The sequence below is a fragment of the Pelmatolapia mariae genome, linkage group LG10_11 (assembly GCF_036321145.2).
Source record: "Pelmatolapia mariae isolate MD_Pm_ZW linkage group LG10_11, Pm_UMD_F_2, whole genome shotgun sequence".
NCBI lineage: Eukaryota > Metazoa > Chordata > Actinopteri > Cichliformes > Cichlidae > Pelmatolapia > Pelmatolapia mariae.
Window position 1 is genome coordinate 57,198,107 of NC_086236.1, and position 241,665 is coordinate 57,439,771.

The following is a 241,665-nucleotide window of genomic DNA, read 5'->3' on the forward strand; positions in this document are numbered from 1 at the left end:
GTGTTTTGAGTGAATGTTGGATTATGAGGATTATGATTTATTATTGCGAGTTCCTTTTTGTAGTAAAATGAGTTTAAAATATAGCTGAACAAATGATTAGTAGTTTGACACACAATTATTTATTTATTTATTTATTTTGATAATTAATATTATTAATAATATTAATAATTAGCAGCTCAGTTGTTGTGTACATAGTAGTTCAACTTAGTTGTTAAAGTAGTTAGAACAAATTATAATTGACTGCTCAAAATCTGTGGTTTCACCCCTAAAGACATGCTGATCTAAGGACATACTAAGATTTTTTTATTGACGTTTAAAAACATTGTTGTGGTGAAAGAAGTACGTCCTTACGAAGAATGAAAAGTGTCACTATCACGTGGCAAACATTAAATCAAGATAAGATTTTGCAGCCCGGGTTCATATGAGTTGTCTGCTACAGGCTACTTGAGTAAATGCACTCGGTTACAGTCTGTTTCCCTCCTGACATGCATGTGTGTCTGCACCATGTCTGCAACCACTGTACGTGCCATGTCTTAGAGGAGGATTTACCACAATGATGTAAACCGAGAAGACGTATCGATTATTCATCGTTTTCTTTTTGTCCTCCCACCCGTGTTAAAATGGGGCATAAAATAACCCCTCCGTGTATGCCATACTGTATGGGCAGGGCCCTGCGAGTAATTCTAACAAAAATGACACCAACCCACGAAAAGGGATTTTTAATTTAAGGATGTTCCATTTCCATACAGACTGAAATCTAAAGTCTCCACCGTGCATTTTATTTTCTCGATTGGTGTGGCGGAAATTTGTGGCAGCAACATGGGATTATATTTCTCAACCGAGCACTTCAAAGCAAAACCCGATCCGGTGCTATTACGTAAGAGCCGGTGACATAACTCTCTCCAGCCTGGGACGGCTAGGGCGCACAGTGAGCGCAAGGGGAGGGGGGTGGCGGGCGCACGGCCGGCCGGTCCAGCTGCACTCTCCGCACTGCTGCTGCCACCGGGGGGAACGGGATTATTTCAAAAACAACCACACAAGAGGAGGAGTGCTGTTGAATAAGGGACCCTGACACACACACACAGAGAAAGAAAGAAGCCAAAGAAGATGACTGCCGATTTTGGGGAGCCACTGTGAAGACTCTTGAAGGAGGCGAGATGGCAGTGCATGTTTTCAAATGCCTGCGCCGGCCTGGGCGCTAGAGCGACCAACAGGTAGTATGAGTCTCGAGTTTTGCTTCGTTTCTTTCTGAGCACTGCAGTGTCAGCAGATAGAGTTGAAAACTGATTGACCTTACAGGAATTTGTGGTTTGTGTGCGCGAGAGTGCGTGAGTGAGAGAGCGAGAGCGAGTGAGTGAGGGGAGAGTGTGTGCAGGCCCACCCACTGGTGTTTTGACAGGAGAGTTATGGAATATGAAGAGCCCGACGTGCCCTCCGCTGACACCCCCATCAAGAGAGGTGAGATTTTCCCTCTCCAGGTTACATTTACACTGTGGCAGGTGCAGGAAAACTGAACTTTAAAGTCACTGCAAGAAAAATACAAATTGTTTGAATAGTTTCAGCTCACTATATGCACAGAACAGTGTGCCTTGACATTTTATGCCCTCATGTCCCTCGCCTATTTCCCAGCATGCCTTTGTGTGCCCACTCACTCCCATCCCCTCCTTTCCTCCTCACTTTTATCTCATCCTGTTGGCCTCTAGTGCACCAGCTGACTCCCTATCTCTCACTCTCTGTTCACTCTTAACTTCTCCCCCTTCACTCTCATCCATCTTTACCCTAGTAAACCTCCTCATCCCTTTAACTGGGGTATGGTTAAGGTGCTGTGAGTGTGTAAGAATGGCAGTAAGCCGGAGTAATCCATGGGAATTAGCTCTAATTTTTGCCTCTGTTACTGGCCAATGCCTTTCTGTTCAAAGCCTCTCCCAGGCCATAATCAAACTATTGGCAGTGACTGGAGATAAGACTGTCCCTCTGTCACAGAAACCCATAGCACACCTTTCCTACAGGATAGCAACACAGCTTGTCTGAAGTGCTGCAAAATTTATTTGTGTGTGTGTATGTGTGTGCCTCCATTTAATGCATGTAAGGGGCAAATCAAATAAATAGATTCTTTTTTCTAAAGAGGTGAAACAATAATGAGGCCTGTCCCCTTTTCTCCAGTAAATGTAGGAGGATCATAGCAGCAACAGTTTACATTCAAAGTCCTGAACTTTGTATTTTACCTGTGAAAATTTCACCACACTGCTGATATAGTTTTTGGTTTTCTTGACTTAAGTTTTTCGATATTTGCCACTAACATTGACAGATTGATACTTTTATCTACCCCCCAAACTCCCCCAAAAAGATAACATAAACAATTTGCTGGTTACCCTAGATTACCTTTAAACCGCAATGCCAACAGTTTTAATTTGGAACCATTAGTGATTTAATAGTATTATGTAACCATTAGAAAGAAAGAGACCAGCAGGCAGGTTAGAGAGAAAACAGGCACAATTTAGTGTTCATTATAGATGTATTATAGATACACAATTATAATTTAAAATGGGTTTTGTTTATGTTGCAAAGTGTCAATGGTAATCAAGGGAGGAAAATAGGGTAAGATTAAAGCTGAAAAAAAAAATGCCAGTATCAACAGGGACACTGAAACGGCTCTTAAAAGTTTTATGTCCTTCTGTTCTTCTTCTTCTTCTGGTTTTTATTTGCAAGTGACAATACAAACAAATAATTCCCGAGTGGTTTCCTTTGGAGATAGCTTGCCTTGGGTAAGTTAAAGTCATGTCGTGCAGAATTTAGTGTAAAAATGACAAACCCTAATGCATCTGGCCCTGGAGCTGATGCTTTATTCAGGTTAAACTAGAGTGTGGTTGCACTGTTTTATTTTCATATTTAGTTTCCGTACTGCTGAGACGGCTCTTCTTGACTTGATGAGAGTCTTGGTTTTAGCGGCTGTTGTGGGCGTCACTCACTTTTCTCAAGCAGTAGTTTTAGTCTTGCTCCACATTTGGGGTTTTTTCTCCTGTCTGTACAGTATAGGAAAAGAGAAAAACGAAACAAAACAATCTCCTGTTCATTATCCAATAAACACCCATTTGTGGTGTCCCTCAGGGATCTATTGTAGGTCCGATTCATTTCACCATAAATCATTCTGCAGCCATTTATGAACCAAAAACTGTCTTCACAGCAATGATAGTATATTATTCTTTTAACCAAAATGCATCTGGCCTTCTTCAGCCGTCTGCTATTTTCTTGGAAATCAATGCAGACAAGTCAAGAAATACTTTCTGTTCTAAAAGAACACTACCCTTGCAGCCGTCCTACTGATGTTTTCAGAAACTCTTTGAAGCCAGCATGTTCAGATGACTCTTTTTACAGAGAGATTATCCACAATTTGTGACACTGAGTGCTACTCCTTTTTTTGTCACTCTATACCTTACTTTTCTTAAACTCCTGCAAAAGTTTGCTTCACCAAATTGGCAGTGACTTTTATTTACAGACTTGTAAATAATTGGTGTACTTCTGAGCTACACGACTGTCCTAAAATTTTCAGCTGTGTAGATGTTTTGGGTTTAAGATTTTAGAGGAACTGCACGTGTTGGCACATTCTTCTCGAAACCTGGCGAACAGCTTAACCATCCAAATCAGACTTGCTTTTAACTTGATTTGTACATATTTCTTTTTGTTTCAGCATCTAGCATATATTCCTTTTCATATTTTATAGTTGTTATAGTACTATATGTTGTAATTTTTTTACTTGTTTTAATAATCTTCTTCTCAAATGTATGCTTTTCTTTTGCTTACTGATTAATCATTCTACCTTAACCTAATTTTTAAAAAGCCCTTTTTTAATCTTGTTTACTGTATTTGGCACTTGGATGTTCACATGTTTTGTATGTTTTCTGTGCTAGATGGGTCGTGGTTTCTATTCAGACAAAATCGTCGCCTCCTCTCTGGGTTCAGTGGTCTTCGGTGCTGTTATGTAACACAGCAACTGTCACTTCAGCAGTGAGCTTAGATGTCAGTGCAGAGAGTGAGATTTTGCCTGACGGGTGGTGTTGATTTTTGTGCCTCCGCTGTCACTTTTGGGTGTGTGTAGATGGTTCATGGCCTGGCTAACAGGTGTGCCTTGCTAAATATGTACGTGCTGTGTCACATTTAGTTTTCACAGGTGCCATCGACCGCATGTTTATTTAATTCTGCTGCAGCAATATTTTAAGCATTTAATACCATTGGTGACACATTTCAGGAATAACAGCGGTGCAAATAGGTGATGTCAATTCTCGGTAATTTTCGATCAGCGTATCGGGGTTCAGCATTTTATTTATTTTTTAAAATCAGATTAGTCGCCCTTAAAATCATCTCTGTAAGGCGAGAAGCTGCTGCGCGTTTCTGTAAATGACTATTTAAGGAACGCAAGGGAAAGCATTGATGTAACACTAGTGTAAAAAACACTGAAAAAATTCAGGCCGTCCTCATTTGGAAATGATGCTCTAATAAATGTAGCTGATTTTTTGTGTGTAATTAATCAGCCTTTTTTTAATCGATCACCTTTAAAACAGTTGCTCTGTGAGTGTTGAAATTTTCTTTTCATTTTCCGTGCGTGCACTGCTGCGCTTTCATTCCATATATTCTGCTTATGAAGCAAAACTGATTTGATGAGGGTAGGAAAACAGAGGAAACCACAAAGGGCCTGATCTGGCGCCAGACAAAGACCGGCTAGCTCTACGTCTTCCATTGATACTTATCTGCCCTGCATTCAAACCTCTGTCTAACACACACAGCCTATCTCACACGCAAATACACAGAGAAAACGCACACATACACATACCCTCACACACATGCGTATACATACACCCACAGCAATAAACCCCCTGCTTAAGAACTGACCCTTAGTCGCTCTATCTGCACTTCAGACTTTCTCACAATTGCGGTCACAAAGGCAGACAAGAAAGAGGACCTATTGCTTCACAGACACCCACCTTCCTCTACCTTTATGTCCTGTGTGTGCGTGCGCTGAAACACCACACAAACATATCATAGACCCACACTAGTGTAAATAGGAATCCTCTAATTTAGCCTCTCCGCTCTCACTGAGGCTTCTTATCTGTCCACATGCTATTGTACACTATAAAAGAAGCCAAAGAAAGTGCTGCCTTCTGCAAACCCCGTATCAAACTGCCATTTAGGAGCTGACAATGGCTACAGTGTAATTTTATGCCGGTTTTACTTTCCCTCTCATTTCAGTCTATTTGAAAGTCAGGATTTTACTTGTTGTTACAGTAGTAACATGCTCATTTGGATATTTGATTATGATTGGTGAGTACGATATGTATTTGAATGTCAAACGTGCTTTTGTAATCCATTCATTGCACTACGAATAACTCCTGTGTAGGTTTCAGTGGTATTTAAATTGTTCGCTTAAGTAAAAGTAGAGATACCGCACTCTAAACATGATCACTTCTTTTTTTAGTAGCAGATGTAAAAGGAACAATATGTTAAGGTATCAAAGGTATTCATCAAGCAATCAAAGAGTGTCTCATCTAACTTTTGTGATGGGGTTAGCTGTCATTTGTAACTCTTTTTTCTTAAAATGTTATACTGTACAACATTTATCTCAAAAATGAAGTAAATCCGATGCCTAATTTATTTTCCAGTGGCTATCACATTTTCAATTCAAAGAGATGGAAAACTCTATTGGTAAATGTTTACTCCTGGATTCAATATGAAGCTTAGACGCCACTGTGTAACGCCCACCATGTATTCATATGAGTATACAGCAGGTTGAGTTTCTTTCACTAAAATGCGCTTTAGGATGCTCGTACAAAGCATAGACTCACAAAGTTGTTTAGTTTGAATCCACTAACTACCTTTTTTCCTCCCTTTAGGGGGTGCCGTGTCCAAGAAGAGTCATTTGAGTAAGTTGTCTACATTTGTGTGTGTGTGTGTGCAGTAATAACTTTGCTTGTGTTTGTGCTAGATATTTGTGCATGCAATGTGGTTAGCTTCATAGTTAGTGAACATGCAACATGCACCTGTACAGCAAAACACACATACACACAGTGGTGTCGACGGGGACGGGGCCATTAGCGACACACTCTGCGCGCGGCGTGTCGCACCTGTGCTACCCCCCTCGCACAAACACACTCGCAGACAAACAGTGATGAAAATACCAACCACTTTGGCATCTGAATGCAGATGAAAGCGATAACATCTCGTCTTTTTTTAACTTTTTTGGTTTAACACCTTCTGCCACAACTTTAGCACACCTGTGTATGTTATCGAGAGTGAAGGTGCTGTGTGTAACACACCACCGACCTTCATATTAGGTGGTGTGATGATAAACCAACTGAGACTAAATAATAATGGTTTTCATTCATCACACATACCCAAAACCAGAGAAGACAAGAAAGGAAGGGCAACGTTTGGGGGTCTTCTGTGGTTCTGTGTGGCGGGATGGAAGTGGAGGGAAATATGAGTGGATAAAGAAGAAGCTGTGGTGGATTGCAGCTGCAAGTGTTTACTTAAACACAGCACTGAAGACATAAAATAGTCTGAAATATATTTTTCAGTTAAGTTGAAGATCTCACATAAAAAAATAACAGATTTCAAAATACGTACCTTTTTTTTAGCTACATCATCCAAACAATTTTTAATAAAATGCAAACTTAACATTGAACACATGCAGCATAATAATTAATTAATGTAATATTTAACTCGCTGTACTTTTGAAACCTAATTGCTAATTGTATGAAAATGATAAATATGTAGATTTTACTTGGAGCATTTTCAGTGGAGGAGATCTGTAAGCTAAACTCAGATAACCTGAATCAAGTGTGTAAATATGCTACATGGAGAAATAAATAATTCTTTAAAATGATTTTCTCTCTCTCTCTCATATACATATATATATGCATTATTTGAAAATATTTGAAATCTCCAAACTGAGTTTCACAATAACATAAATGTAAGTTTGTGTGACTTACATATTTTTTTAAGTTCATCTCCAGTGATTCCTGTCTGCTGGTTTGACTTAAACTCTCTCATGGACAGTCTCAAAGGTGCTAGACATTATAAAGCATTTTTTGACATATGATACAGAGTGAGGGGGTGAAGGATAACAACAAAGGTATGAAGAAAAAGTACCTTGAGAAAAACGACAGGGCAGGGGACGGTCCCCCCTTCTTTGTCTTGATCTCTCTCTCTCTCTCTCTCTCTCTCTCTCTCACACACACACACACACACACACACACACACACACACACACACACAATCATGCACACGCAAACAAGGAAGGTGAGGCGGTGACTGACACTCAAAAGTCTGAATATGTATGCTGAAGCTGCAGTGAGCACCCGACCCAGCTTGATAAAGGACGAGCAAAAAAAGGAGAAAGATTAAAAGATATAGGTGGTTCCAAAAAAACGAGTGTGTGTCAAAAGAAAGGCTATTCTTAGACAAAGTGAGAGGACAAGTGAGTTTGTGAAAGTGGGACAAACGTCTGACACAAGTGGAGGAGTGAGGATGATGCGAGGTAGGGATGAAGCTCTTCAGCGTGTGTGTGTGTGTGTGTGGGCACTTCAATCAAAGATATTTTTATCAATTAAATCAGTTACATGCTTTTTGATGACGTTTTTCTCCAAGCCTCCCATATTTCAAACTTTACGATTATAAGGTAACGTTGCGACTGATGCTTCTGATGGTGCGCGAAGTCGGTATCATTCGATAATAACGTCACCTTTTGGCTAAAAGTAGCTGTGTCTTTTTAAACCTTCACCAAGTCGCCCTGAAATATCTGTGCTTTCATGCAGACTCAGACACCTGTGGCTTCAAACACATCAACTTTCTCAGGGTGTGTCATTAAGCTTTTTGTTCAGGTTTGCACTTTAGTTTCTGGTGTAATACTTCGTTGAACAGGAAAACGCCGCTCAAGTTTCAAGTGCCTTTATATTTCACAATTTTTGCTCGTGTGCTAACTAGAATTTTACAGCTTTACAAGTTTTATTGAATCCCACCGACGGATGTTTTTAGCAGCCTTGTAGAAAGCATGAAAACACACACGTGTTCCTGTGCTTATGGTTTTCAGCGAGTAAAGATTATCTAATCTGTTTTGAGTCCCTCCATTGGCTGAATTTTGAGTACCTTCACACTGATTGATGTGTTTCAGTTTTACGGTTTGGCAATATGACTCAATTTTGAGCTCTCTTTGATGATTTTAAGATTTGAATCATGTCTCAGATATTTCTGCCCTCTGATACTCCCACATATACAGTATACCTCAGGCTAGGCTAATTATGTAGAGTGAAAAGGTTGTATAAAAATGTATATTTCTGGAAATAATACCCATTCATAACATTGCGGTAACACCTTTTAGTCAGAGTCAAGTTTCCATTGTAAGTAATTCTTTTAATGAACCCAGTGATTGGTGGAAGACCAGTGTTACCAGGTTATAATATAATATTTAAGATGTTGAGTTTTTATTTATTTTTAAAATCATATATACACACACACATACATACACACACACACACACACATATATATATATATATATATATATATCATAATCAATCATCATAGTCTTGCACTTGAGTGCGGAAAACAGGATGTTTCACTACCGCAGTGCGTTGCTTTTAAATGGACCGACTCCAAGCACGTACAGGATGCAGAGGAAATGCTAAAAGTGTGATACTGAAAATGATTTCTCACACAAATAAGTTCCAGATTACCTGAATAAAAATGGACAAAATACACAAAGAGGTGACAAGGGAGAAAAGGCAAAGGGAACAATGAAAATTGATTAATTTGTTTTTGCTGCGTACACACTTTTGCCATTGCAACTTGCAAACACTTATAGACACACCAGCACACGCAAGCACAAACACGCACACACAGATGCGCAGCTGCTTTTTAGATGGCGGCTAGATGCAGCATATCTCTGCCCTGCAGCTGTGCTGTGGATACTGCCTGTGTGAACAAAACGAGAGCAGCCTCTGATGAAAAATAACTAACTAAATATATTTGTGTTATGACCACAGCTGGGAGACAATGAATTATCTCTGGTGTTACACACTTGATTCCATCAGGCACACTTGAGATGGCTTTGTTGCTGTGTTTGGGGGGATTCCTGTGTAGATTGTTACACAGTTTCTTTATCAGAAAGGATTTCCTTGTTCCTCTGGGTGCAGAAACCTGCAAAAGCACTTCCAAAGCAGCAGAAGCGGTTGGCTACAGATCAAAGCAGACATGAAAATGGCAGGTGACACATTCCCCCCCAAAATTTGGTAAATGAAATACACAAGTCGAGCTGATTCATACCCTTTGCTACTGTCAAAACATTACCTCTTTCAGACACCTTCGAATTCAGGAGCAACTTCAAAGTCAAATATGTGAAATCTGATGCTAATTGGTGTTCAGATCTGCTTTGAAAATTTCCTCAGATAATCATCTCTCAGTAGGTTTTTCCATCTGTTTTTTGTTATTGCAAATTAATGAAACTCAGCGAAGGAGTTCTCGCATTTATTAAACGACCACAGTCTGGCTCTGAAACCTAAAAGTACATTAGCAGTGAACTATTTCTGAGCGAAAATGTTTAGTCCAAAAAAGCTGACGTGAAATGCTTCTTATTAAACCGCTCTCTGGCACTAGGTTTTACTTTATTTCCCCCTTTTTTTTTAATTAATTTTATTCAATTGCTGCTTATTTTCTATTTTCTTCTAAATCTTGTTTTCTTTTAATGGAAAAAAAAGTAACCTGACATTTTATTGTTATTTGTTTGGATTTGCGCTGCAAAGTATCGTGTGTAGCGAAACATTCATCTTTTATCTAATGTATTTAAATGCAGTACTACACATGCAGTTATTTGTTTAAAAAAAAAGCTGTGACAATCTGCTTTTTTTTGTCATTTAAAATTAGTTTCAATGCAGCAGAAAAATAGTGGTTTTAAGCTAAAGTTCCAAAAGTCTCAAATTTTACTTCAGGACGACCTTAAATTAAAATCATTAAGTGTGTTTTTATGTATTAGAGATAATAACAGTACAAATAAAATTGAATTTAATTCGCCATGAGTCATATTAAAATAAGCTGTTAAAGAATTTGCCTTCACTGGTGTTGTAAACTCAAAAAGTGATCATACATTAGGTACAGCCCTCCTGTGCTGAGTGTTAATGTGCTGTATGGGGATAAACAGTGCAAGTGTGTTTGTTTGTGGATGCAGTCTGTATACAAAGCTTGTTTGCACTTTTGCTTGCGTATGTCTCAAAGGTAAGCTTCCGTCAGAGGAAAGATTGAGGTTTTTTTTGTCCGTTTACAGTTCATAGAACAAGCTGCTGACAAGGTAATTTCAGGCACAGAGAAGAAAGTGTCTGGTTAAACGCTGCAACAGTGGAGCTGGTACAGTTTTCACCCGTGAGTCTGTCTGCCTCTACGTATCATCATGGTAAAATGTGATTCTTTGCCCATAGCGTCACAACCGTGAGAGACACGATCTCAGAACTGGCGTCTTTGTGAGGTCAAACTGAAGGCCGAGTTCAGAGATTTGGGGCAGTCCGATGTACTAGTTCGCTGATAGCAGCGATGTGAAAAAGGACGTGAGTTTCCACGATAAACCCCTGTCAAAAAGTCTTTTTAAATACCTGCAATGACAGCGGTGCCGTTAGTGTCTTGAATTTACGAGTCCGATTCTCTGTCTGTGTCACAGCGTCGTGATTGAAAACCTTTACAGGTGAGAGCTCAGTTCAGAAGAAAGGCCTCGATTGATGGTGGTTATAGTCTGACTCATGAGTGCTGACTAAAGGGAACTAAGAGTAGAGGGGCTACTCCCCATTGTCCCTCTTTTAGAACTATTTTATATCACAGTTGTTCTGATCCCATCATAAAACTGGTGCTGGTTTGCATCAGTATTCACACACACACACACACACACACACACACACACACACACACACACACACACACACACACACACACACACACTTATGTTCAGTTTCACTTAAACGTTTTGAGAGGACTAATTAATCTTTTTTTGATTTGAAATCCAGGAATAAAAAACTGTCCTTGATCTTTTCTTAATCCTTTTTTTTTCTAAATGATTTTGAAAACGTTCCTCATTTTGCAGTTTACTTTATAGCTTTATAAATGTTTGAGGGTTTATTTATTTCAGCACATTTAACCTCATTATTATTTTTTTTATTTTTTTGGGGGGGGGGCTTTTTTGCTTTTTCAGTTTCCCTAAAAAGAGATTTCATGCTTGCACCATTATTATTTTCTTTAATGACTGATATTTATTATCCAAATTTCACTGAAAAGCTACAACTACCTTTCGTCGTCTCTGCTTACAGCTCTACATAGCCTATATATTATATTATTATATTTAATATATGATTTTTTTACTTTGACAGTAATCCTGCTTTGTCATTTAAGTTCAGGAAGTGACTGAAAGATCTCAATACTGTCTTAAAGATCATCAGATCATCTCTGTGTGGCGGCATTTAGGTGTACAGTGCACTGTGTGCGGAAGCGTGGGAGGTGGCACGCTGTTGTTTGTACTGACAAATCAAAATATCTCCACCACTAGTGTACTTAAACCCCTACACTTGCCAACAGCATGTGTCAGGCATTTTTGAATAACCTTTCAGGCGAACAGTTTTGTGTAAATGATCTCATTTCATTGTTCCTCCATCATTAAGTGGTTGGTATAGGATTAGTTTCGCACTGTATGTCGTCACTTGTAGTTTGTGATTGCTTACGTAAGGTGTTGGCAGCCATGACTATCAAAAGAGACTTTTTTGAGTGGAAAAATCTGTGTGGACTGCAAAAACATGTTTAAAAGTCTCTATCAGTGAGTTTATTAGCATTACTGCATGTGATTACTGTGCAGTGGGAATTTATAACTGTCTAGCACTTAAGCTTTGCGTTGTCATTACCATACTGTCATGTTTTTGTTGCAATTATGAACTATAAAGCCTTCAATGACTAGAATGATTCATTTTTCAATGAGTTTTATTGCCACTAAAACAGAACAAATCTGAAATGGAGGAAGAAAACATCCACTCGCCTGCTGAGGCCTACTTTAAAATAGAAGAACTGCGCTTTGAGTTCTACCTGTGTTTGCGCACATTAATCAAATGAAAAGAAAAGGAAACCTACACTCACAAAATATAATAAAAGAAATAACACCATACCCGCTGCAAAAACAGTAAAAGTAAAGTAAATAGTACCAGTTTAATTCTGACTAAACTTCGGCTACATATTAAACACTGTTAATTATTTTTATTTTTTAAAATTTGGACTCAGGTCATGACATTTATGTGTTTAAGGTGCTAGGTGATAGACAAAGACTAGGTATTAAAACATTTCTTTTTTTATTGGGTCTATTGGCTGCGCGTTTTTTTTTTACAGCTGGAGAATGTAAAGAATCGCTAACAGCACTGATAAATAAAAAAACAAAATGCCAAAAAAAATTTAAAAATCAGATCAAACTGAAAAAGGTTACTGTTGCACCCAAAGGCCTTGTGGTTGCTTCACTGTTGCCAGTTGTGACAGCATTTTAGCATTTTTCTTTTTAACATACGTGTATTTGTAAAATCTTATTCAGTAGTGCAGATTCTCAACAACAGTCGCCTCAAACCGCTTTATATTGCAAGGCAAAGACCAAAAACCATTAGAGAGAAACCCAGATAATCACAAAACCCCCTTGTGAGCAAGCACTTGTTGAAAGCGGGAAGGAAAAACTCCCTTTTAACAGGAAGAAACCTCCGGCAGGACCAAGATCAGGCAGGCGCAGCCATCTGCAGCAACTGGTGAAGGGTGATGGAAAAGAAAAGAAGAGAAGGAGACAGGACAAAAGGCAAAATAACTATAGTTTAATTCTGTATTAGCATCTGTTGTAGCGACCCCTAAAGGGAATGATCAAAAGAAAAAGAAGAAGAAGACAGTCATCTAGTTTTTAATAAGGCCATCAAGAGTCACTGGAGCTTAAACAGATCAAACTGAAAAAGGTTACTATTGCGCCCAAAGGCCTTGCTGTTGTCTCACTGTTGTCAGTTGTGACAGCATTTTGGCATTTTTCTATTTAACAAACATGTATTTGTAAAACAAGCTCTGTGTTTAGCTACAATGCGCACCAGACACAAATGCTTGTGACTGAAAAAGACACAAATGGAAGAAATAATGGTGGCGCAGTATTTTTATCACTCTATCTCACACAACCATACAACCATGCAAGCACGCACACCAGGAGATGCTGGGTTTGATTGGTCTGTGCCTGTGGCTGGAGATAACCAGGTGAGACAAAAATGGCTATAATCTGCTGATAGAGGGCTGTTTGGTGGCTGTCTGGCGTTCATTTCTGTTTGGCAGTCGGGCTTTTAAAGGCAGATTGATTCTTGTTTCTGTGTGGCACCAATAAAGATGTCACAGTTGTGTTGGGCTCATTTAAGGTGATCGCAGGTACGACTGCATGGAAAGCTGTTGGAGGAGCGGTGTGATTGCCATGAGTCTGAGTGTGAGATTGCATGTGTGAACAGCGAAAAGCTTGTGGGCCACGGTGGATTTCCTGTTGTTTGAGGTTGACAATCAGAACTGAAATAACTAAAAAAGACAGAGACCACTGATGTTCTCTCTGACTATCCAGCACTACCAACAGGAACACAATTTTAGTCACAGCTCGGTCTCTTTTCTTCTTTCTTTTTTTTTTTTACATGTGATATTCAGCTGGCGGCGAAAGGTTGCTGGTCAAGCTTAATGGTTAATTTAAAGGGACAAATTAATGTGAAATGTTAAGCATCGGAGTTAAACTGGTGAAATATTCTTATCATGGTCAATCATGAGGTTAATCAGACAGTTCCATTAGTAGAAGCTGCAGTCTTATCAGATTTGTGGCTCTATTATTTTCAGCTCGATCGTACATGCCTTTGCTCTGTGTCTATATTTATTTTATCTCAGACTGGCTGTTCTCAGAAACCTTCTAGTGATCCCTGTGGCACCAAATAAAGAGGGCACACACTGACACACTAACACACACTCGTGAAAACAAATCTGACACAGTTATGCACGGAAACGTAAATACTCCTGTATATCTTCAAGTTGCAGCTATAAGAGCTTGTCTCGAAGAATGCAGTCACACTTTCTAATGAGAGACGATGACGGGAAGAGATAGAAGCCTGCATTATTTTAGGTTATTTGAGGCTGCCAATGCCTCTGCATCACCACACGGCATAATGTGAAAGAAAAAAGCGCACTTCCTTATGAGCTTCTCAAAAATATTTTTGTCAAGGATCCGTGATACAATTCATCTTTTTTAATGAATCAAATGACATCTGATTGTGACAGAAATCGCCACTAATCAAAAGACTGGGGGGGTGTGAGAGTTTCACAGTGCAGTGGCATGGGGGGAGGTGAGAGGGGATGGCCATTACTGGCAGTGATGAAGGAGAGTGCATTACTGGCAGCGATGTCCTTTATGAGCGAGATAGAGAAGGATTCACAAAGAAAGAAATGACATGAAAGCAGGAAAGTCAGAGTGAAAGAGAAGTCATGCAACCACTTGAAAGCACTCTGAGGTTGACACCTTCATATTCGCCGCTTTTCTCCATTTGCAAATATTCCATGTCCTCAGAAGTCTCTCGGCTTATTGCATTTGAAGGTATTTTGTTCATTATTATTAAGGCAAGAGGTGCTTGAGAGGAAAATACCTTTGGTCTACTATGGTCACACAACAACTGATAGATGCTTAAGGGAAAGTACAGAATAAAGCAAAAGTTCTCACAGTGGGAATCACTTTGCCGTTTAATTGTTTGGATAAAAATGTGCAATGTCATTAGAATGACAGGTATAGTTTTACTTACACTGCGATGAGCTCTGTGCTGCAAATGTTATAAAGGAATGATTAAAAATGCTTGCTTTTAATATTAATAACAGACTCGTTTATTCTGCTGTTTTGTTTTGTTTTGTTTTGTTTCCATCTATAGTGTAGATGTGTGTGCATATACAAAGTCTGAACTATTGAGCTGACATTAGAGCAACAAAGGTCACGTTAAACTACACTGATCAAACTCAAAAAGTGCTGCATTTAAGAACTGTATTTTATTTTTTCATAAAGTTAACGTTTGGATTTAACAAACTTTTCCTCTCCTTCTGTGTTTGTTCAGCCCAGATTGAAGTTATCCCATGTAAAATCTGTGGTGATAAGTCCTCTGGAGTTCATTATGGAGTCATCACTTGTGAGGGCTGCAAGGTGAGATGGGCCACAACAACCTCATTCCCACATATATGTCATCATACTGATCCTGACCTCATATCACTCCACTCATTATGAACCTACAGCCAGAAGCCTTTAAGGTTTATGCCACATCTGCCTTAAATTAACAATGTCTGTAATTTACAAAAAAACATTTTTTATATTTCTGTAATGGTTCATCCATCAGTATGTGCAAGCTCTTTGATCAAAATTATATTTTGATGCAAAAATATAATGAATGTTGTCATCAATGAATTTTAAAATGAACTTTATTACAAATAAGCAGAAAGGAAATGCACATTTTTATTTTGTGATGAAGATGTCAAATTATAGTTTTTACTTCCTAAACAGAAAGATTAGTTTTAGCAGTTGAACATTACTCTTGATTAACTTCTGACTTTCAGTGTGCCGCGCCACATTTGGATATAAAATCATGAATTCAGTCATTTGAGCTTTTTAAAATTTCTAATACATTTTTGTTTTTATAACACTTGGTTTAAATAATTTGTCAAGCAATGTGCAGGAAACAGGAAACACTTAGCTATGTTAGCATAAAACAAATCTAGTTTTCAGTGTCTCTTAAGCGTAATAATTTAATATGTATTCATGTTATATGTTTAACTCATTAAAAAGTGTCTTGAAAATTTAGCCATGTGAATCTACAGAGTTACTTTTCTCGTCCAGGTGCTTTTATTTTTGAAGTTCTTGAAGCAGGCTAACTGGTTACAATCAATGAACATTTCATCTGTTTTTCTACAAGAAAGCAAGTCGATATTTCCCAATACTCTAGTTCCTAGAAGAATTCCTTTGACGATCGGTGACCAATACATTTTCCCAATAGGAAAAAAAAATCTGGGACTGTTGTGGAGGGCCACACCAAAAAACTGTTGAGCAAAACTGAGTTAATCTTATCGGTGTGGCCCTCCATAGCAGTCCCAGTTTCTCACTAACCTTTCACTATTACAGTTGAACTGTTGGATAGCAAGTTTTAGCTTATTTTAGATATTTCGTATCACTTATACCTGACAGATAACAGGAAATATGAGTTATACTGATTTAATTTAGAACTTGTCAGATGATAATAAAATAATTTGGCCGCCAGAGAACATTTCTGCTCAGTAACAAGAGCAAATAAAAATGTTTCTCTTCTGACTTTTATGTGTAACTGAAAACTCACTGTTTCCCAGTCAAAAATTGAGCTTTTGTTGGACTCTGCTAATCCCGCAGGGATTTTTCCGGCGCAGCCAGCTGCCTACCGTATCTTACTCCTGCTCCAGGCAAAGTAACTGCCAGATCGACCGGGCCAGCCGCAACCGCTGCCAGCACTGCCGTCTGCAGAAGTGCCTGGCACAGGGCATGAGCAGAGATGGTGAGAGAAAGCACACATGCACTGGCAGGCAGACAAATCTATTTACTGTTAATTCGCAGCAGCTGCTTAGTCATTTGTTGATTGTTTATTTCCAGCGGTGAAGTTTGGACGGATGTCCAAGCGTCAGCGCGACTCTCTGATCGCTGAAGTGGAAAGGCACCGACAGCAGCAACAACAGCAGCTTCAGGGAGACGCCCAGACCGTGTTGTCCTACCCCACCAAGAACCGCCAGGACCGCTCCCCCCAGCTTCTACAGCCCATGGCCCCGACCTACCCATACGGCGGAGATGCCGAGCTGTTGACCTATGCCGCTGATGTTCACCCTTACCTGATGTGCTCCCCGAACGACTCACAGGTGCCTGCTATGATCTACCGCACCTCTGGGATCTCTCCCACCTCAAGATCCCAAGGGAGGGGAGACAACGCCGGTCATGCTGATATAAGAGGTGAGGCTCAGATGTGGAAACTCACTTCACCATGCAGGATGAATCCTCCTTTCTTTGTTACTTATTTGTCTCTCTTCTCTGTTCTTTATGCAAGGATTTGACTCCAGGCAGTCGTCTCATGACATGATGGGGATTCATCCTTACAGTGGTCTGGAGGATCCATACAGCCTGTATCCTCACTCCCTGCGAAACATAGGTGAGCAAATGAGCACAGTGAGCCAAACTAAACATGTAATTTTATCATACTTATAGTATTCATAAGTGCTTCTGCTTTTTTTTAGATGAACTGTGTGCGAGCATCGTGCGTTCCCACAGAGAGACCAGTCAGTACAGAGTGGAAGAGCTCCAAGCTCTCAGGTGGAAACTCTTCAGCAGAGAGGAGATCCAAGCCTACCAGAGCAAAGTATGTGCACTGTGTTCTCCTCATTTTTTTAAAAATTTTTTTTAATTTTGCGATTGCTCCTTCATGTGAGCGAGCTTACTCAGACAGTCTCAAAACAAAACATGTCATTTCACATGCTTTACGTCTGAGGCTAGTTTTGTTTGATGAATCAAACAGGAAACTGAGAAAACGTCTTTCATCGCTTCCCCCTCCTCTTCTTTCTTTGATCTTTTTTTCGGTTGATCAGAGAGAAAACAGCAGGGTAAATTGAGTGATAAAATACAGAATCTTGAGCAGCAGACTGAATTGTTGGGACATTGAGGATGAGTTTTTGTGAGACAAGTGAAATGTTTTGCCCTTTAGGGCCCATTTTGAACAATCTATGGTGAAAGAAAAGGATTAGTGAGAAACAAACTGAGCTAACAGTCTTTCTGTCTGACTCTCTTTCCCAGTCAGTAGATGAGATGTGGCAGCACTGCGCTATCCGACTTACTGATGCTGTCCAGTTCGTGGTGGAGTTTGCAAAACACATCCCAGGTTTCCGTATGCTGAGCCAGAACGACCAGATCGCCCTTTTAAAGACTGGTGATTTTCCCTTTTCTAGAAGGATGTGCTTAAAACACAATATATATATAACTAAACAGGTTTGATCTTACTCTCTTCTGAACTGCCTTCCTACTCTTTTCAGGCTCCATGGAGGTGGTTCTGGTCAGAATGAGCCGGTTCTTTAACACAGAGAACAACACTGTGTTCTTTGATGGGAAGTTTGCAGGAACTGAGGTCTTCAAATCTTTGGGTGAGGATTTATCTGAAGGCGTGAAACTGTCTATCTGAATACCATAACTTATCAATGCTCAGTGGTTTCTTGTCTTGCAGCTTGTGGTGATTTAATCGCAGCAGTATTTGACTTCGCACATGGCATGTGTGCCCTAAAGCTGACTGAGCAACAGATTGCTCTCTTCAGTGCCCTGGTGCTCATCAACGCAGGTAAGCCCAGCTCGGTCTGTCTCACTCGTACTGCGTTCATTTTAAGCACATCAGGAAGGAAGCGGTCTTTTCTTTTCTCGTCCTCCATGGCGGCACATGGTGCGGTCTTGGGTTCGGCCTTTATGTGTTCATTTGGCGTTCTCCCTGTGCCTGTGGGGACTTTGTCTTGATACTCTGACTTCTTCTCAAAGACATGACTGTTAGGGTTAATTGGCAATGGCGTCTATGAGTTAGTGTCATAAGTACCTTGAACTGGAAATGCAGTTACAAAAATGGGTGGATGGATATCATAGATGAATAAGCTTGACCTTACTGTCAGACGTGCATGAATATATCTTGTAGGTTTATAATATTACTGCCCAAATATAGATGACAGATATGTTTTGTGTCTGTGTCTTATCCAGTTTGCCTCTTTTCCATTTTGTCTTGTGTAATTTTAAATCATTCTGTCCCATTAAGTTAACCTGTCTGCCTCCTAGTGGCCATGAATACACATAGTTAAGTTAATAGGCCGCAGTGAATGAGGATGAATAGTGATGAATGAAGGAAAAGACATAGAAAAAACAAGAAAGACAAAGAACACTTTACAAAAAGTGTTCTTAGGTGTTGTTGGGAAGGTGTGACAATGTTTCTGGCCTTTGAATGAAGTCCTTTCCTGTCTTGTTGTTGTTGTGTGAATTTTAAACCGAAATTAAAAGGAATCAAAGAGAATATTTTAACAATGGACATTCAGAATAAGGGCGTGATGAATATCTGAGTGAAGAGAAAAAAAGGATGATCATCAATGTTTATAAACATGGCGTAACACAGGCAGCGGGAACTCTGGATCCTATCACCTCATCACCTCATCGCTTCAGTCCTTATTTTTACTGCTGCGCTTTATGGGTTCCACTGAAGATTTTAATGTCATTATACGTCTAAAGTATAGTATTAAAACAAACTTCTGAATGCATTTGTTAAAAAACTCTTTTATGATTTCAACCCTGCTATTTTTGCCTGCGAAAATTGACTAAAGTTCACTGCAGAGAGCATCAGCCTGCTGCCAGGGACTTAATTTCCATGCTGTAATGTTGTCTACCCCGTTCTGCAAAATGTTTTACTTTATTTTTTTGTTGTGTGTTTCACCTTTAAAGGGAACAACCTACTAAACAGCTTGAAAAAAAACTCAATCCTTCTTTCATTAAATATCTTTGTGTTCAGATCGTCCGTGTCTGGAGGACAGGGGCAAAGTTCAACGAGTTCAAAGAAGCGTGGAGTTTGGACTGTCACACATTCTGCACCGAGACAATCAAGAAAGTTTGAAGCACAAGGTAAATGTTCAGTCACCTGGCTGTTCAAACACTAAAATTAAAGGCTTGTGTGCTCCGTGTTTCATCTCTGTGAGTACGCGTAAGCTCGCAGGCTTTCCTCGCTGCTGTAGAAAGCTGACGTCTAAATGTGTGTGTCCTCCCTGCAGCTGTACCAGAGGATGGCGGTGTTGCGCTCGCTCTGCAGTCTGCACATGGAGAAGCTTCGCTGGTTTAGTCAGCGGTACCCGCTCACAGCTCACTCTCTGTTTCCTCCGCTCTACAAGGAGCTGTTCGCATCAGAGGCAGAGCTTCTGCCAGGGACCACTCACTGATGATCTACGGGAACATGCAAAAACAGTCGCGCACCAACGTACAGAGACTCCTATTAGTTTGAGTCTCATTACTTTCTGGCAGATTCTATTTTTCTAATAATAAAAAACACACACAATAATTGTAGCGTGTGTTAAGTGTTATATGACTTCCAGCAGAGCTTTTCTTTGTTAGATGATGTCAAGAAGATTTTTTTTGATAGCTTAAAATTATTTTGATGATGCCAGAGAAACATATATTTTGATGTTCTTCGAGAGCACATTGTCGGTGGAGTAAGAGCTTCATTTTCTCTCAGGTTGTGCTGTTGTGATTCTCTCCAGTTGTAGCTTCTGTGTGTCACGGTGTCTTTCAGACATACAAATTCAAAAAGGCAGGCCACTGTTCATTATTAGTTCAAACTTTTAAGTGTTAGTCCACAGAAAGTCTGTCTTTCAAGCAGAAAACACCAAACTTCAGAGGGATTCAAATGTGACTTTATAAAGTTTGTATCTTCACCTTGTAGTGATTTCAAGTGGATTCTTGCTTGACTTTGTCAAAGAAAAAAAATAAAATTTGCGCTATATAAGTTAAAGCTAGAGCCAACCAATGTGCTTTCAACAAACTCTGCAAGACAAACAACAATATCAAGCACTAAAAGCAATCATATGCAACTACAGATGTTGGTCTAAAAAAGAAATCCACTTTGTCTTTAGCTTCCATACTCATAATAGGGTTTAAGTTTTGCAATGCTCCTTAAGGATCATGCAATGCCCTGTTGAGCCTGTGCATGCTAGCTTGCACAAATTACATCCTGTTCCTGTTTCTTCTCGGTTGTTTTTGCCCTCAGGAGTATTTAATGCAGCACTGGTTTAATGCACCTGGAAGCTGAAAAAGTCAATCATCTTGTCTCTTCACATCAGCAGCTTCAGTCACACCCGCCGGCCATGAAGAGCGGAAAGTGTAATTTAGATGCTGAATACTAAATTAAAAACTTGCCTCTTTGCGTCTGTATGTCTCCAGAGAAGTTTCTCCTCCTCGGGCTGGTGTCTGTCATAGACTGACCAATAAATACTACAAGGGCAGCAGTACCACTGAAATGGTTCCCTTTAAATGAATCCTCACATGCTTTTATATTGTGTGAGCTGTTGCATTAAGTGTAGAGATGATACAAAAAGGTGCAAGTGTGTAAAGTAGAAATCTCGTCCCGTGTGTGCTAACTCTTCCTCCTTTTTCCCAGATGAACTTGTTTTGTTTTCTCTACATATCTTTGAATAAAGCAGCGGGTGAATGAGAAATGTTGAGATGTTTCTGCATTAAGTATGTCTGTACGTAATCCTCTCTTCCCCTGGAACAGCTGGCATTTCCCTCAAGATAATTTGCTGTAAACCTTCTAATAAACTGCTGAAGCTGTGACACCAAGCAGATGTTTCACTTTATTTGACTGCTTGTGAAATCACCATAAATATTTATGCAAGGCTGAGACAAGCAAGAAAAATTAACCGAATTATAGGGAAATCCCTATCAAGTCAAACACCACAGTTTATTTTTTGCAGGCTCTATCGCAATCATTTGTTATACTGCGCAATATACTGAAAAACCATCCAAATAAGTTGTCTCCAGCAAATTTCGGTAAATTTGCAGCTGCAGCAAAACAGAGGAAATATTAGTCATTGTGGGTGACTACCAGTGGTCTGTGGAAAGTTTTCTTGAGGTTGTCACACATCGACACACGCACACAACAGTTGCTAGCCAAGTTAGAGAGGAAGCAAATTAAAAGCTTCTAAATCCGTGGGATGTGATTAACCCAGCAAACAGATTTTATGTTAAAGACAGCTCCGATCAAAGCTGCTCACATTTTCTTTAATCACCTCCTGCATGCAGGTTTGGGCAACAAAACTCTGTAAACTGCTTTTGTATGTAGTGGTCTTTGGTTTCTTTTAATATTCTGTTATGCAGAACAAAAGACCAAAGATTATTTTTCCCTTTGCCATTACCACTCTTTCTTTTTTGCATAGATGTTTGTAAGAAAACTGACTGTGTGGCTGGATTTTAGTAAGCGGAAGGAGAGTGGTTTAGTAGTTTATTACCTTAAAGGAATTTCCAGTTTCCACCAAGTTATTTCACTATTACAGATGAGTGGTACACATGACTCAAGGTCATGGGAAATAGGAATATTTGATCCCACCTACTGTAAATCAAAGCACTAGTTTACCATTAAACCTTAAGGCAGCATTAATTATAGCAGAGATGCGCAAGCAAGCTTACTCAAATAATTACCACAATACAATACACTGCTCACAGGCTGCAACGAACAAAATAGATAACTGGGTGTCAGAGTTTGCAGAATTAAAGAAAACACAAGACGCTGACAACAGACTTCAAACAAATGGCGAACTGCTTTATTACTTCAAACATCAAAATCCAGAAATGCAAATCATGAGTGCCGCTATAGCTCACCAGGCTGTGCTGCAAAGTCTTGCAGACGCCAAGTGGGTTCAAACCCACACTTGGCCATTTGTTGCATATCATCTCCTAGTTTTTCTGTCCACTCACAACTGTAACATTATAATAAAAACCTAAAAGACCCCCCCCCCCCCAAAAAAAAAAAAAAAAATACTCACATGGAGAGGATGCTGCAACAAAGGCCAAGGGGAAAGCAGGACTATTCACACAAAGTGGGTAATGAGGGAAGTGGAAATAGCTGAGCAAATGAGATACAGGTGTAGACAGTTCCGTGGGGGGAGTAACCTGAAATAACCGAAAGATAACTACTAAACACAGAGATGTGAACTCACACTGAAACACGATACAGAAAAAACACAAGGGAGGCTTCAAACACAAAGTCAAAGACAGAAATCCAAGCACAAGAATATTACAAAAAAACCTCATAACACACAAAACTTAAAACTCAAGTATTACCAAAACAAAGGTTTAAGAGGAACAAGCAGGACACTGAAAATGTGACAAACACGAAAATCTCCACACATGGGAACAACTAAAGAACCAAAATAGAAACTCAAACTCGAAGACTTCAAAACAGAAAACTCTCAGATAGACACTTGACTCTGACGCTTATCAGCTCACATGAGCTGGCTGTTAAATCAGAATGAATTATGATTACTTTGATTTGTGTTATTTCTTACTCAGGTTTTCTCATTTTATCTTTCCTTTCTTAAATTCTCCCATCTTGTCCTATGTTTTTATGTCATTTGATTATTTTTGTTGCGCTTTGGTCGGCAGCCGTTGTTTTAAATGTGCTACAGAAATAACTTTGACTGACTGGATAAAGTCCCACTCCCAAGTCTTGGAAAGCAGATGGGATTTTCAAATGTAGTAAAGCATCTAAGAAATAAACATTATCAGTCTGGGTATGTCTCTATCTTTTGCAAATGATAACATGTGAATCTCTTTTCACTGCCTGTGGAAGGGAGACATCTAGTTGCCCAAAGAGGAGCAGATTTGGGGTCATGAGTCTACGATTAGCGAGGTTTAATGACATGTTCCAGGAAATTTGAGTTGAGTATGTTTTCAGTAGTTATCAAAGCAGCACCAAGAATGTCTGCAGTAGCTATTTGACCATAAGTACTCTGGAAAACGGACAAATGAGTGATCTCGTGAAAGAGAAGAGTTATTTCCCTTGATGGAAGATAAAGTTGTGGGAATTCTGAAGTTTCGTATGGGTAAGCTCGAGAATTATTTTGCTAGGTATTACACTGACTTACTGGTTTAGTAGATGTGAGTCCTTATAGGTTGGTTTGAGGCCTCAAAACAAAGGATTTATTAAGTCAGGAAAAGGAGCGTGAGGTGGCCACAGATCAAAAAGCAGAGGCAGGAATGCTGAGCATCTGTTCCATCTGCACCATTTGGTCCCATCTTTCACGGCCTCCCTATCCTGTTTGGATCAATGATTCTTGTTCTTGTGGGGAAGAATGTGCATTTAGTTCTATGAGTATCGGGATGATAACTCATTTGTTCTTTTTATAATTTTTCCTCTATAGACATCAGTTAAAGACCTGAGTGTATACTTGGTAGTTGGCATGCACCATGTACACACTGGCTTTATGTGGGATTAGTAGCTTCATAGTCTGCCTCACATAACTTGAGTGATAAGAACAGCAGGAAACTGTAATTTAGTCATTTGGATTATGTGTTGTGGGTGGGCTGGAGAGTCTTTTGTTCATGGGCACAGCTGCATGAGAATGTTCTTGGAGGTGAAGAAGGATAAGAGACTTTATAATACTAACAGTCCTGCGTGCATGAGGGCATTTTTCTCAACTGAGCTCCCCTCCTAGGTCTCTTTTTATTATTGTGAGCTCTCTGATCTGCATCCAGTGTCTAAGTGCTCCAACTCCAGGAACCATGTAGAAAACAGACTGACCTGGTGTCTGGGCTTTACTAAGTACCTCTGCACTGACACACCAGTGAAACAATGAGAGTGAGCAGTTAAGTGGTTTAGATGAGGTAACCGACTGGTACAGATGACTGCTGCAGATGACTAAAACAGAACATTTAAGAGTCAAATTAAAAAAGGAGGGTTGTATTTTAATAAGGAACTAATTTAACTTTGAAATGATGCAGAAAAAAACATAAGAAAAATGCAAAACCTTACTTAGAAAACATATCAAACACATTTTTAGTGTCATTTAAAAAAAGACATCATAGCATGCTTGCTCACAGGCTGCAGCACGCAAGACAGAACAGATGTCTGATCCAGGCTTCTGATTGGGTCGAGTGCCACCCCCAAAGGTTGGGCAGGGCGTGGGATTTTCAACAATATTATGATGTTTTTGCAGTTCTGTATATCTCATTTCCACTGACACATGACTTACCCAAAACTCCTTTTTACCAGAGAACCATTTACTGTTAGAGGCTGTCAAAGCAAAAAAAAAAAAAAAAAGAAAAAGAAAGAAAATTGTTGCCTTTAATTTTCTTAAACGTCCATGACAGGCTGTGATGTATCAGCGGGGTTTGTTTATTTTTCCATAACCCTGACCTCCAAGAGGAATTTCAGCTTTTTCGTACAGCTCCCGGCACTAACCAGCACTACCTTTAAGACTCGTATCTGTTTGACTCGACAAAGCTGCAGCCAAAGCAGCAAAAGAAAAATACTCCTCTCGGTTAAACAACAGATGTCCAATAGTCAGTATTAAAGTTTATTTGAACTGCAAAGGAGAACTGAAGGAGAATTGAACTGGCTGGAGAAGCTGTGTTACAGTCATTCTTTCATACACTGAGGCCATGATGACCCTGGACCTAATCTCTACAGATTACAGAGATAACAAGGACTGCAAGGCTTTTCATATCTCTGTCATATAAAGTTAACCATCACCTCACTGCATTACCTTGATACTAAATCCTGGTGTTATTTTATGAAGTGTCTATAATCATATTCCAACTTCTTTGATTTGATTCAATGCAATTCAATTTTATAGCACCAAATCTAAACAGCAGCTGCCCCAACACACTTTATATTGTAAGGTAGAGATCCTACAGTAATAGATTGAAAATGTCAACAATCAAATGCCTCCCTGTGAGCAAGTGCTTGGCGATAGTGGGAAGGAAAAACTCCTATTTTACAGGAAGAAATCCCTGGCAGGACCAGGCTCAGGGAGAGGCCATGATTGGCTGGGGGTGAGGTGTGGGAGACGGGACAAAAATACACAATGTAACACAAAGTGAATGACAAAGAAACACTCAGCAGCCTAGACCTACTGCATCTTAACTAAGGGAGGATTCAGGGTCACCTGATCCAGCCCGAACTATAAGCTTTATTAAAAAGGAAAGTTTTAAGCCTAAGCTTAAAAGCAGAGAGGGTGTCTTTCTCCCAAATCCAAACTAGTGGGTGGTTCCACAGAAGAGGGGCCTGAAAGCTGAAATCTCTTCCGCCGAATCTGCTTTTAAATATGCTTCTAGTTGAGGAACTTTCTAAAAATGGTTGACTAAAAAGCAAATTCACACGTCTATTAAAATAAAACAAAACTTGTGATGATCAGTTTAATCATCACGAGATAAATATTTAGTATTTGTATAATGTGTCTAGACAGGCCTCCACAAAGACTGACAAATAAGCCTGACGACTGTGTTTGTGGTGTCGATGACAGCTATGGAAACTCATTCTCATGAGGCAGGAAGTCTCCATAATCCAGAGCATAAACTCTGGATGGAATTTGTCATTTATCAGGCAATAAGCAACACAATCACTGAGCTGGGAATGATTCACCTATTATTAAAATAAGGATTACTCAGGCTCTGCTGCTTTCTAAAAAAAAAAAAAAAAAAAAAAAAGATCATTTAAAAAAGTTTCTTTTCAGTCAGACAGCTTTAATGGGATCGGAGCATTGGCATTTATGGTCTCACACTGTGGTATTTCAATGTAAACACAGTATATAGGTCAAAATAACATGAAGACCAAGTAAACATCTGATACATGATAAGGACAAGCTTCTGATCCTTAAGAAAAACAGACTGTGTTGCATTAGGTTCTCGGTAGCCTTGAGAAATAGGACAGCATAAACATATTTTGTTTTAACACTTTCTAATTAACAAACTGTATTTTATACGTTATTTTACAAGACATATTTGTATTGTTATTCCAAGATAGCCTATGTTTTTGTTTGGTTTATTTTCGTTGAAAAGTTTTCTCTTTTCCCCTCCATGTTAAGTTTTTAAGCAGGAAAAAATGTTATAGCTGAGCTTTTCCACAGAAGGGTTTCATACATTCCCATTAAACAGCACCAGGGATTTGAACGCATCACCAATGAGTCATGTCAAAAAACTTTCTTCCCTCCCTCTTTTTTTCCGCTCCCTTAAACCCCACAACAACCGTAAAAAGTGTTTGTCCTGTTGCGGGCTTTTGCTCCTCAGACAGACAGCGCAGCGGCTTCTGTTGGACCAATTAACGGGCCCGTCTGTGCGCTGCCCCGCGGAGCGTGTTTTCCTGGGCGGCCTCTGCGCACTCTGCCAGGACAGTCAGCTGCAGCTGCAGAACATAAAGCACGCACAGCACGGCACGGACACGATCAGGTCCAAAATGGGTCCGACTTGGGCGCTAATCTGTTCCACCGCTTTGGTCTTGGTTTTACTGAGCTCAGCATCCGAAGGTTGGTACACTACTTTTTTGTTGCTTCCAACTACAAATCCACGCAGGGAATTCTTGTTTGCTTCATGGCCGATTGCCCAGCTCCATGTTTGATCGCTCCTACTGCAGTGGGAGCGTCTATTTTGCAGTGATCTGATGCCAGGTAGACTTTTATACAAAGCAGTTTGCTCTGAGCACTTTGATTCAAGTTCCTCATTTCAGACATGTCTCACATGTATTTTTATAGATTACACACAGATGCACGTATAAAATAACATTTTTATTTATTTTTTTGTTTGTTTATAAAACTTCCAAAACTTCTCTTATTTTGTCCCACTCTACCTTTTACAGTACTTTACAGTTTTTTTTCCGGTGAAGGATCTGACTTCTTCAATACTTCCATCATTTTTCGCTCTCAGTAGTAAAAAACAAACAACAACAAAACATGCGTAGTTATGGTTATGTAACTTTGTCTCACTCCTCTGTGTGCCGCCTGCAACATTACAGATGAGCGCCTTTCTGAGCAGCGCGAGGTCACCTTTGAAATTGCCCAACTGATGCAAGGTGTGTGCGCGCGCATTCACATATTAGTGCAGCGTCTCCACAGCTACCAATTATAACGTCACATGCTCATACTTGTATTTGGCCAGCTCTCCCTTCAAGAGGAATGTTAGGACTTTGAGATGAAAGTCTTTTTTTTAACCGGTTTGTTTTATAATTGCTGTAAAATGTCTTCTGTGGTTTTACAAGGTTAAAAAATGTACTTATAGTCTTGTTTTTCTTTCTTTTTATGGAAGTGACATACTAAACCCCAAAATAGCCTACCACTTTTATTTTAAGGTTATTTATAGCCAAGTTGAGTTAGTGTAGGCCCTGTTTGAGTACAGAACTCAAATATAAAGCTGTGTCTTTCTGTCTGTTTTGGTGTTTTACTTCAATTAAAATAATGTATATAAAAATCTGTTATTATGTTTTGTATCTTTAGAGATGCAGCAAGAGATGGACTTCAGAGATCACTTTGGTATGGGTACCGTTTATCTTCTTACCCCCTTGTTATGGTGTTTTGGCATAACTGCTCTACATACACACTCCCTAATTAAATCCATATATTTTGTGGGGGGGTTTCTGTTTTCACAGTTTCACAGCGGCCAGTGCAGCTTCAACCAAGGGAGAGAGGTGAGCAGATATTCACAGTAGTGTGCAATACCTTATAATGTCTTTAAGTAGTCTTTAGGAATACTTCTCCAGGCTTCTTAAAAGCACACTCAAAGCTATTCTTTGGATTTTGGCTGCCTTTTGGTCCATTCTCTATTAAGATTCTCTGTAGATAGTATTTTTGTCCTCCATGTGTCCAGTTTCTTCCAATTCTTTAAGGACACACCGCACACCATGCTGAGATATGTCTCCAGTTTTCAGCTAATAGCTCTTTGTGAATCAGCTTATTGATGCAAAAATACAATTTTATGCTTTTTGAACTTTGTAATATTTGTCATTTTTTGTAGAGCCTGTTTATACTTGAATGATTCCCAGGTCAATGATTAGTGGCATAATTACAAAAAAAAAGACTGGATTGTAATTTAGTGGAAAAAGGCAGCTATGGTCCTAAGAAAAACTTCAGAAGGTCTGCAATTTATTTCTCGAGTGGCTCGAAACTTTTGCACAGTACTGTACCTACCTACTCATAGGCACCACCTGTGGCTGGGAATCTCTCTTGCCTTCTCTTGTTAGATTTTTTTTTAAAATTTATTTGTTTTTCTTAGGTTTCAGACCAAGACCAAGAGGACGTATGCATCTGCTTTACTTGCATTTTTTTAAAAACTTGCTCCTTCTGTACTACATTCTACTGCGAAAAGTGCCAACTGTGGTCTTTCCCCTGCAGGCCCACCAAGTTTTGGTCTCCGTTCTCTTCCGACAACTTACGATGTTCAGTTTCCTCTCGGTCGGCCAACGTCAGAGAATCTCCAAGCCATCTGTGACTATAGCGACCTTCGTCCACGCTACCCATCATCCTACTTTCCTGACTCAGGCTATGGAGTTAACAAGTTGAGGGCCTCTGCTGTGAATAATGCAGAGGCCTGGCTGAGCACATGCTGCAAAGAGAACCAGACAAGGGAGAGAGAAGTGACCCTGTGTTGCGCCACACAGGCAGTATGTTTTCACAACAGCTCTTATAGCTAATTCAGCAATACTTTTTTAGCTCTGCGTAAATATAAAATGATGTCATAGTGACCTGTGTTTTTTGCTCGAGTTCCTCTTCTCTTACTTTTGCTGATGATTAATTTTTTTCAGAATAGGGAAGTAGTGTTTTCTCTACTTCCATGTAATAAAAAACACAATTTGTGCTGTTTAGGAACAATGCACTAATAATATACAGTAACATATACAGTTTTTATTGCACTCATATTCTTTTCATTTTTGAGTCTGTAAATGTAGAAAAAGCAGCATTTTTTTTCAACCACTTTTTGAATTGGCTCTGAACATAATTGGAGCATGAAACATTCTTCACATTGCAGAGGTGATGGTACTTGGGTTTTGTTTTTTTAAAAACAAAGTTGAAAGCCTTGAGCGCTTTCAGTCGATAAGCCCGTTTAATCAGCCTGGGCAGACATAACAGGCGGGCAGGCCTTGGCATGAGCATCAAAACTATGTTGAATTCCTCAGTGAGCGCTACCTTAGCATCTTCTTGTTTGTTTTCTAATTAAGGTCAAATTTGTCTCTTGACAACATAACTTCAGGAGGTGAATTTATTCAATAAGTAGCAGACAAGGTGCAGACTTCATGTTATTATTGAAGAATTTCATTCACACTGTGCACCCTGACTGTCTGTGTTACTCTGTTTTGTGCTTACTCAAGTGGGAGCTGTCAGTTGAAAAGTACTGTGAGGAGGACCTTTCAGTAAAGCATCCTTGGTATCACTGCTGTAAAATAAATGACAACAACAAAAGGCTCAGCTGCTTCAGCAATGATGCTCCAAACCCAAACTACGGGCCGACACAGGTGCTGCCAGTGAAACCTCTTCCCTCTACCGCTGAATTCACCTTTAACCCGAACACTTGCCAGAGGTGCGTAGAAAAACAAAAAAACATGATTATCAATATTTTTGCTCACTGGGATTAAAGAGGATAATACGTTTGTTCCCCGTCAGTCTCAATAAACAGTACCAAGGTTAAACCATAAATACTTTGCTGCCTCAGCCACTAAAGGCAGTACTTTAAAGGTACATTAAGTAATTTTTTAGATCATTTAATAGAAAGAAAATATTGTACTCATAAATGTATATTGATTTGTGTGTAATTATGCCTTTCAACAAATTAATACATTCTTATAAACTTAGAATGAATCCATTAAAAATGCATAGCAGCAGGCACCAGTTCATGGAAGCTCCCATTTTGCCCCACCATTTTTAATACAGTAGCTGAGATGGTCATCACTACATTGCATTTATGTTCATGTATTAATCTAACAATACGCTTTACAGCACATGATAGTACTAATGATTTTATTACTGTGGAAAGATGTTATTGTGCACTTGCTTATATTGATTTTGTTGGGCGTGCATCATCTGTCAAGCTCAAAAGTTTAATTGCAATGAAGAGAAGAGTCCTGTAGAAGAAGTAATGTCAGGGTTATCATTTAAGACAAAGAGAAAAAAGTAGCTTCATATTGCAAAACACATTTCCGTTATGCTGAATGCATCCTGAGCCCGTAGGAGGCATGTCTGCGTCTGACCTTATGCGTCATGCATTGCAGGACACACGGCCCTGAACCCAGTGCCCTCAGAAAAGGGAAGACCACGAAACTATCTACTCCCCGAACAGCTGACATCAGCTTTCCTCCTGGACGACCCACCGCAGATACCATTGAATCCGTGTGTCGCAACCAGAGGCTTCGCCCCGTCTACAGCATCAAGTGCCTCCCACGTTCAGGCTATGAAATGGTGGCTCTTCAGGCAAAGACCATTAATCTTATAGAGAAGGGATTCAAAAAATGCTGCAAAAATAAGAAGACTGAACTCAACTGTGCTGATCAGAAGGTAAAGGAAGAGCAGCTAAAAATACAAATTTTTGCTTAACTGAGTAGTTTCCATGTCGTGACACTTGATTCTTACTCTTCATTTCAGTGGCGTGAGGAGCTGAACAAGTTCTGCTTGCCTGAGAACAGAGGACAGGTGAATTACCACTGCTGTTTGAACCAAAGTGATAAATACAGATGTTTCCAGCAGATGTCTCCAGACCCGTATTATAATGTGACTTCTGCTCATGAGGAAGTGTCGCTGAACAAGATATGTGACACTCACAAAACCATCAAGAAGAAGTAAGACACTATTTATTGCATTTTTTCTTTGATCTGATCTTCCTATAATTTCTTTTTGTTTCTTTTGATGTTTTTTCCATTTTTTCTATTCATTTCTCTCTGTGAAATGTCAACACATTTTTTTAAGTATATAATCTGTAAGCAGTTTAATATGAGATGCATTGGCATCAATGTGACTGTGTTTTAGATTCCCTGTTGGGTTTCCTCTTAAGGACTTTGTGACACAATGCTGCCCCCTGCAGGAAGAAGAGAAGACTGCTTGCTCTGCGCGACTGGTAAGTCCCATTAAAAGCCATTAAAAGGGGAAGTTTGTCTGCAAAAATAAGACAAATTGCAAAAAAAAAGTTTGGCCTGGCAACATTTAAAATTTGAACAGAGAGTTCTGATTTCCCGCTGCTGTTCTGCCTTTGTGTCTCCATGACATCAGCTTGAAGAAATGTCACAGAAGCTGTGCGCATCAAAGAAGGCTGTTCCCACTACTGTCCGCCGCTGCTGCAAATCGTCCTCACAAGAGACTCCACAGTGCATCTCCAAAATTATCATGAGTGCCATCACCAAAGCAACCAACTTCTCAAGCCAGAAGAAGAGGAAAAGGTGCCCTATCTCCTAAGCTTGTATGGCCTTTCGCTGCTGACCCCACTGTCGCTGGGCCGTTCAGGATCGTGGTGAGATAGCAGCAGACGTGGCATTTGGTCACTGAACAGAAACGATTCATGCAACACTTAAATGTTTGTAAGACAAAATGAAATGTAAAATGTTGACTGAGTTTTCTAGCTTCAACTACAGCGTTCTGAGACCAAATGAGCATTTCTACCATTTATACTACACATACTTAAACAATCATACTGTTACATGCATAGTTGCTAAAACAGACTATTGTCTAGGACACTGTACCACTATTTTTATAGGCTGCTCTTTGCATACTTGATTATTAATTTCTTAATTCTTTTGGAAATTCAAGATCTTTTTTTTTCTCTTTTATATGGTTTCTAGTTAAGATCTTCTCTGAAAAAGTGATAATAAACACATTTTTAAAATCTTCCGTTCTGTGTGGTTTACTGTGTGACACCTTGGATACAAGTCCATGCTGCTTTAACCACAGACTTTATTTAACCCACACTGGGAAAATTCCCTTGTTACAGCAGCACAAGGTAGAAGTAGAAAGGATAAATTAGGGATGTATTAGAAAACAATAAAAAATAGAAAAAATAAATAAGAAAAATGGTTTACAACAACAACAAAAAACCGCTTGGCCTGAGGATGAAGCCTGACCTGCCTTCTCCTTCTAAATGAAGATGAAAAAAAAACCTTCTGTCCTGTGAATAAGGGTCTTGTTCCCTAGAATAGACCCCTCCCCTCAGGAACAATTATTTTTCATAGGACAGAGGTGGGTGCTCTGGTTTCATTTACAGTTAATCTTTCCCTATAAAAAAGCAAATGCACTATGCCAGCTGTCATCTGGACAGGTTGCCAGTCCATCACAGGGTTCATGCATTGAGACAGAAAACCATTCACATTGACAATAATACTTATGGCCAATTTAGAATCACCAGTTAACCTAATGTGAATGTCTTCATGGGAGGAAATCCAGTAAAAACTCAGGCAGGGTTTCATGCAGAAAGGCCCCAGCTGACCAAGAGGTTCATAAACTGCTTGAAAAAATTAAATGATCACTTTGAAAACACATCAGATCTCAGTGGGGAAAAAAACTAATGCTCAATATTTATACTGACATGGACTGGATCATATGTTAGTGAAAAGATGCCACATTGTTTCATGAAAATTTTCAAACTTTAAATGGCTGAATTTAAAGACACCCCAGAAATACTGCAGGCTAGTCCAGTTTGCTGAAGTTTTATTTCAGCAGCTCAAAATGGTGCTCAGTAGTTTGTATGGCTGGGCATTGTCATGCACCAAGAGGAACTTGACAGTTGGTCCAAGGATTCCATCCTGATACATAATGGCAGAAAAGGTGCTGTCCCCCAGCCTGAAGAGTTAAATGCCAATTGGATTCCACAGTACCTGGCAGTGAGTTCAGGGACTACTAAAGGACATCACCTCATGTTATCAGCAATTACAGCCAAAAAAAAACTCTAGAAAAAAAAAGTCAGAAAAGATGATGAGGGACAAATGTTTTACAGGCCTCCACCTGTAAAAACCATTCCTGTTTTGGGGGTTGTCTCACTGTTGTCTCTCTTGTGCACCTGGTGTTAATTTAATTGACACCAGAGCATCTAAAACTTTAACTCACTTGATGCTACTTTCTGAATAACAGAGTCGACTACAGATGACTTCTTTCAGCTTGGCCAAAATGTGGACATCTCCCCCTCCTTCTCCCCAGAGTTATCCTGGAAGTGGTCTGACCTCAGACTACTTCCAGGGTAACCACAGGAGCTCAGTGACCCTGAGACAAAGTGCATACACAGAAGAGGAACAATTTAACACCTTTAAACTCTGTCGAAGGTATACTTCAGTTCCAGTGGGTAGGTTAGGTTCAAAGTGTACATAAGTCCAAACAACATAGCAGGCATAGTTATCCAAGTCCTGCAAGACTCTCTGGCCTTCAAAGACTGTCCTCGGGGCTGCCACTGGCATCTCTTGACTTTCTGATGTAGATTCCCATGGTTATTTCCTCAATACAGTGGCTTGCAAAAGTATTCAGCCCCCTTGAACTTTTCCACATTTTGTCACATTACAGCCACAAACATGAATCAATTTTATTGGAATTCCACGTGAAAGACCAATACAAAGTGGTGTACACGTGAGAAGTGGAATGAAAATCATACGTGATTCCAAACATTTTTTACAAATAAATAACTGCAAAGTGGGGTGCACATAATTATTCAGCCCCCTGAGTCAATACTTTATAGAACCACCTTTTGCTGCAATTACAGCTGCCAGTCTTTTAGGGTATGTCTCTACCAGCTTTGCACATCTAGAAACTGAAATCTTTGCCCATTCTTCTTTGCAAAACAGCTCCAGCTCAGTCAGATTAGATGGACAGCGTTTGTGAGCAGCAGTTTTCAGATCTTGCCACAGATTCTGGATTGGATTTAGATCTGGACTTTGACTGGGCCATTCTAACACATGGATATGTTTTGTTTTAAACCATTCCATTGTTGCCCTGGCTTTATGTTTAGGGTCGTTGTCCTGCTGGAAGGTGAACCTCCGCCCCAGTCTCAAGTCTTTTGCAGTCTCCAAGAGGTTTTCTTCCAAGATTGCCCTGTATTTGGCTCCATCCATCTTCCCATCAACTCTGACCAGCTTCCCTGTCCCTGCTGAAGAGAAGCACCCCCAGAGCATGATGCTGCCACCACCATATTTGACAGTGGGGATGGTGTGTTCAGAGTGATGTGCAGTGTTAGTTTTCTGCCACACATAGCATTTTGCATTTTGGCCATAAAGTTCCATTTTGGTCTCATCTGACCAGAGCACCTTCTTCCACATGTTTGCTGTGTCCCCCACATGGCTTGTGGCAAACTGCAAACGGGACTTCTTATGGTTTTCTGTTAACAATGGCTTTCTTCTTGCCACTCTTCCATAAAGGCCAACTTTGTGCAGTGCACGACTAATAGTTGTCCTATGGACAGATTCCCCCACCTGAGCTGTAGATCTCTGCAGCTCGTCCAGAGTCACCATGGGCCTCTTGGCTGCATTTCTGATCAGCGCTCTCCTTGTTTGGCCTGTGAGTTTAGGTGGACGGCCTTGTCTTGGTAGGTTTACAGTTGTGCCATACTCCTTCCATTTCTGAATGATCGCTTGAACAGTGCTCCGTGGGACGTTCAAGGCTTGGGAATTCTTTTTGTAGCCTAAGCCTGCTTTAAATTTCTCAATAACTTTATCCCTGACCTGTCTGGTGTGTTCTTTGGACTTCATGGTGTTGTTGCTCCCAATATTCTCTTAGACAACCTCTGAGGCCGTCACAGAACAGCTGTATTTGTACTGACATTACACTGTAAAATCTAATTAGTTCCCAGAACTCAAAAAAATTATGGAAACTCGTTGCCTCAAAAAAATTGAGTAAAGCTTAGCTAAAAATGACTAAGTTAGGACAACTTATTTATTTTGAGTACTCTGTACAAGCTCATTTGTTCCCAGAACTCAAAAAAATTGGATCAAGTTTACATAAGATGACCAAGTTAGGGCAACTTACTCATTTTGAGTACACTGTACAGCCGTGTTAGTTCCCAGAACTCAAAAAAATTATGGAAACTCGTTGCCTCAAAAAAACTAAGTAAAGCTTACTTAGGATGACTGTTAGGACAACTTATACATTGCAAGTCTGCAGTATTAAGAATAACTTGATATTTCTGACTTTCTGACAATATTAATTGTTTACCTGCTGACAAACATTTCAAGTTCAACTAAATGAAAAAACAATTTGTGGTAACCTGAATATGATTAAAAATAATTAACAACAATTTTTGTAATGATGTTAAAATCAGCCCAACTTTTATTTTCAAACACAACAAAGTACAACAGCCAACATACTGGACGCTGTTCTGCTGAACAACAAACAATTATATTGCCATCACTGTTATAATCTTACAATGAAACAAAGTCTCAGATGTAATTATTCTGAAAACAAGTTTAGGCCTACCACAAGTTTGTTTTGTACTTACATTACTTATATAATCAAAATAAAATATTTGTTGTTCTGTCACAAGTGCAGTCTCTAATTTAAACAACACATTTGTTTTTCATTCCAACACAGGAGCTGGAATGTTGTAATATTTTAAGGATGCTTGTTTCCAGTCCAGGCATTACTGCCTGAATGACTGTCATGGATCGAGGTGATCCAAATGTAGGTGCAGAAGAAAGTCTTTAACTTCCCTTAAGTACAGTGGCAGTGGATGTGGGTTGGAGATGCAATGAGCTTGAACCTGTAGGCGACCATCTTCACTGACCACACCATCTGTGACGGAGGACTCATCTCTCCTGGTGTCCTGCAAGCAAACAATCATATTTTTGGAACATGAACTTAATTGCTTTCTTAAAACATTTTTTTCTGCATTTGGTATAAAACAGACTCCAATTTAGACAATCTCAGGCTCCCTCCCCACCGGAGAGGTGACATTCAATGTCTCAATTGTCAGTCTGGATAGCCCTGACCACCACCCAACATACAATAATGTCATGAAAGCATCATTTTAAAAAAGGCTATGCAAACATGGCCAATAACTTTCATTCTAATGATGTGCAAAATGATTTGGGCACAAAACAAATTTTGCTGTTCGAAAACTTGCAGACTTCACTATATACAGTGTAGACCCTCTAAACTAAGTTTGAAGAAATGCAGACCAAACTGTTGTTGTTTGTTTACTTACACAGCATGTCTTGTAGAATTAACTGGAGTCACAGCAACAGCATAGTGCAGTCATATCTCAAGTCTAATAACAGAAGACAGGAAAAGATCAGTAAAGAAACAACTTCCCCAAACCAAAGCACAAACAAAACAATAAGTAAAACAGGCTGATCTAAAGTATGATTAAAGTTCAGCCTGATTAATATAAATGTCACTGACAGTTGCTAATATATTGGAAAACCAAAATACTTACTGATGTCTTTCTGTCCAACAACAGGAGTGCTGGTCCCGAGCCTCAAAGACAGTAAGAAGCAAGCAGAGGGAGAAAAAAACAGAACATATTTCAGAAACTGATTTGATCCTTAATGGCTGTGCAATCATTGTAACATAGAATTTGCTTATTTTGTTAAATAAAGGCTAGATTTGACATTAATAGATGCCACAGATGTTCTAAAGCTGCCACAAAGCTTAAAAAAAATGGACGTCTCCGAAAACGTCGGAGCATTTTTGCAAATATGTGATGTCTTGATAAATCGAGCAGATATTTGAACTTTACACAGCTACATTCTCGCCTGAAAATATCTTAAAAGTTTATTTTGTGACCCAGAAAAAGTAATAAGTTTTTCAGCGGCGCTCCTCCGCCATTGCCGCGCTTACAAGTGCGCACAGGCTCCGACAACCGTGGCCGACAAATGCGATCCTCCTTTTCCCCAGACTACCCTTTCTGGATCACAAAATGACCTTTTAAGATATTTTCAGGCGAGAATGTAGCTGTGTAATGCTCAAATATCTACTTAATTTATCAAAATATCACATATTTGCAAAAGTGCTTCCACGTTTTCGGAGAGCTCTGTTATCCACCCCCCACACCTATCCCACCCCTAACGGCTGCACCTCCCAAAGAATTTTGTCTGGGCTCTTATCTCACTTATTTATTTCAAACGATCAACAGAAAATTTCACCGACATAGTTTTATGTAAGGTTTTTAAGGCTGTGGTGTTAATTTTTAAGTAACATGAGCCCAGCGGCAGCAGCAACGCTAGGCTAACACTAACTAGCTAGCAAGATTTTAAACCTGGTGCTAAACTAAGAGAAGCCACAAAATCAGTTTGAATAAGAGTAAACATTTACTCACCAAGTCAGTGTATCAGGTAAAGATCCACAGTAATGACAACAATAATATCTCCAGGTTTGCTCAACATATTCCATAACAAATGCACCGTGAACATGCGGACTGATCCGCGAGGGAGGAGGACGGTAGTCACGTGGCATTTTCAAAACACATCTTTCATCCTTCCGCCCAGAGAAGCAAAACTTCCAGCTTACTTAGTTTTTCTAAGTTAGGACAACTCAAATTAATCGAGTTTATCAGCGTTTTTGCATAAAAAGTACTGGTAAGTTATTTAAATTGAGTTCTAATAACAAATTGATAAAAATTGAGTTCAGCCTATTTAATATTTTTAATTAAACACAATATTACATTTTACAGTGTAGATTACACACAGGTGCACTCTATTTAGTCATTAGCACTCATCAGGCAATGTCTATGGGCAACTGACTGCACTCAGACCAAAGGGGGCTGAATAATTACGCACACCCCACTTTGCAGTTATTTATTTGTAAAAAATGTTTGGAATCATGTATGATTTTCGTTCCACTTCTCACGTGTACACCACTTTGTATTGGTCTTTCACCTGGAATTCCAATAAAATTGATTCATGTTTGTGGCTGTAATGTGACAAAATGTGGAAAAGTTCAAGGGGGCCGAATACTTTTGCAAGCCACTGTAGATCATTGGATAATGGCTTCATCTGTGGCCTGGAAAATGCAGATTTCCAAAATTAAATTCAACATAACACTGGTCAAAAAACCTTATAACAAATTTTATTTTAACTTGTGCAGCTATTCCAAAAAATGTTAACATTTACTGAGAAGCACATTAGGTGAACAAAAATTGATTTATTACAGCATGTGATTAGATGCGTAATCAATGCTAATCCTGTGAGTCCTCAGAATGCTCAAAAAGGTAATGCATCTCTGAAGTGAAATCTCCATGCAAAGAAGCAGAATACTGTCAGAGAATAGAGAGGTGTGTGAGTTCAACTATGAACTCAACACATGGTTCTAATGCATGTAAAAGAAAAAAAAAGTCAAACAGCTAAACATAAGATCTTCTCTAACTCGTATAGACAAGTCTCTTTGTCTCTTTCTCCCTTGCTTAAGGTGACATTCAATTCATTTATTAGTCTAATAATTATTAGTAGATAACTGGGTTTTGCCATGGTTTGGAAATTACACTGATTGAAAGAGTATTTATACAAAGTAATGACTGACACAAAACAAACTTGTCGATTAAGTCAGGTTTTTGTTTATTATGCTCATTTTTTCAAAACATAATAATCCTGGAGATACTTGCATCTGCACTGTGCTAAACTGGGCTTAATTCTGATGCAAATCCTAGATCTAAGCTGGATCCAAGTATTTCATGAATATTTTTTATAAACTCTTCAAGGCCATAGTATTTTGTCTAATAAATAAGGTGGCCACAATAATTATTAAATCTGTCTATTAAAAAGTGAAATTATTTGAAAACAAGGTTTCATAGCTAAATGGTCTAATCATTTTCAGTTGTGTCAATTAATTTTAGAATAAAAATACTGGGGGCTGCCAGTGCTACCCCTCAGCCACCTAGCAGATGCACTTATGGTACAATTTTGAAAATCCTAGATGATTTTCAAAATCCCCAAGGTCAAGGTCACGAGATTCAAAACCTTTTAGTAGCTGCACCTATGGGATGAATTTGACAATCCTATGTCACTTCGTTCATGAGTTGTCCACGCTGCCCGCCCAGCAGCCTTTTACAAAGGCTGATGCTTTTGAAAGCTTTCTTCAAAAAGTTTTGAAAGTTTTCAAAAGCATGGTCCATGAAGTAACCACATTTATTTATTTTTTCATAAAACTGACCTTTTATAATACATCTCACCACATATTCTGTCACTAAATTGCTCAGATCTTCACTGAGGTACATGCAGAGCCCCTTGATAATACATTCACGCACAAGATCAACATCATCCTGGCAAAGGGTGACAAGTATTGAATGCCAGGACTGACATAATGAATTAATTAAATACACCATTAAATAATTAATTCAATGTGGCAATAATTAATTAAATATTTGTCGATTATCATCTATCTATCATGTCTTTATTTCCTGATGTTTGTATGTGTCATACTTGTTTCAGTCGCTAATTCCGAATTATAACTAACATTAAAAACATGTTTAAGGAGGAGAGAGAGCAAATAAATCCGATTAACATCTGATCTTTGTGTTTTTTATTCAATAATCAGTGTGACCTGTGTATAAACGCATAAACTTTATTACAATAGATAACATTGATGTTTCTGTCATGTAGTAACTGTTTGGTTTGACTGTACCAGGCTTGTTAGACACCATGAAAAAATACAGACTTCATGATGTTCAGTTAATATTTTTATTGTGAATATTAATCATGAGGTAAACGGCCCTGTACACCACGGAGTGAGGTCAGCATATCCACAATCATCAGCTCTCTGAGTTAACCCAGAGTTTCCCAGCTGGGTCACATGAAAGTCTCGGCAGCATCAAACTAATCTAACGGTCATCTACGAAACTAATTCACGGGTCATATCAATATTATTTTTCAGAAAATCATCCTTATTACTGCCAACTATTCCAGAGACATGAAAATCTACAGTATAAAGAACACAAAAATACAGCAGTCTAACGCAACACTGTTGTAAAAGAGATGGACACTTCAGTTTGTCACAGATCAAAGTGGAATGAATATGATTGGTTGAGTGGGTGTTCCTGATCTGTGTTATCTGCATTTTCATCAGCGTAAGAGACTCAGCAGCAGATTAGAAAAACATTTATACAATAATAACATTTAATAAATCACCAAATTAATACACGCAAGAAACGATCAAACCTACTCTGACAATTTAAGGTTGTATTCCCTCAGCTGCAGACTCAATGCTGTTTAAATGTTTGAGAGTGAAGACTAGATATAAAACAAACGTCAAACATAGACTCAGTCTATGTACACATTTGATATGAGGCCAGCACGTATAGTGGCTGTGTCCTGTTTTAAGATCATATATGTAAAATTGTTGTCTGACCTACGTTGCTCAGTCCGTGGTTACCATGGTTACTGCATAAGCAGCTGTGAATTAAACAGCTGGCACAGCGGAAACCTACCTGCGATGTGATCGAGTGTTTATGTTTTTCATTGCAAAAGAACTGTCTGAGCGGTTAACTGAAGTTAACTTAGATAAATTATAGTTAAGGAGTATCCCAGATAACGCCCACGTGAGCTGTGTGACTGTACACCACTACACTGAAATAAATAGGCTATTACTGAAACACACGTGCTATATTTTATAAACTATGATATAAATGTGGAGGTGCTAATAACATGTTTAGTTTTAAAGGACACCTTCCTGCATTTAGTCTCATTCATGAGCAGTATTGGTTTTCTTCTAACATCCAGAAATCTGCACGATGTGTTTCAGTTTCTAACATGCCTTTGACAGTTAAACATGACATGACCGAAACACTAACATACAAAAAATAAAACTCACAAATCATATGTTAACCTCATTTATTTTTAGTTTAGTAAACTCTGAAAATTCTAACAGACAGCTGGTGTTTAGAATATAGCTGAATAATAAAAAAACAAAAAACAGATGATGTAATGTTTCTGTACAGGTTGCAGTCTTTATGATTAACATGCTGTCATGACAGGCTGTGTGGCAGGCAGGTGGGAAAAAGGACCCAAAATGCAGGACTCTCGGAGACAGGACTGGAACTCAAAACGGCTTTATTGCTGGGGAAACACTTCATAAATGAAACTCACCAACAAACAAAACCAAAACTCTGAACATAGGTACTATGGACTGAATAGGAACAAAGAAACTGATCAGGAACAAGAGACAAACACACAACATGTAGATGGTACCACGCAACAGAGAGCAAAGGAAAACACAGGGCTTATATACACAGGGGAGTAATCAGGGAATGGGGAACGGGAGGGAGACACAGCTGGGAGAAATTAGGCTAAAGACACAGGGGAAGTAAAACTGAATACACTGACATAAGACATGGACCTTCAAAGTAAAACAGGAAACAAACAATTTACAAAGACACATACTTGACACTGAGAGACAGACTGAAGGAATAATAATAATCAAAAACAGCACAACTAAGAATCAGAGCATAAATCATAATACAGAAAAACACCATAATATAAGAAACAGAAAATGCTGTGTCAAAATGACCCAGAACCGTGAAACATGCTGTTGCAAACGCTGCTCGTGCGCCTTCTCTTTCCTCCTTCAGTCAGTTTAATCTCAAAATTCACTGTAAAAAATCCAAATCATAGGAACACCAGATAATAAAGAAAAGCGAATGGTTCAGTCTAACACATGTGCCAGTGAGACATTAAACTTCAGTAAAACTCTGCAGTTCTGAAACGTAACTTTAACCTCAGCCAAACCGATTTGCTCAGTTGTAAATAAAACAGCGAAGTAAACGTGACCCGACAGACAGAACCTGAGTGAATTAAGTCCAGTGTTTAACCTCCGGGGGAGATTTCAGCTGTGTGCGGGTGACTGGACATCAGACGCTGATAAAGTGGGTTCACCTACAAAGTGCTCTGTAGGGAAACAAGCTCTAGCAGCTCTGCGCTCAGGAAAAAAAACTATATTTACTTATCCTGTGCAGAATAATGCGCCGGCATTGCGTTATATCGAGCACCGGCTGCCCAGTTAAACTGTGACTATCACCAGGTAACGTGGGCGTGTTTCTTGAATTAGCAGCAGGTGTTAAACAGCTGACAGGTGAGCAGGACGTATGCAGGTAACCTGAGGGCCCGTTGAGCTGATCACTGGTGTCCTGAGGAAAATGTCAGCTCGTTATTTATGTTAGAGAAACACAGAGACACAGCCAACATCATCTAAGCCTTAGATGATTAAAAAGTTTTTTTAAGAACAAGAAATGGCAGATTCTCAAAAACTGCTGTAAAAAAACTATGCAATAATATTTTTTTCCACTTTAAATCACTCAGTTAAAAATACTTCAGCATGAACAGTATATATTAAATATTAATTACAGTTTGGGGATTTTAACCCTTTAAAGGCCAGTATGTTTACATAACTCCATTGATTTTTATTGAATCCCCCCAGCCAAACAAAAACAATTTCCATAAAAAAACATTTCAAGATGCATTTGATCATTGTTTTTATTAGGCCCTGAGATGGGCCAGTGATTAGCAGCGACATTCATTTTCATGCATTTCTATTTTTTCTGCAGTGTCAGATTTTTGTATTACAAAAACCGATACTCCACGTCCTAACAAAAAATGCCACCTTCCCAAAAACTATTATATAGTAATATTTTTTTCCACTGACACAGTCTTTTAAAACTACTTCAGCCTAAATTATAAGTTTAAAATATTAATTACAGATTTTGGATTTTAACCCTTTATAGAAGAATTTTAAATATAAAAGAAATTCTCTGGCAAATATTTGTCTTTTTCATATTTCTGGAGAGCTTTGTAGTCTTCCACAGAAGTCACATCCAGCTTATGCTTGGTCTTGGGCTTAGGAGGCTAAATATGGGATATATTCATTTAGCACAGCCAAAATAGCATGAAATGGTCTTCCACTGTTGTCCCAATTCATTGTTTCATTCATTTTTCTTCTTATCAACAGAAAATTTGCAGACTGAAGCAGCAAACCGCCAGCTTTGGCATCCGCTCTTTATTTTAAGGATGAGGACAAAGGCATGTCCTCTCTGTCATCACACAGGCCAGATTCACCTGACCAGTCTGGTAATCCAAGTGGTGGTCCACAGGATGCCGATAAAAGCAGCCTTCGAACAGGTACAGATGGCACCTCAAAGTCGATCAGTGTTTCCTCACCTGACTTACATGAAAGTCAAGTAAATACAAAACGAGGCAGACTGAATCAGGGCAGCTTTGGAAACATCTCTCCAGATCGCATTCCTCCACCTGCAGAGCTACAGCGAACAAACAGAGCAAGAGGAGGCAGGAAAAGGGAAGCAGAGGTCATAAACCGGTGGAAATTAAACCTATTAGCTCCCCAAGAAGTTTTGACTTGTACCACGGGGCTGAATTGTTTTATTTTAACAACAAGAGTCAGTCGAAGCCAGCCGACAACTTCTTTTTTGAGTAGTGTATATATTCAATTGCTTGTGCTGATAACATACTTTACGGGCACCTTTCTGCCGCACTACAGCAAACTGAAACCGTCCCACGTCCCTCCACTGGAGGCGCTGTGGTGCTGCTGCAGCAGCAACACGAGCATCAGAATTCAAGTGTCGGCTCTGTCTATGATGTTAACAGTCAGATCGTAATGGCGACTGCTGGAACAGCAGACATGGGATCCACAGCCCCGACAGGTATCTAGCTATCAAATCTCATTCCTTTCTCGTCTCAAAACTTGTGTAAAAAGCGATATCTACAGTATTTTAAAGCATTGAAAATGATGCAACGCTGGAGCTCTGGCTGTAATTGAGCCTTCGTTAGCCGTTAGCTAATTAGCATCGAGGTTTTCCACCAAAGAAATGAACCAATCTGTGGTTCGCTTATTTAGCTGGCTCTTTAATAAATCCTGGTCTTCTCGTGTTAAAACACAAGAAGATTTTGTGTGCAGGCCACTTGTAAATATGAGGAACAATCTATTGATTTTTATAGCGTGCTATAAAGTAATTCCCGACACCACGTTGACCAAACTGTTTTGTTATCAAGCCGGCTGTCCTGTTGACGCTTTATGGTGTTTACACGCAAACGAAGCAGGTGAGGGCCAGGTGAGATTTTATAAATAAAGATCGCTGTTGCTTGGTAAATGAATGGGACGTGTGTAATACTCCTGGTGTTAACCCCCCCCCCCCCCCAAAAAAAAAAAAAAATCAAGCATCTATGGGAAGTTAACGGTAACTGCTCTCACTCACGTCTTCCTCGCCTGTTACATCCCGTTTCCTCTTCCTCTGAGCGTTTTGTGATGTTCATGGATAAAAAAAAAAATCCGCTTTCACTTACCCAAGGGCTTCATTAAACACCTCCCAACTGTTATTGTACAAATATTTTCAGTTTAGGTGGTGTATTGTCTGTGTATTGATTTTCTGCATTCCTTTGTCACGCTTATCTAAGTCAATAAGCAGCCTTAATTTATTTAACCACCTTTGTTTAGGATCACCGATATCAGACCTGTGCACTGCACATGAACTGGTTCCACTTGCTTCACAGATATAGATTGATCATGTGCTTTCAGAGACTTCTTTTTCCCCAAGATAAGGCACGCAATGGGGAAGATGCATCTCTCTAATCCAGTTAGTTGTGCATCACTCATTAGCTTCCCTGTATATCGTGGAGTTGCTCTGCTCCTGGTAACCACCCAGTCTGAATCAGTGAATAAAAATAGTTGCTTTTTAAAGCACTCCTGTGGCTCCCAGATGGCTGAAATCCAGGGACAGCACAAGCACAAGATGCAGCATTCACGCTCACAGACACTTGAGTGACAGTAACTCACTGTGGTTTCCCTAATAGCTTTTATCATCATCGTTTCCAAATCAGGTCAAGAACCAGTATATTTGTGGACTATTCAGAAATGACCTTAAAGAGTGTGTCCATGGGTCATGGTATTGCCGTGCAGGCTGTGGGCTGTGCGTAATCAAGGCTGGCAGGGACTTGTTTGGTACACAGAGAGGAACAGATGGTTTGCCTATTGTAGTGAGGCCTGTCGCTGATGAGCTAAAGTCATTGTTAGGGAACTGACTTAGTCTAATTACTATCCATAGTCTGCTGCACAATGTATGTCATTAACTGGTTGTATACTGACCTTAATAATTCAAGATACCCTCAGAATATGCCTACCTTTAGATCTCTCCTACTTGTCCTACTCCATGCAACCTAATTTAGTCAGTTTCCAGCCAGCTATAATGGTTCTAAACTCTCTGTGATGGTAGTAATAATAACAATGATAGCTAAAACCGGGCCATCTGTGGTTACTACACATGCAAGTACGCATGAGCCAAATTTAGTAATAGTCTGTGTTATCTACCTTAAACAAAATCTGTCCATTTCCAAGTTATTTTTGGCCTTTTGGTAAACAATATTCTATTTTACATGTTGAGCACATTTAATCATGTTTTTTTTGTAAACGGTCCTGATGGTTTTCCTTTTACAATAAAAGAAAAGTAGCAGTTGCTTAACTGACTTAATTATTTAGGCCATGCTTCCTTTACTTCTGTGCACACCTACTTTAAATGAGTTTAGTGTGGCGCATGTACTAGGTTAAGCCAGTTAGCCTGACCTTGTCCTGCTCCGCAGATATCAGGACTCAGTTCTGGAGGAGAGCGTTGCAGCGAGGTATTCGCATGGGTGTGCTGTGTTTGTGACTGTGAGCAGCAACTGCATGAGTAGTGATGATATAGTGTGTTGTTTTACATAATGAGAGGGAATGTGGGCAGAGCGATGCTCATTGTTTCCCAGCAGATTGCAGTGTGTCCCTGCTAACTCAGGAGAGATGCATGGCATTCAGTGAGTCTGTGTAATTATACATACTCTTGCATTTCTTTGATTGAAAATGTTCATTTTCTGTCCATCGCCAGGTTTAGATTTGATGGGGGTAGAAAGACAAATTTTCAGACTCACACTTGTTACTACAGGTGTAAAATCTTTGTAGCCTTCAGTCTTTTTTGTGTGTATATATTGACCTATGGTACTGCAGTGGAGGAGATGTTGCCATTGGTTACAGGCTAGAGGTGATTGCAGAGTGGGCGTTGTAGTAAGTGTATACACCAAGTTTATATAAGGACAGGACACTGGAAGTCATTCACTGTATTTATTTTAGTGCACTTGTGTGCCTTTCTTACCAAACATCTGTATGCTGGGATTTAATGACGTATCTTTGTCTTGGCTTGGTTCTTGCATAATTATTTTACAGACATACAAACAGAAGCTGTTGTGTTTGGGGTTTCATGCAGGCATGAAAACCCTCCAGTGTTCCTTCATATCTCCATGCTGCATTAGCTTGTCACATGGTGAAATAAACATTGAATTACACAGAATTGAACAGAATATCAGTCTCATAGATCTCTAGTCAGATAACCAAGTTTACTAAATGGCCTAATTTAAAGGGGACCTGTTACCTCATTTCCTGCTTCATATTTTATTCTTGGACTCAAGAGTAGCCTTGCATGATTCACTGTTCAAAAAAATCCCTATTTATCTTATACCAGGCCTTGGTGCAGCCCCTCAGTCCATCACTGTTCAAAACAAAGCATTTAAAGAGTTGTTAGGTTGCCTTTAGGAAACATCTGAGCATTCATGAGCATGCTGGAGTGGATCTCAGTTATAAAAGCAAAGTTAGTCTGAGGCTTAAAGTAGGCTGGGACAGCAACAGCTAGAAATTGCACCATTTTTTGAAAGGAGGTGGTGATGTTGACACACATCCTCGGGGAACAGATGAATGTGGAGCAGCTAGCTCATGGGAGAAGTAGTTCCAGTTCACGTACTGGGTGCAGCCGTTAGTAACTGTGGCCACATTTAGGTCTGGGTTCATCATCGGTCTTATAGTCATCCGCCAGTGCTGGAAATAGCCCGGCTAATTAACCAGCACAGGGATTCATAAACAGTCCCTAACAAATTCGTCACTGGTCAAAGCCTTTCCAACTCAAACCCTTCAAATTTATTTCAAGCCTTGACTTTGAGTACTGACTGCATGGGTTGGGTTTCAGAGTCTCAACAAAGGAACTATACAGATTGCTTACTCTATGTAGGATTTTCCTTGCAGGTTTTCGAGCAGTTATCTTCCTCTCAATTTAACTTTTTCTGTTTTCTTTTTAGGGACCAGCAGCATTCGAAAAATGGCCCCCGCCGAGGTAACTATGGCAGGAATTGCCTTAGAGTACATTTACATGATGTGCAGCACCAGATACTGTAAATGTAACTACTCTCAGCTCTAAGGGGAAAAGGAGAGCAGAGCAGGCTTACAGGGCTGAACTTTTTCTCATCCAGACATTTGCAGCTTGAGGCATCGGTCACTAAAAGTTTATTATGGAAGTGAGAGAGTGGCTCTTGTAACGCAGGAGATCCACATTGTTGTTCCTCAAAGCTCTACATAGATTAATGTTTAAAAGTTTTCTTACTTTTAAATATGAATAGTTACTCATAATAATACTGTAGGTTCAGAAACAATTATGACATTTTTGTAGCTCCAATATCAATAAAAGGAGGAAGTGCAGAGGTAGTTTTTGGTCAGGAATAGTAACATCAAGCTGATTGCTGTTTGATTAGTTTCCTGCCTTACAATTTGACCTTCCTCTGCAAGTTCAGTAACTTGTGAGCCCAGTTGATCGCTTGGTTAAGGCTGTCATGTGAAGCTGTTTATCCATCTGGCCTAAAGCTTGCATACTACAACAGCTAGCTCATTGTTTTCTGCATTTACCAGCACAAACACACATCAAACTGTGTTTGATTTTCCTTTGACAGCTTTCTGCCTCTCTCCTCAGATGCCCGGCTCTTCAGGCATGAGTATGAAGAAGACCATTGGACACCGGGGCGTTGAGACTACCACAGGAGAAACTACTTACAAAAAAGTAAGGGCAGGGGTCGGGGTGAGTGACAACAGTGATTTGTTGACACCCGCAGCACGGAGTGATCCAAGGTGCTTACAGTTCAGTGGGTTGGCCTGCATGTTTTGGTGTCTGTATTCTAAAATTAGTTTGGAAGTTCCTCTTGCTGGAAACCCAAGAATAGTGAGTGAAACAGCAGAAGTCACAGGGGTAAAATGCTGTTTGTTCCAGTGCTTACTCTCTTTTCCTCGCTGACCTCCCTAGACTACGTCATCTGCCCTAAAGGGAGCAATCCAATTGGGCATCGCTCACACAGTTGGCAGCTTAAGTCAAAAGGCGGAGAGGGATGTTCTCATGCAGGACTTTGTGGTTGTTGAAAGCATCTTCTTCCCGAGGTTTGTGATACGAGTTGTTTGAATGCATGAAGTGAACTGTTATTTTTCCATTTTGCATAGTTTAATGGTTTATCTGTTTCTTGCTCTTTCCAGCGAAGGCAGTAACCTGACCCCTGCTCATCACTACAGTGACTTCCGCTTTAAGACCTATGCTCCTATCGCCTTTCGTTACTTCAGGGAACTGTTTGGCATTCGGCCAGATGACTACCTGGTCAGTATTAACCCCAAGGCTTATTCTACCATGTTCACCACAGCTGTGTGTGAATCTCTACATACTGCATATATATTCAGTGGTTTAAGCAAACATGATCCCCTTTTGGAGAAATAATGAACAATAGCTGAAGGTTTTCTCCTTTTTTTTTTTTTTCTCTCAAAAATGATGACGCTTTTGTCTGCATCATCGCCACATTTGCTGACACAGTGGGCATGGAGCTGCGCCATCTCAGACAGAATGATAAGCCGTGGTCCAAGTGCTTTTTGGCTCTGTTTTTTTTCCTCCTGACTCTTTCTCTGCTGTCTGTTTTTACAGTCAGCACTAGAAATGCTGATAATCATGTCTCTGTAGTTTAAATCGATCAATTGTGCAATCAGGAGCCAGTGACCCATATATCTTACTTCAGAAACACAAAAACTGTTTTGTTTTTTTTGCATTTCATATTAATGCGGGTTCATCTGTCTCTTTCTGGAAGTATTCTCTGTGTAATGAGCCGCTGATCGAGCTGTCGAACCCCGGAGCCAGCGGTTCCCTCTTCTACGTCTCCAGTGATGATGAGTTTATCATCAAGACTGTCCAACACAAAGAGGCAGAGTTTCTCCAGAAACTGCTGCCTGGATACTTCATGGTGAGTCTGGATAGAGTGGGAGGTAGGAGTGACTATTACTGCAACAATTCTCAGGTAAGGGGAGGTTTTTCTTCTAATCTAAGTGTCTAATTTTTTTTTTTTTTGTCTATTCCCGCTCCCTTTCAGAATATAAACCAAAACAAGCGCACCCTGCTGCCTAAGTTTTATGGACTGTATTGCGTTCAGGCAGGCGGTAAGAATATCCGTATTGTTGTGATGAACAATCTCCTGCCCCGAATCATCCCCATGCACCTCAAGTATGACCTGAAAGGCTCCACCTATAAGAGACGGGCTTCCCCTAAGGAGAGAGAGAAGGCTGTCCCCACTCACAAAGACCTGGACTTCATCCAGGACATGCCTGATGGCCTGCTGCTGGAAGCAGAAAACTACAATGCTCTGTGCAAGACTATACAGAGGGACTGCCTGGTGAGTTACAGAGATGTGGCGGTTTTGTATAGATTGTTTATTGAAGTACTGAGCACTAAAGTGTATGGAGAATGGCTTGGCAAGCTCAAATAGTACACCACCACTTTATATTGTTGTTATCCTCTTGTATAAAAGATACAAAAAATGATATTTCTCTACATACAGCATAAATGTGAAGAAATATCAAAGACATTTTAGATTCATTTAGTTATTTTAGGCTATTTTTCCATATAATGAAGAGTCCTTACATTGTAGATGGCCTGCAGATGGCTTGACAAATTGTGCAGCACATGTAATGTCGACATGTAGCGCACTGGCACTTCATTAAATGTTACATTTTACAGAGACTACTATAATTTCCAATTTCTCCAAAGTCGATTAGTGGTTGTTGATAGTTGGCGTTGGTTGTTGTTTGCTGTAAAGCTCCAGGATCATCAGCAGACAAGTGTGTAGTGCTGGAAAGATGACTCAAGCTTGCATGACACTGCAAACTAATACCTTATTTACTTTGAGGGATGGTACCTTTTGAAATGATGGGAGTAGACTAGTGCCAATCTGCACAGAATACCAGAATGTTCTGTATCATTTTTCCTTTTAATCAGACTTATAGCAGCTGCACATGGTTTATTGATTCGATCCATTTCCATTAGCTCATTGTTCCGGGGTTTTCAGCCACCAGAGGTTCTGGCTTTCCACCAAAGAAAAATCATTAGTACTGTCATTTGTATTTTTGTTTGTTTGTTTTTTGCTTTTTTGATTTCGGTGTGTTATTTACTTAAGTTTAAAATAGATTTTTTGATCAGATGACTTTTTTGTTGTGTCACGTAAAACAGATTATTTGAGTTATGTATTTTCACCTAATGACTATGACTAACATCTAAATATTTGAATGCAGTTTGAAAGTAAATCACAAAACCCAACTCAAAAGACTTTTAAGGATTCCAAAATAATTTTTAAATGGAGAAATAAATATTATTTTTGGAACCAATCCCAAAGGATTTTGTCCTGTAGAAATAAACAATGGAGAAATATCAGTTAATTAATCCTCATATTCTAAATCAGGCCTATTCTATAAGTTTATCCTATAGACTTGAATCATAATCTGTTCTTTATTTGAAATTTAAAACTTTTATGTAAGAAGTTACCTCTTGTGGTCCATACTTTGGAAATCACTGTATTAGAGGGTTACCTAGGCAACTGGAGCCTTGAAAACTCTCACTTTGATCCCTGTGTAGATGGGATGTATTTCAACTTTGGGCTCAAACTTTATTTTCAGGATCAAGATTAAATCAGAATCAGTGGTCACATTACAAATAATGTGACCACTGTTGCTGATCTGTTCTTAACTGTTGCTGGATTGAACACTTAGACCTGTTTTGTCATATTTTAAAACCCTGCTGCTGTAGCGTAAGGAAACAGCAGCAGGGTTTTTAAATGAGCATAATATATATGACAGCATGTCACATTTATTATTGTACACTCGTATCAAGTTTTATTGTCCTGCCTATGAGTGTTGTCAAAGTCTTTGGCGCTTGTTGTGAAACAGTGTGTCTTTACGTTGATTTACAATTGGTTGTTCCAGTCGTTGCCAGCCGATTCTCATTGCACTTGTTTCTTTGTTGCAGCTCCTGCAGAGTTTCAAGATCATGGATTACAGTCTGTTGATGGGCATCCACAACATGGACCAGGCCAGCAGAGAAAAGGAGCGTAGCGGAGGCAGTTTGGTCGACAATACGGGGTCCGAAGGAGCAGTGACCCCAGATCAGCGCCGACCACAAGCCCAGAAAAGTCTGTATTGCACCGCCATGGAGTCCATCCAGGGGGAGGCTCGAGGGAAGGGAGCTTTGGATTCAGAAGATCAGTGAGTGTGACCATCAGCACACCTGTATCAGCCTGTATTTGCTTGCTGGGGAAATTGTAGCTGTGAAATGATGGTGAATGAAGCAGTGTGTTCTTTCTGTGACCTTGCAGCATGGGTGGTATTCCTGCTCGCAATAGCAAAGGAGAGAGGTTGCTGATCTACATCGGCATCATCGATATTCTCCAATCTTACAGGTATGTGTGTCAGAGCAGCAAAATCCACTCTTTATATATGCATTTGATGCTAATTCATAAGCAAGATTCACGCCACTTATGTAAGTTGCACTAAATAGTTTCATTATGTGATATTATTTAGGTTTATTAAGAAGTTGGAGCACTCCTGGAAGGCGCTGGTCCATGATGGGGTAAGTCGTACACTATACATCACAATATGTATTAATAGACTTTGATTGTAATTGTAGCTTGCATATTAACTGATTAGCTTGGACTACAAAGAATTATGACTGCTTTTTTTTCACTTTTAAAAGTTGGCGAATTAAAACAGAAATGCTGCTTTATAAGGTCTGTCAAGTTTTAATGATCCTTTTCCTGTTACTTAGGACACAGTTTCAGTTCACAGACCTGGCTTCTATGCAGAGCGCTTCCAACAATTCATGTGCAACACAGTGTTCAAGAAAATTCCACGTACGTCTGTCTTTTTAATTTTACTGCATTGAGAGCAGAGGTGTGAAAAGTCCTGATGATTGCACTGATCATTTCCTGTTGTCCTCTTCAGTTAAACCATCACCATCCAAGAAAAGCCGTGGTGGAGGTCAGGCAGGGCTTAGGAGGGCGCCCACTCTTGGAGCACCCACACCGCTCTCCCACGCGACAGGACAGTCATCTGTGGATTCCAGACTAGTTTACCACTCCCATTTTAAAAGCACAGAGTCCGAGGCGGACAGCGGTAAGAGCCAAGAAGATGAGGTCACATTAAGTAGATCTGTGGTTAACTGGAGTGGTCACTGATGTGGGAACAAGTTCAGGCCCCAAATTTTTATCAAGCATTAAAAATGAAATTGGTGGGGAAAAAATTGAGATAAAGGTCAGCAGATAGCATCAGCAAACTACACATTGTAGTGACACTCAGTGACATTTGAAACACTAAAATTATGTTTCAAATGTCACTGAAATGTTTGGCGCTTTGTGTCATCTGATGTCACGCGCACACACGTGCAAAGTCAGACCTGTTAGTTGTAGTTAACGTGAGCAGTGAGTGTCCATGTGTCTGTGCAGAATGTGATTTGTTAACTCTGAGCCAATGTACAGTCACAGAGTCCTGCAGAAGCACACAGCTGTCGTGTGCTTACTTTTCACCTACTTTTCACCTGATTACAACTTCCTATCATAGAAGGCAAGAGAAAGGCAGTGCGCAGCGTCAGCCTTGAAAAGACCAGTCAACTAGTTGCGCTCATCCCTATACTGTATCTGCAGCAGCTCCTTGCATTCCCCACAGGCTTAATTTTATTCTAAACTGCACTCAGCTTTGGATAAGATTGTTAAACTCTCTGTAATTGCCATATTGTTATCTTTTTTTTTCCTCAGGTGTGCAGTCAGGAAGGCCGGATCTGGTTCCTAGGACTCCTCCGCTGGTAGACAACCCTGCAGACTGTGAGGCCAATCTGTCCACCTCATCACAAGGCAGCACAGGAGTTGTCTCCACCTCTCCTCCCCTGCGGTAAAACCTCTCATCTTCCTTCTCGTGCTCACGCTGTGTTTTTTCATCTCTTCTGGTCTGACTCTGACTTTCCTCTGCAGCTCTGTAGGCGTGGAAGTGCACAAATCGGCAAACACGGACTGTGACCAGGCTGTTTCCCACAGGTACAGAGTACAGCCAATGATAAGTCTATTTAAAAAAACAAAATCAATAAATATGTTTTTTTTAACTCCTTATGTTAGTCATTGTGTCTCATTGATTGCTTTTTCCGCTTTGCAGTTTGGGAGTAGAAGGGGCTGCAGATAATTCAGGCAACCTGTCTGGAAATGAAGATGTAGTTTCTCTGTCGGACATCGTCCCTGAGACCAACATCTGTTTCGTAAGTGTGTTCAGTTGCTAGTGTTTATGCAGGGTGTCAGACATACAAAACAATCTTAATTACATTTTTTTCTTTGCAGTAAAAACACTCCCAGCAATGAGAGACTTCTGGAAACAGCGAGGTGGGTAGAAGAAAGGCAAAATGAACTGGAGTCAGTCATCCACCGCAGACCCTCCATCGCTCCTCTGCTGTTTTGTGACCTCTGCAGTTTATACAGTAGCCACCGAATAAAACAGCATGGTTTGCGACCGTGAGGAAAGCAGTGATTTGGACCATGTTGTGCGGTAGGCTCCAGACTTCCCCAGCCATCAGCACTGTCACTGTGTGTACATATTTGTCCACACCTATCCAAAACTGTCTGATACACACTCAGAAAAAGGCTTTCGGCCCTGTAAGCGGCAGCTTTTTAATAACTGCCAGCATTACGTAGACTAGACAAAGATTTCCCTTCATGTCCGTCTGCAGCGATGATATAATAAACAATATAATGAGTTGTATATTGTATTGAAAGAAAAATTTAAAAAAAGAGGTCATCTTCACTATCACCAGTTGATCGTGGAAGGCAGTCAAATTATCCCTTGAAGAGCCAGTCATCCTGCCCACTATCCACAGCCTGAGGAGATGTGGGTAGGAGTGGGCAGGGACGGTTCAGCAGGAACACACACACAAAAGCACATGAAGGGCATAGCCTACATAGGAGGAATGAATGTTACTGTGCGTTCGTGCACAGTCTAGGTGGGTTCACATTTCCGTGACTCCCACTCCGGCGTACCTGTTATTGCACATCCATCTCCCCTCAGCACTCTAAGCTATCCATGGCTCTCTCACCGCCATCGATAGAAATCCTTCAAATCGACACCTGCTGCTGTCGACTCTGTAGTCGTGTTTGCATTTTTCTTTACTGATTGTACAGTATTCATTTAAAACAGCAGAGGGATGGGGTTTTAACCTGACCTATATGGTCATTTTTTTCTTATAAGTTATTTTTCTGGAAGCCTCAGTGGTGCCACATAGATCTTCCCACTGCTGAATGTACATTGTAGTGTTTTTCCGCATAAAAAAAATGTGTCTTATTACCATGGCAGATCACATTTATACTAACCTGAACATCTCCCCTCTCTGTTTATGGCCGTATGTGCTGAAGTATAAGTGTAACAGCATTGCTAATCAGTAGATGCTGTTGAATTTAATTTAAAGTTGCCGTGCGTCATGTCTGTGCCTTTCCGTGTTTGCCCCCTCCCCTTACATGCGATGAAAACTGACACTTTTTACAGGTGAGTGCACTGGTTACACAGAAACCTGCCTTATCACTACAGCTGAAGTCCTCAAACTGCCATTTGTACGTCTGGACCAACCAGTGAGTCAGTTTTCAGACTTTCAGTTTTAAACTCTACTACAATCTCCTTTTTTGGTTACGTCAGGTATTCAGTCACTGCGGTTTTTCATCTCAGCCAATCACATCACTCCCTGTCACATCATACATTGAAGGATATACCAGCCTCCTCATTTCTGCTGGTTACAGAAATGACACTCGCTCACATCCACTCAGACCAATATTATTATTAACGATAAGTAATTTTTGTATCGTGTTTTTATGAAGTCTTGCTCAGCTTCAATGTGGCTGTGTTTATTCTACCTAAGTGATTTTTTTTCTAACCCCAAGAGATATTTCTGATAGAGAAATCACTACAAAGTGACTGAAGGAAAACTTGAGACATCTCATTTAAAGAATCGTTATTTATGTTTGTTGAGCACATGTGGTCTATGCAGTAGAGAGGCTTGGGAAGAAATATGAGCTGTGAATAGAGAAAGAAGGAAAATTACTCATGTTCATCAATGCACAGCTGATGATTTAAGTCTTTTTGTATTATAAGCAAGTCACCAAAGAGAAGAGCAGAGTAGACTGAAGATTTAGTGCAGTTAACGTGAGGCTGAGGGCGAGGGCTTTAGATTACTGCATGGACTGATGGTTTCTGTATGGTAATAACACTGGGCTGACCTGTGTTTAAGGATTTATTATTAAACTGGATGTATTTTGTTTTTCCTGACGTTGAAAGTTTTATCTGACGTAAAAACCAGAGCCTGATAACATTTCTTTGTCAATTATTTCTTCATTTCAAGATTTATCTCCACATTCCTGCGAAATTCATTCATTTGTGGTAGCGTTTAGAACCTTTTAGTTGTACTTGAAATGAAATAGTTCTGGTAGTTTGCTGAAATGTAAACTAATCACAGTTATAATACAAAAATGAAACGCCACAGCCAACAGAGTAAACACTCTGACAGTGTCTTCAGATCAGAACGAGTCCGGGTTTGATTTTGTGAGAGCTGCATTTTGATGTTTTTATGTGATGACTTCTTTAAATTGGTTGCACTGGTTAATTGCTGGCTGCACACCAGTTTTGCTGGAGTAATGTACTACACCGTGACAAAAGGAAAAACCTCCTTTGGTGCTTCTAAGGCAGTACACTCAGTAGTAGACACTACAATGAATTTGAAGTAATGCAATATGAACCACAATCTGCCACTTTTCAGCTCTAAGAAGCATATTTATTGATACGACTGATTGCTGTAGGTTGAAGTGATGTGTTATGTACCTTTTTAGATGATTGTAAGTAAAGTGTATACTGACAGAAGGATGTCTGAAACTTTATAGCATGTGTTGCCTATAAAGGGAGACTGTTTGACAATTTCACTTTTTATATTTCATGTTTGGATTCTGATACGATAGATATATTGTCTCCATGATGATTTTCTCCATGCTTTTTTCTACATGAATGTGTTATACGGCTCTTGAGCTACCGTTACTGGTTGTCCTATATGCTTCGATTACTATATTTTTACTGTGTACAGAATGTGTATATGTACATATGAGTCACGGAAATGCCTTCTCATGCGATATGTGCTGCCTGTCCCTCCGGCCATGTTTCAGTTATGTGGTGGTGGTGATGTTTTCATGTCTGATTTTAAATGAATAAACACGTTTTGTAAGTCTTCATTTTGGTTGGTTGGTGTTGTTTTTAAATCTGAGCATCGCAGTGAATGCTGCAGTTACTAAAATTGATTTCTTGTTTTGCACCCTATTATATCACTTCCTGTTCATCCCGCATGAAAATATGCCTTTGTTTTCATACTGAGCTGGAAAGGATTAACTTCACTTTTTCCACTTTTTGCCATGTTACAGTTTATCCCAAAATGGTTTGTGAAGTGAAGCGTGATGGTGGCAGCATCATGCTGTGGGGATGTATTTAAATTTTAAAGTATTTTAAGAAGCAGGATCTGGAAGACTAGTCAGGGTCAAGAGAAGGATGAATGCAGCAATATACCGAGACCTGTAATGACGACCTGCTCCAAAATCCTCTGGACATTAGACCGTGGTGAAGTCTCATCCTCCAACAAGACAACAACCCTAAGCACAGCTTCAGTGCTGAGGTGAAAAACAAATTTAATCTGTTTTTGGGAAGTCGTGTGACTGAAAGTCTTACTGGTGTCACACTGCCCACTGGTGGGGTGTGGGATGCTCCTTGAGTGGATCCTGATGGTAGGTGAATCTCATTAAAATTAGCTTGCCATCCATCCTCAGGTGAAATAACCCACTGTCAGAGCTCCAGGTGTTGCTTACAAACTAACGAGTGTTCTAAAGTAATGACAGCAACAGGAACTGGCTTTATCTTTCCAGTTTGCACCTAAATGATGTCGGCTGACTTGATGTTAAAGACCAAAAGTTAATTTATTGTTTCGCTCCAAATTGGGCCAAGAGCACATCGCTCCTGGTGATATCAGTGAGGGATCTAAACAGATGTTCCAGATGCTAGAAACTGGAACAAACTGTTCTTGAAACACTGAAATTAACAAACTTTGTTTGCACTGTCTGATCAGTTACCGCAGACAGGAACTCAGAGAATTGCAGCTGTTTTTAGATGTAAGGAGTTTCACATGACCTGTGTTGGTCTTTTTTGGGAAGACCAAACCTTTCCCTTAGAGATCTGCACAAGTGGAAGATGACATAAGTCAGAAGTGTGTGTGTGTGTGTGTGTGTGTGTGTGTAGCATGTTGCAGACATTAAGAGTACAGTTATTTTCACCTAAAGGTTGAACCGTTTAGTATCAGTGAAGATAGTGAGTTCTTTTGATATCATTTCATGGTCATTCAGTCACTGTCAGGTGAATAATGTCAAGGTTTCGAGCTACTAATTTTTATACAGAGAAATGCATATCTCATACCTTGCATCCCAGTTATGAAATCTTCTGCCTCTGGATGATTTGGTCCCCACTTTAGGATGTTTAACCTACTTTTATTTGCAAGGCCAAATTCGGTTGACCTACTTTCTTTCCACTGGACTGTGGATGGTTTCTTTTTCTTTTTTTAAACTGGAAATATGAACTAAAGGGGGTATTGATGTGTGTGTGTGTGTGTGTGTGTGTGTGTGTGTGTGTGTGTGTGTGTGTGTGTGTGTGTATTTTTTCCTATTACATATTAAGTGCAGTTAAGAAAACCACAGCAAGCCATTGCGGCATGTACAATGAAATATAAACAATGTAAAGCCATTATTTCTTCTTACATCTTTTCTAAATTGTATGCAATGTAAAGAATTTAATTATTTCGGTATAGTTTAACCAGTTTTCATTTAGTTTATAACAGCTTATAACAGTCTGGCATTCCAGCTCACTGTACCAGCAATTAAAATTGAAATTTTGAGATAATAGCTTAAAATTTCTTTCTGACTGGCAATTTTATGTATTTATTTTTCAGAATCGAAAACAAGCTCTTATACGATATGGAATCCGTAGATTGTACACAGCAAGAAATATAAAATTTAAAGATTTGGCTTTATCAGAGAAATTTTGATTTAACTTCATTACCCACAAAGCATCGCGATGACGTAGTAAACGGCAGACGCCAAGATGGTGCTTGAAAGCACTATGGTCTGGTAAGGAATTTGAATTATGTTGAAAATGAACACTTTTGAGTGCTAGCTTTGTTTAATTGAACCCGTGACATGAAAAGCTGAGTGTGTTTCATTTTGGCGCTGTTTATATAAATTATTTTGGACGTGTTTTTCTCGCTTTGTTTGGGAACTAATGAACTCCGTCTATTCCCTGAGTCACTCCACAACCTAACGTTAGCCAGCAGCTCAAAGCAATCATTGTTAGCTGAACAGCAGCTCTTTAATCAGGAGCTGGTCATGCTACTGCTTGTATATTTGTAGTTTAATTCATATCGTTTCTACCCAACTTGAATTTAATCTAGCTGTAATTTTTAGGTTGCTTCTGGCGGTAGATTAAAAGCAGTTTGATACGTTAGCATTAGCCCGCTAACAAATCAAAAGGCTACTGTCAATATGAAAACATACATTTCACCAACGCAGTAAACAAAGATTAATGCCATCGCTTGCCTTAAATTAGACCTTTAACTGTCTTTTAACGTAACATAACTCATTCTTTGAGACAATAAAAGGCTTTCAAACATTGTTATTAAAATATTGTATTGATTTCTATATGAAGTCGGTAAAATCCTATTTTTACAAAGCCCAAATTGTAAACATTTTTGTAGTAGCTGCTATGTCCAAGAAGCTGCCTAAAAATTTTGTTTTTATTTTTTTAAAGCACTTCTTTAAAGAATTTGAGTGGTTTTAGATTTGTTTATTTGCATAATCAACCTTTAAATGCCAATTTTGAGCAGGAAAAATCCTGATGATATTGTTTTTGGCCTCTTTTCACAAGCAATAATTATGTTATTTGACTTATATCATTCATTTACATTGAACAAGTGCTTTTATTTTAAATAATCTACTTTAAATTTCCTTAGTGTGGACAACAGTGAGTACATGCGAAATGGAGACTTTCTACCCACTCGGCTGCAGGCTCAGCAGGATGCTGTTAACATCGTATGTCACTCAAAGACTCGCAGCAACCCTGAAAACAACGTGGGCCTCATCTCCATGGCAAAGTAAGCAGCAATCCACTTCAGTATACTGAGGTGTAAGATGGGATAAAACCTATGATAACACAAGTGTTGTGATTCGCTCTGCAGCAACTGTGAGGTGCTGACCACGCTGACTCCGGATACGGGGAGGATACTGTCGAAGCTGCATGCTGTGCAGCCATGTGGAAACATTAGCTTCTGCACCGGTATCAGGGTGGCGCATGTGAGTTTGATTTTTATCATACAACAACTGCTATCTTGGTCCTATTGCTGGACACCCAATAGACAAGTATAAATGCTTGAATGCAGTGAAGTTTTAAGACATGTGGATGGATCATTAGTCCAGAGTTTGATTAAAAACTCTGGACTAATGGTGCTGTTGTTGCTCTCTGCAGCTTTAGTGAGGTCCTTTTAAATTAATGGATACAGTAGCAAATTTTGTTGTCTAAGCGAGGAGCTGCTGGGTTTGTAGAATTGCAAAATATTTTGAAATAAAGGTTCTTAAGCCCAGTTAGTGCAGTAAATATTAGATGAAACAGAGCCTAGTGCTTCAAAAAAAGGAGGAGGATGTGGCCATTGCAGAAGAAGTTGTTGGTTTGACAGTGCAGGAAAGGCTAAGTTGTACTCTGTTATTTAATTTGTACGAGCAAGAAAGCAATCGGGAAGAACGGGCATAAGGAGTGAGCTTGACTCCAGTACAAGAACTTGAGTTGGAAAGGCTAAAAGTAACAACAAGATTGTGAGAGGAGCAAAAAAACAAACTGGGGATTTGTGTTAAGCAGGAAATCTACGTCGTAGCTACGTCATAATGACAAACCCTCCTGAAACTCTGATGTGCAGCTCCCTAGAAATTCCAGCCCACACACAATTATTGTGATTAGTCTGTTCAGCATTCTCGATTCCTCCTGTGCATTTATGGCTACTTTTGGTCACAGTTTTTGAACTTATTAGTGAGAGAATAACGATCATTGTCTCAATATAAGGAATAGTAATCATAGCATCAGTATAAGTATCAGCAAAAACGTGGGCAACTTATTTAGGTTATGCCACAAACCTCACCTGACTCAGTGCCGAAGTCTGAATTCAGCATAAGTGTTACAGACTTTTGAAAAAGGGCAGGCTTTCCACAGGTTTCCTTGAAGTTCCATTTGATACTTTCAGTGTAGTTTGTAACTTGAAATTGTTCCTTAAATTTATCGAAAGCAATGTGGATATTTCAAAAGTTTTTTTGTGTGTGTTTGGTTGTTTTTTTGTTTTTGTTTTTAAACACATTTGGCTTTATCGCTTAAAGTTCATGCAGTTGTTATCAGTGTTACTGATTGTATTGATGTTGGTAAATGCTATTCTGCCATTTCTGTTTTTATGTTCACACACAAAAAATCACACAGATGCTTTTTATTTTTTATGTGTTCGTTTCTCTTTTTTAATGTTCTGTCTTTCTGTCTGTAGTTGGCGCTGAAGCACAGACAGGGCAAAAACCACAAGATGCGTATAATTGCATTTGTTGGCAGCCCAGTGTGTGACAACGAAAAAGAAGTAAGCCGAGCTCTTGTTATTAGTTATTATTTTCTTATTAGGGGTCATGTATTGCTCAAAAAGCGTTGCTTTCCCCCACCTTGGTTAGGATAACCAGTGAGAAGACTTCCAGCTGTTTCAGACTAGCATCTGGAAAGCAGTCAGTTTATATTACAGTTAACTGAGTTTACTCTGAAATCACTAGTTGGACGCCAGTATCGTATCCTGAGGTTACGAAAGACGTGACAAGCTTGACATTAAACATTACTATCTCACAGCATGCAATCCACAATCTCAACGTTACAGCATCAGTTGAATTGTTTACAAAGGAAATGTACCTCACAAGTCGATTCTGTTGCTTTAAAGAACAGAAAGTCTTCAAATCTTGGCCTGGGAGCTGAAGCTGCTTCAACAGCTTCTTTAGTGTTGCTGTTTCCTTAAACCGACACCAGTTTGTTAGCTAAGTGGTCTCTGATGTCACTGGTGAACTTATAAATGTATGTCGCTCCTGATAAATTAGTGTTTGTTTTAACTCAAGTGTTTCTCTCTTTTTGTAGTTGGTCAAAATGGCAAAGCGTCTGAAGAAAGAAAAGGTCAATGTAGATGTCATTAACTTTGGAGAGGAGGTATTTTTATTTTTTTTAGCCTTCTGAGCTCATACCTACTCAAACATTTTGAGTGTATATATTGTCGTCAGAACCACATGCACCCCTTAACTTCTGCTCTGCCCGCAGGCGATGAACACAGAGAAGCTGACAGCCTTCATCAACACGCTGAATGGCAAAGAGGGAGCAGGTTCCCACCTGGTCACAGTACCCCCGGGTCCCAGTCTTGCCGATGCCCTGCTGTCCTCACCCATTCTGGCAGGAGAGGGTGGTGCCATGTTGGGTCTGGGTGCCAGTGACTTTGAGTTTGGAGTAGATCCCAGTGCAGACCCTGAGCTGGCTTTGGTGAGTGAACACAGGACATAATTTTTGTTTTAGTTTGTGCAGTTTGATATAGCCACAACTTTTTGTGACTACATTAAAAGTTCTTCAAATTATCTATTTTAGTCTTTCTCAATTATATTTTCTGCCTATTCTTTGCTTTTTTCTGCACAGTTGTAAGACTCAATGTGTTTCATTAGCAAGTAATTTTGGTTTTGTCTCCTGCTCTTCTCCCTAGGCTCTGCGTGTGTCCATGGAGGAGCAGAGACAGCGACAGGAGGATGAAGCTCGCAGAGCCGCTGTTGCATCAGCTGCTGAAGCTGGCATTTCCTCCCCAGCTGCAGATGGTGAGAAAACATTGCATTTATAGATGCCCATTTTTGCCCGTTTTCCCTCAGTGACGAGTGATCTGAGTGTATACATGCAACATATTCTTTTTTTGTCTGCTTCAGAGTCTGAGGATGCCTTGTTGAAGATGTCTGTTCCACATACAGACTCAGCCACACCTGCCCTACCAGACTTTAGCCGCATGACAGAGGATGAGCAGATTGCCTATGCTCTGCAGATGTCCATGCAGGGAGCAGGAGCAGGTTTACCTACATTTTTTTTCTTCTTCTTTTACTACAGCCAGTCAGCAAATTATTATAGAGGGTTCATAACTTATAAGTGCTCTGTATATGTTACGTGCATATTAAAAATTTCATGTTAAAACAACTACAATTACTTTCAGTCCCGTTTTTGTTATGCACAGACGTCACTGCTTTCATTTGTTCTGCAGAGTTTGGTGCTGAGGACATGGATACAGGTGCTGACATCGACTCCAGTGAAGCTAAGGTGAATATAAGCAACTGTGGTTTGAAATCAAAAGTTTTCATCACACTAAAAACAAAAACCTTAGTTATTTATTTATTTATTTATTTAAAAACCTCTGCTCAGGATGAAGAGGATTATGATGTTATGCAGGATCCGGAGTTCCTCCAGAGTGTTTTAGAAAACCTTCCTGGGGTCGACCCCAACAACGAGGCCATTCGTAATGCCATGGGCTCTCTAGCTTCTCAAACAGGCTCTAAACCCGACGCCAAGAAGGACGAGGAGAAAAAGAAATGAGCATAATGCACAGTGTTATAAATAAAGGATGAGAATTGCTCTGTGTGTGTTATTCACCATAGTGTCATTATTCTCCTCAGAACAGGAAACAGTTTGTTCATCTTTTGTTTATATAGCTGTGTAAACTCTAAACATTTGCCTTTTTTATGTACTCTTCTGATGTTAACCCTTCTGTGTTCAGGACTTGTGTTATTTTGATTTTTTGTTTGTAATGTAACTAAGTTACATGGTTACATGGACAGATTTCCTCAATAAATTTCCAGAATTCAAAAGTTTATTTACAGTTTTTATTTCCTTGCACAAACTAGAAATAAATGTTGGCCTGATACTTGCATACACTTCCATTCAAAAATATAATTGAAATATTTATTTATTTATTGTACAACTTATTAGTACTGGTTGGATTCCCTTTTGCAGGAAACATTCCTCAGAGATTTTGGTCCATATCAAAATGATCACACAATTGCTGCAGACTTGTCAGCTTCACATCCATAATCTCAATTTTGCAATCTGGGGGGAATTTAAAGGCCATTTGAGTACAGTGGACTTGATGTCATTTAAACAAACCAGTTTGAGATGATTTGAGCTTTGTGACATGGTGCATTGCCCTGCTGGAAGCAGTCATCAGAAATGGGTATGTTGGGGTCATAAAGAAAATATCCAGCTCATCAGACCAGGCAACGTTTTTCAATCTGTGCTCCAATTTTAGTGAACCTGTATGAACTGAAGCCTCAGTTTTTTGCTCTTAGCGGACGGGAGTGGCACCCAGTGTTGCTGCTGTTGCCCATCTGCTTTAAGCTTTGGCATGTTCTGTCTTTAGAGGTACTCTTCTACATATCTTAGTTCTAAGGATTGATCATTTCTGGTGTTGTTGCTTTCCTATAGTCCCAAAGAAGTCTGGCCACTCTGAAATCAACAAGACTTTTTCACTCAGAACAGCGGCTCACTGTGAACCCTATGGTTGTGCGGTAAATCTTAGAAGGTCAGCAGTTTCTGAAATAACATTACGTTCGTGGGGTCGAACTCCAGCGGGTCGTCTTGAACCTGTCTACGTGCCTACATGCATTTAGCCGCTGCCATATGATTGGCTGATTCGATATTTACGATAACAATTACCTGAACAAGCACCCAATGGACTGATGATATTGTATGTTAAATTGCTGTGAATCACATCATAGTGTGTAAATAAGACGAAGTCGATAACCGAATTATGTTTTTAGTTGTTTTCTTTTGTGGGAGATAAGATAGTTTATAACGCGATTAAGTCACACATATGCGCAGGTAAAGGTACGTGTAGATAACAGAGGGCACTTTCTGACGTCTGAGTTTTATTTGGTTCAGTAGCTCACCGTCGCATTTGATGACGCAAACACGTATGAGACCAAGTGCAAAGTGAGGAACCAACTTCGCTAACTTGCAGGTAACATAATTAAATGACAGTTCTCGTGTCCTCTTTAATGCTAGCACACATAACACGCAGCGGATAAGATGGATTAGAGCCCGCATACCCGAGTGCTGCACTGCTCCAGTTATTTGGACTGCTTAAGGAGTTGGTGTGTTTTCATTAGCAAGGCCAGCTAGCAGGTAACTGCTAAAGTAGCTAGCTGTTAGCAGTAGCACACACTTGTTGCAAAACGACTGTGAAGTTTGACTTGATGGTGTGAGAATTGTGCAGTAGTTTTCCGTGTTTTTCTCTTTTAAATGTGCTGTTCTGCACCGGTAGTCTCTCCTCTTGGAGTTTTGCTTTGACTAACCCCTTTTCATGCCAACTGTTTTCGATTTTAGTCAGCGTAAACCTGCAAGCTGTTATGGACAAAAACAGACGTTTGCATGATTAAAGCAAGTAGAAATAGTATCCCAAATCTTTAACCTAAAGTTTAACGCTGTTTTGGATTTAATTGCTTTATACTTTTGAGAGTCTGAAGTGAATACGTGCAGTCAAACCATGCATTCATATAAATGTGTAATTAGGACATGGTGATATAGAGATATGTGAAGTACAGGTAAGTGTTTATACGCGTTTTATTGTCTAGAAGAGCAAATAATTCATTCATTAAAAAATGCAATCAAACTTTAGTCAATACTTTAAGCGCATACACTTCGACCACTTCATTAGGTACATCCGTTCTACTGCTCTTTTATGCAAATGGCCATCTAGCCTCTCACGTGACAGCACTCAGCACATTGAGGCATGCGGACATGTTCAGTACGACCTGCTGAAATTCAAACTCAGCATCAGAATGAATTAATTTAACAAGTGACCTAGCATGTTGCATGGTTGATGGTGTTAGACAGCATGCTCTGAGTATTTTAGATGATCTGATCTGCTAGGATTTTTCCACGCAACCATCTCTAGGGTTTACAGAGAATGTTCAAGAAAAGAGAACATAATCAGTGAGTTCTCTGTGTGAAAATGTCTTGTTGATGTCAGAGAAGAATGGCCAGACTGCTTTGAGCTGATAGGGTAGGACACAGTAACCAAAATAACTGGTTAATACAACGAAGGTATGCGGAAGAGCATTTCTGAGTGCACAACAAACTGAACATTGAAGCAGGTAGGCTACAGCAGCAAAAGACCACTCTGAGTGCTACTCTATCGGCTAAGAATAGGAAACTGAGGCTAAAATCGACCACCAAAAATGCACAACACATTAGAAAAATGCTGTCTGCGTCGATATTTAGTTGGTTAGGTCGGAATTTGAGCTAAACAACATGAAAGCATGGATCCATCCTGTCTTGTATCAGCAATTCAAGCTACTGGTAGTGGTTTAACCTTATGGGGGATATTTTCTTTATGCCCATCTGTTGATGGCTGCCTCCAGTAGGATAACCACTCAGATCATCTCAAACTGGTTATTGAACATGATGGGGAGTTCACTGTGCTCAAGTGACCTCCACAGCCAATCTCAATCTAATAAAGCAACTTTGGGATGTGGTGGAACAGGAGATTCACATCATGGATGCACAGCTGACGAATCTGCAGCAACTGTACAGATTTATCATCATATCAAGATGGAGAAAAATCTCAGAGCAATGTTTCCAGCACCTTGTTGAATCTATTACATGAAGAATTAAGGCAGTTCTGAAACAACCCAGTACTTGCCAGGTGTACCTAATAAAGTGGCTGAATGTAGGTTTTGCTTTAAGTTCTTAAGTGCCAAATTAAATCTATAACATTACTGGCTTTCATAGTTGAAATGAAAACTCATATCTGCGTCAGTGTTTTTGATCTTTCAATAAAGATTTAATTTTTTTTTTATTTTTTTTATTTTTTTATTTTTTTACTTGGGGTAACTGGTCAAACAAATATTACATATGGGATTTTTCTGGTGGCAGTGCATTTGGTGGCTGAGATTTAAAAACTATAAAAATTCCATAGAGTATTACACATAATCTGTAGCTTTTACAGGGATATTATACAACCAACAGAAATACCTTAGAGGCATCGAAGCACTGCCAACAACTAGTTTGCTGTTTTTCTCCTTTGGTAAAGAATTCTGCGTAAATTGTTCAAAAAGGGTACAGAAAACAAAGAAACCTTCATTATTAAAAAAAATACACTATTAGTTTTTTCAGCTGAATGCTACGTTTAAATGCTTTGAACTTTCATTTTACCAGCATTATAGTTACAGTTTAATGTGGGTTAGAGTTATATGTGTAATCTAACTTTATAACGATAAAAGCTACTCCTTTATTCACAAGGGGTCACCGCAGCGCGTAGTTTTGTCGATTCGTGTTTCCCGCTGGAATTGATGCAACGAACTCTTGCTTGCCAAGCAAATCTAACTTTATAACAATAACACCCCAAAAAAGTAAATTATACTAAAGCATAAAATCAATTTTCATATTATTATATAAAACTGAGGAGCCTCTCAGCTCGTATGTCTGTGCACAATTTACAAGAATCACTGCTCCTCTGAGAGTATTGGTCAGAATTTGATCACACAATTCATTCGTGAAATCAGGAGTTAATTGTGTGCTCAAAGTAAAGGTCACATTTGTCTTTCTCAGTGGAATTTAAATCCTGTTTTTGCAACACAGTCAATCAATAATAAGAAAATGAATCACTTTCTTTCCATACCTGAAACATTACAATAACCTGTGAATTGTGATGGATTGTGAGCTGCTGGTTTGTCAGTCTGTAATTAAAGCTGCATGTGTTGAGTGATTGCTTTTGTCTTAGTAATGACAGATGTTTACATCTTTAATGCTGTATACAGGAAAAAAACACTAAGGGATTCTCTTCTGATTAGTAAATATAGAACATGTAGTTTATTGGAATTTTATAAGGAGCAGCTTTATCAATGTATATTAATATATATTCACCTTCATAAATGTGTAACCTTTGTGGTTTATCTGTGTCAGCTTGTCCTGACTAAATTAATCAGTTGTTCCAACTCATTTGTTGCTTTAATTGGTTTTGCTTGCAGTGGCAATGGGGGATATGAAGACCCCAGACTTTGATGATTTGCTGGCAGCGTTTGACATTCCTGACATTGATGCCAAAGAGGCCATTCAGTCCAGTCCAGACGAGGAACGGGATGAGGCCCGGACTAATGTGCATGGGAGAGAGAGTGGATCTCCTTCAAGGTTTGCCGACCCTCCTGCCCCTCAAAGTGAGCCTCCTGTGGTTAGTGTTATTGTTAAGAACACAGTGCGGTCAGAGTCTTTTGAAGAGGAAGAGAAGTCTGCCAGGGATAAAACAGACAATCCTTCAAGCAGTGCCTTAGCCTCTCCTGTGCAGGTCAAGCTGGATGATATCACCTCACAGCTTTGTCCCAGACTCCCCTCCGAGTCTGCCGTGGAGGGCGAGACGACTAATGGCTTTGAGGAATCTCCCTCCAGCCTGCAGGGACAGTCTAGCACAGAAGCATGGCACCAGGCTTCACCTCTGAGGTCCACACTGAGTGAAAGTGACAGTGAAACCGATAAAAGGCCTGAGCCTGGATCTTCCCAGCATGCGGTTGATGTTATGAACAGTTTAAGGCCCCTTCTCCACCTCAAGTCGCCAACCACTGGTGTTCCCACCCCATTATCTCCTCCTTCCCCAGCCTCTGTCAGTGATCACCTTTCTCCTCACTCCCCTCAGCAGGATGAAACCTGTCTCAGAGATAATACACTATCATCACCGTCACTACAAAATGACAGCATGGAAACCGGAATCAAGCATGTTATGCACACAGATGAAGATGACTCAGAACCAGAGCTGGTGATCCAGGAGAGCCCAGAATCTGTAATGGCCCCACCTCCTAAGTTTAAATACAGAGCAAAATTACCACCTACTTTTCTTGGGTCTCCTGAAATGAGACCTTCTGATCCTCCTAAGCTCACTTTTTCCACAAAACCTAAACCCCAACACGAGGAGGATGGGCTGCCTACCACACCAAGCTCTCCACCCTCACCTCAAAGTTCCCAGGACCGCCTCCCACATGTTAGCACCAGCTCTGCCTCAGTCCAAGAGGAGAAATACCCAGAACATGTGATTGATGAGAGGGAGTCGCCTGAGAGCCCACCACCCAGTGAGACAGGGTTTTTACTCCAAAATAGAAGCAGCAGCAGCCCTGATCCCGGCTCAACAGCAGCTCTAACTGCAAACCATGACGAATTCCACCATCAGGAGGAGCACATGGAGAGTGAGGACTGTCAGCAAGACAAGACGGGTAACAGTGAAGGAATGGGTGAAAAGGTGGATGGAGATGGGGAAAATTTAGACACAGAGAAGTGTGATGCTGACACTGAGGATGCTGCAAGCGCCACAGAGACGGTTTCACCTCCACTGCGACCACTCAAAGTTAAAATCAAAATGCCCACAGGCAGCATCACAAGGACTGTCACTGGTGTGGCGCCTAAAAGAAGCGGAAGAGCCACCAGTAAGGGTGTGACTGCTCCAAAACCATCACCACAGCGTCATAACACAAGAGCCAAAAGGGAGTTACCGCAAGAAAGTCAGCTGACTGCAGTGGAGATGCTGCAGGATGCCTGTGCTGCCACACTAGAAGGCGCGAGTACAATTAGAGAGAAAACCTCCGCTGACGCCAGGCCTAAAGTTTCCCCCACAGCAGTGAACATCACAAAAACTGCAGCTCTGCCCTCTATTACTACCTCCTCCTCCAGAGTCAGCGCGAGTACAGGCAACCTGCGCACCCTGGGCCAAAAAACTCTCAACAGTGGGGTGACACTACCTGCTTCTTTACCTCTGCTGCCCCCTCAAAGCAGCAGCAGGCCAGCATCTATAGTCAACAGCACTGGGGCCATCATATCAAAGAGCCAGACCAACTTAGTGGAAGCCTTCAACAAAATCCTGAATAACAAGAACCTGCTGCCGAGTTATAAACCAAATCTGAGCGCCCCTCTTCCTGCAGAGTGGGGCATTTCTCTACCTGCGCAGGTAAGCTCTCTTAGAAATTAATGAATTAGTTGGTAAGCAGCTAAATGAAGCATTTGATATTTTTGTAAATCATTTGAGGGCAATAAGCTAAGCCTAAAAGCAGAACTCAGTTCTGCACAGTATTAATTTGATCTCTTTTATAAACAGCTACTGGTAAGAGTATATGTTACAATTAAGCAATGAAAGTGTCCAAAGAGTGGAAATTCAACATTCCCAGAAACAACTGAAAGTTTTAGAAATTTTGCAAAAACATGAACATTTTATTCACAAAGTAGTAATGCTGTTTTGCTTGTAGTTGAATCACTAAATCTGAAGTTTTTCAGCTTTTTGAAGTGCGTTAAAGTCAGGTTAAATGTCTGAGGTGGAAATGCAAACAACAACAGAGAGATAATTGTCATTGATAGAGGATCTGGAGTTAAATGTCGTCACTGACTGTTCACATATGAGAGTAGATCTTCTGAGGATGTGGAAAGTTCTTCTCTGTGAGGGAAGACTAAAAATCCAGCAGAGACATTGACCTATAGTGCTCTGCCAGCAGTTAATCAGAAGTGTAGCAAACTCTTATTCAGTGGTCTTACCCTGAAGAAGTTAACAACTTTAGTTACTAATCAGCAACATGGTTAATTTTTGTCACTCACTTACACAACACCACCTGGTGTATAACATGGTGAGAGAATACCAGTTTCACTTCTTTACAGTTTTGTCAGAATTCAAAAAGCTGGTCTTGAATGTTCCCTAGATGTGTAAAACTTGATGCTTGTGACGTCTGGTTTCAATACAAAAACAAGGCAGCTAAATGCTAAAGTTCAGGCTTGAAAACAAGACTTCACAAAGCAACGGGTGACATCACAATGACTATATCCATCATTTATATACAGTCTGTAGAGCTAAGCAATTAGATTAAATTAGGAAAATCATGATTGTTTCACCGTTCAATCACAGACTGCTAATCAAGGGTTGAAAGTAGTTCTTTTAGTCATGTTATGTAAAGAGGCACGTTATCAGGTTAACACGGCTGAAAATGAAGATAAGCTTGATTAAAGCAGGAATCCTGACATTATCAGCGTGTTTATATTAAAAAAAAAAAAAAAAAAAAAAAGGACAGAAAATGTGGGCAGTATATCTAGCAATGGATTATTTTTCATGCTCTGACATGTAATGCAAAGTGAATATTTCTTCATTAGAACAAAGCTGTAGCATTGTTTAATATTATAGCTCTATGTCAGTTTGAGAAGGAGGATGTTTGATCCCCTGTAGGGTTACCGGTGTCTGGAGTGCGGTGACGCCTTTGCCCTGGAGCAGAGTTTAGCACAGCACTACGACCGGCGCTCGCTCAGGATCGAAGTGACCTGCAATCACTGCGCCAAACGGCTGGCCTTCTTCAACAAGTGCAGCTTGCTGTTACACGCCAGAGAGCACAAGGACAGAGGCCTGATCATGCAGTGTTCACACTTGGTCATGAAACCAGTACCTGTGGATCAGATGATCAGCCAGCAGGAACCAACAGCAGCTGGTATGGGAATGTTTTTCTTTTTTGTCTCCACTCCACTGTTTTGATTTTTGGATGTGCTTTAACTGCCTCTTCCATCATTTCAACACCATGCTTTTAGGCCAGACCAACCCAAAGGCAGCACCCCAGGCACATCAAGCAGTAGCTAAGAAAGCAGAAGCAGTGCAGTACACAGGTAACAAATGTCCTGAGTGTCAGGCTCAGTTCTGCAGCAAAGAAGAGGTAGCTGAACATTTCCAGGAAATCAAGCCAGCACAGAGCACCGTAAGTCTCCATCGTGTAAGGAAGAGGGTAATTGAATTAAATTTTCTCTGACTTGCTAAATGGACTCAAACTTAATTCTTTCCTTTTTGGCTTCTCTTGTTTCCAGTCGTGCTCCGAGTGCTCGCCTCCCATGCTGCTACCCAACAGCTGCAGTGCAGCAGCTCATCAGCGCATCCATCAAGGCTCCTCTCCACATGTGTGTCCAGAGTGTGGGGGCACAGCCAAACAGGCACAGTTCAAAATGCATGTGGACGAGACCTGCTTGCACTTTTCCCGCCGTATTGGCTACAGGTGTGACGTCTCCCCATGTGATTGGGTTATTAAACCACTGCTACACCAGTCATGATTCCACGCTGCTGATTTTTAATTTTTTTAACTTTTCTCTTCTCCAGATGTTCTAGCTGCCTGGTGGTGTTTGGAGGTCTGAACTCGGTGAAGTCTCACATCCAGCAGGCTCACTGCGACATGTTCCATAAGTGTCCCAGCTGCCCCATGGCTTTCAAATCTGCCCCCAGCATTCAGAACCACATCACTGCCCAGCATCCGGGGCTCCCTGAAGGACAGCCAATGTATGTACAGCACACAGAGTCTGAGTGTTCACGCTCCTATTTATTGCATCACTTTCTGTTTCTTTACCCCGAATTTCTTCCTTCACAGGCTGATCTATAAGTGTGTCATGTGTGACACAGTGTTTACCCACAAACCCCTGCTGCATGCCCACTTTGACACTCATTTAACCAATCAAAAGGTCCACGTGTTTAAATGCCCCGCATGCACCAAGCTGTTTTCTCAGAGGAACTCCCTGCTGGACCATTTCAAGGTATAACTGCTATAGTTGAGGTAGTGCTAAAATCTCATCCTCTACTTACTCATTTAAAAAAAATCTTTTTAAAATTAAACTTTATTCTTGTTTCCATCAGACCCACAAGACTCCCAAATCAAAAGGAGAGCTACCTTTGCTTACAGGTGGTGCTTCTCTGAAATTAGAGAGCTCTGATGGAGATGAATGGATGCGTAAAGACAAAGAAGAGAAGGTGAAGCCAGAAAAGATGAAGACCCCTTCAGGGTGGAGGTGTTCATCTTGTAACACGCGCTACACGGACCGGGAGGACTATATTACCCATATGGGTGAACTGCACGGCAAGGTTTGGAAGCCTCAAAAATCACAGCACCGTGTGCTGATAAATGTGCAGATGAGTTCATTTATAATCACATCTGAAATGGTTACAGATTCAACATCAGTTTAGCATTTACAAGTTGTTGTTAGCTTTGTGGTGCAGTGGTTACCGCTGTTGCCTCACAGCAGGAAGGTTGTGGCTTGAAAGCTGCTGGGGGACTGAGGGTGTGGGTGCTCTGCTTTCCTCCAGCAGTCCAAAGATATTTATGTTAGGTTAATCTAAACTGGCCATAAGTGTGAACGTGAGAGTGTGTCTGAGCCCCTAATTTGTTTATCCACACTCCTGGATACAAAGTACTGATTCATACATGAGCACATTATTTTGACAGTTTTTGGTTTTACATATGTACTTGATTGACATAATAAAACCTTTCAGCTTTTCATGTATTTTCAAACTGGGTTTTTGGAGACCTTGAACCTTTCTGTGTTGACTGTCACATCTACTTTATCTATAGCACATTTAAACAATAGAAGCTAATTAACACAGCTCAGTGGGATACATACTGAACCAGCGTTGGCATTAATACGATCGATATTTGAATCTATCAGCACGCCTCTGTCCATGGCCATTACTCATTTATTTAAAACATTTCTGCATTCTCTCTGTCTCTGCACCCCTGGCTGTGAATCACTGGTTTAAAATGTCTGATTTAACCAAATCCTTTAATCTTTTTGTGTAGATTTTGAAGAAGTTTCCCTGCAACAAATGTGAGAGCTCCTTCACAACCACCTCCAGTCTGAGGCGTCACATCAGAGATAAGCACAAAGCCATGAACCGCAGCTTTCGCTGCCAGTGAGTAACTTCCCCACCCAACCACTACTTACAGGGAATTTTTTCTTTTGTGTTAAATGTACATTATAGGTATGGAAAACCCTGCTGTTCAGTACCAGTGAATCCTATGCATTTCTGGTTATTTTTTGACCACAGCTTTTGAATTTATTAGTGAAAGAATAACAATCATCACCTCAGTATAAGGAATAATAATCACAACGTCAAAATGAGGACTCACAGATATCAGCAAATTTGTTTGCCATAGCCTTCCCATTTTGTTTGTACTTGCTCTGCATGTTAGACTGGGAACAACCAACAACTTTTACCCCACAACGTTGGTTCTTTTTTTTAATTTTTTAATTTTTTTTTAAGGATTTTACTGATTTCTATTGTGGTGCACATCAAACACACCCCCACTAGCTGGTAACAGTGTTGGTTATGTTGTAGGCTTTATAAAGATTCACCATAGCCATTACTCCCTAATGTGGGATTTATATACTTATATAATGTCCACTGTAGGTTCATCCTAACTGTAAACTCTACACTGCTTAATGTTTAATTTATGGTACCGCAGTTGTCTCCATTAGTGTACGTATTTGCAAAGGCAAGTGTGCTTCCCTGCAGACTTCCAAATTCCCAACTCCATGCTGCTTGATGTGAATAAGGCTGACTTGTTGAAGTAGGCTGCAATGGGAAAGGAAGCAGGTGAACAGCAGAGTTCACCAGGAATTGGATAAGCATGAACAGACTCATTTCAAATAATGTTGCCATTGTACTTTTTCCAGATGTTGAATCTAAAGGTGGTATATGTATGAAGCAATGTGAGACTTCACTGATTTCATGTGGTGACACAAAAAAAGCAGAAGGTTTAATTGTTCCACAATTATGAAAGCTTACAAGCCTGTAAGCTTTCATGTTTTTGGGCACCTCATATACTTTTGTCAGACCCTGGCCCCCAGTGCAAGGTTTGGGAAGCTCGTTGTAAACTCCTGAATACTAACTTTAAAAACTCTTAAATGTATGAAGTCATAACAGAGGACATTTATGACTGTAATTTGGTGTGTGTGTGTGTGTGTGTGTGCGCGCGCAGGTTTTGCACTGAAGGTAAGAAAACCTTCAGCAGCAGAACGATGTTGGAGAGGCACCTTCAGCTGAGGCACAGCACAGAAACTGCGAGCCAGAAAACCACAATGGTAAGCCAGCGGTAATCCGATCACACAAGAAGTCAAACAGTAAGTATTTTTTACTAAAGTTTGTATCTCGATATCTCAGAGTGGTGAAGATGAAGCTGACAGTTCATCGGAACAGGACAGCAGTTTGGGGGCTCGCAAGAGACGGAGAGGAGCCGTGAAGGTGGAGCAGAATGAAGAGTCCACAGACAGAGTTAGTCCGGGGAAGAAGCTACGGTCCTCTTCCTCCTCAGCTCTCGCTCCGTCCTCTCTTCCGGAGTCTGGGTTTCGATGTGCTGTCTGCGGCTTCACCTCAGAGGAGCAGGTGGCGTTCCTGGAGCACATCAGCCAGCACAGGCGCGGAGGCACGGACGACGGCGGCCTGCAGTGTCTCCAGTGTGGCGCCTGCTTCACATCCACCTTCTCACTGTCACGCCATCGCTTCATCACCCACAAAGTGAGAGATGTGCTCAATGACAACCAACAAGCACCCAGTGTGCACCCGTCACCCTCCGTTGGAAATAGTAGGCACCACGAGGATAAGAGTTCTCTGAATGGCTCTGCACCAGCATCACCCTCCACTCAGCCCTCCACAGGAGAGGGGAAAGAGGAGGAGGGAGCACTGGCCTGTAAGGTGTGTGGTAAACACTTTGAAAAGGTCACAGATCTGAATACACACTTCAGAACTCATGGTATGGCTTTTATCAATGCGAGGAACGCAGGAAAAACGATCTGAGATGGCAAACATGAAGAATATGTCATGATTAAGAGTACTCACAAGTGCCTTTCTGTTACCGAGTACCGGTTAAAGTGCGAGTTCTGCTCTGATTTTACCAAGGATTACCAATATAGTCTGAAAATGTGAAATGTTCAGATGCGATTCTCATTGTTCCAGACGAGCTTTTGTGACACTCAGGATCTAATGCTGTGCTTCTGTGTTTAGTTAATGTAATGAAATTAGAGTTTAATCTGTTTCCCTCACAATCATGTGCCTGCAGAGGCCGGTGAACACTGTTCTAACCGTGCTGTGATAACGATGGCCATTTAATGAATATGCTTTTTTTTTTAAATTTCAATACTTTCCTCCTACTTTGGAGGTTTTTCTTCTTCTGTAAAATCTTTTTTTTTCTTTGTAATGCATTTTTTTTTTTTTTTTTTTAGCAAATTGTTGCAGTGATTTTGATGCGTTTCTTTGAATTTATTGCCAGTCATTCTCCAAAGCATGCTGTCTCTTTCACTTCATTCCCAGCTTAAACTGCAGCCGCTGGCTTCTCTACATTTTAGTTTCAATTTACAGATACTTAAATTTTGCTTTTCTTGACTATTTTCACTGACAATTTCTGTACTGAGCTGAAATGGAAAAGTACACGTTTGTACTTTTAGAAGATTCCCCCTGAATTTTGCTTTGAGTCACACTGCTGAAACTTTTTCATTAGCTTTTGCTTAACTTTGCAATATATGCTTGCATATAGTGGAATAATGGTGGTGTTATCACTGAATGAAAGCAGCAAAAATTACAGCCATCAATGCTTTACTGCATATGTGCAATAAAGCATTGGTGCTTTGGGATTAGTTTGGAAAAAAAAATCTTACTTAACTTAAAATAATGTACACTTAAAGGCCACATATTTTTACCGTTATTGATATTAACCTTGAAGTCTTTACACATTTAGATGCATATTGCACTGAAATAAATGCGGACCAAAAATTTCTGGAAATTTTTCTAAGAACTTTTGATTATGCTTTGGAAAATGTTAAGCAATAATCTGACTCGCAGACACACTATTTGTAGGGGTGCAACTTTATGATGCATTGAAATCAACGTTTAATTCCTTATAAATTGAATGTATTTATATCAGATTCAGTAATTTATTCAGTGAGCAAGAGGTGGAAAGTGAAATTGTTATTTTTTTTGGTATGCAGGCCATATGTTTACCTAAATCTTGCTTTATGGAATTACTGTAAATGGAAGATTGTTATATATGTATTTTGTCTAAAGTCTTTGGAACTGCTAAAAGATTAAAACTATTGTTCCCCATAACCGACTACACGTTCTCTCATGGTTCTTTCACCTATAGGTGTCAACGTAGCATCCTCATCAGCGCAGAGAAACTGCAAAATCAAACATGTTTAACACAAGTGTTCTAAAAAGATCTGAAAGGAGGAATAAGTGCCAGTTTGATCGAGACACCTGATTTTCCTGTTTAGAGAAAAGAAGAAAAAACCCTTATCACCCCATTTAGAGGATGTTTATTCAGTACAGATGTAATGCAGATTTATTATTTTGGTAGCTCAACAAATGTTGCACCTCCTCAGGTTTTGTCACTACTGAAGAATGCTCTCAATAAATTTAATCCTACCTTAATCAAATAGAGTTCACGGCTGAGGTTTGTAGGGTGGATTTATGAACTTTCATGTATTAAAACCATAAACCATAGATGGATGTTTGTATTTTCTGTCCTGATGTTTTGGTGTCTTCTGTTGACCTAATGGTTTCCTTTCACAGCCTTCCCATTTTGTTTGTACTTGCTCTGCATGTTAGACTGGGAACAACCAACAACCTTTAACCCCATAATGTTGGATTTCTTTTTTTTTTTTCTTTTTTTTTTTTTTGAAGGAGCTGTTATACTTTTTCAGCTGACCACTCTCTTGTTGAGGCTGACTGACAGGCAGCTCACAAGATCAAACACTTGCTTTTAACTGCAGACTATTTTGCATATTTACATTTGCAAAGGTATTTTTATTTCTAAAACATGGGTATTTTTTGTTTTAGGTTTTTAATTTTTTTAATTTTCTAGAAAAAATAAAAATAACTGAATTTAATTGGTTTTGGAAAGGTTGAAGCCAAGATGTTCAGCCATAAAACAAATTTGTCTTCAAATTAGAAAGGCTGAATGAACATCTACATGTGGTGATTTCATAATGTGAGCCTCAGTTGTAACTTTGCATTAACATTCTGACAGGCTGCAAGTTCTGAGATATTTCTCACCACCATACATGTCAATAGACAGCTAACAGTTTGTAAAAAAAAAAAAAAATGTGTCAAAGTTAGCTCTCCCCTGTGTGTGTTTAGCATTGATATAACAATTTCAAACCAATCATTTCAGAAAAGGAGGTTATAAAAAAAGTCACTTGTAACTTGGTCATTTCTTTCAAAAAACTTCACTGTTGGCTGCTGTGTAACAATAATGTTTATTAAGTTGAATCATTCTTTAGTTTTTGTCAGTAAATATCAACTTTTCAAAAAACAGACTCATACCGAGAACATCTGAAAATCAAACATGAAATATTCCTCTGCAATTAATAAAATATATTTTCTTATTAACACATAACAGAGTAAAGGAACTCTAACACATCTCAGAAGGTCATCTAATCGTGTGAGCTACAGCCACAAACGTATAGATTATCATAAAACATCAATCTGTGCAAACGTCTTCAACACTAAATAAACCTGAAGAATTGCTGAACTGTTGTTTATTATTATTATTATTATTATCATTCTAGGTCTGTAATTAGCTTAAGCAGATGGATGTGATGACTCACAGCAGGAGAAACCCAATGAGAAGCAAGAGAAGGGGCTTCATGAAGGCTGAGAGCCCCTCTGCACCCAGCGATGGAGCTCCTGGACATAGCAGTGAAATATAAAGACTTCTCAGTGATAACATTCAAGTGTCATTAAAACCAAAGTCTAATATTTACATATTGATATATAAATATATCATAACAATTGTTATTATATTGTTAATAAACAATTTAAGTCATATTTATGTTGAAAACACTCTGAAATTAGGTTTTTCAGAATAAGCCAAGCCTTCATGGCAGGGTTTAATGGCAGGATGAAATTTAACTTGTTCCAAATACTTCAAAATATTTAGATGACGAAGAACGTGTGAATTAAATGCTGTGCAAATTTGTGTTTTTACCTGATTGAACAGCTCTTTGTGTCTGGTTACGAAAACCAGTCAGAGCCGTTTCAAGTGTGTCAAGTTGATCATTATTCAACAGATTTCGCTGTTCAGTGGTCACCGTTGCTGCATTGTCAGGCCCAAGGGCCTCCAGCTGAGCAACAGAGAGTACCTGCAGGGAAAACAGTCAGGCATACAACATTTAATAAAATAAAAGTCCTGCATTCAAAATTTGTACTGACATATATTCACTCACACATGTAGAACAAGCGAACTTTAATTTCAATGTTATTAGTGATGCATTTATCCTCTTCATAATGACAATATTTGTTGTCTTTCACTGTACCCTGTGAAAACCTTTATCTACCTTATTGTAACTAATTACGTTTTTATGATCTGCTTTGAAATGGAGTGAGCTTAATAAAAGTAAAACATAGTATACATTTGAGCTCAGTCCACCTGAGCTCAAATTTTCTCTTATAAAATATTGGTAAAAATATAAATTAAGGGTTTTTGTATGTAGGCCTATTTCGGCACGGCCCAACACTCGAGTGAATGTATTTGTTAAATCTGGTCTCTAGGTTTGGCTTCTAGCTTAAAAACAATAGTAGGAAATAAAAAGCTGCTTACAGCAAAATTGTTTGGAGGGATGAGTGGGATACACGTCCTGCTGACAAATGGAAAGACAGATGGGTCCAAAGAAGCCAGCTCCGATGCATCCAGCCCAGCTTAGGGACACAGATGAAAACATTACCAAAAGTGAAAGCTAATTTCTCTCCCAGGTGACACTTTACAGGTATTTTTATGAAATATTCCAATGGGGGTTTTTTTTGTTCACAGATATTATCTTACCAAGTATGTTGCCCAAGTCTGCAACCTGTGGTTCTGTCCAGGTGCTGGGTTTCCCAAACGCAGCCACAGCTAGAGTTTTTAATTGCTGTAAAATCTGAAAGGAGCACTTAATACCATCCATCGAGCCCACAGCCCTCCTGCGACAAACACAAACTTTCACACATCGTGCAATTGTGACTCTGTATCATTGTGCAGCTCTTTAAAGTTAAAATAATCTTAGCATCACTACCTGTGAACGAATCTACTCTAAAAAAAGGTTTGTTTATGCACCTGACCAGAAAGAAAGTATTTATGAACTATTTATGATCGCTGCTTTAGAAATAAGAAGACATCACAGCTAAAAATTTAAAAAAAGAAACTTTTAAAAGGTCTTGAATGGGTGGCGGAGGTTAAGATTTCTTTTATCTGCATATGACAGGATATCACTTGAATTTTCACTTCTCAAAAGTACAATATGCACTTTCATTACTGTTACAGAGGTGGGAGGAGATGGGCTGTGGGCAGTCATGGATCATTAGATAAACAAAAAATAATCTGTGAAAATAAGAGCCTGGAAAAAATGGGTGACGTAAATAAAATAAAAAGTGAGATGTGGGGTGGACAAACTTGAAGGCGCTGATGTTGAGCTGTCTGATCTCGCCGGAGCTCAGGCCACAGATGAGCCGGTTCAGTGATACCATCTCTGCTGCTCCCAGCTGCTGCGCTTTCAGATTGTTATATTTGGCAATTCCCCTCCACAACGACTCCATCTATTGGCACATGAGTCATGTCATGTGTGTAATCGATATAGCGGTGAGCATGCAATGCTGTTTCTATGCTTCACCTGTGATTGAGTCCAGCCACAGCGGGAAATTCCCTCTACAATATCCATAGGCAAGGGGAGATTCTCCAGGTCAGAGTTAGAAAAACCCTGATTTATACATTCAAGCTGTATGACCACGCGCTCGTTCATCTGTGACACAGGGCCAAAGGCCTAAAGAAATACACAGAAATATTCACACTAACACAAAATAACTAAATATAGGATTTCTACATACAGACCAGCAAATGCAACCTTAAGAAGTTACAGATTGCATTTTAATTTTGACACCAGGAGAGTGTAGCGTTTCATTTGTTTGGATATTTACACAGACGTTATTCCTCTCTAACTTCCATTAACTTCAAATTGTACCTAGGTCAGTTTATCAGTTTAGACAAACAGGGATAATAACTGCTCAATTAGATCTTGGTTCAATAATATTAAAATATTGATCATTCAAAATGTACACCTTAACTTTCATTAGTGAGCTGTATTAATTATTATTAATTGTGGGAAAGTGGAAAAAACCTTTTATGTTCCACCTTGATTTACAATATTTTTTTATTACTGTGGCAATCTCACTGTGAGTGCCCTAATCAAAGCCAACTGTTAAAACTAGAAATGCTGGAAAGAAAAAACAGACTGGCGAGTGAACGAAACCAAGATGACTGTGTCTCACTGTACCTCGGTAGCTTTTTTGCTGAGCACAGCCAGTTGATCTCCACTGTAGTTAGGGATTTCTCCAAGTACTTCTACAGTGGAAAGGAAAGTGCTGTTTGACATCTTATCCAGCTCTCCTGCTGACCAGTACACATTATCCATTCCCAGTTCTTGAATCAAATTCTCAGTGGGTTCTCTCAGGATCTCTACAGGTATAGACAATATAATCATAAGGCTTTTTAAAAACCACTTAAAATAAAATGTATTTTAATTTAAACTGAAAACTAAACTGTGGCAGAGATTCAAATAAAAAGTAACGCTGCTATCACCATGATCAGTGTTGCTCTTGCTGTTAGAGACACAAGAACTACAAAAAACAGAAATATAAAACTGAATTGTTGCAAAACAGATAAAGCGTGCCTCCTTCTCACCCCTCTTTTTACGTGTTGCATTTGATCTAGTGGTGGTAAGAGCAAAGATTTTCTTTTTCAGGGCATCTGAAGGATCAGAGGACAGTGACTTCATGTAATGAAGAACATCCTTCATCCAAGGCTAACGGAGATACAGAGAGGGACAACATCAACAAAAACTGAAAATATATATCCCTTTTTAATCACAAGCAGGAGAGTCACTTCTGAGTTCTGAGTGACTTAATAATGAACATGACAAAAACAAACACAAGATGAGCTGCATGTAATGGACAAGGCAGATACGCACTTTGTTGGGTAGAGCAGACGTGGCAACCTTATCACAAAGAAGAAGGGGACCGACTGATTCCACAGTGTCCTCAGTCCAATCAGAAGAATTTCTACAGATGTTTAAAAAAAGTACACAAGACTACTACTTTAGCTTTTTTGTTTGGCTCTATACAAAATATGTATGTATGTATGTAAGCTGAATGTCACTCGAACAAAGCATACTGGCTTTTTTCCCCTTATTCACTCAGATAGAGGCATATATATATATATATATATAACTTCATGTTATATTCAGTAAGAACCATAACTTTTCTGGAAGCCTTGTGCATCTTTTATATACAGTCTATGGTCTTTCTTTGTATTAACTTTAATGCTCATTAGGAGAATGTCCTACCCAAAGGTCTGGTGAACCATCTTAATGATATCTGCCCTGTATTGTTGAGGAATATGTTTGCAGGAAGCCATCTCCTGGAAAGCGGAGTTGAGGACATCAGGGTTCATTAGACGCAGCTGGGAAGGCTGCAGCTCACATACGAGGGGTCCTAGCTTGGGCAGATCACCACCGGTGAGGCTGGATAAATCTGTCCCCTACAAAAACACAGCAGACATCTCTAACTGCTGTTGAACAAGCGGATCAATTTATCAGATAATACTTATTGTTACTATGTGTATCCTTGAGTGTACATTGGTTAGGCAGAACAGGGCTTTCTTGGTGAGCGCAGGACGAGACGGGGAATTAAGAGGCAAAGAGCTGATGTTGGCTTCTTCCATCTTGTCAAGGAAAATAGGACAGACAGACCTAGGCAAATCGTCCACATCTGAAGGGCTACGATAAAAGGAATGAGAAAACAGATTTCAACACAAACTTAAAAAAATCTAAACAAACTTTAAACTAGTAAATACACCATTTGCTTACAGCAGGTGAAGAAGCAAAGCTGAAGGAATCTTATCCAGTTCCTGTTCAGTGATGGTTTTGAAATAGTCTGCTCTCTTTTTCACCAAAGTTGCAAAAAGTTTTTTGGCAGCACATCCTGCCTGGAAACATGTTTGTTATAATAGTTATTCTGTGCGAACTGCACACACGATATAAAGACAAGATTTTTATGTGTGAGTAAATACCTACCTGAACTTTGGAGAGCCACTCTGGATACTCTGCCATGGCCAAAGCCATTTCCATTACACCGCTGTCAGGAACTTCATTAATCATCTTACAGGTTATGCCCTGAAGGGCTGAACGCATCTTCCTGCGTTAGACAACAACGTTTCAGATGTAGGAGCAACAAACACAGTAACAAGAACATGACAGTAACTTAAGCACCAAAGAAAATTGTAAACCTGCATTAAAGGCTTTGGTAAAGATCACAAGATAATCTTAAAGAGCTTCACAGAAACAACTAAATGAATAAAATTAAGTAGTAAGGAAATTTATGGTGCAGTGAATTTGATTTTATAGTAGTCTGCAGGAAAAAAAAACATCAGTACTGGGGGCTCTTGGTCTTTATGTGGTTGTACTTTGCATTCACACAGGTGCTACTAGATATGATCAAATAAGCCACAAATGTAAGTGAAACACTTGCGTTTACATGGCAGAAAGTGAGTGCCAAAGAGATGTAGACTAATGTGTTAACGAGCTAACCGCGCTAACACGCTGATGCCGTGCAGCCCCACGCACAGGGCGATCTGCAATAACTCGCTAACGGAGATTTGCCGCAATAATGTGGTTATTTTAACGAGATTAATGCTGACAGCACTAATATCTATCTATTTATCTATCTATAGATAACTATTTATAAGCTCTGCAATCTGTTCACGTGCATTATGCATTCAATTAAAAGCAATATCATTGACAGGTTGCTCTAAGGCAGTAATGTATTCTCTCTGTACTTGTAATCCTTCAAAAAGGTCAAAGGACTGCCAATAAAAATGATCCATGAGGGCGGCAGTGAGTCAATGGGCCAATTCAGGCGCTTCAGCAAGAACCTATATGGACAAGTTTAGACAGAGAGCTCTAAAAATTTAATGAATATAATGTTTTCTGTTACAGTTAAGTCATGTTACCACTTGTGGCAAATATCCAGCTATAGAGAAATATTTCTGAGATTTGCCGATGAATCAAGTAATAAAGTCAAGCGCTTTAAGCAAAACTACTGTAGAAATGATTATGTGAATAAATTCCTTGGATGCACTTTCTGTTTTTCTGTTAGAAGGGAATTATTTTTTGCCAAAAGGAGTTTCAGATATTTTGTCAGCAGCATACTTATCTCACCTAAATTGAAGCTGTTTTAGGTCAGCCATCTTCTTTGCTAGGTATGCTGCCTGAGTAAGAACACACCACAAGTGGCACCATTTTTGAGAGAAAACAACATGACGAAATCAGTCATATACTTACTACAGCAATGCATGGTAACAGTAAATAAATTAGGAAACTCAACAAAATAATACAATGAAGCTGCCTAAGGGGTACTTAGCATCACTACCTGTGACCGAGTCCAAGTTTTGTTTGTCACTTGGTCCAAAGAGGTGACATTTGCGTCGGCCAAAATGTTAATAGAAACGACGTTAAGTAACTGGGAAGACAACTTTGGCACCAGTGCAGGAGGATGCATTTCCTTAAGCATCTACAGGAAAACAGAAAGAATACATACTTTTTGTTTAAGACACCATGTATTTGGTTTGATGAAATGAAGAAACATGAATAACTCACCCCCACCAGCATGGCCATTAGCTGTCCCCTGCTCAGTCGTTTGGAGATGTTCTTTAGGCCCTCTGGCTCATTCAGGACCTCTACAGCTTTTACCTGTTTCAGTATACAGTTTGGCAAACCTTCTGCAACGGGCTGAAGTTTCATCAGCTCCATCCCGGATATCTGTTTACACTGAGGCAGAGCAGAATGAGGTAAGTATCAAGCAATGAGGACGGCTATCTGACACAAGCTGTCAGCTGAATCCACCCACTTTCTTTTCACCCAGATGTTTCTCGATAAGAGCATGCAGCTGGCTCCTTGTCCATCGGATGTTGGGTCCCAGATTTTTGAGAGCCTGTGTGAGATTGGTGGCAGGGATTGCAGCAATTTCTTTGGCAGACAATGCAGTAACAGTACTGCTTAAGTCTTGTATTATTTGAGCAGGGCTTGACAGTGACCTCAGAGAACTGAGAAGCTGTGTCTTCAGCTTGTGTGGGGGAAGGATAAAAGAGAGAACGAGTAATTATGACACTATTGAGATTCAAGAAACAATTCAAATCTTTGACCAAAGAAGATAAACGTGAAAGTTTGGGTAAGCATAAGTAAGTGAAAAATACCCCTTTGATTTGGGAGCTGTCACACTGGTCCAGTTGAGAGAGGAGTTTCCCACTGAAGTTAGCATTCAACTCTGGGGGATCATAATAGCAAGCCAGTGGGCCAAGTCTGTGGAGATTCAAATACCAGACAATGTAGTGATTATTTCAAATCCTTCACACATTTTTGTGTGAAACCTTGTGTTTCTTTCTGTCCCTATAAGATCTAAGATCAGAAACCTCAGTGATGTTGTGTTATTTTGGTATGTAGCAGGTAAAGTAAAACCACTCGGCAGTCTTTTAAAAAATGACATGACACGTTATGCACAGCTAGATCCTTTTCCTGCAATGCTTCCTATCACTTCTTTCACAGCAGACATGTTAGAGCAGAAAAAGAAGAAGAAACTGGGCTTTCCCCATAGTGACAAATCAATTTTTTTACTGTTAACACCTGCACCTGCTAATGTACATCAATATACGCATGTATACACACTTTTCCACATGTTCTGGAAACTCCTGTGAACTGAAGCACTCTTGGATTCTTTGGAGCAACTTCTTACTCAGAGTGGGGTTCATCGTGGTTACCTTCATGATGGATTTGAACTTAGTTGAAGAGAAAAACTCGCATAGCTAGAAGACAAAGCAAAGCAGACCAACCAGGAAAAAATTATAACCTTGTTGTTTTTTTTCTCTTCCACGTCTTATTTCTTCTTTATCCTTCTCTTACCTCTACTTTAGAAGAACAATCAACATCACTTGGTGGTAAATAGGACAGGTAGGGTCCCAAAATAGTCAGTGCTTCCAAATTCAGCCATTTCAGTGAAGGGGAGCAGATATCCACACGCTCTATTAATAAATCAAGGTTTTACAATGCACATTTATACTTATCAGAAAAGCAACGAGAGAAATGAGGCAGAAAACAAAGCATCTTAATAGCCTCTTAAAATGTATTTGCGAGCCTGTGGTGTGTTGGTGGATCTGTCTGTATGGTCATTTAAATTTCACTGAATTCAAACAGAAATTGTTCAAATGGGATAAAACTACAAATTAAGGTTTAACATAGATCAGAGTCAGGGTTTTGCAGGTTCTGGGTATAATGGAAGTCCCAACGTAAGTAACATGAGTCAATTTACAGTTTTTCTCACATCAAAAATGCCATCAGGAAAAACTATAATAGCCTCTGAAGTTATGCTAACAAAACTGTATGTGTGTACATAGATTTTATCAATTGATTTCTGACTTTTCTTACTTAATGCTGCGTAAACCCATGGCTTTATTGAACAGCTGAAGTAGTTTTGGGTGATCTGATCTTTTGCCCATTGAGCCACATGAGTCCTTTGACCAGGAGGTATGCGATCATACATATCCTTCAACATGTCCATCCTGGAGCCAACAACAGGTTTAGTTACAGCAAAGGTTACAAAAAAGCCAGACAATATTACTGCATAAAAGCATACTCACATGTTTTTTAGCTTTGGGATGTCTACGTTCATCAGAAGTTTTGTTTTTAGGAAGGGCATAAGCCCCGCCATAGGTGTAACAGCCCACATCAGTTTTCTGTAGTCATTTGAGTCCATGCTGTTTTTATCCTGTGTGGTCAAAGTTGCCCAGGAAAGAGGGGCTGCAAACGCTTGCATGTAACATCCAGAATCCTCCTAGGGGAAAAGGATAGATGGCAGACATGATAAGACTGTTAAAAAACAGTAACAATTTATCCATTGCATTTATTTTTGGGGGGGAGGGTTTCCCTTGCCTTTGATATGCCACCAGAATAGTTTCTCATCACCTCAATCATGCCTGGAAGATTGCTGCAATTCCACATCTGGTTACAACAGACAGACAGAAAAAACATTAACGGTCAGAACTCAAACAACAACAAAAAAATTCATACTGACTATTAAGACAATAAGAGCTGCTTTAAATAATCAGTGACTTCAATGACTAACCTGGTACTCACAGTTATAAAAAAAATGAATTACATGTTTCAGTTAATACAGAGTGTATCAAAAAGAATCATCCGATTTCAAAAGGCTATGTTTTTTAAGGAAATGGAGATAGATTATACAGTATGTGTGATTATGGGTGTATTGATGTTTATATGTTCAAACCATTTTTTGCGAAATATCCACGGGGAGTTGACCAAATGACTTCATGTTTGTTCCTGTAGTGACTAAGGTCAGGAGATGACGAAAAGTGGAAAGGAGGCCGTTCGACTGGTTAGCGTCTCTGTTCTGCACAGAACCACTAAGGGTAATGAGAGAGCAAATAAAAGCTGATGAGAAGAAATGTTTTCACATATGAAATATACCAAATATCCTTTGATTAACTAGACACATTTGACCAGGCAAAAACATATTCTTAAGATGGAGTTAAATACCAATGTCATAGCTTATGAATAACTTATTTACTAACATTTTGCAGCAAAAAACAAAAGCAGATCTGTTCTTTACACTTATTTAAGAAAATACTGGCAACCACCAGTGTTACCCCTCAGCCTCCTCGTAGACACATGTATGGTACCAATTTTAAAATCTTATGTCGCCTTGTTCTGAAGTTCACTAGCTGAGACCAAAACCTCATTTTTAGGTTTAACGGCAGATAAGCATTGAAGGAGTATGTTTCCAAGTTTTAGACTAGTTGGTTAGTTACATTTCTTTTCCTTGTTTATGCACGAAAATTGATGAAGAATAACTTGAGGGTCAAAATAGACAAGAGAACTAAATTATCCCCAATTATCACGTTCAAAAGACTTTCAGAAAACTTACTCTGACCTCGGGGTTGAGATCACTCAGATTCAAACTTGTCCAAGATTAATAGTAGATGCACCTATGGTATCAGTTTAAAAATCCCACATTACCTCGTTCTTGAGTTATTGCAAAAGAAAACTTGACCTCTGGCCTTTGACCTTTAAGTCGAGGTCACTGGGATTTGAGCTTGTCCGCAATTTTTAGTAGATGCATCTATGGTATCAATTTGAAAATCTACGGTGACTTTTTTCTTGAGTTATTGAAATCACAAGAGTTTCAGTGGGGTGACGACAAAAAGTGGATAAGCATAAAGAAAAATATTACACAACAGTCCAAATAAAGGTATTTCAAATGGATCCATGGACATTATTTGACAAAATGTATGGCTTAGCGATATCAGTGTGATAACTGAAGTGACCACTTGATTCTTCAGGACAGCAACAAAATACAAAAACGAACTACCTGGAGTTGAAGACACTGTGGACCTGCATCAAATTAGGCTCTGGGTATCCTGTAAAATCAAACCATTTGCCACATATCAGTTGTGGCTCATATTACAGAATGTGGTCAGGGTACTCACACTCTCACACTGACGCACTCAGTATGGTGACTGGAGTTACATTACAATTATTCCAACAAAACATTTTAAGGTTCAGCTTCAGTACACCTTGTGTCAGTTCCAAGATTTTATACATGTTAATTTTTTAATGAAGCTATTCAGTTTGCAGGGGAATTCACTCCTAGGACTGGCAACTATGTTGAATGTACAGTGGTCCCTCGCTATAATGCGGTTCACTTTTCGTGGATCTTTTTTTGGCATGATTTGTTTTGGTTGTTGTTTACAGCGCTTTGTGTTCTGCGTCCTGGTCGGCTGTAGACCATTGTCAATCTATCTCCTCCCTGCCGTGTCTCCTGTACAGTACAGAATGTGTTCAGCTTGTCAGATTTATAGAAATCTTCGATCTCTAGCAGTGTGACTCTGAAGTGCTGTACTGTATGTTTGTAAGTTTTCTCCCTCACAAACACAACAATGTCAACGAAATGTTTTTTCACTATCAAAGGCGCTAGCACCCAAAAGGCAGAGGACGATGCTAACCACTGCACAAAAAGTTGGACTACTAGACATGCTAAAGGAAGGTAGAAGTTACCGTATTTTTCAGACCATAAGTTACACCGCAGTATGAGGCGCATTAAGCAACAAAATAGTCAGATAAGTCAAACTTTACTCAACTCATTCTTCTTGCTTCCTCTACTTCCGTATCATTGATTCGTTAATGTTGAATTCTCTCACAGCTGCTCTATTCCCATGTTCTGGACCTGAAAGCAGGGTTTGATCTTTGGTTTCATTCTATAATACTGGACTTATTTTTCTACGAAGGTTTGAACTGTGAGAGTCTTTAAACAAGAGACAAACGTGTGAAATTCTTCATGCCTGTCTGAGAAAACTGTATTAAGGGTGTAGTGAGGGGTTTTAATGTAAAAAATAAAGTTGGGTACTTCGTGGATTTCACCGATTGCAGGTTATTTTTAGAACATAACTCTCGTGATAAACGAGGGACCACTGTATTACACTTGTGAACAATGCTTTTCACAGAAGAATGATCGGTTTGCTGGTTCGATTCCAATCGGAGACACGAATCCCTTTTTGGGGGTTGCATCAATAAGGGCAGCTGAAGCACCAGGCTGGTACTTATCCTCTTAAGCCTACGGAAGCAGTAAGGGTGTACTTTTGTAATTAATGTGTCATGCATTGCTGTACATTTGAGGTTGTGTTTGCCTAATTTAAAGACTCTTTCATGAACAGATTATTTTTATTACGTAGTGATGTATAAAAATGTGAAAGAGGGTGTACTTTACACACATACACATTCTTCTCTTTAAAAAGTGTATTGAAAGTTTTCTTACCCCTATAGTAGCACTTCTTCATCTGATGAAGAAAAAAAAATCAAATTAAAATCACTGGCCCCAAACTGAATATGAACACATTTTATTCGCTTTGATGCTTTGTTTACTGCATGACTCTATGCGTTCAATTGTCACTATGTAAATGCCAGTGTTTCACCCGCTCCATTAAAGGCTTTACTGGGAAAAAGCTGATGGGAGGTTGATCAAACCTCAGCCCTCAGAATGTTGATATGCGCACTTTTCTTAATGCTCTTTTAAAGGCTTACAGACACACAAACACTCATTTATTAGCACACTAAAAAATACATGCACAAAAAAAATACACATGAAGCCTCCTACTAATGAAAGAAAGATCTCTAAGAAGACAGCGTAAAGGCTCTTTTGACTTTTTTTTACCTTAGTTTCGGCTGCATGTATATCTTATTTTTTTACCGTGATTATTTATTTATTTTGGGATTTAAGAAAATGTTTTCTTTATAAAAAATATTCAATATCGGATTACTCGATAAATTGATAAGAATACTTAATTATTTAATAACTGACAGCTCCAGCCCTACTCTTAAGCCTGAAAAATACATTTCTACTGACGAGAAATTCAGAAAACACCTTACCAGTTTTTCAGTCACTTTTTCTAACTCAGCTTTTTCTTGAGGCCCCATATGTGGAAGTTGAGCTAGGCAGACACGTAAAGGTGTGCATTAATGAACACACACTTTTAACTGCATTTATACATGCATGTTTATGTGCCTATGAGAACACATATTTACATTAACAAACATATAGTATAAAAAAGGGGTAAAACGGGTATACTGAGTGTGATGTTTTTGGAGCTTACCGAAAACTGCAGAGGACAAGATGAGCAGAACCAAACAGGTTCCTCCCTTCGGAGCCATGTGGATAGGCTGTGCGTCTGTTTGACAGGATGGTATTACATAATGTGTTAACATGAACACAAATGACATGTTTGGCACAGATCTTCATTCTTGTGCTTTAATTTCATTTCTAGTTGCATGCAGTTAATCCTCATTGGTCTTCACTTGTTGTTGAAACTGTCTCTATGTGAGCCACCTCCAGTTTTGTGATATACTTCCTCCAGTGAGGATTTATGATCACACTTCCCTAGTAACCGTCTGAGCTATTCATCCTTTGGGAATCTCTGAGGACTTTGGAGGATACCTTGCAGTGAAAAACAGGTTTGGTAATGCACACAATGTACTGTGGAACAATATTTTAGCACGTTTTTGTCTTCTCTTCTTTTCTTTTTTTTGTCTTTTTTTGTATTTGGTTCACATTAATTAGGATTTCCCTTTTTGCTTCTCATTTAAATATTTCAGTAGATTATGAATAATAAAGAATGAAAAGAGTATTAGAACAAAAATGAGTGTTTTAACCACGCAGTCTCAACAGTGTGTATGTACTATTGTAAGAGCAGGATTTAGAGCATATCTTTTCTTTATTATTATATCATCTATTAGCGAGAAAAACAAAACATTAAAATATAAATGTTCATCTGTGCCAGATCTGTACAGGTTTACAGTTAAATTTAAATAATAGTATTACAAGAACTGAGAAAGAAAAAAAAAAAACTTATGCAACTTATGAATATATAAATTAGTTGTTACTTACAGATTACCAGTCTTCTCCTTGGTAGATCTGAGAAAAAACAGGATGCATAAGCATAAGAGTGTTCGTCCTCTGTGCCTGTACTTCGTGACTAATGTGATCTGGGAGGATGTCTACCTGTAACTGACACAGTCAAAGCAGGCGGATGGCATTAATACAGCACTGTGAATGGGAGTGTGTGTGTGTGTGTGTGTGTGTGTGTGTGTGTGTGTGTGTGAGTATTTGCTTTTTTAACAATCAAAATAAATTTCACGTTGAATTCACAAAATTTCTGATTCTTCAGGCAAAACTTCAGTAATAAGTCAAAACAGTTTTGTCTTTACTCATTGCTAACACCGCTGAGCATTCATTATTACATTCATGTAACTCAGATTTTTCCAATCAATCATGTCTGTATTGCAGTTCTAGAAAAAATAAGAAAAACATTAAGCAAAATTACAACTGTCACCCCACAGCTACTACCTCCTAACTATTTTACAACGTGCTACAGAGGGTCTGGTGTGATTAAGTTCTTAAGTTCCTCCAATCACACAAGAAAAAGAAACATCAACTTTCACATTTTATATATACACGGTTTATCTCATAATTCAATCCTATATCACAGCAAAGCGTCTTATAGACACGCTGGTCCACCATGTCCATTTCACGCTTTGCCTATTCTAAGTGTGAAATGGACACACATGCAGAAATTGCACTACCAGCAGGGGGAGATACTATATTCAAGGCCAAGAAGTCGCTGGCGAGCAAGGAAGGTATGAATCCAGGGTCCTTGAACAATTAAGCTAGGCTACTAGTATGTATTTACATGTAACTGTTGATAATGTCTGTTTACACACATTCCTGTGATATTTTCATGTTTAAAATAAAATATCTCTCTCTGCTGGTACTGCAGCTTACTGAAACTTACTACAACTTTTGCATGTGTGTCTATTATTATTTACTTTGCCATGATATTGAGTTGCATAGTTATTATCAAGTATGAATCAAACAAACATCGTGCTACATAAGAAAAACCTTGAAAGAGGACACTTCAATGGGTAAATTGTGAAGTGACATAAATCTGGTCTTATAAAATTCTGTTATTTGTTTGCATAAACTATATAGAAGACCGTATGTGGACAAAATCAAGCATTTAAACACTCTGCTTTAACAAACATTTGTTTAAAGAATGGGTAATTAAAAAGAGCTCATCGAATTTGTGTGTGGCATTATAATACAATGACAACATTACAACAAGTTTGTGAAATTTTGTGAAGTTTTCTCTCTCCTAGATACTGCTTGATTAACGATAAGTGATATTGCAAAGTGGAAGCATTTAGGAACCACAGTAGCTCAACCATAAAGAAGCAAAGTTGCTGCTGAGGTGACTTAAAGTTTCAGAGCAGGGCTAACAAGTGCGTGCCCATTGACTAACTGCAGACCTCCAAACCTCCTCTGGAATAAGTCTAATGTGTGAGTGGTCCAGGAGCTTTGATCATATCATGTATGGGCATGTATGTATATCATGTAATTCTCATCTGCTGTGCACGTATACTAGTTATATTACATTAGTAGCAAGTGTCAACAAAAATGTGATGTAATTGCGTATAAGGTCTGTTGAAGAGAACATTAATTCACAGAATTCACATTAAAGTTGTGAATAAAATCATTCACAAATCATTAATAAAAGTAATCATCGGTAACTCTGAAGCTGTTATTCTAATAAATTCAGTGAAGCACAATGTTTATTTAGAGTTTATGTAATGATAATATCTCAGTTATATTGTATTTAAGATAAACATACCACAGCCCAAATACAAGTATTATTCATATAAAAGTGTGAAGTCAAAACAAAAAAAGACTATTTACATTTTCCAGGTCGAAAGCACATAAATATGAAACAACTGCCACTGGTGAGTAAGGCTACTATTTAAAAAACAGTCGATAGCTCACCTATCTTACTATTAAGTAAATAAAGTATCTGACAGGACATTAGACCAATAATATTTTTTAAAGTTCATCATAATATCTAGAGCACTGAGCACTGTGCAGTTGCCTCACTAGTTCCTAACAAGCAGTATTTAAAGAAGTCCATGTGGCTGAGCGTATATAGCTCAAATGGGATTAAAGCAAATCACACATGGGGCACAATTATATCCTTGTCTCTTTACAATAATGCATCAGATGGACATCCTTTTCTCGTTAAATATAATTACACTATTACCTAACTGTTGTGTTAAAATCAATAAAGAAATTAAATTGAATTCCTTCTTAACTCTTCTTCAAATTAGACCAAACTAGAAACGGAAATACACTTCAAAATAAAAACACACCCCAACCAAGTAATCGCACTCATGTCAGTTTAAGTCTGGTCAAGTGTTAAGCTCAAATTTTTAATTTAATATTTACTAATATTAAATATTTACTTAATAATATTTCCAAACATTACCTAAGCTAAATGAGCTAATAGTTAACTAAGGGTTAGCAAACGTTTACTCATTAGCCTACTATTACCATTAGCCGTTTTTCACATACACCTAAAAAGACTGCAATGGTTACAAGAACAATAAAGAACTTATACGGATGTTTTTATTTAATGTGTTTTCAGCTCACATTGATCCATTTACCTTCACTATTTACTGTGCCACCAACTCCTTGCCCAGCAAATTTCCGTTAACTTAGCTAAGTAAGCTAACTTGAGCTATCTTTTACTTATTAGCCTGCTGTTACACATTAAAAATGCCTGTAAGGATTATAGGAAGGTGAAAAAAGTTAATAATGCAAATATTCTTGCTTAATATCTTTTACCTTCAGCTGTCCAACTTTTTTCTGCTTATGGCTGCAGGATTAATTCTTTACTTTGCTTTTTTTAAGTTAGCTAATATTGCCTTTATTTACTAGCTTACTGTTACTGGCAGTACCATTCAAACAAAAGAAAATCTGTCTATAAAGATTTAAATAATTACAGAGAATAGTTGCCAAAAAGAAAAGAAGTACCAGACAAATGCAGCAAATTGGCCTATACCTTTTCACCTTGAGTAGTTTTGTCTTTTAGCCAAGTCCATCCTATTTTCACTGTAAAAGGATTATTATAAACTGGCCCGCCTACCTGGAAAGAGTTTATGTCCACCTCGTATGCACATGGAACTTACACTATGAAGGAGTAAAAAGTGATTCTTTAAATTTAAAAATGGTTTAGGTGTCTGTGTTTGATTCCTAATATCCACGACACTTGCTAAAAAAAACAAAAAACGTTTACATTAATTATATGGACTACTTGCACAATCACTTCCGCGTTCTATGTAGTCCTGCCCCAGTGCTTCCGGTATGGTTAAACCATGGCGACGTTCTACACTCGCTGCCTACAAGAGCTCCCAAAATTGAACATCACTGATGTTCATCGGATTTGCAGAGTGACGACTATCCCAGCCATCAAATTAGATAAAGGATTTAAGTTATATGCTGCATCATATATACACAACTACGAAGGTAAGAAAACGTAAATTAACCGACAAAGAAACGTTAGCTAACGTCAAATGCAAACACTACGTTACTCCGCTATGTCCGTCATTTGATGTCAATTCTCTACATTACATGTTTTCTTAAACGGTGTTTTATGTCGTCCGAAACTATAGTTGAGGTTTTCTTAACTAATGTCACTTTTGTTGTTAGACACTGTTATAATAGCGTTAGGTAGTTGGCTAACTAAGGAGGTAGTTAACTACCTAATGCTACTCTTGCTAAGTGTAAAGTACATATGTTTAAGACGTGCTGACATGAGTAATACAGAAATAATGCTAATGGTACTTGTATCTTTATTCAGTGTCCAATAAAGACAGGTTGTCAGGGGAGGTCGGTGTGAGAGCCCTGTGCTACAGGTCAATGAGGAAGAGTGAGGCACCACACAGACTAAGTGTAGGCAGGAAGCTGTGTAAAGTTGTTAATCCCCGTTCAGTGGGGTTCAGTTCATTTAAGCATTAGTTAAGTTCATTCCTAAAAGCCCATCAACTTGAATGTTTTCCTTGTCTCCCTGCTTTATCACTCCTAATTTGACTAGTCAGATAGTTTAATCAACGTGTGTTTGGGTGATCAGAAACATTTGACACCAAGTTAATACTGCAAATATACACAATCTAAGTTATTACAGTTATCAAGGATGGTTAAGTTGTTTTAATAGGGAGAGAAGGAAACACTAAGCATTCAGGAGGGTAAGCCTGTAGGGGTTAGTAACCATAACACTGAACTATGTTCCTGTTCGGCTCTTCCATGAAGATGATGTTACATTTTTAATTTTCGTTCTTTCTTCGTAGATTAAGCTTCTGGATTCATCGCGGTGGTACTGACACATAGCCAGTGCTCCTGTGTGGCAGGTGCTGTTATGTGCAATCACACAGTGGCATTGCTCTTCCAAACAGCACACTACTCACAACTCAGAGTGCCGGTTGTCCCCCCTGTGCATAGCTGCACGGAATCTGAACAGCAATGGCACAAGCCACGGACAGTGGTAATTTAAATGAGGTTAAAGTTTTTGAATTAATCCATGTTTACATATGAACAGCAACACCATCCATAGTAAATGTGTCTTCTGTTAGGGTGTGAAGCCAGGACCCATCAACTCCATGATCTTCACTAAGCCGGTACCAAATAGGATGGCCCATACTGGAGTACGGTAATTAGATTTGTAAAATTTGGTTTCCTGTGTTACAAATGCATGTTGCTATTTGTTCATACGTACATGTGTCAGAATAGGTATTAATTTACATACAACACTTTCTGAAGACGGCTAACTCAGTCATGTACATATACATCCCAGTCTCTAACTTATGCACCACTGTTTTACACCTTTTAGTTTTTAGTTTAGTTGTTGTTCAGTATAATAACCTTCTTCCTTACATTATTGTCATTGATGTTTTCTTTAGGAGTGACTTCTACAGAGGCATGGTGGGTCCGTTACCAGATCCTTGCTTGTTCAGAATAATGGAGGAATATGCAAAATTTAATATTGAGGACAGGCTACTTGTGACCACAATGAACATGAGACCTGACAAGCCCCTTGTGGAAAGTGCCTTTGGGCTGGTGCAGGAGGGCAGTGTTCTGTCATATCAGCAGCCGGTTTTGACAACCCGGTACATCACACTACACCGTGATGCACCACCAACACCGCACTTGCCTCTGGAGGGGTATGACATCTTGCCATCAGATTGTGTGTTTGTGTGCTCAGAAGAAGAGCTTCTGCATCTGAAAAGCTTGTCTGTAACTCTGGAAATGGCTCACAAAATAGAGGAAGCTACACGTGAGCAAAGCTCTTCATCTGAGTGGCATCAGCTCCGCAGGCCCAGAGTGACTGCCTCTAAGTTTCGGGAGGTGTGTCACGTCAGAGGCCAGAGCTCGGCAGAGTCACTAGCAGAGCGTATATTGAAGGGAACAAGGCAAACAGCAGACATAAGGAGAGGAACTGAGATGGAGCCTGTAATAGCAGCAGAGTATAGTAGGCTAATGAATGTTAACTACTCACCCTGTGGTCTGGTCATTCACCCCATTGCCCCCTGGCTTGCTGCATCTCCTGATGGTGTTGTTTTTGACCCCAATGAATACCCCCAGTTTGGCCTTGTTGAATTCAAATGTCCCAATGTACAAAACGTTATTGACTGCAAATATGTGCAGATGGAATGTGGTACCCCTAAACTAAAAAAAGAGCCACGCATATTACTGGCAAGTGCAAGGACAACTGCTCATCAGTGGGATGCAGTGGTGTGACTTTGTTGTGTGGGCACAAGAGGACTACCTAGTGCAAAGAATATACATGGATACAGATGTGCACAATGCAATCAGAGAAAAGGCTGACTACTTCTTTTTTTACATATATATGCCAAGATACCTGTGTTTGGAAAAATGAACAGTGAAAACATAGCAAAAAGGAAAACAGATCCTTCAGGCTGGCTGGAACAAAATAACTGATGTTTTATTTGCAATGTATTTCATGAATTTTTTTGTTGTTACTTGTTGTTACATGTTACTTTTATGTGAAATCAATAAACTGTTATTTAAGCAATGGCATCAATTTCATTTTTTAAAAACACACATTAAAACATTGAATTTGTGCAGAACTTATTTACATGGTAAGTATTTAAAAATCCATGCCTAGCATACTGACATACATTTAGACAATAACACAACTGAATGAAGAAAATGACAAATGGTATTTTGGATGTTACAAAAGCACAATGTCACTTATGATTTTAAAACGATTTAGTGATTTACTTTATAATTTTGATAAACAATTTTGTTGAATATGAATAGTAATATAGTAGTATAATTAAACAGTATTAACATTCAACATTTGCAATGAATTAGAATTATCAATAACTGGAACTCAACTATCAGCACTCAAGTACCAGTTCCGTAATCAAGTTTTGTCAAGGAAGAAATGCAACTGTAGTGGCCTCAGCTGCAGGTCATTTTCCATAAGTTCCTTGTACTGGCACTGGTGTCTTGGGAAAAGTCCATCTTGTCTCACTTAACCCATTTTTTAACTAATGCTGTGTTCTGGTAATTTGACAGCATACATGCTACTGCAAACAGTTGGTTGATATTGTAAACATGTGACATGGTAATGATGCTATCAAAAAGTTTGTTCTGTTTTATCCTCCTAATGACTTGCTCCACATGTACCCTGAGTCTGGCTATGGCCTGCGTCTCCTTAACCTGGTATGCTGGCTTCTGCTTAGATAGGAAAGGTGGGCAGTACACTTTGCATTTACAACAATCGGTGATTAGGAAGCCCTTATCTACCATCACTGCCATGTCTTCAGTCAACTTCTCAGCAATGCCTGATTGTTTGAATAGTTCCTTGTCACTAACCGAACCAGCATACAGATTAGAGATGAATGTCACTGGACCATGTGGAGCTATGCCAACCAGGGCTTTCATCGTACAGTGGGATCTGTACGAAGAGTACATTTCACTCTGGAGAAGTGGTGAGGATGGTGTCTGACACCTCAGCTCTGTACAGTCGAGGATCATCTGGGTGTCTGAGAAATCTTTGAATTCCTCAGGGAGGTAAGCTTGCACTTCTTCACGTGTAAGCCAGATGCATTGAGACCCCAGTGCAGTGGCAAGAAAATTTGTCCATGTTGCAATAATGCGGCTCACTGTGGACTGGTGTATGTTAAATCGGTGTGCCAGGTCCCTCTCCTTCAAACCAACTGACAGGAAAACCAGGAAAAGAAAGAACTCGTCAACTGGCTGTAGCAGCTGCCTCTGGAAGGTGAAAACAAAAGGGAAAATGTTACTCCTTAAGCTATGAACTAGTAAAATTATGCTTTTCTTGGCTAAATGTTTTGTAATGGTTATGCATACCATACTGTACCATGGGGTAAACAATGAGGTGCTGTAGTACACAGGTATATGTATGTAAAGGATGCTGAGTCCTTTAGCATATATACACCTGTGTATGTATGCTATTGTACATAATGTAGAATAGAATAGAATAGAATAGAATTCAACTTTATTGTCATTGCACATGCACAGGTACAGGGCAATGAAATGTAATGTTATTGTACATAAATACATTAGCATTACAGCTCTAGTTCTAACTACCAACAAACCCATAACCTACCGTTGATGTGCGTGCAGGTGTCAACACTTCTTCGTTCCTATTGGCAGCTGACTTGGCTCTTGAAACCCGGATCATTTTATAGATGCAAGGCTCAATCAAAAACCAAAATGCCATCAAATGATCATAGCTTGGAAATCTATTCACGAGAGAGACATACATTGTGTCAATCATTAATTAACATTACACACTGACATAAAAATAATGTAAACTGTGACAAATATGCTAATGGTATGCTGTATAACATAGTCTGATTAAGAGTCTATTTGGTGTTGTATTTTACCTGTAGCATTAGGATATCGTCTACATGAAACATACAATCAGCAGAGAAAAAGTAAATATCTATTTTGTTTTCATTAAGACTGGAAACACTTTCGAAATTTAACTGATGGTGACCTTGGTATATTTTAAACAGTTAGCTTGAATAGACCTTAGGTGTACCTGGTGTAGAATCGGATGTCAGTGTCGGAGCCAGCAAAACGCTGTAACCCAAATTCTCGCTGGACACGTAACTCCTGTATTTCCTTCCTCAGAGTCTCCACGTCTTTGGACAGGTCTTCTGCAGCTGATGCAGATATGTCCAATGCAGACGGCTCAGGGACTGAGCAGTAGTCATGATCTCTTGTAAGACTGTGCTCTTCTTGATCGTCAGGAGGAACTAGTTCAGGGCGTCGCTCCGTTCTCTCCCAAACACTACGCCGCGGTGGTTCAACTTTATAGCCATTCCACTCAAAAAGTGTTGGTACAGCCCCTTTAATAAGCCGCCTTCGACCATCAAGGGTTGTTGGCTCTATGAGTTGATCACTGGCAAAGTGTCTGCTGCAGACCCTGGTGTGAGAGGTAATCGTGAAATGATCCCGGCGTATGTTTACCAGCCATTGTCTTCTCAAGTCGGAATGGGTCGGAAAGCCATGAAAACTTAGTATGCCGTTAAATTTGGCTGAAGCCGAACAAAGTGGGACACAGCAATGCTCGGAGTATTTCTTCTCCTGTTTTTGAAAATGTTCTGTTTTAAATACTTTCCTTTTTATACTCATTCTGAAGTGACATTAGCGTAGCTACCGATAGATAAACAAACATACCGGAAACGCCCAAGCGGTAGTATTTGGAAACGGAAATACGTCACATGCCTTAGTGCAAGTAGTCCATTAGTGGTCTGGAGATAAAATTGGGCTCTATAAAGTAAGGTGAGTTGAATGCTTTCTTTCTGCTTTCTAGTCTAATAAACAACCAAAAAACTAAAATTAAACTAATTTAAACTCATGCTACAGCTGTAAAATTTAGTTAGTTACGCATCTAAAGATACTTATATTTAAACACTTCTTTTTTGTACATTTTTTATGATGTTATTTTTAGGCAGGTTGTGCTAGATCTGTGTATTCTGCTAACAACTATATGACAAGCTTATCTTAAATTGTCTTCAAGGGTTAGACTGATAAATAATTCCTGTATATCAGCCAGATTAACCAAGAATTTGCATTTTCTTGTCAGAATGGCTTTCTAGAGTGTGGATCGTGGCTTTAAAAAACATTTTATTGTGTAATCTAAATAAATACTGTGATGTGACAAAATATTTAATACCACTCAAAGTATATCAAGGTAATTATACATAAAGGCTTTTGATTAATAAATAAGCATAAAACACTTTAGGACCCTTGTCCACAAATTGGAAAATGAAGCAACTGAAGCAGCATCATTGTTCCAAAAAACATAGTCCATATATTTTTTTTTATCAATATAGAGAAAACATAGGTGAAGTTGTTGGAAGTGTTTCAGTTCGTGTCGCTGTTTCCTTCCATTTTGGGGAGAATAGTTTCTTCAAGGTTTGGGTTTGAGAAGTGATCTGAGAAAGTCCAACAAAAGAGAGAAATTGTAAATAACCGTGGCAGACTTTAAATATGTATTTATATTTATTCACTAAACGCTGGGCACTGTTCAAAGAAAAAGGATGAATGTGAAAATAAATAACAGTGACCAACTGGCCATTTTTGGTGTTGATGCACACTGCACACAACTCACCTGCAGCAAACTCACGGATGTCAGCTGGCTGTTTATGAAGCACATCCCTGTGAGGAGAGGCGGGAAATGACAAATTATTGCTCAAGTAGTCTTGAGTAATGGTGCTTTAAGCTTTGGGCTTTCTGGAGGCCTTTAAAAATTATTCTTTGGACATGGGCTCATTGTCAGTCCATCAAAAGAATAGTTATTTTAAGTTTGTTTGTTTGTTTGTTTATTTGTTAGTTGCAAAAGACAGACAATATCTAAAGTTGAGCTCTGGGATGTCCTTAAAGAAGCCTCGAGAACTATTCCTGAATACTACTTAACAAAATTACAAGAAAGCTTTTGTAAAATCTTTTGTATTTTGCTCCATACTGTATCCACATGTATGTTTGCAGAAGTTTAAATAAATCACTGCACATATTTCCCATTTTCCCAGAAAAATATAAAGATATGAGACACAACCTTTTTTTGTAGCTCCAAAATCAATTTAAGCAGGGAAAACTCAGATTTTAATACTAATGTTGTAACATATGTTAAAAAATATGATACAGAGACTAAGCTTGAATAGCAGAAACCATATTGCAGTACATTTATTGGTGTAAATCCTTTTCAGGGTATACATATATTGCACATTGTAAAATACATTGTAATCTTTTATACATTTCTTTTAAAGGGTGGCTGGTTCCACTGAATGTACAGAGGTTATTAACATAATATGTTGTACACAGTGAAAATAAAATGAAAGTTTGCATATTACCCTAGAAATTTAACATTTGCTGTAAGATAAACAAAACATACAAACAAAATTAAACTTAAAGCAGACAGTGTTAAGTTCGATTTACAACAATAAAACATCACAAACATTTTTTCCCCATTCAGCATGTATTTTTGTGATATTAATGTGAACTTGAGCAGACCTTAGAAAGTCGCCTATGAGTACGTCTACTTCGGGATGGGACCTCAAATACCTCTCGTTGTCGATTCTCGTCTTGATCTGGGTCAATGCGAAAAGCATTTCAGGACATAGCTTACAAATAAAGGTGGTATTTTAGCGTTGATAAATGCAACACGTTACCTTAAACTGTCGCAGTTTCTCTTGCTGCTCAGCGTTTAGTACAGAGACGTCTAGCTTGGTCACACCGCCTGTCTCAGCCATCATTTCTCTAAGAAAATGCTATTGTTCTGTCTAACCCTGCAGTGTGCACTGACTACAAATCAACAGCGAACGCTGAAGTCACGATAAGCGCGAGTCAACCGTTACTAACACAGTGGTTTGGCAGTAACGGTTGCTATGGAAACGACGTACTGTACACAATTAACGGCAGTGTCCGCGAGGTGGCGGGCATACGTCAATACCACGTTTGAGCCGTTGTTGTGCAAAAAAAGTGACTGACTGTCAAATAATTCTCCCCCCTCTCTCTCTCTCTTAAAATCTTTGATCTATTTGCTTAAATAGGCTGTAGTAAACATGATTTACAAAGGGGTTATATATTAAATGAAGAAATATCCTGCTTTGAAACCATCTTTATTACAATCCATCCAGCCCTTTTTGGCCACGTTACAGAACAGTGATACTATATATATATGTATACCTCGCAATTTCTGTTGCCTTCTTGGCCAGATTTCTCTTGAAAAAGACTTTTTTTTTAATGTCAGTGACATTTTTTATTTGGAACCCCCCGGAAAACCGATTACATCTTCTATCTTGTGACGACAATGTTTTCTCCGGCTCAAAACGAGTTAGTATCATTCTTGACAGATCGATATGCTTGACATATTATATAGCCATCATTTGGATATGAAGTCACCAAAACTGCCCCATTGCTCCTTGGCCATCTCATTCTCACAATTACGCCTTCACAACATCTTCTGACAGGCAACAGTTTTCATCAACTGTTTATACATTTGTTAAGCACTGTATGTGTTGGCATTGCCTACATATTACATATATATGCATATATATATATATATTTGTAAATATTTATATCTCTTGGCATGTTACTGGAGTTACAGAACCAAATATATGTGGTAAAATGTAAATAAGGATTTGTGGTTGGACAGGATAAAAAACCAAAACGAATCCACACGTCCTCCTCCTCCTCACTTTATAAAAATGTCACACTATTAAGCATTAGTAAGGTATTAGCAAGTGCCTGATTTATCATTTATATATCATTATTCCCCCTTAGTATGCCATTTAGACTTGCTATTAATGCTTAATAGTGTGACTTATTAAAAAGTGCTGCTAATGTTATTTATTCTTATGTTTTATTGTTGTTTTTGTACTATTTTAACATGTTTAAAAATCTATCTATCTATGCTGGTCTAGAAACATACAGCTTATTCAAAAGTAGCTCACATTTGTTTATTTGAAAGGTTCCCTTGCATTCTTATAACAGCAGGTGAACCATTTAAAGTCCACCATGTCACTGAAAAACTATACAAAATAAGTTGTTGTTTTTTCACTGTGCAATAACTACAAAAATCAAAAGCATGTTGGGGACTATGACTGTGCCAGTCTAAAATCCCAGGCAAACAGATGAAGTATTTACAAGACCTCAACCACTACTTCTGCAAACCCTGCATACATTATGAACACCCTGAAAGGAAACAATGTGATATATTTGATAACCTTTAGCAATATATACAAAATTCAGACAGGTCAGGTTGCTCAAAAATTGTAAATTATTTGACCTGCATAACACATATTTCAGTTGCTCTGATGCAGGACAGTAAACTCTACATAGCTTCAAACCTGGGACCTTCTTGATACGAGGTGATGGTGCTAACCATCAGACCACCATGCTGTGTCTGTGTATGTTCTCTGACATGCATGGCAGGCTAGGTGGTGATTCTAAATTGACCGTAGGTGTCAATGGTTGTCTGTCTCTCTGTGTTAGCTCTGAGACACAATGACCACCTGCGCAAGGTGTAGCCTGCCTCTTGCTCTGTGTCATCTAGAAAATGGATGGTTGGATGGATGATGTAGGATAGAGAACGTAAAGGGCAACTCTTCGGACCAGTCACACAAAAAAGTGTTTAAGAGGTATTTTAGGTATGAGATAAAGTTAGATAGATAAAGACAGATAGAAGCAAAGTCAGAAAGCTGTTTCTGACTTTGCTTCTTAAAGTTCAGTGGAGAACATTGTGCCATCTATAAAACTGGCACGGAACTGGAAAACAGTCCAACAGTATAAGTTGTCACATTTTCTGCCTATAATTCTTCTTTCTGCACGGCTCTCATTCCCTCTGGAGGAAGAAATAACTTGTGTTGTTGAAGTGCTTGGCGTCTGTCCTCTCTCTCAAAGGCTTTTGTTCCTCATTTTCTTCACTTTCGTTTTCATCACTTGGTGGGTGCTCTTTGTTGCTCTTTGTAGGGACAAAGGTCACCAAAGCTACTCCTTCTGGGGCAACCGGGACAGAGGGCGAAGGTTGAGAGGAGTCATCACAGAGGGTGGTGAAATAAAGACTGTGCAGTTTAGAGATAAATCTGTCCTTGTGCCTGAATGACAATTAAAAAAAAAGAAATATGAAAATGAAAGAGCTGACCATGCATAAAATCTACGATGTTCATCACATCTTAGAAATGACTAATGTTATGTCATAAATCAGCCCTTTTTTGGAGAGATGCATTGAAAGGGCCAATGTCAGTACCCGAAAGTGTAGATGGCCAAAATGACAGACAAGATAGCGAATAAACCAAATATCCACAGCAAATGATGTGGCCACTCTTCAGTTCCTTCATGTTTTGTGGTTTTGTGGGGATCTGTGGTAAAAAGAGGGGTAGACTGTGATAAATCTTAACTGAGCAAGACAGCATCCATCTAAATACATCTGAGTGCAACTGAACGTCTGTGTTTGCGTGTAGGTGTGAGGAACCATAACTCCTGAGGCCTGTTTTTGTTGCAAGCCTGAGTTGTTATGATGACATGGTTTCCTGTTAAAACCCAGGGGGCAGAGGGGATTTTCAGCACTAACAACATTTAAGAGTTCCCTCTCTTCTTTTGGCTCTCTCACACACACACACACACACACACACACACACACACACACACACACACACACACACACACACACACACACGCACAAGTAACTGTAATATTTCACAGTTTGCATGCCAACTCACCATCATCTGGATCTGGAGTTTCATCACCTGAACCTACTGGGTAAATAATATATTTTAAAAACATATTAGTAAGATAAACCTGAGATAACAAGACAAAGTTTTATAAGGCAATTTTAAAAAAGACTGAAATTGCCCATTTCCTAAAGAACTATCTGTCAGACTGCAATAAGTAAGACATAGTTTAAGTGGTCCCAATAAGCAGACAAGGAGGTGTTACAGCAGGGAGGAATAACTCCTGGGGGACAATTATTCTAAACTGAATTCTGCAAACTTTTCAGGTGTTTATAGCTATGTTAGTTGATAGTTGCCAAGCAGCAAGACTTGCTTCTTTGGTTGCAAGAAGTTTTGGGTAATTTAGTAGACAAATTCTTTACCAATTAAAAGTCAATACGGCCTAACACTTGCTTTCAAAATAAAAAAAGAATCCAACGTGATAGTGCCTAATCCAGCAGAATCTTGTTTCTCTCTTTCTCTCTCTCTCTCTTTTTGGAGGGCTGTTTCTTCCTTATTTTAAAAACAGGCAGGAAAGAAGTGACCATTAAAGAGAACAGAGAGTTGGACTGATGTTTAAAAAGAAAGAGGGTTTTTTCACCTCAATGAGGGGAAGTGCACTAATGGTACACGGTCAATATCTTGAACCCCTAAGCCACTGAGAAACTTCTTAAACATTTTGATACTTGGGTTTCACTTCATGTCAAAAACTGAGCACATGTCACAGGATTTAAAGTTTAATTTCATTCAGCAAACATCATCAGCACAAATAAAGTCCACTCAGCTACTTCTGTGAAAACTTGCACTCCTGTACTTTAAGTGCTTTAATTGAGCACATTACTTACTGATAAACCTAGATATACTTATTTATTTTACTTTTTAGAGGTGTGTGTGTGTGTATTTATTTACCCATTGGGGGGTTCACAGGATAAGGTATACTCCACTCACTCCACTGACCATCATGTTCTGCCTTATACCTCAGCTGTATCAGGAAGTCAACGTCAGGTGTAGGAGCCACTACGATGGTGTAGGAGCACTCTCCTTCAAACTGCTGTACCAACATGGACACATACAGGCAAACGTCTCCATTTACTGACACAACAGAGTGTTCAGCTTTTCACAACTAAGTAAAACCTTATCTACTTACGTTTTCGCTGTGAAAGGAGAGGTTTGTTTCCCCGTATTTGATCTCATAGATGAGTCTAAAATTGTGTTGCTCCTCGAAGTTTGTCTGTAAACTCCAGTACACCGTCATCATCGTCGTCATATCCTGTCCTTCCTCCAAGATCGCTGACATGATTGACGGAGGCTGAGGCTTCTCTGAGGGATCAGGGACGAACATGTAAAGGTCTTGTATGTGGAATAATATGACTAGTTTAAGATGCCGAATTTGTCTGTAATTTACTTGAATATGTAATATTAGTCAGATATATTTCACAATTAAATGTTTTGCAATTAGGAGCATTACAACTTATCCAAAGGTACAATAATAAGTCTTTAAATCATTACTAATGCGTTTAATATAAACCAAAAGACTTTCCTAAAAATGAAAATATGCTTATTTGTTTTCTTCTTAGGAAATTAGCTAGTATTCCTCTTTCATGTCTGTAGAGCAATTGTGAAAATCAATCAGAAGGCATCTTAACTTACAGACTGGCAAGATTAACCGATAAAAACAAAACAAAACATGACATAGACCACAAAGTGGTTTCACTTTCATGTCTGAACTTTGATTTTAAAGGGAATTTAAAGTATTTAATCTGGGAAGGTGCAACAGGACACTGTTACTCATAAACTTTTTCAACCACTTCATCAACTGGTATCCTGAATGCTGAGCCAATCTGCGCATATTCAAGTCATTCATAGAGGAAGAAAATTTGGAGGCAGTATAAATGTACATGAGAGGATGTTTATGCAAAGTTTTTCATGAGAAAGTAATCATATGGAACAGAAACAGAAATACTACCTGGTCATGACTCTGTGTCTAGGATGAATAATTTTTCTGAGTTTTGTTTGTGTAAATTTACCTGTCCAGCTCTTAGCATAGGTGGATGGACTCCATTCACTCCATTGTCCATCAAATTCCTCTTTAGCTCTGACTTGTATCAGGTACTCAACACCAGGCATTATATCAGTGATGGTTGCTTGCCGCTGGCCATTAACCGGCAGTACCTGAATACATACATAAAAGACAATAATCTCTGAAACAAAACTGTGTTTTCTGTTTCACGCTAACGTAATGAACATTGAAAAAAAACAAAAAACATACACACTTAGTAGTTTGACAACAGGTATCTCAGCACTGACCTGTTCGTTACCAATTGACGGTTTGACAGGGTTGTATTTAACTTCATAGATCAATTTATAGAAGTTATCTTGCACCTTCCAGGATGTCGGTAGATTCCAGGAGACCGTCAGCCTGTTCTTCTTTCCTTTCTCCTGTCGGACTGACACATTTGACGGAGGGTCTGGTTTTACTGAGGAGTGGGAACAAACACAGTAAGCACAACTTTAAAGCACTTCAGAAGGCCAATACTCAGTCCCATCATGGACACATTTACTTTGACTTGAGCACTTACAAATTTTTAATGGTGTAAAGTACTTAAGGGGGCTGGTGACATTGCCTGTGATGCTTGTAACACACATGTAGACCAGGTGAGGGGTTCTCCGATCATCCTCAATGTGGTCCAGAGCACACCAACAGCGAGACAGCCGAGATGAGTATGAGCATGACACTTGCTTGAATTTCTCTCTTGGACTGAGAAAAGGAAAGGAAAAGAACAGTCAGTCACACAAAGATGGATAGCACGTAAAGGAAAAGAGAAAGTGGCCTACAACAACATTTCTACTACATTAGGCCCATTTACAACTTTCATACCTTTTTTCTTTTTAATTTTTGATCTCAAGTAGTTTACTGGAAATAATATTTATTTATGTAACAGCAATGTTAGCATTTTGACTGCACAAGATTACAGAAGTTTTACAACATACACCAATACTGATCGAGAACAAAAACACAGTATGCACTTTTTTTTTATTTCATGGCTTGCACACATCAGTTTTCCTGTATGTATGTAAATACAGGGGCAAAATATTACTTGATCATCCTTTGAAAACACAACACAAAGCACTCATGGGGGACTTCTAGTGCAATGAACTTACTTTTTACTCAGTAAGAGGTAACAACTAGGCTGCTTTATGGCAGCTTTCTGAGGCATTCCTTCACAGCGGATTTTACTACTGGGCGACTTTTTGTAGCAGAACAGACTGGGAGGCTCAGGAGAATCTAAGAGATAAAGAAGTCATGTAAACACACTGTTCACCCATCCATTTTTAAAAATCAATTATCCAAATAGGGTCCTCTCAGGCTCTACAGCCCTCAGGTAGCTTGTTATATTGTTAGCCTTCATGACAGCACGATTAGAAAAAGACTGAACAATGTCTTGTTTTAAGGGCTGCCAGGAGAAAGCCTCTACTCTCTTAAAAAGATCATGGCAGCATGACTTAGATTTGCAAAGTGGCATGTAAACAAACCAGAAGAATTTGGGAACAATGAACTTTGGACAGACGATAGTCACAGCACCACGTTTGGTGATGCATATCAGCACAAAGACCTCATAGCAACAGTCTGGCACAACAGTGGAGGCGTGATGATCTGGGCTTGTTATTTAGCCACAGGACCTGGGTGCCTTACAGATATTGAGTCAACCGTGAATACTTCTATGTAAAAAAAAAAGTATTCTAGAGTCAAATGTTTGGCCTTCTGTTTTACAGCCAAATCTTGACCCATATTGGCTCATGCAACAGGGCGACGAGCAAGCACAGCAGCAAATCTATAACATGCCTGAAAAAGAAAAGAATCAATGTGTTACAATGTCCCAGTCAAAGTCCGGACCTCAGCCTGACTGGTATGCTGTGATGGGGCTTCAGGATAGCTGTGCATAAACAGTTCAGTTCAAATCAATTTTATTTATATAGAGCCAAATCACAGTTTTATATCGCAAGGTAAAGACCCTAAAACTGCTAAACTGCAAAAATATTTTTGGTGTCACTATTTAAAATTTGAAATTTGCCCAAAAAAGGAATACTTTCTGCTCTGAGTAAAACATTTAAAGTTACAGTTCACCTGGTGGTTTGTTTACTGATTGTCTATCAGTGAGTCGTGTGTATAACATCAGTCCTGACCCAATGATATACAAGTTCTGAGCTGGATTTAAAAGATGGATTTTAAAGCACTTGCCTTCCACCTATAGGTTTTTTATTTGAAAATAAAAGCATGGATGGAATTATATAACCTTCCTCCTCCATCACAAAGTCCTCACTATGAGAACTCACCTGCAACGATCACCTTTACGCTAAACTTTTCTTTGCCTTTGTGATGACAACTGTATTTTCCAGAGTCTTCCAGTCTCACTGAGGCCAGAGTTAGCGTTGTCCCACTCCTCCCAAATTTAATTTCACCCCAGTCCCTGTCTTCTGTCCCCACTGTCATCGTGTTCCACTTCCACTCAGGCATCACTTTTATCCCCCTTGTTACCCGGTTCACTCCTTCCCCCACTTCATCCTCTTCATCCTCCTCATAGTCATCCTCAACATCTGTTTCTCCAGTGGTCCAATGAGATTCGTCCTTCAGCGATCGAGTGGCCCTGGTTGGCTGGACGATGTGAGGAGAAGTTGTGTATCCTGCATCTGAATATATGAGGCTTCTGTTTCCTCCTGCCTCCGTGAAATGAGGGCTGTAGCCCTCACTTACATTCTTCAGAGAACTGTCATCACTTTTAACTGAAACTGCACTGTTTTGTATATCATTTGGAGCGGCTGGTGTCCCGTTCGAAGAACCATCCCTTTTGTTGATGTTTAAGCTGCTTCCCTTCAGGCTGATCTTTACACCATCCACCCTCACATGACCGCCACAGGTCAGAAACAGCTTACTGCCCGGCGATAAGACCAACACACCTGGAGGAGGGTCTGCAGAAAAACACACAAACACAGAATCTGTAGAACTAATAAGAACTAGTGCTTATGGTGGCTGTCATTTTTGATGTGTGTGTGTGTGTGTGGAACGTTTGTGATTTGATTGTTCATACAGTGTTTTGTATAAAATGATAGCTTCTCATTATTTTCAGTACTGGTTGTAATCGACTAGGCACAACACAGAGCGACACATTGCATAACCTCCACCCCTTTTGAACTTCCTCTTTTAACGTGTCTCTCATCTTCATCATTTCTTTTCAGTCTTGTATTATACGTGCTTTGTAACATCTGTCAGTTATTTAGATTTCTAACGTTCCCCGTAATGTTTCGGATTTTCTGATTCTGCTCAGACCTCACACAGTCAGTTATAACCTGACATGTTTTGGTTTTGTATGGCTTGCCTGAACTTGACTGGGTTGAAGTCAGAGTTTCATTGCCCTTAGTCTTTAGTAAAACAAATCTTTTTGCTCTTGCCCAGTTAACCATTGTGTCTTCTTAAACATCTGATAAGACGTAATCTGATAAATCTGATAAAATGGAGACTGAAGCTGAAGCTGATAAGGGCCTGATGTGGAGTCAACAGCCACTATGTTATATGCTGGTACTGGGTTAGTCCTTCTCTGCCTTTGAGATTTTTGGTTCATACTGACATGATAGCATCACACAGTTGCTCCAGAAAGTTATGCTTAATTCAAACTAACTTAAAATAAAACTAAAACTAGATGTGAAAAAACTAGTTACTAAAAAAAAGTAGACTTTGAAGAAATTGAAATGAGCTTAAATGATGTTGTAAACTTGGAAAACTAACTAAAATAAAGTAAAAATAGAGAGAAAATATCCTTAGTTTTAACATTTGTTAGTTTTGTAAAAATTTGTTGTCACAAGTTTCCTGATGAGGCTTTGACTGACTCCCCCCCCCCCCCCCCCCAAACTTGTTACTTGTTACTTTTAAAAAGCTCTCTCTGTCTCTGGCATATGGTCTCCAGACAACAGTCAATAAAGAAACTAAAACTAACATTGAAACTAATAAAAACTAAATTAAAACAAAACATTTTCAATAAACTGAATTAAAAACAAGAGGTCAAAATAAGAGCCAAATAAAAACTAAGCTTTCATGCTGTTTATGTCTGATCCTATCATCCACATGTGCAGCAGAAATTGAGACATCACAGCAGCCAATATTTTCTGTCCAATTTTGATGAGCCGTGTTAATTATAGCTTCACTTTCCTCTTTTTAGCTGACAGATGTGCTGCTGCTATAGCTTATATACTTCAAAGTTCAATGTGATGTGCATTCAGAGACCTATACACCTTCACGCTTCTGTTATAACAAGTGAATATTTGAGTTGCTGTTTCCTTCCAATCAACCTGAAGCAGTCTGGTCATCCTCCTCTGACCTCTGGCATCAACCAGACATGTTCATCCAGAGAACTGCCAATCACCTGATATCTTCTCTTATTTGAACCATTCTCTGTTTACCCTAGAGATAGATGTGTGGGAAAATCCAGGCAGATTCTGAGATACTCAAATCAACCTTTCAAGAACCACGCCACATTCAAAGTCAGCTACATCACCATCATCTCACATTCGCTCAGTTTGAACTTCGGCAGGTCGTCTTGACCACGTCTACACGCGTAAATCCGCTCAGCTGATAAGACTGACATACTTGAACAGGTGTACCTAATGAAGTGGCCGATTAATGTTTGTTTGTTTGTTTTTATATAAATATTCCTGACTCTGTGCCTATAATATTTATAAAAATGTAAAGTTTATAACAAAATAAAAAAAAGCTGGTAAAATTAGCTGCTACAACGCGTCATAACATTTCCCAACAGGATAAAAACGCATTTTCCCCGAAAGAACAAAAGCGGAAAGAGCAAGAAAAAAAAAGCTTACTTTATATATTATCCTGTAATAATACGGTAAACTTCGATGAAGTAAATATTTTTAAACGCTGTGATGTTCAGTCAACTCCAAAACTAGACTCCCAAAAACCTCCTAAATTATAATAACTTTAACTTCATCACTAAATTAGTCCAAGTTTTTGTTATTCTTAATAACAAAGAAAACAGATTTCGATTTTATGCAGAAAAAAAAAATATTTACACAGTATGAGAGGTTACCTTTTCTGGGACAGGTTCCTTCAAAAACTCCGCTGACCGGAGCGAAGAACAGCAAAAGGAGAAAAATCCCCATTTTTACCCAGAGATCCTCCTTCCAGCGGCGCCTCCTCACACCATCGCCGACGGCAGCAACTGTACACTGACCCCACTCAAACTTTTTACACCGTGAAAACCGCTCATGCAACACCAAAACTCCCTGTGCAGACAGCAAAGTTAAAGGCGGATCTCTCTGGTTGGCTCAGTCTGCTGTCCATGAGACCCGTTATTGTGAAATCCCTGCGCTCTTCCCCTTGTTCAGCGCCGTTACACAGAGGAAATCCTCCTCAGCATCAAAATAAGCCCCCCCCCCCCACCCCACCCCGCGAAAGCTGAATATAGCTCTGCTATATTAATATTCATTTATTAAAAATCTCTTAACTTAGAAAGTTCCTTAAAAATATTTTCACATATCCTGTTTTCTTACTTAGTGTTTTTAGCACATAGACCATGGCGCACGAAAGGAAAACGGCAAATGTGGCAATACAGACTGAAGCTTTTAATATTTCATATATATATGTATATATATATATATATATATATATATATATATATATATATACATATACTGGGAGTCATTTCCACCTGAAACTTCGTTTGATGAGTAAATCATTTGCACAGACACAGCATGTTTCCCTCATGTGAAAGAGAAATCAGATTTTTATTCAATATCATTCACATCCACACTTCCACAGAGACCTGCCTCCTGCTAAAACTGTACAGTACATTCATTTAGACCAGGTTTTGCAGATCATGTGAACTGTGTTTCAATTGCCTGTTGCTGACCGTAGTACAGGGAGATGTCCAAGAGCAGGTCAGTGTTCCTTTGGTTACCCTATTTAATGATTATCCAAGTCTGAGGTGCATCAACACTTGGATTAGTGGAGGGGTGGAAAAAATAAAAGAAAAAAAGGGGGCCGATATTTTGGCTTTGTTAAGGCATGATTGTCCACAAACAACTTCCTTTCTTTAATTCATGAACAAAAATGAATATAAAGCACTTTACTGGAGTATATGTTTACAGTACGAATAAGCACTACTGTTCACAATGACAACAATCATGATTAGGAATTTAACAAATCACTTTTTTAAAAAAATGTTTATTTTTCTTCTACCTTTTCTTTTCTGCAGAACTGGCCTAAAGTGAAGTCTTTCCATTCTGTTCTTACGTCTGCGTTACATCAGAGGCACATTAACATGATCTGGCCTTTGTTAGACCAAAAAAAAGGCCTAGCTTTAAATCAGACATAAACACATCAATGTGATGCAAAAAAAAGCAAATGTGGGAAGAGTTACAGTATAACAAGTAAAAAGTAAAGAAAACAGACCTTTGGGAGAATACTTTAAATTAAAATACCATTCTCATTGAGAACCTTTGCAGATAATACAGCTCGCACTTCACTGGTTAAAACTGTTATGATTCTGCTTGCTCATTCATCTCAATACTGAGAGGTGCTGAGTGGCTTAGTTGTGAGTGAGGCTTGTGAAATAAGCAGAAACAATCTTTCAAAGGCTACTTTGACATTTGCTTCTGCACCTGCTTCTGTCCCTCAGTTGTGTACTGTAAATCTCAAGCATTCATTAACATAACCACCACACACTGTGCGCTCAAATATCTCACCAGTAAATCTTAATTTATGGCTGAGAAAGTTCATGTCATAAGACGATATGTCGCTTCCTGCAGAGATCCGGATGTAACTGATGCATTTTGAGACAAGAACACTGTGTGGGTAAAGTTTTTTTTTTATATAACAGTCTTTGTGTTCTCTCCAGAAAAGCACACAGTGTGTACAGTTTGTGTGTCTGGTAGACAGCAGTAAATATAGAATTCATCCATCAGATGTTTACGTTTCACTTAATCTGGTTGGTTTCCTTGGCAATAGAGGTTGGGCCCGGGCTGTTGGATGAACTGGCACGAGATGCAATACCCTTCCAACCAAACAGAGCTTCCTGTTGGACAAAGAAAGAAAGATTATGTTTTAGCTTGGTGTTAGAAGAGTTGCATCACACAGATATAAAAGTGCCAGTGTGTATTGTTGCATATGTTATATAACTGTTGTGTTACTGCTACATCATAAAACCCCAAATGACCTGCATGGTCCCCAGAGAAAGGGTCCAGCCTCCAGGCGAGTCTCCCCCCTGGGACCTTGCTGCTGTGGGGGTTAAAACGCCAGAACTGGTGGCCTGAGCTGAAACTTGAGACGCAGGAGCTTCTGCATCTGGTGCCAAAGCCGGTAAGGTTTGTGTGACTGAAGCAGGGATCATCTGTGTGTTCTGAGCTGGTGCCGCAACCGTTTCCTCTTCGATCGGTGTTTCTTGAGAGCCGCCCAGAACAGACGAAGAGTTTGAAAGTGGTGGAACCGACACAGAGATGAAACTGGGTGCTGGGCTGCACTCCCCTGAGGTGCTGGGGGGAGTGTGAGTATGCTTCTTCCTGCGGAGCGTGTCAATCCAGCTGGAGCTATGTCTGGAGGCAAAGGATGCCAGGGCCAGAGACGAGAGCCTCATATTTTTCCCTGACGTGATTAGCTCTCCAAAGCCTTCCTGATGGGCGAAGGCATAGCCGGATCTCCTTGAACCACCACGGGCACCCAGGCGGCCCTCTGACACACTGCCGGTGCCACGCCAAGCGCTTCCAGTGTTACGACCTGGCGGCTTTCGCCTCTTCTGCCGCACCAGCTGAGTGTAACGAACCTGGAGAACGATGAGACAGGAAATGGGACATCGTTTCAGCTTATAGGAACACTGCTATTTCACCATAGCCACACAAATAAGATCATCCAAAAAAAAAAAAAAAAAAATTCCCCCAAAACAAAACAAAAACTCAAACTAATATTTACGCCATTTGACAACAAAATAAAAACTGAAAGTGTCACTGAAACTTTAGGACTAAACCATCAGATTTTTTCAAATTTTTATGCTTCCTGCCTTATTTTTAGTTTTTGTAGGCACTGCATCCATCCAGCAGTTCATCAAACTATTTCTGCTGCTTTTAAACTCATGTTTTAGGTCATCGAAACCCAGAACATTTTGCACTTAACTCAAAATTAACCTCATCATGAAAATCAGTAATAGTGACTGTTGAGAAACTACATGCAAATCAAAGCAGGAACTTCTTCACAACATCTTGACATCGGCTTCGGTTGGACGCACTGCTAAGCTCAAGACATAACGTCTGATAAAGCCACACACTTATCTTGGATGAATTTACTGAAAGCAAGTCATGACATTAGGGGAAACTGATTAGGTCAATATTTGCAGGGTATTAAAGTGCACTGTGACAGTTAGCAATAAGTCCCGACCACCCCACACAAAGACACACAAAGATAAAATGTTTTTACACATGCAGTTAATCATTGCACAGAGCTCAAACTGACGTTCTAGAAAGACTGTAAAGCATGTTGCAAGGAAGAAGATGGAGACATCAGTGTTAGAAACGCTGTGTTTTTGTGTGTTTTCTCACCGTGTCTGAGAGCTGAGGTTTGAGGTCCAGCTTGAGGAAGCGGAACGCCAAAACTGGAACTATGCATATTGCTGTTGCCAGTGCAATCGTTAACCACACGACTGGCTGCAATAATGTGCTCTGGGCACTACCTGCACTTACAAACAGACAGAGAACAGACAAATGTGTTTTAGACATGTCTTGCTTTTCACTGTGTACACATGATTATTATTATTATCTCCAACAGTAATGCATTTGGTGCAATGAAGTGATATCAGATCATACGAAATCAATCTGTTCTCAGTACTGAAACTTACTTGTGTTTAGTTTTTAGACTCACAAAATTTTTTTCACTACAAAAAAGTTAAGTATGTAAATTATCGATGAAAACAAATCGGTGTTGGCAGAATGATATCGGCTAAGAAAAATTACAGTATTTGATTTGCTGGTACACATGTGGCTGAGAAATGAGAGCAGGGACGAACCTACAAAGTGGAACTGATTAGGAAAGATCCTGAAGAGGGTCTGACTGTGCAGAGCAAACATGATGATGAAATAGGAGCCCAGAGAGCCCCACACAAACACATGGTTGAACACTGTCCAGAAGCCGGTATCGAGAACAATCTACAAACACAGACATGCAAACAAAACAAAACAAAAACAATAAACCCCCAGAAAACAGCAGATGCTCACAGTTAATATGCCACTCCTGAACAATTAATTGTTATACAACACTGAGCTTGCCACTTCCCTGCATTTCTTTATATTTTGCTAGTAAAATGGGAAACAGGTGCAGCAGTTTATTGAAATCTGTGCAAATATACATGGAAATACAGGATATAAGCATTAATACACAATTCTAATGAGTTTGAAAATTAATATTTTGTATGACCATCTTTAATCTTCATCTCAGCCTGAGCTCTCTTAGACAAGCTTTCTTGTAATTTCTTTAAGTAGTCTTCAGGAATATTTCTCCAGGTTTCTTGAAGTAGAGTCTCAAAGCTCTACTTTGGATCTTGGCTTCCTTTTGTTCTGTTCTCTGTCGACATGATCCCACAATCCTTCAGTAATGTTGAGATCTGAGCTCTGGGGAGGCGAGTCCATGACTCATAGTGTTCCACTGTGTGTTCTTCTATTTAGGTGCACCTTTACTGCATTCCCAGTGTCTTTGGGATCACTGTCATGCTGAAAAATGAAGCTGTTGCCAATCAGATGCTTTCCCAATGGTACTGCATGGCGGGTCAAAATCTGATGGCACTTTTCTGTGTTTCATCAATTTTGACAAGTTCTCCAACACCACTGGCTGAAATGCTGCTATAAACCATGATGGAGTCTCCACCATGTTTTATAGATGACTCACTGTTCTCCGTACGTATTGATGATGATTTGAAACAAAAATTTCACATTTGGATTCATCCTTCCATAAAGCCTGATGTCACTGATTATTTTAGTTCAGTTCATGAGTAATTTGGCATACTTCTTCTTAAGGAAGAGAGAGTTTCTCATCCACTGAGACCACTTTTGATGAACAGTAGATGGCTAAACTGCAGCGCCAGATGAATCTCTATTTCTTTAGGACGTTATTTTCAATACAAATGAAAAAAAAGACCCTTCTCTGAAAGTAATTAGGTACAAAGACTAGATGAGAAGAAACTGGGAATGTAATTTAAAGAAAAACTTTGCAAGACCAGAAATGACAGAAAGTCTGGCTCCTTTGAAGGAAAATATAAAGAAAGGAGGGGTGGCTCAACACTTTTGCACAGCACTCTGTGAGGCAGTCGCCTGCTTAAAGCACTCTACAGTTCCTCACCTGTACACTGACCACAATAACCAGGGCTGTCGCTGTGGTGACTGCAAAGGTCTGGTAGTCAGCGAGGGGCACTCCGTTGCTCTGAGTGGCATTGGACAGGACGGCATATGGGACAAAAAACAGCACCACTGATGTGTAGATGCCCTGGGCAATGCAGATGAAGAACTCTCTCTTGTTGAAGAGGAGGTTGAGCTGCCCGGGCTCATACAGCTTTGGATATTCCAAACTTCTGTGATCAGGAACATCCTGCATTCATAGAGGAAGTGAGACGCTGCGTTTACTAAAATAACATTATATAGAAACTACAGCCAAAACTTGTGGCTTGGTGTTCTGAGCAAAATGCTAACATCAGCATGTGAAAACAGTTCCATATTTCATGCTAATCCTGAGTACTGTCACCTCAGTTAAAAGGATGTGGTGTTGAACTTGATTGTCTGGGACCATTTTGTGTCTGTGCTGGTTTTCTCCCACAATGTGTGCAGTATTTTTAGCCATGGTCCAACGTGATAGACTCTGGCAAAAACGTGTCTTATATACATTTTTTTTAATTCACGAGACAGATTTCAAATGCAAAAGAAAATTATTTTCTGATTCATGAAACTTCATGGAGTTTTATAAAAACGAAATGTAAAATAAAATCTTATGAGAGCTCAATACAAAGGAATAAATGTGAAAGACCTGGTCAAATATCCCCATGGCCAGCACAGGGAGGGAGGTGTAGACAATGTTGAAGAGTGTGATGAAGTACTGATCGTATACGGTCTACAAAAAACACACACAGACAGAGTTATAATCATGACTGTGACTCTTTATAGTATGCTTTTATAATAACCTCTACTCTCTGACCTGGGCAGAAAAACCACAGAAGAAGCCAAACCAGAAGTGCACCATGGTGAAGGCAAAGTTCTTGTAGAAGAAGTAGCAGAGGAAACGGCACATACGCAGGTAGGACCAGCGGCCGTGGACCAGCAGGAGGCGCTGTAGAAAGCGGAACTGGGAAAAGGAGTAGTCACTGGCTAGCACAGCCTGGATGCCCTCCTGACCTGAGATACCAACTCCAATATGAGCACCTGGAAGCATGCAGATGAGATGAAAAGACAAATTCAAGAGATTTTTTCCCCCCCAGTTTTCTATACAGACAGTGCTGGGAAAAAGGATTTGACCCCTTCCTGGTGTCTTAGTTTTTATACATATTTGTCACACTTACACATTTCAGATGATCAAAGAAATTTTACTTTCACTAGACAACTCTAAATCTTTCATTTTTTTGTGTTTTTTGAGCCACTCAGAGGTGGACTTGCTGTGTGTTAATTGTCCTGGTGCATAACCCAAGCCTGAGCTTCAGGGCACGAACTGATGGCTGGAGATTCTTCTTCAGCAGAGAGCAGAATTCATGCTTCCATGAATTATGGCAAGTCGTCCTGAAGCAGCAAATCAACCCCAGATCACAGTACAGCCACCATGTATGATTATTGGTATGATGTCCTTTTTATGAAATGCTGTGTTAGTTTTATTACAAAGGCAATGTTAGAGTGAATTGTTAAATGTTTGTCATTTTTATGCTTACCATCCATCTCTACATTGTTTAACTGTGTGAGGAAAGGAATTCTTTCTGTCCTCCCCTCCCCAGATTCTCGAGGTTCTGGGTGAGGGGCTGTAGTCTTTTATTACAGGCAACATCCTTGTGAAGGTCTTTTGATGTAAGCTTCCTCCCCAGCAGGAGGTCTCACACACACACACACACACACACACACACACACACACACACACACACACACACACACACACACACACACACACACATGTCTGGTTTGCTATCCTCGTGGGGACATCCCATTGACATAATGCTTTCCCTAGCCCCTTACCCTAACCCTAACCATTAAAAATAAATGCCTAACCCTAACCCTTACCCTAAACCTAACCATAACCTAATTGTAACCCTGACAGTAAAACCGCATTTTGAGTGTGAAAATTGCTTTCAACCCCGAGGGGACCTGGATTTTGGTCCCCACGGTGCAGAAAGTCCCCACCAGGATAGTAAAAGTCAGATTTTGGTCCCCACCAGGATAGTACGAACCCGTACACACATACACACACACACACACACACACACACACACACACACACACACACACTCTTACATACAGAAGTTCACACATATACATACAATGCCTTGTGGGCGTTGCTTTGCTGTGTTTTGTGTGAACTGTCTCTCAATAAAAGGCAGCGAGAGGAGGCCATCGTCGGGGGTCATTTTCGTGCTGGACACAAATGAGGCCTCCCTTGCGCAAGTAATCGATCGAACGCTGTTGCCTTGTTTTCTTTCATGATGAATAAGTCTCTAGAACTAGCGGGTTTGTGGGAATAGACCCAACAGGCACTCAAACCTTTAAAAAAGTTCAACTTTTTTTTTGTCTCATCAGTCCACAGAATATTTCCACAAAAGAGATCATCAAGATGTTTTTGACAATTGATGTTTGTGAAACAAACCTTTGTGTTCTTCTTAGTCACTAGTGTTTTTTTTAACTTTTGAATTCACCCATTGATGCCATTTTTGTTGAATCTCTTTTCTTATTGTTGAATCACAAACTCTGATCTTAACTGAAGCAAATGAGGCCTGCAGTTCTTTATATTTTGTTATGGCTTCTTGTAGGACCTCCTGGACAAGTCATCGATGGGATGTTGGAGTAATTTCTGTAGGCCAGTCAGTCCTAGGAAGGTTCACCACTGTTTGGAGTTTACTCCATTTGTGGATAATGGCTCTCACTGTGGTTCAGTGGAATCCTAAAGCCTTAGAAAAGACTTTGTAACCCTTCTCAGACTGTTAGACGCCAATGACTTTGTTTCTTAGCTGTTTCTTTAAATTGTGGCATGATGTGTTACTTTTTGAGATCTTTTAGCTTACTTTGCTTTGTCAGACAGGTTCTGTTTGACTTTCTTGATTCTACTGATCTGCCAATGATCTGGGTGTGGCTGGTGAAACTGAACTCACTTTTCCAAAACATGGTTAATAACAAGTAGAAGGTAATTACTTTTTCATGTAGAGTCAGCTAGGTTTGGATAGCTTTTTCCCCTTAAGAAAAGAAACCGTCATTTAAAAACTGCATTTTCATTTACTCAGATTACCTTTATGTAATATTGAAATTTCTTTGATCCTCTGAAACATGATGAGTGTGACAAATATGCAAAGAACTAAGAAACCAGAATGGGGCAAACACTTATTTGCCCCAGTGTAGACAATGGTAAAAGTTTCACACTGTTTTCTTCTCAGATGTGTATGATATCAGTGAGAGGGGAAAACCAAAATGGTCATCCAAAGCACTCAGCTTTGACACCTCACACGCCTACTGTTCAAACCTTCTGTTTATCAAGGGCAGACAGTCAGAAGAAAGACTGAAATAAAACAACTGTTGCATAAAGGACCAGAGCATAATAATAAATAAACAGGATTATTATAAACTGTGAATAATATAAAGCTACTTGCAGAGTCCAAGAGTAAAGAAATAGAGTACACTGACATATGGACATAACAGGTTACCTTTAGGCCCTGCTGTCTGTATTTTACACAATCTAATAAGTGAAAACTGTGGCAAAAGCTAACTTTAGCTAATAAAACTTTATCATGTTCTAATGGAGAACCTTTCCTCTCGGTTATGAGCTATAGTTAGTGTCATGTTGAATAACTTAGCAACGTTAGCATGCTCAATGCCTTCCTGTCGAGAAGACTAATGCCACATAACATTTTGTGGAGGAAGAAAGCGGTAGCCAGAAAATGTTTTCACAACTTGGGAACCCAAGGTTCCCACAAACTTCCCACAAACGTCCCACTAACTGCTGGTAACTGATTGGGAAACCAGCATTACCATCAATAAAACCATAATTCTCAGTTTAACTGGAGTATGTGTTCCATTTTCAATAGCTGGACAAAAAGAGCACAGAAGGGGGAAAAACATTTGATTGTTTCGAGATTTTTAAATCAGAAATTACAGGAAGTGAACCAATCCTTCTCCTCAATGCTGCACTGATTGCATTTCTGTTTTGCACTTGCATGCAGATATGTAGACATGATGTACATCCACAGACAAACACACACAGGCTGATGCACTTACAACACACTGATTACAAGACACGCAGAGAAACAGAGCACTGAGGTATTAATAGTTTTCTCTTTTAGTTTGCCTTTAAGCTTAGAAATAAATATTATGAAGCAATGATTAACAGTATAGTTCGGTCTTAGTAAAATTATTCGTACAGTGAACAGTTCAAACACAAGCCTCCATTCTATTAAACATAAATACGTTTTCTTCTAAACATCTTTTCAAAGCTTAACAGGACATATTTGGTGTTTTGGGATTTTAGGAGTGACACTAAAATTAAATGTGACTTCTGTCGATTTGTTTTGTTTGTCGGCGTCACATCCATCTATAAGCAGTGAACAAATAATTTGTAAATAAGGCCTAAAAGAACACGCACCACACCTAAGTTCCTGACAACCAAACCTTTACCTCAGGAGGACTCCTGCAACACAGATTTCCACATAACCTACATCACTACTAGGAACAGCGTGCAGATAAACAACCTCTACAGCCGCACTTCTGCTTAGGATTTCCATTGCTTAAAAGTAGACAAGCCACCCAAATGGCTAAACCCAACTTTCTCTTCTTTTCTGAAAACGATATTTCAGTTACACTTTTGCACAACTCACTTTTGATCATGCTGATGTCATTAGCACCGTCTCCTATAGCCAGCGTGACGGCCTTCTTGTGCTTCTTGATGAGCTCCACCACCTGAGCTTTTTGCAGTGGCGTGACTCTGCAGCAGATGACCGCTTTGCACGTGCACGCTGTCGACACAAACTCTGCCTCCATGTCTGCTTCGAGAGCGTGGGCCTACCACAAGACAACAGAGAGAGAGAGAGAGAGATTTTAGACGTTCAGGCGGTAAAAGGAGTCCAAGTTGCTGCTTTGGAGAAAAGTACTTAATGAGAAAGAATTGTTTTTATGCAACTAAGCTTAAATTTCCATGACAGATATCATGCAGGAGTGTTATTCATACCAGACTGTGACCGTTGATTACGAGGGCAAACTCTCCTGAGATGTTGTCCATTAAGTTAGAGAGAGGCAGAGGAGGAGGAGGGGGAGAGCCATGCAGCTGCTTCCCCACTCCTCCTCCTCTTCCGCCTGCCTTATCACCTCCTTCTTGTCCTTCTTTGAATCCATTTCCATTGAAACATGCCTCCCCCCATCCCTGCATTCCTTCCTCTTTAACTCCATCTCTGGCACGTGACAGCTCAATCATCCTTTCCCTCGCTCTTCTAGAGAGGAGGACAAAAAAAAGCCCACATCAACAGTGCTCTCTCAGTGAAGCTCTGCATCACAGAGACATAATTACATGACAACATGATCATGCACAGCAAAAAAAAAAGAAAAAGAGAGAGATCTGAGTGTGGGATAAAGAATATAGACTCAAAAAAGCAAACTAATGAGGAGAAAGGGTGATAGTTGGAAAAGTAATGTGGATGTCAAGAAGATTAGTGATAATGGCAGGTTTTATCCTGAGCCTGATATTCCACTATAGGCTCTTTATAACTTGAATAATTGCACTTTCCAAGTGAATTTGAACATTGCACAAAGAACATCAAAATACCAATTTAGAGTTCTTCTGTCTTTGAAAGATAATTTTATTCTTTGGCTGTTTTATTTTTTGACTCTCAAAGTGTCTTCTTTGCACCATTACACTGGATTTGCTCACTTTCTAAAAAAAAAAGAAAAAAGACTGACTTCATAGTTAAGGGGTATTTTGCAATGCTGCTCATATTTAACCTTGTGAGTTCTCAGCCATAATCAGTGATGACTGGAACTCTAACCCTTTGCTATCAGTTCATGTCATGATGATCACTGAAGTCTGGGAAAAATCTCTTTAAATTATTCCTTTTTGCTTTTATCTAAAATGTCAGGGTCAGGGTCATGAATGAGTCCTCACAGGGTGAGCTGGATCATTTGACTAGAAATGAGTCAAGAAGCTCTGGTCACTGTCGAGTGATTCTCACAGAGTAGTTGGAACATTTTGCTACCACACCTACCGACTTCAATCATGCATACATTTCTTAGTTTCTGCCCGCCCATCATCTGGAGTTTGGCATTTATCTAGATCCCACAGTGTACAGTCTAGTACAGTGTGCACATAACCAGACTGACCTGAGTTCTTGCCGTACGCTCTGGACGGTGTGGCCACTGATGATGAAAACCTCGGTCATATCATCTGTCAGCATCTTGCAGGAGTAGCCTATGTTTACAGCCGTTTCTGTGTGAAGGAATGGGAGAGGATCTAACAAATACAAGTGCTGCTTCAGTTAAAAGCTATTAGCTAATGTACTGCTCGTCGTTTCGGCTACTTCTCCCTTTGCAGGCATGCCTCTGGCCTTAAACTATAATAGCTGCTGCAGGAATGTCAGTAAACATGTCCCTTTATTTTTCTTTCACTGCACTCACTCCTACAGCATATGGCGTTTGGTGATGACAGAATACATGATAAACTTCCAGAAATTAATTTTTCCAGTGCTAGCCCAGTAAATAGGATCAGACTACAAAAGCAAGAGGGATGTAGCAGTACTGTATGTTTACATGAATGGCAATACACCCACACAGTCAAGGTGCAAATAGATGCACTGATGCTTAAAGTTTTCAGTTTCAACAACCTCCTCATCACAAGGATGCTGCTCTATAATTAGTTTAAATTTTGTAGATTCTTTTGCGTTTTAAACTGTTGTCCAGGCGGTTTAAATGTTTTAAACATGCACACTAAGTTCTGAAAGCTGGTGCAAAAGTGTGCGCATCTCACCCTGTTTATCTCCAGTAAGAACCCAGATTTTAATGTTAGCCAGAGAGAGGACAGCGATGGTCTCTGGAACGCCTTCCTGCAGCTTGTCCTCTATAGCAGTGGCACCCAGAAGCTAGAAACACAGGCCGAGAGAAAGAAACACAAACAAATAAATTCCATATTTAAGAAGATTTAAGACCAGCTTAAATGCAATTTTTGTGTTAACACTAAAATCCAAACTCAAAAGCATCTGCGTGCTCCAAATATAGAAAGTAAAAGAAAGGAATTTCCCTTGAACTGCTTAAGTTTCAGTGATCCCAACAAGTTCCTCTTGCTCATTGCAACATTTTTACTTTATTTGAACTTTTTACATGAAGGGCAAGTGGGCGTACACACACACACACACACACACACACACACGTACGCGCGCACACACACACACACACACACACACACACACACACACACACACACACACACGTACGCGCGCACACACACACACACACACACACACACACACACACACACACACACACACACACACACACACACACACACTTGCAATAAATAAGACACATTATCTTGATACAGATCCATACATTATCTGAAAATAAACTCACTGACCATCATATTTTGTTCTATTTCTTCATAAGCTGCTGCCAGTCTATCCTCCCTGCAGTCTGTGGCCTTATCAGCAAAGCGGTGGCTCTCTGACCAGGCCTCCCATTCATCCTCTGACAGGTCCCTGTAGGCCAGAGCCAGGGTTCGCAACCCATCTGCTGCATACTCCTAGCACCAAAAATATACACATAAACATGTAGAAAAACAAAAATATACAGCAGGGATATTAAGAATCACAAGACTAAGCATTAAGTAGTCTTGTTTGATGATTTTTAACTTATACTTAATCTAAGAAATGTGTCATGATGAGGTTGACTGTCTCATTAGGAGAAGGTAAATAAAAATGAAATGCTGTTAAAAGTTGTTTTAAAGTGTGGAGACTCTAGATGGCAGTGCAGCTCAAGCCCTCAAGAGCCGACTTACATTGAGGTGGTCTGAAGTAATACTCATCACTTCCTGGTTACAAGGGTGGAGTCTTTCCAACAGAACAGTGTCAGCTCCTTTACAGTAGAGACGAATCCTGCCCTCTGGGTTACGTACTGAAAATAAAAAAAGAGAGTAATGAAGAAAAAAAAAACTCAGCGATTCAGACAATTCTTCCATCACCTTTACAATAACGGAAGAACTCTTCAACAAAGGTCCTCAGAGCCTGGCAGCAGAGATAAAAGTAATTTATGACCAGAGGTCAAATTTACAGCATATTCATCCATTCATCCAATTCAGGTTCACTTGGTTTGGGCTGGAGCATATTTCAGCTGTAATGGGTCTAGAGGTGAGATACACCCTACACAGGTCACCAGGTTATTGCGGGGCTGCCACAGAGAGACAGACAGCCATACATGTTCACGGGCAGTCCAGAATCACCAATTAACCTAACATGCACGTCTTTGGACTGTGGGAGGAAGCCAGAGTACCACACTTCACACAGAAAGACCAAAAATTCGACTGAAACAAAGGTTAAAACCCAGAATCTTTTATGCAACAATGTGGCAACAAAGATAAAGATTGCACCACAATGCCATCCTGTACAACAGCACTGTACAGCCATACCAGTTTCTGCTATGGCAAGCTGTTAAGTGATTGTCTTGTGACATTGCACAGATACATGTGGCCCTGAAAGGTCGAATGCACTGCAACTTACGAAAACACAAATAGAAAAATGCTGCAAAAGCACACAATGCACAATGAAAGTTAAAAAATCCAAATCTCACAAAACAAGACAATAATGTGACGTAAGTGACAGAAACCAAAATATGTGGAGGACTGCACTAAGACACGCTTGAAAGAAGCCGATGATTTATAAGTGTTGTTTTTGATTAATTGTTTCCTTTTCCATTGTGTGCTTTTGTAGAATTTATCTATTTACTGGTGTTCTCTTATGTTGCTGTGCATTTGACCTCTCAGGGCCACCATACACAGGTCATCCAGTAAAGTTAAAAACATGAAGAATAAGCACACATTCTTCAATAATGTGGCTTTGAGTAAGTACAAGTGGTTATTTTTCAAGCCAACACTGCTGAGTGAATTTTTAGCTTCTTTCCGAATTTTTAAATGTAAACTAAAAATATTCAGATAATTTTTTTGTAGTAAAATAAGAAGAAAATCGCTGCATACCTATAACAGACATTCGCTTGCGTATGTTGTTGAAGTCCAGTATGGCGAGCAGTGAGTAGGTGACGGTGCGTCCCATTTCTGTGGTGGTTATCGTCCCAGGTGTTCGGGAGCGAAACACAAAGCCAAAATTTCGAGCCGCCGTCACTAAAGCGCCCTCGTCTGGAGACTGAGCCTTATAAACCAGCTCTCCTGTGCAGGCAAGTAAAACAGTTATTAAATATTATATGATAACAAATGAGCAGATGTTGAGTTTTGATGTCATTATTTGCTTTTTTTTTTTTAAGCTCACCCTCACTTTTCTCCTCACTCATAACGGTGTGACAGAGGGAGAGCAAGCGGAAAAACTCATGAGTGCACGAGTCTCCCACTTTCACTGATTCCAGCAGCTTGTCATCATAGAAGCAGAAGTCTGGGTCCGCCAGCGGGTTGAAGGGACTGAAGTCCAGCCTCTGAAGACAAATGAGTGATAAATAAAATCACAGGTGATAACAAACATGCATGTGATCTATGATTTATCAAAAAATACTGATACGCACCTTTGGCTGAGTTTCCAGTGGGTCTGTTACTTCACCTGACAAACACATCAGCACCACATGAATGAGCTCTGATATACATGTACATACGGTCTCTGCTACAAGCACATTTTTGTGTGTGTCCTTACCGTAACTCTGTCCATTGACGGAGCACTTATTGAACGTCATGATGTTCTGAGTGAGCGTTCCAGTCTTGTCACTGAAGATGTATTCAACCTAGGATCATTTTAGGAGTATATAACTACTGAAAGCAAAGCACGATGGATGGATTTGCAGAGTACAGAGTGAATCTGGACACTTACTTGTCCCAGTTCCTCGTTCAGAGTGGTGGTCCTGGCCTCAGCTGCTGTGTTACATTGTGAGCAGAACATCTGTTGGTCCCAGTTAATGAAGTAGCTGTGACCGAGCCTGATCACCTCCACACTGAAGCAGGGGAGGAAGGGGAGAGGTTACAAACTCAGAGCCGTTCACAGTTTAAAATAAATGTAACTAAGTAAGTAACAGAACAAGTAAGCACAGAAAAATACAAAGATTTTCTGGCCAAATACATTTGGCACGCAGTCAGTGCAGTTCACTGACTTACTGATTACCAAGGACCAGATCTCTTTGCATACACAGTAAAATTGTGTGCATGTAAAGACAGAAAAGCATGTAGCGATTTTTTAAAATCATGTTTATACAGCTGTGTGCATGTTCCTCTTTTGTAAATCTCAGTCATTATGAAATGTACGCATGTGCACGACTCTCATTTCCACTTCTCTGACTGAATATAGACACCCCTTTATTTCAATACTTGCACTCCTATTTGCACCTGAAGCTGTCTGGAAAACAAAAGACCACAACTGGCCTGACCGGAGGAATGAAGAGAACAAGAAAAAAGAAATGTGGGTTTTGTTTGCCTCACTTCTGGAGACACAAACAGAAGAAAAACTCCCGTAAATGAAAAATAATTGGGGCCATTGTACCACTAGGCACCAGCTTTTTACAGCACTAATATTACCAATGAATGACTGTGATAAGAGGACTGATAAAACCAAGTACACGATAAATTTTCAATGATGTTTGCAAATGGCAAACACTATCTCCAACTGCTGCTTTATATTAATCTCTGTCTAAACTAATTTTTATCTCTACTTCCAAGTATTGTGGTTGACTTTCTATGTAAAGCTGGGAACACGCATGGTCGCAAGTCCAGTATTATGCAAATTGTTGCGCAACCCATCATTTCTTGATATTTTGAAGTACAGCAATCTATTGACACACAGATTGCAAGATATAAGGAAGAAGTAAAGTTTATAAATGTTTATATGTGTGTGTGTGTTTAAATCCAGGTATTGGCAGTGTGTTTGGGATCACTGAAATGCTGAAACCAAGACAGAGCCTCGACTGTGTTTTACAGATGGCTGTAGACACTGTTGTATCTCTCTCTTTACCTCCTGTGAACATCTTGATTTGAACGGTCACTGAACACAAATGTGAAAATTTCATATTTAGATTCATCACTCCATCAGACTTGTTGCTAGTTCTTAAAAATGGCTTCTTAACAGCTGCACTACTATTGAGGCCATTTCTGATGAAGCTTCAGAGAACAGCAGACGCATCTTTTAGGTCCTGTGTCATGTCTTTGCTTTGTCTTTTCCAATTCCATAAGGACTTTCAGATACTATTTTTCTGTTGTAGATAGTTCGTTTTAGTTGTTGAGGTGTTAGGTTTTGAGTTAGTTGTCATTTTTATGTTTTAATGATTAACAAACACACAAAAACAAGCACTCCTATGAACATGGTCAGGTACAAGGACTGAACTGAAAATGAGTGAAAACGAAGCCATGTCCAAAGAATGACCTTCAGAAAGTCTGGAGCACTTTTGCTCGAGACCACTTTAAAAAAGTATGAAGTAAGACTGGCTCCTTGGATGCAAAATATGAGGAAATGAGGGTTGGCTTAAGACAGTATTAAGACAGTAGCACAGTATTCTATCCATGAGGTTCGTACATTCTTCCTTTATAAACACCAGTTTATGTATGGGAAAGGCAAACACAGGGTTTTTGTCTGTAAGCATCATTTATACATTCTTATAGATCCATGATACAATAATATGGTTCTCTATTGTTTTCTTCCTACCTTACATATAGAGAGATAGGCACAACGGTATTAAGAATGATGACGTAGGACCAAAAGGAGAGGAAGGCCGAGAACAGGAAGTTATTCACAGGAGTGTCCCAAGCCAGGTAGCTCTGGAACAAGGACCCCACCTCTTTCTCCCACCCTGCATTACCCACAGCCAGGATCATACCCATGCACACCAGGAAGCCAAATATCTGACAGAAAATGGACACAGACAAAAAAGAAGAGAGTAAATAAATGAATGTCACAGTTAGATCTGTAGTCATTTAAGCCTAAGTTAGAACAGAATACATCACTAGTGTAGATATATGAAACTAAATTCAAGCCAGTGAGATCATGTCCTGAAATAGTTATGAGCTATGAAAATGAGAAGTGTGGGATGTCCTACCCAGAGGACCAGTGTGTTCATCAATCGATCGATACTCGTACGCTTAAACTTGGTGCGACCGCTGTTCTGCATTAGCTTGGTGTCTGGGCCTGGCAAACAGAAACAGGGTAAGACTTGCTAGATACACCAAATGCATTATTTTTCTGTGCAAACATGCACACACCTACCTGCAAAGATGACCAGGCCATAGCAAGCTTCTGTGTTGCGGAGCACACATCCTCGGAGGAGCATGTTCTGATTGGTCAGGCTGTATTTCTTCTCTCTCCAGTACAGAGTCCCGGAAAAACGATCCAGCTTGTTGTTGGGAGGCTCACACACCACCTCGCCTTCACACAAAGAAGAGTGCAGACAAGTAAACACACAAATGTAAATTAGATGCTCGCTCATAATCATCTAAATCCAGTCACTGCTATCTTTTTAGAGTTGAATTAATCACCCAGATGACATCATGCTGTTGTCGTGCACCTGAACACGTGCACAGAGGGAGGATCACACACCTTTTGTAAGCTGATGTGAGGCAAAATGTGAGCAGATTTGCTGCAGTAATGCATTTTCCCGAGCAGGTGAGGAGTGTGTGGGTGTGATGTGCTGACACAGTGATGCGGTGGCTGTGTGATAGGCTGCCATTCACTGGTGGTGTCTCTGTTTGTGTGTATGTGTGAATTTTAGTGTGCATTTGTTATCAGAAATGTGCATTAGCATGATGGAGAAAACATTCGATTCAAGCTTCCTGGTGCATGCTGAAGACCGTTAATCTGCAAAAAGACAAAACAAGTTTCTCCTCCTAACTCACCGTCAAATGAAGCCAAGTTGTTTGGGTCTCCAAGTTCAGATGTCACAGACACAGACTGACGCACCTTCATATTGGTCTCTCTGCAAGATAAAACCACACACAGCAGTTTAGATGTAGTGTTGCGTTGCTTCTGCAGATTTTTTTTTTTCCTTAGGTCGAGTGAGCAGATGTTGAGGTGCAGCGTGTTTTCTGACCCGTCTAGCTCGGCTGTCTCGATGTAACAGAGACCATGAGGTTCAGTGCTAGACAACAGGAGCAGGTCAGCCTGAAAATGGATACAACAGCTGAGATTAGCATCGGCACGGTCAACATGGACTGAACTAGAAAAGCGCTGATGACACAGCAACGACTGTTTGCATCTATTACCGCTACAAGAAAAGGCAGAATAATTGCAACTGAAAGCATGTTAGTGATTAAATGTAGCACTTCTACAACATCTCCTAATGAGGTGCATAATGCATTACAATCCATTTAGCATCACAGCTCGTGGTCTACTGAAAGCTATTATGATCAAACAGAGGCCTAAAAATACAAGAAGATGCTGGTGCTGAACACTAAGCTGTTGTAATGGTAGATAAATGGGCCTTTTCGGACTACTGATCACTATGTTTTCTTTTGTTTCTGTGCTGGGTGCACACTTACTGCCACAAACTGGTTGTTTTCAAGTTTAATAATATCACCCACTCGAACATTCATCCACTTTTCATTTTGAAGCCTGGAAGAGCAAAATGAAGAGAAACAGTAAAAAAAAAAAGAAGTAACAGATGCTGCTCTACTTTAAGAAACCTCTTAAAACAAGATGGGTAAAATGTGAACAGGTAAGTTGTCAGATGTAATGACTCACGAGCCACGGATGAGGACCTGAGACTGACGATTGTTCACTTGGTTGTCGCTCTTGTGACGAAACTGGAGATGACAAAAGGCAACGTGTAGTAGAAATACAGACTCGTGTCTATGCCTGTGGTGCATGAAAACATACTCACGTAGTCATCCGTGGCATCCTTTACTGCAGTGATGCTCAGCACCAGAGCTAAAGGCACGATGGTGGTGAACCAGGAGAGGGAGGAGATCTGAGGTATCAACTAAACACAGGGAGACAAAGCTTATTATGCAAATTACTTTTAAAATGGAACACAAAGGCAGTGTAAGATACAGAGATAGCTACGTCTAACCCCAGCCACATCAAAGACAGCTTGTTATGATGGTGAGTGTACCTGATGGTACAGATCGTGGTAAGACAGTACCAAGGAGGCAAAAAACAAAGAAGCTACAGTACACTGGTTTGTTTGGGTAGTTTTAAAATAAGCATTTGTTCAATAACAGGCCCCTAACTTCACCAGAGTGTTAGGAACCAAACCTTGCATTTAGTTTAACTATAAAACAATATAACATTTTGGGGCTTTGAAATGAGTTTAAAGGAGCTGAGGGGGTATGATTTCATTTTATCTAGAAAGGTTTAAGATTGCAACTAACTCAATATCTCTAGCCTAATGAACAGGAGAACTTACAGTGGCTTCTAAAAATGCAAAAAACATAAAAGATTTAACAGCAGCTCTGTTAGCCTGGACTTAAAATCAGCATCCTCACTGCCCCACAGTCACGTGCTAATGATGTGCAGGTTTCCCTGCATATCAGTCGATTACACACTCATTTACTATTATTTAAAATATTGATAATTGATAACATGGCATCACTACAATCATACAGTAGACCATCAAAGTACTGCACATAATGAAATTTTGCTGCTGGTGTGCAGAAAAAGTTCCAAGGATCAGCAGGGTTCAGCCTCTGGCACGTGTGTTTTTCTGGCTTTATTATGACAGGAACGCTAGGGGAGAGAACAGGGGGAAGAGGTGCAGCAAGTGGCCTTGGGCCTCTGGTCTGGCCTTACAGCATATAGTTCGCCTCATTCACACAGTGAGCTAAATGTGTGTATGAATTTTCATGTTACTCCATCCACTAGACATTATGACATTATCAAGTGGCATTTGTTGCCAGTGAAATGTGTTTGAAATGATTTGTTATGAAATAACTGATCTCATATTCTGCATTAATGTTTTTTTTTCATCATATTCTCAAGTGCAGGAAACTGTGAGGCTCACTACTTCCCTGAAAGTCTTTTATTAATAGCTTATTTTCCATTTCTACAATAGATTAGATCAGCCATTTGGAATTTGAATGTACCAATATTCATCTAATTTTGTACCACAAACTTTAACTAACAGTTACTGATCACGGTCCTTTAAGGGCGTTAACTAGAAAATCATGTGCCCCTTATGCCTCCTGTCTGTCTTTGATTTCTCACCTGTAGTATGAGCAGGAAAAGAAAGTAGGTGTTGGCTACTTCCTGGAACTGCTCAAACAGATTGACGGGCAGAAACGTGATGATGTTGTACTTGGACGTCATGATGCAGTTACTCTGGAGGATTAGGAGGGAAGAAAATACCTCTCAGTTAAATTGCTTTACGAGTATAAATTTTTCGAATATGTACAATAGAAAACAGCAAACTCTCTTACGGCATACTGAAACTTTTCGTTGTACTCTCTGTCATTGGCTCTGACCCTTCTCTCCTCCTCTGCGGAAACACAGCACACAAGATGAGTCATTAAGGCATCAAAACAAACACATGCAGTAAGTCTGCATAAGAACGAATTTTTAGCATGTTTGGCAAACTGCAGAGTTTAAAAATGTCGGCACTATTCACAGCTTCCTAAAACCTGGAAACAAAAGAGAGGGAATCAAGCAGTGCAATCAAGACGTTTATTGTCATATACACCCAAAAAACACAGTGGTTACACTGAGCAATGATTGTTTTACTTTGTGAGATCCCCTCACAGTAAAATAAATAACTACACTAAAAGAAAAGAAAAGAGTAATAAGCATAGAAAAACAAATAAGATAAATGAAGTAGTATGTACAGAAGGCTCGATTGTGGTTAGAATATAAAGTACAAGATACTTATGGATGCTATCTTACTTACTAATGGTAATGGACATTCAGAATGTATGAGTGTTATTATATAAAACTGTATTATATTGTGTGCAATTGCAGTTGTACAGGTCAGTATGGAAGAAAACAGCCGGCAGTGTTGAAGCATGTATTCATACATCAGTGACTGTGCTGTGCATTGGTTGAGTGTAATAGATACAGAGTGTCAGGCAGGAGGCATGCAAAACCAATAAGCAGGCCAATTACCGCTGATGTTTCATTAGCTGCTACTACTCTTTGTTATTAACCAGATGTGCAGTCGTGGCCAGATACACGCAACCAAACATGAGTGTACATGCAAAGGTTTAGGCACCGATAAAGGCAGATCATAGTATAGTCTCCAAGTTTCAGAGAGTAAATTTAAGACCGTTTCTTTTTCCTGTGCTCAATCTCTTGTGCACCCCTCCTCCTGACCTTGCACTTTATCCTATTGCTGTTTTTAGGTTTCTGTTATGCTGATGCAAAGTAGGTTGGGAGTTCCCCTCCTCATCTTCCTCCAACACCAGTCGCTTCTCTTCTAATATTAATGAAATGGCTTTTAAAATGAAATGACTGGTCATTTTGAACAGGGCTGCACACACACGCACACCAAAGTAATAATATCCAAGGCCAAGAGCATGTTTTGTGCACAAAAGCACAGTCCTTAGCATACTTTTGACAGATTTGTGAAAGGCAGTGAGGTGCCACAGGAAGGGACATCACACAACAGAAACCGATAGGCTATAATCAAATGCCGGCACATAAACAAAGACACTGTGGTTTCCTGTGTTTCTGCAGCACGTTGAAGCTTTCGCACTGCTCATAACCTACATCTTTGTCCCTGCTGCATTCAGCTTCACCAAAAGAGACAGAGGCCACTTAAAGTGATCCCATTAGAGCTGCACTTTACCGTCAGGTTATAAGACAGATCTGATGTGACAGATTAGCTCTGGTCGGCTTTAGACCAGCTGCGCCTTTGTCAGGGTGGTTTTAGTCAATTTAGAAAAACACATTACGTCCACTTATTGCTGATGGTGTTGAGTGAGACTGACAATGAGTGGGACAATAGCAGAAATGATTACATCATTGTTTGTTATGTTGATAAAATATTGGCATATTTAAATGTATTTTCCTCCGGTTTATTAAAAAGAGGTCAGTTCACAACTACGGTCACCTCATGGTGCTTTACACTGTAAGGCAAAGACCATACAACATTATAGAAATAACCCCAACAATGCAATAATTTCCGGTAAAGTACTTGTTAGGCTAGCAACTCCCTGTTACCACATAGAGACCTCAAGCACAACCACGCTCAGTGAAGAGTAACTATCTGCCAGGACCGGAAAAAGAAGGCCGAGAAAACAAAAGCATGGTCAAAATTTGTTGCACAGTGCCCTGAAAAAGTATTTGCCCCTTCCCGATTTCTTTTTTAATATATTTGTCTATCTAACATTCAACAATTTGGGGGTTCAGTATCTCACCCAACGACACTCTGGCATGCAGACGGGAAAAGTGCGGGATTGAACCACTGCCCTTCTGATTAACAGATAACCTGCACTACCTCCTGAGCCAAAGCCACAAAACCAGATTGAGATATTTTTGCGTGACTTGTAAAAGATTGCCCATGCTGGAAAACCATCCAGTGCGACTAAATTAAAACAATTCTACGGAGAAGAGTGGACCAAAATTCCTCCACAGTGATGTTAACGCAAGTAAATACAAAACTGTAGTCTTTAACTTTGTTTATTATTAAAATTTGTTTGTATGATCCAAAGCATGTAAGTGTGGCAAAGCCCCCAGGAAGAGGCAAATTGTTTTTCATTGTTTCCAAAAGCAAGTGAGTTACTTTTGTTTTTAAGATTCCTATCTGTCACTGTGGCTGTTGTTGAGTAGCACGATTTATTAGAAAAAAATTCTAAATAGTTACATAAGAAAAATCGTTTTAGGCATCAACTTCCCTTTCTTGGAGTTTCTATATGACAGATGTGAGATTTCTGGGTGCATGCAAAAAAGCTATGGGTTAATGATACCAATGTTCCCAAACTCTGACAAGTACAATATCAGGTTTGTGAATGTGATTGTGCACAATCCACAAACTTTTCCAATCCCTCTGGCATTTCTCCTCCTAAGCTGAAGGTCATCGTGCTGTTTTCTGGGACAAATGTCCACCAGAGAGATCTGTCTGACGTGCAGTGCCAAGGCTGTTGGGAAAAGCCAAGATCCTTGTGTCAGCTAAGCACCAATGTGAAGTCAGGACCAGCCTGTGTCTGTCCCAGCCACTGCTGTGCAAGCTGAACACCTCAGCCTAAATCCATGAGCATCTTTAACAAACTGCTCAGTAAGTGTTTAATGTCTCTGACAACTTCAAGGGCATTAGAAGCCCTGACGCAAGCTGCACACCATACAGTAAACCTGGGTGAATCTATAAAGCTCCATTACAGAGAAACTTTCAGTGGCAGCCTTACTTCCAGCATAAGGTTTCCATAAAGGGCTGAGACACAAACGAGTTAATAAATATCGATTTAAACTAAAATAACTAATGTCATATAGAAAGAGTAACTGTAACCTAATACAAAAGCACTAATTTTGTTTCATCCACCTTCCTGTCTCTTTAACACTGCCTCTGCTCATAGCTGGACATGTGAGGACACAATCTGCTTACGTCTCCACAAGCGACACACTCGCACAACAGAGTTAATGCAGATTGAATTCAGGACAATAACGACCACAGTCATTCAGTGTGAATTACAGTACGGGAAGCGCTAATGTCCCTGCCACGACTAAAACTAAGTCAGGGTCAGATCAGACTGCGGAGACGTGAGCATCACTCACAGTGGCTGATCTAATTAGGTGAAAAGGGGATAGCGGAGTCGTGTGCAGCCCAGCACGTGCATACGGTGATCTAATTTGCTGGAAAACAATGCTAGTGACACAGTCAGAGAATGATGGAGTGGAGGTCAAATGAAGGTGCACATCCAGAGTGATTTGAGATAGTTAACCTAAGGAATAAGAATACAGATGGAGCAGTGCAGAGGAGGGTTGGCGCCTGAAAGATTGATCAGGGACTCACGCAGCAGAGACATGGACATCAGCCACATATTTAGACCGGATCCAAGCAAAACTCTGGTGTTTGGCATAATTCACTGACGTAACAGAGATTCACAGTCAGCACGAAACACCAGAAAACAGCTGAGATTAAGCAACTAGTTTAAGGCTGTTGGGGTCAACTCCAAAAGATACAGACTGAAGTGTGAAATCAGAATAACAACAGATATCTCTCTGTTATTAAATCTTAGGAGAATGCTGATGTGTAAAAACGTGAACAGTCACTGATGACACAAAGTGCTACAGTGCAAAAAACCCCAAACAAACCAACTAGGTCTGTGATGCAGAGATGTAATATGATGAGGTAATGTATACAGACACATATGCAAAAGAGTGAGAGAGAGATGAGGCAGCAGGAATGAGACTTGGACTCAGATGGGATGAAGATGAGAGATGATATTTATTAGGAAACAAATAAATAAACAGTTTGCACGATGAACAGCCTCCTGGCGGTGAAGACAGTAAAGACTCCTTCCCAACTTCTGCCTTAATTTTCCCCGCACAGACTCGTACCTGTCCGTCTCTTTTTCGATTTTCTTCCATCCAGTCCTCTCTTTTTCTTTCCTTGCAGGGGGAAAAGAACGACCGGAAACCATTTCTCCGGGATGTCTTTGAGCACTGTCATCTTAAATTTCTTTAAGTCACAGTGTGATTTTTTTCTTTTTAAATCGTTGGATATGCGCTGTTTCAGTAACAAGTCACAGCCACATCTGACCGTTACGTCTCCGCAAGGACGCGCGCACGAAGCTCCGGCCCCAGCTCAGTCAAGTTTGATTAGAGACTCAGTCCCAGTCCCAGCCTCTCTGTTGCTTATTGCTCCATCCCCTCCCCCAAAATATACACACGTGCACGCGATGTCCACCCCTTGCTGATTCGTCTCCCTCCTTCCGCGGGATCAGTGATGTCATCTTTTTTTTCTAATTAGAAAAATAAAGCGCAGGGCTCAGACTCGTATTTGCTGTGAACATCGTGCTTTATGTGAAGTTTGAAGGGACGATGTCAAACAGTGCAGTGTCATCAAGCCACACGGGCTGCATCCTCCCTGTCAGCCTCATCCGAAACATAAACACTGATGCTCATGTAGGCATTACGCAATCTCAAAGTCGAGAGGCGTTACCATGGAAGCCGCATCACCACGGGTCCTACAGCCGAAACTGGTCGCCATTTTGGATCCAAAGTCGTTTTTTTCGTGTGTGGAGTCCAATTGTCGTTTAGAGCCAAAATGTCCGGTGCAGGAGTTCAGTGTCCTGCGTGATCCTAACGTTAGAGGGTGTGCCGCAGTGGGAAGGGCCAGACAGGTGCCCGGGCACGTGCTGAGCGGCGAGCCTCGTGTTGAGGCTGAGGCTGAGGCTCTCCCTGATATATATGTGAAGCATGCGCCTAAGAAACCAAAACAAACCACTGCGGGGGGCGAACAGGCAACTTCCTCTACAAACAGCAGGTTGTTTTGGCACATGAAGAGTTAGTTTACATCTATCAGAACTGATTTGACGGGGCAGGAATTATGGATGGGGACTGATGACGGCAAGGTACAACAATGACATTGTGGCAGTCTCTTTAATGACCTGCAATGCATCACTGATGAAACCACTTCACTTTGATCGCATCTGCAGGCGTCATGTATTCAGAGATCACGAGCTCTTTGACTTTTTCATTTCAGAGATGAGCGCACACAGATCGTGTGAAGGCTTAGGGATAGATAGATAAAAGCATGGCTAATACTTCTGTATGACTCTGAGTGTGATTGGGTGGATGAGGTTGCAGTAGAAAGTGATTTGAGAGCTCAAATTGAATAGAAAGGCAGTATATAAATACCATTGTCCACTTACCACCTAATCAATGATGGCAATTAATTAATTAATTTATTCATTCAACATTAGTCAGGTTTTTACCGTGCATAAACCTCACTATTATACTCGTGTCTCACCTGTACCTAATCTGTTCTTTTCTTGTATTCTAATAATTAGCATTTTCTGCTAACACCAGTGCCTCTTCTCCAAACAAGCATCAACTGCAATCAAAACACCCGCTTTACGAAACCGTCAGACTGTGAGAACAGAGAACTTTTTCTCATTTCTCATTTTCTATAATCTGTGCCTCCTAGTCTCCCCTCTCCTCTGTCGTCTTGCTTCTGGCCCTGAAATCCATGTCAGTGCGCCTCACTGAAGGACGTCTCAGCTCCTAAAATGCATCTGGAGGACTGAGGAGAGAGGAGGCTTGCCAGAAAAGATACATCCTTTGCAGGAGCGTGTTTACTTTAACACTTTATAAAAGCAGTGTCACACAGCTGGAATATATGCAACAAACTCTACAGTCCTTTCAGTCCTTTCAGTACACCGTTCAGTTATTTAACTGCGTGATCAAACTTTCAGCCCTTTACAGTTTGTGTGGGTTTGATTAAAAATCTTTTCACATTGGGTTACGGCTCCAGAATGTCTCATTTTGTTAAAGTGCTCTCTCTCCCTCGCCTCCTCTGTTCATCTGTCTGATGGGAAGGACCAAGATGAGAGGAATTGAGAATGCAGGAAATGAGAAATGAGAAAGGGGACAGTATGACTTGTTTGGAGATCCTTTGTTAGTGTTCACTAGCTTGAACTAGTACTCTGGTTCTGTGCAGACTTAGCACATACCTGAGACACTTGGCCTTTTCCCAATTACTTTTTCGGGGTCTGAAAAGTGACTTCTCATGGCTAAAATGCCTCTCGGTGCTTGGAGCCTGAGTCAGGCATTACCATACATCTACATCAATGCCACACACACAAAAGTCAGGTTTAAGAATGTTATTCCCAAGTGTTTTTTTTTTAACATCTATCCAGTTCAGGGTCGCAGAGAGGCTGGGAGCCTATCCCAGCTGATGCAGGGCAAGGTATACCCTGGACAGGTTGCCAGTCTATTGCAGGGCTAACAACCATTCACACCTACGGCCATATTTATAATCCCAGAGTAACCAAACAAGAACATTACTACTATATAGATAGATTCTTTATTGTCATTGTGCAGCTTGTACAATGAAAGTCTTTTCGATGGCAGTCTTTCTCACAGCAGCGTATAGAACAAATAAAATAAAAAGAATAAAAAGGAAAATTACTAGAAAACAAGACAATAAATAACAGGAGAGAGTCCGCACTGGTACAGCGATAACATGCAAAGTCCACACACAAAGCAACCGATGTGCTGCCCCACCGGGTTTAAGAGTTTAAGAGCAATCAGTAAGCTATATATAAATTATATAGTTAATTTAGTAATAATTTGGGAACCTCCTTTGTTTTATTAACCACAGAAGCATTTAATGATACTGTCAAACTATGTAAAATAAGTTGTGGCAGATGGATCCCCCAATCTGAGCCTGGTTCTGCTGCAGGTTTCTTCCTGTTTAAAGGGAGTTTTTCCTTCCCACTGTCTCCAAGTACTTGCTCAGAAGGGGTTGTCTGACTGTTGGGATTTCTCTCTATTATATTAGGGTCTTTACCCTACAATATAAAGTGATTTGAGTCAACTGTTATTGTGATTTGGTGAAATATAAATAAAATTGAATTGAACTGAAGGCTAAAGCTGTGTTCGGCCAGTGTTTGTGAAAACTTCTTCTATCTTTCAGTCATTTCCATCTGGTTGTTTTAGAGCCCTTACCCTCCCCTCCAGAGAACTGGTGTCATAATACATTATCTGTCTGGGAATCTGCAGATGAGCTTCAGTAATAAGTGCTGTTTAATACATTATGATAGTCTGAAATGTATTGAATGTTTGTTTTCCAGCATATTGTTTCTGCCTGTAGATAAATATGAGAATGCATTCTTGCTATCGTGCAGCATGCATCACACCTTCCATGTCTACGTTGTCATTTGGTTAACTGCATTTCTCATTGTCAAGCCACATTGGATGAAACTAGTTTAACTGCAGATGTGATTAATGTACTGACCTGGGGGAGGCCTCTTTCTGAACATCTCCACTCTGCTGGCGTCCTTCTGCTCTGGCCCATGGGACTGTCTGCCAAGGGAAAGAAGGGAGGTGGGTGAGACTGAGGAGGATACAGGGGAGACTACAGAGTTGACTGTCTACAGAGCACGAGCAGGAAAAAAAAAAGTGAAATGAGAGCCATAAAAATGTGATTGTGCGTGGAAGGGAAATAGCTCTTTTAGTTTCAAACCAAACCACGGCCAGGTGATGCAACCTACTTACTGTAATGTTTCTTTTTTTTTTTTCTTCTTTTCACAGCTTTGCCCTCCCATTAAGACAGTGAAAATCAGTCGAGCATTAAAACCACTGCACAACGCGACACACGCACACACACACACACACACACACACACACACACACACACACACACACACACACACACACACACACACACACACACACACACACACACACACACACACACCAACAGGCTCTCTCTGGTCTCTTTTGAGCCATAACGAGGATATGACATTCAACAGAGAGCTGCATCTGTCTCTGTAGCACACTGTCTCTGGTGGCTGGGGCCAGATCCACTGTCAGCCTCTCCCTATAGTGAATCAAAGAGAGTAATGGAGCAGCATTTTTTGCATGCATAGCACAGTTAAGCATCTTCTCTTCTCTCCTGTCGTCGTTTATGCTGACCTATTAATATCACACACCTCACTGCTTTTATTCACTCTTTTACTACAGCTAAGTACATGGGCTAAAAGGCATGACAGGTGAGGCATTATAATCTTTGCCTTGCCTTTGTTGTGGATACTACAAGATACAATATGACAGTCAGGGGTAGCTGACTGGGAGCCAGCATCTAATCAATACTCCTGAGAAAGAGCTGCTTTGTTTTTCTCCATGTGAGCTGAGCTGATCAGTTTTCAGCTAGAGTTTCCAACATTATCTCTCAGCCTGACGTACAGTCCCCTTTTTCCATGTCCTCTGCTCACTTTCCACCCTATATATACCACCCATTTATAATTCTAACAGGTACTAATGAGTGAGAGTGTTTGCCATGTTCTTGCACATCTCTCCACACACACGCACACTCTCCATCTGTGAGTGGCATCTTCTATAACCCACAGGACCCAAGAAATGCCATTATGAAATAACGCTGGCAGCTAGGGGAGTGAGGGCACATTAAATATCCAAACACCTTTCTTGGCCTCTGAGCAGAATTCCTTTCTTTTCTCCTGCTGGATTTAGGCTGATGTATTAGAGGATTTGAAGCTTGGAAATTCATTATTACGCTATTTTACAGTGTTGTTAATCACCTAAAAAGCTAAAACTTGAGATACAGCAGGATAATAACTCAGCCTGCTGGGATGTAATTATGGAAATGGTCAGAAGGGACCTGCTAGGTTCAATTTGATCCATGCTATAGAACAGATTTTACAGTTCTTTTCAATAATGTATTGCAATCACTTATTTTTCTATAGGTGCATGCAAGCCTGCTGAAATAAATCTCAAGATCACCACTTTCATGTCACAACTTTCGTAAGGAAGCACAGAACATGAAACCGAAACAACAAAAGATTAAAAGATAACTAACAAAGTTAGGTTATTATGCAATGAGCCTGCTAACAGACCAGGCTATATATTTCCTGAGGCAAAATTAAATGACTTGGTTTTCCTCGTGTCTTGTAAGCGGTGCATTGCTTTGAAATGATCTGCTCCCAGTATGTGCTATAGTCCCCGCGCCTTCTCTACACATGGTCACATCAAAGCATTCTGCAGGCTAAGCACTGGCACCGCTATAGCACACCTTACGTACATGAAATCTGCATTATGTTCTATCACAGTAATGTTACAAACACCACAAAACTGCCTTGTATTAACAATGTCATCAGGAAGCCAACAAAGTGGAACACTTTCAGAGTTAAACCAGCATACAGTTGATGCTCTGATAACAGGCTGTGCAGGCTGTAACCTTCTTTTACACAACGCCTGTCTGATTCAACACCTTTCAAACCATGCACTCCATTACAAGACTCATCTGTTTGATACCATAATAAGTACTAACTTGCTAATAACATGTTGCGCTGTCTGCTGACAGTGCAACCCGGTCAAAGAAAAAGCAACAACACTGCTGTATGTCACTGAGGCAACTTCCAGAAGGAATAAAAAGCACAGCATTGGTTTAATATTCTCCACTGTATGCTTACGCACTCAACACATTATCTGTGTGCTTTAGGATATTTGCTCCTCTCCACAAGTATGTAAATAAACACTGATGTAGCTTTAAGTATAGCTGCACAGCATCCCATTAAAAATAATGCTATCATAGGTAAAAGCCATCATGCTCTGCCTTGAATGTAGTCATTTATTAAGTAAGCTTAGTGTACCACAAAGCTGGTTTAAGTAACCTTAAGAGCGAATGCTTTCAGCCTAGTGATGCTCGCCACAGTGGCGGGACTGAGTTTCACTTTGAGTTTGGAAATGTTATTATGACTAATACCGACCTACAGGAACTCTGTGCCTACTGCAGAGGTGTGAGGGTGAAACTAGCCGTACCTACTGTACAGGATGAGCCTGGTTACACTGGAGCAGCAATAAGAGCTGAACGCTTCACAAGCAAAGCGAGACTCGCGTCAATATTTGCAGAGGATAAAGAGACTGCATAGCAAATCCTCATGACCATGTTAGAAGAAGAAGAAGATGATGATGGCAGGGAGCAGCTACCCAAAGCTAAGAGAGACCAGCATGGGGATCTTACCTTGGCAACTTTGCGTTATAAACAGGGTTTTGGAGACGTCCTCGCTGCTCCTGTCGCTGAGGTCATGATGAGGTCTGGGGGATGAAGAGGCGACGCTATGTGATATATGATAAAGGCCAGTGAGGTGGGAGGAGGGGGGAGACAGGCACCGTGCAGAGGTAAGGGAGGGTTTGGCTTCAGCTGTCGGAGAGGAGAAGAAGGAGCAGGAGGAGGGGTTGCACCTCCTTCACTTTCTCCTCTCTCTGAACTTCCTGCAATCAGGAAGCCAACATCACACCGGACAAACCATAGGTGTTTTACTTCTGTATTTAATGTGGCAGCACAGTCTTGCGGCATTTCACTCATGCTGTTTGCACGTGCTGACGGCACGCTACCCGTTTTTAACACTTTAAACTTGATAAACAGTCGCTCCTTCCCTCAGCAGCCTGAACACACCTCATCGCCTTTCAAGCGTTTTATTTTGTCTCTGTATTTTATCGCCCTCTACAGGTCTGTCAGCGCCATCTCCTCCAACATCTTTGTAAGCCTCCACTCATTTCATACTACCAGGTGTGGGAAGTCTGATTTTCTGATTAATTATTTATAGTGAACTTAACTGATGAAGATTTGTGGCTGCTTTGCTACAAGTTGCTCCAACTTATTTTGGAAAGCTCTGGTCAACATTACTGAGTCTTTGCCTCGGGTTTAATAATTTAAGGGTTCAGCCTAAAAGTGGTGCATTACATTGAAACTTGTAACTATTCATTCTGAATTATTCTTGGACACTTTTGAAGGTAACATTGTAATGTGTGCCCGACTGAATTGAGCTTCACAAAGGTGAAAAGAACAGCATATTATATTAATATCATTGCAAGGCGTGAAATAATACAGAACAAAGTCTGCAGAGGTGTGAGGCTGCTTGATCCCAGAAGCCCTCCCTGCTGATCGCAGAACAGCTTTACCCTTTGCCCGAGTCCTCTTTAAATGAGCTTTGGCCCAAAGAACATGCTGGATCATGTTCAGACGGCTTCTTTGCAGTGATTGAGCTGTAACCTGCACTTGTGGACAGGAGGGTGAACTGCGTTCACAGACAGCGATTTTTGGAAGTGTTCCTGAGCCCCTGCAGGGATTGTCATGACAAAAAAATCCCAAAAGGGCCTGAAGATTACAGTCATCTAGTACTGAGATTCACAGTGTCACGATCCTGCGTCTCTGCCCCAGCGTGTTCAGTTTACGTTTTGAGTTCGTAAGTTATCCCCTTTATATGTTGAGTAAATTTGATTATCTTTTGGTTGCCTTTAGTTTATTTATGTTTCACTTAGGTCTTCTGTGTTAGTCTGTCATGTTTCTTGTCCATGTTGTGAAATTGTATTGTCATGTCTGCTTTCCATTCTATTTCTTGTTTTATTTTGAAGGTTTGTGTCCCATGTCAGTGTAGTCAGCTTTGCTTCCTTTGTCTCGTTATGTCAGATTAGTGTCAGCTGTTTCCCCATGTGTTTCCACTTCCCCTAATCACCCTTGTGTGTATTTAGTCTTTATTTCTCCGTTCATTCTTTGTCAGGTTGTCTGTTGTGCCACGTTTCTATGTTTCATGCTCCAGATTCCAGGTATCTTTGGCTACGTTCACACTGCAGGCGAAAGCGCATCAAATCCGACTTTTTTGACCCTATGCGACCCATACCCGATCATGGTATGACAGTGTGAACAGCACAAATCTGATATTTTCAAATCCGACATGGGTCACTTTCGTATGTGGTACTGAATCCGATACATATCTGATGTTTTAGAAAGCGACTGCTGTTTGAATGGTTATGTCGCATTAAATCCGTCTTTTATGTCACTGACATAAGACAGATGCCAATTATCAGCTCCGGAGAAGCGACATTGTGAACGCTTCCTGGCCATCCAGTGTAGATGTCAGTGAAACTGTTTGGAAGACAACGTTGGAGAAACGTGAACATTTTATACAGTACAAATAATCTGCAGATTCTGACAGCAATCTGCAACTATCCTTTGAATCACCACTCCTCACTAAAACGGCAATAAGGATCATTATTAGGCCATATGTAAATAAAATAACTTTATAACTTAAAGCAAAATTGGGAAATGTAAAGTCCAAGTCTTTATATTAAGGGCCATCAGTCAAACAATACTGTTTGGTCTGGGTCTGAACAGAGCACGTTGTGTGTGACGTCTTCTTTTGCGCATGCGGGCCGCTTTGAGGGTTCACACTAAAGCACGTTTGCTGTCACATTTTATTTGTAGTGTGAACAAGCAGACAAAAAAAAAAAATAAATTTTTTATATATATATATATATATATATATATATATATATATATATATATATATATATATATATATATATATATATATATATATATATATATATATATATATATATATATATATATATATATATATATATATATCTCTATCTATCTATCTCTCTCTCTCTCTCTCAAATTGTATCCACGTCAGGTTTCAAGTTCTGGTTTTTTTACGTTTCTCTTTAGTTTCCCCAGTTTAGGTTATTGTTTAGCTTCATCTCCACCTTTTGTTTTGTGTAGTTTTTACCAGCCTTCACAAACAGCTCACTTTCTGTATGTCGGGTCCTGCCGCATACTGTGACACACTCTTCTCTCTCAGGCAGATGTTTCTCTGGATTTTTTGATATTACAAATATAAACCTAAAGTGGAGCATTATTCTGAAATTCTTCCACAAATTAATTTTTTGCAGGTTGGTAAATCTCTGCCCAACTTTGCTCCTAAGAAATTCTCCAAGATGCTCTTTTTATATCACTCAAGTTACTGACCTCTTTCCAATTAAACCAATTCGTTACATGAGGTTGTTCCTGCTGTACCACTTTTCCAGCCGATTGTTGCCCCCTCCTAAACTGAGATATGTTGCTGACAAATTTATATGAGCAAATACTTTTCATGATATGGAAAAATGTGTCAGTTTAATCATGAACATTTGTAAGCATTATTGTGAGTCCACGGCGAACTAAATTAAAACCAAATAATTTTAAAAGTGACATTTACTCCAAATAAACGCCTGCAAAAAAACAAACACCATCTACTCCGATGATATCCCACCCCCCAGAAAAGAAACATAAAAACAACGCCCCCCAAAAATAAGTTAAAACATTCCACCGCACTGCTGCCAATAGTCAGTTTAATTCATTCAAATGTGAGTACATACACTGCAAGCAAGTTGGGTGTCAGTCCTGCCAACAATTAAAGATAGGAGTCACCTGTAGCAGATTTAGGGAAAGACAAGTGGCAGAAAAAAAAAAAGTTGGATTGCTAATTGTGAGGACAAACCAAGTTTTTTGTAGTACAACTCAAAACAGAAAGAAAGAAAATTCAAAAGACAAGTCATTTCAATGAGCGCCGCAAAACACGTTTAAAAAAAAAAAACATTTGAAACGGACATCAGTTTAATTTTTTAAATCTTAACAAACAACCAAACCCTTAATCTCGCCACCCAAATGCCCAAAGACACATGTTAAAAAAAAGAAAAACACTTGTCATCATTTGATCCAGCTCTAAAAGTCCTTTACCGTAGCACAAACTCACTCATGCCAGAGCGAGCCCATCGTCTCTTGGAGCTTCCACAGATGAGAGCTGCCTCGCCCTCCTCAGTGTGCTTTCAAGACTGCTCTGCCAATCACACAACAGAGAGCAGCAAACTGCCAGGTGGCACTTGTTACGAGAATTACAAATCACTGCACTCCATTCATTTTGCACAGAATCCCAACATGTTTTGGAAATGGGGGTTGTTTTTAATGCCATCAGCAAAAAACACTGAGGTAGCATAATTAATACACAACAGAACAAAGTGAAACACTGGACCAAGAGTGGAAAATCCACACTTGTCTTTGATTAGAATCTAGATACTGGCTTTCACACACTATAACGGAGAAGCAGCACAGACCATGAAGGTTGTTCCTGCTTTTTCCGCTAATCTCCTCCTAGATCCCTCAGTTGAATAGAGACTAATTTGTTTAATCTACATAAAATAATGTGTGTGTGTATATATATATATATATATATATATATATATATATATATATATATATATATATATATATATATATATATATATATATATATATATATATATATATATATATATATCCTTTGTGAGAGCACAGAAACCTAAAAACACTGAAAAAAAACTTATCTACAGTGTCCCTCAAATACTACATGCATCTTTTGACAGACTAATGTATAAAATTCATAATTATCATCAAGGGGAAACAAGACACGGGTTAAACAAAAAAACAAAAACGGGGGAATAAAACATAACGGAAAAAAATAAAAGTAAAACCTTTTCACAAATATTAAGTCATAGCTAAGCATGAATTTTTTGGGGTTGTTTTCTATAAAAGTGAAATATTTGCAGGCTGAAATGCCAGAATGTGAATGCGTTAAAACAACAGAGGGGAGTAAAATAGGCCAGCCAGTGGACTAAGATGGATTTCACTGTTTAAATCTACATAGTCCTGTATATCTGGTTTACAAAGAGGTGAACATGCTAGCAGTTTTCTCAGCTACAAGGTCAAAAAAGGACACACAGTGATTATTATACTAAACACACATTTCATTGTAAACAAACAGCTTTATCTTATGACTGCCACACATCTCTGCTGGCTGTGTTTAAGGAGCAAACAGCTACATCATTTGAAAGAAGATATTCCTTTTTGTTTTTTCTAACAGTAGAAAAGTAGTTTCAGCGTTAAACTTTAAAAATTCACAGCCTTTAACTCATCTCCTTTTTCCAATGTGGTGACTGGCTGATTTTTTGCAAGTTTTTCACTGATGGTGGAAATCCTCTCAAGTTGGTCTGGGTCAGGCAGCTGCCAGTCGATAAAGATGAGATACATCAAACTACCGAAAATGCCTCCAACAAGCGGAGCCACCAGTGGTACCCAGAACCAGTAGTTGTAACACCTGCAGAACAAAGAGCAGCAGGACATCACGGTTAAAGAGTGCAGATTCATTATTTTTAACAAGTTTTACTTCGATAGAAGAATTTATCACAGTGAAAAAACCCCATAGAGTAGTGTATTAAATATTTAAATATTAAACTTCACTCAGAGTTCTTTAGTCTAAGATCAGCAGTTTTTGTTTTGTGGGTCAACACCTTCCATCAAGATCATTTCCATGGAAAACCAGGTCCAATTAATCTATCTGCAGCCATCAGCAGTGTTGTTCAAGTTACTTGAAAAATTAGTAACTAATTACTGATTACTTCTCCAAAAAAGTAATCCCGTTACTTTAATCATTACTTATTTTCAGAATTAATTAGTTACTTTTTAAAAAACATGGTACACAACCTGAATAGGTAATAAAGCAATAGGCCTTTCAGCCCAATTCTAGTTTTTTCTGCATTCTCCATCATATAAAATGTAATCAAATGAAAGTCTCTCTATAAAAATTGTTTTAATCTTTTAACTTTATGCACATTGCATCTAGCAAAAATTAAATTATATGCAACAGTCTTTGACTTGAAGAAATTTGTTTAACATTTAAACCTATTTTCTGCACATTCCAGCATATAAATAAAACTATTTTTTTGTGTTTACACTCACTCTTTCAAAGAGATGCAAGTAAAACATAGCAGAAAATAAATAAAATCAAAGACTCAGTGGTCCTGTTGCTCTTAAATCTATTTTCACCTGTTTAGCAGGAGCGGAGCAGGCGGAGGTTTGCCCGGTGCCGTAGCGGTCATGTCAGTGGGAGGACCCGGGGGTTTCTCTGTGAATTTCACATTCCCGTGGCAGCGTGCTAGGGTACTTGCTCAGAAGTTTAGGGGGTTTTTTCACTGTAAAAAGAAGTTTTCTTCCCACGCATTGTACAGCGGACGCTAATGTTTTTGTCACTTTTACAGAATCAAACTCAAAGTAATGTCAGTGCTTCCACCCGCTATATATTATCCATGGTTGATCATTGATCTGCACACATCCATTACCATGAACGTCGCACGCGCTTACATCATTGTCATGAGACACTCTCGCAAAAAAATAAATAAATAAATAAAAATCACGGTCTAGTAACGCAGTAACGCAGCGTGCTTATGGGAAAGTAACAGTAATCTAATTCCTTTTTTGCAATAGTAATCCCTTCCTTTACTCGTTACTTGAAAGGGTAATCGCGTTACTGCGATCAGTAACAAAAACAATCTGTTATTTCTGATACAGCTGAACAATAAGCTGAAAGGCCAGATAATAATTAATCAAGAAGCTATTAACTCAACTCAGATGAGATGAATTCCTCTTTGTCTGTTTAATAAAAGCCTTACATGGTGATCTTATGTTAAATTTGTGTTTCTCTTGGCCTGTTTTGGTGTTTTTCTGCCCATAGTGTTAAAATGCAGCTTTAAGTGTTTAAGACACTGTGCACTGAGCATTTGTGGAACCACACAGGTCACACAGGATCATAAGATTATAAAGAAAAAACAGCGGTTTCAAGGAAAAACCCTCAGGATAACTCTTCCATTGTCCAACAATCTCTGACATACTTTTGTGAAATTAAGACATAAACACAAAGTTTAAATAAAACCAATAACTTAAGCAGTCGTACTGCACTTTGTACAGTAAGATAGATAAGATACTTACGTGAAGACCTCAGTCCCCCAGCCTGCAGCTAGGGTAAAGAGGCGAGGCCCCAGGTCCCGAGCAGGATTTATGGCAGCACCACAGTTAGCCGACATTGAAATGGAGATCCCCAGAACGACGGCTGCCACTACAACAGGAACCAGCTCAGAGGGAGCCGGGGTGTTCCTCTTTTCCTCCAAACCCAGGATACACAAAAGCAACATGCCGGTGCCCACTACCTAATGAAATGTCAACTCATTATGTTAGGTACGGGAGCAGCTGCTAAAAGATCCAATCCTGTTAATAATTATACTCACTTGGTCAAAGAAACTTCTGCCCACAGAAAGGTAGTCAGAGGGGTATGTGGCAAATATCGAGGCAGTCTCATTCCTGCCGTATACAGTCAACACTCCTCCACTAAAAGTCATTATAGCATCTGCCACAGAAACAGAGGTATTGCAGGAAACAAAACAAACTAATTTTTTTATTTATATGTCACAAAAATTAAAAAGACAAACCATAGTAGACGAGATAGACAACCCCCGACGCCACAAAAGCCCCCACCACCTGGGAGAGGGAATAGGGCACAAGCCTTGACCAGGACACCTTCCCCAAAACACAGAAACTCAGGGTCACTGCTGGGTTCAGATGGGCACCTGCAGGGATGTAGGGTACATATTAGGAGAAGGATACAGGAAGGTGAAAGTTAAAAGTGAAGGTAATTAGACACACTGGCAGGTGATCGTGTCTCTGATTATCTGTGTTATTGGTGCCATATAGTATCATATAACAGCAGATTGTCATAGGTATGAACCAAAGGAAACACTTTGTAAAAGAAAGTAGATAATGCTTATTTGTAGAGAGCTCTGGTGATAAATTTTGTGTGCTCATTTAATAACTGCAATAAAAGTCATAATTACCTGAGGGATTTTAGACTGTGCAGAGCATAGTGTTATGAGTTTAAATGTGATACTATGTAAAAAAAAATAAAATGTTAGTGCCCATTATGGAGCTCTTTAAATTCTTACCTGAGATGCCCTTGGTGAGATACATGGCTGACATAACACCCACAGAGAAGGCCATGTTGCCAGATAGAAACTGGCCTTTAGTCTCGTTGCTGGTTTTTACTTGTGCAGCAGCAGCGCAGCCAAAGAGCTTTGTTGCAGATAAAGAGGACAGAGAAGGTGGAAGGTGCATGAGAAGTCAGAAGTTACTGCAAACCTCGGGTGAACATAGATACGAGATTTTCCATAGCTAAAAATCCCGACATCAAAACTCACTTTAAATAGACGTAGAGGAAAGCACATGAGCACATTTCAGTATATCTTTCTTGACTAACTTATTGATAAACAAAGACAAATTTGTTCTTGTTAAAGTGTAATTTAATGCCCTCCTCTTTAGACTTTGTAATGACCCGTCTTATCTGAATGACCATGTAAGGGACAGTATGGCTGTTACATTGTGATCTCACCACAGATGAGAAGATTCATGAGGATAATTGTGTAAGTTGCAAAATCTATATAACTTCTTTTTAATATTTTTTGGATCTTTTTTCTTCATTTTAATCTTTTTAATATTTGATACAAAGCATAAATTGTTGTAATCTGTTCTAACTGCAGGTAAAGTTCCCATTAAAATCTCAGTAGAGATTTTGCAGTCAGGTAAAAGCTGTTTTAGACATGTGGCACAATTATTAATTTCAACTGATATAGATTGTGCTTTCTTTAAATGCATTACGTCAATTCATGTATCCAACTTCATACGCCTACATTTTTCAGATTAGTTCATTAATGTCTTGCATAGAGCTGAATTTGCTTCCTACAGAAAACAAACATGCTCGAGTGAGAGAGATAAGACTGGGAACACCTTATAAATCCGATTCTAGGAAGCATTTTCTTTTTTTAATTTTTAAGAAAACTACCTGGCTTCACCTGGCTTCAGCCTTAGTTTTAGTGGTAGATGTAAAGTCATGTGACAAGTTTTCACAGAACAGGTTCTGCAGTACTGTGAAAAACTGAAAGCTCCCAGTCTTTCAGTAGCTTGTAGAGCCAGCTTTATCAGCAATAACATGAAGTAATAATTTTCCATGACTATTAGTCATCAGTTTATGAGTCTCCCACATCATTGTGGAGAATTTTTTTACCCCCAGCCTTTAAAATATTCCTTCAGATCACTGTGATTTGTGGGTATATGTTTATGCACAGCTGTCTTAAGGTCTTGCAACAGCTTGCAAAATAACCCCAAATCATCTGATACAGTGGCAAAAGCAGTTTTAATCTGATGCTATTATGTAGTTTCATTTTTTCAAGAGTTGTTTGGTTCCGTAAACATTCAGTCATTGTGAGGGTATAAAATTAAACTCAAGCTACTCACATGTTTTACGCACAAATTTTGAAAAGTCAAAAATAATAAACCTGAAAAATTAAAGGATGATTCTTAGACTGGATCTGGATAAATTGTCCAGGATTTGGGATATGCATATTCACATTTCAACTCATCTTTTCTTTTTCTAAGATGTTTTCCAGCTTTGATTTTTTAAAAAGGAAAACCCCGTTTGATTGATTCATTTTCTCCTTTTGATTTTGAAAATTACAATCCAACTCAGAGTCACTCACCATTAAGACGAAAGTTCCCAAGAATTCGGCCATGCACTCTCGCACGAGGGAACACCTCACCCTCATTGCACGTAGCTTCAACATAGCCGGAGTGAAATGAAAGGCCTCCTCTTGTCTCACCCCGCTGAGCACAGTGGCAACTGAGTGCTTCTGTCACTGTATCCCACCGTCCCCCGACCCTTTACCTACAGCTCTTTATTCACAGCTGGACAAACACTACTCGTTTACTGGGTCGTCTCACCTCAGGATTGGTCAGCGCAGTGAGCGTAATTGGCCCAGCTGGTAGAGACTGATATATAAACAGACACCATAAAGCCAAGAGATATTACTTAATACAGGTACCTGTTGACTACTCGGAAGAAGCCGCCGAGATATTTTTATGACAAATGACTGAGTTATACTTATACTTATACTTATACTTATTATTATTATTATTATTATTATTATTATTATTATTATTATTTAACTGTCATTAATCTGAACAACACCACTCTATTTATGAGGGAGGTGAAGAGGAGACTACTAAACAGGAATGCACAAACATATTTAATTTATGACTGTTTTCAACGGTCTTGTTTCAACAGAATTTAAGTATATATATATATATATATTTATATGTATGTATGTATGTATAAAATGTGTGTGTAGGTGTGTATGTGATTGTGTGAGTAGTGTTTTACGCATTTCCCTAACAAAGGAAAGCTCCTCGAGGCTCGACTCTTTTAGGGGGTTGGTAAAAAGGCATCCAACCTGAATAAAGCGACCAAATTAAGCATGCGAAGCTGCCCGCTGTGGCGACTCCGCGTGAATAAGGGAGCAGATAAAAGTCGCTTCTGTGTAGGTTTACTGAAGCATTGCTTTAATTTGGCTTTTAACCTTTAGAAATGCCATAAAAATTAAAAACAAACAAAAAACATAAATATGCTTTGTACACGAACGTAAAGTAATGAGGAATATTCTTTTGGAGACAAAAGCTTCGCGTTTACATGCAGCTAAAGCAAGTTTCTAAGTGTGTTTATATACGAGAAAACCAATTATCGTTAAAGGGAACATTATCAGTTAGCATAAAATGACTGCTAAATTATTTTTATTTATTTATTTATTTTGACAATCGGTCTCCAAAATATGTCAAATGGTTATTTAGCAGGATTGGGAATGGATTGTCAAATCTATTAAATTATGTCTATCACGGATTTCCACGTAGAAAGGCGGCCAACAATAAATGCACAAATTGTTGACGATAGAAGCCCCTCTCATCATCGCTGTGATGCATGTCACTGTAACCTGTGTCACTGAACTCTGGACTCTCAGAAGATTATGTAAGCTAAATATTTGCTGTATTATTGCTGATAATATCCAGAGTGGCACGTGATCAAGGCAGTAACATGGGATCAGGATTTGATAAGATATAAAACATATAACTGCCATGAGAGATTATCGTGTTAATGTTTTCTTATCAAATTATCTGAGAAATCTCTCCAAAACAGAAACCTTGACTTTGTGATGGGAGGCTGTAAAAGTGACATAGGGATTAGGTATTATCATGTGTTCACTTTTAAGGGGCATCAACATCTATTAATGTTTAAAAGGAAAGATACCTTTAACCCCGATCTAAATGAAGGCGATTTACTCCCTCTGCTGGTTGTAAGAATGACAAACATCAATTTGTTAGCTTTTATTAAAAAGAAATATAAAGTCTCAATGGAAAAGTTATTAACTATTTACAATATAGTACAACATAGTTTTTCACTTAAAGGTACCAAATGACCTGTTTTGAACTGATCAATCTATCTGTTACAAATGTTGGTCGCTTGATGCATGTAGGAGCCACAATTACTCAATGATTCGGCTGATTTAGAGGTTTGCCAGGCCTTGAGGTAGATGTAATCCTGTTAAAAAAAGAGCATGTAAGAAAAGTATACACCCTTGACCTGGTCTCCGAGCTTATTTTTCTTTTTCTTTAGGATATTATAGTTATTATACTGCCTGTACATAAACACATTTTTAACTATATCATGTCCAGATTTCAAGTTCTTGCCCACTGAAGGTGATACTGTCTCTCATAGATAGCGTTTATGTTTTTGGTCCATACCCTGAATCTTACAAGGAGTAAACCGCTTCCTTAATCTTCATATTTCTAGATGCTTATGGGAGCGACGTAGCACCACATCCACAGGCCCAGGAGGAAGTGCTCTGATCAAAGTCCAGGCCTCTAAGCGCCTCATCCCAACCACGCTTGTCCCTTGAACTTCTAGGACCTCATCACCGGGATATACCATGTCAACAGGACCTCCTGAGGGTGGAAAGAGGGAAAACAAGTAATCAGTAATGGTTTCTCTGGATGGGAGCATTCTCCCTCCTCTCATCCCCAACTAGTCACGGCAGATATCTGCCTCTCCCTGACCCCTGTTCTGCTGGAGGTTTCTTCCTGTTAAAAGGAAGTTTTTCTTTCCCGCTGTCCCCAAGTACTTGCTCATAGGAGGTCGTCTGCTGTAATTGTCAGCGGTTTCTCTGTATTATTGTAAAAAGTTTAACTTATAATGTATAGCAAAGATCTTAAGGTGACTGTTGTTGTGATTTGGCTCTATATAAATAAAATTGAATTGAATTAAAGAAATAGCAAAAAATCTACATTAATGTCAAATTTTAACTTGATGCTGTCATAAAAGTTCATACAGTAAAGGTATAATTTTTAGGACTGAATCTTAGATGGTTCTTTATGATGCTGTTTTCTTTAATTATGAAGAAATTATGCACCACATCAGATCACCAAGTACTGTATAACTTTAATGTATTGTTTTAATTTATTGTATTTATTCTGCTACTCATGTCAAGAGGAAATACTGCATTTTTTGCACTATAGCCAAGGTAATATTTTTTTCTTTTGACTTTAAATGCAAAATACATGACAATGCAGTAAATTAGTTAGTTAGTTCCAGCAAGAACAGCCAAAGTTTTAACAGTCAAATTGTGTAATATTATAGACCTATATATGGGCCATGCTCTATTATGAGTGCTCTTTCTTCTGCTGGAGTTGGACCTTCTCCCTCCTGTCACAAGGCAAGAGATGGGGTAGACCCTGCACAGGTTGCCAGTCAGTCTAACACACAGAGAGTGATAACTATTGTTACCTAGGATCAATTTTTGAAGGCCAATAAACCTAACATGCATGACTTTGGGCAGTGGGGGGAAGCTGCAATATTGAGAGAGAACTCATTGCAGGCAGAAGCAGAACACTCAAACTCCACACAGAAGGGCCACAGCTGGCTGGTAGATTCAAGGCCAGGACCATCTTGGTGTGAGTCCTTTATTGTTTGATAATCTAATTAAATAATCTAACCATAGTGTTGCATTCCTAGTTTTGTTAAAGTTAATTAATGTGGGCAATGTTGTAAATCAGTGAGCATGATGACATGAATGAGCTTCTTTTCATTTGTGCGTGTGTTCATGTCAAATCTCAGGATTTCTCTGAAGAACTGAAGAAAAAAGTTTCGGTTCTTACCTTGGAAGATTTTCTGGACGGTGAGTGGTCTGTTCCCCAGACTGGAGCCTTCACCTCCCTCCAGACTGAAGCCTAGATCCCGGCTGTTCTTCTGCAGTTGCACAGACACTGTTTGACCTAAGCGGAGGGAAAAACACAAAAAAAGTATCTCACTTTCAGTTCAAGATTAAGGACGTCATTATTAGATCTTTGTTAAAGCGTTACCTTTAACACTGACCTGTCTCATACTGTTCCGGTGTTTGACCCCGACTATTTCCCTCTTCTCCTTTCTTAGCGGTGTCTATGATGTCCACCCTCCTCACCACCACAACTACCATTTCCTTCGCCTTCGCCCTTCTTAAAACCCTCAAGGCTTCCCAATGGGCACTCCCAGATAGTGCTGTGCCATTGATGGATAAAACCTGGTCACCTTCCTTTATAGAGCCTTGCTTGGCTGCAACACCTGAGTGAAATACTTTGTGAACCTGAGCAGAGGACAAAAGGAAAAAAGAAGAAAAAACATAAAGATACTGCAGACACACATTTGAATATTTGCCAAGTCGAAGCAGGAAGTAGGATTTTCTCACAGTGATGGGCTTGTTTTGGTCCACGCCTCCTGCCAAACTGAAGCCTAGTCCGACTCCCACGTCTTTATGGAGAACCACTACCTGCACATCATCATAGTCCTGAGGGAAACAAAAGGATGTCAAAATACACAAAATGTTCTTGGCATATTGGGCCTCAGGTGCTCAGAGTTGAAATTTTCTTTTTCCTTTTTAAACTCAATTCAGTCGGTACATAACCTGGTCAGCTGCAACAGCTGTAGCAAAATTAACATTACACGTAAAGTGCCTAGGGAAAGCCTTATCTAGATGGAGGTTACAGGCCCAGTGAAATGACCAGTGCAACCACAGCCATAAAAATATCAAACAACTGATCATTAAAACCTTTCAAAAGGTTTTAACTTCATGCTGTTTTTACCTGCAGGGCATCTTCCCCCAGGTTCCTCACTTCCTCTACAAGCTTGTCGAGCTCCTCAGTGGGCATCACAGACACACAGGAAAACGCTGACATATCTGAGCTCATTGAAGCGGTACGCCGGCTTGTTGACTGCCAGTCATCGCTGTCATTCTCCGAATCGTAGTCAGCTCCAGCAAAGTTACACAGGTCCGAAAGACTACAAGAAGGAAAATAAAATGTTTTAGGCGAAAAACTAATTATTTGCTTCAATGAGCAACTCCATTAAACCAGAAATAAACAAGCACGGTACGCACGTGACAGAGAAGCTCCTGCGATCTGACTGACTCATATTGCTGGTGATGGTAACCGAAGACTCCCCAGAGTCTGAATCATAGTTTGAATCATCATCTTTCTGGGTGCTTTCATCATCATCAACATCCTCATCATCACTAAAGACTTTCAAATCTGGGTTCAAACCAGCTATCCAAGCATTCAGGTCCAATAACCGTTTCTTGCCTTTCTGGGGTGTTGTTTGGATGTCTGGGGAGATGACATCTTGAAGGTTGCTGTCAGAAGATGCAGGAAGAGTGCGAGGAGAAGAGTCTGGATCTTTTGCTGGACATGTGAAGACGGGAGGGCTTTTGTTGTCACTGTCGGCAGTGGGAGTGAGATCTTTCAGCTGTGCCACTGGTGAAGTAGTCAGTAAATAGCTAGGGCTGTTTGTTGGAGTCTGTTCATCATCACTAACTGGTGAAGTAATATCAGAGTGTGACCTTTCCCGGTGTGAAGGGTCACAGGGTGGTAGTGGGGTTGGTGTACTGTTGTCTGTCACGTCTCTCTCACTTGCCTCTTCAGGGCTTGAGGCTTTGGAGAAATCTATTTCGTCTGTGCCAAGCTTTCCACTTGCAGCTCTGTCATTTTCGTGAGGCATTTCTTGGGTAGTCTTGGGTCCAGAAAATTTTAAATCATCAGTAGAGTCTGTTTTTCTTTTCTGATCCAAGTCATTTAGTCCTGTCTGTTCCTTCTCTATTCTTAGTCCAGTTTCATCCACTGATAAATTTCTGTCAGGCCAAACCTTCTTTACTGTTCCCATCATTTTGTCTTCACCTTTATCTTGTGCCTCCCCTTCTTCTTGGAGTCCTGCCCACTTTTTCCTTAGCTCACTTATTTCTTTTGCAGACCCACTCTTCTTCACTCCTTCATGTCCCCTGCTGACTTGTGCTGGTACAGAAAAGGTACGTCTGGGTATTTGGACTTGGCCTGTTGCAAAACTCTGAGCTCGCTGTGTCAGAGCCTCATACTGGTTGATCTTATTTCTAACACTGGCTGCTGAGGAGACAGACAGAGCCTTCTTTCTCTCTGCTGCTTTCACATTGGTTTTCTGTGGATTCGTCTCAAATACATCCTCATAAGCATTGCCACCCTTCAATTCCGTTATTTGATCTGGTCCATCATCTGGTTCGTCTTTGCTTTTGTCTCTGAATTCAGATGACTCTCTGAAAGAATCTGGTGTCTCTTCTAACAAAGTTTTTGGCTGTGCGTTTACCCTTGCAGATCTAATTTGTGCAGCTATACTGGACCTACTCCTGGCTCTATCCAGGGACCTTGTACCTGTTTCCACAAAACCCTTGCCCCAATTAACTCCACTTTCCTCTGAATACCTTCCCTGCATCCGCCCTCCTGGTGAACCATCTCTGGTTATGCTTGCCCCAGATGAAAATGAAGTCTCAAACCTTGAGGCATTGGCATCTTTTTGTGTCCAGAGTGAAAGTCCACTTTTCACCGCACTATCGCTGTCCTTCGAGAAGAAACTCCTAGGGAAGGTGCCCCCTGCTGTCTTCTCATGAGGCTTTTGCCGCTGTGAAATTAGGGAGTCTGTTGATGTTTCAGAGTTATTAGAGGAATCCCTATTTTTGTAGTCATCCATTTTTCCAAAACCAGTAGGTCCAAAGAGTTTCTCTATCCGCTCCATTATACTTTGGCCACTTTTGGGCCCCAATGAAGAAGATGTCTCTGTGTACCTAGAGTTAGATCCAGACAGGGATCTTAACCTGGTAGGGAGAGTCTTACCCCTACTGCCCCTTTCCAAAAGCTCGCTTCTCTCTTGAAGATTACTTACACCTACAGAATTAAAGGCCTGTAGTGATGAAATCCTGTCCATGACGCTGCCTTCAATTCGTGTCCTCCTTCCCTCCAAAGCTCCAGCATATTTACTGGTGTCCCCTTTACTGTTGTTGGACAGCTGAGAAAAGTCAGCTATGGTATTGGGATCAGGTGTTCTAGCCCCTGTTTTGAAATCTAAACTTTTACTTCTGCTTGTAAGGTTGGATCCCCTCCACTCCGATCTTCCCCGGCTTTCAAATGCAGGGTTTTCTCTTCTGTCAGTGCCAAACTCTGGGATCGTTCTGTTTGTGCTGCCACTGCTGCCACTCCTAGTCCTGGTTTCACATCCAGTGACTGTGTCGTCATCCTTATTTGTACCGTTTGTGTTGGTGTGTGTCCTATATCGTTCTCTTTCTGCAACTTCTCCTATGCCCTCCCGTTTTCTGACACCTGACCTGCGAGAGAGACTGTATGTGGGAGAGTTAGCTGAGCGGACGGTGAATTTCACCCCTGTCCTCTGCTTGCCATACTCATTCTGTGAAGCGGGCAGCAGAGACGAGTCCATTGTCTGAGAGTAAACAAAGTTAATGACCTCCTGTCAAATGCCAGATCCCAAAAAAAGAGCGGAAGAGTGAACTTGATATTTTCTGGGAGTCCAAGCGACTGTCTTTTAGATTGCACTCTGGAAGCGGTTCATCTAGGAAGCTCGTGTTTTGGCCGTGTAAAAAACAAATAGTGTCACAGTTACAATCCTCTCATTAGATTCTTCCACAGACAGACATCCTCAGTGCAGTAGTTTGATATTCCTAATTGTGCTCTGGTTTGCGGTCTGGAAGTGGTGACTCCACTGGCTCTTCTTCTTGTTTTGACCACAGGAGACTCCAGTTCCCCAGCTCGACCTCACTGAACAGCTCCCATTGCCTGCCAAGCATAAAAATGCACAAAATTTTATTCTCAGAATGGATTGGACTGGAATGTAGAGATGTGGATTGTGGTCACTTTGGCCACTTGGAATGGTCAACAATATCTCACAGTGTTAGAGGACAGGAAACATAAAATGTTGAGACTGATTCGGGTAGAAAGCATTAACAAATGTTAAGAAATTAGATCAAAACTAAACAACAACTCACTTAAAAACCTCTGCCACCAAGCTCACTTTGCAACATGTTCTTGCTGTCCTCTCCCTGACTCACCTAACAGTATGACTCAGATAGTGTTCTCTGCTGTACACACGTATGAGACACCATGTTTACATAGGCAACATACTTGAAGTTACCTGTCAGCATCAGCTAACCCTGAACCAAAAAACTGGTAAAACTCACCTAACAGCAATCCACTCAGCAAAAGCAATGTATCAAGTGCCAATCTCTGCAGCACGTATCGGTCTCGTGGTCAAAGAGAGACAGCAGCTTGTTCAAATCGAACGGTCATAAGAGCACAGATTTACTTTGTATTTAAATACAGCCTGCAGATAACATTACTGAGGGGTAATGACTCATCATGGTTATCTGTGTGTACAGCCAATGAAAACAATGATAACCATCTTTGATCGCTAATCAAGTCTGAATGAAGATCTAATCATTCATAATGTCATTAAGGATAAATTCTGCAAGCTGATGGTTTCCTGTAATTATATATCATAAGAGTAGATTTACAGTATGCAGTGCTTTGTTTAGTTTAGGCTAAAGCATGGCACTTCACAGTCACTGGAGGTGCTTTCCAGTGCAGGTGAGCCTGAGAGTCAGTTTACAGAAACACCTGTTATATTCTGTCCCATCTGTGTAACCAGGGCAACACATACCCGTTCACTTTAAACTCCCCTTTGAATCGAAAGAAGGAAACAATTGCACCCTCACATCAAATGAAAATACATACATTTGCTCAATTACAGTTACAAATTAGCCAACTAAAAGTCCACTCTTATATTCACAAAACAGGTACCTTACCTCCTTTAAGTATGTTTTCTGTACTTGTCCTGGGTCATTGTGTTAACTTGCATTCATAATGAAGACAGCGCCATGTAATGACATCAGCTCCTCGCTCCTGACTGCCCTTCTCTCACTCTTTGTCTGCTTCTCTTTCCATCAGCTTTGCATGATAGAGTGTGTACAGTGACGCAAACCTGCCACACTGGTTTGTCCTCTCTCCTTTTCTTCCTCCCTGTGTCTCTCTGTCTTTCTCTCTCCTCCCCCTCCTATTGTTGTTCTCTCCCTCTTTTCCTTATTCTCACAGGGTAACATTCCTGACTGAGGTTCAATGTGTCACCCTTCAAACGCCTCGATAGGGAATGCATACACACACGTTTACCCACGTTTAAACACACACCCCACTAATCATTTGATATGAACATCTTTTATAGCTTTAGGGAGATGAGATACAGTTTCGATATTGTGTGAAACGGTACAAGCATGACATTTCCTAAAACAAGGCCCGTAATGTCACCCCACCTCAGGCAAACCCGAGTCCAATCATCTGGGCTGAGCAGGTATCAAAATACATAATAACAGAGCACCTTTAATTGGGTCCAGAGATTACAAAGAGCCAGGAATACTAGCAGGGATAAATATTGCCATAAGAACACATCTCATATGTCATCTGTTCAACAAAACAGAGCTTCACTCCACACACACACACACACACACACACACACACACACACACACACACACACACACACACACACACACTTGGTGAGAGTCAGTGGGTTTGTAATGCTGACTAAAGGGAAAAATATCCGAGATTGCTGATAATTTTTGTTCTCACAGAACAAGCTGCTTGTGGGAACAAAAAGCCTTTTTATTACAGATTTAAAAACAAAGGGAAGCGCACATAAATGTATAAAATCATAAAAAAAACCGCAACTACTTACAGTTTTGTTTTTCATGAAGAGGCTCATCTACTTACTGCCGCCTTTTTGCATGCACCTGTGACTGTTACTTGTCTTCCGTTGAGACAGAGGAAACTGTGGTTACCACGCTAGCTTGCTGCACAACTAAATAAGAGAAGTCTTGATGTTTATGTGTGCCTGCTGAAATAAATAACTTACATACACAGACCCTGGGATAAGAATTAGGACCATAATGATCCAATCAATTACCAGCCTTCCGGACAGAGGGCTGGTAGCTTGCATAGTGCCTCTCAGGACAACGATAAGTGTGTGAGTAGGGGTAAATAGCCCCATGCAACTCCACAGACACCCACCCTTGTTCCAGACAGAAGAATAGCACCCACTGTCTCTGCAGGATGGATGCAAATAACAGTTCAGCTCACACAGACACACACTAGTGCTTGAAATTCATTCTTTAGGGTGTAGGACTGACAGACTGTGTGTTGCAGAAGCATTGTGGGAAAGGACAGTGTATTTTATAAGTAGGTCATACTACGTTTAGTGTCAGGGAAGACAGAAATGTAATATGAAGAAGGAAAAAAATCTAGAAGCTGAAAGCTGGAGATGGAGATGACTTGAATTGACAAAGCATTTCAGTTTTTATTTTTATTTTTATGATTTGTCTGATATTGAGTTCCTTTGAAAAAGTAAATTTTAGTGAAGAAATAATGACGGTAACAAAGAAGAGGGTATTTTTCAAACAGGAGAGGACAGAGAAAAAGGGGAGAAGATGAAAATAAACCCACTTAAAGACTTTAAATATCCAGTCTTATAAGTTTTTTGTTTTTGAGGAAGGAAAATAGAAACACATTGCTGAACTTCCTTTATTATAAAACAAGAACTTAGGCGTTTTTCCTCCTATTTACATGTGTGAAGCAATGACTCTGTTATACAGTCATTGTTGTGAAGTAGCGTCAGTAAATATATAGTTAAAAAAAATACATGCACACACAATAGGGGCAGCGTCAGACCTGACGTCACCCCTGTCCGTACCGGTCACGTGACTACCGCGGAAGTCAACAAATCAGGCAGCGAAATGTAGCAACAAGCACTTTAGTCCGCTCAACTTCCCCGTTTTTGTCTTTTGTTCCTTTAATGTTGGCTGCTTGCGGTTTGAAAACGCCTTCTTAAATGAGACACGTACCGGACACTGGACGCACTTTGAATCTACATTTATCCAGTTAGTTCAGTTAAAATAACAACAAAGTAAAAAGAAAACCTGCAGATCTTCAAAATGTTTAACGACTCGCTTCCTTCGAGAATTAACGTGGTGCTTGTGATGGCCTATGGCAGTCTGGTGAGTTTGTTTAACGTTGTTTGTGCTGGTTTAATCCAAACCGAAACAATGAACGCAGTCCCGGGTTACAGAGGTAATCGGGATGCTTGGACAGGTGCCTCATTCCTCATCAGAGGCTTGCAGTGGTTGATACTTTATCCAAAGACTCACTTCTACTTGTTAATCTGTTATTAAACACAAATAAAGCTGTTATTACAAGTTTGAACACCTGAATCCCTCAACCATGTTGTAATCCACTGAAAGGTACTAATAGTGTGTAAAATCTGTTTTATAAATATCACTGCAGCTCAATGTCTCCTCTGTAGTTTTGGTGCCTGTAGTTGGGCGATTAATCATAATAACATTCATAATTATTGTAATGTTTAAAAAATGTCGACACTACACTGTGATTTAAGGATTTAGAGTGAGGACTGACAACATTTACCCTTTGGAGGCGTCACACCCTGGCTCAGGGACTGTGGCAAAGAAATGAAGACAGCAAAAAACAAACAAAACAGTTTATTTATAAAACCACAATTAACCAATGGAGCACACCCCAGGGCCCACGTGTGACTCATGTTAATGTAATTTAATTTATATAGCATGTTTAAGTTAAACATAAAAGCATATGTCGGTTTAAGATGTCTTAAGGCAGTGAAAACAGCAAAATAAACGTTTACAATGAAGTAAAATACAAGTTAATGTACATGTGCATGCACTCACTCACACACACACAGCTATTGAGTGGAAGCGTTTGAGAATAAAAAGATTTTGTGTCTGTTGTTGACTGTATGCACAGATGTCATTCACCTCAGATCAGCAGGCAGCTTGTTCCAAAGAACAGCGTGATAGTGACTGAAAGCACCCTCATGTTCTCAGCACACTTAGATCTAATTCTGGGAGCATTTAAAAGATCTGCACCTGATGACCTGAGAGGTCTTTTTTTTAACTGATTTTAGGCACCATGTACAATATTAACATAAATGTTACCATGTGATGCATTGTTCCAGAAATATCTTGCAGGTGTTCTTCTTAGGGAGTGATAGGCAGGCAGACTAACAATTCCAAGGAGTTGGACTACTGGGTCATTAATCGAGAACGGGTTATTGTAGAAAACTGGTTCTCGATATTGATATTCTCGATATTGGTCCAAACCAAATATTTCGGTCTAATTTCTGTTTAGTTCTAAAGAGTATGTTGCCATTTACCCTCAATTTAGCCCCTATACAACAAAACAATGAAACAAAGACACATTTAACCCTAGGACTTGCATTTATTTACACTATATGGACAAAAAAAACAGTGCCACCTACAGGAGCTGCTTGGCCATGGAAGTAATGTGTTTAAAAAAAGGGAAACTCAGACATCCATCTAACATTTAACTTTCTTTCAGATTTTTGTCTTGCTGTTCATCTTTGTCAAAAGACAAATTATGCGACTTGCCATGAAGTCTCGAAGAGGACCACATGTACCCCTTGGCCACAACGCACCAAAGGTGAAACACACACTATATTAATGCAAGTGTGTTCTGATGTTTTTTGTGTTTGTGCTGAAGAATTGTGTCTTTGTTCCAGGAGCTGAGACAAGAAATTGAAGCCAAGCTGAACCTGGTCCAGAAAATCCACTTTGAGCCTCGTCTGCTGTCTCCAGATGATGACCGGTTAATGCAGAGAGAACAGTCTGGTAAGAGGAGCAAACAAACACACACATAACACGCACCACTCCTGAAGCTATTCATATAAATAGTTTCCATGCCCGTGCACTAAGTAGTCTGTGTGTGTGTGTGCACATGTTCCAGGTTCCTGTGACTATTTGTATAGAATGAAAGCACTTGATGCCATCAGAGATGCCGGTAAGCTTTTCTGTTACAGTTTGTTTTGTTTTGCCATGAATCCAGATTAAATCCTCCTGACTGCTACAGCAACATCTTCAACTGTTTGTCATTAGATTTTCCTTTTCGTGAACTTGGAGGAACGTCCACCGCTGTTACTGGAAAAAGATTTCGGACCTGGCTTCTGCAGCTACGAAATTCCCACTGCATGTTCAGAGAAAACCAGAGCTCTGTCATCGACACGGTGCTAGATGGCTACAATAAAGCTCGTCATGGGGCAGAGGTCAGCATTTCCTCAGACGGTCCACAACTCAGTCCTCTCTTATTTACTCACTGACTCAAGTACCAGGTTGGATCCCCCTTTGTCTTCAGAACTGCCTTCATTAGTTCTTTATGGCTCAGATTCAACAAGGTGCTGGAAACATTCCCCAGAGACTTTGGTCCATTTTGACACGATAGCATCACAGAGTTGCTGCAGCTTTGTTGGCTGCATATCCATTACAGCACGTTCTAACCCTACCATCCAAATGTCACAGGAGAAACAGAGACTTAGCAGAGCAGGCAACATTTTTCCAGTGTTCTGTTTTCCGATATTAATGAGCATGTGGGAGTTGTAGTCTCAGTTTCCTGTTCTTAGCTGACAGCAGGGAGACTCAGTGTGGTCTTCTGCTTGATAGTTCAACGTGTTTTGCTTTCAGAGATGCTTCTGTGCATACTCTGGCTGTAACAACAGCTTATTTGAGTTCTCCTCTGACATAATTTGCTCAGAGAACTGCTGCTCTCTAGATAGTTTCTCTTTTTCGGATGATTCTCTGTAAAACCTACAGATAGTCGTGTGGGTACATAATTAGAGTTGCTGCCATGTAATTTGCTGATGAGATAGTTGTGTTAACATGGATGAATGGATGTACCCAATAAACTGCCTGGTGAGTGTATATTATCATCAAACATCACGATTCTGTGACAAAATGAGTAACAGTTGTGCTGAACAAACAGCTCCATGTTGACCTTCCAGTGGGCTCCCAGTTTGTGTTGTAGTTCTGATGCACTTGATGTCATTTTGTTTGCTAATTCTTGTACTTTTTCTTAAATAAAATCTTTTATCTTCAGGCTTTTGGTGAAGCAGAATTCTTGAAGTACCAGGAAGCCCTAACAAAACTGGCCTCCATGTAAGAAAACACAAACATTCCTCATGTTGCTCTCTTACAGCTTTTCCTTTAATCCCAGCATGGAATGTTAATAAGGCAGCGGGAACAATTGGTTCTCCTTGTATTGTTTCAGAGTGAAGTCTCAGAGCAGCAGCACTTTAAGTCAGCACCATCAGTCCGCAGCCAGAGACCTGACCAGCACTACAGAGCCCGCAAGCACCTCCTCTCCCTCTCCGACCCAACCCACCTACCTCACATCTACAATGCAGCAGCGCAGCAAGAGGCCCAGACACTTCCTGGAGCTGAAGAACTTCAAAGACAACTACAACACTCTAGACAGTACACTCTGAAAATGAGCCCGTCCAACAGAAGGTCAAGGACAAGGCAGCGCTGCCAGTGATTACGGTGCCTGAAGTCTCAGAGTGAAAAGACAAAAACACTGCCTTCATACTCTAACATGTATTGCCTTGTTTACACTGTAGTGCATATCAGATTACTGTTACAGTGCTCTTTACCTAAGTGTAGCTTATGCATATTATTGCATGTATGTATTATTGCATGTATGCGTGCTATATGTGGGTAGAATGACTCTAACCGACTATAGTAAGTAGGTTTGATTTGACCAAAACAAATCCAGAGCTATTAGGCTATGCAACAGCATAAGACAATCAGTATTTATTGCACAATGTAAACGCCTATGCAGACTTGCTGAAAATAACCAACTGTTTTAAAATGTTAATAGTTACATTTTCAGAGAAAACCAGCATTAATTGTTGCTTAGTGAGAAAAAAATCTGCTGTTGATGTCACTTATGTTTACACGTACATCTTTGCTGTCTTTTGTTGCAGTGAATTTGACAACTTGTTTTGTTTATTTGTTTTTTTAAGCCTTGATCATTTTTTTTACAGAAGCCATAGTGCTACTTGTTTTCAGGAACTGTGATTAATAAGTGCATTTTTTTTCAAACTCAGTTATCTCAGTTCAATGTAAATTAACAGTATTTCAGTGTATTGATGTATTTTAAATGTGGGGTATTGCATTATGGGAACTCCGTTCCTTGACTCTTAATTGTATACTGATATGAGAGCTGTGTTTCATTTTCATCTGCTTTTATGGTTTCCCAGGGAGGCATTTTAATGCCTGAATAATTTATTTCATGTGGTGCCTACTATACAATTTACCATCCAAATAAAACTGTGACATACAGTTGATTCTTGAGTCATTGGGAATTTTCTTTGACAAGAAAAACTGCAAAATCAAACATGCAAACCTACTCACTGTGGCGACCCCTTGTGGCAAGGGGGCAGCTGAAACTAGCTGTATTAGGCACATGGTGATAGTACTGTGTTAGACCCTCTTTCCCCTTCTGTTGCCTTTAAATTCTTCGTAGCATAAATTCCACAAGGTGCTGACGTCCATATTGACATGATAGTATCACACAATTGCTGCAGATTTGTTGGCTGCACACACAATACTAATAGTTATGCTGTGGTGATTAAACAATGGTCAGCTGGCAATAAGGGACCTACAATATGCCAAGTAAATACTCCCCACACCATTACATCAACCAGGGTGAACCATTAATACAAAGCAGGATCGATCCTTTCATGTCATTTACGTCAAATTCTGACCCTACCATGTTGCTTATCAAACCATCTTTTGTTGTTAAGTTTCAGTGATCCGATGCAAACCTAATTTTCCTTTTCTAAGCTGACAGGAGTGGCAGCTGGTGTGGTCTTCAACTGCTGTAGCCCATCTGCTTCAGGAATGGTGTGTAATGAAATGAGTGGTTATTTGAGTTACAGTTGCATTCCTATCATTCCTGAGTGATTTGGTCGTTCTCCTCTGACCTCTGATGTCAACAAAGCCAAAAACCTGCCATTCACTGCATGTTTTTTCTTTTTTCACACCATTCTTTGTAAACCTTAGAGATGGTTGTGTGGTAAAATTCCCAGGAGTAGATACTCACACTAACAGCCACATTCAAAGTCACTTTAAGCACCTTCCATCCTCATTCTTGTATTTAGTTTGGATTTCATCAGGCTGTATTGACCATGCATTCACATGCCTAGATGTACTGCATTGCTAAATTATTTAAATTAAATGTATGCGTTAATGAGTAGCTGATGTACCTAATAAAGTGTATCATTATATCATTTTGTAATGCAAATAGTGTCCAGCAGAGGGAGCCCGCTTCACCTTATTTCACTTGTGCATTCTGCATAAGAACTGAAAGGAAACCCATTGATTTTCAGTGATTTTATTCTAAAACAAACACAGATAGCAGATTAACAGGTACTTCGTACAAAAGCTTCTCTATTAAACAATCTCTCTAGGCATTTTATTTAACATTAATAAATATAGAGGAAAAAGCTGTTAGGTAGAAATCAAAACATCAAAATCACATGGATATGTACAACAAGAAGGTGACGTCTGCACAGTGACAGGGAACTGAAATGTTTTACAAGAAATATTAAGAAAAAGGACGCCTCTCATGTGTCTGACTTTCCAAACATCTTCATTTTTCTTTCCGCATCCTCACAGTTTCATAAAGTGCCATACTTTTCATTGGAGGCTTGACAACCATATATTTACTTACAAACAGCTCAGAGAAAAAAATAAATAGCCCATAAAAATAATCACAGGGTGTCGCCCTTATAGAGGCTACAGTCAGTATTTACACTCTAAAGCATTACACCGTTCACACAGAAAGGGAGCGGAGTCAGCAACGAAGACAAAGACACAATTCAGATGAACGAGTTAATGATTCTTCACATCGTGTGTCCTGACGGCGGCGTTAGCTACAGTTTATTGGCGCTGCATTGCTGTATGTGAATTTTATAATGTCGCTAGGAATTATTACCCCCTGCTCTTACAGTTAATCATCATTATAAACTTAAAGCAGGGCAAGCAAAAACACTTGCATACAGTTTGCAGTACTAAACGTAAACTTAGACTCACATCGCTCTCTCTAATGCATCTACATTAAAGCGGACATACACACATTATTTATGCATATGCGCAGACACGCAAGTGTGTGTGTGTTTGTATGTGTGCTGATAATCCCCTCCCACCCCTTTTTTCCTTCAATATTGTTTGGTTTGGTAGTTGTGGTCTCTGATGTTCAGCACGCACATCGGAACCGTTCGCTTTAGTCGGCATCGAACAGGCGGTTGGTGCTTCTGAGCCCTTCTCAGCAGTAACTGATTAATTCATCTGCCCAGCTGGTTCATGACTTGATCTCGATGACTTTGATGAAAGGAAGCGGTTTGTTGGATGAGGTGGACGGCTTGATTGGTTTGCTGTAGTGATGAGAGGAGGATAAATTACTTTTTAGGTGGAAAACAGCATTTATCACAGTGTTGTGTTGTTTATAGGTAATATATTTGAAGAGCACTGGCAAAATAAGTCACCTGTAGACAATCTGGGCGTTGCGTTCTGATGAAAGGTAGGAATTTGACCTTTGTCCTCCCAGAAAGTAGTCCACCTGGTCGTGCATTTCTCGGTTCTGCAAACACAGGGAGAATTCAAAGGGTGCAAATTATAATCACAGAACAGACACTGGCTTCAGCTTTTCTCCTTTCGTCTTCCCTCTAATTGCAGAGGCTGATCTACTTTTTACCCTGACCCTGCAATTCAAATTCCTCAGACATATTTTCTTACAGGAGAAGCTGTCCTCACCTCAGCCTCCAAAAATGCCACTTTCTCCTCCAGCTCTTTGATCACGCGGTCCCGCTCCTGGATCACCATGCGAGAGTTCTGGAGCTAAAAACGAGCAAACAGGGAGACAGACAGTGAGCGATCGCTACGCAAAGACGAAGACGGAGACAATGTGTTTGCTTTATAGAGCCGCACATGCTCATCCCACCTGCTCGATCATGTGTCTGACTTTCCTCTGTTGGCTTTTCAGCATGTCATCCAGATGGTGGATCTTTTCTTTGAGTATGGCCACCTCCTTCTCCAACTGCTCAGTCCTAAAAATAAACACAGTAAGTTACAGCACGCTATTGAACATGCTATTGACAGATGATTGATAAGTGGAGAGTTGAACACTTATATGTGTGTGTGGGGGTATTAGCTGACCTTTCCGCCCCTTTGTGGCCCTCCTCTCTGATCTTTCGCAGTTCCCGCAGTTCATCCTCACGGTTGCGGATGGCCTCCCGCAGCGTGGCGCTCTCCTGCTCCATTCCTCCCAGCAGCCTCTGGAGCTCATCAATGCGCTGGTCTTTCTTCTCGTTGGCTTCTTCTGTACTCCTCAGCTTCTCCTCCTGGTCACTCAGATGCTCTCTAAGCCTGCTGCCTTCAGCCTGGATTGGTCAAAAAGTTTTGTTCTAAATATCGCTTTCATGCAAATTATATAAATATGTATGTGTTTACTTTGTATGTAATATGCACGATGAATGCAAAGCCAGTGTAGGTTACCTGCAGTCTCTCTTTCTCCTCCAGGTGTTTCTTTTCTGCTTCCTGCAGCTGTGCATATAAGCGCTTACTGACTTCTCTCAGCTTGCTTCTCTCTGCTTCGTCATCCACGTCCTAATAGAAAATAAAGCGCTGGATTACCCTAATAGTACTCAGATGTTTTTATAATGATGTAATCAATACAATGATGGTCGAGTTTCGTAAGAGCTCTGTGGGCGTTGCCGCTATAAAGAAAACAGGCGTGTCCGCGTGCGTCAGTGGAGCTGCTGGAACCTGACCTGCGTTTCCCTTCTATTTGTGCCTCCCACACTTAGAGCGAGTAAGCTGTCGTGTGAGTCACAAATGCTGCTATAAGTGGCGCAAAAACAGTAAAAACCAAACACAACAGTGTCAGCTTCTTTGTTGTGTGTCTCTGCAAAACACTGCTGACATGCACAACAAGAGGATGCTACAAATATCTGGCTTAGAGACAGCGATGAAACTATGAAGGATGAAGCATGCGTGGAATGAAGGGGGCCTGAAAACAATAACACATGCAGGCAGCGGTACATAGTGTGCCGGAACAGCTCTTCCGCGCATTTTCTTACACCCTGGGGTGCTGTAAACGTAGCTGCTTTTTGTCTGCCATTTTAATCCTCTCTTTTTCCCCCCATGATGACTTCGCTGTTTAACTTTACACCACATTCTATCTGTGAGCCTCTGGGAGGTGATAGCTTTACAGGAATCTTATAGAAAACGCAAACTGACGCAGATAGCCCGTAGAAAAAAAACAACAAGACACCACAGGACTGAAGCTATGATGTGCATACGTGTGTTCGCTCACCTGTCCGTCATCTCTAGCTCCTGGTTTAGTGGATGAAGTGCTCTTTCTGAAGGGGATTCCAACCTTCCACCCATTTGTGTGCGGCTGGACAGATAAAAGGAGGAAGTGCAGATGGAAAATATTAAAGACAGTGAGGGGAGAGTTAAAGGAAATGCCATCAAGAGCTCAGGATGCAAGGCTAACAATGGCTTACCTTGTTTTTGGCTGCCATCTGCTCCCTCAGAGTCTTCAGGCAATATCTCACCTGTGTGACACAAACACACAAAAAAGAAATTGTTATAAATTAAGATATTATCTGAACATGTATGTTTTCTACTTGAGTAAATAACCAACACAGGAAAGTCAGGAGCTGAAGGGAATCACGAGAGAAAAGAGGCGTGTGAGCAAGGATGATTTTACATGATGCAAATTCTTACATAAGCTATAAAACAGGGACGACAGACTGTAGAATTACTGTGTGCATTTGTGTGTTAGTGAAACAGCCAGTTAGATGCTGTCCAGACACTGACCTCCTGTATCTGTGAAACTTCATCTGACAGCATCTTCAGGCTCTCTTGGTGTTTCTGCTGCTCTTTTTTGCGGGCCTCTAGATACACCTGAAACAAGGACATACATGAATGTATATACTGGTTTAAAACCAGCAGAAGAAAAAAGACAAAGAAAAGAAAAGAAAAAGAAAATACGAAGAAGCCTACCTTGATGATTTCTACCTGCTCCTCTGTGGATTTGACTGGTTCAGAGGTCAAAGCAGTCCTCTCGTTGGCTGGCTGCACCAGTGCAAAAGCTCGTCCGATTGGCTGGAGATTAGCAGAGATAAGAGGAGTTTACAATCGGGTTTTGCGTGAGTAGATGGGTGTGATAAATTTCTAAATAAAATGTCAAACTGAATGCAGATGATCCAGAAGGGGTTTGGTCATATTTACAATCAACGCTGGAATACAGGATTCGTGAGAACTGGCAGGAATGAATCTGACTGATAATTAATACAAAACTTTTTTCCAGGACCGTCTGCACGCTTGGTGAAATTAAACTGTTAACAGGCAAAAATGAAAAATTTCTTTCTGCGTGGGTGTGAAAGACCGAGAGCCTCTGTAATCAGGAGCCAGAGACTTTGAGCACTAATCGCTATGGAGACTAACCCATAAACATCTGGTCAAAACCACAATACGCTGAGAGGGAGCGAGAGAGCGAGAGGGGGGGAACATGCAGATAAAGGTGGAGACACGTTATGCAACTGTGCTGCTCTGGTGGTCCCACTGGTATTGGCAGAACAATGGTTGTCTTGAGACATTCTGAGTGTGGGAACCCCACTAATGAAAAGCTGATGGCATCTTTGTACGCGGCTGGTGTCTTTTTTTTCCCTCTTTTTTGAAAGCGCAGTTGTTCTGAGCTAATTACTGAGGATCATAGAGAAGATTAACTAACCCAGCAACTGTCTGAACCGTCAGATCCAAAACGGGGTGAACAAACCTTCAGCACTTCTTTTCTCATCCGATAACATTTCTAAATCAATTCTCTCACAGTCTAGTCTAATAGGTGACAAATCTATTCAAATATCAAAGACTCGTATTTTAAAAATCGCTCTAAACTCCAAACATGCTCCACCTGCTGCTGTTCTAATGCCCAGGATCTGCTCTGTTCTCCCTTCTGGTGGTCAGAAGTTATCAGGTACAGGACGTGCTTACCTTGTCCCTGTGCTGCTCTGTGCTCCGAGCCGCCGCCTGGTTCTGGTCGTGAAGTGTGAGCCGCAGCCGCCTACACCCCTCCTGAAAAAGGCAGCGAAAGTAAGAGGTTGATGAAGTGAAGCCACAAAGAGACGGTTATGTGATGGAGAGGCTGATTGGGGACTATTTTGAGGAGGAGAGGGGGAAAAAAAGAGGAGGAGAGACTGAGTCATACTCACAGAGTGAAACAGAGAAGGAGGGACAGAGGGGTGGGGGGAGTATCCAGTAAGAAAGTGTGCTATAGGAGCATCAGAACGAAAGAAAAAGTTTTCTCCCTGCTGCACAGGGACAGATTGTTTGATTTAAACCAAGTGCTACAGACGTCAGAGGGACTTAGGCGGAAACCCTCCAGATGCTCGCAGCCAATTGGAGACAGTGGCTAGATTTCTGGGAAAGTACTCAGCAAATGTAATGTCAAGCAAGACGGAATATTTCCATGGCAACATAACCTCACAGTAGCCATAAACTGTCTGGCACACTAACAATACAAGAGGGCGGAGTAAGATGGAGGCAAAACAATGCACAGAATCAACGCTCCAGCAAAACGCACAGATATTTTCTTTCAGTCACAGGATAAAAGTCTCTTTAACAGAAATACTCTGGAGCAGGATGGGACTCCGTGTGTGTCTTCCAGTACACGGCGGCCTCTAATAAACAGTGACCAGTCAGCATCTGTGCTAATGCAAGTATGCGGATGTTTGGGAGGAGGTCGGAGACATTATATAACTCATTCCAGCCAACACAACTTGTTCTGCTCATTTTCCCGTGGGTATTTACTGTGTCCTCCTCAAGTCACCGCCAAACAACTCTAAACAGAAACGAATGTATGAACGAGTAATACTTCCAATCAGATTAATTGGTGATATATTACATGTAATCAGATAATTGGTTAAATCGTAAACAAAATTAACATATCTGTGTGTGCCTGCTCTCTGGTGCGTTTGAGCGGGAGTGTCTGGTCATGTTTAGCCACTTGTACGTTAATAGTTTATTCCTTTGTTTTCTTTTGATGCTCATCATGCACCACAACAGCCCTACCTACATTTTGTTACCTTGCTTTTCCTTTCATAGACACTGCTTTAGGCGGTGACACAGCAATCTCGCCTAAATGTCGGTTTAATTGGCATTACAGAACACCGATCAAGTCACACGATCTTCATCTGCGGATGGACTTCGCCCAGCTGTCAGACAGTTATAGATGCGTGTTGTTCTCTGAGCTTTTAATACAACTCGGTGAAAGTGCAGCTAGATTGAACATTCGTGTGTGATTGCCTTTATCAACAGCTGTTTCTGTTTTGGTCAACAACTAGAAGGGAACCCAGTGAGCCCATCCTCCACCAAGGTCAATGTCATATCTGCCAGTTTGAAGGCATTTTATCTGGATTGACACTTTAATGGGTCTTTCCCTCCCAACAAGCTTCATAATCTTCAGCTTGGTAGTTTCAGCCAAAACTTTCCCTGTTCTCCCCCCGTAATTATAAGGAAGTGTAGATAAATGAAATGCAAAATCACCTGTCTTCAGGTTTTTGAATGTAGATGAAATGCCACTTACCAAAAACTAATTTTAGAAAAATGTATTAATATTGGATAATAAAAACAAACAAATAACCAATTCTCATCCTTCTAATCTCAGCTTCTGTCCAGAGACCCTGTCTGATGTGCAGAGTGCGTCTCGATTCTGACCAGACGAGGGGAAATGAGCTCGCTCGTGTTGCGTAATGCCACGATAAAAAGCTGCTGTAAAAGAAAAGCTTTGTGTTTAGAGAAGGTCTAGGGCTAGATTAGCTGGTTATCTTTTCAGGATGCAGTGAAAGGGAAAAGGCAGACAGCGAGACGTGTGGGACTGATATTCAGGAGATATAATAATAGAAAATGAATGTAAAAAAGGAAATAGAGTAATAGTCTTGGTGGAGGTCCAACCACAATGAAGAAAACTCAGAGAAATGAAAGCAAAAAAAATCCCCTTTCTTTCTTCATGCTCTCCTCTCAGATTGCAAATGTCTGTAAGCTCTAATAGGGTGCACGACTGGGGAGGACGAAAGGGGAACAGTGGGATAGTTGTTAAGAAGGAATCCATCATTACACGACTTTTCCGGACTTCCACAGACAGCCAAACAAAGACTCCACTAATCCCAGCTCTGAGCTATTCAGTTTCTCTGCCGGTTTGCTCTTTTATGTCCGCAGACACACAAAAATGCAGTCCTTTCCACCTTCAGCAACAACCTGTAATACTAGACTTCCCAGGAACACGCAGCAAAACACACATACGAGGTTAAGTGCACACTGCCTTTATAATGGCAGAAACATGACACTGAGCTTTAAGCACAGAGTCCACACAGCTGGGTGCACGACAATGGACACAAAAGATCACGGGGGTACCTGCAGGCAGAAAGGCTGAAAGGATACGAGGATGCTTTTCGTCTCAGACTTTGGCATCAGGAGGCTGTAACCGAGGGTTGACTACCAGTTTAGGAATGTTGCTGTTAAACATGCAGAATTTCTGGATTTGTCTCTTAGAAATCGATCCCGCTTAAAGAGGAAAGAGTTTATATTTCCGAACGGAGGTAGGAGCAGGTATCGCACCCTTTAATGGTAAAGCATCCCCTGCATTCCCCAAAAACAAAATCCTCTAATGTGTGTGTGTTTGAACAAACGTCTTTGAATTAAATCACATTCCTTCTCTCTTGCACTGCTTTCCCACACGCTGCACAGGTGTCACTTTATCTTTTGTCCAACTGCATCGTAAACCTCGGCCTTTAAAACGACAGGTGCAATTCGAGCATGGCCGCCAGCGCTTCCTGTGTGATTTCAGGTAGTTTAGTAACAATGTTCACACTGTTATTGAGTTTCAGTGTCTTGCTTGCATAAAGGAAACAGGAATATAAACACATTTGTATAGAAAACCTTTATTTCAATAGGCGTAACCCAATGAACCTCTTACTGCATCATGTGCTCTCTTGATACAACTGATTGGCTGAACAGCAAACACTAAGACAGGGAACTATGTGATCAAAGATTAAGTAAACAAAACTAAGACTCGAAGCTTCAATGCCAACTTATCGGTAATAGAAACTGGATTTTATGACCACCTTTATATTCTGCTCCACCCAGCTTTGGCAAGCACAGGAAGTTTTACACAAAACCACAGAGATGAATCAAAGTTAATCAAAATAGGACTGATGCACAGTTAAACTGGTAACTTATTTATCGTTTCAGTGTTTCTTCATGTGACTAACCTGGTGCTTGCAAACCTTCAGAGAGGTTGCTTTTCTTTGTCACATAAGAGAATAAATTAAACACCCACTTTTGGATTTTGGACTGTGCTGAGAAGCTATGATGATTGTTATTCAATTAATCATTTAATCTTAGACCATTACTGGACGATTAGCTGATAATTATAGTGCTGAGCCCTAGTTTATGCATCTGTAGCTCCTGCGGCAGTGAAAAGGTGTCACTGTCCCACTGACTCAGCAGGCTGCGCCAATTAATGGGTTAAATTAGGTTAAGTCCATTTTAAAGAGGACAGAGGAGCTGATTGTTGCATGAAAGGCCATCATGTGAGAACCTGAACAGGTGATGATAAACAAGCAGTCCAGGATCAGAGTTCACAGTGACAGAGGACTCTAGAATCCCTATAATCAGTCATTTTTCTGGTCTGTGTGGCATGTAAAAAAGGTGTTTGCGGGCATATTGCAATCGTGTCTCAACACAAATGTGCCAATAAGTCATGTCTGGCCCATTCCCAGCTGGTGATGTCAGACTCTCCTAACTAAGATGACTGATGATGAGAAGAGACGCTGGGAATGTGTTCAACAACATGCAATTGTGACATCACTTCTAAACATTGCCTGAGCTGAAAATAATACCTTGATAAATCCTGCTGTGCAGGAAAGAGAAAGCGCTACAGTTTCAAACAATAGATTAAAAAAACCCTGGGATTTCTGGTCACTAGTACTAACTTTAGAGCACTCTTTGTTTCAGAGTCAGTGCTTCTTGTTCCTTCTATTTTATTTTTATCACATGATCCCAGTTCCCGAAAACATACTTAACAAATGAGCTGCTGAAGGCCTCTCTGTGCTACATCAGGCACATTCCTCCTCCTCTTGTATCCTTACAGACGTGTCACTGATAACTGTGTCATTAACTAATCTGTCAGTACCCTGCAGTCGTTACAGTACGCCGAGGTGAAAGTTCCTCGGCTGCTTTATTAACTAGGAACAGCCATATCAGGTGCAAATACTGCAGGTGGGTGACTATTTGACTGCTGAATTTGACTTTGTTAAAGATAAATTTATGTTCTCTGTGAAGCTGATGCAAATGTGCTATCAGCCTCATGTTCAAATGTCATGTATGATTAGATAAAACAAAGACTGGACAAACATAAAGTTTCATATATTGCTCCATAACACATTCCTGAGAGCTGTTAATCAGCGTGTGTGTAAGAGGCCCTTTGTACACGTTGACGTTTATGTCTGCTTTGTAGTTACACAACAGAAGATCTAGATCAGTGGGTCCCAAATGGTGCGGGACTTTGTGCCAACCATAGATTTTCATCACAAATGGACAAAAAATAATGAATTTGATAAACTTTAATACTTTCATACACATCAAAGGGTCTGATTCATTGTAAGTAAAATGGTTTGCCTTTCCGTCGAGCTCAGCCAGACAATATCTAATTAATTTAAGAATTTAGATGACCTTCAGGTTATTTTTAAACAAATATGAATGTGTGTGTCTTGAAAGTTTTACATGTTTCTGTAATATCATTTGATATGAGCTCAGCAGGAGAGTGCTGAGGTGGAAGGTGGAGGGTATCATGTTGCCCCGCAACCTCATAAACCACAGCGCAGGTCAACAGTTTGTTTTTTCAGGTGAGGTAAATGATTAATGCTTTTGCTGTCACGCAAGCAAATAAAGCCCATTCAAGTGATGTAAAGCATAGCTTAGGACTACTTTCTTTACAGGTTTGCAGCAAAGCACACACACATATTGAGCTGATTATTTCTGGTGATCAAACCTTCACATGGGCAGGTGGCACACATACTGCACAAGCACAGCCTTTAGTTCCTGAGCTGCCTTCACTCTCTGTAACTGTAAGCCTTTAAATGATGTGTCCAGAAGGTACTTGTGACAGACACAGATGTTATTTGGATTAATACTGAGCTGCCACCTTGTCTCTATGGGTAAGACGGGTTAATACCTTAATTACAACAAAGCCAGGGACAGTAAACGCACCATTTAAAGCAGGTGAAGCCACAAAATCAGAGGGCAGAGTACAGACAAAAAATGAAAAATTAAAGAAATAGTAAATAACGTAAATAAATTAATTACAATAAATGAACAGGAAATTATCCACCCTGATTTCTTTCTGGTTGGGTCATCCTTTAATTAGACCTACTTCAGCTAAGTACAGCAAACGCACAAAGACACAGAAATCCACGTAAGCTAATGTATAAGTAACTTACCCCATATTCTTGACTTCTGATGTCCTCAAAGGTGCACAGACTTCTCGTCACGCCGTTCATCTCTCACAGAAATAAATAAATACTCCACACACAATAAATAAAGAATTCAAAGCTTCGTCACGGTGTCTCTCTGCTGACCGCACACAGCAGCTCAGTCACTTTATCAGTCCTCGGCCCGGTAAGTGTGTGGAGAGCTACTTTTCTCTGCACGTCACAGTGGGAGTGAGCCACAAAAGCATGCGACCCGCCCACAAGGAGACCGAAACGGCCAAATAGGGAACTAGGGGAATCAGGAATAGCTGAGAGGGGAGGGTCAGCACCGGTATAACAACTTCTGGCACAGTGACTTCTAGAAATTTTACATCCCGATTATCACACGATGTTCAGAGAGCCATGTAAAAGTAGTAAACAGAGGAAAGTGATCGCCCCTTGCTGAGCAGCGGAAGGCAACACCTACTGACTGCTGTCCAGTCAGCACACTGCTCAATGAATTATTGAGTGAGCTTGAACTCCTGACTGAGCCTGTTTAAGAAGACTCTTTCCTAAGATTACAAAGCAATGGAAACCAAAAGACTGAATTCAGTGATTTGAGGCATTTATTCTTATTATTGTTGATGTTGTTGTTGTTGTTGTTTTAGATGAACTTTTCTCACCAAATTCGACATGTAACTGCAAACACAATTGTTAATATAATACATCTGCCCTATGTTAACAAATCCCAGATACTGTAGAAACCCATCCAGCCACAGCAGGTTACTCTGCAAACATATCAAGGTGGAAGCAGGCTAATTAATCTTCTGTAATGCATACACACTGTTACTATGGTGATGGCCGTATTCAGAATATACAAGTAATACCTGTGGCCTACAACACACCAGCCCCACCCACCTGCCATTCAAAGCTTCTGTTTACAAGGGGCAGCCAATCAGAAGGGACGAAACTTAAAGCAAGGTATTGGCCTTAAAGGGAGAGTACGTATAACAAAATAAAGAAGCAGATTATCTCAATTAAACGGATAAAAAAAAAAAGTGGTAATATGGGAAAAAAATAGGTACTCAGTAAGTAAAAATCTGCAATACTACAAGTTGCTATGTAAAAAGCAAAAATATAAGGCAGTAAGATTGCTCTAAAAGTAAAACAATCAAATAAAGCTAAAGAAAACAGAATGAAACAGAGTGTAATTAAAACGAGAAAAGAAGCTGTCACAGTGAACATGTGCTACTTATTTATGTCAAAGCTACTTATTTAATGTGTTGCCCTCGCCTGAATGTTTTAGTAATTGTATTAATGTGTTTTTGACTCCATGTATGAGTCTGAAGAAGTGGTTATACTGTTTGATGTTTAATATCCTTTATAGTTATGCTTTTTGGTTGCCAGTCATATCCTTCACAGGCTGCATCCATGGCTTTCCCTTATTGTCTGTAAATGATATCAGCGTGTCAGGGACTGGGGCTGAAAATAAACTTATATGGCCAAATATAAACCCATTCCTGTGAGGTCAGCAAAGCACAGCTCATTCACCATATCACTCAACTGCAATACCAAGCTAAGCTTGTTTTCACTAATAGGTAAATGGCTGATTTACTTTAACTGAATTGTGAAATTGTTTATTCTTTGAAAGCAAAGCATAACCACATGTCATCACATAACAGTTAAGAGTTCAGTTCAAAGCCTAAAAATGATTTACAGCATTTCAAAACAGAACACATGAAATATTAAAATGTTCCCTTTAATCCCTTTAATGTTGACTTTACATAAAACAGCACAACAAGCTTTCCTCCAGTCACAAAACAAATCAGTCGCGTCCAAAAGCTTGACAAAAAGGGTAATTCTTTATTTTCTTTATGTCTTTATTAATTTTTTTCTGCCAGGCAGATTTTTTCAGCAGTAATGTAAAACTCGCAATCCAAAGCTTACAAAACATTTAGTGTTCCTGCAGAATTCCTACTGTTGCACAACCTGGGCTGCATATTTTTACAGGCCACCCCGAAGGCACAAAGGTGACAGAACAAATGAGTAACAGAGCGAGCGTTCCTCTGCTGGCATGTAGCTGATGCAGCAGCAGCTGATCCGGCTCTGCACAGACCTCAAATTGGATAACGACTTTAGCGGCGTTTAGGAGCAAACAACAGCTCAGAGTGACACACAAAAGGATGATGTTAAGTGAATTCGAAACAGGAGCAGAAACAGACTCGAGCACAAAAGCAGGAAAAGCCTAACCAGACATTAGCGAAATTGTCTACATGACCCGCATTTTTAATAAGTAATCACTTCAGGGTAACCAGTCACTAACCAAGAATGTAACCTTTATATCAGAGTGGTTGCGTTTCACTAATGGTTGACTTATCACTGGGAATGATGTTCCTCCACAAACTAGAAGACCAGCACATCTACACCTAATGCACACACCAAGCAACAATCCTAGTCCTGATTATGAGTTCACATCATGCCATTGGCCGCATGCAGACGCACTGATCCAGAGATCAGACAGCAGACTGTTATGAGAGTCTATGTTTTCATACATGCACGCGTTAGACTGAGATCACAGAGTGAGTCAGACTCCTGCTAGTCGCATTCAGTCGCCCTTCTTATCTGTTTGGAAGAGTATGTCTTAAGTTGTGCCAAGTTCAAATATGCACATAACCCGGACGAGCTTTGTGTTTTCAGATCAAAAATCTGACAAGCCTGTCTGGACTAAAGTCTTTGTAGAGGACTAAATGGAAACGTCTCATTGGCTACCTCAAAAGGTCTTACACAAGTGAGTCAGGAAAAGTGCTGCTCTGTGAAAGTGTTCCTGCTGAAGCCCAAACATAACCAGACAACAGTTTCAACAAACACTGTGACAGAAAAAAGGCAAACGCAAATATAACAAAAGGTCATAAAACAACCTTCATTTTATATTACTGGATGTACTTGGTGAGGGAGAAGGAAAATCACACTCAAATAAAATTCAGTATTTATCTTTCACATTCTTGATGTCAAATCTGGAACCACTCTGTGTTCGTGTGTGTGTTTCTTAACTTAGATACTTCTAGCTTATTGGGATTTGTTCATCTCACACCCCAGTGAGCCAGTGAGCACGTCTGATACGGTTCAACAGAAATTCCACCAATACTGTAGAATTTGTCACCTTGGGATATATCCACAAGGATGTGGTTTTCAGCTTTTTCCATGGGTAGCTGCATAGGCACAGGTCACACTCACTAACTTCTGATGCACACCCAGTTGTTTTATTCTGAAATATGACAAAAAACATTCCGTTCAAAAAAGAGCTCTGAGGGTTAATCCTAATCGGCTTTCAAGGTGTAAAGAGTTTTTAAAAAAGTTGATGTTTTATGCATTTCTTGAGTTTTACACATTGTTCTTGGGCATAAAAAGAAAAACCGAGTTTAAACCAAAATTCAAATAATAAAAGACTGCATTACGTTTTTCCTAAATTGAGCCATTAAAATATTAGATATCTAACCATGTGACCTGAACAAGAACACAACATTGTCTGACCTGCTATAATGTTAAAAGTGCACTTCTGTGTAATGCAGAGAGGAGCTGATAAACTGATGAAAATAATAATGACGCTATAAGTGTGGTCACGTACTTTAGATTATCAAAGTGAAACTTACAGAAAACAATGGCTCATTTCCTGTCATGAGGGCTGCGGTTACCAATGTGGATGCACAGGTCGTGTCCTTACACACAGATAAAAATGATGAATCCCTCTGGAGTGACTCTTTTTAATTATGTTTACTTCTAGGGAACAAAATCACGAGCTAATCATCTACTAAATTATAACAAGCAGAAATATGGGAGGTGGGTTTGAGCAGTTAGTTAGAAAAGTTGAATTTGGGCGCTGTTGTCAGTTTCCTTGTGAAAAAAGAAAACTTGCATAACACGCTTTAGTGGTATCATGATATCAGAATCTGGACACAGCCCTCATTTAGTGTTGAACACAAGAAAAGTTATTTTTAAAGCACTGCATGATGACAGTCTTTGCTCCACTCCTTATCTTTTTATTAATCGTGCACTGTAATTACAACAGAACAACTGAAAACATTAGTCACCGTGTGTGGTAATTTCACTGGTTGTGTTTTTATTGTGCATCTACATGTGAAACCCCTGAAGGCAGACAGAAATATTTTTACACCTTCGGCATGGCTGCATTCTTTCTCAACAACAGGAGCCATACGTAACAACAAACACACCACGATTTCTATAGCCAACACACCCAGCTCTTTGGCAAATCAGCTCTCAGGTTTAATGCTGTGTCCTGGAAAACAGGAATCATATGGAAACCCAATCCCACCCATGGAAAGTATGCTCTAGTCTAGCAAAACAGGTATTGTACAAACATTAAAGGTGTGACTTCATGCCAATAAGTTTGTTCCAAGAAAATATTTTAAAGTTCAACTCCCAGTGAGAAGGAAAGGAAAGGCGCATTTTACCTCTTTTGTAGATCAATCGCACAATAGCTCCATGGGAGGTAAAATGACTTTGTTAAAAAAAAATCAGCAAGACTTAAAGTCTGTCTGTGTGTGCCAATAAGGATGTAAACACATAAATAACCCAGGGAGTTGGTGAAGTGTTCCCTCCAGGGTGCTGACTTTGATATCTTTTTTTAAAAAAGCAGCAAAAACAAACCCCTAAAGTCATAAAATGTTGTGTCTTAAAGAGCAAAAGCCACAGATTTGTTCCCAGTACAGTGAGGAGAGTTTGCTGATTGTCTCCTTTCATTATTTCACTCATTTGCACTTCTGTAGAAGCTTCCTTGAACTTGTTTTCACATGGACTCCGTACATTCCTGGAACGCTTCACCCAGTGGTGCTTCTGACACCAACAAACCATCCATCACTGGGCATCACTGGGAGTATCGCGGTGCCAGCTCAAACACACTGGCCTATTTGTAGTAACCTGCATTGCACGCCCTAATCCTATTTACACAGTTAGAGCTTCGACAAACAGACATTTTTAATTCGTCTTAAGTCTGTCAGGGTGTTGCACAGGTTGGTTTCGGGATTTTCACGCTCTCTGCTGTGTGAATGTCCACTTTCAGCAGTGAGCCTACCAGTTAATTATAATGATGCTAATAATCGTGCAACTGTTTCTTTAAAAAAATAAAAAATATGATTTCAGACACACAATAAACAAAGTTAGAGGCAGATTTGGCTTAGAGCATTATTGTCATTTTTGTTCCAGAAATGTAAAAACATGATGATAACAGTGTACTGAGAGCGCGGGAGCCCAACACACGGTTGATTTCTGCTCTTCTTTTGATGTCTCTTTGTGAAATGTCGGATTTAACTGAGAAAAGTGTCTTCCAGTTTAATGTTACTAAGTCTTGTTTGCTTGTTGCCTCATCGTTTGTTCTTCAACTGGCCTCATCAACGCGCCAGCATGTCAGCATTTGTTCTGGGGTGTTGGAGAATGTATGAGCTGAGTCAGAAAGCTGAAATCTAACAGACAAAAAAAAGAAAGAAAGAAAAGGAAAAAGAAAAATATTCATCCAGATTTGACTGACCCCTGTAATCACATGGATGTGTGCCTGTGTTGATAAAATCTTTTATCAGCACAGCAGCTGTGGTTGATTCTGCTCTGCTTGATGGATATCACAGGCGTGATGAGCAAAAACAGTTATGCAACAGGAGACACCCGGAGTCAAAACAACACTCATTTGTGGCCTCTACAACAAGCTAAATGTGCAGTTTTAAAACAATTTATAGCTTGTTGTTCTATTCTGCCACAGAGCAGAACATCAGGGGTGTACCTTGGATCTCGCCCCATGACAGCCTGGACAGACTCCAGCCTCCTGACAACTCTGAATTGGATAAGTGGCAGAAGATGGATGTTGTTCTGTTTGTTATTTAATCTACAAAGTGCCAAGCTAAAATCTTTGTGAATCTGCTGTCATTCTCTCAAGTGTTCATGCAGGATGTATAGGCTACTTCACTCACTTAAAGAAAAGACGGGCATTTAAGGACTCAGTACACTTGAACCTGTGTGATGAAAAAAAAAGACAGCCACAGAAGACTTTTTACCACAGAATAAAAGTACAGCTATGTTAAAACATTTATGAATGAAGTGTAAGTCATGCCACTGTGTTAGAGCCTTGGGGCAGGTAAACTGAAATAAACAGAAACTGTGTTATCAGCGTTATTAATTACACCTGTGGTTTTCTGTGCACACTGGCAACACGTCTATTAAAAACAAACAAACAAACAAACAAACAAAAAAAACATTCCTCAAAAAGAGCTGGAAGCAGACTGGAATAAAACCGCTTAGAAATCATAGCCAGATCCAAATACGCGCTTATCAAATAGTAATAGGAAACAGACTTCAGTGGAACTCCTTTGAACACCTTTAATTCCTGAGAAGCTTGGTGCTGCTGCCAAAACAAACATGAGCAATCTTTGCGATATTGTATCTTTGGAAATGATAATATACAGGCACAGAGACAGGAACGGTGGCCGACAGCATTTATCAAACAAACAGGTTTAGATTAGAACTGCTAAATGTTAGTTTGTAGATTTTTGTGTTATATGTGGCAGCTGAGGGTTAATGTCTAGGTGTCTGTGATGGTTCTGTCATCCAGGTCATGGTAATGTAAGGAGCTTGGAAAGAAAAGCGACTTGACATCTTTAAGTTATTTTCAAGAAACTTAAAAAGTAGTCCAGTTGCTTTGCTTTCCAAGCTCCTTAGGCTAATGTCTACGGTTACAAATTCCTTCCTTGTATCAACAGTTTAGGTTGCTGCTGGTGTAATGGTGTGGGGGATATTTTCTTGGAACACTTTGAGCGCTTGGTACCAACGTAGCATCGTTTAGAGCCCATCTGAATATTGTTCTTCATCATGTACGTACTTTTATGACCACACTGTGCTCTTCTGATGGCTGCTTCCAGCAGGATAACGTATCATGTCACAAAACTCAAATCATTTCAAACTGTTTTCTTGAACATGACAGTGAGTTCACTGTATTCAAATAGCATCCACTGTCACCAGATCTCAATCCAAACCAACAGAGTGCCTTTAGGATGTGGTGGAACGGGAGAATCTCTTCATGGCTGTGCAGCAACACTATGATGCCATCATGACAATATGGACCCTGCTGTCTCAGTCAATGAGAGACACACAGAAAGGGAGGCAGGCTAGGGTACAAAATTATATCAAGTAAAAACTACAAGTCATATCTAAAAGATTTTTCACTGTATAGTAGGGCTCTGGGTTTGTGCACTTTGGGAAACTCTCCCTCGTACCACAAGTCATATGTTACTCCCAATCAAGTGCATGTTCTGATGTAAATTTTTGTGCAGGTTTTCTTAAAGCTATAAGACCATTTTAGGCAGAATAATAATAACAGGGAGAAATCTGACAAATAATAAATAGCATAGTTAATGCTACTGCAATGGTATACCCAAAAGGAAGCTGTCTAGTCTGAAATGTGCAAAAACAAACCGCACAGGAAAATCAGCTCATTAGAAGCGATCAAGTAAAACACATCTTATTTAAATTAATAGATTTAATGTTGCTTAATTATTGCAATACAAAAAAAACAAAACAAACAAACTTAATTACAGACAGCTTGAAATGTTCCTAGCCAACAATGACAGCGTACCAGCATCTTTTAATTCAACATCTTCATCTGCATTTAATAAATCATATTCATTACCATTTTCCAGTTTCTCTGAAAACAGTTTTACACTACGGAAAAAAGTGATTTTAACTTCAACTGATTTTTCAAAATGTTTACAAAATTAAAAATTAAAAAAAAAAAATCTACAAATGTTAAATACACTTTACAAAACTCATTGTCAAGTGAATTACAGATGATTCTTTAACAACTTCAAGGCATTATAATTACATACAAAGTAGATACAGCATAAGTTTCACTGGTTTGATGTAAGGGAATGCATAGGAGCGGCGCAGCTTTAAATTTCTGACTAATTGAAAATTTTGGCCACTATTTTTGCTCTAAAAGTGAAAACGCTTTTTCATTTCATATTCTAACAAAGGACAGTTGTTAAGTGAAAAGACGGTTTCCTGTCTGGATGGACCACAAAACCAAAACACTGGAAATCCTGGAAAACCAGGAATCTTCTTCAGATGCAGAAAAGACTCACCAGGTAAGTCTAAGCTGAACTTTCACACATTCTTCCCATTTCTCCCATCACACCACAAACAGAATTTGTGTCTCTCCCCAAAACAATAAATATAAGATGCCAATTTTGTTATAATTGTACAATTCAGCATCCCTGTGTATTATTTGACATTGAATTCTGGACAGTGGAGTAAACATGTCTCAAATGTATCGAACATATTACATAGCTAAAAATATAAACAAAAACTAAATATTTTTGTTTTCAGTGAAAAAAAATCACTTTTTAATTCAGAAACAACGATGTGCAATCCACATAAGGTTGTGTTAGTAATTTAACTTTCAGAAAATGTAAGATTTTTTCTACAATTAATGCTCGCAGTGTCAACATTTGATCCACGTTTGTTAGTAAATCTACGTCATTTCTTTGCATTGTGTAGAACAACAGTAGAGGAAAAAAGTCCAACATGTAAATAAGGAAATGATGAGGATTCTCTCAAGGCAAGACGATCAGCTTTAAGTGCTTGACCAGAGGCTTCATCCCTGAAAAAGGCATGATGAACATGTACCAAAAACAAACAAAAAAAAAATGCAAATCATAACCTGCTTGTTTTGTTTCAGATTGTATTTCTTCTCATGCAGTTAACATACTGACTTTGTTAGTGATACGTTTTTGTATGCTGGAGGTTCTTGACTAGTCCCCAATGTCTGCTGGTGTACAATGTGCATCAAGTGGAGGCATTTCAACTGTACCCTGGAGGACACGTGTGTATATTGTATGCTGAAGGAAATTCCCTCAAATGTTGAGGATGTTTTGTTTCCTTCAATTCATACTGGTATGCAAAAAAAAAAAAAAATCTCCTGTTAACCCACAATATGTCATTACCTCCCCAGGTTCCCCTGCCTCATTGTCTGTAGTGCCTTTTGGCTTTACTCCAAGCCTATAAACTGCACACTCTCCTCCATATTCGTCTTGGCAGAGTTTTATTTTCCCACCTTCGATCTGCTCCCAAAGCGTCGCTTTAACAGGAGCTGGTCTGAAGGTTGCTCTCTGTGAGGATGGAGGTGATGGTGGAGGAATCGTAAAGACTGTCGTCATCGTCTGAGCTGAGAGCTGACGAATCCAAAGCTGGGCGTATTGCTGCCTGAGTTTTCCTCCTGTGAGACATAATAATCACTATCAGTAACTACATTCACAAAATCAGCTGCTGTCAGTCTTTTTTCCCTTATCAAACCTGTCTACACAGCTACAGTCATGGCAGGAAGTTTACATACACTCATCAGGAAGCCACAAAGCCTTTAGGCATAGTGTAAAAATTTTTCGATACGGTTGAGGTCGGGGTTTTGGGAATGCCATTCCAGAAGCTTAATGTTTGTCTTTTTTTATCCATTTCAAAAACCAATTTTGATTTAGGTTTGGGATCGCTGTCCTGTTAAAACAAACAACTGTGTCCAAGTTTAAACCATCTAGGTGTTTACATGCTTGACAGCTTGTACAGTGTTCTTAAGTTTGAAAGCTTCACCTTTAATCATCCAAACATACTTCATGTCATTGTGGTTAAATAACAAAATCTTTGTGTCATCTGAGGTTAACCGTTTGGGTCTTCTTGGAAAACTGGTGACAGAGCTGAATAACTTGTGCTTACATTATGATTGGTTGAAATCATGACCTTGGAATCTGCAGTTGTTTAGAAATGGCTCCAAGAGACCTTCTGAATCCATAATTCTCCTTTTTATGCCAGCAAAAAGAAACTGTCAACTGTAGTTAACCATGATCACTAATGAATGTTAATAGGCCTTGGCCCTGCCACATTTTATAACGTTCAGCATCATGTATTAAAATATTTGAGTGAGTGTATGTATAAATTTGACCCTATGTGGAGAAAATCCCAAAGTTAATTTAAACCTAATTCTTGTTTTTTAATAGTCATTGAAGATGCTTGCTGTACAATCAATCCACCATTGAAAAAAAGAACAATTCAAAGAAATCTTTAAAAGCCCAAAATGTCCATGTCCATGATGAGTGTACGTCAACTTCTGAGCACGAGTCTGATCATCCTTTAAGTGGTTGTGATACCCCGCCCTCTGCTGGTAAAACCGAAGAACTACATGCAATTCATTGGAACTCGTTAGAGGATGTTTGTAATTTAATTTCCCCTGTGGTACATGAGTAATGTACCGTTTTAGTTTAATGAAATCGCCGATCCACATGTGGGTGATTGCTGGAATGTTTTACACACATCAGACTGTGTAATGCTGCACCTCAGGGAGGCTGTGTGAATCTTTACCATGTGTCTGTATCAATGTGTCACACCTAAACAATGTGGGTTCACTGATTATTACATCATGTGAATGCAGTTTTTTTCATTCTGTGACGCAAGTAGGAGGAGATGGTGTCTCTCTCACTTAATCACACATGCACACACACACACACACACACACACACTGCTGTGATAATCTGGCTGCCAAGAAGAGCCTTGCATAATCGTTACCAGAAGCTCACATTGAGTAACAAATTGGAAGAGAAACAAAAAGAATGGGACAGGAAAAGGAAGCGCCTACTTAAGCTCAGTCTCCAGTGCTGTGACTCTGGTCTGCAGGGCCTCTTTCAGCTCCATCTGTTCCTCCAGGTCTCTCTGAGCTTTTCTTCTCATTCCATCCAACCTTTCCAGCTCTGTCTCTCCTTCATCCACCTGCCTCTTCAGAGCCTTCACTCTCAGAGCAAGCTGCAACACCAGTTGACATTTAAGCATGGTTTGCCAGTATGTGTTTCAACTTTTCCACTTTCTGTGAGTGGATTTCTGTATTTACATTCAGCACATGGTAAATATTTATACCTGGTCTCTCTGTTCAGTGTGTGCTTGTTTTTCCTCATCCAGTGTCATATTGAGGTCTTTTAGCTTCCTCTCCAAACGACGTTGTGTTGCCAACACAGCGTTCTTCTCTCTTGAAGTCAGAAAAAGAAAGCAAGAATTCTCAGCTACTGAGCAAAACCGCTTACCAACTCACTGCTGTTACATGTTACAACTAGAAACAGTGACTCAATCACTTGACAGAAAAACGAGTACGACCTAGAAAACCAATTTAATGAAACGTTTAATTTACTAGATTTTAGGATTGTCCTGAACAACAACTCATGATCATCATCAAATAATACCTGTGATGCCATCTGGAACAAAACAGTAGCATACTCTATTTGGACAAAAGCCACATCTCCTAATCGTTTAAATCAGATGTTCTCGGTCACAGGTGTAATTTCAAGCACCGAACCATACAGTCTGCCTTTACAAACATTTGTGAAAAAATGAGTTGTTCAGATGAGCTCACTGAAACTGAGTGTGGTACTGTAATGGTCTGTGACATTTCATTTCACATTTCTGCAAAGTAGAAGCATCTAGGAACCACAGGAATGAAGTGGCAGACTACATAAAATTATAGAGCAGGGTCGCTGAATGCTGAGGCACATTAAGCATAAAAGTCACCAGTGCTCTGGTGGCTCACTAACAACAATGCATAATAATCACTTTTGTGAGTAAGAGGAATGTCAGACTCATTCTTTACATTTCTATACACAAATCTAGATCCTTTACAAAAACGTTCTCAAACACAGCAATAAATAAATAGATAGTTCCACTATATAGAGCAACATGAGTGCAGTAGTCTGCTGTTTTCACTGCACCTCTCTTCGCTCCGCAGACGGTCTTCCAGCTCCTGGATTTTGCTTTCCAGCTGGGAGACTCCTACAGAGGAACGCGACTGACCCTCCATGTCAACCACACGACTCCTTAGCTCCTTCAGCTGCAGGGACAGACATGAGCAAATATGACGTTAAAAAGTATAGACATGTTGGATGTAAACCCAAAGGCTTTATTTATAATTAAATCGATAATACATGAGAGTTAAACAATACTTTGGTTAACTTCGCAAACACAAATTTAGTGCATGTGCACATACATGTCTCTCCATTGCATTCTTGTCCAGCTCCAGGTCCTGCTTCGAGGATCTCTCCTGCATGAGCTCAGAGCGGAGCTGATCGATCTGGTCTCTGCTGCGAGCCACACGATCAGTCAGCATATCCACACTGCTTCTCTCCTCCTCCACCTCCAACTCCAAACGCTTTAGTTTGTCCTGATAGAAACAAGAAGAGATGAGTTTAATAAGCTGCTCAGAGGAGACACTGCTGGAAAAAAAACACAAACTAATAAATAAAATCACACTACTTGTGTTTATTAAAATAATCAGCATTTATCATATTTTGATAGCTATGCTACCCTTGATGTATAAATGTAATAGATGTGCAGACTGTCACAGAATCAGTGCATGCAGAGCACAACTATTAAAAGCTGTGAGCACAGTATCCATGGGTTACACTCCCAAATGATTCATTCTCCCAAACCAGGAGAGGAGCAGATGAGCCGCTTACCTCCAGGATGCGAATCTCTCGGGTTTTCTCATTGTGGCTGTTTTTGCTGGCCTCCAGCTCTCCCTCCAGGTGGCGCAGCCTGTTGGCGAGCAGCTCTTTATCCAGCTGGTGGTTGTCTCTCTCCTCACATGCAAGAAGCAGTTCCTTCTTCTGCCGTGATATCTAGTTAGAGCGATCAGATTTTTTTTTAGAAATGTCATACATGTGCTAGAGGAAGTCAAATTAAACCCTTGATTATTATTCAGACAGGATATAGTGCCGTCACAGTTTGGATTGATTCCCTTTGAAATGAAGGATCATTTTACACCATGCAGGGCTTTTTTCCCCACTTTGTTACCTGTCTATACATGAATACAATGAAAAAAAAAAAAGAAAAGAAAGAAAATCAGTCAAAAGGTTAAAAACACAAGTCCTTAAACCACAGGCACACACCTCTTCCTCCAGTTTCCTTATATTCATCTGGCTTTTTTCCAGCTCAGAGTGAGCATCGTTTTCGTGACGCTGCACCTCCTGCACTTCCTTGCGTGCTCGCTCTTTCTGTTCTTCCAGTTGAACCCTGAGAGCCTGCGTTTCTTCTCTTAAGGACACGTTTAGAGAGTCATACTGACAGAAGGACGGGGGCAGACAGGACAAAACAAAAACAGAATGAATGTTTTGTGCTGTGTATCCTCCAATGAGCAGAGAGGACAAGATATAGACTTTTTTCATTTGCACAGGTATAAAAATGATCCATCCTTCTTACGTCTTTGTTGAGTTTCTCTAGAGCTCTCTCCTGCTGTCGTTTAGTGTCCTCAAGCTGGCTGATGGTCTGTTTGAGGGCCTCCTTGTCCTTTTCTGTATCCTCCGAACGCTGGCTGAGTTCACGGTGCTCCTGGCTCAGTCTGGAGGCTTTCCTCTTAGCCTCATCGAGCTCAGATCTCAGGCCTCTAACCTCAGTGTGGAGTGCAAGCTCTGCCTCTGAGCTCTCTGTAGCATTGCTTTGGAGCTGAGCCTGAGGAAACCACAGAGGACATCCAAATAAGCCTGAATGTGAACAGTTTCCCAGGCATCACTAAGCTGGATGGTGCTATAAGGGATGCAACCTTACCTCTAATCTTGAGATTTTCTCTTTTAGACGAGCAGTCGCCTCCTCCTGCTCCTGCTTGGCATCTTGGAGCGAGTTAATGTCCAGGTGAGCTCTGCTTAGCTGTGTCTTACTGGTGTCTAGTTCCTCTTCAGTCAATGAGAGCTTCTTTTTGAGCTGGGCAACTTCACCCTGGGCCTCATTAAGCTTCTGCTCTAGCTCTGAGATGGTTGCTGGGTCTGGCAGCTATAGGCAGGAAGACAAAAGATAAACCAGAGTCATTTAAACAGATGATTTTAATACCAAAACTACCACATTCAGAGAAATGTGTCGACCAAGCCAGCTAGTTTTTATGATTAAAACAGGAGTTTAAATTATTATTTTTTTGCTGGAAGATTAAACCTACCCGTTTATTTTTCTCTTGTGCTTTAGCAAAGTCCTCTTTGGCCTTCTGTAACTGGCCCTTCAACCTGTCAATCTCATACTTCAGTTCAGCCTCTTGGTTCTGGTGAGATTTTTTCAAGGAGATGACCTCCATGACCTTCTTGTCAAACTCCACCCTCATTTTCTCTACCTCAGACTTGCCCTTCTGCAAATCAGCTTTGCACTGCTGGAGCTCCTAAACAAAAATGTAACATCTTGTTAAACAGATCATTCAGCAATGCCTCCATGATCAGATGAAGTATAGCGTTTGTCTACTGCACCTGGCTGAGGGTTTGTGTGTGGCTGGGGTCTGGTGTCTGTTGTTTCATGGAAGTCATTTTGTCTTGGAGTTCCTTTAGTTCTTCCTCAAATTCCTCCTTCTCCAGACGGGTTTGCAGGAGTCTAAGAAATGTGCACGTGCATCTGATTTTAACCAATCAATCCATAAAATTGTTTTAAATAATGTTTTGATCAAGAGCAGTTTGATTATATTCGTTAATCATTCTGATATATCAGAATTTGCTTTGGTGTTTTCATGGAGCTAAAAGATTATCTTTAAGTGACAAAATAAATTGATTTCCAGCTACCACATTGCAGTCAAATAAATTCACGAGAAAAAAAAGTCTACATTATATTTTTTGCTAAACACACACAAATAAGGCCATCCACACCACTCTTCAGCATCTTAAAATGGACAGTTTATGCCAAAATCTAATTTACACATTTTTCCTCTGAAGTGCTTTTTTTTGTTGTTTTTTTTAAATACAGATTGTGCACGTGAAAAGAGTTATTATGGATTGCATTTATATAGCGCTTTTCGAGACCCTCAAAGCACTTTACAATTCCACTATTAATTCACTCTCACATTCACACACTGGTGGAGGCAAGCTACAGTTGTAGCCACAGCTGCCCTGGGGCAGACTGACAGAAGCGAGGCTGCCATATCGCGCCATCGGCCCCTCTGGCCAACACCAGTAGGCGGTAGGTGAAGTGTCTTGCCCAAGGACACAACGACCGAGACTGTCCGAGCCGGGGCTCGAACTGGCAACCTTCCGATTACAAGACGAACTGCCAACTCTTGAGCCAGGATCGCCCCAGTTCTTAGATTAAACTGCTGACTGAGTTTAAAAAAAAAAGTTTTATGGTTATGATTTCTCCATAGACATTAGCAAATAAAATAGATGGATATATACTCTATTATTATTTTACTAGGTACACCCGTTTAACTACTCATTAACACAAATATCCAATCACATGGCTGCAACTCAATGCATTTAGGCTCACAGCTTTAGACATGGTCAAAACTGAAGGTGAAACAGCATCAGAACGGGGAAGAAAGATGATTTAAGTTACTTTGAATGTAGCATGGTTATTCGTGCCTAATGGACTGGTCTGAGTATTTCACAAACTGCTGATCTATTAGGATTTTCCGCACTCTGTGTCTCTATGGTTTACAGAGAATGGTCTAAAAAAGAGAAAATATCCAGTGAACGGCTGTTCTCTGGGGAAAATGCCCTGCTGATGCCAGCGGTTAGAGGAGAATAGCCAGAATTCCTTAGGTTGGTGGGAAGGGGGCAGTAACTCAGATAATCTCGTATTACAACTGAGATGAGCCTCTAACACACAAAATATTGATCCTTAAAGTAGACGGGCTATTGTATAAAGACCACACCTGGTGCCTCTGCTGCCAGCTAAGAACAGAAAACTGAAGCTAAAATTCACACTGGCTCACTAAAAATGGACAACAGAAGAGGATGCCTGGTCTGAGAAGTGTCGATTTCTGCTGTGACATTCAAATGTTGGGGTCCAACACGAAAAACATGGATCCAGCTTGCCTTGTATCAAAGGCTTAGGTTGCTGGTGTAATAGTGTGGCCTCCACTGTTAGAAGAGCTCAATTCAACAGAGCACCTTTGGAATGTGGAGAACATGAGATTCACATCACGGATCGACAGCTGACAAATCTGCAGCTACTGTGTGATGCTATCATGTCGACATGGACCAAAATGTCTGAGGAATGTTTCAGCGCTTTGATCAATCTGTGCTACAAAGGATTCAAAAGTTCTAATTTGTTATTAGCAAGGTGTATCTGGACACGGGCAAAAGATGTAAATTTGATTTTGGAGTTAACTGTCCGTTTAAAGGTTTATGCTTAGATACTGTTTTACAGTAACTCAGCCCACTATATCAACACAACGAAGAACAGGAAAATAGAATTTTTTAAGGTTCAAATTGTGACTACATTAAAAGTAGAACTAGAACAAATATGATCCATATTTGATTGTTGGTTTTAGACACACACACACACACACACACACACACACACACACACACACACACACACACTTGGATTTGGGCTAAAAAAAAAAAAAAAAAAAAAAAAAAAAATCATGAAATACATTTATTGAGAGCGAATGGCCTTGACACTATAGACAGTTGTTAGCACAGTTCAGCACATCTACAGCCCAGTAAAGCTAAACACAAACACTGTTTAGTTTGCGACTCTCACTGTGTTTCAGGGTGGCTGGGTGGCTCTCTGACAGAGAGGGTGAGAAACATTTACCAGGTAGAATGAGAGAGAAAGAATGGAAACATTAGTAAAGAGAGTGCAAAGGAAAACATGACAAGATGATGACAAAAATCCATGTCCACGTGAACACTGGAAATGTCAAAGTCAGGTCAGCAATGATGACTAAACACTGCGAATGATACGACTGTTACATCAGAATGTATTAAGACTCACTCTTGTTTAGTTGTTCGAAGTTCGTCTCTGGTTGAATGAAACTGCTCCATCCAGTGGCTGCTCTCATCTCGACAGTCCTCCAGCTGCTGCTGCAGGGAGCGAACTGACGCATTTACACGCAAGCGCTCTGCTTCAATCCCTGCATGAGACTTAAGTAGGAGACAGAAAAACTGATAACCTGTTGTGTCATTTCTCTTTCGTAGCCTGTGTTAAATCACTCTTTTTGCATTTGAACGGCTTCTCCTTTCAAATATTCAAGTAAAAGTCAACAAATGCTGCACTTTCACAAACACTTTTGTGTCACAGAAAAGCTTTCATCTCAGTCCTTGGAAAGGCTATTGAAATTAAATCATTTTCTGTTGTATGAACCATTTTCAGTTTTAAAATCCTTCAACTTGTTTTAGAAATATAAAGAAGCAGCAGTATGGCTTCATACTGAGAAAGAGCTCTACAGATGTGATGTTTGCTTTCGAAGTGTTGATGAAGAAGCATAGAGAAGGTCGGAAGGAGCTGTGCTGTGTCTTATGGATCGAGAGCGAGCATGTGATAGTTGCAAAGAGTCAGGAGTAGCAGAGAAGTATGTGACACTTGCGCAGGACATGTATGAGGCCAGCGAGACAGTGGTGAGTGGTGAACGGCTGGAGTGACAGATGGGTTTACATCAGGGATCAGCATTGAGCCCATTCTTGTTTGTGATGGGGACAGGTTAACAGAAGAGGTCAGCCAGAAATCCCTGTGGACTGTGATGTTTGCAGTCGACACTGATCTGTAGTAAGAATAGCGAGCAGGTGGAGGTATGCTCTGGAGAGAAGAGGAATGAAGGCTCGCGGAAGCAAGACAGAGTACATGTGTGTGAATGAGAAAGAGTAAGGTGAATATGCGAGGAGTAAATATAGTGAAGGCAGACGAGTTTAAATACCTGGGGTCAAAGCAGCAGACAGTGCACAAGAGAGGAAAAAGAGGGCTGGAAAGGTGGAGTGGATAGCAGTGAGAGTGAAAGGAAATGTTTACAAGATAGTGAGACCTGTTATAATGTATGGTTTGGAGACTGTGGCACTGACACTGAGATTTTCATTAGGAGTGACCAGAATGGACAAAATTAGAAATGAGTACATTAATGGAAGTGCTCGGGTCAAGCAGTTTTGAGACAAAGAGAGGCTACGCTGAGATGGTTTGCATATGTGCAGAGGATATAGTGGTACAAAGGATGCTGAAGATGGAGCTACCAGGTAGGAGGAGGAAGAGAAGACCACAGAAAAGGTTCATGGATGTAGTGAAGGAGGACATGCGGAAGGTTGGTGTGATAGAAAAGGAGGCAGATGATCTGATGTGGTGACCCCTAAACCAAGCAGTTGAAATAAGAAGACAACCTTGCTGCTGTTTCTTAAGAATTACAGGCTGTTTGACCAATTTCAGTTTTTTAACTTATTTTTCTTCTTTATTTTTAACATGGTTGTACATATAAAATGTTTTGTACCTACATAACTTTTATTCTTTATCCCGCTGCATTAGCGTGGCAGGATAATGACGACAGAATAGAGTTTCCTGGATTAATAAAGTATTCATCCATCTTTCTACATGCCAACTGTAAGTGATGCTCAGTTTGATACTGTGAGTGCACACCTGAGACACCTGCTCCATGCTGCTGCGGAGCTTGTCCATATCCGCACTGTACTGCTCTCGCAGCGCCTCAATCTCTTTGTCATGTGATGCCACCTCTTCCTTCAGAGCGCCCTTCAAAGCTGTAAGCTCCCTCTCTCTCTGTCGTAGTGTCTCCTCCAGCTTCTTTTTAAGTTGCAAAACTTCCATCAACTGCGCCTGACAAGAAACCAGATCCTGCACATGGAAGGGAAATACAGCATTAATGTGATAACTCTGACCACTCGCTCATAAAAATGTCTTAAATGAACATCAACTTCCTGTTTCAGAGTAAAGTATTTTTCAAAAGAGTGTAAAAAAATAGAAACTACACAGCAGTTTATTTAAAAAGTGGGGTGAGATAAACTATCCCGGTGCATCAGTATTTGTGTCTGTGTGTGAGAGGCCAAATGTCTGAGATACCGTCTTGTTGCTGCTCTCTCTTCTCAGCTCATCTTGAAACTCAGCCATCTGGTCCTCCATATCTCTGACCCGCTTCTCAGCGTTTTCTCGATCCATACGCAACTGAGTCAACCTTCAAGGAAATGAGAATAAAAACATGCCTGTGAGGGATTCTTTGAATATCACCGGCACATTTGTTTTGTGAATAAGCTACAGTAGCTGCTTGTGTCATCCAACTGTCTTGCATGTAGCAGTACCATGCCCCTTGCTGCTTTCCCTTGTAAATGTGTTTGCGTGTGTGCATGCTATTATGTTCTTACTCCGATTGTGTTTCGTTTAATTCATTTTTCTTCCGGTCCAGCATCTCCTGGAGTTGCAGATTTTCATCCAGACAACTCTCCAGCTCTGCTTTCAGAGCAGGATCAGAATTGCTAACAGAGTCCTACACACAGACAGACATGATGAATAAATGAGGGCAGTGAAACATAACACCGTCTGCTCTGCTGGCATAAACAATGGGCTTTTAAGGAAATGTTGAAGCAGGGTTGCATTTGTGCACCAATCAATATGCGTAAGAGATTTAAGTTATAAAGAGCTATTAGAGATTAAGACTTGCCCAGCTTCCTTAAGACAACATATAATGGCTAATTATTTAGATTATTGTGTGTGTGTGTGTGTGTGTGTGTGTGTGTGTGTGTGTGTGTGTGTGTGTGTGTGTGCGCTCCTGACCCGACCAGAGAGCTTAAGGGATTAATCTGAGGATTAATCTGAAGCACACTCCAAGCTAAGGAACACCCCAGTCCTCCTGGTAAGATTTGTTAAAAAGGCACAAAAACTCTGAGGACAGTTTCTGAGTCGATTTGGTTGGTGGAATAGTTGCTCTCATTCCAAGAAGAGTGGCTTGAGTGTTTATGTGAAGCACTAGATGTGATCCGTGTAATCAGAAACGAGTTACTCTGGTAGGATACTCTGAATGTTAACACCTTCTGGAGGCTGATTTGAGAAAAACTAGTCAGGTCCCACAAGACACCGAAACTACAGGAACCGTCTTAAAATCTAGTGCACAGTTTCCACTGAAACTGATGATAATGTGACCACAGATACGGTTCAAAGTTCACATTATGGCTCAATTTGTCCTATTCATTAATATTATCATAATGTGTCACTTTAACACTGCTAAAGTTTTAGTTTAGTGTAAATTTATCTACTCAGTGCCAGTTTACTGAAACAGTCAGCTTAAGGTATTTATATTGAACTGTAAAGGATTGTTGGGACTACCCCAACAATCAGATGATAAAGCACTTAGCAACGTTTGGGAGAAAGAACTCCCTTTTAACACAAAGAAAACTCGATCGGTTGGAGGGTGAGGGGACCAAAAAGAGACCAAAGAGAAGCGCAGTGAGACCAAAAAACAATAAATAGGACAAAATACAAACTACAAGAAAGACATGAAAGTATTGGTATAGATATCAATATCTCTGTCTTACTTCTCTTTTTCTCTGCTCCACTTACCTTCCTTTCTTCCAGCAGTGCAACCACCTTTTCCTCAAGCTTCCTTTTCTCACTCATCCACTCCTCCCTCATGCTTTGTTTGGGCTGTCAACATAGTGGACATAGATGAAAACGGTCTCTTCAGTGGACAGCAAAAGAAAAACTCCTTATAGAATTTGACACTTTCAAAACAAGCAAACCTTAAGGTGCTGAATGTTCTGGAAGATGAGCTTTACTTTGTGCCTCACGATGACATCGGTTTCACTACTCCTGTGAAAATGAGAAACTGGTCAAATGACGAATTATTTGCTTTTTCTACCATTTTATTTAATTAACTGAATGCGAGCAAAGCTAATAACATGGAAGCACATACCCTTGTCTCAGGATGTTGTATATGGTCTTCATGGCCTGCTCCTCCTCGCTGCTCAGCTCTGCACTCTGACCCTGGTCCAGCAAAAGGTCAGGGGTCACCTTAAGATATAGATCAGAAAACTACTCTTGCAACAATGCACGGTTTACGGTGGTCGAAGCTCACTGAAAATCTACTTTATTGTGCAACCACAAATGAAACCAATTCTTACTTGTGCCTCAGTCAGATTTGGTCGTTGTGGCTCCAGTGAGGCCCACTGATTCGCTGGCTGTCCAGGAATTTTGGTGACATTGCCCTGGCTGCGCCTCAAGCTGCTGTGAGTTGACGATGGGGGTGAGGTGTAGGGATTGGCGGTGGTGAGAGGAGATGTAGCTTCTGGACGTTGCTGGGCAGGGGGGAGTCCTCTCTGCTGGCCTCCAGCATTAACACTATCAAACCTGTTTATTAGCTTGTTGACAGACGTCTGTCTCTTGTTAGAGTATAGCTCATTTGGCTGAGGAGGGGGCTCGGGACTGTCCCTCACTGACCCCAGTGACCTGTTAAGCCCTGCCTGATAAGAACCGTGCCAGATATTTCTTTCAGTGCCCCTCTCTCTATCACTGACATGCCATCCCTGCTCTCTATCTCCCCTTACTCCAATTCCTCCATCCAGATTCCCATAACTACCAGACTTCCCATCTCCTGGTGGTCTAGATAACTGATACTCCTCGTTACTCAGCCCTCCATCCCTGTCGAGAAGCGACCCATGAGACTGAGCCCGGCGTAGTAGCCCTCCCTGCTCTCCTCCTCCTATGTAACCTCCCTCTGTTCCTGGCTCTGCCTTCCCTCTGTTCCGAGGAAGGCTATTATAGCCAGAGGAGTACTCGGTCTTGAGCTGAACCCCATATGAATCTCCTTTTTGTCCATCCTTCAGAACCACATATGGTTGGCCAGCAATTCCCTGCACTCTGACTGCTACACCATATTTAGATGTGGTCTGAGTCTTGGTCTTGGGCTGGGGTGCAGGATGGCCTCCACCATTCTGATAGTCATTGATGAAGCGGATCTGGACACCATAGTCCACCGGGGTCGTCTGACCTGAAGATGGTGTGGTCATACTGGCAATAGTAGAATAAGAAGAATAAGAAGTAAGAAGTTGTTAGATATATTTTGTAATTAAAAAAAATAAATTCTGGTTTGAGATTTACAGTACTGTGCAAAGTATTAAGCGCGCCCTCATTTCTTTATATTTTTCTTCCAGTGAGCCAGAGATTCTTGTGTTTTCTTAACATGGCCTTGAACAATAGCGCTGCAGGCTTTCTGAAGGTCTTTTAAATTTTGCCTTTGAGCACCAACTATTTTTTTACTCAAGTCCTTGACATTTTCTTTTCTTCTGCCAAGCAGCAGCCCCAAAAAAAACATGGGGAGCTGAACAGTATCTGAAATTCATGTCCTTAAGAAAGGAAGAAATGTGTCAGCAAAGACCTGATACAGGACCTAAAAGATGCATCTGACCCCTTCAGTTGATCCATCTACTGCTTTCCAAAGCCTCATCAGACTGATGAGGCTTCATGCAATACCATCTAGAATTACTCTGACTGGCAGCAGCTTTATTTTTCAGCTTGAAACACACTACCAATGTAGTAAAAGCATACCTGGATGGAAAACCCCCCCACATTGGAACACTATTAGTTATGGATTGACCTCCCAGAGCCTAGACCTCAACATTATTGAAGCAATGTGGAATCATCTTAACAGAGAACAGAACAAAAGAGCTTTGAATGTCTGTTAAGAAGCCTGGAGAACTATTTTTAAAGACTACTTCAAGACATTGCAAAAAAGCTAACCTAAGAGAGTTAAAGCTATGAATGAAAATGTTCATGATTTTCAACATGCAAACTCTGTTTCTGATATTTTGATTTCTATATGTTGTATTTCCATTAATGTTTTTACCTGCAATATTAAATGTCTGCACCAAATTTTATTCATTCAAATCACATTTTAGGTAAAACCCCCTCATGACACACAGATCTTTTGTTTCATTTGATTTTTTTTGGCTCAGTTTTTTTTTTGCCAGTTTCTCTCTTGTATGTTTTTATATTTCATCTATAGGATTTAAAAGTGCAGGTACAACAATATAAACCTTATATGAATGTTTTATATTTTTTTAAAAGGGAAATTATCAAAGATCCTTGTACTTTGCTTTCCATGAGGACATTGACTTCTGGACCACCAATAATGGACAACCTGCTTTGTTACAGCCAACCTCTAGATAAAATTCTGTGACTCTACCAAAGTATGACTACATAACAATGTTGCACATCAAGCTTTTACTCTCAGAGCTGATAAGATGCTTACTTCTATCAGCTGTATTACAGTATTGAAGCAGGGAGGGAAAAACTTACAGGAATTTGTGCATGTGTCAGATTTATCCCAGAATAGAAAGAGATTTCTACATGCAGGGTTTAGCTGAGGTATGTGTGTGTAAGTGTTCCCACACCTCAAATAGAAAATGAGTAATACTGAAAAATATATGGCGAGAGCCACACCTCAAACATCAGCTGATAATAACTTTGAGTAAATATCAGTCTTTGATGTCATTAAGATACTGTGACTCATCGTTTATCCACCTGACCTGCACACATGAGATTATTTTTCACTGTAAACTGTAAGGCCATTTTTTAGTGTCAAAAATAAAATCTCATGGGTCTATAACAAGACTGATTGCTTATTAAAAACATATCTTCATATAAATAGTTATTTGCTGTTTGTCAAGTATAATATTAGTGTCAGCTTTAAAATTCCTCAAATTGTGAAAACAAATGTATAAACAGTAGACTTTAATTAACAGGTAATTCTGAAAAGTAAAAAATAAGAGACACAGACTTCCTTTTAAAATACGTGTTCTGAGATTTATAGGTGCTTTCTGGCTCTTTACTGCTTGTGTGGACTTTAACCTCAGTGGACTCCATTAGTCATTAACCTGAGAGCACACACCCACATATCACTTTCCCCTGTGAGGACCAACTAAGCCTTCTGAAACTTTTGGAAGTTTCCAAATCTAAAGCTAATTCTCTCAACTGAACTTTGACACCTTGAACACAGACAGCTACTACAGCAACTAGTCAAGTGTCACTACTGCTTTCATTAACTATATCTGAAATTTCTCAATTCGTCTTTTTCTTGACTGCCTAATCCTAACTTTTTATACTTCCTGAATACACAAAATGAGGATTTCTAAAATAATGCTTCCATTCATTGTACTTGTTTAAGCTTAGTCACTGCCAGCCTTTTTCATCACTACTCTGGCTGATAATAACTTGTTTTAGGTCACCCAGTAAACCCCATCCCCCAGGACTGCACAATAGGATGGTTCATTCAACTCTCTCCCAAACTATTACAAAACTACCCCCCAACCTCTGTGCTCTGCACCTTCCATTTCCTGTCTGCAGCCTTTGGAGGTGACAGACAGAAAGTGGGATGGGAAACAGAGAGGGAGGGTGAAGTGAGAGAGAGAGAGAGAAAAAAAAACACTCCACTTTTCTCCTCTTATCAGTGCTGAGTGTGATAAAATCCAAAGTCAAGCTGTTCCTCCGAAACAACCCTCCCTCTCCTCCAGTCCTTACAAAGGACTGGCTACAAAAGTAGCCATCGAATAGATAACTCTATTTCCACAGACACATACTTCCATAAATTATTGCAACACTTTTTAAAAATTTCTATACAAACGTTTTAATCTGTATGACAAGACAAACCAGCCAAGCTCCTCTGAGATAGAAGTGAGGCAAGCAGGAGTGGTCACTATGAAAAGGGGTTTTATATATGAAACAGTTTCGGAGCAAGATAAGAAGGTAATGACTGGCCCAGCAATGAATAGAGTGACGTCACTGAGAATGACCTTCGAAGGTATCTGTGTGCAGCTGGTCGATTTTTTTCACCCTTTGGGAACCACAGAAGATGCGCCGTGTGTCACAACAAGTTTGTGAAGCCGAGCATAAAGTTTTCAGCCCACTCTTGTAAACCAAGGTCAACCAAAAGTGTGGTCCACTGACGACTGCAGCACAGACACGCAAGATAGTGCACTAACTAATAATCTTTGACTTAATGGGACATACTCATCTAAACTGGCGTGACCCGTAAAGCAACAAGTGAGCCAAACTGATGTAAAGAAACCAAACTGTAAAGCAGAAACATGTCTGTCTGAGAATATCTGTTTATTTGTCACAGAGGAGGAAGGGACTTCCAGCTCCGACAGCGGGACGAGGTTGAAGGAGAACTCATCCCATTGTCCAGCTGATGTGGGGCGGAAAATGAGGGCAGCAATTCTGGAATGCTATAACTACCCCTGCTGCTCCTGCCCCTTTCTCTTCTGTCACACTGTCCATCTGATTAAAAGAAGTCATTTTTAATGCTTAAATTTTGCTTTTAGGCTTCACTCCAAAGTTTTTTCTCCACAGCACTCTAAATAAACATGCTTTCTATACTGAGAGTAGGATGGCAAACAAGCTCCCCTTTGATCTTAAACTCGTGATGTGAAACTAACATGTCACACCTAAGGTGATTGTTTCAGGTCTGTAAAACACAGGAATTTGTTTTTTTAAATACAGAAAGCAATCCATTACCCAATAAGCGACTAAACAGTGTTCACTCTGGAGATCCAGAATCTTAACTATGAGCATTGCAACTTTAATAACAGACCAGCTTTGCTTACACAGCTATATCTGGAGCTTTTGTAATTTCATGAGAGTCGTGCTACCCTGCAGTTATGCTGACGAGCCTGTGGCCTCAAACTCAATTCTAAAAAAGTAAATTGAATTGAAGCTGCTTTCGTTTTAAGACCTAAGGTGGAAAGGAAAAGAAAAAACGAATTAGGACAACAGAATGGGTGAGGAGAAAAATTAAACAACGGCAACGTGTGAAATCACATGCCTCTGCTGACTCAGAATCCACATGGCTAATGTGATCGCATCATCTCTAGACTGGCCCAAAAGTGACACAGCTGGAGATGGCAGACAAGGGTGATGGCAACATGTGCCAAAAACATATCCTTAGGGTGTAAAAACAACCCTTCATGCCAAAACGTAAGCACTACAAATACGTAAGCATGTGCTATGTTTTTAAGTAAAGCCAGTCTTCTCTTGTTCTCGTACAAGAACAGCTTTGCATGAGTCACAGTTCAAAACAAACCTTGTTTAACCTATACTGGTCTTTGGTTTGACTCCTCAATTAATAAACACCCAAAACAATTCATTTAGCTGCTCTCCCTTTAAACTTTCTTTTTATTGGCTACCAAAAGCAAACAGAAGGTTTGAAGAGCAAGTGGGCGGAGCTTCTGTCCTCATAAAGCCACAAAACCGGACTTGGCAGACAAGGTTTTTCTAATTAGACATCTTAAGCAGAAAAATAATAATGTGCTTTACTACTTCTGTAAAAAATAAAAATAAAATAAAAAAATAAAGCAATAATTAAGATTTTTTGCATCCAAAACAGAATTTTGATTAAAAAAAACTTTTAAAGAACAGAAATATAAAAATGATTTTGGTTACCGATACTGTTAATTTAGGGCAGATGTGGCATAAACCCTACAATGCGCGGGGGTCTAATAAATTTGGTAAGCATTGTATAAACGTCTTAAGAATGAAAATGTAAACGTCTGTGTGCTGAATGAGGTTGAAAGCAATGGAAAACAGCCGGACACTAAACAAGGAAGAATCAAAACACCACATCTGAAAATATTTGCCTTTAAAAAACCCCAAACAAAACAAATCAATTCAAACTGTCATCAACTCTTTGCTAGTTGGACTATTTGAGAGCTAGTTTACAGCATGCTATAAAGCTGGCATATGGATGCTGTAAAAAACATTTAATCCTCCTTTTCTTCCAAGTGAATCATAAAGTTTTACAGGACTGTCCTGCAAATCACAAATGTGATCATGTAAGCAACAGAGATACAAGTGCTGTACTCTCTCTTCTGCTTTTAAAGGACAGTCAGGTACTCGGTCCTCAGAGTATACTCCCTCTCCATTACATTCTTGACATAACACCAAGCCCTCATCCTCTTTCACCCTCAAACAAACACCCATTTATTCCTCTTCTCAGGCCAAAGGAGTTCATTGGCATAACAATGTACAAAAAAATGACACAAAAGTAGGAGCACATAAATACACCCCTCCCTTTTCCAAATTCCTGACACTGGTCTCTCTGTCCTTTACACATACAGGGGCGGAAAGTGTGTCAGTGTGGGAGACTCACTTTATGGCGTTTTATCTGCACACTTGAGTGTATCAGCTGCTTGTACGTGTAACACGGCACAGGTCTTTATCTGTTAGTCCAATGTGAGGCATTCCCACCACATTACGAGTTCTGAAACTGTACCCGAAGCTTTGCAGGCTCAATGCTATAATTAGTGAAATTCATGACCCAATCCATGAGCGTTTCCCCACCTCAAAACTATAATCTGCTGTTCCTTCTTGCCCGTGTCATCAGTTTCACATGAGCTGTGAAGAGAACAAAGCAGGTGTACTTTAAATGCATGTTTATCCATTGTTTACCCGGGTTCAATCCTTTAATGGTTTCCCTACAGTTGCATTCATCCCTTTGAGCTATGTGCTAAAAACGTTTCTCCTGTACCGTTGTTCCAATGACAGATCGCCTGGTCGCACAGGTGTACATAGAAACAGAAACACCTGGCTCATTTCTAAACAACTTTATGGTTTTAAAAGTTAAACCTCTGATATTAAGCCTACCTTCGCTATTCTTACATTTGTCTTAAAGAGACGTATTAGTCTGTTTTATTTGTCATTTAGTTCCCCTCTCTTAACGGGCAAATCCAAAAGTTATCTTGGAATAACGTTAGCTGGTAGCGCTGTTTCTCTCGAACCATCGTTAGCTGCTCAGCTACACTGGCTCACAGTGACACACTACCAAATAAACTATTACATAACTGCCATAAATCAAAAATAAGTGCCGCTAGGCAGCACCAGAAACCCACAAAGCGTCAAAGTAACTGTCCGAGGAGCGGCGCCTGTCTGGTTTAGCTGTCTGGCTATGACAGTCCCAAACCCAGCGTGAACTTACCTCTTTTTTCTGAACTTAATCTTCTGCTCCTCTCGTATCCTCTCGCCTCTTGTATGCCGATAATAATTCAGATATATTGACTGACATCCATTAAAGCCCACACGGAAACGTGAACAGAAATACCTAACTCCTGCGGAAATTATCACAGCAATAAGTTCATTATGCTGCTGCTGGGAATGCAACCTGTTACCTTTTTGTCAGGGATGTAAACGTTCCGCCCAGCCCCGCCAAGTACGGCGCTGTGATTGGACCGTTTCGCTGGCTTGGGCGGGGCTATTGATACTGTCTAGGTTTGTAATTGGTGAAACCTCCATGCCACTCATTCCTTGTTTCTGTACCATTTTTTCACCTTTTTTGCTGAAAATGGAACTTGTATTTTTTTTTCCAAATAATGACCCGCGTAACCTAGATAAACAAAACTCTTCAAGGACTACTGATAGATGCAGGTGCCTCAAAACGTTTATTTCTCCTCTTGACCAGTAGATGGCGCAGCTGGTTCTCAAGGGTGGCAGTTTGCTAGATAGCGTGTGAAAAACACACCCATAGAATATGTCTGTTCAGAAGATGGTCGCTTAGGTTTAAGTTGCTATTTTTTATTATAATTTATAGAGTTTCTTTCTTTCTTTTTCTTTTATACTAAGTTAGTATTAATAGTATCGATACCAACGCTGGTATTTGTATCAGATTGATATTAGTGCAAAGGGCTGACACATTTTGATTTGTTTCTATCCTGTAAGTTCAGTGTGTAGCCCACGAAATTTTGTTAAACACTTTTTCTTAAATGTTTGTTAAATAGTTTTTCAACTTACACTGGGCTGTAGCACTTTGCTATCATAGCAACAAGATTGTAGATGGCATCGGTTGGTGTCTTCCAACCAAAATTGTGATTTTTTCCTTCCCACTGTCACCAAGTGCTTGCTCATAAGGGGTCATGTGATTCTTGGGATTTTTCTTACTAATACTGTTGAGTCTTTATATAAATATAAATCACATTGAGTTAATTATTGTTGAGAATTGACACTATATAACACAATGAAATTGAAAATTGAGAGCTTGAAAAGAAGGCAACAAGACTTCTTTAGATTTATGAGCATGTTTTGTCTCTCATGGAAAGGGCAGAACTGGAGAAGCCTCGTGCACAAGAGGGGAAACATCTTCATGAACCTAATGAAGTCCAGTCTACTATGACCTGGATAACTGAGAACCTACAGACATATTTAAACTTCACTTTTCCATTTTAAGCACAATTTTTGACATTGTAATAGCTTACCCGTGTGCCTTTCCATTTAAGAAATCCTGGGAACATCCCTGAGTGTAAAAAACATATAAATAAATATAACTTTTATATCCTTTGTTATCTTTTGCTGTTGCAATGTTATGTGTGTAGAGCTGAGCTGAACACAGTTATTAAACTTATTGTGTGTTGAAGAATTAAAAAAAAAGGTTTTAGAGGTTGGGTTCTGGAAATAAAAAGTTTTCATGAGATTTACAATCTTCCTTGAGTAAAACTGCCACTCCGCCCCGTGCGCGCAGCTCCTCCCCAGAAACCAGCGACATCCCCCAGTCTGCTCACTCCAACTTTCCTCTCCTTTCACTCCTCTCATCACTTCGCCTGGTCGACAGACTGGACGCACCATCTCACGCTCCGGGAATGGGATCTTTACTGGGTTCAAAGAAAAACTTCCAATTCTTTCGAGTTTATGCTCTGCAAAAGTTACTTTTCAAACTGCAGGGATAGTTGTTACTGCAGGTGCAGGGTGACAGCAACACAGAGCAGCTGGCTAATGATCTCCAAGACGCACCAGAAGTTGTGAGAGAGTCTCAGGAGCTAGGAATCAGCATAGAATCATAAAGTGGGCTCTGCTTAAAGTGATTAGTCAGATATCCTTGCATACCAAAGTTACTTCAGTCGAAGTGTGAACAAAGTGAGTGTGCGTAAAGTTGGAGCTGTTGAGCACGGCTAAAAGTAACTTTTAGGGGGAGGCTAATGCAAGGAGGTGGGAAAAAATCCAGTAACTTTTAGTAACTTTTAAAATCAGTAAGAAGTGTCATCAACTTAACAACCATGGCAAAATGGTTCAGAGATTTCCCCATCAACCTGAAGAACGGAAATGAAAGAGTGCGCTCAGCCTCCGAATCTGGTCCACAAACTCGACCCAAACCTTCATTTTCACGAGACAGTTTGAAAGGAAATCAGCGCAGAGATGGGGGAGTGGGGGGTTTGTTGGCAGGGAGAAATAGGAAGAATTCGGCTACAGAACTGGGTCGTAACAATGCTGGTTCTGGTGGAACAGTGTGGGACAGTCTCACGGCTGGAAAAGGTCGCAAGAACACCAAGAGCGACACCGGGTCATCGGATGAGAACCGCCAGGTCAGGACCTCTAGTGTGGCTCAAGCGTACATCAGCAGGATGATCAAAGTGGACAAACAAGAAAAGACCCCCAAACTCAATGGGATATGTGAACAGAAGCTACCCGAGAACGAGAAAGGACGATCTGACATTAAAACAACGGTGAGTAACTTATAGAAATTATATAACATGCACATATAACATGTCTTCATATTTCAGCAGCTGTTTATTTATGAATTAGTTAATTAAAACATAATTATAGTACAGGGCTTAAGGTCAGTGCTTTCCTTTGTGTTTTCCCTCCATGTCTCAGATCATAACCCTGTATTCAGTTTCCATCGTTCTCAAAAGAATACAATACAGTTTCACTTCATTGTTTCAGATCACACAGGCAAACACAATCCGCTGACCTCTTTGCACAAGTATTTCCGCTTGTCCCTCCATTACTTGTCACTCAGTCATGGACACCACACACATACACACACGCACAGACACACACACACGCACACTGCTTGTTGTCTCTGTGACTTTTGAATAGGTAGCAGGCCGGCATTGTGCTTTTCCCTTTCCCAGCTGATTATCCTGGAGGACTATGCAGATCCTTTTGATGCGGAGAAAACCAAGGAGCAGAGAGAAGCTGAGAGAGCAGGAGTGAATGATGGGTACATGGAGCCTTATGACGCCCAGGTCATCATCACGGGTGAGGTTAGGGTCACATGATCTCGTATCTCAGCAGCCAAAGTTTTATTATGAAGGTGCTTCTTGGCTTTCCAGAGTTTTTGACTGTTTTCTCAGCAGTTGAGCAAATGTGAACGACATATTTTTGTGAATTTAGCAGAAGAATTCAGTCGTGAACTTAGGCCTACAGCACATCTTTAAACAGAATGGCAGAGTCGCTTATAGAAACACAACAAAAACACTAGCAATGTCCATTCCTACACCTTCACCTTGTATTTTTTTTTCTTTTATTTGACCATCTTTTGTTTTTCTGAGAACTTAATTCAACTTTTTTAACATTTTGCCTCACTTTGTATATCGTGCTTGATAAGCCAAATGTATTCTGAGCACATAAAGGAACACTAATTATACATCTTATACAAGTTTCTCAGCACTTAGACCGCATCACATTCTTGTTAACTTATCATTTTAAAGGGACTGAGAGCCAAGCTAGATCCTCAGTCTCTCTACTGACTTCCCTCCCCGCTGGCGGTGGCTATAGTAACAGTGTTGTGCAGGGACAATGGGTGCAGCTTCCTCTTCCAGCTTCCTGTCTCCTGCCTCTGTTTCCTTTGCCCCATTCTCTCGATAGGACATTGGCCCTAATGCCCTCCTGCCTCCCCTTCCACACATACACAAACACACAGAGACAGACACCAGATACTTTATGGTCCCCTGCATGTGACAAGAATCGAAAGCCCCCCTCTCACCCCTCCCTAAAAACCTACAGGTTTCCCCCCGGTCTCACCCAATCACTTCCCAACAGTCAGGAAGCGGTCCGGTTAGTCAGCCAATCAACGGCTGTGTTGACCTTTTCTTCCTGTAAATCCATTGTTTGGTCACACAATAGTGTAGACACACAGGCTACCTGCCGGGCACCAAATGAAAAAAACAAAAAGGAACATAACAATTAAAATTCCCCGAAAATGTTAAAAAAAGACAATATTCAAACAATACTTGATTTATTTAAAAGAAACGAGCAAATGAAGGACAGAACAGTGGAGTCTATATATGTAATCAGCACAATGTTGCTTTACAGACTGTGTGGTGTAAACTCCTAATTTGTGCACTTGAGTGAAAGCTTGTAATAAACTAAGAATGTTTCTTAACTTCAGTTTTATTGTTTATTTTGTCCAAAATATCTGATTTGGACTATAGTGGTTATGTTTGAAATGGCACGTAAATTATTTCAGTAAAAGTACATTTGTAATTTTTTTCTACTGTAATTTAGTTGTTTTTCTGTGCCTTTAGCTGTTCAAATCTTATATACAGTTAGCTAATCACATATCCATTCTGCTGTAGAGGTTCGTAGACGGGGCTCCAAAGACCTCCTGAAAGTGTGTGTCCTGTTGGATCGAGGCCAGAGTGAGGGGAAGGCAGAAGAGGGAATGCCTGCACCCCCAAACATCTATGACATACCCTACGAAGGAGGACTGGAAGGCGACAGTGAGGGCGTGTGGATCCCTGTCACACGACCGGAGTCTGATGTCCGTCCAGCTGGAGAGTACGAACTGCCGTGGGAGTGGAGAAAGGAGGACATTGTTAGAGCACTGTCAGGTAGAGAAAAGGAGGGAGGGATCATGGGAAGGGTGGGGGTTTAGGGTTTAGGGTGTGGAGGAAGGATAACGTGGATTTTGTTTGTACAGCACACACATAACAGCAATTTTGTGTTTACTTTATTGAGGAAACAAAACAATCCTTCTGAATTAATTTCCAGAGATATGTTTACTTTGGCATCACTGGCATGCTTTGATAGAACTTTATTATGAAAGGTTGATATTGTCTCTCCTGCTTCTTTTAGCTCAGTTTGAAGCGGTGGATTGTTCTCTCAGTAAAGAGAACAATTCAACCCCTGGTCGCCAGCAGCAGCAGCAGCAACAGCAGCAGCAGCAGCAGACCCTGAGGCAGAGGAACTGGAGCCATAAAACACTTGTCTCCTCTTCTCCTTCATCTTCCTCCTCCTCTTCCTTTCCATCTTCTCCTATTCTTAAACTCGCCCCTCTTACACAGCCATCTTCCTCTTTTCCCACCCTCAAGCTCTCACCCTCGTCCAGCCCTACCAAACTTTCCCCTCCATCTCCTACCTCTCCCATTCCCCCACTGGATGGGGAGGCGAACAAAATGGACCCCAGCGTGCCCCTGGAGAAGCAGAGGTAAGGAAGGGGGAAAAAAGGCATATTTGTGTCCATAAGTAAGGACTGAAACAAGTAAAGTTTTGAGTAACAAATGAAGAATACGATGACCGCGAGCCACCAGGTTTATTACATGGCGGTGATGTCATGTTCAAAAATAGTATGTGCATTAACAGAGACATTTAAGACAGGTTTTTGAAACTCAAAATATACTTAAAAACAATTACATTGAATAAAAAGTCAAATAAACAAATCTGCAGTACTTTAAAAAGATTACATAACTGTATAAAATTTATTAGACTTTCATCTCCAGAAGGAAATTCCCTGTAAAATATACATATACAGTGATATAGATACCTTATTTGTCAGCTAGTATGGTGTTAAGTGAATATGTCCAGGGTTTAAATCCAACCTGTTAAGCCTAAAATATTCCCCAGTGAAGAGTCTTTTCTTTTTATATATCATTTCTTTGATAGACCTGTGACCTACCTCTCACCTCTGCATGCTGATATCAAATTTAACACCCACTACAACATCCCTGAACAGATTTAGTGGTTGAAAGGGATTAAACAAATGAGACGACAGGTTAAGAAATCTGCTCACCTTTATCTCAGATCTGTGCATTGTAGGTCTTTATTTAAATTAATCACATTTCCCAAAGCATCGTCAGGGTAAAGTGCACCTCATATTTGCTTGCTCTGTAGCTCCATGCTGCATTTTTTTATTTATTTATGATAAGCCCACAAGTTTTAGAAGAGCCCTCCCTTCCCACCTCCATCTAACCAATTGTTTGGCTGAAAATCAGTTTGACTTTGTAAAGGTTAAAAGAAATCAAGGAAATTTCCATCATGAAGAGCCGCAAAGCCAGATACAGTACAGTATAAATACAGGGATACATAATATATTACACATGGAAGTGCAGATAATTCTTAGTGAAACTAAGCTTTTGATACCAGACGGGTAAGTCAGCAACAAACCTCCCGATGAGACGCTGAGCATAAATGTTGGATGAGAGGTGCAACCTTAAGGTGAGACAGAGAAGTCTCACTGTAACTCTAAACTTTCCTTCCCCGTAATATTAAAGCATGGCGTTTCTTTTTAGATGGGACTTAGCATTTGTTCTTCTCATGTTGTGGTTGAATGTCAGTGTGTTTTGGCTCCTGGCATCCTGTTTACGTATGGTTCCTGCCCGTGGCCACTGTCAACACCACCTTGTGTCCTAATAGGCCTTTCTGGACACCCTACAGAGTCACATACACGTTCATTTTATTTACCTTGGCGTCTCCAGTTTACCTTTGACTTTGTTGACTCATTCCTTCTGCAGTACATACCTGTCAGTCTAATTTGCACTGACTGTAATTTATTGTCAGCGAGTTTTTTTCCTCCTGTCAATCTGTCTCTTTTTTCCTCTTTCAGTGATATCATGAACTTGGCATCTCTCTTAACTCCATATGTCACAATGCTATATGTCACTGATCTGTTGTGTTTCTCTCCGCACCCTGATCCCCGCTATCTCCCTCCTCCATCGCCTCAATGCCAAGCTGGTACCATGGCAGTGTGAGTCGGCAGCAGGCTGAGGCTCAGCTGCAGCGCTGCAGGGAAGCCAGCTTCTTGGTGAGAGACAGCGAATCAGGAACCAGCAAATACTCTATTGCTCTGAAGTGAGTGGACGCTGTCATACAGCATTGTCATGAATGCGCATAGATTTGATAATCAAATCCGTCTTTCCGATTTCCTTCCTTTGATTGTACGCAAAAAATTGTAAAAATTGACACAGCACATTTATCCTCTTCTGTCACATGTATTTTACAGCTTAAAATTGAATGCTCTCATTTTCCATTAAATACATTTAGGCGTTGTTTCTCACTGACATTTTACCCAGGACCGATTAAGCCAGATTTTAGCTTTTTTTTGAGGCGCTGCTGAGGAGCTACAATAGCTGCCATTGTAGTGGAAACCTCTAAGGTGTTAATGCATGAGAATGTGTGTCATTTGTAGAGCAGACGCTTCCAACAAGCGTGCCAGGAACAGGTTCTCCAGGATAAAGACTGAAATCCTGTGGTGCCATTGTGTGTGGGAGTGTGTGCGTGCGTGTGCTCATGCGCCTCAGTGCACATTTGTTGTACGCTGCTCATTCATTTGAGAGTCCACATCATTAACCCCATTTAAACATCGACTGAACTCAGAGAATGCACAGCCTCGTTTGGAGAGAGATAGTATTTCCGTTTTTTTTTCATCTCCTCTGGTTGTGTCATCTGTGTACAGGACTGTCTCTTCGGAGAAAACTGATGATAAATACACATTTTTTGCATCTTTCTCTCTGTCTCGTTCCACTAGGACCAGCCAAAGCTGCGTGCACATCATTGTGGCCCAGACTAAGAGCAGTAAGGGCTTGTGCTACACGCTGGATCAAAGCAGCTGCGTTTTCTCCAGTATCCCTGAGCTGGTCTACCACTACTGCACACACAGACTGCCTTTCACTGGAGCAGAGCACATGACCCTGCAGCATCCTGTGCCCAGGCCACACTGAAGATACACAAAGAAAGACACACTCAGACACAAACACACATACTCGCACACAAGCACAGACATTTAGACACAACTCTGCACAGGCACGTACATAAATATGTTGATATATGTGCACACACACACTCAAAGACATGCTGCTTTGGATTCTCTTTTCTGCCCTTATAGTTTATAGTTTTTGTCACCAACATGCGCTACCTAGTGGTCGAAATCAGACACTACAAGTAAAGCAACTAAAGAACTGAATATTTTTACCATTTAAACCAACAAGGCTTTGATTCCTGAAATCACCACCTGAAATTATATGTGTATCTATAAATAAAATTTCAGGTGGACTCCCCTTTGCCTTCAAATCTGCCTTAATTCTTCATGGCATAGATTCAACAAGGTGCTGGTAACATTCCTCAGAGATTTTGGTCCATACTGACCTGATTGCAGTACAGAGTTGCAACAGAGTTGTCATTTCTAGTGGTTTGAACAATGCTCAGTTAGTACTAAGTGGGCCAAAGCATGCCAGTAAATACCATTACACCAACACCACCAGCCTCAACTGTTGATATAAGGCAGGATAGATGCATTCTTTATCCCACTGTTTTGCTATATTCTGACACTACCATCAGAAATTGAGACTAATCAAACCAGGGAACATTATTCAACCTGTTGTCCAATTGTGGTGAGCTTCTGCAAACTGTAGCCTCAGGTTCCTGTTGTTAGCTGACAGGAACACTAGGACCAGCCCATCAAGCACCAATATTTGAGCCACAACCAAAGTCACCTTTTTAAGTCACCTATTTCCCCGATTCTGATGCTCAGTTTGAACTTCAGCAGCTTGTGTTGACCATGTGTACAAGCCTAAATGCATTTGGTCGGTGCCACGCAATTGGATGATTAGATACATTAACAAGCAGTTGGACAGGTGTACCTAATAAAGTGGCCGACTCTTGTTAGTCTCTCAGTGTGGTCGATACACCTAATTGGAATACATTCACTCATCCATCCGACATGTCAGTCAGCCTATTGATCTATCCCTAAAACTGGGCACATTTGCCGACCACTCCTAATGTCAAGAGAAAGAGCTTTATTGATTGGATGATTAGACCTGGTGTAGCAAGAGGAGTCTTATCACATTAAAGTGCCCTGTCAGCAAAAATGGTTTTAGTATGTATAAGTGTTCTCTACTGCAAATATGTGAATATCAGCCTTTATTTACCTTCCTTCACAGTCAATTAAATACTGTATGAAGCCTTTATGACTTAAAATCTGTCTTCCTTTGCTGTGAATGACCTGCACCTGTGCATAATCACTACATGTATGGAGCGATTGTTGGCTATCCACTGTTTTTTGCATCCCTGTCACAATGTTGTGATCTGTATATTAATGTTGTAAAACATTTATTCAGTAAATAAAGTACAGTTCATTTTGAGTGAAGAAAAACAGTGTTATTCATAGACACAGACATTGCCAGGAGCAAAAAGTCAAAGGAGGGGGGTTCAAGGAAAAAGGCAATATGACGGAGATGAGAAGCTAACCAGAGTAAATCTGCTGGCTGTTCTTCTGTAGCTAGAAAACCCATTGACCTGAGTGTGAAATCAACAACACACACACACGCATGCATGCATGCACATATGCACACACACACACACACACACACACACACACACACACACACACACACACACACACACACACACACACACACACACACACACACATATTTGTCATAAACAAATACTGACAAACCTGAGCACACATACACCCAGAATGCATACGTAACTAGTGCACACACAAATAGCATTTACTCACACAACCCCAAAGGTGCCATATTTAAATCCTTGCCAACACACACGAAGCTACTCACAAAACAGGAAAAAGCTTTACCCTCGCAGTGACGCATGGAAGCGTGTGTTTGTGCTAAGATATGTCTTACCAGCAAACACCAGTGTGCTGAGTTGTATGAGCATCTCTTACAGAATGTGTGTGCATGACTGCATGTGCAAGCATGAGCGTGTGCACCCATGTGTACACTCGTATATGTACACACAGTTCTGCTCTGTCTCTGTGTGTGCGTATTTGCGTGTGTGTGAGAGAGACATTTTTCTGTTCAGGGATTACCATGTTGCCATGGTGATTAGTTAGAGTGAGGTAGTGCTGTCCCTACAGGGAATGATGAGAGGAAGGAGAGAGGAAGAGGGAGGAGAGACAGGCTGCAATATATATAAAAAAGCTATGAATAATTGTAGCCATAGTAGCATCGAAGGTCCCCCACAGAACAGACTGCCTGGTTTGTGAATGGAAAGCTGCAACATGTAACGTCACAGAAGTTAAAAACTAATTAACTTCATTTACTGCTAGCTCATAAATAAAATTTATTGATTGTGTGACGCCTCCTTAACTGGCCAAAGTCTGTGGTCTGCTCTAAAACAAAACATCTAGCACTCGCTGATACTTCAGCAACTCAGATGCTCAGTTTTGCACAGGCTTTATTTAACCTAGACATTCCGGTTCAAGGGCTGTCCCTAATCTTGGCTATCCTGCTACCCAGTGTGTCACAAATGGCAATGTTACACAACAACAGACAGCACTAACTATTTTGCCCTTCCTGCCATCCATGTGATCTGTCGTGGTTAGTCCTGTATGTCCTCTTAATTAAATCACAGAGCGGGTCAAAATATACAAGAGGCCTGGGGTGCTGGATGCAGGATTCTGGGGAGTCTGTTTTGGGGAAAGTTGTTTCTGGTATTCATCCAGCTTAACATCTTAGATCCTTGTTTGCCTTTTGCTGGCCTTTAATATCATTGGTACCCAGTGAAAAGCATGTGTGCATCTGTGATCATAGGCATGTTTTATCGTGCACTGCTCAGTTTAAGATCTTTGCTGTTTGCATATAAGATGTCTCCTTTAACTGTTGCCCATCAAATGCTTTCTAGATGGTAGTGCAAAGTGGATCAAAATCTTATGGTACTTTTTTACCTTCATGATTTCATACATTTTTACAAGATCTCCAACACCACTGGCTGAAATGCAGGTCCAAACCATGACAGAGCCTCCGCCGTGTATTACAGATTGCTGTAGTTGTACCTGTTGTACCTCTCTGCTGACCTCCTCTGTAGATACTGATGATTTAAACCAAATATTTCCAATTTATGATTCATCACTTCCATAAGCATTGTGGTGCCGTGGTTAGCACTGTTGCCTCAGAGCATTTCTGTGTGGAGTTTGCATATCTGTAACTTAACCCCACAGCCCACAGGGGTACCCCTCCTCTAGTATCCTCTTAAGTATTGTGCTATTCATAATTTCTAAATTATACAGAATTTAATTCCTCTTGTGGCTAATGACAGAATTATCTTGTGTTTGTAGTGATAATAATACATTTCCCAAATCCTCCCGGAAAAAATAAATATCAACTCAAATAGTCTCTATCCATCACTATCCATTGCTCTTACCTACTTTTCTAGTTTGGGGTAGCAAGGGGCTCAAACACATCTCAGCTGTCACAGGGGAAGAGGCAGGGCACACTTTGGACTGGTTGCCAGTCCATCACACGGCCAACACAGAGAGAGGCAGATAACCATTCATGCTCACATTCACACCAATTAGCCTAACAAGCATGCCTTCGGACTGTGGGAGGAAGCCAGGGTACCAGGGGAGAACCCACAGGCACAGGGAGAACATTCAAACTCAAACAGAAGGGCCACAGCTGGCCGGTGGTTTCTATAACCATGAACCCTCTAATTTACTACAGAATATTGTAAGCAAAAAAATATTTTTGATTGAATTAACCATATTTATTTCTGATTGTTAAATTTCTCAGTGTGAAAGAAAATGACAAGAACCGGCTTATGTCAATGACAAGACCTGATACATAAATTTAGAAAGTAAATTAAATGCAGGAGGAGATTTTTGGTTTATAAAACTCAGACTACTAGGGAGATACAACAGTTTAGTAAGAGTACAATAACCTTATAGCAAAGAAAAATAATATTAATTAGAAATACTACAGGTTTTTATAAGTGCAGTCACATTTCCCCACTGTAATTTCTTAGACTTTGTTGAGTCTTGTTCCGGTAATCACTGTGTGATTCATAGTTCTGATTTGTGTTTCCCAGACATGACAGAAGCACAGGAAGTAACTGCAGCCACTAGAAGACGGAATGACAGCAGGAGAGGAAGGGACAGAGGAAAGAAGCGAGAGAGAGGGAGCGTGAGGTGGTGTTAGGGGAAGACAAGCACTCGTGGGGGTCCCAGCTTTTAAATAATTCAGAGAGAGACTCACAGCACTCAGTGAGGGGAGGAGCACTGTCAGGTCAGCTCATTCGCTGCAAAGCAGAGGTGGGGGGGGGGGGGGGGGGGGGGGAGACAACTGTACAGCAGAGGGGGGGAGGAAGAGTGTATAAAGATAGCATGAGAGAGAAAGACATGCAGAGGACTGTGGAAGAGTTTGCTATTGTGTGCATTTATGCATGAGTGTGTGTTTTGTGCACGTGTGTTCACCTGTGTGTATGTGTGCTTCAGTGACGAAAATAGACAAAACGAAGGAGAAACAGGTCGCTTCCTCCTGGAGCTTTCTGGTTTCTCTGAGTCACTATGGCAACCGCCTCCTCCCTCCATCCCATACTTCTGTTTACTTGGCTTTTTTGTTCTCCCACGCTCTTTTGACTTCCTTCCTATACCCCTCCTATTTCTTTTTTCATTATTTGCTGGAGTCCCATTGCCCTTCATCGCCCCATTCAGTTATCATCAGATTGTGAGTCTCAGCTCTTTCTCAATACCTGGACACATTTGTTTCTTAACTCCCGTTTCCAACTTCATTCTGTGCAGCTCAAACATGTAAGATTAGGAATCAGAGGTCACTTTAGTGGCCTAAAGGGTAGAGGAGAAGGACACACAGAAGCTTCAACTTTCAAACTACAGACCATCCTGGGGAGCCTGTGTGAGGATAGGGATAGATGTGGGGTGTGGCAGATACCAGAGCATCAAATTAACACACACACACATATACCAGCCAGATTTCTTATGATTTACATTTACAGTTAATATTTTCAATATAAGCAAAGCCAATGTAATCACATTTATAGCTTATGTTTAATTATCACAGCTACCACCTCCACAAATATTTGGCCTGGAGCTTTAACTAAACATAAAAATCCCATTAAGTTACTATAAAGTCAGACTGAGCAGCACACACACCCTAGGAGTGCTTATTATTACATTAAGGTGATGTGTGACTTTGTGCGGGGAACACACTGGCATCTCTAACTGAGATACGGAGTCTCAGAGGTATGCCACATCCTCTCCTCCCGTCTCCCCCACCCTGCTCCTCTGCGCTCCCCCCCTCACCCGCCCCCGCCTCTCCAGCGCGTCGCATCGCTGAGCAACGTTCAGCACGGACAGCCAGCACAGCTCAACCGAGCGCAGAGCTTACCTGGCTCCGCCGAGATATTTATATTTTCCCCTGAAAAGGAAGGAGTGTGGACCGCCGGAAAGCCCTGACGTCACCATGACAGGTAGACAGTAAAGAGAGGTTTGGGTCGTGAGGAGGAGAGGGAGTTAACACTGCGGGCGTGCTTGAGGTGGCCTCTCCATCCCGGTGAACACCTTTCCGGGCTCGGAGCGCGCTTGGACGCACGTTTGACGATGGACGGCTGGCCGCCGCTGCTGCTGCTGGCTCTCCTCGCCATTGCGGGAGGTGAGTAGCCTACCTTGTCCACATAATGGCTCCATCGAAGCTCTTGTGCGTCACCCTCATAGGGCAATAAAACACCGCGCGTTTGTGCATTAAGGGAATCCGAAAAGGTTTCTTCCAAGTAATGAAGGAGTGAATGCAATAAAAAAAAGGACTGGTTAGACGCTAGGGAGAGGCAGAGGTGGAGAAAGCGACTCTTTCACTGCTGTGTCACCATCTTTCTTTAAAACAGCAGCGAGCGCGACGGAATGATGTAGTGGAGAAATATTACCCACTCCATAGAGCACAATGAAAATACATTAGCAAGTGTAAAGGGGGAAAATACTTGCATCGTAAGCATATAAGATACAAGATATATTTAACCTGAGATTCTGTTGGGCTTAATATAATGCGTTTAGGGACGTGTGTGATGTTCTCCTATGGAATTACTGCTATTTCAGTGTTGAGTGTGCGGGAGTTAGTCACATTTTGGTAGATCAGATGAAAATGATACGTATTAAAAGACTTAAATCAAACTTATAATCTTTTCTACTGAAAATAAAACAGTTGCATGTAATAAACATACACATGAGAAATTTACCAGCCTCCTGCAACAGCTAAACCACTGTGGCATCAGTTAGCATATTCCTTCTAATTAATTGAGAGAGAAATAAATTATCTTATCACTCACTCGCCTCTCTCTCCTTCTCTCTCATTAACACTGAGGTCTTGCATTGAGTGGGCAGGTTAATAAGAGGCATGTTGGGCTAAAACAACTTCTTCTTCCTGTCATCAAAGGGCAAATGATGTGTCATCAGGCTGCACAGGAAAAGCCTTCTGTTTTTGCACAACAGCTTAGATGGATAAACTTATTGTTATGGGGCGCATGCATTGGGTGGTTATCTTATTTATGGCTCTCTCGCAGCACATTCAAAGTAAATACTGTAAGCTGTTAGGTTGTTTGGACATATTTTACCTCTGTAAGTTGGCTTTATTTTGGTGTCGCTCCAACACATCCGCTCAGTGGCTGAATTATGACTGCCTTAAGATTTTGTAACCTATCTACAGCAGAGGATAGAGCAGAGGCCAGCTCAGCAGCTCAGAGCAAAAGACTGCCTGTGCAGCAACACACACAGCACACACCTCTGTCCACTCGCGCGCACGCACACGCTTGGCCATCTGCCTTGCACTGACTAACCGTTCATCATCACCAAGGGCGAAAACATGCTGCTTTGACTCCTCTTTTACACCCTCCCCCAAAAAAAGACAGCTTTACACCCATAGTTCATCACGCTGCATCCAGAGGAAATGACGAAGACAGATAGTACGAGATAAAGTGCTTCAACCAACATTAACCTGCCACTTATCACATCAAGCACCGGTTGCAGACGTCCCCACCGCACACACAGCAAACATACATCGTGTTTGGTTTTGGTAAAAATAGCAGCTGTATACTAGTTAAAGCATCAGTTTAAGATTATATGGAAACAACATTTAATGCTCGATTTTGTTGGCAAAAATACAAAATCTAAAGTCTTTAGAGACATGCAATACAATGAAGATAACTAAAGAACATGAAAATAATCAAAGAATATCAGGAGTAACATTCATGTAATTTAACAGACTTTGTTTTACAGTGAAAATAATGAGTTCCAGTGAAAATCTAACAAGCTAAATGCCAATAAAAGGCTAAATAGAGCGAATTATTAAAATATCAAATGTCAAAAGGGCACGCTTTTTTGTATGAAGCTGGTGTAAATTTGCACAATATTCAATTCTTGCCCTATATTTGGTTCAAACAGAGGTGTTTGCACTAAAAAGAAAATGCCAACATGAAATATCACTTTAAGGAGCCTCATAAGCTGTGGAGTACTAATGAGTCATCTTCCCTTAAGGGAGAAAATCTGATTAGCATCATCCTCAGAGACTATAAACTCTGTCCACACACAAGCACACGCAAACACATGTTTGAAGAAAAACGCACACTGGGCACATATAAACACACACACACACACACACACACACACCTGGAGCTTATAAGGCGTTTAAGAAGTTTCCTACAAGCGAGCAAGCAAAAACACACAAATGTTAAATACTTAGGAAACACAACCTTTGCCTAGTTTGAGGCTTATGTGTTGATTTCGGTGTTCTTATTTAGTCATGTTTGTGCTTGATTGTAATGTTCACGTCATATAAGAGGCGAAGAAGGCAAGAGACATGTGAGAGAATCCATGCATCTCCCACAGCAAAAATAGCCTGCATAAAAAAAAGGTGGTGATCGAATGAAGAGGAGAAAAGTCATAGGTTTACACCTCCAGAGCCACGGCATCATTTACTTACATAAGCATCCACACACACACACACACACACACACACACACACACACACACACACACACACACACACACAAACACACACACACGGAGGAGTCTTGTATTGAGTGGCTGTGCAAGGACGCTCAAGGACATTTCACCACCTGTCTAAGAGGCTGCCGTGAGGATTTGGCCATCTCGCTGTGTGAGGAGGATGTCTCTTGTCATTTCCCCAACAGGCCATGCATAATAAAAAGAGTCTGTGGGGCTGAGCTGACCTAATGCAGGGGTTACTGGATATGGAGCAGAGTCTGCGACACTCTCATCAGCCAGAGATGTAAAGTGTACTTAAATTAGTTTTTCTACAACACCCCCAGTCTCTGCATCTTAAAAGATATTTTAATGAGTGCATGCATACGCTGGAACGGTAGTCCTCTGCTATGTGTGAATGCACATCAGCAAATCATCTCTGTGCTAGCGCTACAGTCTAGAAAGTTCTGCTCCTTTACTTTAGTCTGTCATCACTTTTTGGTTTTTTTTGGTGCACTGATTTTCCTCATCTGATCTTTGCAGCATCTCATTGTTCACATGACAGCAGCCCTCCTATCGTCTCGCGCACCCTCGCTTTCTCTTTCCACGCTTTATCTCGCTTGCTTATTTTCTCTGTCTCTATCTCGTTGGACCGACTCCCAATACACAGCAGCAACAGGATCAGATCAGCGGGTAGGGGCAGCATCTGTGATTAAAAAATGTGCAGCGGATTCACCACACGGGCCTGCACTCGCATGTGAGAGTGTGCGTGATTCCATGTGTAAAACCCTGTGCTCTCATGTGTGATTTGTGCAAGATTGTGTGTGTGTTTATGTGAATGAATGTGCAGCGGTAGTAGCAGCAGCAGAACACAGCAGTGTGGCCCGGGAGATTAAAGGGAAGCAAAGGGAGAGCACAGAGGTTTAATAGAAACTTAAGCAGCAGAGAAGAAGAGGTAGATAAGAGACGTTTGGAAAGTTAAGAGTTTTAAATCTGACCTTGTCTAAGAATATTTAAAAAAATAAAGGTGGACTTAAATCGAGGCAGGTGTGTGCTTACCTTGCAGCTTTTTGTAGAAGTGTATTCAAGATAACGCACACCTTGTTTCAATAAAATCACGTATAAGAGATGAAAAAGACTATAACTTCAACAAAATGCGACATCAAGAGTTATGTGGAATCATTTTTGCAGTCAGTCCTCTTGTTGTTATCTATTCATGGGCACATTTTTGCTGCAGGCGCTGACCTGGTGCAAGCGTGGCCTCGCGATTTATGAGTATCTAAACGACAGTGCAAATAATAGCTGCGACGAGAGGCATAATGCATTTCAAGTGATGCATTTTATTGCAGCCCCTGAAATAGGCACCGCTGTTAGAAGGCCATATCCTGTCATCCAGCAGCTGAACTCCATGCGTTTTAATAAACAAATGAAAGCTATTACTGTTTATTTACAGTATGATTTCTGGATGAGTTAAACTGCAGCCTCTGACGGCGAAGCTTTTCAGCCTTCATTATTCTAAACTATTTTAGCATATTCTCCTCAAATTTCCCTTGATGTGACTTCAAAATGATTGAAACACTTTCCACAGCAGCAATATATTCTGTTTTGTCCCAGTTCTTCACTGAGCAAATATCACTCATGCACCTATATATTAGAAAAATTCAAACCTAAGATGTCATTTTAATAGCTCTAGCATATAGCTAGAATATTAATGCCATTTGTAGCAACAACAGTCTATCTATAAATCTAAATATGGCTGTATATCTATGTATCCATGATACATGGACACATTTGTTTTAAATTTGTCAACAAATTAAATAGCTGTGTTGATCTGTGCATGGTTTTCTCGTAGTATTTATCCAGGTTCCAACTAATTTGTTTAAAAATTAATGTTTAAAAATGAACTCAGATTAAAAAAATGGTTCTTGGGTAAATAATTGAATTTATGTCTGATTATAATTTTGGCTTCCAGTGATTATAAAAACAAAATAAATGAAAGAAAACAGCTGTTATCGTGTTCCTGTGTTGTCTTGTGACATGTACTCACCTCTTTATTGGGCACACCTGTTCAGCTGCTTGTTATAGCTCGCATGGAGACATGATCAAGACGACCTGCTGAAATTCAAACTGAGCATCAGAATGAGGAAGAAAGGTGATTTGGCATGGTTGTTGGTGTCAGACAGGCTGGTCTCAGTGCTTCAGAAACTAACAATCTGCTGGGATTTTCCCACATAACTATCTCTAGACTTTACAGAGAAAGTTCTGTAAAGAAAATATACCGTGAGCTGCAGTTTTCTGCGTGAAAATGCCTTCTTGATGTCAGAGGAGAATGACCAGACTGGTTTGAACTGATGGGAAGGCAACAGTAACTCAAATAAATACTTGTTGATTAAATTAAATTCAGTTTTATTATATTTAGTGCCTCAAGCCACTTTATATTCTAAGGTAAAGACCCTACAATAACACAATATAAGCTTGTAATGCAATTACCACCAAGATAAGCAGGAGAATGTCTCTGAACTCACAACACATCAAACTTAAACAGATGGGCTACACCAGCAGGAGACCACACCATGTGCCACTCCAGTCAGCTAAAGACAAAAATCAGGTGTGATGCGTCTCAGTTTCTGCTGCAACGCTCAGATGTTCAGATGTTAAGGTCACAAACAATATGAAGGCGTGTTGTTTACACCAAATCCTGCCGTGTAGTAATGGCTTGTTATAGTGGTGCATTGTTGCCCCTCCCTAAAATCCAAACACGCTCGCAGCCAAGTCCTGGCAGGTTTCATTTAGCTCAAGCCAGGATCCTGCAAAGAGAAGTTTTGGTCAAATTAAATCATCTCTAGAAACAATCTGATTTCAAGACGTCACACCGTGAAGCAACAGCAAATACTGTGCATGGTTTGTCACTTGTTTTAAAACGGGTCTTTATTCATTACTGCATGTTTACAAAGTCAGTCACTGATCTAACCATATAACTAAGATCTAAACGCTGGTCAAAAATAAATCATGATTATGATCTTTGCCATATCCGTGGATCTATTAAATAAAAGGTTGAAAAAAATTCCTTTAAAAAAAGCTGTTTTTTTTTTAAAATTAATAACATGTGATGATCAGATATTAAATGTATCAACTAATGTTTCAGCTCTAATAATAGAACAACATGCTGGAGTGATTTGTTCAGTGCTTTCTGTAAAAAAATGAAAAACCTCTGTGGTTATTAAAACACAACAAACTCGACTGACTTTACATCTTTGTGCGCAGCGTGGAAAGACAATAAAGCTTCAGGCTGCAGTTAGTCCACAGTGGAATGCCTGTGTTTTTGTGCTCTGATATTGCAACTAGATGGAGGATCAATATTAATATCTCAGTTCTATGGCCACTACAGAGCCAATTGGGTGTTGCCAGTACATCAGTGGATCTCTCCATTATTGACTTAAGAATATTTCAGCATCAAAGGTTTCAGCTGCAGCCAAAAAGCCTCTTTAGCTGTCGACAGAAAGGAGGGCAGAAAATGACCCCAGTTTCCCTCCAACCTTTTCTCATTTGAGCGAGCTGTATAAATAGAGATCATCACTGTAATAGTCTTAGTGGGATAATTCAATTTAGATCTCGCCTCGCCTTCATTTTCTCCACGTTTGTCTTTACAGCGTGTACTCTAGTCTCTAAGCAGCATTAGAAATTATAAACAGATGCTGTCAAAAGTAAAGATTTTATAAACAAGTTGTTGGGGACACAAAAGGTCCGTCAGCACGCTAAGATTAATGGTTATTTTTAAGGACGAAAGGATTGAAGGGGCAGACATAGCTATAAAGCAATCTGACCTAATGGCTACCATCTTGTCTCTTCCGGTCCTTCTGTCACGGAAGCGTGTGTGTGTTTGTGTGTTTGCATGTGCATGGTGATGTGTAACTTCCCTAGCTTACGGGTCTAATGGGGAGCCCTGCTGAAATATTCATAATGTCACATTAAGTTTGCAATATCTGCTCTGGAAAACAAATATAAAGCCACCTGAACTACCAACAACATTAGAGCCCCTCAGTTCAGCCTTTAGCATGTGGAGACAGAGTCACATCAGTCTGTGGTTAGTAGCATTATTTGAGTGTTGAAGATGAGCGGCCGAGTTAATGTGTTTGCACAGTGAGCAGGCTCGAGTGTGTGCGTAGTTTTGCATTAAAAAAAAAAACGAGATAAGAAAAAATGAATCTTTCTGCCTGATTAGTTGCAGTGCCGTAAAATATTGGTGTATCCTGAGCCCATGCTCATTTTTGTTGAGTTATTTTAAGCTATTTCTGTAGTAAATGCTCTAGTTCATGAAGAAGTGGTAAAACATGGCGTGCTGAAAGTGTTGTGGTATCTATCTATCTAAACAATAAGCTATACAAATCAATAAGCTTGAAAATCAATATTTGGTATGAATACCTTTATTCTTAAGCACAGCCTGAACTCTCTTAGCCAATCTTCAGGAAAAGTTCTCCAGGCTTCTTGAAAGACCTTCAAAGCTCCTCTGCACATAGTGATGATCATTTTAGGTCAGTGTTAAGTGGCTTAATAAATGTAAAAAAACCCATCTTCTAAAAATGGTCAGGTATAAGGACTGGACTTAAATGAATGAAAAAGCAGCCGATGTTCAAAGAGAAACTTTGAAAGATCTTCAGAAAGCCTGGAGAACTTTTGCTCATGAGTGCTTTAAAAATTACAAGAAAGTCTGGCTCTATTGAAGCAAAATACGAAGAAATGAGGGACTTAAGACTTTTGCATTTGTAAGTGCAAAGATGCTTTAAGATAATTAATTACATTTTGTCTATTTTACTACATAGTACTTTTATAGTAAGCAGAAATCTTTCATTTACACGTATGAGCATGGTTGAATGAACCGTGCTCTTCTTTTTTTTCCTCTGCCAGTCTGGCTTCCTGTCTCATCCGACAGTGTTATTGCCTTGTGCTTCCGGGAATAATATACATTACTCATATGGTTCTGACACAGACAGCAATGCTTATTTCCCTGATGAATGTGTGTCCACAAAACGACACACATGCACACATAGAAAAAAAAAAGGCAGCACTTGTGCACAATAAAGTACAACAGTCATGCTGACAGGACTTGTATTGATGATGCTGATTTAGCGAAGGAAAGGGCAATAAATGTACACCGGCTGTCAGCGACAGCGAGATGGAGATAACAAACAGGATGGGAGAAGAAACAGGCTGACTGGGATGATGAAAAAGATGGTAAATGTGTTAAGGAAAATTTGATGACAGAGAAAGAGCAGAAGATTAAAAAATAGGGGATGTGGGAGCGAGGGATTGCATTGAGAGGTCACGGGGTATGAATAGAGTCCTTATTGATCCAGAGATAGAGGCTATCATTCCTGTTCAGTGAACACAGCAGCGCTACAGGGCAAAGAGGGAGGGGAGGGTAGCAGTGGAGAGCAGGGGATAAATAGAGGAGGAGGACAGAGTGTCACAGAGGAGCTCGGAAACATTCAGAAGAAGTTTGCTACGTCTTCTTTCCATTTCTGTATTTTAATTTACCTCACACGTTGCATTGCAAGCATCAAAATCAGACCAAATAAATATTGTTTTTTAAAGTTTTCTAAATAAAGTTTTAGTGGTTTTTTATGTTATCTCTATTGGCAGTGACTTCCATTCCTCCATAGCCCTGTATAAAACGGTTCTTTTATTTTCATTGATTCTTGCTATGGGTAATAAACAGTGTCCTGTCTGGGAAAATGTTTATCTCTATCTGCGCTAAAGTACAATTTTTTTTAAAACAAAATGACTGAAATCTTTTAAGCTGTACCAACTGAACTCTAACAGTTGTTAATTAATTCAAGTTTGATTTATTTTTGTGCAGATTCATGGAGAAATTGAGAGTCTGAGCTCTTTGTATACTTTTTAATATCATTGTGTTCATTAAAAAGAAATAATTTTACCTACATCAGCTTTCACACGTTTGTTTTCCTGCAATGTTAACGGCCTTTAAAAGAGAGTATGACAACATCGGTACAGTTAGCAGCCTGTGTTTATCTTCAGGGGTAGAGCGTGAGGGTGAAAAGACGCAGCGCAGGGATGAGCAGATGCCAGAGAGACAGGGAGTGAAAAGCAGGAGGGAATGAGGAAGGAAGCAGGAGGTGCAGAACAGTTGTTTTTCTCAGTGCATCACTCTCTCAGTGAAAAAAAAACAAAACGGAAAACCCTCCCCTCCTGTGTGTGGTGTTGTGACAGCTCTGCCTAAATTCAACCACTCACACAGATAAGACTACAGTCTGCTACAGATGGAGGGATGGGAGGGGGAAGAGACAGGGGAAGGGACGCGAGAGACTGAGTGAAAATAACCCAGAGCTACAAAAGAGTGGCAGTTGGGGAGAAGTGCAGCAGGGCAGAGGAGAATACATAGAGACAGAGCAGCGGGACGAAGTGTGTGATAGAGACAGGAAGGAGAGCGATAGAGACATCCAGAGTGGTTGACTCATTCTCGTGATGTCAGATCTCGTAAGATCTATGCATTGAGGTGTGCTGACGTCCTCCAGCCGCCGGTGATGAGCAATGTCATAGTTCAGGCCGCGCAGCTCTCAACAGAAGCACCTACGACAAACAGCGGCACCACAGACTTCAAGCTCCAGTATGTTTGTATTGCAAATCCAATTTGATAAAACACCTTTTAAATAAGGCCAAGTGAGACACAGATGCCTGCAACTTTCGTGCCTCCTGATAGAGCCACACGATGATGATGATGATGATGCGCTCTCATTACAGGCGGCCTTGGGGCAGACACAGAGGAGCGGTTGGTGGAGCATCTCCTAAACCCAGCGCATTATAACAAACTGATCCGTCCTGCGACTAACGGCTCTGAGCTGGTTACTGTGCAGCTGATGGTGTCTTTGGCCCAACTCATTAGTGTTGTGAGTATGGACACGTCTGGGATTGAATCTGTGTGCATGATTTAATGTGATTTTTAGGATTTAATTTGGATAATAGAACAAACAACATAAACACAAATGGTGATTCATTTAGATTTCTGTTTTTCCTCCTGGTAACCTAAACGCCAGAATCTTGATTTAAAACTCAAATTAAACATAATCACAGACAAACCAGCAACACTGAGCAGTATTTTAATATTGTGGCATTACTTACTTGTACTTGTTACTCTCCACGACTGCAAACAAGCCTCAGACAAAGGGTAACGTTGCTTTTGTCTCGAGGCTGAAATTCTCTGCTCAGGTTTATTTGTTTTTTTTATTTTTTTGTTGTAAATTTAACGGCTGCACGGCCGATGTTGCACATAAAGATGATTTATAGTGATGAGTTCTAGCCAGCATATATAAAAGCAGTTACAGAATTCCTTCTGTGGCGCGGCAGGAACTCTCTAAAGAGAAATTAATCTTGAAGACATCATTAGGGTTATCTTTGGCCTCAGCTTGAAAACAACATTTATTTTCCCCCTATTACAAAACTGGGACATGGAGTTTGAAGGATGTTTTCTGAAGCTTGACCCTGTTTAAACATACTACAAATCAGGACATCTCATCCTCACTGAGTCTTTTTCATACAAATAACAATGAGCCGCTTCTGAATAATTTCATGCAATAAAGCTACAGATTTTAATGTGAATGTGTTCCATTGCAGCATGAACGAGAGCAGGTGATGACCACCAATGTCTGGCTAACACAGGTGAGACTTTTGACTCCTCATCTGATCTAATCACTGCGTACCCAACATTATGCTACACGGAAAAAGAGAAGGCAGAAAGCTTAGTGAAATGCAGAGAAAACAATGAGTAAATATTTATTTTTAGGTGTGTTTTTTTCTTAGATTTCACAGTGTCGCAGCTAGGTCAGTGGACGTGAATCACAAACCGCGAGGGACTTGGACGGTAGTCATAAATGTGACTTAGATAAACACAAACACACACACACATTGAAGGTTCCTCTCTCTAAAATATACTACTGTACGTGATGAATTACATTGGATAATCAAATTCTTGAAGTGTTATCACACCAATAGTACACGATTCACGAGTTACGGATGCAGTTACTGGGGTGGAAAGATGCATTTTTCTTTTCCGTGTTGTCGCTGGTTCTGGATAGCTGAGTATAACCCTGCCAGCAATCATGTAGAGCTTCAGTTCTGACAAAAGCCGACAGGACTGGTGAAGAGAGACATGAAACAGTGCTCATCCTCAAAAACCCAAAATCAAGAAGAAGAAAAATAAGAGACGGAAATTTACCAGAGAGAGAGAAAAGTACAGAAAGACATTTCTGAAGCTGAACTCATGTTTCTGCGCTAATGTTGTGATGTTCGATTATGTTCATACGTGACCCCTTATAGCTGAGGTATATAGATATTTGGGCTTAATACTTAATAATTTATTCACCAACATAAACATATTCTAGATATTCAGACAAATGACCAAAGACTGGCTTAAGCTGAGATTCACAAACAACTTAGAAAAAAAAACATGAAAGAGATAAAAACAGCAAAGATGTGGTGTAAATAAATAATAAAAAAAGAATCCAATGATTTAAACTCTTTGTTTCACTACAAAATTGTAACTGTGATGAGCTGATGAGCAGCAGGACTATAATCTATTTCTGTAGCTCTAAGGATGCACATTAATTTCCCAAAAGAGTTTTAAATTTAGTTTTGTTTTTTAGATCACAAGATATTTTTCTTTAGTCTTACTCTTCTTATCTTAAGTGAGCTGTTGTCCAGAGAAGCCATCTTTGTTTCTGGATCTTTTTTAAATATGTCTGCGGTGGAGTCAGTGCAGTGAATATTACATAATACTGTTTTTTTTGCCTTGTCCTCTGAGTATAGAGATTTCCCTCAGATTCTCTGAATCTTCCATTGATTTGAGCTACTGTAGATGATGAATTCCACAAATTATTTCCAATTCTGCACAAAAATATTTTATATTGTAAAACTCTTTGGCCACATAGTCTTACTAGGAGTTGTGAACCCCTTCCCATCTTTCCTTCAGAAAGACTCAGCCACGCTAGGATGATTTTGTATACTCAATGAAATTCTTCTGTTTAGAAAACTGTATAATGTGGCCATTGTTGATGGTGTATATATTTGGAACAAAAGGTCAAGTTTTGAATACCTGGTCAGGGCATGCAAGACAGATAACTAAAGCCATACGTCAGGTGTTGAAGGAAAGGACATATTGATGAGAAGTGGGCATGTGGACATGGAATATATGGGACAGCATACACTGAAAGACACAAACAAGTGGCTGGGATAGTGTATAGGAACATCTGTTTCCCAAGTCCCAATGGGAGACACCACCAAAGGTGGGTAAAAAACCCCAAAAAAACAACAGGCTAAGGTCCTTAGGGATTTCAAGTTCCAGACAGACAAGCAGCTGCTGGCTAACCAACTAGACGTAGTGCTGGTTGACAAGGAGCAGAAGACCACAGTTGTGATAGGTGCGGTGTTCCCACCTGACAGCAACATCAGAAAGAAGGAGCCAGAGAATAGAGAATTGCCAGGGCCTGGAGGAACAACTGGAGCAGATGTGGAAGGTAAAGGCCAAAGTGGTCCCAGTTTTAATAGAAGGATTAGGAACTGTAGGAGCAAAACTGGCTCCAACAAATTCCAGGCACAACATCAGAGGTCTCTATCCAGAAGAGTGCAGTCCTAGGAACAGCTAAATACTGCACACAACAACTCCCAGGTCTCCGGTGCTTAAGGAACACATGCATACCATGCCCTCAAGGAGTGAGAGGGAGATTTATATATATATATATATATATATGTATGTATATATATATATGTATATATATATATATATATATATATATATATATAGATAGATAGATAGATAGATAGATAGATATAGATATATATGTTAAACTTTTTCATATAAAGCAGTTCTAAGTACGGTTGTCACACACTGGCACATAGACAGACACGCACATGAGCCAGATTAGGATTTATGACGTGTAACGGAGCATAGAATCACCATCAGTGCTCTATGGATTCTTTGCCATCAGAAAGCAGGAGTGCCAAGGACAGCTGTCGTGAGCCGAGACAAACTGTAATGACCACAATGCATCACAGTTACAGAGGACAGTCTAGCATGAGCAATACAGCTGCAACCTGGTTATACCACACACAGAACTGCGGTAACAGGTCACAGAGGCTTCAGTGTGGCAATGTCAAAGTCTGATCCACAACATGGAAAACAAGATAATGTTTGTCTTTTACACAAAGTTGCACAGAGGACTCAGATGTCTGCTGATGCATTCACATGCACCCACACACACATACCTGGGAACAGCTGCTGCATTATAATCATGCTGAGTGGTTTGCGGCCGGGTGTGTTTTAAAGACCATTCAGGGTCAGGACAGACATGAGTGTTACTCTGGCTAATGGTAGAAGTGTGATGAAGGTGCAGGTTGGGCAGATAGCACATAACGTACCTTAGGCTTATCTTTATTGCAACATGTCATGTTGACCAGTGACTGAGTGACGAACACAAAAAGACAAACAGACACACCTTCTCCTCTCTGCTTCTCTCAAGATGTCATTTCCTGCTGTGTGGTTGGCAGATGAGTGACTAAGCGTTGTGTTTTTATTGGCCTTTAGGAGTGGCAGGACTATCGTCTGACTTGGGTCCCTGAGGAGTTTGATGGAATGATGAAGGTCAGGCTGCCCTCCAAACACATCTGGCTGCCTGACGTGGTGCTTTACAACAAGTGAGTCACTCTCTCGTCCACCTGTCCTCACTTTGTAAAGCCTTCACAAGATACAAACTGATAATGCATACACTGCACCAGGAAAGTACGTGGCAAGCATGACAATGTTGGTCTTTTACACAAAGTTGTACAAACAGATAATTTTTTAATAAGCTTCAACCGGGTTACAAGTTGAATTATGCAATACATTCAGTTTTGCCACACAGGGCTGAATATATCCACTGTTATCTACTCATTTTGTGCCATGTAAAGAACGAGTCACCTGCACTGCATACATCGGCAAATGCAGTGATGGGTCGGTGCACACAGTTGTTCCACAAGAATGCAAACTTCTGTCGTCTTCTGTCTTTTCCACTTGTAAAATATATGAAGCTTACTTGATGTGCTCGCTGAGAGTCTAGATAATTACCATTGCCTCTCTTTTAATGTGGCACTTCTATCTAGGACCAATGGAAGGATTTGAAATTACTTCTACACTGTCATACAAATATGCAGCCATCACTTTTAATTCTGCTATTGAGAACAGATTACCTTATGAAAAGTCTTCAGGGTGCGCATGGTTGACTTAGCCTATTATGCACCTCCAGACCAAAACTTTTCTGCTGGGAATTTAATGATTTTCAGCCTTATTCCTGTCCCTACCATCTGTGCATAGTTCATGTCCCATCAGCTGCATTCCAGAAACCATCCAGTACTCCTGTGCTGACATACTACATCATGCATTTTTATGTGTCGATTAATTTGTGGTTTGTGGTAACTAAACTTAGGCCCCGAGGACATTTAAAAAGTTGGCAAGATGAGCGGTAGAAATCACTCATGTGCAAATGAGTGTACAATCACATACATAGTACATAAATGATAACATCCCAAATAAGCTTCACTGTAATGTATTACACAAAATGATTAACGTGTAAACTTCATCCGCATGTTTTGTTAATTAGAATTCTCCTGCATGTCTGAGAGAGAATGGGGATGTTGCGGACCACTGGTCTTAATGTAATGGAAACTGAGTGTCAGCATACAGTATGTAAATCAGCTCATCAGAGCACAGCGATCTGTCTGGCCTTCTCCTCTTTCCCTGCTTCAGGCCTTACTTGACTAAAGATTATAAGATCCCTGACCCACCTAACTCTGGAAAAGTGATCCCGTTAATCCCGTGTACCCCAGGTTGGGGTGTTATCCTCCATGACTCCGATGAGTCCAACTGTCAGTCCTTTAAACTGGAGGATTAACTCAGCTTATGCTACTACCACACCACTTTTTATATTATTATTTAATTTGGAGAAAAGATGAAGCGTGTCATAGTGCACTGAAAATGTGCAGCTATGTGTTCGTCCAGGTTCCTCTTTTGTATGTTAAAAATATTCTTGCTGCGTGTATTTTTCTGCCATTATCGTAAGATGACATGAAATTCATACAGCTCACAGTTGGTAGCTTACATGTGCTGTTTAATCGAGCCCAGATTACCTTAAAAATTATGTCTTCTGCCTGGACTTCACATTCATTTGGTTCCTTATCCTTCTTCTGTGTGTTAATATAAGAAGGAGTCTGTGACTCTGCTAACCAGAGAAACCTCAAAAAGTCACACCCATAACTTCAAGATTCGTTAGTGTGTCATTGAGGTCTAATGAAGCTGCTGCATAAAAGCACTACCACATTACCCTATTCAAGAGGCCTGGAAGAAACATGGCTCCTCATGATACTCTTTTATTATTTAAATCATCACACCAGCATCTGGATTTATGTCTGACTCCTGTTTTTGTCTTTATCCTCTCTGACCTTGTCTCTTAGTGCTGATGGGGTGTACGAGGTGTCGTTCTACTCTAATGCAGTGGTGTCTTACGATGGCAGCATCTTCTGGTTGCCCCCGGCAATCTATAAATCAGCCTGTAAGATTGAGGTCAAGCACTTCCCCTTTGACCAGCAGAACTGCACGCTGCGCTTCCGCTCCTGGACCTACGACCGCACTGAAATCGATCTGGTGCTTCGCGCTGATGTAGCCAGCATGGATGACTTCACCCCCAGTGGAGAGTGGGACATCATCGCCCTGCCGGGCAGACGAAATGAAAACCCAGCTGACCCTACTTACGTGGACATCACATATGACTTCATCATTCGCAGGAAGCCTCTTTTTTATACTATTAACCTCATCATCCCGTGTGTGCTCATCACCTCGCTGGCGATCCTGGTCTTCTACCTGCCCTCTGACTGTGGCGAGAAGATGACACTCTGCATCTCAGTGCTGCTGGCTCTCACTGTGTTCCTGCTGCTAATCTCCAAGATCGTCCCACCAACGTCACTGGATGTTCCTCTGGTCGGAAAGTATCTGATGTTCACCATGGTTCTGGTCACTTTCTCTATCGTCACCAGTGTATGTGTCCTGAATGTGCACCATCGTTCTCCCACCACACACACCATGCCCCCTTGGGTTAAACTAGTGTTCCTCAACAAGCTTCCTGCCCTGCTCTTCATGCGCCAGCCGAGAAACAGCTGCGAGCGTCAGCGGCTGCGTCAAAGGAGGAGGGCGCAGGAGCAGAGCGAGGGTGGTCGAAGTGGAGAGGCAGGGGCCTTGATGGTGGGGCTCGGGCTGGGAAATGCTGGTGGGAGTGGAGGGGGGACCTCCACAGTGTTTGGTAAGGAGGACAGTGACCCTTGTACGTGCTATGTGAACCGTGCGTCTGTTAAACAGTTTGGAGGGGATCTGGGAGGTGCAGGAGGGGGATCCATCGATGGTCTAAACAGAGTCAGAGAAGGTCGAGAAGGGGGCTCTGGAAACCTTCCAAGAGGGAAGCAAGCAGCTGCAGGTCCTGCTTTGACCCAGGCCCTGCTGGCTCAAGCCTGTCCAGGCTTTGAGGAAGCTGTGGAAGGAGTACGCTTCATCGCTAATCACATGAAGAGTGAGGATGATGATCAGAGTGTGAGTATTATCCGTTGCTTCATATCAGAGCCTGGAGCTGACAGTGTTGCACTAGATTTGTTTATGTTTTATAGCTGGTTAATAAACTTCATTATCATAGTAACTGCAAAAATAGCATTTGACAGCTGCTTAAAATAGATTTTTATGTTGACAACAGATTAAATAAGTTAGGACCAGATTAGCTAACTGTCTGCATCAGTGCAAACCCCTCTTTTGGGATCAAAAATCTTCTCTTTGCTGCTGAAATGTGTGGACAATAGTTTTTGAGGAGCTCTTATTGTATATAAATTTATGGGAAAATTACTCAGAGTGGCAAATTGAGCTAAACATATTTCTGGTTTTTTCGGTATTTCAGTAATGCAAAATGCATAAAGGCTATGTTTGTGTTACAGGAAATATGTCTTTACTTTAAGATGTAATTTGCAGTATTTTAGGGAATCTGGGCCACAATGAAAACTGCAGAGGACACAAGAGCCTCTCAGCACTGTGCACACAGAGTTGTGCAACATAAAAAATAATGTGAATTAATGAATTTATTTTAAACTATCTTTAGCATCGGCTCTATTATAGAATAAACAGACATGTCTGCCAAGCTATTCATGGGACTCAGATTTCCCTTATATTAGCAAAATATCAGAATTTCACAAAATGCTGTTCAGGATTTTGAAGAAACATGTTTGTTGCCCACTAAACTATTTGATTCCACAGAGGGGAAAAAAGAATAAAAATTAGAGGCATTTTTAAAATAAAGATTGGAAAGAATAAAAATAATAATGCCAATGACAACAATGTTTTGCCTGACATATGTACTTTACAGTAACACACCTGGCACCATATTTTAATTGTACTTATATATCAAAAATAAAATTTAAATATAACATAATGCAAATACAATTGAGCTGTTAAGGTGGGTGCCACTGCTGGTAGATTTTTCTTTGCTTCAATGTCTGCCTTTAAAAAAAAAGAATTCTGTTATACTTTTAAATTATTCATATTATTATTAGCCATAGCTGCTAGCTACCAACTGAATTATTATTATTTCTTTAAATGATAACTTAACTCATGGCTAATGTAGCTATCCAAAATTTGCTAGTAGTTAAAGGGCTAACATTCATGTGTTCACTGGCCAAGTTGACTTTTATAATAATTGTTTAACACTTAAGTGTTGTTAAAGCAGGAGCTTTACCAACCTCTTCATGTTTTTCATAAAGTGTTGTTCAGATTTGTGAAAATCGAATTCAGCTGCTAGTGAGGTGAGGGGCTGCGTGCTAGCTGTGTAAAGTTGTGTGCCATCTGGAGGAGGCAAAGACCGCCCTGTTGGGATCAATACTTTTGCAAATGAGTATCTAATCCAACCAATCCCGTTTTTAATATCTGAGCCTATTTTTTTAACAACCTGATTGCCCACAGCTGCCGCTGAGTCAGTCTTTCCTTTGACTTTAATAAACACCTGTAGGCTTATATGTCACATAGAAAAAGCAAGAGTAATGTGCATTTACACACATGACACAGTAACAATAACTTAAAATGTGCATCGGTCAGGACAAGAGAAAATGTTGTGTTTTCTTTGAGGAAGCTGTGAAAGGAGTCCGCTTCATCGCTAACAAACCTGTACAAACCTGAAATCTGTCATACACAGGTTTCAGGTTTGCACACTGACCCATTTTGTAATAAAGCAGCTCTTCTCTGCATAAATCCTGCAGTCAACTTGAGCCTTGCTGTATAATGTTTGTAGATTATTCACTGACTAATCATTTCTACTCTGTTTTGAGCTGTGAATTTGCCCTCCTCCTCATACACTGTCCTGGGCATTATTGATGTTAATCAGCTTTTTCTTTGCTTATAAAACTGGAAAAATGTTATTTTTAGATAGTTTAGACAGTTAGTTTTGATTACCTGATAACGGTGCACTTACACCTGTGCTGTTTTCTGTGATTGCAACACTACACTAATTTATTCCTCTCAGTAAATCTGTCTTTTTTGTGTAATCACAGACTCAGAGATAGTTATTATCCCACTGTAGCTGCCCTGCTTTTAAAGACTGTGATTTTACTGTTTGTGCTGACCTTAGCACTTTAATCAGACACTTTCTTTGACTGATAGAGCCTTTTAGCAGTGAAAGAAAAATATTTTACCTTATATTGTAAAATTATATTGTATTGTAAAATTGGTCATTGGGTTATTTTGGGGGGATGGGGCTTAAATCATCTAGTATTTGCTCACCCGGCTGCAATGTGGACAGAAACCTTGTGGATTCATATCTAAATGGGCAAAACAAAATGGTTGTTAAAGTGTGTCTATATAGGAGGAATGCCTGCAGATCAGTGGTTGAGCAAAAAAAACTCCTAAAAAAATGTAGTTAACTCATTTAACTCCTGTTTTATTAGCATGTTTATAGCTTTAATGGGCTTCACTGTGTGGGGTGACCAGCCTTTATTTCTTGTGTTTGTAGCCAACCCTGGCCACCCCTTAGCATCACCACTGCCTCCTTATGAAAAGAAACACAGCTCCAAATTAATGCTTTTGTGCTGCTTGTCTACTTTATTTGTTGAGCAGCAGCTTTTAACTTAGTGCTACTCAACTGGCCTAAAAAATTGTAATACTGTAAATTTAAACAGCAATTTTGGCAAAAACAAATGACATTAAAAAAGTGTATTTGATGTGGTGCTACAGTTTACAGCTCTGACACCATGCATGCTAATATAGTCTGTGATAATGTGAGATGAGCACCAATAGTATCGGCTGATAATACATCCCTCCATATTTATTACTCAGATTCAACTGTGTATTAACATAAAAAAATTATCATGTCTCCGTGCGAGTGAAATCCTGCCATAAATAATCTTCTTTTATGCGCATATGTTACCAGCCATAAAAAGTATCCAGAGCAGCACAGATCAGTGCCATATCATGTTATAGTCAAGACCGAGCTGTGCGACTCTGCTGTTTAGTACTGCCATTTAAAATGCAGGGGTTAGTACAAAAGGCCAGAAGCAAAGGAGACAGATCTGGTGATGCAATCGTAACCCTCTGAATATTCGACACAGACATGTAATTATAGCAGCAGCAGAGGCAGCATGACGTGTGCATAGAGAAAGAGTACAACTGGTAAAGAGCTGGAATAGAAGAAGCGAGTCAGCAGAGTGAGGGTGTTATTTTTTATGTCTTGTCCTGACCGCATCTTATTGGAGCGTGCGTCTGACATGGGAATTAATAAACCGCAGTAATTCTGTCTATCACTGATATAGTTACCATCCCATCGCCTTTAAAATCCTCCCATTCCCAGCGCAGTCCATGGCTCATCATTCATTCCCCTCTCTCTTTAAGTTATCATCACAGGGGTCACAGAGTCAGAACACCCTCTGTTTCTCTCCATCCTCCATCTCTCTCCAGTCTCTTACATCCTTCTCCTCCTCCTTGACTCGTGTCAGACCTCATCAGAGCTGTGTAGCTGAACGAGTCTCCATTCACATTAACACTTCACCTCCATTAACGTTGTGTCTAGTTAAAGGCAGACGGGTAGGTCGAATGATAATGAGCATGACTGGACTTGAGAGTGGGATTCTGCTCACCTTAATCTTTCTCTTCACCCTGTTCCACAACCACAGGTGAGCGAGGACTGGAAGTATGTTGCCATGGTGATTGACCGCCTCTTCCTGTGGATCTTTGTGTTTGTATGCGTGTTCGGCACGATGGGCATGTTCCTGCAGCCGCTCTTCCAGAACTATACAGCCAAGACCATCAACATGCCAGGTTGACCATTTTTCCCCAGCCACAAGCACGCGGACAGACAGCTCCCCGACCAATCAGCACAGCAGGACATGGGCCGGAGGCGGGGGGTGGGTCTGGGTTTTAATGTGTCTATGGTACAGGAACCAGAACTGGAATAAACAACAATCACATCCATTACCTTTATAGTAACAATTTTTGAAACAAACGATTTTTCTCCTATGAAGATAAAGAAAAACACCATCTTACTCTTACCTGCAGGTTTTTGGTTGGTTTTTTTTGTCCAGATGCTTAATGGTGTGACCTCTTTCTGGTGGAAAGGTCCCTCCCTGCTTCCCTCTTCAGCCAGCCAGGGAGTGAGGATTCTCCGAGTTATTCCTTGTTGAACCTTACGCCAGCTAGTTAACACTTTCCGCATTACACTGACTGCTTAAGTGACACGTGACATACCTGCCTTCAGCTACGACAGACATTACTTATTCATAATGTTGACTGATGTCAGTATCAGAGAGGAAAGGGAAGTTTATATCAAGGTTCTTATACTTTTCTTTCCCCCCCCCCCCCCCCCCCCCCAAAAAAAAATCCACTCTGTCAGTAAACTGATTCAGTATATTTTATCATAGCATAGCTGCTTACCACAGTATAGCATTGAGTATATATTATTAAGATTTCTCTATGTTTATTATATCATGCAAGGATATGACGCTAATAGAGAGACTATGGTGTGTTGTATGATTGTATAGATATAACCAGAATGTGATATAAACTGTAATACACAGCCTGTGATGCGCACACTAACACAATATGTGTAAAAGCAACAGATTGTTAAGGAAAAATATATAGAAGGTAGTTGTACTTCGAAAAAGGCCAGGTTGCATTATTACATAAAAGTCAAAGGGATGAAGTAATAGATTATGCATGGACGGTTTTCTGCTCAGACTGTTGTGCACAGTAAGTAGAGAACAGCCGCAGCCTGCTGTGCCAGAGTGCACAGCTGCACTGAGACGAGTCTAGCTCCTGAGAAATTGAGGAATCTGAGCCAAGAGTGTGGATATGGCCTCCTATATGATGGGCGGTGGAACATGGTGGATTGATGGGAGGTGTATCATGGATATTAAGTCATGTCACAACTGTTCATTTTCTGTTATCAGAGCAGGACAAAGCCTCATTCTCTCGTCATTTTCTCCTCTCCTCTCCTCTCCTCTCCTCTCCTCTCCTCTCCTCTCCTGAATATATAATTCTGCAGTGGATTTTGTTCATGTATGTAATGTCCAGAACATATGTACACATGTACATCTGTGAGATGCAGTTTTCAGAGGAGCATAACACATGTATGTATCCCTCCCACCCTTCCACCCTTTCAATTAATCTCTGCTGTCCTCTCTCCAGTCCCGCTCTGTTTATCTGGTCTTCCACGGGCGCTCACTTCTGACATTTAGTCCACTTAGAACAACAGCTAACTTCCAGTCATTAGTGCCGTATTCTTTTTGTGGCAGATTTCCACAATCTTCACAGGATCCCTGACAACAAAGAAGATGCAAAAGGTCTTTTCAGGCACACATGCAGTCGGGTGGGGGTGGGGGGAATTAAGATTTTAGTAAACAAGAGCAAAATGCCAACAGGAGCAACAATGAAGCGGTCCTGGCAAGGCAATAAGTTGTGCAAAATTGCAAGCAGAAAGGATGAATGCCGAGGAGGAAAAAAAAGCAGGATAGGCAGAGACAAAAGACTCTTGTTATTAGTGCAATGGAAAGGAACGATAAACCTCTGGAAAAAGGCCATCTCCCCGGTCACTGTCATTTGCTGCAGGTTTCCTGGCTTTATGCAGTCGTGTGACCAAATCTGCAGCTCAACTCAGTTTTGGACTGGAAGGCGTCTCTTGCTGTGTCTAGGGCGGATGGGATTACCCGCGGGGGTTCCCGGACAGATCCCGAACAAGTGTGAAAAGCCTATCAGAGACCTGTGAAAACTGTAGGCTGCATGTCTCCACACGGAGAAAGTGCTGCTGTCCACTCTCTTCTCTTTCTCTTTTTGACCTTTCCACTCTCCTTCCTTTCTCTCTCACTTCCTCTCTCATTATGCTCTCCCATCTTTCACCTTCCCCTTCCTGACTCTAAAATCTGCTCCTGTGCACACCTTAACCAGTCCAATAAAGGTTGTAGGTTCAGATTAATCAAAGTATGTCTGCGTGACATGTTTTCACATGAAAGAAGGAAACATTTCCTGGCTTTCTAACACTGATGCTGGCAACTTCCTTTTTTATATGAACAAAAATGCACACACACTCAGTCACACAGTACTTTTTTTCTCTTAGGAAGCAGGGCTTTTAAACAATAATGTGTTTAAAGCCCTGTCAAGGTCACTCTGGGTTCTGATTATTCTACTGTGAAAACAGGACTGTAGGTAGTTCTTATCTACACATATAAACCTGACGTTTTTAGTGCAGAGAACCAGTTTGAATAATTCACACCACAGCAGGAAAAACTGTCTCTCATATCTTACGCTTAGCAAGACTTAATGACAGCATCTTAGAATGTGTATTTCGTAAATATCACATAGTATCTCCAGTCTGCATCCATCCACCTCTGGCACAAACTGCTGTACCCATGTGGCAATGCAAATTAGAAGTAATGCACCAAAACCGCTGGATTCAGAGGACCACTTGCTGCCACCTGGTGCTCGTGGTTTGTTCATACTCGTTCTCTGCTGTAATAATGCACAGCCAACTTGTT

General features: G+C 40.2%; 18 protein-coding genes and 1 long non-coding RNA gene across 29 annotated transcripts; 9 read left to right on the plus strand and 10 right to left on the minus strand.

The window, feature by feature from the left end:
- The first annotated feature begins 930 nt into the window (after positions 1-930).
- rorc (RAR-related orphan receptor C) lies at positions 931-21,431 on the plus strand. Of its 2 annotated transcripts, none has more exons than XM_063486639.1 (13): positions 931-1,214; positions 1,300-1,458; positions 5,886-5,915; positions 15,146-15,231; positions 16,462-16,603; positions 16,699-17,049; positions 17,144-17,245; positions 17,331-17,452; positions 17,884-18,016; positions 18,120-18,227; positions 18,308-18,418; positions 19,619-19,728; positions 19,875-21,431. In XM_063486639.1, exons 2-13 carry the CDS (start codon positions 1,407-1,409, stop codon positions 20,037-20,039), a joined length of 1,512 nt encoding a protein of 503 aa, XP_063342709.1. In that variant the 5' UTR covers positions 931-1,214; positions 1,300-1,406; the 3' UTR covers positions 20,040-21,431. The 2 variants fall into 2 exon arrangements, with proteins under 2 accessions (XP_063342709.1, XP_063342708.1); XM_063486638.1 differs by having other exon boundaries at positions 1,326-1,458.
- A 5,426-nt stretch (positions 21,432-26,857) lies between these two features.
- On the plus strand, positions 26,858-32,450 carry LOC134636185 (extracellular matrix protein 1-like). The gene is made up of 10 exons (XM_063486053.1): positions 26,858-27,116; positions 27,602-27,658; positions 28,080-28,121; positions 28,232-28,270; positions 28,974-29,242; positions 29,948-30,156; positions 30,845-31,127; positions 31,215-31,408; positions 31,596-31,683; positions 31,836-32,450. Exons 1-10 carry the CDS (start codon positions 27,047-27,049, stop codon positions 32,016-32,018), a joined length of 1,434 nt encoding a protein of 477 aa, XP_063342123.1. The 5' UTR covers positions 26,858-27,046; the 3' UTR covers positions 32,019-32,450.
- A 3,558-nt stretch (positions 32,451-36,008) lies between these two features.
- On the minus strand, positions 36,009-37,044 carry LOC134635602 (uncharacterized). The gene is made up of 3 exons (XR_010094963.1): positions 36,967-37,044; positions 36,736-36,798; positions 36,009-36,354 (listed from the first exon to the last, which is right to left on the minus strand). It is a non-coding gene; the product is annotated as an uncharacterized LOC134635602 (long non-coding RNA).
- A 7,026-nt stretch (positions 37,045-44,070) lies between these two features.
- On the plus strand, positions 44,071-56,905 carry LOC134636602 (phosphatidylinositol 4-phosphate 5-kinase type-1 alpha-like). Of its 3 annotated transcripts, none has more exons than XM_063486660.1 (16): positions 44,071-44,172; positions 47,621-47,655; positions 48,286-48,372; positions 48,613-48,743; positions 48,837-48,954; positions 49,433-49,585; positions 49,712-50,011; positions 51,637-51,872; positions 51,983-52,066; positions 52,188-52,236; positions 52,432-52,516; positions 52,608-52,778; positions 53,417-53,549; positions 53,630-53,692; positions 53,808-53,907; positions 53,987-56,905. In XM_063486660.1, the coding sequence occupies exons 1-16, from the start codon at positions 44,127-44,129 to the stop codon at positions 53,987-53,989; spliced, it is 1,794 nt and encodes a 597-aa protein (XP_063342730.1). In that variant the 5' UTR covers positions 44,071-44,126; the 3' UTR covers positions 53,990-56,905. The 3 variants fall into 3 exon arrangements, with proteins under 3 accessions (XP_063342730.1, XP_065327830.1, XP_063342731.1); XM_065471758.1 differs by lacking the exon at positions 44,071-44,172 and adding an exon at positions 46,091-46,141; XM_063486661.1 differs by lacking the exon at positions 44,071-44,172 and adding an exon at positions 46,183-46,312.
- Positions 56,906-58,778: 1,873 nt separating this feature from the next.
- On the plus strand, positions 58,779-63,652 carry LOC134636326 (26S proteasome non-ATPase regulatory subunit 4-like). The gene is made up of 10 exons (XM_063486265.1): positions 58,779-58,837; positions 59,716-59,856; positions 59,941-60,055; positions 61,282-61,368; positions 61,905-61,973; positions 62,082-62,297; positions 62,512-62,620; positions 62,726-62,863; positions 63,052-63,107; positions 63,210-63,652. Exons 1-10 carry the CDS (start codon positions 58,812-58,814, stop codon positions 63,378-63,380), a joined length of 1,128 nt encoding a protein of 375 aa, XP_063342335.1. The 5' UTR covers positions 58,779-58,811; the 3' UTR covers positions 63,381-63,652.
- A 1,098-nt stretch (positions 63,653-64,750) lies between these two features.
- Positions 64,751-77,054, plus strand: znf687a (zinc finger protein 687a). The gene is made up of 11 exons (XM_063487475.1): positions 64,751-64,800; positions 67,811-69,768; positions 71,026-71,281; positions 71,379-71,542; positions 71,649-71,833; positions 71,935-72,111; positions 72,200-72,362; positions 72,463-72,687; positions 73,400-73,512; positions 74,582-74,684; positions 74,764-77,054. Exons 2-11 carry the CDS (start codon positions 67,816-67,818, stop codon positions 75,394-75,396), a joined length of 3,972 nt encoding a protein of 1,323 aa, XP_063343545.1. The 5' UTR covers positions 64,751-64,800; positions 67,811-67,815; the 3' UTR covers positions 75,397-77,054.
- A 1,145-nt stretch (positions 77,055-78,199) lies between these two features.
- On the minus strand, positions 78,200-86,645 carry otoa (otoancorin). The gene is made up of 23 exons (XM_063484850.1): positions 86,604-86,645; positions 86,312-86,505; positions 86,100-86,233; positions 85,578-85,696; positions 85,344-85,480; positions 84,875-84,980; positions 84,529-84,744; positions 84,279-84,449; positions 84,052-84,192; positions 83,841-83,890; positions 82,698-82,818; positions 82,491-82,609; positions 82,259-82,400; positions 81,969-82,162; positions 81,594-81,684; positions 81,308-81,428; positions 80,901-81,082; positions 80,241-80,390; positions 80,024-80,166; positions 79,418-79,554; positions 79,196-79,293; positions 78,584-78,737; positions 78,200-78,282 (listed from the first exon to the last, which is right to left on the minus strand). The coding sequence occupies exons 1-23, from the start codon at positions 86,643-86,645 to the stop codon at positions 78,200-78,202; spliced, it is 3,045 nt and encodes a 1,014-aa protein (XP_063340920.1).
- A 7,765-nt stretch (positions 86,646-94,410) lies between these two features.
- On the plus strand, positions 94,411-97,390 carry LOC134637320 (uncharacterized). Its single transcript, XM_063487721.1, has 4 exons — positions 94,411-94,593; positions 95,415-95,608; positions 95,697-95,773; positions 96,024-97,390. Exons 2-4 carry the CDS (start codon positions 95,483-95,485, stop codon positions 96,859-96,861), a joined length of 1,041 nt encoding a protein of 346 aa, XP_063343791.1. The 5' UTR covers positions 94,411-94,593; positions 95,415-95,482; the 3' UTR covers positions 96,862-97,390.
- A 136-nt stretch (positions 97,391-97,526) lies between these two features.
- On the minus strand, positions 97,527-99,833 carry LOC134637197 (uncharacterized). Its single transcript, XM_063487560.1, has 3 exons — positions 99,161-99,833; positions 98,723-98,858; positions 97,527-98,364 (listed from the first exon to the last, which is right to left on the minus strand). Exons 1-3 carry the CDS (start codon positions 99,754-99,756, stop codon positions 97,618-97,620), a joined length of 1,479 nt encoding a protein of 492 aa, XP_063343630.1. The 5' UTR covers positions 99,757-99,833; the 3' UTR covers positions 97,527-97,617.
- Positions 99,834-100,344: 511 nt separating this feature from the next.
- On the minus strand, positions 100,345-102,130 carry LOC134636154 (RIIa domain-containing protein 1). Its single transcript, XM_063485999.1, has 4 exons — positions 101,796-102,130; positions 101,638-101,714; positions 100,739-100,785; positions 100,345-100,562 (listed from the first exon to the last, which is right to left on the minus strand). The coding sequence occupies exons 1-4, from the start codon at positions 101,877-101,879 to the stop codon at positions 100,492-100,494; spliced, it is 279 nt and encodes a 92-aa protein (XP_063342069.1). The 5' UTR covers positions 101,880-102,130; the 3' UTR covers positions 100,345-100,491.
- A 91-nt stretch (positions 102,131-102,221) lies between these two features.
- On the minus strand, positions 102,222-112,151 carry il6r (interleukin 6 receptor). Of its 3 annotated transcripts, none has more exons than XM_063485998.1 (11): positions 111,935-112,151; positions 109,173-109,805; positions 108,000-108,123; positions 107,417-107,595; positions 107,145-107,314; positions 106,865-107,009; positions 105,985-106,157; positions 105,747-105,885; positions 104,847-104,882; positions 104,375-104,486; positions 102,222-104,222 (listed from the first exon to the last, which is right to left on the minus strand). In XM_063485998.1, exons 1-11 carry the CDS (start codon positions 112,005-112,007, stop codon positions 103,961-103,963), a joined length of 2,046 nt encoding a protein of 681 aa, XP_063342068.1. In that variant the 5' UTR covers positions 112,008-112,151; the 3' UTR covers positions 102,222-103,960. The 3 variants fall into 3 exon arrangements, with proteins under 3 accessions (XP_063342068.1, XP_063342067.1, XP_063342066.1); XM_063485997.1 differs by having other exon boundaries at positions 104,847-104,879; positions 105,747-105,888; XM_063485996.1 differs by having other exon boundaries at positions 102,223-104,222; positions 105,747-105,888.
- A 461-nt stretch (positions 112,152-112,612) lies between these two features.
- Positions 112,613-136,978, minus strand: atp8b2 (ATPase phospholipid transporting 8B2). The gene is made up of 29 exons (XM_063488295.1): positions 136,700-136,978; positions 132,631-132,689; positions 132,419-132,532; positions 131,097-131,195; positions 130,958-131,019; positions 130,756-130,828; positions 130,308-130,378; positions 130,114-130,193; positions 129,488-129,646; positions 129,321-129,409; positions 128,930-129,126; positions 127,112-127,232; positions 126,938-127,025; positions 126,813-126,847; positions 126,566-126,725; positions 126,277-126,465; positions 125,086-125,201; positions 124,666-124,830; positions 124,063-124,174; positions 123,420-123,525; positions 122,278-122,536; positions 121,928-122,111; positions 118,069-118,292; positions 117,901-117,984; positions 117,223-117,468; positions 115,898-116,036; positions 115,434-115,564; positions 114,062-114,664; positions 112,613-113,920 (listed from the first exon to the last, which is right to left on the minus strand). The coding sequence occupies exons 1-29, from the start codon at positions 136,809-136,811 to the stop codon at positions 113,822-113,824; spliced, it is 4,176 nt and encodes a 1,391-aa protein (XP_063344365.1). The 5' UTR covers positions 136,812-136,978; the 3' UTR covers positions 112,613-113,821.
- A 3,095-nt stretch (positions 136,979-140,073) lies between these two features.
- aqp10a (aquaporin 10a) lies at positions 140,074-150,932 on the minus strand. Its single transcript, XM_063484851.1, has 6 exons — positions 150,458-150,932; positions 149,948-150,085; positions 149,747-149,865; positions 149,451-149,668; positions 147,588-147,783; positions 140,074-140,238 (listed from the first exon to the last, which is right to left on the minus strand). Exons 1-6 carry the CDS (start codon positions 150,624-150,626, stop codon positions 140,074-140,076), a joined length of 1,005 nt encoding a protein of 334 aa, XP_063340921.1. The 5' UTR covers positions 150,627-150,932.
- A 2,813-nt stretch (positions 150,933-153,745) lies between these two features.
- si:dkey-92i15.4 (serine-rich adhesin for platelets) lies at positions 153,746-161,711 on the minus strand. Of its 3 annotated transcripts, XM_063486379.1 has the most exons (8): positions 161,457-161,711; positions 156,800-159,509; positions 156,507-156,702; positions 156,113-156,211; positions 155,764-156,010; positions 155,547-155,663; positions 154,137-154,337; positions 153,746-153,933 (listed from the first exon to the last, which is right to left on the minus strand). In XM_063486379.1, exons 2-7 carry the CDS (start codon positions 159,151-159,153, stop codon positions 154,174-154,176), a joined length of 3,177 nt encoding a protein of 1,058 aa, XP_063342449.1. In that variant the 5' UTR covers positions 159,154-159,509; positions 161,457-161,711; the 3' UTR covers positions 153,746-153,933; positions 154,137-154,173. The 3 variants fall into 3 exon arrangements, with proteins under 3 accessions (XP_063342449.1, XP_063342447.1, XP_063342448.1); XM_063486377.1 differs by having other exon boundaries at positions 153,746-154,337; XM_063486378.1 differs by lacking the exon at positions 161,457-161,711 and adding an exon at positions 160,535-160,665 and having other exon boundaries at positions 153,746-154,337.
- A 795-nt stretch (positions 161,712-162,506) lies between these two features.
- On the plus strand, positions 162,507-166,906 carry lg10_11h1orf43 (linkage group 10_11 C1orf43 homolog). Its single transcript, XM_063486380.1, has 7 exons — positions 162,507-162,771; positions 164,144-164,245; positions 164,325-164,433; positions 164,549-164,602; positions 164,698-164,864; positions 165,692-165,750; positions 165,863-166,906. The coding sequence occupies exons 1-7, from the start codon at positions 162,709-162,711 to the stop codon at positions 166,077-166,079; spliced, it is 771 nt and encodes a 256-aa protein (XP_063342450.1). The 5' UTR covers positions 162,507-162,708; the 3' UTR covers positions 166,080-166,906.
- A 1,088-nt stretch (positions 166,907-167,994) lies between these two features.
- Positions 167,995-178,339, minus strand: tuft1a (tuftelin 1a). The gene is made up of 12 exons (XM_063485975.1): positions 178,161-178,339; positions 172,657-172,737; positions 171,667-171,768; positions 171,481-171,567; positions 171,165-171,215; positions 170,972-171,055; positions 170,152-170,262; positions 169,813-170,036; positions 169,598-169,703; positions 169,411-169,494; positions 169,143-169,237; positions 167,995-169,031 (listed from the first exon to the last, which is right to left on the minus strand). Exons 1-12 carry the CDS (start codon positions 178,218-178,220, stop codon positions 168,959-168,961), a joined length of 1,158 nt encoding a protein of 385 aa, XP_063342045.1. The 5' UTR covers positions 178,221-178,339; the 3' UTR covers positions 167,995-168,958.
- Positions 178,340-185,657: 7,318 nt separating this feature from the next.
- On the minus strand, positions 185,658-206,042 carry LOC134636670 (cingulin). Of its 4 annotated transcripts, XM_063486763.1 has the most exons (22): positions 205,852-206,042; positions 199,007-199,892; positions 198,799-198,896; positions 198,626-198,695; positions 198,447-198,530; positions 197,255-197,376; positions 196,956-197,067; positions 196,518-196,730; positions 194,895-195,043; positions 194,661-194,687; positions 192,434-192,554; positions 192,136-192,348; positions 191,754-191,975; positions 191,409-191,657; positions 191,099-191,269; positions 190,667-190,828; positions 190,198-190,371; positions 189,923-190,041; positions 189,081-189,189; positions 188,806-188,969; positions 187,240-187,401; positions 185,658-186,786 (listed from the first exon to the last, which is right to left on the minus strand). In XM_063486763.1, the coding sequence occupies exons 2-21, from the start codon at positions 199,889-199,891 to the stop codon at positions 187,266-187,268; spliced, it is 3,600 nt and encodes a 1,199-aa protein (XP_063342833.1). In that variant the 5' UTR covers position 199,892; positions 205,852-206,042; the 3' UTR covers positions 185,658-186,786; positions 187,240-187,265. The 4 variants fall into 4 exon arrangements, with proteins under 4 accessions (XP_063342833.1, XP_063342835.1, XP_063342832.1 ...); XM_063486765.1 differs by having other exon boundaries at positions 185,658-187,401; positions 198,799-198,869; XM_063486762.1 differs by having other exon boundaries at positions 185,658-187,401.
- Positions 206,043-207,459: 1,417 nt separating this feature from the next.
- she (Src homology 2 domain containing E) lies at positions 207,460-215,001 on the plus strand. The gene is made up of 6 exons (XM_063487293.1): positions 207,460-208,363; positions 208,775-208,901; positions 210,221-210,475; positions 210,720-211,071; positions 212,592-212,711; positions 213,388-215,001. The coding sequence occupies exons 1-6, from the start codon at positions 207,917-207,919 to the stop codon at positions 213,578-213,580; spliced, it is 1,494 nt and encodes a 497-aa protein (XP_063343363.1). The 5' UTR covers positions 207,460-207,916; the 3' UTR covers positions 213,581-215,001.
- A 3,928-nt stretch (positions 215,002-218,929) lies between these two features.
- Positions 218,930-239,492, plus strand: chrnb2 (cholinergic receptor, nicotinic, beta 2). The gene is made up of 6 exons (XM_063485839.1): positions 218,930-219,265; positions 228,343-228,488; positions 229,213-229,257; positions 232,178-232,287; positions 234,079-235,204; positions 238,813-239,492. The coding sequence occupies exons 1-6, from the start codon at positions 219,214-219,216 to the stop codon at positions 238,960-238,962; spliced, it is 1,629 nt and encodes a 542-aa protein (XP_063341909.1). The 5' UTR covers positions 218,930-219,213; the 3' UTR covers positions 238,963-239,492.
- Positions 239,493-241,665: the final 2,173 nt, after the last annotated feature.

Coding starts and splice junctions, on each gene's coding strand:
- LOC134637197 (XM_063487560.1), bottom strand. CDS start 99,756: ATGAGTATAAAAAGGAAAGTATTTAAAACAGAACATTTTCAAAAACAG. Junction 98,859..99,160: donor GACATCCGATTCTACACCAG/GTACACCTAAGG, acceptor TCTCGTGAATAG/ATTTCCAAGCTATGATCATT. Junction 98,365..98,722: donor CACCTGCACGCACATCAACG/GTAGGTTATGGG, acceptor TTCACCTTCCAG/AGGCAGCTGCTACAGCCAGT.
- si:dkey-92i15.4 (XM_063486379.1), bottom strand. CDS start 159,153: ATGGACTCGTCTCTGCTGCCCGCTTCACAGAATGAGTATGGCAAGCAG. Junction 155,664..155,763: donor ACCGGAACAGTATGAGACAG/GTCAGTGTTAAA, acceptor CCCTCCGCTTAG/GTCAAACAGTGTCTGTGCAA. Junction 154,338..155,546: donor CGTCCAGAAAATCTTCCAAG/GTAAGAACCGAA, acceptor TTCCACCCTCAG/GAGGTCCTGTTGACATGGTA.
- she (XM_063487293.1), top strand. CDS start 207,917: ATGGCAAAATGGTTCAGAGATTTCCCCATCAACCTGAAGAACGGAAAT. Junction 210,476..210,719: donor CATTGTTAGAGCACTGTCAG/GTAGAGAAAAGG, acceptor TGCTTCTTTTAG/CTCAGTTTGAAGCGGTGGAT. Junction 212,712..213,387: donor AAATACTCTATTGCTCTGAA/GTGAGTGGACGC, acceptor TCGTTCCACTAG/GACCAGCCAAAGCTGCGTGC.
- aqp10a (XM_063484851.1), bottom strand. CDS start 150,626: ATGCACCTTCCACCTTCTCTGTCCTCTTTATCTGCAACAAAGCTCTTT. Junction 150,086..150,457: donor TCTCACCAAGGGCATCTCAG/GTAAGAATTTAA, acceptor ACATCCCTGCAG/GTGCCCATCTGAACCCAGCA. Junction 149,866..149,947: donor TGTCTATCTCGTCTACTATG/GTTTGTCTTTTT, acceptor TTTCTGTGGCAG/ATGCTATAATGACTTTTAGT.
- rorc (XM_063486639.1), top strand. CDS start 1,407: ATGGAATATGAAGAGCCCGACGTGCCCTCCGCTGACACCCCCATCAAG. Junction 18,228..18,307: donor TGAGGTCTTCAAATCTTTGG/GTGAGGATTTAT, acceptor CTTGTCTTGCAG/CTTGTGGTGATTTAATCGCA. Junction 18,419..19,618: donor CCTGGTGCTCATCAACGCAG/GTAAGCCCAGCT, acceptor CTTTGTGTTCAG/ATCGTCCGTGTCTGGAGGAC.
- LOC134636326 (XM_063486265.1), top strand. CDS start 58,812: ATGGTGCTTGAAAGCACTATGGTCTG. Junction 61,369..61,904: donor TGTGTGACAACGAAAAAGAA/GTAAGCCGAGCT, acceptor CTCTTTTTGTAG/TTGGTCAAAATGGCAAAGCG. Junction 62,864..63,051: donor CATGCAGGGAGCAGGAGCAG/GTTTACCTACAT, acceptor TTTGTTCTGCAG/AGTTTGGTGCTGAGGACATG.
- LOC134636602 (XM_063486660.1), top strand. CDS start 44,127: ATGGCGACTGCTGGAACAGCAGACATGGGATCCACAGCCCCGACAG. Junction 48,373..48,612: donor GAGAAACTACTTACAAAAAA/GTAAGGGCAGGG, acceptor TGACCTCCCTAG/ACTACGTCATCTGCCCTAAA. Junction 52,237..52,431: donor AGGCGCTGGTCCATGATGGG/GTAAGTCGTACA, acceptor CCTGTTACTTAG/GACACAGTTTCAGTTCACAG.
- atp8b2 (XM_063488295.1), bottom strand. CDS start 136,811: ATGACAGTGCTCAAAGACATCCCGGAGAAATGGTTTCCGGTCGTTCTT. Junction 132,690..136,699: donor ATCGAAAAAGAGACGGACAG/GTACGAGTCTGT, acceptor GTGTTTCCGCAG/AGGAGGAGAGAAGGGTCAGA. Junction 130,829..130,957: donor CAGGTCCTCATCCGTGGCTC/GTGAGTCATTAC, acceptor TTGCTCTTCCAG/GCTTCAAAATGAAAAGTGGA.
- lg10_11h1orf43 (XM_063486380.1), top strand. CDS start 162,709: ATGTTTAACGACTCGCTTCCTTCGAGAATTAACGTGGTGCTTGTGATG. Junction 164,246..164,324: donor TTGGCCACAACGCACCAAAG/GTGAAACACACA, acceptor TCTTTGTTCCAG/GAGCTGAGACAAGAAATTGA. Junction 164,603..164,697: donor TGATGCCATCAGAGATGCCG/GTAAGCTTTTCT, acceptor GTTTGTCATTAG/ATTTTCCTTTTCGTGAACTT.
- il6r (XM_063485996.1), bottom strand. CDS start 112,007: ATGGGGATTTTTCTCCTTTTGCTGTTCTTCGCTCCGGTCAGCGGAGTT. Junction 104,487..104,846: donor AACTCCAGATCCAGATGATG/GTGAGTTGGCAT, acceptor TTTTTACCACAG/ATCCCCACAAAACCACAAAA. Junction 104,223..104,374: donor TTGGCCATCTACACTTTCGG/GTACTGACATTG, acceptor ATTGTCATTCAG/GCACAAGGACAGATTTATCT.
- LOC134636670 (XM_063486763.1), bottom strand. CDS start 199,891: ATGACCACACCATCTTCAGGTCAGACGACCCCGGTGGACTATGGTGTC. Junction 194,688..194,894: donor CTTCGAACAACTAAACAAGA/GTGAGTCTTAAT, acceptor CCTCTCTGTCAG/AGAGCCACCCAGCCACCCTG. Junction 190,829..191,098: donor TAAGGAAACTGGAGGAAGAG/GTGTGTGCCTGT, acceptor CGCTCTAACTAG/ATATCACGGCAGAAGAAGGA.
- LOC134636185 (XM_063486053.1), top strand. CDS start 27,047: ATGGGTCCGACTTGGGCGCTAATCTGTTCCACCGCTTTGGTCTTGGTT. Junction 27,659..28,079: donor AATTGCCCAACTGATGCAAG/GTGTGTGCGCGC, acceptor TTGTATCTTTAG/AGATGCAGCAAGAGATGGAC. Junction 31,409..31,595: donor CACAAAACCATCAAGAAGAA/GTAAGACACTAT, acceptor ACTGTGTTTTAG/ATTCCCTGTTGGGTTTCCTC.
- LOC134637320 (XM_063487721.1), top strand. CDS start 95,483: ATGTGCAATCACACAGTGGCATTGCTCTTCCAAACAGCACACTACTCA. Junction 95,609..95,696: donor GGCACAAGCCACGGACAGTG/GTAATTTAAATG, acceptor GTCTTCTGTTAG/GGTGTGAAGCCAGGACCCAT. Junction 95,774..96,023: donor ATGGCCCATACTGGAGTACG/GTAATTAGATTT, acceptor TGTTTTCTTTAG/GAGTGACTTCTACAGAGGCA.
- otoa (XM_063484850.1), bottom strand. CDS start 86,645: ATGATTGAGGTGATGAGAAACTATTCTGGTGGCATATCAAAG. Junction 85,697..86,099: donor ATGGGTTTACGCAGCATTAA/GTAAGAAAAGTC, acceptor ATTTATTAATAG/AGCGTGTGGATATCTGCTCC. Junction 79,294..79,417: donor AGACTTGGGCAACATACTTG/GTAAGATAATAT, acceptor TGTGTCCCTAAG/CTGGGCTGGATGCATCGGAG.
- tuft1a (XM_063485975.1), bottom strand. CDS start 178,220: ATGAACGGCGTGACGAGAAGTCTGTGCACCTTTGAGGACATCAGAAGT. Junction 172,738..178,160: donor TCAGAAGTCAAGAATATGGG/GTAAGTTACTTA, acceptor TGCCTTTTTCAG/GAGGGGTGTAGGCGGCTGCG. Junction 169,495..169,597: donor TCAGACACATGATCGAGCAG/GTGGGATGAGCA, acceptor GCTCGTTTTTAG/CTCCAGAACTCTCGCATGGT.
- LOC134636154 (XM_063485999.1), bottom strand. CDS start 101,879: ATGATGGCTGAGACAGGCGGTGTGACCAAGCTAGACGTCTCTGTACTA. Junction 100,786..101,637: donor CTCATAGGCGACTTTCTAAG/GTCTGCTCAAGT, acceptor CTCTCCTCACAG/GGATGTGCTTCATAAACAGC. Junction 100,563..100,738: donor CATCCGTGAGTTTGCTGCAG/GTGAGTTGTGTG, acceptor GGACTTTCTCAG/ATCACTTCTCAAACCCAAAC.
- chrnb2 (XM_063485839.1), top strand. CDS start 219,214: ATGGACGGCTGGCCGCCGCTGCTGCTGCTGGCTCTCCTCGCCATTGCG. Junction 229,258..232,177: donor CCAATGTCTGGCTAACACAG/GTGAGACTTTTG, acceptor ATTGGCCTTTAG/GAGTGGCAGGACTATCGTCT. Junction 235,205..238,812: donor GTGAGGATGATGATCAGAGT/GTGAGTATTATC, acceptor CCACAACCACAG/GTGAGCGAGGACTGGAAGTA.
- znf687a (XM_063487475.1), top strand. CDS start 67,816: ATGGGGGATATGAAGACCCCAGACTTTGATGATTTGCTGGCAGCGTTT. Junction 69,769..71,025: donor GCATTTCTCTACCTGCGCAG/GTAAGCTCTCTT, acceptor GATCCCCTGTAG/GGTTACCGGTGTCTGGAGTG. Junction 72,112..72,199: donor CTCCCTGAAGGACAGCCAAT/GTATGTACAGCA, acceptor CTTCCTTCACAG/GCTGATCTATAAGTGTGTCA.